The sequence below is a fragment of the Nycticebus coucang genome, chromosome 16 (genome assembly GCF_027406575.1).
Source record: "Nycticebus coucang isolate mNycCou1 chromosome 16, mNycCou1.pri, whole genome shotgun sequence".
Classification (NCBI taxonomy): domain Eukaryota; kingdom Metazoa; phylum Chordata; class Mammalia; order Primates; family Lorisidae; genus Nycticebus; species Nycticebus coucang.
The window spans coordinates 12,860,273-13,148,630 of record NC_069795.1 but is presented as its reverse complement, the minus strand read 5'-3'; the positions used below and the strand labels follow the sequence as shown (position 1 = coordinate 13,148,630).

At 44.8% G+C, this 288,358-nt stretch overlaps 5 protein-coding genes, 1 non-coding gene and 2 pseudogenes across 14 annotated transcripts; 3 read left to right on the top strand and 5 right to left on the bottom strand.

The window, feature by feature from the left end:
• Positions 1-36,137: 36,137 nt before the first annotated feature.
• On the bottom strand, positions 36,138-36,864 carry LOC128568014 (60S ribosomal protein L7-like; annotated as a pseudogene).
• A 2,859-nt stretch (positions 36,865-39,723) lies between these two features.
• MIS18A (MIS18 kinetochore protein A) lies at positions 39,724-52,960 on the bottom strand. The gene is made up of 5 exons (XM_053565679.1): positions 52,593-52,960; positions 48,891-48,957; positions 45,328-45,450; positions 41,424-41,520; positions 39,724-40,548 (listed from the first exon to the last, which is right to left on the bottom strand). The coding sequence occupies exons 1-5, from the start codon at positions 52,921-52,923 to the stop codon at positions 40,468-40,470; spliced, it is 699 nt and encodes a 232-aa protein (XP_053421654.1). The 5' UTR covers positions 52,924-52,960; the 3' UTR covers positions 39,724-40,467.
• Positions 52,961-72,875: 19,915 nt separating this feature from the next.
• On the top strand, positions 72,876-91,751 carry MRAP (melanocortin 2 receptor accessory protein). 2 transcript variants are annotated; one of them, XM_053564759.1, is made up of 4 exons: positions 72,876-73,160; positions 73,248-73,417; positions 88,399-88,498; positions 91,147-91,751. In XM_053564759.1, exons 2-4 carry the CDS (start codon positions 73,312-73,314, stop codon positions 91,493-91,495), a joined length of 555 nt encoding a protein of 184 aa, XP_053420734.1. In that variant the 5' UTR covers positions 72,876-73,160; positions 73,248-73,311; the 3' UTR covers positions 91,496-91,751. The 2 variants fall into 2 exon arrangements, with proteins under 2 accessions (XP_053420734.1, XP_053420736.1); XM_053564761.1 differs by having other exon boundaries at positions 72,876-73,417.
• Positions 91,752-93,794: 2,043 nt separating this feature from the next.
• Positions 93,795-188,387, bottom strand: URB1 (URB1 ribosome biogenesis homolog). Its single transcript, XM_053564749.1, has 40 exons — positions 188,290-188,387; positions 173,806-174,675; positions 168,729-168,868; positions 167,521-167,672; positions 165,943-166,075; positions 160,163-160,259; positions 157,284-157,369; positions 155,479-155,604; positions 154,449-154,573; positions 149,154-149,349; positions 147,469-147,606; positions 145,073-145,246; positions 144,208-144,337; positions 143,451-143,567; positions 142,199-142,311; positions 139,868-139,987; positions 138,359-138,475; positions 137,782-137,920; positions 136,883-137,053; positions 135,748-135,941; positions 133,904-134,122; positions 133,106-133,285; positions 131,524-132,379; positions 130,521-130,722; positions 129,757-129,943; positions 121,193-121,251; positions 118,406-118,599; positions 117,276-117,386; positions 117,067-117,130; positions 114,287-114,458; positions 113,571-113,673; positions 105,017-105,177; positions 104,315-104,426; positions 102,567-102,673; positions 101,879-102,022; positions 100,372-100,481; positions 98,914-99,111; positions 97,112-97,353; positions 95,551-96,150; positions 93,795-94,569 (listed from the first exon to the last, which is right to left on the bottom strand). The coding sequence occupies exons 2-40, from the start codon at positions 173,936-173,938 to the stop codon at positions 94,388-94,390; spliced, it is 6,804 nt and encodes a 2,267-aa protein (XP_053420724.1). The 5' UTR covers positions 173,939-174,675; positions 188,290-188,387; the 3' UTR covers positions 93,795-94,387.
• LOC128568278 (small nucleolar RNA SNORA42/SNORA80 family) lies at positions 158,961-159,091 on the bottom strand. The gene has a single exon (XR_008375092.1). It is a non-coding gene; the product is annotated as a small nucleolar RNA SNORA42/SNORA80 family (small nucleolar RNA).
• A 594-nt stretch (positions 188,388-188,981) lies between the features above and the next one.
• Positions 188,982-281,944, top strand: EVA1C (eva-1 homolog C). Of its 8 annotated transcripts, XM_053564754.1 has the most exons (9): positions 189,074-189,173; positions 203,259-203,425; positions 233,894-234,090; positions 237,373-237,496; positions 245,739-245,891; positions 267,265-267,408; positions 275,565-275,645; positions 276,688-276,777; positions 281,373-281,944. In XM_053564754.1, the coding sequence occupies exons 3-9, from the start codon at positions 234,019-234,021 to the stop codon at positions 281,747-281,749; spliced, it is 1,041 nt and encodes a 346-aa protein (XP_053420729.1). In that variant the 5' UTR covers positions 189,074-189,173; positions 203,259-203,425; positions 233,894-234,018; the 3' UTR covers positions 281,750-281,944. The 8 variants fall into 8 exon arrangements, with proteins under 8 accessions (XP_053420726.1, XP_053420725.1, XP_053420727.1 ...); XM_053564751.1 differs by lacking the exon at positions 203,259-203,425 and having other exon boundaries at positions 188,982-189,173; positions 237,376-237,496; XM_053564750.1 differs by lacking the exon at positions 203,259-203,425 and having other exon boundaries at positions 188,982-189,173.
• Positions 203,387-205,346, top strand: LOC128567553 (40S ribosomal protein S29-like; annotated as a pseudogene).
• Positions 220,452-221,582, bottom strand: LOC128567551 (heterogeneous nuclear ribonucleoprotein A1-like). The gene has a single exon (XM_053564758.1). The coding sequence runs from the start codon at positions 221,526-221,528 to the stop codon at positions 220,566-220,568; it is 963 nt and encodes a 320-aa protein (XP_053420733.1). The 5' UTR covers positions 221,529-221,582; the 3' UTR covers positions 220,452-220,565.
• Positions 281,945-288,358: the final 6,414 nt, after the last annotated feature.

Sequence of the window (288,358 nt, the reverse complement as noted above, 5' to 3'; positions counted from 1 at the left end):
GCAAGAGCAGGGCGTGAGGGGGATGGCTCAGTCCATATGTTGATGTCTGCCAAAGAACAGTTTAGGACTTAAGGGACGAAGAGGCAGGGAAGGACAGGACACATCACCCTAGCTGAAATCAAGTGACAAGCTTGTGTCTGTCTTGAAGGGAACTCTAGAAGGCTATAAGAGGCAGGCTAAACCTAGGCATCTTCCTTGTGTCAGGTTGTAGAGTGAGCTGCTGCCTTCCCTCTTTGCCCTCCGATTAGCCATTAGTCACATGCTTCTTCCATCATGGGGTGATTAGGTTCCATGATTGGAGTGTCCTAGAGTATCTGAAACCAAAATTGCATGACGCAGTTTAATATAAATTGGTTTGGTGGATGTTTCTCCACTATTTTGGACCCTATGTAAATAAAACATTTTCAGGGTAGAATACAAAAATCTAGACCATAACAAAAAGGTCTGAGATTCTAAGATGAACTTTCAAGATTTTGTGGTGCCATCACCATAAAAAGACTTTGTGGAGAACGTCAGCAAAAGTGATAGGGTAAGGACCTCTGAAATGCCTCCCTCCATAAAATCAACAAAACCACAAAAAAAGTCAAGGTCAAATTTTTCAGAAATTCAGAAATTAGCCAAAGGTTTGCAGCAGTCTGAAGGGTACTTATTCAAGAGAAATGGCTGAATCTCTATGAGAATATTGAGCTCTGTGGCATTTTAACATGCCTATTCCCATCCCCCAACCCAAAGATTTTCAGTACTCTTGAAAACCAGAAGACTGACAGCCACTGGGCAGAACAGTATTGGAGCAACTTCAAAGCCCTACTTCCAGAGAACTATCATTATTTGACTTGTCTGCTGGCTCTTTAGAAGACCCCATTAACAGGGCTATCATATTTGATGTGACTCAGAGTTCTTTCAGTACAAACAGACTTTTCTTCAGAGGACATTTGTTGAAAACAATCAGAGGCAATTGTTTAACATCATGGCTGCCTAAAGCAGTATATAATAGTTAGGAAAAACAATAAGCCATCCAAAAAAGCTTAAAAGGAAAATCTGGAGAATCAGTTGTTTAGAAAGAGTTTTTTTAAATCTTCTGATATATTCCCAGTAATCTAAAAAGCTATACACATGCATATGACTGTGGACATGACTAGACCTGTGTCATGCTCAGAAAAAGACCTGTCCTGTCCCCTGTCTTTTAGTCCCTTAAGTCCTAAACTGTTCCCTGGGAGACATCAACACATGGACTGAGCCATCCCCCTCATACCCTGCTCTTGCCACTTAGCCTACCAGGGCCTGTTGTCTGGGAAATCAGCCTCGCTGGGAAGCTACTATCTTTCCTGTTTCACAGCAGCTAGTAGGGATGTTTTTAATAGCCAGTCTTCACTTCTTACTTCAGCAGGAAGTAAAGGCAGAGGCAGATTTGGTAACTGCTTGGCATGGTGTTGAAGGTGTTACACACACAGAACCCCTACCACACACACAGAACCCCTCAGTGAAAATCAGAAGACTTATTGGTCCCAGGTACTTAATAAATCTCTGTAGAAAAGAGCAGAAAGAATATGTGAAGAAGGGTGGCGCCTGTGGCTCAGTGAGTAGGGCACCAACCTCATATACCGAGGGTGGCAGGTTCAAACCCGGCCCCGGCCAAACTGCAACAAAAAATAGCTGGGCTTTGTGGTGGGCACCTATAGTCCCAGCTACTTGGGAGGCTGAGGCAAGAGAATCACCTAAGCCCAGGAGTTGGAGGTTGCTGTGAGCTAGTGACGCCACAGCACTCTACCAAGGGTGAAAAAGTGAGACTGTCTCTAAAAAAATAAATAAATAAATATTGAAGATATAAAAGCTGAAAATGTCTCAACCTGATAAAAAGAATCTATTTTAAAAAGTTAACATTGGCCAGATATGGTGGCTCATGCCTGTAATCCTAGCACTGTGGGAGGCCAAAGTGGGAGGATCACTTGAGGTCAGGAGTTTGAGACCAGCCTGAGCAAAGTGAGACACTGTCTCTACTAAAAATAGAATTTTATCAGGGCATTGTGGTGGGTGCCTATAGTCCCAGTAATGTGGGAGGCTAAGGCAGGAGGATGGCTTGAGCCTAGGAGTTTGAGGTTGCAGTGAGCTATGATGATGCCATGGCACTGTAGACCAGGGCAACAGAGTAAGACTCTGTCTCAAAAAAATTAAAAAAAACATTAACATCATCTTCAGTGGCGAAAGACAAAGCTTTCCCCTATGATCAGGAATAAAAGAAGGAAGTCTACTCTCCCAAATTCTATACAGTGTTTTATTGAAGGCAGGGTCATGTCTAGCTACACCAATTTTGCAAGCAAAAGAAATAACACACATCTAGATTGACAAGGAAGAACTAGAACTACCTCTATTATCCAATGACATGATTTTGTATATAGAAAATTCTATGGAATTTACATACATAACAAACCTATTAGAGCTAATAAACAAGTTCAGCAAGGTTGTGGAATACAAGATAAATATACAAAAATTAATTATATTTTATACACTATACTGAATAATCTGAGAATAAAATTAAAAAGCAATTCTATTTATGATGACATCAAGAAGAACAAAATACGTAGGAGTAAATTTATAAAAGAAGTGCAAGACTTATATAGTGAAAATTGCAAAACATTGTTGAAAGAAATTTTAAAGGTGAATAAGTGAAAAGACAATATGTGTTCATGGATTGGAAGACTTAATATTGGGTTTTGGGATTTTTTTTGTTTTTTTTTTTTTGAGATAGAGTCTCACTTTGTCAGCCTTGATAGAGTGCCATGCCACCATCATAGCTCACAGCAACTGCAAACTCTTGGGCTCAAGTGATCCTCTTGCCTCAGCCTCCTGAGTAGCTGGGACTACAAGTGCTCACCACAATGCCTGGCTATTTTTAGAGACAGAATCTTGCTCTTGCTCAGGCTTTTCTTGAACTTCTGAACTCAGACTATCCACCCACCTCTGCCTCCCAAAGTGCCAGGATTACAGGCATGAGCCACCACGCCCAGCCTGGAAGACTCAATAATGTTAAGTTGGCAATATTCCTCTATGCCAATATTATGAAAAACATATCACCTCCATATGTTGCTATCGTAGTCATTGTCTTCATTTTCAGTACTTAAATCTTTTATTTTATGGAGTTTATTTCAGCATAAACAATCTAGTTGTATTTTTTTCCAAATGCCTGCCAGTAATTCTAATGCCATGTATTAAATGACACCTCTTTCCCCACTGATTTGAAATACCACATTCTAAGTCCCCACAGTATTTCTTAATTACTATGTTTCTCAGTCCCTCAGGATTCTTAGTCCCTTAGGCCCTGTGTTAATTGGCCATATGTGGAAAAACAAATGCGATAAAGAACAGAATGAAAATATTCACCTAAGTGTAAGTTAGTAGGAAAGAGTCTTCTAGGTCCTAGGTCCTAAAATTCAATTAGATGATCTGCATCTCCAGCAGGTGCCAGGCAAATAAGTGAGAGGACAAAGATCTGGGGCAGTCTGGAATTTTGTGACCCTCTTAATATAAAATCCTTCCCATTGGAGTTCTCAGGTTTTATGAGAACACAGTAATTTTTAAATGAGGGCATAACTGAAGACAGACTTTGTACTTCAAAGCCTGTTGCTATTAGACCCGCTGCATTAGTAAAGTAAAGGGATCAGACACAATGAGAACATTTTTTCACACGGCAGTCCTCTGCAGCAAGACAGCCTTTCTGAAGGTGATTGCAGACAGACGTGCACCTGAGCCTTTGAAGTATACTCAATGTAGAATCAATTCAGGAACTTGCAGACATTATTACCTTGGGTTTATTTACATCACAGAGAAGTGTTTAATTAATGCACTACATATCAGTCAATTCTTTTCTTTTAAACTTTACCTCTCACCTGTCAGCAGATCAATATGCATTTTACTCTTTTGGTGTAGAAAGTGTTTTAAGACTCATAGCAAAGAGGCACAGATTTCACAATCATCAGTTGCTATTATCAGTCCCTTTCATTTCCCAAATATCAGCCATTTCTTAAAATTCTGCACTAAGAATTTTACTAAGTTATTTCTTCTCGTTCATCACTTGGTCCTATTGTGTCTTTCAACCAAGTGCAGAGCTTACAGTATTGGGAAGAAAAATAATTCCCTAAAATTCTACACTTACTAACTAGTCTATCTGACTCCATCAATAGCTACACACAAGACTGTTGCCTGACCACGTCTTGATGGATTCTATCAAATGCTTCCAGAGTTCTGGGTGGATCTGCCAATTGACAGAAGACACATATTCCTTTTTTCTGTGTTCTAAATAAGTATTGAATTATCATATTTGGTACTTTGGTCAATTATTCTACATATCATATTATAACTTATGTCTTCCTACATTTTCAGTATTTTCTAAAATATCAAAAATTGGAGAGTCAGGAAAATCTTCCATTCTTACACTGTCTAATTCAGGCAAGTCACTTAATCTCTCTGAGACATAATATCCTCATCTGTATAATGCAATAATGATACGGCACTTTTGGAAATTATGAGATAATCTGAATAATGTGTTTTCAGCTATCAGGACAAATAAGAAACTCAAAGCCCAAGTCAGGGATTGTCCTTGTTACCACTGTTGGTATCACTACCATCTTATAGACTAAATAAAAAGCAGAATAGAATGGAAAGGAGTAATCTGACTAAATGGTCAGTTGTGTTCATACCTGCACTCACATTTACCCTGAACCAATTTTCAACAAGAGAACCAAAACAATTGGAAAGAATATTCTTCTCAAAAAATTACGCTGACATAACTGGATATCCACATGCAAAAGAATTAAGTTGGACCCTTGTTTCACACCATATACAAAAATGAACTCAAAAATGGATCAAAGATCTAGATATAAGAACTAAAACTAACTCTTGCAGGAAAACATAGGAGTAAGTCTCTGGGACTTTGAATTGGCAATAGTTTCTTAAGCATGACATCAAAAGCATAAGCAACAGAAGTAAAGGAATATAAATATGACTATATCAAAAGTAAGGTATTTTGTGTTTCAAGCTGGGTGTGGAGGCACACTTCTGCCATCCCAGCTTCTCTAGGACTGAGAGCTGAGGCTGAGGCAGCAGGGATCACTTGAGCCCAGGAGTTCAAGTTTGCAGGGAGCTATGGCGATACCACTGTCCTCCAGCCATGATGACAGAATGAGACCTTATCTCTAAAAATACATAATAATAATAATAAATAAGGGCAGTGCCTGTGGATCAAAGAAGTAGGGTATGGGCCCCATATGCCAGAGGTGGTGGGTTCAGACCCAGCCCTGGCCAAAAAAAATTGCAAATAATAATAATAATAAATAAAAATAAAGTATTTTATGCTTCAAAGGACACCATCAAGAAAATGAAAAGACAAAATGAGGGAAGACATTTGCAAATCATATCTCTAATAAGGTACTTGTATCTAGAACATATAAAGAATTCTTACCACTCAATAATAAAAAAAGACAATCCAATTACAAAACTGGGCAAAGAGTCTGAACAAATATGAGACAAAAAGATATACAAATGATTGATAGGCACATGAAAAGATACCCAACATCACTGGTCATCAGGGAAATGCAAATCAAAATCACAATGAGAGGCCACGTCACATCTATTATGATGGCTAGAATCAAAGACAGATAACAAGTGCTGGTGAGGATGTAGAGAAATTAGAAGTCTCCTACAGTGCTGGTGGTGATGTAAACTGGTGCAGCTGCCTTGCAAAACAGTCTGGCTGTTCCTCAAAATGTTAAACACAGAGTTATGAAATGACCTAGCAATCCCTCTTCTGGGTAATATAAAATGAAAATCAGCCCCTTGCAGAGATGTCTGCACTTCCAAGTTCATTGCAGCATTATTCACAATAGCCAAGATATGGAAGCAACCGGCATATCTGGTGACAGACGAATGGATATACACAGTGGAATATTACTCAGCCTTAAAAAAGAACTCCTTCCTTCAGCCACTTGCAGCATAAAGGGTGAACCTGGAGGACATTATGCTATGTGAAATAAGCTAGACACATGTTTATGATATCACTTATTGGAATCTAAAAAAGAAAAAAAAATCTAATGCATAGAAACGGGGAAAAGTGGCAGTCGCAGGAGTAGAGAGGAGAGGAAGGAAACAAGGAGATATAAGTCTAAGGGTACAAATGTGCAGATACGAAGGGTGAGCAAGTCTAGATAGCTAACACACAAACGAGGTGAGTGTAACTACAACATTCTCTATGCTCCACAAATTCACTAATAGAGTGGAATTTAGTGCTCTTGCCACAAACAAAAAAAAAGGTAATCATGCAAGATAAAGGTTATGTTAATTTGTTTGACCATAGTAACCATTTCATTATGTGCAGGAAAACATCACAGAGTGCACTTTAAACACACACAATTCTAAAAATCACATTCAGAGAAAAGAGCATATGTTTACACAAAAATATGTACACAGAAATTCCTGGCAGCATTATTCATAAGGTCCAAAAGTGAAAAAAAAGTCCTTCATCTGGTAACTAGGTGTGTGGCACGTACATACTGTGAAATAACATTTGTCAATAAAAAGGAATGAAATATTGCTACATGCTACAATGTGAGTGAACCTTGAAAACATGCTAACTAAAAGAAGCCAGTCATAAAAGGTCAGATATTGTATATTTCTATTTATGGAAAACGTATAGAATAGGCAAATCCACAGAGACAGAAAATAGACTGAGGGTTGCCTAGGACTATGGGGTGCAGGGAAATTGTTAGTCACTGCTAAAAGGTACAGGATTATTTTTTGGACAAGTAACAAGAATGTCTAAAATTGATTGTGGTGATGGTTATACAAATCTGTGAACGAAGTCAAAACCATTGAATTGTATACTTTTTTTTTTTTTTTGGAGAGGCAGAGTCTCACTTTGTCACCCTCAGTAGAGTGCCGTGGCATCACACAGCTCATAGCAAACTCCAACTCCTGGGCTTAAGCGATTCTCTTGGCTCAGCCTCCCACATAGCTGGGACTACAGGCGCCTGCCACAACGCCCAGCTATTTTTTGCTTGTAGTTGTCATTGTTGTTTGGCAGGCCCGGGCTGGATTCGAACCCGCCAGCTCCGGTGTATGTGGCTGGTGCCCTAGCTGCTGAGCTACAGGCACCGAGCCTGGCTTGTTTGAAGTTTAAGCACAGAGAATAAAAGTAAGTAGCTGCCACATCTTTGATACCACTCAGAATTACTCATGTTCCTTCTCTATGGGTGCTTAACCTTGGTCATGGGTTCTGAGTTGCTTCTTACTCTACCATTTGGGATATATGTAATCACTCTCTTGGGAGTTGTAACTTGGGCCACCTAATTTTTCACAAAGGGGCCCTGCTTTGATCACCAGAGTCATAGGAATAAAATGGGGTGGCCGTGGTCCACAGTGACCCCCATGGTTTTGTTCTGCCTGCCCCCAGCCCCCAGCTGTCGCCAAATGGTTCAAGGAGGAAGACACCAGACTCAAACTGGACAAAATACCTTACCAGGATGCCTCATGCCATCAAGATCATCAGAAACAAGGAAAGAGAGTCAGTGCAGAGACACCTAAGAAGACACAACTGCTCAGGGTAACACAGGACCCAGTGTGGAGGTAGGAATCCTGCTGGGGGAGGGGGGTGGTAGAAGGGGGGAGGGACATTAAATCAAAACTAAGGAAATCTGAATATGTTGTGGCATTTGTTATCCGTTCTTTAGTTGTAACAAATGCACCACAGCAGTGTTAACAATAAAGAAAACTTTCTAATTTTCTTGCAACTTTTTAGTAAATCTGAAACTATTCTAAGATTTAAAAGTTGATTAAAAAGAGAGAGAGATTGAATGATAGAGACCAGCGAGTGGGCTGGAGCTGAGAGTGATGGAAACAAACACCCAGGAAGTGGCCCATGTGATTCGTTGGTGAGGGTCCTGGAAGGGCCCCCATTCCTGTCCAGAATCTTTGGTTCTGTGAGGTCCCCCATTTCCCTTCCAAAGTCCTAATCTGCTGAAGCTGCCCAGGGATGAATTCTGTTGCTTGCAACCAAAGGATCTTACCATCAAGTTCTGCTTCTGAATTCTTAGGAAAGAGGTAGTACCAGCTCTCGATAGATATGGTTGAACTGTAACATAAGTCTTGTTCTACAGGTTTTATACTTTTCCTAAGTGAACGTCTTACTTGAGCTATTTTTTTATTTTTGAGACAGAGTCTCACTTGGTCACCGTCAGTAGAGTACTGTGGCCTAATAGCTCACAGAAACCTCAAACTCTTGGGTTCAAACAATCCTCTTGCCTCAGCCTCCCAACTAGCTGGGACTATGAGACTATAGGCACCTACCACAATGTCTGGCTATTTTTAGAGATGGGATCTCCCTCTTGGCTCAGGCTGGTCTCGAACTCCTGAGCTCAGGAAGTCCACCCTCCTTGGCCTCCCAGAGTGCTAGGATTACAGGTGTGAGCCACCATGCCCAGCCTTTACCAGAGCTATTGACACGGAACAGCACTTGTCTCTACAGAGATGGCACCAACGCCCAAGGCAGACATTGCTAATTGATCCCAGCACTTGTTCCCTGAGCATGAATGCAGAGGAGTGGGTGCTGCTGGGATCCCACTCAGATCCTCTCTATCGGCTCCCAACATGTAAGAGCTGACACATGAAACGAAGCTTATGTGACATCCCTAATGGAAATAATACTAACAAATGGGAGAAATGATACAGCATGAAAGGAAACATTAACAAAGAAGCCAGAAGCATAAATGACCTGCTGGTTTAACCAGGGACCCCTGCAGAGGCCCAGGAAGATGTACAGCCTGGAGAGGGAACAGCCTTGTGACTTTGTTAAGACACACGGCTCAGGCATGGTTTGGAGACCTGACTACCTGTCGCCCATCATTGCACTGCGCATCCTCAGTCACCTTGGAGAATAAGCTTTTCTATAGGAAGGATGTCTGTAGGACAAAATGGGAAAGAATTAAGTCAAAGAGGTACAATCCTTACTTCCAGAAGCTGTCAAGTGGAAGGAATTTCTCACTCCTGTTAGCTGGGTGCAATAGTGCAGGAGCAAAAACACTGTCTTAAAAGCACCCCTCAAGTGGCTTCAAAGACTATCCCACAGTTGGGCATCTAAATATAACCTGGCTTTTTCCTCTGCTTTTGTTTAATGCCAGCTGAGGATATTTTTTAAGAGTATATTTGAGCAGGAAATATGTAAGACTGATGAAATAGAAACCAAAAATAACATTGGCCAAAAAAAAAAAGAATCAAAATCTATTTATCTTTCACAAAAAAAGTCAAGGCTGGGCTGGGCCCAGTGCCTCATGCCTGTAGTTCTAGCACTCTGGGAGGCTGAGGCAGGTGGATCACTGGAACTCAGGAGTTCAAGACCAGACTGAGCAAGAGCAAGACCCCATCTCTACTAAAAATAGAAAAACTAGCTGAGTGTTGTGGTGGGCACCTGTAGTCCCAGCTGCTTGAGAGACTGAGAGCAAGAGGATTGACCCCAGAGTATGAAGTTGCTGTCAGCTATCACAGCATTGCACTCTAGCCTGGATGACAGAATGAGACTCTTTCTCAAAAAAGAAAAAAAGTCAAAGCTGGTATGGTGGCTCAATGGTAAAGACTTCCGCCACCTGTTGCTATCATCCCTAGGGTTTCACTCTAGTCTAGTGAGTCCAGCATAGTTCACCATCGTGTCTAGATTTCAGCTAACAGCAAGTAGGATTGGGTAGAGGAGGGGATACGCCCCTTTCTTCTAGGAGCATGACCCAGATCATGCATCACCTTGGACCCCTTTTCTTTGAACAAAAAGGTAAATACACAGCCATACCTAGCTAGCAGCAAGGGAGGTTGGGGTGGGGGAGGCAGGAAGTTTTATTAGGAAGCCAGGAGTCGAGTGCAAAATTGAGTGTACTACTACTACAATGAGAACCAAGGAAATGGATATAGAGGGACAGCTAGCGGGGAGATGAGATACCAGAAGTGGAGGTAATGCCCGACAGGAGTGGCACCTTCTTAGGGAAACAGGGCTGCCGTGAGGTCTCTGGTGGACTGTGTCACTATTCACTGAATTCTACTTTCCTCTTGTGGGGTCCCTGCCCTAGCAATCAACTTGCTTTGGGCAATGAGGCATGGGCAGAAGTGACCTGTGTTATTTTCAGGCAAGCAGAAGCTGTAAGGCTAGCACATGGTTCATAGCCATTTCACGGTTCGTGGTCTCTGTTCCTTCTGCCACAAGCCCTTCGGTATCCCAGACAGGCTAGTCTATCAGTCTTGGGACTACGGACAATGTGAGTAGAGCCAAGCTGGCCCAAGATAGGCATGGAGCATGAGTGAGAAATAAGCTTTGATGATGTCGCCAAGTTACTGGTGAGTTACTGCCACACAGCCCAGCCTAGAGTGACAGGTCTAGCACCATATCTTCCTCCCAATCAATCTTCACTGGAATCTGTGCTTAAAAAGACCAGCCCATTGCCACGGCATAAAAGTACTATTATCTGCCTTTGACCACTTAATAATTTTATTAACATTACAGAAATCATTTAAACTTCCCTTGGAGTTGATCATTGATTTGCAGCTGGCTCCTAATGCTTTCACTTCATTTATCACTTAACTGCACACAGGTTACCTCTATTTGGAACAACTCCATCTAATCATTAGTGGTTCTCAGCCTGTGGGTCGCGACCCGTTTTTAAAAATGAAAATACATTGCAGCATTAGGAAGGTTGAGAACCCCTGAATGAGTCCTTTTCTAAAGCAAGAATCTTTGGGGAATAAGTTCTGCCCATAAATGTTTTCTAAAAAGTTCAGCTTTTCATAAATGGCAAACTGTAAAATTATATTTCCAATAATTAATAAAAATTATCATTTCAATTATTTTCTTGTTAACACGCTACCTACCGTTGGATAAACCGCTGTGAGTAGAGCTCACAGAACAGAGGCCAACCAGAAGTAGCTAAAATGATAAGCATGATGTAACAGGCTCAATCAGAAGGACAGAGGCAGGAAAGCTCCAGATTTGGCTCAGTGGCTCCATGGTGACATGAAGGGACCAGAGGCTGTCCGTCTTTCTGCCGTGCAGTCCTTTTAATGTTGGTGATATCTCCCTTTATGGTCATAAGGACAAAGAGGCTGCCACAGCCAGAAGTGCCATTTCCACATCGCAAGACAGCACCTAGTAAAAGAAGAGGGGAGAGGAAACACATGTCCTTGGCTTCTGGCCAGGGCTCTGTTGCCCAGCCCGTTGGAATGAATGCCCAACAGGCTGCCACCCTTCATGAGAAATAAAGCTGTCCCTAAAAAGAAAAAGAAAGTGGAAGAGGAAGAGAAGAAAAAGAGGAAGGAAGCACAGCACCTGTTACTCATCTCTTTTCCCGAGGTAAGAAAGACATTTTCTGAAGTCCCACAATAGTTCCTCCACTGTATCACATTGAAATTTTGCCCAGGCTTAGCCACAAATAAATTTCTGGCACTTGTGGAAATCCACATGGCTAAATTAGTCAGTATAGGATAGGTTGTACCTCAGTAATAAACACCCCCAAAGGTCAATTGTTCTACATGCTCATAATACACACAAGTCCACAAAGTGTCTCGGGGATCCAGGCTATACCATTTTGAACATGAAGCATCCCCAGTTCCTGAAGCAGGGGATGAGGCAGCTCTTTTTTACTTTAGTCTGGACATAATATGTGTCCCTTCTAGCCGTTTTAATTAGAACTTGTCCCATGATCCTGCCTTATTGCAACCCTATCTCTACCCCACCAGCTTTCCCCATAATCACCACTGTCTGTTGCACCTTTGCCCCCTTATTCAATCAACCCCCAATACCATCACCTCTTTGTTCGGCTGGCCTCTGTTGCCTCTGCCTTCCTCAGATATCTTTGGGTCCCAAGGCAGTTGAACTCAGAGACTACACCTCTTCTAGTGACTGTAAGTCAAAAGAATTCTTTCCTCTGCGTTTCACTGCTGTCAAGAAAAAAGAGGGATGAGTTTTGGAAACATTGGTAGAGGAAGAAGCACAGGAGGAGTCCCTGTTTCAAGACATACTTTGATTTTTCCCAAAGTGTCTGAATCATTCCAACCTTATGCTGTGAGGATTCATTTCTTGAGGAAAAAAAGAAAAATGCACAACCTTTCTCAGCTCTACCTGCAGATTCATCCTGTAAAATAACATCGACCTTGTAATTTCAGTTGTGTGAAAAAGAGAAATCATACATGCACACACCATACTAGCATTTATACCTGTGCAATGGATAATGAGTACTTCTTATTTTCTTCTTAACATACTAATGTAATCCTCCAATAATAGAGCGGGGAAGAGACTATTTTAAAGAAGTCAAGCTTTTTTAACCTCAAGCTATTACTTCTCTATTCACACCTGCTTTCAGGCCGACATTGAGAAGTTAATTCCCAGCACAAATATCAAGTATTATTATTACTAGGGATTAGTTTTCTGATGGGAGGCAGGAGCCAGGGACAAAGGGAAGGATATTTTACCTGAACTTAAAGTTGAAATCATTTATGCAATTTTCAATTCCCGAAACAATCTTCCAGCTGGCTTAAACATTCTTCAGAGACTAGTCAAGGCTGATAAGATTTGACAGAAAATAAAATCCTAATAATTTTTCCCCAGAAATGCTGAGAAAGAAGCTAAAGTGGGAAAAGAAATCTCCATCACCGAAGCCTTTCTTGTGTTGCTCTTTGTTATTTATAAGACTCTACCATGAAAGTTTCGCTAGGAAGGGGCCAGGGCAGGCAGGTGTGTGCATGCTGCCTGGAAGAAGATGAATTCTTCGGCTGACTGTGAGCCATGGGAGGCTTTTATTATACTCTGGCCACAGAAGAGCCATGAGAAAGGAAACAGAAAAGAAAACAGAATGGGAGAAGGGCTCAGCTTGAGTTTTGCCCTTACGTTTGGGATTTTGCTGTTGCTGCTTTTAAACAAAGGAAGCCCAAACTCAATTTAGCCCTTGGTGGAGAGAAAGGGCTGCAGGATTGGCACATTAATTACATGCCGAGGGCATGTTCCTAAGGAGAAAATTTTCGGTGGATTCTAAGAAAAATATCGTGCATTTGACTGCAAGAGGCTGCTAAGTTATTACTGATGGTGTTTCCTGAACCACAGACTTCTGTTTCTTCTTGGTACTATGGAAACAAAAGAAGTTATAACTAAAGACACGGGCATCTTTAATATCAGAATCGTATTTGAACTGTCAGGAATCACATAGGAATAAGAGCCCGTGTCTGTGGGAGCACACCCTGTAATATCAACGTTGCTAAGCAGGAAAGCTCTGAAGACAAACATGGACCAGTTATGTGACAGTAACAGACTGGATGTTTGTGTGCCCACAAAATTCATGTTTTTATAAAACCTAATTCCCAATGTGATGGTACCAGCAGGTAGGACCTTCGGGAGGTGATTAGGTCATGAGAGTGTAGCCCTCATGGATGGGATTAGTGCCCTTATCATGGCTGAAGAAACTGGAGTTTGTCCCTTCTGCGATGCGAGACCCCAGAGAAAAGGCCCCCTCTAAGAACTGGAAGGTGGGCTGCTTAGCCTTGGTGTTGGACTTCCAGCCTCCAGAATTGTGAAAAATTCATTTCTGTTGTTTATAAGCCGCCTAGTTTATGGCATTTTGTTGTAGCAGCCCACACAGACTAAGACAGTGACCCTGGGCAAAATCAGGGTATACAGCCAGCCTCGGCTTTCTCATCTATAAGTTGGTGATGACAGTAGCCCATGACGTTGTTGTTAAATAAGACTTAAGTATAAAATAAACATCTCTTTGCTACACTTATTCACATCTTGCAAAGACCTCCCTTGTCTTTGCACGCATGAAACATACACAAACATCTGAGTTTGCAATGAACTACCCCAAACATCAATGACAAAAAGATTTGTTTTTTGTTTTTTTTTTTTTTTAAGAATGAAGTTTTACTTTGAAGTAATGCTTTCAGATCTATAACTTTTTGCCTTTAAAGCACACACATCCTGCTCAATTGGCTCCAAAGCCTTTTTTTTTTTTTTTATTGTTGGTCATTCATTGAGGGTACAATAAGCCAGGTTACACTGATTGCAATTGTTAGGTAAAGTCCCTCTTGCAATCATGTCTTGCCCCCATAAAGTGTGACACACACCAAGGCCCCACCCCCCTCCCTTTGTCCCTCTTTCTGCTTCCCCCCCATAACCTTAATTGTCATTAATTGTCCTCATATCAAAATTGAGTACATAGGATTCATGCTTCTCCATTCTTGTGATGCTTTAATTACTTAAGAAAATCTGTCCAGTGGTCACTTCTCGGTGAGCTCTTACTGCAGAGTATATTTGCACCCCTCTGCCCTGGATTAATTTATTTGTAGTTTGTTTCTCTAGCAGCTGCTACAATCCCCATAATACAGGAAGTCTAATTCATGGCCTCACTTCTGGGAGACTTGACAGGTGCTGCTTAAATATTTAGAAATTTCTACTTAAAGAAAAGAGCTGAAACTGAGACCTGTCAAGCCACTAAAATGTGGTTCTATCCCTCAAAGTTGCATTTAAATGTTAAGGCTATACTTGGGTTTTAGTGTTTACAGAGAGGCCACAGTGATTTGATATTTATATTTTTTCAAAGTCAATATAGGTGACACTTAAACTTTTCATAACTTTCATACACAACTTCATGACTCCAGAAATTAAATATATAGCTTCACTTTCAATTTAAGTAAATCATTCGGTATGGTTATTATGAAAGTAAAACTTCGAATACTTCACCATCTAAAGAAAATGCCATTAAATTTTAAGCACCACTCCCGTGGAGGACCACTTTAATTGAAGAAGCAAATGCCCAGCTGACAGTCAAATATACTGGAGCAGGTGAGAGCGCCAGCTGTCACAGATGTGACACCAAAATGGCAACTTAAACACAATCATTCCCTTACAATTCTGTGTCTGTGAAGATAATGCAGAAGGAGGCTGCATCTTGAGTATTTCCCTTTCTTTAGAAGAAAGGAAGACAGGGTCCCTGAGAATTAGACTCAGAGCCGACTTCTCTGTTCTTATCACCCATCTACTAGACTGGACTGTCTGAAGCTGAGATGGGAGAAACTGAACATCAGAGAAGGACCTGGGGCTTCTTGGGCCAGGGCTCTGATACTTTCTTCCCCTGATAGGTGTAGTAAGAGGTACACGTGTCAACCTTCAACAGCCCAGGGGCAGAGCAGGTAAACTGCACTGTAAAGAACAGCATAATGAAAACCTGCCTCATCAAGCTATTGCCATGTCCCAGAGATGGCTCAGAGAAATTCTGCGGTGTTGATGTCTTGATAATTAGTTCCTTACCAGAAAGATTCTCCACAGCAGTAAGAAGCTGCCTTCGGCTGACCTAGTGTCCCCATACGAGCCTGAACCCACTTCAAGGTGAAGGATAATGGGCTCCCACGGCTTGTCATGTCCCAGAGATGGCCAGATGTGGACATTTCAGAAAGTGAAAATCAGTGCCAGCTCCTTCATTTACACTCTTTTATTGAATAAATAAGCATCATTTTTCCCACAGGACTTTATACAATTATTTCATTTTGATCAAGGGAAAAAAATCATAGCCCCTAAGCATACTTTCTTCCCCTGAATTAAACTATACTACAAAATTCTTAAAAAAAAAAACTAAATAAACATTTTTGACCACTGCTGTAGCACAGTGAAATGTCTGCTCATCATTTGTGAAATAGCCATTCTGTGAGCAAACAGCCTCCTTCAAATGTGACTCCTTGTCTGTCTTCTTGAATAGACAGTATTCGGCTGGTAAACTCTTAGTCATTTTTTTTTTTCAATGAATATCATTGAACACCCACACCCGCTATGTGACAGGTCCTGTGCTGGGAAAGAAAGAAAGAAAGAGAGAGAGAGAGAGAGAGAGAGAGAAAGAAAGAAGACTGTTTCTATTCCTACGCTCAAAAAGCTCACAGTGCCACGAGGCCAGGACAGATGTACAGGGACCACAGAGACCCAAAGGTGAGGAGACCAGTTCAACCTGGTAATGTTTTAAAATAGTTCTTCTGATAAAAAAGTGAACTGCACCCTAACAAATGACTGAACTATTTGTCTCCCCAAGACTGGCAGAACAAAGGAGAGAACATGGAAATATACCCACACAAATATGAGGAGCTTATTTGTGACAAAGATGTAAAGCAATTCAATGGAACAAAGATGGTCTTCTTAACAAATAGTGCTGGAGCAATTGGCCAATCATAGGCTAAATAACTAAATAAATGAACTGCAACATCAGTCCTACATCTTTATACAAAAAACTCTTCAAAATAGATCATAATCCATAAACGTTAAATTTATTAGAAGAAATCACAGGAGAAAAATATTTGTTATCTGGGGTTAGGTAAAGAGGTCTTACATAAAAATATAAAAATATAAAATTGTTAAACTGGACTTCATCAAAATAATAAATTTTTGTTCAGTGAAAAGTCAAGAGAATGAAAGGACAAGTTACACACTGAGAGAAAAATATTTGAAAATCACAATATCTGGCAAAGGAGTTGTATCTAGAATACATAAAGAATTCCCAAAGCTCAATAGTAAGAAAACAATTCATTTTTTAAAAATAGCCAATACTTTTGAACAGACATTTTACCAAAGGGTGTATAAAGGTAACACATGAAAGATGTTTATCACTAGTCATTAGGCAAATGCAAATTAAAATGTCTGTGAGTCACTATTGCCCCCAATTAAAAATCTGACAGTAACAAGTGCTGGTGAGGATACGGAGAATCCTAAACATTTCTTATACAATTAAACTTATTGCCATACCTCCCAGCAATTCTTCTCTTGGGTGTATACCTCAGAGAAATGTAAGCCTATGTCAACTCAAAAATTCATGTGCAAAAGTTCACTAGAAATTTGAGTCATAACAGTTAAAAACTGGAAACGGCAGAAACATCCCTCATCAGGTGAATGAGTAAACAAATTGGAGTAGCTTGATATGTTGCACCACCAGCAACAAAAAGGTACAAACTAGTGATTCCTGCAATGATGTAGATGATCTGAAAAGCATTCTGCTAAGTGAAGAAAATTCAGTCAGACACAAAAGATGATGTGCGGTATGCTCCCCTTCACATGAAAACCCACAGGGACAGAGGAAAGAATAGTAGTGGCCCAGGGTCAGGGATGGGGAGGGGATTGATGGGAAAGGGGCATAAAGGAATTTAGGGGGCGTGGGGGTTGATAGAAATGTGCTATATATTATAATTATAAGGTTACATGACTGCATACATGTGTCAAAATCAAATTGTACACCAACTTCATTTTTCTAATTTAATTGTATGCAAAATACATATGCCTCAAGAAAGCTGATTTTTAAAGACTCAATGGGAAGTAAGAATCCATACATCAAGCCAAGAATTTTTGGAAAAGGTACAATGATGGAAGGATTTGCTTTAGGAGATACCAAATTAAATTACCATAATTTTCTTTTTCTTTCTTTCTTTTTTTTTTTTTTTTTTTTTTGAGATAAAGTCTCATTATGTCGCCCTTGGTAGAGTGCTATGGCATCACAGCTCATAGCAACCTCAATCTCTCAGACTTAATCAATTCTCTTGTCTCAGCCTCCCAAGTAGCTGGGACTACAGGAGCCCATCACAACACCTGGCTATTTTTCTGCTGTTGTTGTCATTGTTGTTTAGTAGGCCCAGGTCGGGTTCGAACCCACCAGCCCCAGTGCATGTGGCTGGCGTTCTAACCATTGAGCTATGGGTGCTGAGCCCATAATTTTCGAAGTATGCCATTGGTACAGCAATAGACAGATAGATTACTAACATAAAGTCTAAAAGCATAGCAATGTGTATATTTAGTAGTTTGGGCAGAAATTTAAATTAGTGAGTAAAGAATGGACTATGGGATAAGTGGAGTTGAAATCTGCATTCCATCTGGGAAAAGAATTATGTTAGCTTGATAATCCACACCATTCCTCCACCAAAAAAAAAAAAATCTTAATTGATTAATTCATCATTGACCTAGCTGTGAAACTCACTACATGGATTTCATGACCCTATTAAGTATTCAGGAGACCACTTGCCACAGTATGGTAGGGTCTTAACTGTAAATGAAAAGAATGCTATTGAACACCCAGACTGCCTGTAGTCGCTCTGCCTTCTCAGGGGAGGTGGCATCAGTGGGAGAATAAATATCTAATTTGTTCCCTTCCACATGCACAGATGAGAGGAAAGAGAATGGGAATCCTCAAATGTCAAGGTCTCTGCTAGCTCTTCTAAGATGCTAAAAGATGAAATCCAAAGTAGGTAGATGATCGTGCATGAAGCTGAGCCCTTTAATGTTCCTTAGATGTCCAAGAGAAGGGGTGAAGAGCCAAAATTCTGTCTGCATCATTGGAGAAATTATGCAGAAGGAGCATCTTCAAGCTGGAGAGGAAGAGGAAGCCATAGCCTGAGAAGGAGGAGGGCAAACACCAGTCCTGGGGCCGGCCAGGCCGGCCAGAGAAGGACTTCCCAGGAGCAGAAGGCTAACGGCTGATAGTCAGTGCTGAGCCACTGGTGTTGTACAGTATGAGCCAACCCTCTGCAATCCCAGACCTCCAGTAAAGACTTCCCACACTGAGCTATCTAGGGTGGGGTGTTTTAAGGAAAATGGTAGTGTTATGGGGAAGCGTTTCAACCTTATTCCAGATCTTTCCTCCCAGGAGGCAGGACATCCACTGGCACTCAGTCTGCCTTGCCCCAGGGCCACCTGCTCTCAAGTGCTGGAAAGAGCAGCTGGGCCAACATAGCTCGGCCCCTGCTCCCTGGTTGTCTTTCAGAACCAGCCAGAGGCAGACCTGGTGTCAGGAAGCCAGCCTCAACACGCAGTGAGTTTACTTCCTTGTGCCCTGGTGGTGCAGGAGACTGAGGAAAATTATTAATAAGAGTTATAGAAAATTAATATAGAAATAACAGACAGAGACAAAGAGAGTTTTAAGAGCAGCAGGGCTCAGGAGGTGACACACCCTTCTTCGTGAGGCTTCCAGTATGCCACCCCGAGTATGAGGCTAGCTCTGTATTTATTTCATACATCAGTGTTTCAATTATAAATCTTATGAAAGCAAGGCAAACAATCCCGTCATGATTCTTGCTGTGCTTGCATTTCTATAACTAGACTGACTCTACAATTGATTACCTTAATTGCATGGATTTCCTTACTACTTTTTCTGTTTTAGGGTATATGGTCTTAATGTAAACAAAGTCTTGACAAAGAAGCCAATTAGGGGCTGACACGAGGACCAAATCCTAGCTGACCCACAGTCACACACCACGGATGCGATGTTTTAATACTCTGACAGCCTTGTGTCCAAACAGATAGACTCCTCCCACCCCATCAAGGTGACAGAAGAAAAGAGATCTTTCTTCTCCTTATCTGGTCTGGAACAAGTCTGCCTGTATTGGACAAAGTTTAAAGAATTCACATTCTTAACTCCCAAAAAGCACTCTCCTGGAGCGCACAGCTCGGTCCTGGCAGGAAGGGGCCTCCAGGTCTCCAGCCAGCAGCAGCACGGCAGTGTGAAGGGAGGGGGGATATTCAACAGCCAGACTTCAGAATCTTACAGTGACGGGTCTTGCACTTGGCGCTCAAAGCCAGGAAAATGAATCTGAATTAATCCTCCATTACTGTCTTCCTTTTTTCAGACTCTGTTCCCTATTCCTAATATTTCTAATCTACTAATAATTAATAATTGAATATTGGTTTCAAACTTATAAAATCATTATTACTAGTAATGCAAGCATATCAAGATATGACTCTTCCCGGCTCGGTGCCTGAAGCTCAGTGGCTAGGGCTACCAGAGCTGGCTGGTTCCATCACAGCCCGGGCCTGCCAAACAACAATGATAACTACCCCCAAAAAATAGCCGGGTGTTGTGGTGGGCACCTGTAGTTCCAACTACTTGGGAAGCTGAGGCAGGAGAATCGCTTGAGCCCAAGAGTTTAAGGTTGTTGTAAGCTATGATGCCATGGCACTCTACTGAGGGTGACATAATGAGACTCTGTCTAAAAAATATATATATATATGACTCTTCCCTTAAGGATTCCCACACTTGGGACCACGGCCCTGGTTTTGTCAGTGCTCTCCTCTCCATTTATTTTGTGGGCGTCTGTCTAACCCTCCTGTGCCTCTGGGGTATTTACTCCTCCCCTTCTGTCTCATCGGTTGGTTTAGGAGTCTAGAGGGGCAGAGAAGCTGTGGTTTATCAACAAGGGGTTCTGAGTGGAAAGTAAAAGTCCCAACACTCATGCAGGTAGACCAAGGGCAGTGTCCTTGTGGGAGCTTGTGAGAAATTTTATTTTATGTTATTTTGGGGACAGAGTCTCGCTCTGTTACCCTGGCTAGAGTACTGTGGTGTCGACATAGCTCACTCACAGCAACCTCGAACTCCTGGGCTCAAATGATCCTCCTGCCTCAGGCTCCTGAGTAGCTGGGACTATAAGCACCCACCACCATGCCCAGTTAGTTTTTTCTATTTTTAGTAGAGACAGAGTCTGGCTCTTGCTCAGGCTGGTCTCGAACTCCTGAGCTCGAGCCATACACCTGCCTCGGCCTCCCAGAGGGTTTGGATTACAGGAGTAAGCCGCTCAGCCCGGCCCCCTGAGAAATGTTTACTCCTGAACTCAGAACTGAGGAAAGTGTCTTTCTCTTTGATTACCTTTGTCTGACTCTCACGACTGTCATTCTAACTCTACCACTTTGTCCCTGAAGTCCCCACGGACCTGCTCTGTCAGTACAGCCCTTGGAGCGTCACGGCTGGTGGTCAGCACTATGCAAAGAATCCCCAGCAGCATCTGCCAGAGCTGGAGCCGGGGCAGCTGCCGTGACAACTGAGTGCCTTTCTGAGACTTCCCCCCAGATATGCACTGCTTTGGCTCCGAAGGGCAGGATTTTATCTTATCTCATTTTTTTTAATTTTTATTTTTTTTCCAAAAGAAAAAGAGATAAGTTGCTTTTAACCCAAAAAAGTCAGTCATCCATCATGGCAATGGCTGTGGAAAAGACTCCACTCTGAGGAAACACAAAACCTCCCACAGTAACTCCAGCCAGCACCTATTACTTTGATGCTCTGCCCTTAAACAAGGTGAGGCTTAGAAGCATTGGGCCATCAGACACACTCACCTCTGCCCACCCTGTCCTGTACATCCAATGGTGACCTCTCTTATGATGCCCAATGGTCACATCATGGTATGCAGTGGCATGACTCAGACCAGAACCCCGGACTCCTAAATCCCAAGTGTGCACCCTTCCCATGGCTACGGGTTTGTTCCATGGCTCCAGCCATCACCTCCCTTTGGGGAGAACAAGGCCCTGATGACAAAGAGCTAGTGCTGTACAGAGAGAATAAGAAAAAAGGACCAACATTTGCAAAGAGCCTGCTATGTTCCTGGCACTTGGCTGCAACATTACTAGAGTGGACACCTTGGGAATGTCTTCTCACAGCCTCCGGTTGGAGGGCATTGTAATGCTCTGAACCATGGGCCACAAAAAACGTTGAAGTCCTAAACCCCCAGTGCCTCTAAATGTAATCACTCTTGGAGATTACAGGGTCTTTAAAGAGCTAATTAAGTGCAAATGAGAGGGCCCTAATCCATTATGACTGGTGTCCTTATTTTTTTGTTGTCACAGTTTGGCCGGGGCTGGGTTTGAAGACGCCACCCTTGGTATATGGGGCCGGGGCCCTACTCACTGAGCCACAGGCGCCGCCCGACTGGTGTCCTTATTAAAAGAGAATTGGACATAGACCTACATGCAGAGGAAAAACCATGTAAGAACATGGAGGAGGGGCATCTACAAGCCAAGGAGAGAAGCCTCAGAAGAAACCAAACTGCTAGCACCTTGATCTTGGACTTCAACCTATAGGACTGTGAGAAAACAAATCTCTGCTGTTTAAGCCACCCAATTTGTGGTATTTTGTTAGGGCAGCCCTGGCAAACTCATACAGACATCCCCTCCTTGTCCCGCCCATGCTCCTAGCTGGGAGTATGCCGCTCCGGCCAGAGCTAATGGAGCCGAAAAGACTCTTTACATCAGGAGCCAGTGCTAAGAGCATCTTGTGAACGCAGACTTGGGGGTGAAGGCTATACTGAGATGCCCAGAACAGCCCTGGTCTCTGCCCTCACTGGGGTCCCCAGGCTAAACTGCCCAGTGAATTCTGGGAGAGATCCGCACCTTTCTAAGAAATTCCATTCTTGGTTAAACTAGTTTGACGTGGGTTTCGTTACTTACAACCTAAGTGACTTCTTCAACCCAAGTGTGTTCTCTCACATAGTTTAACTTCTCCCCAAGGTATTAGTGCCCCATCTTACCGGTTGGAGAACTGAGATTCAAGGACATTAAGGAGGCAGCCCAAGATCTTAGGAGGTAGAACTGGGCATTTGCACACTCTCTCCAGTCCCTACACTGCCCTTGATGCTACACTTCTCTGGTGTCCCCAGCAATACTCAGGTGGGCCCGGGCATACGGTAGGTGCTCAGTGAAGGCTTGCTAAACTGAATTGAGTACATGGCCGTAAGTCCCACTTACAGACCAACACATAGATGAAGATGCTGCCTGCTCATACAGTTGGACCTAAAAAATAACCGAAATAAAACCAGTATCAGAAATGCATTCATCATGTTGGAGAACATTTAGACCTGACGAGGCCAGAGATCTTAACTCAGGCTTTCCAGGGAGCTTGAGTTCACTTGGTCACACCAAGACAGTCTGGCTGCACTGGACTCACAATTCCCCTCCAATCCCCCCACCTGTGTGATGTTTATTCAACCTACAGACCAGGGCAGCTGCTTCCCCTGTAGACTTCATAGTCTCCAGAAAGAAAGATCTGAGCCCTGAATTTTTCTTATTTCCTCTCCCTCCTTTTGTCTTGTAGCAAAAGGAGATAAACCACCCTTTGTTAAGAACAGTAAACTTGCCTTATTGAAGGCCTGTTACAGGAAGCCAGAAGCTGGGGGGGAAATGAAGGAAAGGCTCAGCTGGCAAGGGGTTCCAGGGTAGTTTTTTCTTCTTTATAAAAATAAAATTATTTTTCCCATGTTGCCTTGGAAAGGCCCCAAAATAAACACAAGAGCACTTGCATAGCTGTCATTAAACTTCCCAGGCCGACCAAGACCCCGAGGTTGTCTGACAGAGAGAATGACGGTTGCTATGGCCCTGCCATCTTGTATTTCAATGCGGTTGCCTCAAGTATTGCATGGAGGGTGGCGTGCTGGCCCCTTAATGCAGCCTCCCAGAACTGTGACCAAGCAGGCCATCATTCCCTGACACTTTACAGACAAGAGGAGCGAGGCTGAGTGTGGGGGGTCCTTGTCCCCACCGTGTAATGCTCCACAGAGATGGGGCCCAGGCTCCTGGTCTCCCGTCCTCTCACTCAGCCTTGAGAAAACAGTGTTCCAGGAGGATTTCTGTGGCTCCCATATGTACCAGTCCAACTCCCAATCTCTCTCTCCCTCTCTTTTTCTCTCTCTTCCCTTCTCTCTCTCTCTCTCTGTCCCCCTTTTTTCTCTTTCCTCTGTCTTTCTCCCTCCCTCTCTCACTTCTCTCTCGCTTTCTCTCCCATTTCCCCAGCTCCCTCTCTTCAGGTTGACTGACCCCAGATTGTCACTAACCACTTTCCCTTAAGAACTAGTCTGTGCCCCTCCCCCACTACCCACAACACCTTATGACCTCTCTCTGCTGCTGGATGGAGCATGACCTTTAACCCTCTCAGCCCCCAAATGGATCTTGTACATAGCTGTGCTCAAGCTTGTCTTTCAAGAGAATAAACCCGAATAAAATCTGTCCCTCACTTTCTGATTTGTGAGCAATTGAAGTAATGAAATTGTCAAACAAAACTAGAAACTTCACATTTGAAGGCAACACAGAAAAGTTAGTGATGTACCCCAAACTAATGGCTTTTTCTAGACTTTTTACTTAAGGTAGACAACTATGGCTAAGTGCACAGGGAGAGAATGTCTCTGGGGCAGGCGGGTTTTTCTGTTCACAATCCATAATGTAAGACTTCCCTCATATTTATCAGATACCATAGCTCTTTATTTGGACTTTAATAGCAACTAAAATAAGTCAGTTTTACTAGCAGGACTCCACTTCTCCCACATTTTTATCAGCAGAGTTTTTTAAAAATGGAGAAATGTACTGGTACATTTACTTAGCATTGCATTTCATGCTGAAGCTATCCAAAGAATTTAAAATAATTGCAAAGGAGATATCCACAGCGGAGCAAGGAAAGGTCTTCTTAAAAGCCTAGCATTTGTTCATCTCTGCTTCAGTGGAATGAATACACTCCTGTCCCCTGGGGCCCAGCACACCCTCTGCCAGAAATACCCTTTCCTATCTCCCTGGCTTAACTAAACGGAAGTCCTGCCACACTGAGTTCAAGTTTCCATGCCTAGCTACAAAAGAAAAACATGTCAGCTTTACAATAAACCTTTCAGAAAACTCAAAAGTAGTGTCATTATAAATTTAGGTTTATCGATTAATATTTCCTCCTAACCCAAGATGTCTTCCTCCTATGTGAATGGGAATATGAATTATTTTGGTTAGGGGCCCAGAAGCATCACTGTGAAATGCCTGCATCGTTGTAGGCTGGTCATGCTGAGATCTCACGCTATCCACCCACCCCAACCCCCACTCCCCTCCCAGGTCCAGCGCTGCCCACTCATCCATTTGGCGAGCACACACTGAAATGTCACACACATGGAATGAGCACACACTGAAATGTCTTCTCCATGCCTGGGGCTCCCAAGGGCTTTGGAGAATAAAGAAGGGCAGCATGCTCAGGACCCCTCTGGCTGGGAGAGGACAGGCCTGGGGTGTGCCCCAACCACAACCAGGGCCAGAGTGTGCGCTGACAGTCTGCGGACGAGTGTCACTCTAGTTCTAGTTGTGTTTGGTCAAAGACATTTCTGTCTATGCTTTTGCAGCCTATTGTCCAGTGACAGGTCCATGGCAGGTGTGCAGTTTTTGGCTGTAGGTCTGCCTCTTTGGGGTCTACAGTCTGCAAGATTTTCATTCATGTTCCCTACTCGCCCCCTTTGGGGCCTCTCTCCCACGGGTGGCTGGAATTCTCAGGATTCTTTAGTAAAATATTTTCCCCACACTCTCCTTCCAACAGCCGTTTTTATCTCTGACAGCAGGCTGGCCTGTCTCTGCGGCTGGACAGCACTGGGCTCAAATCACACTCTCCCAGCAGCCTGTAGCAGACTTCAGACTGATGAAAGCCTAGGGGGTAGGGGTGGGGACAGGACGGGAGGGAGCTGCCCACCCCCACAGCATCACACAGTGCACCGTTTGCTCCCTCTGCCTTTGGTTTATGATCATTCAGAAGGCAGACAGGCTGTCTGATTAGCCCAAAATTCTCCCCAGAAGAGCCCATGCAGGCTTTAAATTACCCAACATTTGGTTTGTTCACAAAACTCAGTTTTTCTAGAGAATGTAAAAAAAAATAGAAATAGTTTTAGCTGATTTAATAGAATTTTGTAAAGTAGTCCGTCACCCTGAGTAGAATGCTGTGGGAAAATATTTGTCTTTTTTGTTGTTGACATATATTCTGGGTATAAATTCTTTATAGGATACATAATTGTTGAGCATTTCTTTCTACTATGGCTTGCCCATTCATTTTCTTTCTTTCTTTTTTTTTTCTTGAGGTAGAGTCTCCCTTTGTCATCCTTGGTAGAGTGCCCTGGCATCACAGCTCACAGCAACCTCAAACTCTTGAGCTCAAGCAACCCTCTTGCCTCAGCCTCCCAAGTACCTGGGACTACAGGCGCCCACCACAATGCCTGGCTAGGTTTTCTATTTTTAGTAGAGACGAGGTCTGTTTCTTGCTCAGTCTGGTCTTGAACTCCTGAGCTCAGGCAATCCATCCACCTTGGCCTCCCAGAGTGTAATTAAAGTAGCATTTTGAAAATGAAAATAATAAATCCTTGTACCAGTAAACTGCTTTATAACTTCAGATGATTTTTCACATCCTTACCACATCTGATCCTGTCAGTAATCCAGGTCAGGTTTTCATGAATTATGTCTGATTTTTGTCATGTTGTTACAAATAAGAAACCTAAAACAGAGAGAGGTTAAGTGACATGCTCAGGGGGACGTGTCTGGGTTGGAACTAGAATCTATCTCTCCTGTTTCATTTTTGTGTGCTCATCCCACAATTCAAACATAAACACGACCCCAATTTAACAAATCTCAGCTGTCCCACTGAACTCACACAATCCGGATGCATTCATTACACGTGCACAAAGATTTCACTAGAAGCTGTTCAATACGACATTGTTATAATACAAAAAAGCCTGGAAAGAATCTCATACTTAATGCCAGGAGGTTGGTTAAATTAACTATTAAATACTTCAAAATATTACAGTCATAAAAACAAAATTCTGAGGCCTGGTATGGTGGCTCATGCCTATAATCCGAAAGCTTTGGAAGGCCAAGACAGGAAGATCACTTGAGGCCAGGCGTTTGAGACCAGCCTGGGCAACATAGCAAAACCCTGTTTCTAAAAACATAAAACAAAATTAGCAGGCAGTGCCTGTGGCTCAGTGGGTAGGGCGCTGGCCTCATCTACGAAGGGCGGCAGGTTCAAACCCGGCCTGGCCAAACTGCAACAACAACAAAAAAAAATTAACAGGGTGTAGTGACTCAAGCCATGCTACTCAGGAGGCTGAGGCAGGATGATCAGGTGAGCTCAGGGGTTTGAGGCTGCAGTGAGCTGTGATGACACCACTGCACTCCACCCTGGGCAACAGAGTGAGACCCTGTTTTTAAAAACAAAACAAAAAAATAGTTGTGAAAGTATATACAGCAAACTGTTCATAATGTGATAACACAGAACATGCACAGCAAGCTATCATTTTTATAATTATGTGTATAAAATGCATAGAAAATAATGTGGACGAATACACCCTAAAATGTTAATTGTGGTTACTTACGGCTGCTTAGATGGCAGGTGATTTCAGATTACTTCATCAGGAAGGCTCATCTGGTTAAAGAACAAACATGGGTATTTACACCTGAGGTAAGTATATTTGATAACATGAAAGGATAGCTTTTTCAGTTTCTTTTATCCTTTTTTTTTTTTTTTTTTGAGATAGAGTCTTACTCTGTCCCCCAGGTTAGAGTGGCTGTGGCCTCAGCCTAGCTCACAGCAACTTCAAACTCTGGGCTCAAGAGATCCTCCTTCCTTACTCTCCCTCCTAGCTGGGACTACAGGTGTGTACCACCACACCCAGCTAATGTTTCTATTTTTGCTAGAGATGGGGTCTCGCTCTTGCTCTGGTCTCGAACTCCTAAGCTGAAGCCATCCTCCTGCCTCAGGATCCCAGAGTGCTAGGATCTAGATCCAGGCTGGAGGGTGGCGCCTGTGGTTCAATGGAGTAGGGCGCTGGCCCCATATGCCAGAGGTGGCGGGTTCAAACCCAGCCCCGGCCAAAAACTGCAAAAAAAAGATCCATGCTGGAGCCACTGTGCCCATCTAGTTTATTTTATCTTATCACTAAAAGGCTATGGATGGTAAACCCAGTCTACCTCTTTAAGGGTAAAAATAAATATGTTTCATAAGCTTATTGATGTCTACTTTTAGTGAATTTCTCTAGGAAACAGAATTAACCATAAAAAAACATTTTTCTCATGTCTGTTGTGTTGGAATTTTTCTCCCCAGAAATCTTATGTATTACTGCTTATACCTAAATAGAGGCACAGCGCTCTTTACCAGAAAAAGTCATAAGACCACTGACCCAGCCACCCAAATTGTGCTATCCCCTAGATGACCATTGCCTCACAGTCCTTTTTTGCTCATTTCTGTTTGATTTCCTGTCCAGTTCCCCTGAGCTGCTGTTTGAATGGACCCAGATCTCTTCATTCCTCTATTGCATCCCCACCTGACTGAATCTCATCAGACCACTAGGAATCTGCCTTTACCACCTGCGCCTGTGGCTCTCACACTCCCGCTCTTTTGAAGCCTTTGTTCAAAAGACCCCTTCCTGGGAGGTGGAAGAGGAGGCAGACACTGCTGGTTTTCCTGGGACAGTTTATGTCTGTCATCCTGGCTTAATTATTAGCAGTCCCCCCCCCCCCCATTTCCTCTGTCTAGTGTGCCCTACTAATGATGAGAAAAACACCAAAGATCACAGCTGTTCTGGTGGGGACTGTCCACCCACCCTTTTTTCTGCCTCGGCATCTTTCATGCTAATCTTTCCAATATTTAGTGACAAAAATTATTTCTTTTTCTGCGAGGATTCTGACTCTATTACTGCATAGTCTAAAGGATCAGTGCATCTCAGACTGGTGATCTGTGTGTATTTTGAATAGGCTTTTAATTGCCCATCACAAACAGTTCAATTAAAATCCTCATTTCAGAGCTGGAGAAAAATGCATGTGAATAAGCCTCATTCTTACGGAGGAGAAAAAAACAGAAGCAGGGTAGAATCAAGGTCTCCTCATTCACAGATTGTTTCCCACACGTTTCTCTTAAGAGCCACATCAGGACTGGATTCTCTGAGGTTCTCCTTTAGAGTGGGGAGAAAGCAGCAGCGGTTGCCTTGGAAACTCTGCCCAGTGGGCCCGGCATCCCAGGATCTGGCTCGGCCTGCTCTGTGGCTGACATCCAGCGCTGACTAATTTAAGCTTTGGTTGGTTAGGGATTTGCTAAGGGAATCCGGTGAGTTGGGGGAAACTGAGCAAACAAAATGAGTGTAGCAAGACATCTAGCTTGTTCACCAGGAGCAACTCAAACGACGACAAAAGAAATCATCGATGCATTTTCATAATTAAGATTCTCGATGAAATGTTGACAGTCAGAGATGCTGTTAAATAAAGAGTTCACGTGCCCATGTTTTCATTCTATTCAGAATTCCAGGAGCTGATTCAAGAATATATTCAAGACATGCACCTGTCAGCCACCTACAACTGTTCATTACGGCAGCAACAGTGAGTGTGGGCGGCTCTTCTGCTAGAAGCTATTTTTGTGGTCTTGGTACTGGAAAAAGTATCGGATATTGCTAATGTCCATCAATCCCCGATGCTTTATATGACCCTCTGTCTGCTGTCAATCAAGGTTTCCATTTCTGATCAATAATTAAAACAGAAAAACACTTCTGAATGCTCTGTACATCAAAGGAAATACACAGAGCATTCTAATCCAACCTCCTCATTATACAGATGAGGAAACTGAGGCTGAGAGATGTAGCCAAGGATGCGAATTACTCCACTTACAGCAGGACCCAGGACCCACGGCTCCAGGCTTCTGGCGGGACCTCACAGAATGACCACTTGGTCTCTCCTGTATTCTGTATTAAAAATCTGTTTCAGCAAATGGAACTCTGACATAAGATGTAATTGTCTGAATTTACTTTCAAGTTTTAGAAAATGTCTAATCTGAATAAACATGACTTCAGATAACTTGTTCCATAGCAAAATGACACTGTTCCTTAATCTTCCCAAAGGACCCCATGTATGAATAACAGGCTAGGGAGGATTCCCGGGAAGTCTCCTGTGAGGCAGACACTGTTAGAAGGTGATCAGAACTGTTCTTATTCTGGAAGTCTGACACCTCTGAGTTGGCAATTCCACACTGAGCCAGCAAACACAGCACTAAGGACTCAGAAAGCATTGGGAGAAGGAATTTGGTAATGAACCTGAGTCATAAGAACGTAGAAAATGTAATTAACTTCCCAGTGTAAAATGTGAGCGTCTTGGGGAAACTACGTGGAAGGGTAGGTGTAAACAATTCTAAAGATGACGACTGAATAACGGAGGTTGTTGGCAGTCTGGTGGGGCTGGGCTGGGGGAAGCCGTGACTGTTATTTTTCATTAAGGTGCTTGGTCACGACAGGGAGGAATAAACTCCAGGTTGGGATGAGGCAGCTCACCCAGCAGACAGGGGCTCAGGCAGACAGTTTGCTACCGCGGTTGTGAGCAGGCTGGACACCTTGACTATTTACGTGGTGAAATGCGCCCCCTTGTGGTCTGAGTCAGGAACAATCCAACGGCCTGAGCGTCACACTAACCTACTTTACAGGGTGTCAAATGATGGTGCTGAGAACCTGACTGTGGTGCTGCCCAAACGGATGGGCATCTGAAAGGACCGTTTCATTTGAGAAAGCTGGCAGGAGCGGTCCGCTGACCCAGCTGCCTCACACTTGAACGTGCGTGGGGCCACCGGGGTCTCGTTTCAGCAAGCCAGGTGAGGCCTGGGGGTCTGCATTGCTGAGGAGCCCTCCCTGAGGGTCGCCAGGGGCTTGAGAGAAGGCCCAGGCTGCTCCATGGGGACCTTCACCCTGGGGAGCACAGGCCCCTGGAGGGCATCCCAGCCTCGCTCATGCCCCCTGGGGGCTGCAATTCCTTCCCACACCCAAACACTGAGGAGCCTGGAAAACTTTTCTTTTGTGTCTCAAGCATGAGGGTGTCACTACCTTAGCTCTGAGGTCATTCTGTTCCCCCAAGAAACGGTGTCCTCTCAAGGAGAAAAAGCCCTCCTCCCTGACAGCATCCTAGACTACCTGGGACCTGCCTGTCAGAGGAAGCAGCCACTCGAGGTTGGCGTCCAGCTGCGCCGATGGATTCCAGCTAAGAAAAGCCCCAGGCTTTTTCATCCCTTTTGGGATCACCAAGATCATGGAGAGCAAGGGACGTTTCCAGTGCCACTTCCTTACATATCTCCTGGTCACCTGCACGCTGGAGTGGGGTTTCCCATGTCTATCTGGTGGCACCTCACGCACACCCAGTCAGCACCCGCTGATTCCAGCATCCAAATGCAGAGTCGCATTTGCGCCCCCACACCCCCAATTCCAACACTCATTGTATTTGGTTAGGGGAAAAAAGTGTTAATACAAAGTATTTTTAAGCTGGTGTGGGAGGAGAAAGATGGAATAAATATGACAGAATGATCTCGCACGGGTAATTACACATGCAAATGAGTTCAGTTTGGTAATTTTCTCTTGAATTCCTATTTACACGGTTAACAATTTATTCTAACGCTACCCCGCCACTGCATTTTCAGGTAGTTTTTACTCTTGTACGTCAATGCTGAAATGTTAAAAGCAATTTAGAACACTTTGCCATAACCACTCTTCTTTCAGAACTTTCCATTTATCATAACTGGTCTACAAAGTAAATAGTGGAAAAAAATTTCTCTCTTCACTTAACAAGTATTATGAATCGCCTCCAGGACGCAAGGTCCCCCAAGTTGGGTCTCTGGGAAAAGAAGAAACAATCCTAGTCTTATTACAGGAACAGTTCCCACAAAACTAGACTACAAAACGTAAATAATAAGGTCAGAACACCCTGAAGTGATTTAGGAATAGAGATAGGAGCAATCGATAGCCAGGAGTCTCTTCTGGCTGAGAAATCAGCAGGGGCTTCCTGGAGGGAGTGGCATTTAAGAAGGACCTTGACTATTTAGGGAAGGGACAAATGTGACTTCGTGGAGAACATTGGGAGCTGTCTGCTGGGAATTCAGAACCAGGAGGAGACAGCCTAGGGTGGTGGGAATCACAGACACAGGAATAATCACTGAACTTCGGGGGGAACCTGAGGATCCAAGAGAGTCATGGAGAGTGAGACGGGCTGAGGAGAGCCCAGGGAAGCGGGAGGGAGGTGCCAGCAGAACAGCAGCAAGGGAGGCAGGAGCCAGGGACACGCCGGACACCAGCCATGCCCAAGGGGGAGGGCACACTTACTTTGAAAAGTTTTAAACAGACACAAAAGTAGAGATAGAATGAACCATGCTCATTCGTTAAGAGTCAACAAAGATAAAGAGGTGGCCACACTATCCCTTTTGCCTGTAGTTACTTTACTGACATACTTAAAGCAAAGCCCAGGCCCCACAGCGCTTGGTCCCTGTCCTTAAGAAACACGAACAATTGAGAAGAAAATTTCAAAGGACAGGACGATTTTAAATTGTTGGAAATTTTAGGGATTTCAGCCAGACAGTCACACTTTGTAGGAACTCCATGGTGGCCTTCAAGAGAGGAGTCTCAGTAAAATGCCCAGAGATGACCAAAAGGCACAGCGGAAGTCATCAGTGGGTAGAGTTGGGGCAGTTATAAATAGGGGGGCAATTCACTGAGGTAGGGCCAAGGATCCTTCCTCAAGGAAGTCGAGAAGAAGAACTAGAGAGCAGACAGAGACTGAAGATGCAAGAAAATAGATATGAGAGGCAGTGACATTCATTCGTCCTGTGGAATATAAATAAGCAGGCATTCGGTGGATGCACGCCTTTGGGCACATGAGATGGATAAAAAATAAAAATCCCTGAGATGGATAAAATCCCCTGGATGCTCCAATGGGAGACAGATAATAAGCAAATGTGAAATATAATGCTTGATAGTAATAAGTTCAATAAAGCAAAGTATGACTCAAAGGGAGGTAGTGCAAGGGACGGCCAAGAGCCAAGGTGTATGAAGAGGGGAGGGCTTCAAACAGAGGCCAGCCAGCTCTGCTGGGGACAGGCTGGAGGATGTGGTGGCCAGACGATGGACAACACAGTGGCAGGAACTCATGCTGAATTAGTTTTGCTTTATAGCAAAAAAGGGAGAAGCTCATAATTTCTAAACCCTTCTAGACATGGAGACTTCTAACACTACATGCAGTGATACAAATTCCCTTTACATATTTTACCACTAAAACCCAACTGTTTTATCACAACTGCAGCTCAGAGTAGAGGCAGCAATGATAGAAGGAAAGCACTGGGTCCATTTATCAGCCAAGGGCACTTCAAGCCATTTATTCAACTTCTCAGACTCTGTTTCTGCACCTGTAAAATAGGAATAATTATTTCTATGTAAGAGAGTTTGTGAGAAAGTGATGAGATTATACACGCAGAGCTCCAAGCACAGTGCTAGGTACACACTAAATAATCATTGCATTCTATTTTAGAAGAGCAAAGCCATCCCAGGAAGCAGGGTTTTTGTTTGTTTGTTTGTTTGTTTGTTTGTTTGTTTGCTTGCAGTTTTGGCTGGGGCTGGGTTTGAACCCACCCCCTCTGGCATATGGGGCCCGTACCCTGCTCTGTTGAGCCACAGGTGCTGCCCCCAGGAAGCAGTTTCGACAGTGTGCAGCTGTCTGTATCAGAGAAAACCCTTAGAAGACTTCATAAGATTTATCCTTAAGCCTCGGCACCGTGGCTCACCCCTATAATCCTAGCACCTGAGAGGAACCGGGGGAGGATCTCTTGACAAGCTCAGGAGTTCAAGACCAGCCAGAGCAAGAGCCAGACACTTTTCTGTTTACTACAAACAGAAAAATTAGCCGGGTGCTGTGGTAGGTGCCTGTAGTCCCAGCCACTCAGGAGGCTGAGGCAGGAGGATTGCTTGAACCCAGAAGTTTGAAGTTGCTGTGAGCTAGGCTGAGGCCACAGCACTGAAGCCTGAAAGACAGAGAGACCTGGCCTCAAAAAACAAGAAAAAAGGATTTCTCTTCAAAATAGTTCCCTTTTTGTCATGGAAAGTTTTATGCAATTAAACACACGTCCTACTTTCTCAAAATTTCTATTTCCTCAAACCTTCGAAATTACAAGCCTACAGCTACTACTAACAGTAGACCATGGTTAAGGGAGACAGATGTGAAGGTGACAGAGTTGTGAGGAGAACCAAATTATCCCATAGCCTCACATCTGCGAAGTCAGCTCATGAATTCTCGTTTCCCTCCCTTAACTACCTCTCACTTCCTTTCAATGTGAATTACACGAATAAGGTTGAAGAGCCCTCAGGGTTCACCTTGGCCAACTCGGCCTTAAAATTATATAGAGGATATACATCTAAAAACCCTGGTCGGGATTGTTTAGGGAAAAAGTTAGAGTTCATTTAATTTTGTCTAGCTAACTAGCAGAGGTCAGTAGGCACCAATTGAATAAAATGAGTTCAGTTTGGTTCGGAGCCTGTAGCTCAAGTGGCTAGGGAGCCAGCCACATACACGGAAGCTGGCGGGTTCAAATCCAGCCCAGGCCTGCCAAACAACAATGACAACTGCAACCAAAGAAATGGCTGGGCGTGGCGGGCCCTGTGGGCACCTGTGGTCTCCGCTACTTGGGAGGCTGAGGCAGGAGAATTGCTTAAGCCCAGGAGCATGAGGTTGCTGTGAGCTGTGACACCACAGCGCTTTACCCAGGGCGACAGCTTGAGACTCTGTCTCAAAAAAAAAAAAATAAAAAAATAAAACGAGTCCAGCTCTAGTTGAAATCACATTTGGACGAATAAAACCTTGGGCCCCAGCACACCACTTCCTCAGATCACCCTGCCTTCAAGTTTAACACCAGGAGTAGACAAAAGTGAACATCCCAGAGAAACCACTGCAGTCACACCCTCATGATCAGCTGCCTAAATTATGAATTTGCCTACAGATAGAACTCAGCTCTCGCTAAAAAAAGTAATGATTAGCTCCCCAAACGTGTCCGGGTTAGATCAAAGAATGCGTTATGCTCCCTGAGTTCAAAAGTGATTAAAGCCAATAGTCCCTGCTTGTTCACAGGCAAGCAGCTGCCTAGTTATCATGTACAGGAAGAACAAAATAGATGCATATAACACCATTTTCATAATGTTTTGAACCTGCCACCTCCGGCATATGGGACCGGTGCCCTACTCCTTGAGCCACAGGCGCCGCCCGATTGTTTTAAGTCTTTTTTTTTTTTTTTTTTTTTGTGGTTTTTGGCCGGGGCTGGGTTTGAACCCGCCACCTCTGGCATATGGGACTGGCGCCCTACTCCTTGAGCCACAGGCGCCGCCCCGTTTTAAGTCTTTTATTGGGGGGTATTTTGCTTTTTCTAAGCCCTATGGTCTTAAGACACAGCGTTTCACTTTAGACTTATTAAATGAAAAGATGTTAGGACATGGTCTTGGGAGTGTTGGAAACCATTTTCTCTTTTCTTTTAAATTTTAACTCAAACATTATAGAAAGAGATTCAGAATACATAGGAGTGTGCTAGGAAGCCAGCTGGCACATGGGGCAGCCCTGACCTTGTTAGCCCTTGCTGATTTCTCTGGTATAAACACCCTCACCCTGCCCAATTGCAAGCTACCAATGGTTTAATGAACAGCTCGTAAAATTCTTGCTCTCCGAAGCTGGCTTCTGCGTACCATCAGAGTTAGACAAAGAGGTGACTGGTATGAGATTTATTTCATGCCCTTTTACCTAGTGAGTAAACTCAATTGTTAAACCACTAAAAAAAATGTAAATTTTAGGCTATGATCACATTTAAACAAGTTTTTAAATAATAGTGTCTCATCCAAGGTAGTCAACTCAGGTTGTACAAGAATATTTAATGATGCAGAAATACATTTAGGAAATACTCTAAGTGCAAACAGTGTACTTAGTATGATCCCCAATTTTCATGTAAAAGTGACTAGAAGAATATACACCAAAATGTGGATAGTAATCATCGATTACTATGAGATTGTGTGTAGGTTTTCTTTGTCCCTTTTTCTATTTTTCAAATTTCCCACAATATTTGTTATGCTGGTAACTAGAAAAAATCCAACAAACATTATATATTTTTAAAAGAAAAAAATACAGCATTTCATATTCTTTTATGTCCAAAGAATTTTATAGGTAGACTGGCTAGATTGAATCAGATCAACTCTATTTAAATAAGATAAAATCTTTCTTTTTTTGTTTTTGTTTGTTCTGTATGAGGCAAGGTCTCACTGTCACTATAGCTAGAGGGAAGTGCCATGATCACTGCAACCTCACACTCCTGGGCTCAGCAATCCTCCTGCCTCAGCCTCCCAACGCAGCTAGGACTATAGGCGTGAGCCACCACACCCAGCTAATTTTTCTATTTTTAGTAGCTATGGTGTCTGGCTCTTGCTTGGGCTGGTCTCCTACTCCTGTGCTCAAGCAATCCTCCCACCTTGGCCTCCCAGAGTGCTAGGATTACAGGCATGAGCCACTGCACCCGGCCTATTATTTAAATGCATGATGTTTTTACTGTTTTTTCTGAGCACTGCCCCTGACACCTTCCTTGAAAAACAGAGGAAAGCTTCACTCATGGCTCATGAAGTTCCTACTGAACAACTAGACCCAATTCTACAAAGGGTCACTCTCTTGGTCTTGCCCATTTTTTATTTATTTATTTTCTTGAAAGCAGTCACTGTTTATTAACTGACCAGATTACAAAACAATCAGGACAGATACCTTAGTTCATTCTAATAAGCCTATTGATTTGATCTTCCCTGTTACCAGCATCTCCCCCTTCTACAAAGTGGGTTGTCTTTTTCTTCATTCCACTCCACGGAGATGATAATTTGAAGGACCACAAGAAGTTATTTGCTTCTTTGAAGCATTTTCCAACAGTATAGGTCTCATGAATCAGATCCTCCATGCAGATGATGCCATATTTACCAAGAGATCACGCAATCAAACTGTTATCAGTCAATGCAATTCGTTTCTTATTGATGTTGCCATAACCACGCTTCAGCTCATTTACTAACTTCAGATTTGGGTACCCCTGTGCAATACATGGTTCTACAATCCTCAGCATGTTGATGGAAGCCTCTTTGAGCTTAACAAAAGTTCCACTGAAGATCTGGCGAAGGAGAAGAAGCTGCAACACCTTTTGGACCTTTGACTCACACCATTGATACCTCTGATGCTGATGACAAATGCCAATTTGGTTCTGCAGGTACATAGAAGTTGCCAGCTTTTCTTGCCATCCTAGCCATCCGAATCTCAGTTCTGTACATCTGCCTGTATTCTTTATGATGATGCTTAGCTTTTTCATAGATAAGCTTCCTCCTTGCCTTTCGAAGCATCTTTTGAGCACATTTCTTTCTCAGACGCTTGATCTTCAACTCTGCGAAATTCTTTCACTTTTTCTTAAGGGTTTCTGGCACACCAGGAACCTTCTTTTTCTTCTCTTCAACACCCTGGGCACTGTGGCAGGCGCCTGTAGTCCCAGCTACTTGGGAGGCTGAGACAAGAGGATTGCTTGAGCCCAAGAATTTGAGGTTGCTGTGAGCTATGATGCCACAGCACTCTATCCAGGGTCATAAAAAGCGAGACTGAAGAATAGATGAGATTCTCTCCTGAAGTTCTAAACCTTAGGAAGGAAAAGGCTTGCTTAAAAATGATATTGTTGCTCAGGCACAGCACCTGTGAACTGTTTCGGTGTTTTTGGACTTGGCACTCAGTTGAACTGCCGTGGGGAGAGCTTGAGCAGGAGTGCAGAGAACTTTGGGCATTGTCTAGGGCCCCAGACTGAGCTGCTGAGACAGACAGAGCTAATAGCATTCAGCTGTGGGCCGCAGGGAGCCATTGCGAGAGAACTCCCCTGGCAAGCTCTGCCCTCAGGGTCGCAGAGCCAGTCTTGCCCATTTTTAATGCTCCAAGCTCGACTAGAATCATGCAGGCAGGGCACACTCTGTCCAGGCATCAACGCCACACAAAGTGATGCTTGTGGAGAGAACTCTTCAGTTTGGTAATGAGGAACCAGACTGGAGAATTTGCTGAGAACAGAACCCATATTGTGGGATGAAAACTATGTACAATGTTCTGCACACACCTATTGAAAGGCCACATAACAGCTTCTGATATCAGTTTCCATAGCCTCTCCCTAAGGAACTAGGAAGTTCCTTTATGGGAATGGTTGAAGGAAAAATTTTCTGGGCAGATTCTGTCTGAAGCCTTTGTGGGTCTTGTGTGATCTGGTTTCCATCCCTGCTCCTGGACCGTCCTTCCTGCTCACAGACAGTGCATTCCCAGAGCTCATTCATCAGGAAGGACAGCACATCACGTTTTTCACTTTCAAGGGACAAAATAAGAACTTGTTGCCTCAAGTAGTAGGTACATAGGACAAGACGAAAAGCAAAAACAAACCAACCCCAGCATATGACAAGACCTCATGCAAAGCAAGAAAAGCCACCAGGTGTCAGGGAAACAGGCGGCCCCACATGGGACGGCCCCTCTCCTGTATCATCAGACAGCACAAAGAACAATGCAATCTCACCTAGACTCCTCTCAGTGGGTGGGCAGTTTCAAAGCCTTGGGGATCCCTCACTCACAGTGGTGACAAGGCCACCCCTCGGGGACAGCACAGGCAAAGGCTGAGGATGAGGACTTTCTTAGGAGATTCGGTGTTTCCCAGGGCCGTCAGGGGCTTCAGTGGAAGCCGTGTGATATGAACATTGCTGGTTTCTGTCTACAACCCAGGGGTGGTTACTTTTTTTTTTTTTTCCAGACAGATCTCACTATGTCACCCTCGGTAGAGTGTCATGGTGTCACAGCTTACAGCAACCTCAAACTCTTGGGCTTGAGTGATTCTCTTGCCTGAGCCTCCCAAGGCGCCCACCACAACGCCTATTTTTTTGTTATTGTTGTCATTGTTGTTTAGCAGCCCCAGTGCATGTGGCTGGCACCCTAACCACTGAGCTATGGGCACCGAGCTAGTTGATGTCTTCTGAAGTCCCCTAACCAGGAATACAAGTGCAGGGATGGAAAGGTAAGGTAATCAAGGGCCACTCTAAAGGTAGCCACCACAGCATCTGAGCTACACTTACCTACTGAATTCACAACTTAGTTAATAAGCATCGGAACTTACTTTTCATTGGTGAAATCGGTTTTAAAGATATGTTGATTGTACAAATATTGTGCTAATATGTAGTAGCATAGTAGGGCTCTCCTGCCCTACTATGAACAGTATAAGGAATCAGGGACCAAAGTGCCTATGGCTTTGGAATGGTACCAGAAGATGAGTGCTGGTGTACGCTTTAACCTGGGTAAGCAGTTAGCTAAATCTTATGGCTGAAAAGCTCTCCAATTTGTTCTGAATGAATTTTCCCATGAGATACCAGTAAGCAGCTGAGAGGATAGACACCTGAGATTTCCTCACACTTACCAAGGCAGGATGATGGTCTTGCTGCCAGTGGGTGCTGACCCTAGCTTTCACGGTAACATAGTCTACTTCTGTTCCAGCCCAGAAAGGAGTTGAAACACAGCGGACTGAGAATTCCCCCAAAGGGTGCTTTCACGACCACCTGGGGTCCGGAGGCAGAGAGGAAAATGGCACTCAGAATTCAACACTGCAGAGTTTTTGTGAAAAAGTTTGCTGAGACCCCGAGAGACGGACACCTTATCAGCCCATAACGAGGCAGATAGGTGCTGCCCTGATTAGAATTCTTAGGAGGGTTTTAAGATTTCAGGGTGGGCGGCGCCTGTGGCTCAGTCCGTAAGGCGCCAGCCCCATATACCGAGGGTGGCGGGTTCAAACCCGGCCCCGGCCAAACTGCAACCAAAAAATAGCCGGGCGTTGTGGCGGGCGCCTGTAGTCCCAGCTGCTCGGGAGGCTGAGGCAAGAGAATCGCTTAAGCCCAGGAGTTGGAGGTTGCTGTGAGCTGTGTGAGGCCACGGCACTCTACCGAGGGCCATAAAGTAAGACTCCGTCTCTACAAAAAAAAAAAAAAAAAAAGATTTCAGGGTGTGTGTTGACAGAATGAAGTGAAGAGTTAATAGTCTCAGGACTCAATCATGTGCGTGGTCTTTTGATTATGGAAAAAGGTCATCAGGTAACACGTGGATTTCATGGTACCAGGACTTTTTATTTATTTATTTATTTATTTATTTTTATTTTTGGCCGGAGCTGGGTCTGAACCCACCACCTCCAGTACATGGGGCCAGTGCCCTACTCCTTTGAGCCACAGGCACTGCCCGGTACCAGGATTTTAGAAATCAGTAAAATGCCACAATTTCAGTTGCAAAAATCAATCTTAAAAGCACTTTATCTTTATTCCATTCCTGATTATAAAAACAAACACACACATTATAAAAGTCTTGCATTATAGAAAACTGAAAGCCAAAAATTCCCTCAGAATCTCACCCTCAGAGATGACCTCTACACTATCTGGTAAGTATTCTCTCAGATTTTAAAAACATATAGTAGTAAATAAACAGGATAATGTGAAATCCTACTATAAATAAGTGCTATTCTGCATTTGTACAAGTTCTCAAAAAGTTCTGACGAATCATTTATCTGTTCAGTTTCTCCAAAGAGCTTTAGTTGTATTTAGTTGTCAGAGAAAATTCAGCCACACTGTGAGTAGAAAACCGTGTAAGATTTTATTGTTCATGTTAAATATTGTCCCAATTATTTTTTTTTTTTTTTTGGCCGGGGCTGGGCTTGAACCCGCCACCTCCGGCATATGGGACCGGCGCCCTACCCGTTGAGCCACAGGCGCCACCCATATATTGTCCCAATTATTAAAGGTGAATTAAAGTTTTAAAAGAATAGGAAATGAAGAATAATAAATTCAATACAAAGGAGAAAACAATTCAGAAAATTACCCCACTTTCTTATCAAAATAAAAACCCCTAAATTCTGATCCTATCAAGTACTATAATACGACTTTAAAATTGGAATTTGGGAAACAATCACCTCTTTATCATAAAATACAGCTGTAACAGTAATTCTACAATTGTCATTTAACATATAAGGGGAAGAAGGGCAGGGCAGGACGAGGGACACAGAGTGGAGTTTAGCTTTTAGAACTGATAAAGGACAATTTTGATTCAACCTCCCACAGCTTCACGTGTAATGCTTTCAAGACATCTTCCATCTGTTGAATTAAAAGAAATATATGAATATGATTAAAACTTACACATGGTTAGACCTGAGAATATACACTGTTAATGCGATTTTGAATGTCAGGCATCGCACATATTCAGTGTTTGTGTCACATAACTATTTCGAAGCCTGAACCAATTTTATTAAACAAAACCTAATTCAGTAGTTCTTAACCTATAACCAACCTATGGCTCCTTTACACACTCATCACCACCTTGCCTAGGCCCAGTTTGCCGTGAGAAGATGCTAACATTCAACAGTAAGTCTGTTTATGCACAGAACTGAATCAAATAAAATACCAAAGATGTATTTCTAGTTTAACAGTTTCAGAACATAGATGGTTTTGATTTTGGCATGCAATGTTTTCCTCATTATTTTCTTGATAAAGCTTTAGCTAAATTTATAGTTTAGGTCCCCTCAAAATCAACTTTATTGACAACTGAAATAAAATAAGCACTCTCTTACTGTGAAAACGCTAAGATCAAAACAGATGACATTATAACAATTATTATGGCTAGGCGCCCGTAGCACAGTGGTTACAGCGCCAGCCACATGCACCAAGGGTGGCAGGTTTGAACCCAGCCCGGTCCAACTAAACAACAACGACAACTGCAACAAAAAAACAGCCAGGCATTGTGGCAGGTGCCTGTAGTCTCAGCTACTTGGGAGGCGGAGGCAAAAGAATCGCTTAAGCCCAAGAGTTTGAGGTTGCTGTGACCTGAGATGCCATGTTACTCTACCAAGGGCAACATACTGAGACTATCTTAAAAAAAAAAAAAAAAAAAGAATTATTGTTTGTGGAGGACCCCTGGTTCACTGGCAAGAAGTCGTTCATACAAAGACATAAAAGGTACAGAATAAAATTACCTGTTTTAAAGACTTTTCTATTTCAACTCTGCTTTCAAGATTAAAAAGCTCCTTATCTTCTGACACAATTTGCTTTTCAGAGGACCCTAAAGTGTAACTAAAATACAGTACAAAGTTAAAATATGAACCGAACGTGGTATCTCAGCCACTCAGGAGGCAATGGCAGGAAGACTGCTAGAACCCAGGGGGTTAAGGCCAGCCAAGGCAACGTAGTGACATACCCATCTCCAACAAATATAAAGTATGAAAAGAAAATATTAAATTTATGTCAATTAATAATATTAAAACTCTAAGTATGTTACATTATAGGTTAGTAAGAAGTAAACAAATAAAACCCCTATTCTTGTTAACAGCAACCTGCTTAGGAAACAGTACAAATACTATAAAAATCATGTCTTCCTCCCTAACAGCTCTGTCTAAATATTTCTACATATTACATAATCTTTAAGTATTTCATTATTGGAATAAACTTGTTCCTTAGTAAGCTAGGTGTCAAAACATTTTCATTCACAGTTCAAAATTCTAAGGTCAAGTTTAAAGATCTTACAGAAGCCATGACCCTGAAGAAGTCATTGCTATCTTGCTCTATATAACCTTCTGGAAATCTGTGTTCAAATTTGACTTTTTTTTCCCTTAAGACAGAGTCTCACTCTGTCCCCCAGGCTAGAATGCCATGGCATCTCCACACACCTCAAACTCCTGGGTTTAAGCAATCCTCCTGCCTCAGCCTCCCAAGTCGCTGGGACTACAGGTGCATAAAACCCGACCCCCATACACAATGCCCATCTAGTTTTTCTATTGTTTAGTGGAGATAGGGTCTCAGTCTTGCTCAAGTTGGTCTCAAACTCCTGAGCTGAAGGGATCCTCCAGCCTCAGCCTCCAAGAGTGCTAGGATTACACACATGAACCACTGCACCCAGACCGTATGTCACTTCTTTTGTTGAATAAGAACAATCTTCCTTTGGAAACTCTACTGATTGTATTCCTAAAAAATAGCATGCTAGGCAAACTTGCAGAAGGCAATAGATATCCTATTTAGAAAAAAAGAGAGAAAGAGAGATGAGGGGGAAAAATTAAATGGCATTGAGTAATTCATAAAACTGTAAATGAAGATTACAGAAGGCATACACTTTTAAAACAAAACCAGATTTCCTGGCATTAAAATCCTGCTCCAAGAGGTAGCTTCTACCCTAAATTCAACTTTTCAGAGAAAAATAGCTTCAATACTATGACCCTTGGGCAAAAACCTTTCGTAAGTTTTCTTTTATATGAATAATATCACTTTTAAAAGTTTTATCTTAACCAACTCTACTGGTTAAGATTTCATGTTGTTTATAGTTATCTTCTCTCATTTAATTTCCACAAACTTTGGTAAAACCCTCACAGAGACTAACAGAGGTTTGAACCTGGGTCTTCTATGCATATATTAAGACCAAAATAGAACATCTCTCCAGACAGACCTACACGCTTTATAACAAGGAGTGGTACTTGTTATATTATCCTTTCATGTAAAGATTATAAAAAGTTTATAAAGTTTTGATCTAGGCCAGATGCAGTGGCTCACACCCGTAATTCTAGCACTTTGAGAGGCCAAGGCAGGATCACTGCTTTAATCAGGAATTTGAGACCAGCCCGAGCAAGAGTGAGACCCCATCTCTACAAAACACAGGAACAATTAGCTGATTGTGATGTCACATGTCTACAGTATCAGCTACTTGGGAGGCTGAGGCAGGAGGATCACTTGAACCCAAGAGTGTGAGGTTGCTGTGAACTATGATCACACCACGGCACTCTACCTACCTGGACTGGCAGAGCAAAACTCTGTCTCAAAAAAAAATTTTTTTCTTTTTAATCTAAATTTGTCTAGTTTCCAAAAAGGGGGCAGAACTACAGTTATCAAGGAACAATTAGATCAACAAATAATTAGAATAATAAAAAGTAGAACAGTGTTCTAAATTTTTTAAAGAGAAAAATCAAAGCTATTCAACAGGAGTGACAAAACAGTTTACATAATGAAGTCTGGGCATTTTCTTTCCCTCTTAAATTGTCCTTCTTTCCTGATACATAAGGTTTTTTAGGCATGCCTGAAGTGCTGAGGGTTGTATCTTTTCCAGGATGAGTGAAAATTCACTTAGGTCATTTTTTGTTTTCTTTAAAAACACAATGAACTGGAAAATCATTAAGCTATCTAGGGCTGGGTGCAAAGGCTCATGTGTGTAATCACAGAACTTTAGGAGGCCAAGGCAGGAGGATGGATTAGGGCCTGGAGTTCAGAGACCAGCCTTGGCAATGTAGAGAGACCCTATCCCTACAAAAATGTTTTTAATTGGCCAGGTGTGGTGGTGCACGCTTATGATCCTACCTACTTAGAAAGCTGAGGCAAGAGGATTGCTTGCACTTAGGAGTTTGAGGCTGCAGTGAGCTGCAATCATGCCAGGCCATGGTACTCCAGCCCAGGCAACAGAGCAAGAGTCTGTCTCAAAAATAAAAGATGTCTGAAATGTTTTAACTGATGTCTATCATCAGCCCATAATTCAGTTTCCTAATACTTTTTAGAAATCTTAGAGAATAAAGAGTTTTTCCTTGCATTTTTCAAAAAAAGCAGACAGTTCTTTACTACAGGAAATAGTTGTATTTCTACTTTTCCAGAACACCAAAAGGACTTTGTTCCTAACCATTTTGAAATTTCCATTCCTTTTTTTTTTTTTTAACAGCAGAGATTTATTAAGAGCATCTGTAAGTAGATGGGCTGCCACTGAAAATGGAAAATGAAGACAGCCTGAAATTTCTATTTCTTCATGATATTGTAAGAGGCTAAAAGCTGGGAGAAGAAAAATAGACAATATATATTGATCTATCCCATTGCTTTAAAATAATTGTTTTAAACCACATTTAATTTAAAAAAATAATTGAACATATTTTTACTCCAAAAAATTTTGTGTTTTCTCCTACAATTTAGAATGTCTGACTTTTCTAATACCACATAAATCAGGTTAAGGCAAAAAAAAAAAAGAAAAATCACTAGTTTTACTGTTAGGATGTCCTAAAGTTTGCCTTATATACATGCATACATACACAGGAAAAGTGGGAAATTATAGCTAAATGTACCTTTGTTTACAAAATATTCATTACAGGCCAAGCGCAGTGGCTCACACCTATAATCCTAGTACTCTGGGAGGCAGAGGCAGGTAGACTGGCAGAGCTCAGGAGTTGGAGATCAGCCTGAGCAAAAGCAAAACCCATCTCTAAAAAAACAGCCAAACCAGGCAGCGCCTGTGGCTCAGCAAGTAGGGAACTGGCCTCATAGACAGAGGGTGGAGGGTTCAAATCCAGCCCAGGCCAAACAGCAACAAAAAAATAGCCGGGCTATTGTGGTGGGCGCCTGTAGTCCCAGCTACTCGGGAGGCTGAGGCAAGAGAATCGCCTAAGCCGGGGAGTTGGAGGTTGCTTTGAGCTGTGTGACACCACGGCACTCTACCAAGGGCGATAAAGTGATACTCTGTCTCTACCAAAAAAAAAAAAAAAAAAAAATAGCCAAACCTTGTGGGGGCACCTATACTCATAGCTAGCAGGGAGGCTGAGGCAAGAGAATTGCTTTGACCCCCAGAGTTTGAGGTCACTGTGAGCTATGACTCTATGGCACTCTACAGAGGGCAACAAAATAACACTCTGTCTCAAAAAACAAAAACAAAATATTCATTACAAAAGTCTACAAAATATTACTCTATGTTGATAAATAAAAAGCACATTTAAAATACAAAACTGGCAACCTTTGGGATATCCTGTATTTTTAACCAGTGTTGATTTAGTTCTGATGCTCTCGTATCAATTCATGCCAATTTCTATGCAAACTTCAAGTTCAGAGACATCAGTTGTTGGGTAATCATTTATATCTCAAACTCACCTTTCAATGGCTTCAACACTGAGGCAAAACAAGTCCCTCTTACAGTCAAGATCCCTGGGAGTGCATCTATATACGTAGCCAAGATTTAGTGAGCACCCTGTACAGTACAAAGTCTCAAGAATGCTGCAATAAAGAAATGAGGAAAGAAAGCAGCAACTCGTTAAAGCAAAAATGCCACTGTTAAAATCCACAAACACTTAAGTTTCTAAAGCATGTTATTCTGACCATACTGAGTTGTGTATATAAGATAGGAAAAAAGGAGGGTAAGATATTTACAAGACAAATGTAAGGACAGTCATCTCCAGGTCACAAGGCATTAAGCCTAAATGACAAGAGACATCTAAGAGAGTGACAACAAGAAAGGATATTAAGGTAGTGTTGGTCTTGACCATAAGCACCCCAATTTGACCTTAAGGAAAATTATCTAAAATTCAGAAATAAGACAAAAAGATTCTATTATATATGTCCTTTAAATGTCATGTGGTTCAAAGAGCCCACCAAAGGTCATTAACATTCTACAGCAGAGAGGCAATTTTTTTTTGCAATTAAAGGTAACAAACCAGAAAATAGATATTTTAGGTTTGCAGACCCCACGCCTATTCATGTCTTCTTTAAATCTGGTTTAGAATCCACTGTCTCCCCCAAGCCTTGTTGAATGGACCCATTCAAATTTATCATTCTATTAATATACTAAAATTATCGTTTCAACACATAGCAAATTGATAACAACTGGAGACTTAAATCTAGTAGTGATCACAGTACTGAAACACACACAAAAGGTTACTGCAAAAGTACCATATTTTGCCATATATGATGGGCTCTCAAGTTTTTGACCCAAACTTTAGGGAAAAAAATCTTCACTTTAACTTTTTAATTCTGATTTTTATGTTTACATTTAGGTATTTGTATTTTGTATTGTAGAGGAATTTTGTAAAAATATCCCCTAGACTGCTAGCTGCTACCTAAATAAAGTGTATGAAGAGAAATACAAAGCTTTTAGTTTTACATTCAACAAAACCCATATCCATATTCCAGTGTATTATTTTACATATGAATTATATTATTATTGCTTTCGAGAGTTATCCTTTCAACTCATAAACATAAATAAAAGAATTAAAAACATTTTTATAGATACAGAATTTGTCTTACTCGTGTATAATGTATGTGCATTCCTAATTTTTCCCTCAAAAATTTGGCCAAAAGTGTGTATTATACATGGCAAAATATAGTAATATATCGCTGATTATATGTATACTAAGTTTCTGTGTGTTTTTATAAACTTCCATAAACTTGTTTTTGTTTTTTTGCAAATGATTTTTATTTTATTTTATTTTATATTGTTGGGGATTCATTGAGGGTACAAAGAACCAGGTTACATTGATTCATTCATTAGGTAAAGTCCCTCTTATAATTGTGTCCCACCCCCCAAAAAGTTCCATAAACTTTTACGTAAGAAATATAAAAGCCATCTTGGTTACAAAAATCCATCTATACTACACAAACCTCAATCATTATTAGGCTACATCACACAATTACCAAGATTGTGAACTAAAGTCTAATATAAATGTTATCACCCAAGAAAAGATACTTAAGAGAAACCTGAGGCTTGAATTCCCCAAATACAGTCATCAATGGATAAGATGGTTTTATCCTGAATTACCAAAATCATTCGGCAGATGCCAAGAGCCTTAGAAGCTCCTGTGTCAGGGACTTGGGATTAAGACCAAATATAACAAAAGACACTCTTATCAACTGTTATTCAAAAAATTAAAAGGGGCTGGGCATGGTGGCTCCTACCTGTAATCCCAGCACTCTGGGAGGCCAAGGTAGAAGGATCCCTTGAGGTCAGGAGTTAGAGACCTAAGCAAAGTGAGACCCCACAGCTACTAAAAATAGAAAAACTAGCCAGGCCTGGTAGCATTCGCCTATAGTCCCAGCTATTCCAGAGGCTGAGCAAGAGTATACATTGAGCCCAGGAGTCTGAGGTTGCTGTGAGCTAGGGTGAGGCTATGGTACTCTGTCACTCTGGGTGACAGAGAAAGAGACTCTGTTTCATAAGGAAAAGAAATTTTAAAAGATTTTAGAGGCTGGGTGCAATGGCTCACGCCTATAATCCTAGCACTCTGGTGGGCCAAGACTGGTGGATTGCTTTAGTTCAGGAGTTCAAGACCAACCTGAGCAAGCATGAGACCCTGTCTCTAAAAAAAATAGCCAGGCATTGTGTCAGGTATCTATAGTCCCAGCTACTTGGGAGGCTGAGGCAAGAGGATCACTGGAGCCCAAGAGTTTGAGGTTGCTGTGAGCTATGATGCCACAGCACTCTGTCTCAAAAAAAAAAAAAAAAAAAGGATTTTAGGAGTTACTATGTATTAAATGTTTGTATCCCCTCCCCTAAATTCACATGTTGAATCCTAGCCCCCAAATGTGATGATATTAGTAGGTGGGGGTCTTCGGGAAATGATTTAGTCATGAGGGCATAGAGTAACTTTGAAACTGAAATGCACTTTATTTGAATAAAACACTCTTACACTCCTAAAAATGAAAACCAGTATTTTTTTTTTTACAAGAACAGCATCTTATAAAAAAAAAAAAAAAAAAACCCAAAACAGTATTTTGAATATGCATTAAAGTATATTTGTAATTATAATTCTGGCTTGTTTGAATAACCCAGTTATTTCATATACGTCAGTTAAGATACATTTCCTGTTTGGGCTACAATTATATAAAGCAGAGTCCCTGAGATACCACCTGCAGCACGTGGTGACAGAAATGGCCAGACGCCCCCAACCCCTGAAGTGGCCACACAAGGCCTAGGATGCTGGAGCTCCTGTGTCTTTTGCTTTTGACCACAAGAGCCTTGTCTGTGTGTATTATGTTACATCAGCATTTTATGTGTGCCATGACATGAAAAAAGTGGGTAGCACTGGTTTTAAGGCTGAGGTCCACAACTCCTGGGCCAAAGATCATTACTAGTTGTGGCCTGCTAGGAATAAGCAGAACTTCATCTGCATTTGCAGCCACTTCCCATTGCTGTCATTACAGCCTGAGCCCCACCTGCTGTCGGATCAGGGGTGATTAGATTCTCATAGGAGGGTAAACTACTGTAAACTATGCATACACATGTCAGGGATCTAGGTTGTGGTCTCCTTATGAAAATCGAATGTGTTCCCCCACCCTATGGAAAAATCATCTTCCCTGAAACCAGTTCCTGGTGCCAAAAAGATTGGGGACCACCAATCTTAGGTATCATTTGACTTTGAGATTTTATGACACCGATATTTTCTTTTTCTACTCCTATTTTCTATTTTCTTCAGCACCAAGCCCCAAGACCCAAAAAGGGAATATCAGAATATGCTTTTAGAAACCTAGAAACACTAATATTTCAGTACCTAAAAGCAACCACAATCACTCAAGAATTGATATATGTGAATGACAGACTTTATACTGATTACCACGAAAACAGTTTTATCCCAAGTAATCTTACTGGTAATGATCTTTTAAGGATTTTACTTGAAAAATAAAGATTCTCCCTAATGTATATATTCACATAAAGCCTTACTCACCAACCATTTTCCTTTTCACGTTTAGATAGCTTCTGTTCCTTATCCACAGAAACATTACGGGAAACAGCTAGAAAAAGAGAAAGTAAAAATAATTTATTAATGTAGTTTGCTAATATGCGTGCAGACATTTAAAGAATTTCTAATCCACCTTTTATTTTAAAATTCAGAGGAGCAGAAAAAACAAGAGCACAAAGCTACACACACATACACACAAAGGTGGTTCAAAACTAAAGGTTGTGGGGTCTTCTGGAAAAAGATGGCAGAATAAGAGTTATTCCTTTCCCTGAAAAACCACTGATATTAACAAAATGAATAAAATCAGAGGAGAAAAATTAAATCAATAGTGAAACTTGGGGCTCGGCACCCGTAGCACAGTGGTTATGGTGCTGGCCTCATGCACCAAGGCTGGCGGTTGATCAAACCCAACCCAGGCCTGCTAAACAAAAAAGACAACTGCAACAAAATATAGCCCAGAGTTGTGATGGGTGTCTATAGTCCCAGCTACTTGGGAGGCTGAAGCAAGAGAATCACTTAAGCCCAAGAGTTTGAGGTTGCTGTGAGCTATGAAGCCACAGCACTCTAGTGAGGGTGACATAGTGAGACTCTGTCTCAAAAAGAAAAAAAAAATAGTGAAACTTGGAACCTATCAGAACCTCATTCATAAGCTGCAAAGATTATCTGCCAGATAGTGAAATTGGGAACAAAACCATGGAAGATGTCAAAAGCCAATGAATACGTTATCTCCAGATCTTAAGAGCCCATTTCTCTAAAAGTAATTCAGAGGGTCCTCAGAATCCCACCCAAGCATCTTTTACTTGGACCATGACTTGGACAGAAGCAGCAGAACTGGGATGCTATCAATTCTTCATCTGTTCATCTTGCTCCCCGATATCCACGCCACGGACTTGTCCTGTCAATTCTATGTCACAAACCTCATTCCAGCCCCCAAACCACAGCACCACGTCCTACCTAGACTACGGTACTAGCTCCTCACTCACCTCCCCACTTCCACAATTGTTCCTCCTTCAATGTTTTCTCCCAAGACTATCACTCCCCTGCTTATACTAGAAGAGATCACTATTCTTTAGAATAGGCTACAAAGGCCCGGAATTTCCAGCCCCTTTCCTTTCCTCCCAAGTCTTATCTTTATTCTATCCTTTAACCACACTAGCCTCAAGGCATTTGCACCAGCTGCTCTGTGCCTGGAAAAAGCAAAGAGCATGGCCCAAGAATTACATGTGCAGCCAAGCTGGTGTACATGTTCAAAAACAACAAGAAAACATTTTTAAGCACTCAAACTTGTTTTCTTGGGGATAGAGGGAAGGAACCATTCAGGATCGGGAAAGCTATTTAAGAGGCTTTCTTATATTAATAAGAGTACTGAAATCAGGAAATGAATTCACAGAAACATTATATTAAAGGCCATGTTATGGCTACAAAACAGAATGTAAATGTTATAAACCTTGACAAAGTAAAAATAATTAAACTAACTCAAATTGGGTAAGGAGGGAATGAAAAAAAATCCAAGAGGTCTTTTTCTTTGCAGCGAGTGTGGGGAGTGGGGTGTTAAATCGTTAAGTCAGATTATCTAAAGCAAACAAATCAAGATATTTATAGTTTTTAATATTTAAAAACTGATATAAAACATAACAGAATAGTATTTCCATATGTAAAGCAAAACAAAGAAAAGAGCCCACAGGGCAAAACATAGAAAAGCTATAAAAACAGACTACAAATAAAATGAAAGACATAATACCAAAAATGCCATGTCTTAAAAAGCTATAAACAAAGTAAACTCATTCACTTAAAGAAAGAACTTCTAATGCATCAACAATCTCACCCAAACATATGCTGTTCTCATGGTGGCAACGTGGGAAAGAACCCAGGCCTCTATCAACAGGCACAGACTGGGCAGATCAACAGCTCCCCCATTAGAGAAATCACGTAAGTGGCACTTGCTAAATCACACGACACACTAATTCATTTAATTCTCACAAATATTCCAAGTGAATGTTATCCCCATTTAACAGAGGAAAAAACTGAGGCACACAGAGCTTACCAAAGGATTCACAGCTAGTTAAGTGGCAATCTCACCAAGGATTTACCAAGAAAGCTGCCACAAAAGTAAAGTATACCTACATACACTAAATCTGGCAAACATTCCATACGTGTAGAATAAAAAAAGCTTCCTTAACAGTATGCACAATATAATCTCAAGTGTGTTTTTTAATATTTACATGTTTAAATACGTCCATATGTGCATGGAACACGTCTGTAACTAGGTAATAAGGCATGCACAATTCTGGGACTATGGCAGTGTGTGGGTCAAGGGATAAGTCCTTTCTACTTCTATGCTCCTCCTCTGGGTTTGATTTTAATAGGTGCAAAGGGTTAATGCCGATGCATCACTACGGGAAATGTATGTTTCTGTTTAACTACTGTAACAGGATTTAGCAATAACAGTTCATGAACTGATATATGCTCGTGGAAAACAGTGGGTCCCAGAAAGTTCCCACTTCACTGGTGGACACTTTGTGTGCCACTTCATTCCCAATATTACAGTAAGGAAAACATTCCACAAATATCAGTAAGCTGGTGAATTTCTGCATCAAAATATTTACAGAATTCAAACAAAGCAAAAACTTCTTTAAAAACCACAATCCAAAAGCAGCCATTATTACACCAATTCAGAAGAATATATGAGAAACACTTTACTCCTAAATATAACAGCAAGAACAACAAAAGGAGCGAACGGTGAGAAAACATGGAGGTAACTTGTAGAACTAGGATTAAAAGCCAGAACTCCGGTCTTCTTAACTCTTTCACTGCCTCTCCAGTTTTGATGGGGCTGTTGGTGCTTTTATTGCAAATTACTGTCAATTCTATGGTTGTTAACACTTCAGACTGTTAAAAGTATCTGCTGTTACCACCAGCAAGACTTGAAAAATCAATCTTGACATCCCTCTGCAGGAAGCAGGCAGATGGAAAGCTTAATTTCTTAAATAAACCACTAATGACGTAACTCGAATATTTAACAGCCTGCTAATTTCTGTAGAAATTAATAGTACTGGCTACAACCCAAATGCTTACAATCTAGTTGGCCGTTTGTTCCTTTTGTGTGATTCTTTTACGGCCTTAAAAAAAAATATATTGTCGGCTCCGTGCCAGTAGCACAGGGGTTACGGCGCCAGCCACACACACCGAGGCTGGCAGGTTCGAATCCGGCCCGGGCCAGCTAAACAATGACAACTGCAACAAAAAATAGATAGCCGGGCGTTGTGGTGGATGCCTGTAGTCCCAGCTACTGGGGAGGCTGAGGTAAGAGAATCGTTTAAGCCCAAGAGCTGGAGGCTGCTGTGAGCTGTGACGCCGCGGCACTCTACGAAGAGTGACATAGTGAGACTCCCCCCCAAAAAAATTATTGTCATTTGTTTCTTAGTAATGCTCACAAATGATGATGCGAATTCAACTGTTGCTCTTCTGGGATAGGGACTCCAGCAAAGGACGCGTCACCCCAAGTACAGGGGTGACCCTCTTCTTCCTTGTTTACTGAGACAATTCACACTTTCAGATTTTTCTGCTTTTAAAGTCTCTGGGCAGCCCCAAGGAGCCCTCCCTTTCTAGGGCCGCCTTGTTGCACACACCAAGAAAGAAAGTGGCCCCAACCTGCGGCCTCCCACCCCTTTCCCGGCCCGAACTGACAGCGCAGCAAGATGCAGTTGGTGTCCTCCTGGTTGGTCACCCAGCTCAACGAGTCGCCCAGCGGCCGCCGGCAGCCGGCGCACAGGAACACCAGCGGCCTCTCCTCCGCCACCGTTGCCTCCTCCAGCCGCGCCTTCTCCGTGTCGCCCACCGACGCGTCCCCGCTTGTCGAGCTCCACATGCTCTCCCACTTCTGCAGCAGCTGTTGGCGACTCGAGTCTTCGGAGAGCCGCTTGCCCAACAGCAACGAGTCGCTCCGCTTGCCCTTGTTGCAGCACATACAACTGGTAGATGAACCTCTGCAACAGTTAGACGATCGAGCAACCGCCATTGCTTACAAATCGCCCGCGCCCCAGAGCGCCAAAGGACGAAACGCCTCTGCGCATGCGCGGGGCGGGGCGCAGAGGCGGAGAAGGAGGCAAGACCAGGGCGAGGCGAGCCTGCGGAGGCCCCTAATGCGCATGCTCGCAATCGGACCCCCCCCCCCCCGCCCGCCGCGCCTGGTGATCACTGCGCCTGCGTCAGATTCTCCTCCCTATGGAAATTGAAGGTGCTGAGCACGCTCACTGGGTGGGTTTAAGGAGGTTGTTCGGCTCCTTTCGTAAGAAGAAGCGGGTTGTTAAGAAGGTTAACCGGCCCTAAATTATTACCAGTTCCTCTGCAAGACCTTTACCATGGTTAGTAACGGCGAATACGCTGCCACATACCGCCCAGAAAGAGGAGTTGGGGGCACATGCCTCCTGTCTGTGGCCCGTCCGTCCGTGAGATGCTGCAGCCCCCTCAGACTTTAGCTTTTTTAAGAATCACCGAGGGCGGGCGGCACCTGTGGCTCAAAGGGGTAGAGTGCCGGTCCCATATGCCGAAGGTGGCGGGTTCAAACCCAGCCACGGCCAAAAAAAAAAAAGCATCACCGAGGGACTGGTTCAGCAAAGATTGCTGGGCACCACCTTCAGATTCTGGTTCAGTAGGTAGGGGGTTAGCCCAAGAATTTGCATTTCTAACAAAATCCTAGGCATCAGACGTTGTTAGTATTTGCAGCTCCACGTTTTTAAAAAACAGAATGGGAATTTGGGGGGGGGTGAATTGACAAATTATAGTTGTATGTAGACAGTCCACTTTTGCTCTAGTTTGTCTGCTTCTGGGGACCCACTTTCCTTGAGATGGAGGAAGTAGGAGTTGTTGGGAAGCCCCATCATCATCGCATGTCCCTTTGCCCATTGTTATTCCTATAATGAGACCCACTGCTAATGGGGGGGAAACTCTGTAAAATAAAGAGGTTTATTCTGAGCCAAATCTGCGCGACTGTGACCTGGGGAGTGTACTCAACAAGCCTTGAATTGGTGGTGCCAAGGTGGTGGGGTTACAGTTTAGTTTTATACATTTTACAGAGACACAAACTGTGGGTGAAATCTTAAGTACTTGGAGGTGTATATTGGTTTAACTCCAAAAGGTAGGACTGAAATGGAGAGAGAGAGATAAAACACCTCCTCCCCCTCTTGATCTTGTTCATGTAACATGGCACAAGGAAGTGAGAAAACTAGGAAGATAGGACTAGGTATGCTGACTCCATGTCTGTTAAAAATATTTGTGTATGACCAAGTAACCGTAACAGGAAAGCCTTAGGGAGATCTAGATGTCTTAAGGAGATCTAGACACGGCAGCTTACTTGCATCAGCCTACCCCTTAAAAATTCCAACTCCTTGGTAGTCCGGGATGCTCTCCTCACTTAAGGGGCAGCTGGCCAACTGGTCTAATAAAGACTCCTTACTTGGCATTTTAAAACTTATATTTTTCCGGGGGTCACTTGGCTTGCTCTGTAACAGGACATCTTAAAGGGGAGGAGAGGGGCTTGCCCATTATAGATGGAGTCTAAGATTCTTTGATTTGTAATTGGTTAAAGATTCGTCTAAAGGTTTGGAATGTTTTGAGTTAAAGTAGTCTGCTAATCAGAGAGCAAGCCACAATACATGTACAGACTGGAGTTAAGGAAATTGATGGCCTATAGGTATGACCTAAGGACCTTAGGTCCTGTTAATAGAGTGTCACAAAGAGTCTGTTTTGTCAGTCTAATGATTTTATGATCTCTGTCTTGTTTTGACATCATGCTGGTCAATGGATGCATCTAAACTCCAAAATGGAGGGGCCATAATGAGGCATGTTGGAACTCCTTTCTCTTCATGGCCAGAACTCAGTTTTAAGGTTTTTCTGGGGTCCCCTTGGCCAAGAGGGGGTCCATTAGCAGGGACTGGGGGTAGGATTTTATTTTGTTTACACCTGGAAAGGGCCCCCAGATCACTCCCTAGAACTGCGAAGGGAAATGAAGAAGTTGGTATGGGCAGCTGGAGCATGGAAGTACCTCTGTGGCTCTGACTGAGGAGCCACTTGCCCTTGCAGTGTCCCTTCAGGGTGGTGAGGACAGACTTCCTCAGCATTCATAAAAAGCCATACTTGGACTTTAAAACACCACAGTTCAGGAAAGAAGGCTAGTGGACAACAGACGGACAGACCACTGACAACTGGTGGAGTATGTGGGAAGAAAGCTACCCCCAATGTCCTACATCTGTTTCCCAAGTCACTGCCCAGTTTGCTGGTTAGATAAACCATTGACAAAATTTACTTCCAATTTTAGTGCATCTGGCCACTAGAAAAAATTTAGAGTCAGAAGTCCTGAGTTGACCTACACCTCCCTCTTTATTGGCAGTAGTAAGCAGGTAGGAAACTTTCTTCATGAAGTAAATGGGTCAGACAGCACCAGGTTGTTGATGAAGATCAAGTGATAGTCACAGAATACGAATGAAAATTGTTCCTTAATCCCAGCACACCATGCTTGATAAATTAGCTTCCAACTGGAAGAAAATGCTTCAAATATTTTAGGCTTTTTTTATCCATAGAATTCCCTTCCCTCCTTCTGCTTCTTTCATGGAGCTAAGCTTGACCTTCCTGGAATGTTGTTTTCAAGCACAATGTCTCTGGCACAATATTGATACAACCCCTGTGAGTACTTTAAGTAGGTACTTTGGAATTGTAGGAGCAAGGGGAAACTTGCCCTTTGCCCTGAAATTTCACTAAAAGATCAACTCACAATTAAGGCAGATTAATAAGAGAAATGCTTATTTCCAAATACCATGTGCATGAGTAGTGATTACCAGTTACCCAATGCAGTTAAGATATTCTTTTTTTTTTTTTTCAAGAGACAGAGTCTCACTTTGTCGCCCTCAGTAGAATGCCATAGCATCACAACTCACAGCAACCTCCAGCTCTTGGGCTTAGGCAATTCTCTTGCATCAGCCTCCCAAGTAGCTGGGACTACAGGAACCCACCACAATGCTCGGCTATTTTTTTGTTGCAGTTTGGCTGGGGTCAGATTTGAACCCACCACCCTCCGTATGTGGGGCTGTTGCCCTACTCAGTGAGCCACAGGTGCTGTCCACAGTTCAGATATTCTTTTTTTGGCCGGGGCTGGGTTTGAACCCTGGCATATGGGGCCCATGCCCTGATCCTTTGAGCCACAGGTGCCGCCCAGTTCAGATAATCTTATACAGGCCTTTTAGAAGGGAGTGGGAAGTGAGGAGCATAGGTGCAAAAAATGGTTGTGAGAGATAAGTATTATGCTTTAAATGATTTTGGGCCAGGTCTGGTTGCATTCTTGATCTTCTTTCCTGCAATATGTTGAGATAACAGGGAGAGGAAGGGAAGTAAATTGTCCTCTTTGATCAGGACCGTCCTTTATGCAGATAGGGGGAAAGCCCCTTTCAATAGCCAGTTAATCTCTAAGGGCCTTAATTCAAAATATTCTTTATACCAGGTAGTTATGGGGGGTAAAATTTCTTGAACTCCTTCAGAATTCAAGGTGTGAACTAAAATAAAACTTTAAGTTTTTTTTTTTTTAAACTTTAAGTTTTTTTAAAACTTAAAACTTACAGCTGACTAAGTGGATCCCCTTTTGGCCAGGGTACCCTAAAACTGAGTTACTGGCCACGAGAAGGGAGGTCATACATACCTCCTCATGCCCCTCCCCTTCTGGTAGATATCCTTTGTAGCTCATTAATGGGCCCACGGCTATTCAACACAAACCTGGAGATTGTCAGTTTATGTAATAAATATGTGGTCTTAGCCTGCCTTGATTAACAGACTTCTTTTATCTTGACTTGAAATATTCCAAGCCTTTAGACCAGTGGTCCTCAAACTTCTGAATGTCGTGGCTCTTTAATACAGTTCCTGTAGGTCGTGACCCACAGGTTGAGAACAGCTGCTATAGACAAACCTTCATTCTTTAACCAATTGCAATTCTTTAAACCCACCTATAAGCTGTAAGATCTCTGCTTTGAGATGTTGCACATTTTCCTGCCAAAACAATGTATGCCTTCCATGTACTGATTCCACTTTACATTTAATTCCTGTCTCCCTGAAATGTATAAAACCAAGCTGCAACCCAGCCACTGCCAGTTCACTTGCTCAGGGCTTCTTGGGCATAGCTCCAGGTCATGGTCCTCAAATTTGGCTCAGACTAAACCTCCTTAAATTATTGCACGGAGTTTGGCTTATTTTCTGTTGACCAAGACGTGATCTCCTTGCTTCAGACTTTGGATTTCTGTTGTCAATACTTAGATTTCGTGCTGGGCTGTCCCAGTAAAGGAGGAATGCAAGGCCCAGCCCCGTGCTGACTTTCAGGGTCCATAGGCATTTTTGCCTTGATGGGCCCTTTCCTTCATAAAAAGATTAACAAAGAATTAGCCAGGCGCAATGGCTCATCCTTATAATCCCAGCACCATGAGAGGCTGAGGAGGGAGAATTGCTTGAGCTCAGGAGTTTGAGACTTGCCTGAGGAAGAGTGAGACCCCAACTCCTAAAAAAAATGGAAAAACCAGCTGGGTGCCATGGAGAGTGCCTGTAATCCCAGCAGCTTCCAGAGGCTGAGGCAGTGGGATGCCCACAGCCCGAGTCTGAGGTTGCAGTGAGCTATAACACCATTGCACTCTGCTCAGGGGCATAGGGTGGCACTCTGTCTAAAAAAAAAAGAAAAGGAAAGAAAGAAAAGCAAAGAAATAAAAATAAAAATAAGGAAGTAAGAAGTATGATAATGGAGGGGGGTGGAGCCTTGGTGTGTGCCACACCTTTTGGGGGCGAGACACAATTGCACAAGGGACTTTGCCTAACAAATGCAATCAGTGTAACCTGGTTTCTTATACCATCAATGAATCCCCAACAATAAATTAAAAAAAAGAAGTATAATAATATAAAATTTTTTAAAAGATTAACAAAAATTAGAATTTATGCTATGTTGCTATGAAGATGAATGAATTATATAGTAAGTCTTTTTTTGACCTAAAAGTTCATTTTTTTCTTCTGATTTTAAAAGAAATTGAACAATTTACATGGGCACCAGGCACTACAGCCCCTCCTTGCTGGAGTAGAGGGTTGGGCCTCCTTATCTTGGCTGGAGAAGACTTTGATGAGGCATTTACAGAGCCTTTGGGTTCCCAGGCACTGGAACACAGTGACCTGCAGGAGAGTCAGACTGTTACTGTGTTCTGTTGGCAGAACAAAGGTGAACAAGATAGGTTGTCAACAAGATCTGAACTTTGCTGATGAGAAGGTCACCTGGAGTCCTTAAAAATTATGGCTTTTTAAAAGTGCTCTGGCAATTGGAGAAAATCAGAGATTAATGGCTACTGAAAATAATCCCAGGCTGGATTTTCATTGCGTGCACTTCCTTACGCATAAGAATGACAGTAAGATGTGATGGCAGGTCACTACAGCCCGTCAGCCGGCCTCTTCCATGTATAGAGAGCCAGCTGCAGCTGCATTTGAGGACCGTTGGATCAAACTCATATTGGTAGAACTATATCTGGGAGCCACATCACACCCAATGCTGCCTTCCCTGACCAGCTGGCATCAAGAGAATGCCATGCTGAGCACTCAGCCCCCAGGGACCTTCTGACACAGTCAAAGCCCTCCTTAGAGGGTAAAGTGCACTGTGGGAAAAGTGTGGATGGATATTTATATATCTCTGTTCCAAGAGTGAAACAAGAACTACAAGAATATACTTTACCTTCTTAAAAATCCTCAGAGGCAGGATGTTCTTTAAATAGATCTGTTTCCTTCTCCTATTTAGCGTGTGGAATCACGATTTTCCGGTCTTTAACAAAGATAATTTGGTTCTCATGCAAGTTGAAGAATAAGGCAAAGAATGTGATTTTCAGCAAAATCATAGTATATTTGAGCTGAGAAAGAATCCATACATCTTCATCCATGTGTCTTACTCTACAGGATGGAAAAGCTGAGGTCTGGGATGGCCCAAGAGTCACAGATCTAGTTAGCATCAGAGATTCATGGACATCTGGGCTAAGATACTTCCGGGGCCCTTCTCTTCCTGGGAAAACTGCTCCTCCTCCCCTACCACAACAGTATGGCTATGGTGGGTCCATCCTGAAGGCTTTACCCCTCTTTTTTTTTTTTTTTTTTTTAGAGACAGAGTCTCGCTTTGTCACCCTCAGTAGAGTGCTGTGGTGTCACAGCTCACAGCAACCTCCAGCTCTTGGGCTTAGGGGATTCTCTTGCCTCAGCCTCCTGAGTAGCTGGGACTACAGGTGCCCACCACAATGCCCGGCTATTTTTTTTGTTGTTGCAGGTTGGCCGGGGCCGGGTTTGAACCCACCAACCTCAGTATATGTGGTCGGTGTCCTACTCACTGAGTCACAGGCACCGCCCGAGCTTTACTGTCTTTTGTTCTATCCCAGAGGTGGGCTGTGCCCTAGACCTAGAGACCAGTCTTACTTACCAGCTACCTTCCAGGCCACAACAACTAGTCCACAGTGACCAAACTAGAGCCAATCTGTGTCCATCCCTGAGAGTTTTCATGCCAAAGCCTGAGGGATAGTCTTCTGCTCTCCCTTTCCTCTTGAATCGTAAACTCTTAGCTGTCAAAAGCTGTGTCCCTAACCATAAGAACAGCATGGCATGACACCCTAATAGAGAATCAAGATACAAGGTGAGGGCGGCACCTGTGCCTCAAAGGAGTAGGGTGCCAGCCCCATATGGCAGAGGTGGCAGGTTCAAACCCAGCCCTGGCCAAAAACTGTAAAAAAAAAAAAAAAAGATAGAAGGTGAAACCTGAGAGTCCTAGCAGCAGCCAACTTCCCACTGCTCTCCCTCCAACTCTATGGCCACCCTCACAGCATGTTCCCATTAAACCCCACTGATGTTTACACGCTATTAGCTTTTGGTCGCTTCCAAAAGAATCCTGACTAAATACAGGTTCAGCTCTAGAACCGAGGTCTCTGAAGCCCAATTACAGTGGCCACACTACAAGACAAAACTGTGGAAATTCAACACCATTCATTTGATGGTGCTTAAAGTTTCCAAAACACAATCTTTTAAGGGGGCGAAAGGAAGAATTGCACTATTGTACCATAGAAGAATATTCTTCAGACAACCCCTCACTTTCTTTTCAAGCACTCCTTTGTTTCCCTCTACTTCTGTTTATTCTTCTGAGTATAGCCAGAGGAAGGTCTCAATTAGAGAATGATAGTTTTCAACACCTACCCTGTTTCCCTGAAAATAAGACTGTCTTATTTTAAAGTGTGCTCCCAAAGATGCACTAGGTCTTATTTTCAGGGGACATCTTATCTTTCCTGTAAGTAGGTCTTATTTTCGGAGGATGTCTTATTTTCAGGGAAACAGGGTATGCCAAACATCTATAAATCTACCTTTTAACTAATAAAAGAGTCTCTAAACTCAATACAAACTAATCAAAAAGTAACTAAATCTGGAATCATACCAGGATGCTTAGGACTATAAATTATGTATTCTTGGAGAGCTTCAAGGAAATGTTGCATCCATAATAGAAGGATGGAAAGATAAAGAAATTCCCTGGAAACAGAAAAAAATAAGCAATGTAAAATGTGAGAGAAAAGAGGCATAAGCAATTAATCCAGGAGGGCCAACATCTGACTAGTAGGTCGTTTGAATATACAGGAAAGACAAAATAAAGAGAAGAAATAATACAATGTCCCAAAGAATCTTCAGATTGAAAAGGATGGACTATTCAGTGAGAACACCCCACCCCACCCCCATCATTAACCCTCCCCCAACTTGAACTGAAATGATTTTTCTCACCTGTATGGGCATGCAGATGGACACAGGGGCGAGGGGGGAGTTGTGGATTGGCACACCTTTTATGTATGGGACATAACCACAAGAGGGACTCTACCTAACAAAATCAAATATTTTAACCAGATTATTTGTACCCTCACATTAACCTGAAATCAATTTACTATTAAAAAAAGAAAGAAAGAAAGGATGGACTAATTGTCCAGTACAAGGAAGGAAATAATCTCATACTAAAGCTTAGCATTGTAAAATACCAGAACTCCAACCTTAAGAGAAGGTTCCAAATGTTTCAAAGAAGAAAAGAAAAGATGCGAGGATCAGATAGCATGAGACTTCTCATCAGCAACTTGATTTCAGAACCTAGAAAATTCAAAGTTCAGTGGGCATATGATTTTCAGACTAGAGTTACATATTCATTCAAATCATGATCCATGTACAGTTGACATTTTCAGATATAACTGAACTTTGAAGAATTATCTTTTACACATCTTTTCTTATTTGAAAATGTGCTACAACAAGAATTGTAGGAAGATAGGTCACAATAAAAGAAAAGCAAATATTTGATATGTGAAAAGATACTCTACCATGTTTATTTTTTAAATTACACTGAAAACCAGTAGCTTACCCATCAGTTTGATGAAATCTAGAAATCTGACAACATAATCTTTTGTCCAAGAAAACAGGCACTTTCATACAATGCTGATAGGAATGCAAAATATAACCTCTATGGAAAGGAATTAGGCAATATCTAATACAATTACATATATATGTATCCTTAGACATGTGATATATATGATATCATATATATCACTCCCAGGAATTGATTGCAATAACACACTGGCAAAAATATGGTAAACATGAACACAGGGCATTATAGCGTTATTTGCTGTAACAAAGATGGAAAACAACCCAAACATTCACCAGCTGGAAACTGAATGAATAAGCTGCAGTCCAACCACATTATGAGAGTGTTATTAATTTGTAAAAATGAAAGCAGAAAATCTCTACACGCCATGTAGGGATCCCAAGAATAAACTTTTAAATGAAAAAAAAGCCATGTTTTTTAAAAATGTAATTTGCTAATGCACAGCTAAAAAAGAGTAGAAATTAAGACATGAATATACATACATATTGTATTTTTTTAAATTGAAGGATATAACAAAAATGTTTTTAAAAAGTGCTTACTTGGACAGCACCTGTAGCTCAGTGGTAGGGTGCCGGCCCCATATACCGAGGGTGGAGGGTTCAAACCCAGCCCCGGCCAAACAGCAACAAAAAAATAACCAGGCGTTGTGGCGGGCACCTGTAGTCCCAGCTACTCAGGAGGCTGAGGCAAGACAATCGCTTAAGCCCAGGAGTTGGAGGTTGCTGTGAGCTGTGATGCCACAGCACTCTGCCCTCTACTGAGGGCAATAAGGTGAGACTCTGTCTGTAAAAAAAAAAAGTGCTTACTTAGGTAAAAGTAACAGGAAGACAGGAAAGGACAAGGAGCTACAGATCTACAAATGCACCATGTTTGTATATTTGACTTTGGAACACCTAATGAAAACTCTGGTGTCTGAGTGTTATGATGCGTCAGTGTAGCAGGTGGACCACTCTGGAGCGTGTGGGGGTGATAATATGCATGGGTGTGGGTTGCAAGTGTATAGGAAATCTCTGCACTTTTCTCTCCATTTTGCTGAGAGCCCAAAACTTCTGTAAAAAATAAAGTCTATTAAAAGGAGAGAGAGCACACAGGAAGGAGGGAGAGGAAACATATATAATTTAACAAGGCTTCAGAGTCCTATCAGCCATCTGGAACATATGGGCTTTATTGGTTTTGGATTTGAACCAATTAACTGTAAAATAAATTATGAGACAAGTAAGGGAAATTTGAACATTGACTAGATATTTCATGCAATTCAATAATTATTGTTAATTTTTAGGTGGGAGAATGGTATTTTGATTTTGTTAAAAGAGTAAGAGTCCCCCTTGGTTGGGCGGTGCCTGTGGCTCAAGGAGTAGGGCACTGGTCCCATGTGCCGGAGGTGGCGGGTTCAAACCTAGCCCCAGCCAAAAACCAAAAAAAAAAAAAGAAAAAAGAGTCCCCCTTGGGAATACCTGCTGGGATATTTACAGATGAAATGATGTTTTTCAAATTCGTTTCACAGTGATCCAGAGTGGAGGGAGTGGATAAGGGTAAAACTAAATCCGGGTGGCGCCTGTGGCTCAAGGAGTAGGGCGCCGGTCCCATATGCCGGAAGTGGTGGGTTCAAACCTAGCCCTGGCCAAAAACCACAAAAAAAAAAAAAAAAAAACCTAAATCAGTCATGATAATTTGATCATTTCTGAAGTTGAGTGATGTCATTATTCTTTCTGCTATTGCAAATGTTTGAAATTATCTATGATGCAAATTTGCCTTATTAAAACGTCATGCAAATGTAGCATTTACTCTATGTACCTATGTTTGTTTCAATATTAAAATGCAATTTTATATCAGAATTTCTTGGTTAAAAACAGATGCTCCAGAAAGACGTGCTGTGTTGATTTTGAGGATTTCTCTGCCCACAACATGACATTCTTTGCTGCGTGTAGTAGGTCCAATTAATGGCCTCGAAAATATCTGTATCCTAACCCCAAAACGTGAATTTTATTTTATATGACAAAATGTACTTTGCAGGTGTGGTTAAGGATTTTGAGATGGGGACATTATCCTTGATTATCTGGGTGAGCCTAACATAGTCACAAGTGTCCTTAAAGAAGAGAAGGTATGGGGCAGCACCCATAGCAAGTGGTTACAGCACTGGCCACATACACCGAGGCTGGCGGGTTCAAACCCAGCCCGGGCCAGGAAAGCAACAATGACAACTGCAACAAAAAATAGCTGGGCATCATGGCGGGCGCCTGTAGCTACTTGGGAGGCTGAGGCGAGAGAATCGCTTAAGTCCAAGAGTTTGAGCCTGCTGTGAGCTGTAATGTCACGGCACTCTACCAAGGGTGACATATTGAACTCTATCTCAAAAAAAAAAAGAAGGGAAGATGTGGAAGAAGAGAGATTTGAGTGCACGAGAAGAAGGTAATGTGATGTTGGAAGCAGGAAAAAAAGGTGATGTGATGTGGGACCACGAGCCAAGGAATGAGGGCATCTTCCAGCAGCTTTAAAGGGCAAGAAAATATCCTAGAATCTCTCCCAGAGCCCCCTGAGCCTCCTGGGAATACCTTGCTTTTAGCCTCAGAGGACTTACTTTGGACTTCAGCCTCCAGAACTATTAGATAATAAGTCTATGTTGTTTTAAACCACAAAGTTTGTAGTGATTTGCTGCAGCAGTTATAGGTCACTAAAGCATCCCAGTTTGCAAGTCCCAGAGGTACTGGACAGAACATGGCCTGGTTGCTGCCCTATCTGGCTGTATCCAGCTCTTTGACCAGAAAATGAGGTTCCCAACACCTGAGGCATAGTATTGTGAGCATCGTGGAAGGCACCTTGTTTAGGTTCAATAAAAGTTTGCACCCTTCCCTGTCTGGGTATCTGCCTTCTGCCTTCTCCTCATACTCAATCTGTACTTGCAGTGACCACTAATGAGTGTGCCCATGTCCTGTAATAGAAACACCCTAGGAAAAAACAACTTCACCTTCAACCTTTGGGTTATAAATTAAAGGGGGAAGAAAAACAGTTCTAACGGTTCAGGTCTTTGAGGTATTTATTAATAAGATTATGCCATTATTATCTGAGAGCTGACCTTGATGGGAGTATTAGTTCTTACTAAGGTTCAAGGGGATAAAGTTGTTTTGTTTTTCTACTAGGGCATTTTCATGAATATTTTAAAATCAAGATTATTATCAGACCTATAAACAATATTTTGTCAGAAAGAAGTGAAAATGACAAACTAATAGAATTAAATTATGCTCAATTGGAAAGTGTAGCAAGAAGAGAAGGAAGGAAAGAAAGGTAAATTTATCTATGATTTCTCAATTTCAAGAAAGTAACATAAAAATGTAAAAGTCCTCCCTTAAACCCTGCCTATCTTCCTAATTTCAATGCATGGACTTGATGACCTTCAGGAAAGCCTACAACTTCTGAAAATGTGCACGGGAACCATGCCCTGCCCAGCCCTGCCCCAGGCATTCCCAAGAGGTAAGTCCAATGTTTGTCCTATTGCCCAGCCTCCCTCCTCCAGAGGTGGGCCGCAGAAGCGGTTCCCACTCAACTGCACAGGTGGTACCAGTGATGTCCCTAGTGCTCTGTCAGCCAGAGCTCTGTCACACCTTAAAGATGAATTGTACTCATGAAGAATAATCCTTAAATCTGGTGTGTACATCCCAATAATCAATAAATGTAATTCCTTTAGAAAAAGGCAAGTGACCCAAGATTCTTTCTTTTGAGACAGAGCCTCACTTTGTTGCCCTCTGTAGAGTGTTGTAAGTCACAGCTCACAGCAACCTCAAACTCGGGCTAAATGAATTCTCTTGTCTCAGCCTCCTGCGTAGCTGGGACTACAAGTGCCCGCCACAATGCTTGGCTATTTTTTTGAGACAGAGTCTCAAGCTGTCCCCTTGGGTAGAGTGCCATGGCATCATAGCTCACATCAACCTCCAACTCAGGTGCAAGCAATCCTCTTGGCTCAGTTTTTCTATTTTTAGTAGAGATAGGGGTCTTGCTGTCTCAAAATGCTCAGGCTGGTCTCGAACTTATGAGCTCCAGCTCTCCAACCACCTCAGACTCCCAGAGTGCTAAAATTACAGGCATGAGCCACCATCCCTGGCCTGCTTCTTTTTTTTTTTTTTTTTTTGAGACAGAGTCTCACTTTGTCACCCCTGGTAGAGTGCCCTGGTGTCACAGTTCATAGCAACCTCAAATTCTTGGGGTCAAATGATCCTCTTGGCTCAGCCTCCCGAGTAACTGGGACTACAGGTGCTTGCCTCAACGCCTGGCTATTTTTTAGATGGGGGTATTGCTCTTACTCAGGCAGGTCTTGAACTCCTGAGCTCAGGAGATCCACCTGCCTCAGCCTCCCAGAGTGCTAGGATTATAGGCATGAGCCGCCATACCCAGCTCCCAAGATTCTTTATATTTTGGGTTTTGAGGCCAAGGTACAGTGGCTCACACCTGTAATACTAGCACTCTGGGAGGCCAAGACTGGCCGATCACCTGAGCTCATGAGTTTGACACCAGCCTGAGCTAGAGTTAGACCCCGTCCCTAAAAGCAGCCGGAAATTGTGGTAGGTACATGTGATCCTAGCTACTCAGAAGGCTGAGGCAAGAAGATCGCTTGACCCCAAAAGTTTGAGGTTGCTATGAGCTATGATGCCATGGCACTCAACCCCACAGCGACTGAGACTCTATCTCAAAAAAAAAAAGAAAAGAAAAGTAGTCATGCATCACTTGTCGACGGGGATTCATTCTGAGAAACGTGTCCTTAGCGATTCGGTCCTTTTGGAAGCATCGTGGAGTGCACTGAAGCAAACCTGGACAGTGCCACCTACTGTACACTGAGGCTGCAGAGCGCAGCCTGTTTATTGCTCCCGGGCTACAAACCCATGTGCCATGGTATTGTGCGGAATACCATAAGCAATTGTAACATGATGGTCAGTATTTGTGCACCTAAACATATCTAAACACAGAAAAAGTGCAGGAAGCAAACAATACTTTAATCTTAGGTAACCACTACCGCACGTGTGGTCCACTGTTAACCAAGGTGTCATTATGAGGCACCTGCCTGTCTGTAGCATTTTCACCACCTCCAGAAAGCTCCTTTTTGCTCATTCTAGGTCTCTCTCCAATTGCCATGCCTACAAGCAACCGCTTTTTAAAAGGTTTTTTTCACATAGTTTTACCTGTTTTAGCATTTCACATATATGGATTCATATTGTATGAGGCCATATGTGTCTGGCTTCTGTGTTTCAAAATGGTTGTAGTGTTTTGCATTCCTACGAACAATCTTTGAGATTTCCAGTTGTTCTTTATACTCATCAGTATTTAGGCGATGCCTGTCTTTTTAGTTTTACCCGTTCTGTGAGTTCTGTTGGCTAATTTGCTGACTAATGGGGTTGAGCACTTTTTCATGTTCATACTGGCTATTCTCATACCTGTTCTTTTTGTTTGTTGGTTTGTTTGTCTTCTGAGACAGAGTCTCACTCTGTTGCCCTGGGGTGAGAGTACCACAGCTCACAGCAACCTCAAACTCTTGGGCTCAAGTGATCCTCTTGCCTCAGCCTCTAGAGTACCTGGGACTTCAGGCGCCTGCCACTATTCTGGCTATTTTTTAGAGACAGGGTATCACTCTTGCTCAGGCTGGTCTTTGAACTCCTGAGCTCAAGGTATCCCCCTGCCTCAGCCTCCCAGAGTGCTGGGATTACAGGTGTGAGCCACCATGTCTGGCCATGTTCTCACATCTTTTTGTGAAGAATCTGTTCAAAACTATTGCCAATTTTTTAATTGGATTATTTGTCTTTTTTAATTGTTGACATATATTCTGGGTATAAATTCTTTATTGGATATATAATTTTCATTTATTTTTTTTTGTTGTTGTTGCAGTTTGGCCAGGGCCGGATTTAAACCTGCCATCCTCGGTATATGAGGCCAGTGCCCTACTCACTGAGCCACAGGTGCCACCCTGGATATATAATTTTTAAGCATTTCTTTCTAGTATGTGACTTGCCTACTATTTTTTTCTTTCTTTCTCTTTTTTTTTTTTTAGACAGTCTCACTTTGTCACCCTTGGTAGAGTGCCATGGTGTCTTAGCTCACAGCAAACTCAAACTCTTGGGCTCAAGCAATTCTCTTGCCTCAGGCTCCCAAGTATCTGGGACTACAGGCACCTGCCACAACACCCAGCTATTTTTTAGAGATGGGGTCTTGCTCTTGCTCAGCTGGTCTCAAACTCATGAGCTCAAGCAATCCACCTACCCTGGCCTCCCAGAGCGCTGGGATTACAGGCCAGGTATAAGCACCTCACCAGGCCTATTCATTTTCTTGATGATCTCTTTTGATAAACAAATGTTTCAAATTCCAGCAAAATATAATTCATCAATATGTCAACTTCTGGTTTCTAAAATGCTACTAGGATTATATTGGGATTACGTTGAATCTATAGATCCAGGTGAAGTTATTTGGCATCTTAGTAATGTTGCATTTTTCAATTTTGTGTTTTAGGTCTTATTTCATTTCCCTTAGTAATATTTTGCAGTTTTTAGCCTTGCACATCCTTTGTTAATTTTTCATTTGGATGTATTTTTTTTATTTATTTATTTTTTGTAGAGATAGAGTCTCACTTTATTGCCCTCGGTAGAGTGCTGTGGCATCACACAGCTCACAGCAACCTCCATCTCCTGGGCTTGGGCAATTCTCTTGCCTCAGCCTCCTGAGTAGCTGGGACTACAGGCGCCTGCCACAACGCCCGGCTATTTTTTTTGTTGCAGTTTGGCCGGGGCCGGGTTTGAACCTGCCACCCTCGGTATATGGGGCCAGTGCCCTATCCACTGAGCCACAGGCGCCGCCCTGTATTTTATATTTTTTTGACTCTAGGAGAAAACATTTACAGTGGTATCAAAAATTAATACTAAACCATAGTAAATTACCACTTGAAAAGCATGTATATTCTGCAGCTATTGGGTACAGTGATGTACACAAGCAATTAGACCTGGATGATTAATAGCTGTATTGTAGCCCAAAGTAGCACAGAATGGGTATCCTAAACGACAGAAATTTATTTTCTCATAATTCTAGAGGCCAGAAGTCTGAAATAAGTGTGAGTAGGGCTGTTTTCAATCTCACAGTCTTCCTTCTGTGCCTCTCTGTGTCCAATTCCTCTTACAAGGACACCAGTGACCTTGCACTGGGGGCCCAGGCCTGTGCCCTCTATACTTTAGTTACTTCTGAAAAAATCCTGTCTCAAAGACAGTCATATGATGAGGTACTGGGGATTACGGGCTTCAACATACAAATTTGGGGGGCCATAATTCAGCCCATAAAAACAGCATTGTTTGGTGGCGCCTGTGGCTCAAAGGAGTAGGGCGCTGGCCCCATATGCCAGAGGTGGTGGGTTCAAACCCAGCCCCGGCCAAAAACTGCAAAATAAATAATAGCATTGTTTATATAATGTTGTATACATCAGGAATGTAGGTGTGTATACAGCAACATCTGGAAGTATACAGTGTGTGTGCAGGGTGTATAGGGGGTGTCTCTTTGATATAATAAGAAATACATATTTTTACTGAGCACATTGGATACTTTTCCATTCTTGTGATACTTTACTGAGAAGAATGTGTTTCAACTCCATCTAGGTTAATATAATGTTGCAGGAAGACAAGGCCCAAGGGAGAGAAAGAGCATCTAAACACCACGTTTATAAGAGGAAGGGCTTTATTCACCAGCCCAGAGCTTATAGCATAGAAGAATTCCAAATGGCCACGCTCCCCAACTGGCTTGGTCTTTCCCATTTTTTTTTTTTTTGACAGAGGCTCAAGCTGTCGCCCTGGGTAGAGTGCTATGGATCACAGCTCACAGCAACCCGCAACTCCTAGGCTTAAGCAATTCTCTTGCCTCAGCCTCCCAAGTAGCTGGGACTACTGGTGCCTGCCACAATGCCCAGCTATTTTTTGGTTGTAGTTGTCATTGTTGTTTGGCAGGCCCAGGCTGGATTCGAACCCGCCAGCTCTCGTGTATGTGGCGGGTGCCTTAGCCGCTTGAGCTACAGGCGCCAAGCCTGGTCTTTCCCTTTTTATCGACCGTCAAAAAGTTCCACCCCACAGGTACCCTTCTTATTGGCCAGTTGGAATCAAGCAGGAGATGCTATTCCAGCCCTACAGAACTACAGGATTTCACAGAACTTGGAAATTGCCAAGTTCCAGGAAGTGAAGTTTACAAATTCCCAAGAGCTGAGTCACCACGGAGAGGAGGTGTATCCTTGTGGTCTCCTTGAGAAGACCTGTTCTCCTAGACCTCACCCTTCTTGGGTATCCTCTCTCAAAAAAAGATGTGATACACCAATACACCATCTTTTTAATGGCTGAATAGTATTCCATGATATACATATACCACAGTTTGTTAATCCAGTCCTGAGCTGATGGACATTTAGGCTGTTTCCATGTCTTGGCAATTGTAAATTGAACCATAATAAACAAACTAGTGCCCATGTCCTTATGATAGAATGTTATTTTTTTCTTCTGGGTAGATGCCTAGTAGTAGGATTGCAGGATCAAATAGGAGATTAAATTTGAGTTCTTTGAGGATTCTCCATACTTCTTTCCAAAGAGGCTGTATTTGCAGTCAATAGTAATATTAAGCCAGTAGACGATCTAATTCACACCCACATAGGAGAAAAGATAACTTATTTCAAATCAAGTTGGGGGGAGAAAGAGAGGTGGGTTATATAGTCACGCATCATTTAACAGTGATAACATTTGAGAAGCACGTTGCTAGGTGATTTCATTGTTGCGTGAGTATCACGGAGGGCACATACATACACCTAGATGGAATAGCCTACTATGCACTATGCTATACGGTAGAGCCCACTGATCCTGGGCTACAAACCCATATATATAGCATCTCACTGTACTGAATACTCCAGGTAATTGTAGTACAGTAGTGTTTATGTGTCCAAACACAGGGGAAAGATACAGTAGAAATACAGTTATATAAAAGATAGCAAGTGGTACACCCATAGGGCACTTACCATGAATGGAGCTTGCAGGACTGGAAGTTGGTCTGGGTGAGTCAGTGAGTGTTGAGTAAAGCTGAAGGTCGAGGACATCACTGCACACCTCTGTAGACGTTGTCAACACTGTGCACTTACCCTACACTGAATTTATTTTAAAAATAAAGTAATTGTGCTATGACATTATGACAACTCTGACATCACTAGGCAATAGGAATTTTTCAGCTCCATTGTAATCTTATATGACCACTGTCATATACACAGCCCATCATTGGTTGGAAATGTCATTATTGTATCCATGTACAACTGTAGTTGGTCTTTGTCCCTGGTTCCTGGCACACACCTCCTAAAACCCTTGGAGTGATGGTGTCTTTTGTTATTCATAATAAGCCACTTTCAACAATATCTGAGTTTATGCTATTGAGGTGATGCCTAGAGGATGGAGGCAGGTTGTCAGAGGAACTAACCAGGTGATTAGAGGGTTGGAACTCTGACCCCGTGCTGGACCTCCAGGGAAGGGAGAAGGGCTGGGGATGAAGTTCAGTCACTAATGACCAGTGATTTAGTCAATCATGCCTGAGTAATGGAACCTCTATAAAACCCCCAAACAATGGGGCTCAGAGAACTTACAGGTTGCTTTACACATTGAGGTCCTGGGACTATGGTGCGTGTGGAGGGTCAGGGCACAATCTGTGCCCCTTCTCGATGCTTTCCCCATGTGTCTCTGGCATCAGGCTGTTCTGATGGAAGTTATATCCTTTCTGACAAACCAATAATCTAGTAAGTAAACTATTTTCCTGAGTTCTGTGAGCCATTCTAGCAAATGACCTGAAGATAGGGTCATGGGAACCCTTGATATAGGTAGGGCTCTCACCTATAATGCTAGCACTTTGGGAGGCCAAGGTGGGAGGATCACTTGAGGCCAGGAGTTTGAGACCAGCCTGGGAAACAGAGCAAGACCCTGTCTTTGGAAAAAATAAGTTTTTTTTCAATTACTTGGGTGTAGTGGTGCACAGTCCCAGCTATTTAGGAGACTGAGGTAGGAGGATCCCTTGAACCCAGGAGCTCAGGGTTACAGTGAGCTATGAACAGGTCCTGCACTCCAGCCTGGGTGGCAAAGTGAGACCCTATCTCACAAACAAAGAAGTTGTGTGATGACAACCTGGGACTTGTGCCCCAAGTGGGGGGCAATCTTGTGGAACTGTGCCCTTAACTATAGGTCTATGACAGCTCTGGATAGTTAGTGTCAGAACTGAGTTACATTCACCAGAAGCCCAGACTTTACCACTATACATTATTTGCATGTAACAAAATTCACCTTTACCTTCTAAATCTATTAAAATTAAAATGTTGCCAAGAACAGGAAATTGCTGGATGTGGAAGACCCCACTTGTCTGGTATGGGAAGTATGGAGGGCAGAGGAGGCACGGTTTCCTTTCACTTCTCAAGGGCACGCTCTGCCTCTGCACTTTGGTAACCCAAGAGCTCATTCCTCCTTTTCTGACCAACTGAACCACCTCAAGGTGCTTCCCAGAAATACCTGAGGCATGACAGGCCCAACCCAGAACAGCAGACAGGCTCAGGTTATCTGGGTTGACTTGTCTACTCTAGCAGGGAACAGCTTTACTCTGCCAGTGTCAACCTGAATCAAGAACACAAGAAAGTCAGGGGCAGTGCCTGTGGCTCAAGGAGTAGGACACTGGCCCCATATACTGGAGGTGGCAGGTTCAAACCCGGCCCTGGCCAAAAAGAAAAAAATAAATAAAATGAAAAAAATTAAAAAGAATGGTTATATATGGAAAAAAAAAAAAGAAAGAAAGTTGGGAGAGTGGAGGGTAAAGCCCTTGTAAGCCTGTGTTCAGAATGTTCCTTTATTGTTTAAGATCTTAAAAGAGGGGCGGTGCCTGTGGCTCAGTTGGTAAGGCGCCGGCCCCATATACCAAGGGTGGCGGGTTCGGCCCTGGCCCCGGCCAAACTGCAACCAAAAAATAGCCGGGCGTTGTGGCGGGCACCTGTAGGCCCAGCTACTCGGGAGGCTGAGGCAAGAGAATCGCTTAAGCCCAGGTGTTGGAGGTTGCTGTGAGCTGTATGAGGCCACGGCACTCTACCGAGGGCCATAAAGTGAGACTCTGTCTCTACAAAAAAAAAAAAGATCTTAAAAGAGCAAGAGTCAGCCCAACAGAAACCCAAAAGAATCCTCAGCACATGTGTCAGCCAAGTGCTGGGTGGACTTTGTCTCCCATGAGCTCAAGCCATGTGGGCTCCTGGCTAGATAAACAGTCTCTTCAGTCTGAACAAATGCAGCCAACTATCAGGTTCTTTGGAGCTTAAATAAAAGGAAGAGGTGAACACAATTGGGGTGGGGGGCTCTCTTGATTTTAATTAATTGTCCCTGAGAACATGAGTGAGGTTACAAGTTCAGGGCTGATAAAACTCAATTTCTACCCTGAGATATTGAATCTAAGCCAGTAAGTGGTTTGCTGGTTGCTTAATAGTACCAAGAATTGCCCAAATCAAAGTCAAGGACATTGTCATGCTTTCATTTTGATTTTATTAACTTTTCAAGTATTTAAGGCAAACAAAGATTGTCCTTTGTAGCCCCAGTGGGCATCTTCTGAGAGGCCCCAGGTGTCCGTGTTCTGCCCATCTCTCTATCCTTATGCAAAGGGCATTCAAGATCTGTCCTGGAAACCCGTTCTCCTGCCTCTCAGCTCTGTTTGCTTTGGAGTTTTATCAGGAAAGGGCAGAATGGGAGGCCCTGCTTGTAAGCTGAAGATGTCAGGCACACCACCCTGACCTTTTTCCCAGCAAAACAGCTCTGGTAAGTGGGCAAGCCTTGAGCCTGGGGACCCACAGACACATTGGATGACTCATTTGTGCAGAAATCAGTTGAGCAATCTCCTCCTAGGGCGCAGCACCCGGCCTGGGAGCAGAGCCTGCTGCTCCACTGCCCTCTTCCCGGTGCTGCAGACATGGCCAATGGGACCAACATCTCTGCCCCATACGACAGCTACGAATACTACATGGACTACCTGGACCTCATTCCTGTGGACGAGAAGAAGCTCAAAGCCCACAAACGTAAGTCTGAACTGGGAAGCCAGTCCGGGAGGGGGGTGGCCCGCATGACAGGGCAGTCCTGGATTTTTCTGCCTCACATAACTCCAGTAGATGCCACATTCCGGACAGTACGGCCAGTCCACACACAGACATAAATGAAGAAAGCTTGGGGCAAAACTGTATGTTATCTGCCACACTGACTTGGGAATTACACTGCTAAGAAACTAGGATTCTTTGGAAGCAGAGTATTTCTTTTAAGGTAGATTTCTTGATAAAGTTAAATCTCTTTGGGGCTCCAATTAACTGAGCGAGATTGGTAGATTTTACCTTTTCCATTGCTGTGTTTAGATTTGAGAGTTATTCCCTTCACCCCTAAGATGCAGGACTTGAGAATTTCTATTAAAATGCCATCAAATTCACGATTTCTGGAAGGATAAACCAGCACCAGTGACTCCGCATCCTTCTTTCACTCAGCTACCCTCTCATTCCTTATCTCTGGGGTAACGTGGCACTTTGTGGACGATCTTCTCTGATTAGTCCAGATACTAGATCAAAATAACAAGTTAGCTAAAGAAATGAGCAAGAAAAACAAAGGAAAACCAAAAACCTAGAATACTGGATCTCAGCACTAGAAACCTGTCTGCCACGTATCACATGAGAAATCTTGGGTTCCTTGGGCATTTCACCGCCTGTGTCTGCAAAGGAATGAGATGCTTTTTCTATGGAAGAAAGATAAATGAATAACAGATCTGCTCAAAACTGGATGCGATTATTTAATAAAGTGAGAGAAAGACCAGGTAGAACCCTTGGGAACAAACACTTAGAAGATCTAGTTAGGCAGACTTCCTGTTTCCACTTTGATTTACAATTTCCAGAAGGCCAGTGCAGCTCCCCCCCGACATTGCTGAGGACTTACTATGTCCCCAGCTCTGGGTTAAAGCTTTTTTTTTTTGATGGAAGTAGGGTGGGGTGATAGGTTTGGTGTGTGTTTTCTGATGTGAGGCAGCTAGTCTTGGAATGCAGATTTTTGCACACACCGTACAACTCACAGTAAGGAAGACCCATAGAGGAAAAAATGGCAAGATTGAAATAAAAGCCCATTCACAAATACTGCCCCAAGTTTAGAACTTCAGGATACAAATTGATCTGGACGAAATGTAGGCTTGTGTTCAGAAAATATTTTTTAATTACCACAAATTAGATAAAATTATGGATGAGATCCAGCTCCTCCTATCTTTTTGTGAGCCAGACATCCCACTAAGTCCCCACCTGGATTCCAAAGCTTCTCCCTGAGGATTTGGGGGTGGGAGGAGGTCTGTTTACCATCTTAGAACCCAGACTCAGCATTCTCCCTCTTACCCATAAACAACTTCTATTTCTGGGAAGAGTGTTGATGTTCTCTAAGTTGAGAATGAGGTTTAAAAGATGTTCTGTCTTGCACACACAAACTAGAGTTGGAAGTTTACAGCCCACTGAGCATAGAAATGCAACAAAATAAGAATGTCCTGGGGCGGCGTCTGTGGCTCAGCGGGTAGGGCGCAGGCCCCATATGCCAAGGGTGGCGGGTTCAAACCCAGCCCCGGCCAAACTGCAACAGAAAAATAGCCGGGCGTTGTGGTGGGCGCCTGTAGTCCCAGCTATTTGGGAGGCTGAGTCAAGAGAATCGCCCTAAGCCCAAGGATTTGGAGGTTGCTGTGAGCTGTGATGCCATAGCACTCTACCGAGGGCGATAAGGTAAGACTCTGTCTCTACAAAAAAAAAAAAGAATGTCCTACCCAAGCTCCCAAACCCAATGACGACTGCCTGACTGAGGACAATGTTGCCAGGGAAGGGCCAGTCGCTGGGTCCGACACCCTCCATGTTAGGGGCTTCAGACCTAACCTATAGAAAGAGACCAGTTGCTCGGTCCCCCCTACAAAGATTAAACGGCTATTGGTATTTTTATAGGAGTTATTCAGGTTACACCTCCTAGGAGGCAGACAATAACTCTCCTCCAAATCTGCATGCAGACAATGGAAAATGTGAAATCTATAATTTGAAGAAAGTCACCCAGTTTCTTGGAGACCCAACAAACTAAACCGTATCAGGAAATTGATCATAAAAAATATTTTGTTTCAAAAGTGTCTTAGTTTCTTAGGAGGTGAATCACACATTTACTACAGAGGATAACTGATACTATTTTACCCCCAAGTCCCTGGATGTAGGAGTCTTGACACCCATAGAAAGAGATGCTCCCTCAGGCCTCTTTTATTCCTGTTTGTATCCTAGGAATTCCAGTTTTATGTCTTATCTGAATTTAATTTCTATTTTCTTTAGAGGACAAGTTTGGGCCTAGACAAAAATTCCCTCCTCCCCCACTACACAAGAATGTTTAACCCCCAAATAGGTAGTTGCTGAGTTTTTTTCTGGGGGATAGGCCAGCAGGCAGGAGCTGTGAGAGGCTGAGCACATGGGCTTCTGAGCCGGCTGGATTCCTATCTCAGCTCTGCCACATATAGGCTCTGCGACCTTGGTCAGATCAGTTACTAAGACAAATCCATAAGAGGAGAGAGTTAGAACCCACTTCTCCATGGAAGAAGTGCTAAAAATGGGAACCAGTTTTTAAGGCACAATAAAGAAGAAACTAAGGCAGATGATAATATTAGTATGTGCATTGCCACAGAGTAAAACCAGAGGGGTGGCCAGGAGAGCTGGGGTAACCTTGAGCAGGGTGGCAGGTGAGGGCCCACCCAAGGTGATGTGAGCCATGGAGTCTGGAGTCTTCCAGGCAGCAGAACAGCTGAGCAGGCGTTCTGAGACAGGCAAGTACTTGGCAGTTTTCGAGGAATAACAAAGTAACTATTTTCTCATATTTTTGGAAACTCTTTTGGAAATATATTTTTTTCTCTTAAAATGAAACCCACTTTATCCATCTGTTTACTTATTGATAGAGTCTCACTCCGTTACCTAGGCTAGGGTGACATGGCATCAGCCTAGCTCACAGCAACCTCAAACTCCTAGGCTCAGGCCATCCTCCTGCCTCAGCCTCCTGAATAGCTGGGACTACAGCCACAGCTGCCTGCCACACACCTGGCTTTTTTTTTTTTTTTTTTTCTATTTTTAGTAGAGATGGGATCTTGCTCTTGCTTGGCTGGTCTTCAACTCCTAAGCTCAAGCAATCTTCCCACTTCGGCCTCCCCCAGTGAGCTACTGTGCCTGCGCTATATCCCATTATGCATGTATGTATGTATGTATGTATGTATTTATTTAGAGACAGATTCTTATCATGTCACCCTCGGTAGAGTGCTGTGGCATCACAGCTAACAGCAACCTCTAACTCTTGGGCTTAAGAGATTCTCTTGCTTCAGCCTCCCAAGTAGCTGGGACTACAGGCACCCGCCACAATGCCCTGCTGTTTTTGTTTTTTGTAGTTGTCATTGTTGTTTTAGCAGGCCTGGGCCGGGTTCAAAGCCGCCTGGCTCAGTGTACGTGGCTGGTGCCCTAACCACTGAGCTATGGGTGCTGAGCCTCCCATCATTTAATATAACCTATCAATCAACAAGCAGAAGAACAATAGATGTGTGGGCAAAGGACATACAAAGAAAGTAATGGAAGAGGACCTTCAAATGACCCATGAATCTTTGAAATTATGGAGAAAATGCATTGGGAAGGCACAATGCAGTGCCACTGTCACAACCACTGGATGAGCAAGAATTAAAAGATCGATATCAAAGTGTTGGGATAGGAAGTAGAGAAATTAGAACTGTCACATGCTGCCGATGGGATGAAAATTGAGTCCAATATTTCAGAGAGCAACTTGGCAAGGACTAGAAAAGTTGAAGGTCCCCATGGGACACACAATTCCACATTCCCCCCATAGCCATGCTATGAACCTGTGGTTGTCCACTGTTTGTGGAGTCAGAAGCTGGAAATGAGCTCTTCACCAATAGGAGATGGGATAACACGTTGTAATTGTGCCAGTATACTCAACAACACACAGTAGTTACAGTGCAGGAGCTGGATCCACGTGTGTCAGTAAGAATAAGTCACTAAAATGTAATGAAGGAAAAAGCAAGAGGCAAAATGATACATCCAATAGAATTAAATGGCATTAATTATTCATAATCATATCATCTTAAATCATAAATTAACTTACTATAATTAATTGTATACTTAGCTTATATAATTTTTAAACATAAAATCCCATGTGTTACATTGCTTGTGGGGAAGCAAGAGCAAAGCCCAACCGCGCGTATCAATTCTGAGTTCTGATTTCCCCTGCAGGGGGGCACAGGGTTTCCCCTGCCATGAGGAAACCCAACCGGGAAGCAAGCCCTTACCAGATCTGCTGACACCTTGATCTTGGACTTCTACCTTTGAGAAATGTGAGACATGAATGTCTGTTATTTAAGCGGCCATCCATGGTTATTTTTGTTACAGCAGCACGAACTAAGATAATACCTCATATAAGGGGAACCATACAGTATTCGTTTTTCACAGCTGCCTTCTTTCATTTGGCATAATGTCTTCAAGATAATAAGGACCCTCTTCAGGCAGGCAATTTTGCCAATTTATAGAGCTAAGTGTCAAAACGAATATTCTTATCCTTTTTAAAATCAACTCCCCAACTCTGTGAAGAAAAAAAAACATATTTTAAAAAGTAAACCTTTTACAGGCAGCCAGTCCTGAGAATGTCACCTTTGAAAACAAACACACGGGTGGCGCCTGTGGCTCAGTGGGTAGGGCACCGGCCCCATATGCCAAGGGTGGCGGGTTCAAACCCGGCCCCGGCCAAACTGCAACAAAAAAAAAATAGCTGGGCGTTGTGGCGGGCGCCTGTAATCCCAGCTGCTCGGGAGGCTGAGGCAAGAGAATTGCGTAAGCCCAAGAGTTAGAGGTTGCTGTGAGCCGTGTGACGCCACGGCACTCTACCGGAGGGCGGTACAGTGAGACTCTGTCTCTACAAAAAGAAAAAAAAAAAAGAAAACAAACACACGGTGTGGTGATGAGACCCAAACAAGCTGATCACCAGCTGAAGATTATTTGGAGTGGCAGAGGGGACATGGAAGCCCCTTGAATCACAGAAACTGTAGCGGAGCATCCACAGACCTGGTCCCAAGAAGGCTGAGTGTGGGCACAGCTGACCTGGTACAGGAAATAGTGTGGGGTGTCCATGCCATTGTCCTATCAGAACGCTGTCTGTTGGTGTGAATGCCAATGCTGCAGAGAGACAGCCTTGCAGTTTTCAGGGATAAGCTCACTCCTATAATGTTAAGAAATGAGGGCAAGAAACGGACTACACAGCATGGGATGGCGTGTAGCAAAGTTCTTTATTCGGGGCTCTGATTTTATACACTTCTAGTCACGTACACACTTAATCTATCATCTGCTAGTTTCACCATTACCTCATTTTACCTATCTGAAATTAACTTGTAAGGAAATATCTTGTTGTCACATCAACACAATCACTTCTGCAGTAAACATTCTTTTCTAGACACTGACTAATCTTTTGGACAGGTATCTAAATAAAGATCACAAAGAAGAAAGCAGCCATAGGGGAACAGAGTTAATGGAAGAGTACCTTCAAGCGTTCACTCAGTTTACCCAGCATGAAGTAACGACTGTGTTTCTCCACAGGGCAGAACACCTATAGACCTCTGACAATATGTTTTTAACATACGTCAAACCTCTGGCCCGTATCTCTGAGGAGGGGCGGCATGCCCTTTGGCCTCAGGCTTAACGGGGTGCACAACTTCAGAGAATTGGCTTGTGGAATTTTGACTCCAGACAAGTCAGCTCTGTGCATGCCTCGGGGGGGCCCAGGTCCCTTAAGCCTCTGTAAGAATAGCAAGCCGTTTTAAACTCACACTGAGTTCACTTTGTGTGCTTGATGTAGGATATGTTTATTTCTAAATATTATCCTACACTGTCCTGCCCCCATATCTCACATGCTCAGTCTGAGGGTGGCACTGGCTTCCTCACCCAGGTCTCAAACATGCACGGCACATGTCCTTGCTGCCTGTTGGCCCATCAGCTAGTGTCTCTTCTATCTCTGGGAGCCACATTTCTCAAACAAGTGGATATTGCCCCCCTCTGGATCCCTACAATTAGGCTTCTGTACCCACCACCCTTCAGAAAACTTCACCCTGCCTCCCTCCTGTCCTACCTCCCCTGTCCTCTGTGACTCTCCCTCTTCATTTCCATCCCTTTCAATTTCTTTGTTTTTGAGATAGAGTTGTATTATGTCACCCTCAGTAGAGTGCTGTGGCATCACAGCTCACAACAACCCAATCTCTTGAGCTTAAATGATTCTCTTGCATCAGCCTCCCAAGTACCTGGAACTACAGGTGCCCATCACAATGCCCGGCTATTTTTTTGTTGCAGTTGTCATGTTTAGCAGGCCTGGGCTGGGTCTGAACCCTCCTGCCTTGTTGTATGTGGCTAGAGCCCTAACACTGAGCTATGGGCATCGAGCCTCAATCTCTTTCTTCTTTCCCTCATTTCATTCTCCTTAGGATGACTTTATCTTCCGATGTCTGTGCCCCTCCCCAAAATTCATGTGTTGAAACTTAAAACTCCCAGTATGACAGGACCAGGAGATGGGATGAGGACTCTCTCCTTGTGAATGGGGTTAGTGCCCCCTTATAAGGGAGTGAGAAGACCAGAGCTCTCCTCTCTGTACTCAGCAAAAAGGTACCTTTATGAAAGCAGCCCCTTACAGACACGGAGTCTGCTCTCCCTAAACTCAGACTTCCCAGTCTCCAGAACTGTGAGAAGAAAATCTCTGCTATGTGTAAGCCACCCAGTTTATGTAACTCCATCACAACAACCCAAATGGACCACGACAATAGACCCACCTTCTAAGTTTTCCCAGGACAGTCCCCGTTCTAGCATGGAAAGTTCTACGTTTTGGGAAACACAGATACCTCAGGATGGTCACCTTAATTCTCCTTTCCCTCAAGTCCCACAAACATAAGAACACAACTACCACTAACTCATACCTTACAGAAAATTACAAAAAAAGTCTTTTCCTCTGGGCACACGGCTAATCTCAGTCCATTCTGCCTGGGTCTCTTGAGCAGTGCACGACCTGTGGAACTCTTCACAGTCACTGTGTAGGAAGGACCCCAGGCTTCCACCTCATGCCCTCTACTCACTCTCCGTCCCTGCCCTACCCAGTGCCTAAGCCCCTGTCTTCCTTTCAGTGACCATCTCAAATTTGATTCTGCGAACTTAGTTTTTCATCCTTCCTCACCTTACCATCTTGCCTTTGCTTGTGTTTAACCCAACAATCGAAATTCCGTACCTGTACTTGAGGGGCTAGGCATTGCACTGGGAGCTCGAGGCACAAAAGCAAAAGGACTACAGCCGTGCCCTGGACTTTTCCCCCAAGAACTATTTTATTCCTGTTATTATCCATTTTATGATGATGCATTGCCAAGTAGATTACAGACATCATGACACTCCTTCAACAAATGCTCCACTAGGAAACTATTAACAAAGAACATTAACACTGTTACACCCCAAACATTAGGATGATTATTCCTCAGCAGCATTTAATCCTCAGTCTATGTTCAGCTTTCCCCGGTCTGTGCCCATGAACTGCTCTGTGTCATCTATGTTAATGTGCTGTGTCTGGTTGCCATGTCCCAAAGCTTCTTTTACTCTAGAACAGGGGTCCTCAAACTGCGGCCCGCGGGCCACATGAGGCAGTGTGATTGTATTTGTTCCCGTTTTTTTTTTTTTTTTACTTCAAATAAGATAGGTGCAGTGTGCATAGGAATTTGTTCATAGTTTCTTTTTTTCTTAAACTATAGCCCGGCCCTCCAACAGTCTGAGGGGCAGTGAATTGGCCCCCTGTTTAAAAAGTTTGAGGATGCCTGCTAGAGAAAGCCCTCTTTGTAGAGATCCAACAGGCTACTCAATATTTATCCTCCTCTGGCCAGTCAGGTGGGAGGGAGTGGTCAGTACTAAGCTATTATTCCATTAATGGTGTCATGTTGGGTGTTTACAAATGCTGCTAGCCCAGCGCAGAGCAGGATAGCTTTAGGGAGAAGTTAAAAGGTTCAGGGGGTAAAGGGTGGCTTCCCAGGTTAGAAACAGTGAAGCAGAAGGGTCAAAAGGAATTTGCCAGACAAAGGGCTTGCCTAGGCAGAGAACAGTTCTACTCTCTTGTATAAAGGAGGCACCTCTGGGAGGATGCTGTGGAAGGTGCTTCCAGCAAGAGGGACAGAGTTAAGAGCTACAGACCACTTGGGGGGTGGATACTTGCAGGCCAGCCTCAGAGGACTCTCTGCAAGATGCAGGAGTCAGCCAACACTGTGAACAGAAAAGACACAAGAACCTATTTGCTTGCTAAAACTGTCCCTCTAGTTGAAACAGAATTTTGAGGGTGGTGACACCTGAGGAGAGGGAGGTGTGATGTATGTGATGTACTAAGGCTGGAAATATAAAGCTGAGAAAATTCTTGCCCTTAGGAGTTGACAGTCTGGGAAACAGAGGCCAATGAAGCAAGCAAACTATGGTGAGATGTAGAAACAGAAGGATGTGGGGGCACTGGGCCCAGAGAAGTCAAGTGACCTCCTCAAGGGTGTCTAGCTAGACAGTCACAGAATCGGAGCATAAGTCCAGGTTCTGATGCCTCCAGGTCTCTTCCTGAGACATTTGTAGAGATCAGTGGGCAGATTCTTACTAGAACATAGGATCCAGGGGACAGGAGCCTGCACCCAACCACTGAATCAGGCCTGACAAATAATAAATCTTTGTTGAGTGAATGAGTAGATAAACCAATGTGAAATAGACAGCTCTTGCACACATTAACTTTCATGATGAATGTCTGTGTCAGTTATTAATTTATTGCTTCTCAGCTCTGAATGCACCTTTCAAAATATGCTCTGAGATGAACAATGGGCTTCCTTTCAGCACTTCTCCTTTAAAGTGAGCAGTGCTGAGCTTTTATTTTGAGACAGAATGTCACCCTATCATCCTGAGTAGAGTGCATGGCATCATCATAGCTCACAGCAACCCCAGTCTCTTGGGGTCAGGTGATCCTCCTGCCTCAGCCTCCCCAAGTAGCTGGGACTATAGGCACCTGCCACCACAATCGGCTATTCTATTTTTAGTAGAGATGAGGTCTGGTCTTGCTCTTACTCTTGTTCAGATCTTGAACTCCTGAGCTTGAGAGATCCTCCTGCCTCAGCCTCCCAGAGTGCTGGGATTACAGGTGTGAGCCACTACGAGGGTATTGAGCTTTTACAGGCATGGGCTCTGAAGAGGGATCAGAAGATGCCAAGGTTGGGTGTGAGGATATCTGATAGAACCAGCCCCAGTCACTGATGGGAGAGTGGCCCCACTGCCATCTTGCAGCCTCAGCGGGTCAATAACCTCCACAGCCATCTCAACACGATGCATCACACATCACCTGTGGCTGGGGACACGCTCTGCCTCCCAACTGGACCCCACACCTGCTCCCCACTGGCACTCTGGAAAGTGGTGTATTTTTTCTTTAAGGCTAGTCAATGGAAGGTTGTTTATTGTTGATACATCAGCTCTAGATCATCCCAGGTCTGGCTAACCCAGCCACTACTTCTGCTATTTGGTGGCCAAATGACACCTTCTCCAAAGGTCTAAATGAACCCTGTCCAAGACCATCTTTCCTCAGTGTTAGGGGCAAAATCCATGTTGAAGCCCTTACTTCCAACCCCTCAGAATGTAACTGTATTTGAAAATAGGGCCTTTAAATAGGTGATGGGTGGCTAGACACAGTGGCTCACATCTATAATCCTAGCACTCTGGGAAGCCAAGGCGGGAGTTATCACTTGATCTCAGGAGTTCAAGACCAGTCTGAGCAAGAGCAATATCCCCTCCAGTGATTCTGCATCTAGCCATAACCTATTTAAAAGCCATACCTTCAAATACAGTCTCTACTAGACACTGCGTCTAGCCATTACCTATTTAAAGGCCCTACCTTCAAATATAGTCTCTACTAAAAGTAGAAAAATTAGCCAGACACTGTGGCAGGTGCCTGTAGTCCTAGCTACTTGGTAGGCCTAACGCCAGAGGATCACAATCATCTTTGCCAAGGAGAGAAGCCTCAGAGGAAACCAAATCTGCTGACACCTGATCTCTGACTGACCGCCTTCAAGACCATATGATGAATTTCTGAAGTGTAAGCCCTGGGTTTGTGGTGCTTTGTTATAGCAGTCCTGGCAGACTAATGCACTCGGGCGCTCCTCCCTCAGCCCTGGGGTCTCACAGAGTTTCCTTATTCTTTTTTTTTTTTTGGCCGGGGCTGGGTTTGAACCCACCACCTCCGGCATATGGGACCGGCGCCCTACTCCTTGAGCCACAGGCACCGCCCTCCTTATTCTTTATATTAATAGTTACTCTTGTTCTTAGTAAACTTCCCTATTTAACCTGCTGTGTGGTTTCTATCTCCTGATTAAGTCCAGACAGCTACAATGTTCTTCCATGCCTTTCTTCTTACTCCTCTGTATAAACACACAGAACCAGCAGCACCCAGAAAGAGCAGGACTCATGCAGTGTACTCGGAGAGCCGTTCTGATTTCTCTCCTAACAGCCCCGCAAACCTACTTCGTCGGGCCAGTTTGTTCCCTACCTCTCACTGAAATTTGAGCAGGCCTCACAGTGTCACACTCACTCTTAACTTTTGGAAAATGTATGCCACCATAGTTAGCAAAGCAAATGCCCAGGCCTGTGAAATAAATGCCACTACACTCTATCCTGGGAAACAGAGTGAGATCCTGTCTCTCAATTTTTTTTTTTTTTAAAGAAAAAACAGAAACCATCATCCACACGGACATCATTATCATTGTGTCACTTTTGTTTTCCGTAATAATCAACAAAAGGCAGGGCCAAGCAGCCTCAGGGATGCTCTGTTCCATGGCCTTAGAGGCACGGTCAGGCAAGCATGCATTTAGGCAAGGGCGGACAGCCATCGCATGAGAGAGCAGGTCACCCTTGCTGGCTTCCTTGCTGTTGAATTCGACTTTCTTGGGCTTGGCCAGTTCCTTGGAGTTGGGTCCCCTCCTCAGTCAAATAAATTGGAAAACATCATAGCCCAGTTCTGCAAACCTTCTCTGCAGCAGGGCGTGTCAAAGACAGAAGAATGGCTCTGAGAGTCCAGGGGCGCATCAAGATGGGAATCAAGAGGTAAAGCTCTGACTCAGATGTTCTCACTAGAAGGTCACCTGGGGCAGCTGGTTGAGATGCGGCAGGCCAGGCTGGGTTTGAACCTTGTGCTGCACAAAGAAGTCAAAATAGAAAGAAAATACCCAGGACTCCCATGTTAACAAGCAGGAAGGGTTTAAGATTTCTGTGTTCCTGTCCATATGCTGGAATATATTCCATCATGCCTGGACAAATATTGTATGTGTGTGTGTATTTTATATATAAAGCATAAAAAGTGCCGAGTTGAAGGCTGTGGGCTGCTCTTTCCCAGGGACAGCTCAAAATCTGGTGAAATTTTGTTACAGGCACTTCACAAGAAAGTAAAAATCACTTCACCCTTGTGATTTTTGGAGTTGACTTCTGACCGTTTCAAGGAGAGGTTAAAAATTCTCCAACACTGTTAACAAAGTAGTAGAAAATTGCAAATCTGTTTCTGAGGCACTGCCTGAATTGACCAATGATATGTCTTCATCCTTCTATCCGTGCCCCCTTCAGAGGCTAAGCTTAGAAGAAAACCAATCCCACATTCCAGTCTTCCAGTGGTGACACAGGTTACTCTAACAGGATGACTCTCCAGGCACTGGTCTAATGTTTCCTCTCAGAGAAGCAGCAGGATGCACTGATTTCCCCTGAGAAATGTCTGGCTTTAGTGCTCTATTATTTACCTTTTAGGTCAACATATCTCCTTCCCTTGAATTATGAGTTAGGAAGGATTTGTCAGAGTCCATATTGACTTCCGTGGATGCGCTGCCTCTGGCAGCTTCAGTAAGACGGTCTGTTCATCTGCTTCTCCGAGGGCTACAAGCAGGAGAACAAAAACACCACTAGCCAATCTCTTCTCAACGCTATTACAGAGAATTCAAGGTACAGGTTGAACCTCCATATGACCCTTTTTCTCAGTCAGAGCAGTCAATTTCAGGCCACAACCTTAACCAAGACTTCAAATTCTTTAGGAAATGGTTGCTCCCGTGGCTGTGACATAAGTAGTAAAAGCAATTTTTAAACAACTGTACCAGAATGTTTACCTCCAAATACATTTCCATCAAGGTGGCCCCAGGGAGGTGCTATGCTTGAAGGATTGATGGATTCCGTTATCACTTAAGAACTTTTTGAAACTTTTGGTGGCCATAGCTTATTCTATGGAACACACGTGGTGATACACTCTTTGTGTGTATACACACACACACACATATATATATATGTAGTATGTATGTATTTTCCATCCCTCCCTCTCTTTCTTCTTTCCTTTTTGTTTGGAGACAAGGCAGCATGTGCCTAGCTAATTTTTCTATTTTTTGTCTATGTTGCTCAGGCTGGTCTTGAACTCCTGACCCCAAGCAATCCTCCTACCTTGCTTCCCAAAGTGTTAGGATTATAGGCATGAGCCACCATGCCTGTCCCCTAGAATCATTTCTTGCCACCTCATTAATGATGCCTAATTCCCCTCATTCTGCCAGCGTGGACTGGAAAGGAAAGCGTGAGAGAGGGAGGAGGGGAGCAAAGGAAGAAGGGAAGGGAAGAAACGGAGGAAAGATGGGAGGGGAAGGAAGTTTCTAGGGCTGAACCAGTTTCATTGTCAACCCAGCCTGGGGCTCCCTGTTGCAAAAACAAGCTCAGGATGTTTAGACATTTCCATCACTGGGAACAACAGTTCTTGCCCTTGGAATAAAATGTTCTCTCCAAGCAGTTGGGTGAACCTTTAGTAGTAGGAGGAAAAATAACTGTATTTTTTCTTGGCTACCTTTTTCAACAGAATGTGATGAATGGGATTTTAGTACCGAAAATGGCTAGTAGCTGCCAACTGCCCTTTCTGGTCTATGAGAATTTAAATTCTACTTACCCGATGACACTGTGTTCCATGAAAGGTGCTGTCTCATTTCTTGCTCAGTACCTGGGGGCATTCACAAGGGCTAAAACAGATGAGTATGAACCTGGGAGAGGGTAAATTTTTGAAGCTGTTTTCTTAAGAGTCCCTGGCAGAACTTACCTACGTGCTAAAGACCTCAACTCTTGCATTATTTTTGAAAAAGAAAGAGAGCATTAGAGTCTGCAGAAATCTAAAGTATCCTTCCAGAATAAAATCCCAAACCAAATTTTCAGCAGGGACATGTACTATCACGCCCTTCAGAGTTGTAAAATAAACTGTGGCTCTTGGCAAGTTAGAATAGTGTCCAGTGAGCAGGTCGAAGCCACGGGAAGTTAGTGGCTCCTTTAAAAGTTCTTAAGCTTAGAGCAGATGGTCCAACCTCATTTCCCATTCCCCAGAAGCCCAGAAGTCCCCCTAATTGGTTTCCCGTTCCAGGGAGCCACCATCAGTTTCTCAGCTCGGGGACAGAAAAAAGCCTGGAGAGCTAGCTGGCGGGTATTTACTGACTTTGCCTCTCTGGAGCATTAACACCCAGGGGCTGATGCCTTTACTAAGTAATGGTCACTCATAATTCTTTTTTTGCAAGTTATGTACCTTTTTATCATACCCTGTTTTAAAATTAGCTGTTAACATTGAACAGTCCAAGATCTATTCACACAGGGCCTCAGTTTCTCCTTCTACCTGTGGGGTTGTCCTGGAAATGCTATACTGAAGTCCCATCGCTCACCCTGAACTTCCCCCTCCACCTCTGCACAGGCAATTCACATCTCCAGCACCCCGTTCATCCCTCCCGTGGCTTGTGCACTCCCTCATTCATTTATTCACTCCTTCATGATCACTCTTCTGTTTGAACACAACACAAGGCTGAGCGGGCCTGGTGCCGGGCATCCTGCTGTTCAGAAGAGGCTGGGGTGACAGGCGTCTGTAGCCATTTCTTTGAGAGTCTCGCTTTGTCATAATTGGTAAAGTGCTGTGGTGTCATAGATGTACAGCAACCTCAAACTCTTGGGCTCAAGAGATCCTCTTGCCTTAACAAGAGGCTGGGACTACAGGCATAGGCCACTGAGCCAGCCCGTCAGCAATTTCTGATGTGCAGGTTTGGCCCCTCTGAGTCCTTACCTGCCCCTTGCGGAGCCTGGCTCACAGCAAACACTTGTTGGATTACAGTGCCTCTTCTAGTCACGCACGTAGGTGTCCAGAATGTCCCACTATCTTGTTCTGGGGTCATGCAGCCTGCAGGCACTAACTACTGCTGGCCTGTGCCCGTAGCCACAGAAACCACAAGAAAAACTACTGCAGCGGAGCTGTTCTCTGGCAACTTGCCAAATGTTCCCAACTGGAGCCCTGAGAAAGGTCCCTGCTGACCTGCTGGGTTCTACCCAGGGCCCCAAAGAGGCTAAGTATGTTTCCTGACTTTTCTTTGCTCCTTTAGCCTTGGGCCACAATACCCCGTAATGGTGGCTGCAAAAGCGCTTTTTCTTTGCTGACACTGTCCCTGAGATGAGGAAACAACCCGCTCTTTCCATCTCACTGACCCCAGCCTCGCCTAACCCCCCTGGAGTCCTCCTTCATGTCTTGAACTCTGGTGGTCTCTGAAGCTGCTCCACCAAAGGCCCCTGGTAGGTGCTGCACCCTCCCTATGAGCAGGAGTCCATCCTGGCACAGGGAGCTGCCCACAGCCCTTTCTTCACCCTCCCAGGAGTAGCAGGGCCACCCCATCCTCCAGGACTGAGCAGCACTAGAGCCAAGAAAGCCAATCCATGTGGTGTCACAGTCTTCTTCACTGTCTTCCCTGAGAAAAAGCCACCTCCTGGCTTCCCTCTTTTTATGGTTAGTGGAGTCTTCCTAGGTCAAAGCTAAGAGGCTGGATGAAGAGCTGACACCTGCCCTCGGGCCCTAATTCCCCAGCAGCTGGGGCTTCCTGTTTGTCCTCCCTGACATTAAGACCCATCTCTTCCTCCTGCAGATTCCATTGTCATTGTCTTCTGGGTTAGCGTGGCTGCCTTCGTGGTGCTCCTCTTCCTCATCTTGCTCTACATGTCCTGGTCCGGCTCCCCACAGATGAGGTAAGAAAGGGTGCAGGTACGTGGGGACTCAGATGTTAACCAGTGAGTATTAGCACAAGCTGGGAATCCCTTACTCAAGTTTCAGATTTCAGAATACTGGCATTATCCTTTATGGGCATCCCCAATCCTAAATCTGAAATGCTCTAATGAGCATTTCCCTTGAGCATCGTGTCAGTGCTCAGGAAGTTTCAGATTTTGGAGCCTTTCAGATTTTGGGATTTGGTATGCTTGACCTGGACATCCCTGCAATGGAATAGTACTCAGCAGTCAAACAGAATGAAGAGGATTCATACTTTAACACGGACGAACCTCCAACACATCGTACTAAGGAGCCAGACACAACAGGCCACATATCACATAATTCCATTTACACGAAACTTCCAGAATAGGCCGATCCATGCAGACAGAAAGTAGATGAGTAGGCTGGGGGGAGGACAGGGGAAGGGGAAGTGACTGCTAGGGATTTCTTTTGGGATGACAAATATGTTCTAAAATTAGATTTACAGTGATGGTCACACAACTCTGTGAATGTGCTAAAGATCACGGAATTGTATCCTTTAAATGAGTGAAATTTGTGGTATGTAAATCTCAATAAAGGTGTTAAAGAAAATAAAGCCAATGGCCCTCCCTTGGTTCAGCTAAGTCTTGCCAGCTAGTTCGCCAGGGAAATAGAGCCACCATCTGTTGCTGAGCACCTGCTGCGCACCTTAGCAGTTAAGTTGGTTAAATTGCAGGTGGAATCCAGGGGCTCCAAATAGTAGTTAGAACCCAGCTAGTTATACGTTAATTCCCCCATGCTGGACAGTTAGCTGTCACATCTCTATAGCGCCTGCTGTCCTAATGACTGTTCTTACAAGGGACCCTACATCCTGCTATCACTGGTCAGAACAATGGTGGGCAAATGACTCAAAGAGGGCCCACCCAGAGACTAGCCAATGCCATGTGTCCTGGCAGAAGAGCTGGGGCCGGTCAGATTCCTGTCTTTGGGATTTGGAATTAGGAACCTGACAGATGGACCAGGTAGCGACAGGGCTGTGCTGAGAGGCCCAGGAGGAGCCACTGCTCCTGTTCAGGTAGTACTATGGACATTGGACAGAAGTCTTGGGGCGTAGAAACCATGAGTAACACAGGAATCTAGTCAGAGAAGTGAGCAGAGCTTTCCTAAGAGGAAGAGGTGAAGGGCTTTGGAGCCCCAGAGAGAACCAGAAGGCAGGCTCTATACCTGCTGGGTCTCACTCCAGCTCCCATGAGAAATATGGGCAATTTCAGGATGCCTCAGCCCATTTCGTGTTGCTGTAACAGAATACCCAAGGCTGTGTAATTTATAAAGAAAAGAGGTTTATTTGGGTCATGGTCCTGGAGACTGAGAAGTGCAAAAAGCATGGTGCTAGGTGACTACGGGAAGAATTTATTTAATCCCCTCCAAGGCCCCACCACCTAATACCACTACACTGGGAACCAAGCTTGCATATGAGTTTTGGTGGAGACAAACCCATTCAAACCAGCACAGAGCTAACCCGGAGGGGTCTCCGGCTCTTCCCTTCCCTCAACCCACCCCAGCCTGGGAGTCTCACCTGGAGGGTTTGTACTCACCAAGCTCACTTCTTACCTTTGGCCACACACAGGAGGCAGCTTTGGAGTAATTAACCAATCTGTTCTGTTCTTTCAGTTTTTAGAACTCACATTGAATTTAAGCAGGTTTTTCACCCCCTTCCCCTCAGAGATACCTGAGGGATAAATGAAGTCACCTTTTTCCCTCTACTTTTCTGAGGTGACTTGTGGCAAGTCATTTGTCCAGAACAGTTTGCAAGGATCATTAGTCATTCTCCCGGCAGAAACTTCCCTGTCTGCCAAGCCCAGCTGCGGTGCATAGCACAGGCCTCCAGGGCTGTCACTGTACAATCCTGACTGTCCACAGGGTTCACTAAAGAAAATACTCTCAAGTATTTTCTCTGTAACAGATGAGGAATGCTTTGGGCAGCAAAACAGAACCTTAGCAAGATTTAGGAAAGAGAGTGCCTCCCTGAAGAGTCCATTTTCTTCAGAGGAGGCTGCCAGGGAGAGATGGAAGGCGGGCAGGGAAGGAGGGCGTCTGCCCCACAGGGCCCCTCCTGGGGCTTGTCATTCACATAAGCATCATAATCATGTGCAAGTTTTTTTCTAGCTTGGACAGCCATCAATACATCACCTTGTTTCATCCTGATGACACCTATAAGGCAATTATTGTCCCATTTTATGGATGAAACTAAAAGTAGGTGGGAAATGGTGGCTGGGGCTCGAGCCAGGAACCTCTGTCCACTGCCCCAGCCCTCCCAGTGGGGAGAATCCATCCAGGGAAGACACATTTCTAGACGATACCCAAGTTGGTTTGGGGGCCAGATATGAAATGAGCTATATTCAAATACAGGACTACCTAAATATAGGAAGTGACCTTGAAAAGACGCTAGGCCTTGTTCCAGACAAAGTACTTCCTCTTTTCTGAGATCTCTCTACAACAGCCACCTCTGGAGGGCCTCTCTGAAGGGTGCCTCCCATGGCCTTCCCTGTGGGCTTCAGGCAGGTCGGAGGGAGTAGCAAGAAACTGCCCCAGGAAGGACCCTTTCCCGCCAGCTCCTCTGACGCCTGCCTCCATTCTGGTCTGTCCACAGGAGCGGCCCTCAGCACCACCGAGCATGCTCCTGGAGTCGAAGCCTCAGCCTTCCCCTCTGCCTCCGGAGGCACCTGCCATGCCATAAGCTCCCCCAGGGGACCTCACAGACCCCACCAAGCTCAGTGAAGGACCCAGAAAGTGGAGCTGGCTCTGACCAGTGGCTATGGCAGGACAGTCCCTCAGCCTCCCTCCCAGGCCCTCTCAGGCCAAATCCACTTTCCTGTGGGAGCTGGCACTCAAAAGGGGTCTCTAAGGCATCAGCTGATGTCAGGAACAAGCCCAGTGAGCCTTCCCCAGAGACAAAAACTCTCAATTACAGAACAGACACCAGTAAACCACAGCCATAGCTGAGTGAAATCCAAGTAACCAGGACACATGCTATCTTTCTAGAAGCTGTCTGCACATGGCAGAAAGTGCAGCTACAGGAGTTGCATCACATGCCTTTGACAAAGGCTTACGATGGCCCTTCTGGCACAGAAAAGTCATCCCAGGGACTTTAGTACACTTGAGCTGCTTCCTTGCGGCTTACGTTTGCGTGGGGAAGATGGGAAAATAAATATAAATGAAATTAAGAGAGAAAAACACTTGCTTACTACTCTTTACTATGCTACTTTCTATTCCTTCTGTAATGTTTTCTCAGCCCCAAGTTCACCTGGCCCATCTGTAGCTTTGTTGGGGGTGTGGGGAAGCCTGCAGGGTTCCACTGACATTCTTCCTGCTCATCCAGATGTGGTGGTGCCTGCCCTCCCAGCTTAGGGGCCCCAGGTGACACCCCTAACCTCCCTGTAGCCTTTCAAAGATAGAGCCCAGGGAAGCATCTCCCCTGGAGGAAGGGCAGCCAGGACTTGTACCCAGATGCTGTTCCAGAACATGAGGAGCTTTTGAGGCCAGCAGGAAGTGTCCCATTCTGGATGTGACTTTATGTGACTGTAGATGTGAGATACTCCAAGGATCTAGTCCACTAGTACCTGGCAGCCCTGTCCCCGGGGAGGGAGACAGCATCACACTACATGCCCCAGAAAACCCATATGCACCACCCACAGCTTTCAGACAGGGAAGGGGCTGGTAGATTTTTTAAATAACTGTGCCTCGGCCACAGGCACGGTGGCTCACACCTGTAATCCTAACACTCTGGGAGGCTGAGAGGGGGTGGATCCCTTGAGCTCAGAAGTTTAAGACCAACCTGAGCAAGAGAAAAGAATTAGCTAAAAAGAGAAAAAGGAATTAGCCAGGCGTTATGGCAGGCACCTATAGACCCTTGCCACATCACTCTAGCCTGGGTGGCAGAGGGAGACTCTGTCCCAAAACAACAACAAAACCTGTGCTTCCCTCTTTTTTTACCACAGTACTTAAAATATTTGTAATTTAGTGTTTTGGATTTGAAGTCTGAGTGAAGACCATGTACAAACCATTGTGCATAGGGTGAAATTCTTCCCCTACCCTGGAAAACAATTCTACAAGGTGAGGGCAGGCCTGGGCTTCCCAGCCTCCAGGTCAGTGGATTCAGAAGCCAGGAGGGAAGGTAGGACCAGCAAGCCCCAGAGATGCTGAAAACGTGTCCTCACTTTACTAGCTGAAACCCAGCTCTGGAGCACCTGCCTCCCTTACCAGAGCACATCTCTGACTTTTTTTTTTTTTTGTCTGATTTAACCGCTAGAATATGCACGTTCCAGGTGGGGGCTCACCACAGAAAGAGAAAGGAGGGAACAGAGTTGCTCCACTGTTGGTACCTGGGCACCCAGGGAAGGCAGGCAGGAGCAGGGTGTGCCAGGGGCTACTCCCTCTGCCCCAGGGCTCATGACAGGGGAGGGAAAGTCACCAGGTCAGCTGGCATGAGCCTGCCTCAGCCATGCAGGGGAATCAAATCCTGACTAGTCGTTGGGACCTAGGAGGCAGCTGAGGCCTGGCGTCTGGGAACCTGCTCCACTCACCAACCAACCCTCCCTGCGAGCCCAAAGGCCTGGAGTGGGTGTTCCCCAGACCAGCCCCCTTCCAGCCAATGCCCCTCCCCATGAGGGAGCAGAGCTGCCTGCAGCCAGAGGACTGCATACGTGTGCCACAGAAAGGAAGATAATGTAATCAGTTAGAGAAGAGAAAGAGAAAGGCAGCCTTTACAGGAACAGTGCTTGTGCGAGTCCACCTGAAACCTAAATGCAGGATCCCAACTTCAGAATATTCTCAAGGAATATCGTGGGGTTTCTGGGAGGACAGGCAAGGGGACAGAGAAAGTAAGTAATCCTTGCTTTTCAGACAATGAGCTCTACTTGTGCTGAAGGGATTGCATGCAAACAAGCATTACTCTTGCCTTGATTTAAACCGTAAGTCACCTAAAGCAAACAGAAGAGATTCCAAAGAACACTGGTGGTATATAAAAGGGTAACGGTTTAAGGTGAAACACACAATTCCCAGCACCACGTATATCAAATGGCAACGAAACAGCCACCTCGTAGCTGACAGAGCAGACCCCAGTGTATGCAGGAGGGTTTCAAATGAACAGAATTTTATCTGTGAAAACTGTGAAATTTCATATTGACTTTTCATATTGATACTAATATATGAAACTGAAAAGTCAAACTCTGACTGTAAAATGTAGGCCTCCGTGGAATAAAAATAGCCTGTTAATCTCAACTAGACCAAAACACAAAAACCTTACAGAAATAAACATTTATTAATAATTTATAAAATTCAAAATCCCTTCCTAGAAACATAACTTTAAAAAAATACAAGTTGTCTTTGCAAAGCAGAGGTCTAATCATTTTTCTACTTTAAGGATTTAGTGTAAAATCCTTTTATTTAATAAAATAAACACTAGCAGGAACTAATTTATTCAAAAAGTCACACTAAACTTTGTTATGACTTCTTGTAGGAAAAAAATTTTATATTTCTCTATGCTCACCAAAAACATATCAGACAATTGTTAGACACCTTAGCTCTAATAGTCATGGACACCTTCAGTACTCAGAAGAGCTACCTCAACTTGAGGGGCTTCTCTGAAGGCAGGAGGACAGGACTTGCCTAAGGCGCCTGAAGCACCCCACACTTGGGACAGAGCCCCTTGAGCTTATTATTTACTGGTTGGTTAAATAAAGTCCTCTCAACTCTTCTAGTCAGAAACCTGAGTCAGAGTGCTGCACCTGCCATTTCACACACCTTCCCTGGAAGCCCTTGATTGAGTAAGACCTCCAAAAGTCAGTGCCGTGGACACCAGTCACCGGACCGAGTCTGCAGCCAGTGGGGAGTCACACATCTGAGGCCGCGGCAGCCAGGTCCTTGCAGAACACTACGATGGCCTCCTCCCCGCCTCCGGGCACGTCCTCTGCAGCATCACAGACCAGTTGGATGTGGGCTAGGAGAGTGTCTGGCCGCTGGGCCCCCAGCCAGATGTCCTTGATATACAGAGATACCAGGAAGGCTGCAGAGGCTGAAAGAGAGGCGAAAACGGGCCGTTAGAATGCACTCCTGCGCAGAGGGAAAACAAGCCATCCCACCCACAACCCGCAGCTTAGCTGCACACCCGGGTGAGCTGTGCCACACGCCTGTGTGACCTGAGGTGCGCAGATGGGTACAAATAATTTTGCCCTTGCTTAGCTTTTGCATTAATTTTTTTTGTTCACTTTATAATTTATCTTTCTTCTCATGAATATGTGTGGATCCCCTAAAAAAAGTTATAAAACAAGTCTCTTCTTGGTTCTCACCACGTAGGCCAAGAACCAGAACTGAACTTTGAGAAGAATTTCCTGGAATCATTTCCTCAGTGGTATGGGTGAGGAGGGGAAGAAGAGAAAGTTTCACAGGCAAAAACTCCCAGACTTCAGGAAGATGAGAGACAGGGGTCACCCTGCTACCAGGCCAGTTCTGGTGGTCCCTTCCCTGCTCCCCTACCTCCCTCCATGAAAGGAACAGCCCCCTTGGGTAAAGAAACCCACATTTCTCGAATTCTCTTATGCCATCTAAAGCTGGTGGTCTTCACCTATTCACTCATGCATTCAAACTTTCAGACTCCTACTAAATTCTAAGTGCATCAAGTGTACAGGTGCACACGAGCACACACACACGCACCTGACCGTGATGTGAAACAGATTTCTTCATTTGGGTAATGGTCAGAAAACCCACTGCTCTGCAGGCAGAGAAGCCCCTGGGGGGACACCGAGGTTCTGAGGAGGGGGGTGCCTTTCTGCACAGATTGGTACTAACGGGTTCCCCTGAAAGCCAAGACAAAGACTTCCTTCCCTTTACCTGCAGTGCCTAAGAGCAAACTCTGCAACTCCCAGAACTGTGATTAGAGGCCACCTAGGTACTTAAAGTCCCAAGCTGAGGAACTTTCTGGCAGAAACCTAACAGGCTCTGAAGAGCAGAAGTTACTCAACCCCAAGCTCACTCTGGCTTTTCTTCAGCCTCTTACCTCGTGTGGCTTCATCCTTCTTGCTCAGAGAGGACATGGAGAGACCCTCCACTGCCACGTGCAAAGGGCTCCCTGCCCTGCCCTGAGAGGCCACGAGCTGCAGCATGACCGTGTTGAACAGGCAGGCCACACTCTGTGAGGGCCCCACCAGCCCCTCGGCACCACAGAGCTGGCTGTGCAGCTTGAATATGCTGCTTCGCACGGCGCTGTCCCTGAGGAGGTCAGCCACGACCACTGGGTGTGGCAAAATGTTGCTCTGAAGCCAGCCCAGGAGTCTTGCAGCCTCTGCCCTGCTGAGTGGGTGCTCAACCACGGACCGCAACACCCAGCTGACCGCCAGGGAAGCAGCAGCATCCATAGGAAGTGGCGCCTTATTCTCAGGGCTGGCCCAGTCTGCAGGCTCTGGAGCGGGGTCAGGGCTGGGGATCAGCGGCCCCCAGTGAGTCAGTATGGACCTCAGGAAGCCCTTGCACGTCTCCAAGCTGGATGCTTTCAGCTCAGGGTCAACCGTCTCCTCTGCCTGCCCTGGCCTCTGCTTTCGGCCCCGTGGGCCCTTGGTTCGGGATGTCATGGCAGGCTTGTTCTTATCCTTGAGCATTTCTGTCAAACGCACAAAGAAAAGCAGTGACACCGGTGTCCTTCTTGCTCACACAGATCCAGAGTGGAGACAGGGATTGTGTATGTGGATGGGGGACAAACAAGAGGAAGGGGGAGGGGCAGCTTAAGTGTCCTGAGCACTTGGTGCTGCTCCCACATGGGGCACAGTAAGGGCTCAGTGTTTCACTGTGACTGTCATCAGTATTGTCACAATGGCAGGTGCCATCATTATCTGCCTACATATGAGGAACTGGGCAGTGCCATAGCTGAAATCTAGGAGGCCTGGCACCAGTCTGTTCTTTTGAGACAGAGTCTCACTCTATTGCCCAGGCTAGAGTGCTGTGCTTTCACAGCTCACAGCAGCCTCAGACTCCAGAGCTCATGTGATGCCTTTGCCTTAGCCTCTCAAGTAGCTGGGACTACATGTGCTTACTACAATGCCCATCTAATTTTCCTATTTTTAGTAAAGAAGGGGTCTCACTCTTGTTCAGACTGGTCTTGAACTCCTGGACTCAAGGGATCCTTCTGCCTCAGCCTGAGCACCAGGATTATAGGTGTGAGTCACCGCGCCTAGTCTGGTTTGTTCTTTTTATCTTATACTATAGGATGAGGTAAAAATACATAGTTCTTAGCCACCTACTTCCCCCTGTATAGGAAAGCGCCCTGATACTCAGGTAGGGTAAGTGATTTATCCAAAGAAATAACCTAAATGGCTGCTAAAGAGCTGGAATTCAAGGCCAGGTCTCCCCAGCTCCCTCCCTAGACCTCAAACATAGAGGTGTGACGGTGCTCAGAAAGGAAGACACACACACGCACACACACACACACATGCGCACACGCGCATGCACACACACGCATACGCACACGCACGCGCACACACACGCATACATGCACACACGCACATTCTCACTGCTCTCGGTGGACTGGGAGCACAGTCGGGAGAGTCATGCGCTCTGACACTTACTCATCAGCTCCTTGACTTGACATTTCTCAATAGCTGCTCGTAGGTCTTCTTGAAGCTTGATGTCTCTTTCAATGAGGCTCCATTTGTGCAAGAGAACGACGACGTCCTTGGTGGAGAGCACTGTCTCATTCACAGTGAATCGGTTCATGTCCTTGAAGGCCCGTATGACGGTAACCCTGTACCTCAGCACAGAGTCAAGTGTCCCAAAGAAGGCGATCAGCTGGACAGAGGCCAAGGTGGGCCTGTTCGGGAACCAACGTTAGAGACTGAGCAACAGCTGTCCCCTATCCTGGCACCCAGGACGGGGGTGGCCTGTCAATATCACATGCCCAGAGGTGCAAACAGTTCATCCAGGAACCAGCTTTCTTTTATGACAGGCACCCAGAATGGGCTGCCAGGACATGGGACAGGAAAAAGTGAGCCACCTCAGGGAGGCAGAAAGGGGAATCCAGAATCTGACCCCTACTCTGAAGGCACAGAATTTCTGGGGAAACCTTGGCTAACCTGGCAGCCAAGCAGAAAAAGCTTGAGGATCAGGGTGCCAAGAGCCTAGCAGGACTATCGGCCTCATGTGAAAAAGTCCCAAGAAGGCACTGGGACAGCATCACAACCTATGGCTGTGAACTTAACTAACGGTCACCAACAGGAGGCAGAACTCTCAGAACTCTAGGAAATTTAAAAACCTATAAGTCTGTGCCACACAATTTTAAAAGTAAAATCATTGTTTCAAATAGAAATCAGTTCACAGACACCAATGTGTTTTCTGACACCTCCAAACTAAAAAAACATAACTATCCAGCATTGACTTAATTTAATTTAAAACAATACAAAATAAAATGCTCTGTTCTTTATGAAAAAATTTTTCATTTTGAGATCCCATTTGCTATCAATCTTCTGATTCTAGTTAGCATACCTCAGGTCTCCAATCAGAAATACAAGTGCATACAGTGTATTTTCTATAACACAATGAAATGTGAGAAAAATTTAGCTCTCCTGAGGAAACCAAAATTGTAATTAAAAAATATCAGATGATAGCTGAGCGCAGTGGCTCATGCCTATAATCCTAGGACTCTGGGAGGCCGAGGCAGATCAATCACTTGAGCTTAGGAGTTCAAGACCAGCTTGAGCAAGAGTGAGAGCCCATCTCTACTAAAAATAGAAAACTTAGCCAGGCACAGTGGTGGTTGCCCGTAGTCCCAGCTCCTCAAGAGGCTGAGACATGAGTATCACTTGAACCCAGGAGTTGAGGTTCCAGATGAGGAGTTGAGATGGGCTGACAGTATGGTATTCAAGCCTGGTTGTCAGAGTAAGACTCTGTCTCAAAAAAAAAAAAAAAGTTATCAGATGGAAATACAGAAATATTCAAGAAAATTCATGGACAAGTGAGTCTTTGAGGGCTATTGAAGGCAAAAAAGCAAGTTTGGGAATACTATGTCTTAGGAAAATATGTTCTTTCTATAAAATGCCATTTAATTCAAGTGTTAGAATCAAAACATCCAGTACATGGCTTGTCTGATAAAAAGCATGACACATTTAGGTTTCTAAAAGTATTTTAAATACTCAGGGCCTTGACAACAATCCTTATAAAGATGAAGGGCAAAGAAGGAAAAGCTAAAATAGATGTTCTGATGCCACCTACACTTGACACCAGCACTCTGCCCCGATCCACACCAGGCCACTGTCCTGAGCACACGTAGCACACCTGTGCAGTCATGATGAGACGTGGTGTCCAGAGGTGACATACCAGCACAGTACCCAACAGGCACACTAAGGGGTCACCCCTGGTGAGTGGGAGGGCTCACCTCAGGTGCTTCACAAGCACAAGGAGAACATAAAGGAACTCGTTGACCAGGTGCAGGGCGAGCATCTTCGGGGGCTCCCGGGGACCAGGCTGGCCAGGAGGCTGGCTCTCCCACTCCACTTCTTTGTCCCCCAGGTTAGTCACCCATAGTGTGTGAAGCAAAGAGATCACGTTGGACAGCAGCGGCGTCTCCAGAAACCTGAAACCAAGCATGGCAGCTTTCAATCTTGGCTACATCCATGCCTTTAAACAAGATCAGATTGTCAGAAGTAAAGTGGGTGGCAACCTCAAAACCCCCAAATAAGCACAGATCCCAAATTAAAGCAGGGTGCTTGCTATACAAATGCAGCTTCAGTACAGGGGTTTGTTCTAGCCAGGAAACTGCCCGAAGCCCTCTAGGAATTCTGTAGCACCTGTGTCCCCCAAAATAAGACATCCTCCTTAAATAAGACCTACTTATAGGAAAGATAAGACGTCCCCTGAAAATAAGACCTAGCGCATCTTTGGGAGCACACCTTAAAATAAGACACTGTCTTATTTTCGGGGAAACAGGGTAGTAAGAGCTGCCATGTAAGTGACAACTCCCTTTTTAAAACAAAGTTACCAGCCAGAAACAGAAAGTTAGCCAATTACGCAATTTATAAACCTTAAAATCAGTCTTGAGGTTGATGTCCAAAGATACAACTTAATTCTAGATTTAGGATATTACTTTTTGTTGTTTGCACCTGTGTTGGGATGTATTACTTTTAGAGAAATTTTAGAAAATATTTTTAAACATGCACAAAAGGCATACTCCCCAGCTTACTACAGCACTTAGTTCATTGAAAGACAGAGCCCTCCTACCAAGTGCTGTCTGCTGTAATATGGTCTTCATCTTCCCAGATAGCCTTAAACCCAGGAGGAGATTATTAGGAATCACAGTAAATCATCGCTCTTCGCCCCTCATCTCTGTTCCAGCACCAGCTCCTCACTGAGCACCTAGGTCCGGTATGCACGGCAGAGCCCTGTAGCTCACAGTCACACTGGGGACTCCAAAAACCTTCAAACTAGAGGCTTCTTGTTTCTGCCTTAAGCAGGAGCTGCAGCTCTTAAAGCCTTAGAGAGGGGACATTACTTCAGTGCATGTAACATTGGCTGCTACACCAGGGGAGTTTGAACTGCATGTAACAGAGCCAGAAGGACTGGTGGAGCCTCAGACAGCACCTGGGGTCTGTCCTACCATGATAGACAAGAGATACTTGGGAAAAAAAAAAAAAAGGATTTAAATGGAGGAAAAACCATTTTGGCATTACCAGGAGCTATTTTTGCCAGGTATATGATGGCATTAGAGGACACTGTGCTTCTAAAATCCAGAGTGCATGGATTTTACTGGACATTTCCAACCGACAGTAAAGATGATTACTGTCTCCATTCCACTCTCTTCCCATCTGACACACACCTCTCACGCAAAGATACTCACTTGCTCTCAAGGATTTGTAAAATCCACGTTAAAAGGCTGTAGTCCCGTAAGATTTCATAGGCAGATTTGGCAACCTGGGCAGCATTCTGTAGAATTTCCAGAATCCAATTCTAAAAACCCAAAACAAAACGCTACTCTTCAGTGAGAAAACCTAAAACTTCATTGAACACAGAAACAATTTTTTAAAACATAACAGTATAAATAAATAACATAAGGGTGTGCTGTGATTACAGGTGGCTGTTGCAAACGAAGTTTAGCAACACGCCCTTCCCCACCAGGGACAGCCAGAGGACACAGACTTCTACAGCAACTACGGCCTCGGAGGGAAAGGCCACTTCTGCAGTAAATCCATCACATGGAACCCTAAAAGCAGGTACACTGGGGAGACCACCCAGCCCAGACACGCAGCAGCCTGAGCTGGCAGAGAACGTGGGCAGTCCACTCCATCCCTTGGGTTTTACCTCCTGGAAAGGAGGACTTAACTGAACTGTTACTGGGTGCTTCCAAATTCTCATATGCTATAAAAAAGCTACCATATTCATTTGGGTTTACTGAACTGTTTCTTAATCCTGACTCACTCTTATTTACCTACATTTTATATAATATCAAAATTAAAAGCTAGGCTCGGTGCCTGTAGCTCAAGGGGCTAAGGCACCAGCCACATACAGCAGAGCTGGCAGGTTCTAATCTAGCCCGGGCCCACCAAACAACAATGACAACCACAACCAAAAAATAGCCGGCGTTGTAGTGGGTGCCTGTAGTCCCAGCTACTTGGGAGGCTGAGGCCAAGAGAATCACTTAAGCCCAGGAGTTGGAGGTTGCTGTGAGCTGTGATGTCACAGCACTCTACTGAGGGCGACAGCTTGAGGCTCTGTCTCAAAAAAAAAAGCTGACCGGGCTAGAAATTAATCAAAATAGCTGAAACTTTCCCTATTTACTTCTTCCAACTATCTTTAGTATTTAGAAAATACACACATCCACTCACAGTTCTGGGGGACGAGCTGAGGGAGATAGCTTGTTTCACCCCGACTGCTGCTTTTCCTGAGTTTGGTGACCCACAGCTTCTGGGTAATAAGTGAAATCTTGGCTCAAGATCCCCTCAAAGTCCCTTTATCACTCATGGGGAGAAACTTTTTCTAGACTTCGTGGCCTGCTCCCAAGGCTCACGATTACTCATTAGTCCCTCTCTCTTGACCGCAAAATAAAGAGGCCTTTGTATCAGCCAAGGGCACAGAGGGAGGGCCACAATGAAAAGCATTTCATCAGAGGACAAATGATGCCGGGAGTTACAACGCTGCGGCCTCCCGGGAATCAGCCTGCACCACAGGCAGGCGAAAGCACACTGCGCTGGTGGCATCTCGTGTGCCCTAATGGAAAACTAGGTTTAGGCTGGTTGTGTCCAGGCTGGGAACAGAATTCACAAGGACTTGGCTTCTAAATAAAACCTTGAAGAAGGGCACAGACCTTCTTTCAGTGGCAAGTAAACTTGCAGAACCCACATACATACCTGTGCCCCTTCGTCACACAAGGGGCTGTGGAAGAAGGACAGGATGATGTGGAAGACGCCGCGCCGTGCGTACAGCTCATAGCAGTGCTTGTCACGGATGCCCTCCCGAAGGATGCTGAAAACCCACTCCTGCTCAGTTTTTTGCTATAACCCAGGGAAATAAGAAACTATTGTTAAATACATGAAAGCCGTTTTATCTGACAGTCCTTCAAACGCCTCTACTTTCAAGTGGTGGCAAAGGTTGCAACACAGCAGCTCTGACCCCCATTTCTGATTGCATTATTAAAAATCCTTAATTTCATCTTAGATTCCACTTCTTCAGGAATGAAGGAACAAGTCAAGTTTAAGCACTCAACTTAAGTCAGGTAGGTGTGTTCCACAAAAGAATTTTTACTATTTAACCCAGTGATAGGCCAAGAAAATATAACAGGAATGCCATAAAATTCAAGACTCCAGAGTTTTTAAGGTTTGGAAAGCTATGTTAAGAATTAACTCATGGAACCAAAGACATTCCCAGTGAAATGCAGCCTGCACTCTTGGCTTCTGTGACCTTCCTACTCTTGGCCTGCTCGTGTAATCTTGGCTGTGTAGCAAACAGTATTGATGGGGAAAATGTCAGAATGACAACAGTGGCTGAGTAACTCGACCCGAGAGTCGCGGGGGATCCTGAGGATTCTGGAAGCATTACCTCGAAGTTGGAGCTGTAGAAGAACTGGTAGAAGCCGGGCACTTTGTCCATGTTCAAGTACTCGTGGGACAGCAGGAACTTGCTGATCTTCAAGTACATGTGCTCCTCTGAGGACACAGACAGTCACTCACAACTGGCCCGCAGGACACCCCGTGGGCTGGCAGAATTGGGGGTAGGCATTTTGGGTATCAGATATAAGGTTCTGTCCCTGTGGAGCTTTTGTCCCCTTACTCAGATTACTCGTACCTGAGAATGAGTAGAACCTCAGTTCTAATCTAACACGGGCCTCCTCTCCTGGCTCAGAAACCACTGCTGGCTGTGCAGTCCTTCACAGACCTCGCCTCCCACCCCACCCTTCCTGCCATATAATCTCAAATCAGCGAGGGTGGGCAGAGTGGGACTGGGCCACGCATAGGACAGATCAGGGCTGACATCACACCCACCAGCCCCACCTGCCTCTAGCCTCTCCCTGAAAGGAAATGTCACAGCAGGGGGAGGTTCAGACACCTGCCAAGTCCCTAGGCTCTAGAATGCCATAGGCAGAGGTGGACAGACACCCCTCTTGCCACTTCCTACCCTTGGCTCACGGACCCCAGTCTGACCAGACCAGCAACACCCTCCAAGTCCACCTGCGACTATTGCTGCCCTCCCTACACACGCCCCACCCTGACAGGAGCAGGGCCAGAGCTGCGTCTGTCATCAAAAACATAGGAGTCTCTGCTAATTCTTTTCTTTCCTCCCCAATTTCCAAGGCAAGAAAAAAAAATAAAATGGAAACAGATCAAAATCAGATCTGAATTCTAAGAGCAACTTAACTATGAATTAATTATGGGGCCTTGGCTTAGAGGCCTCAGCTGGTGTGTGTGTGTGTGTGAGAGTCAGTTCAGGAGTCTATTTCTGCATCTGAAATAAGTCCACGTCACCCTAAAAGAATCCTGTGGGCCCTGATGGTACAACATTCTGTGATTTTTCTCTTGATAACCCAATAAAGGTCTTATGATGAGCTAACTTCTAGTCGTATCACTTTAGCAGTGGTACCTCTGTTCTCATTAGTGACCAAAAAGAGTTGTGTGCTATTACTTGGGGTTACATACACCCAGTACTCATGGGCCAAACGCTCTTCTAGGTAAGGACCTGGGAGGCTAAACAGGAGTCGAGGATTAGCAATTACAGTGATGGTGGCAGCAGCTAACACTGACGGGTTTTCACTGTACTGACCAGAGCATGATGCATGTCACCCTCGCAGCAATCCTGGAGGCAAGGGGTACTATCATCATCCCCGTTTGACAGAGAAGAAACGGAGGTGGGTTAAAGTCTACAGCACTCTGGCTTGAACCTGCATTTTAACTCTGGGGTCATAGTTCCTACAGTGTAATCGGCCCAGGTTTTTATTTCTGCTTTATGTGCTTTTACCAGTTTTACACAACTACAAGCAGGAATGATTATGCGTTCTTTGTCTCCCCCAAACACACTGTTCTGTACCTTGCTTATTCATTTAATTTTTCTGAAATTCATCCCACAGGAGGCCATGAAGAACTTCTGCACGCCTAGCATTTATTAACTGTCCACTGCTGATGGGCATTAGGTAGCTCCAAACCATCACCTCCATGAATACTGAGTGACCCTGTACCGGTCATTTCTCACAGAGATGTGATCGATTATACCTGTGGGACTGATTCCTAGAAGTGGACTTGCTCAGCCTCAGTTTTCCCATTTCTTCTCAAGTTAATTCTAACAGCAGTACCTACCTGGTTTCAAAATCTGCAAGGCTGCTTTGGCAATGAAGAGAGCCAAGGTAAAAGTGAGTCTCATGTTCTGAGTTCGAATCCCATTCCGGACTACATCCAATAGGTAAAGGAGCTTAAAAACAGAAAAGAAAGAAAACACGAGCATTGTCAGAACTGTGGCAGGTCTTGTCCCATGTAGCTGAGCCACAGCTGTACAGGAGGTGCCTGCTCCTAACACCAGAGGTGGAGCTCACGGCAGTGGACACTCGGCCGCCATCTCAGGAACGCTTTTTGCTTGGCTCTAAGGAGTCAGGCTCTCAACAGCAGAGCAGCCTGGCACCACGCCCTGAAATTCAATCTGCTCTTGTTCTTCCACCAACTCTGTATTTCTGAGGTGCAGTGTGCCATGGAGAACAGCTACCCAACAAATGAGTTCAGACAAAGATATATTTGACAGAAGCCAAACCATCTTGTCCACCCCTAACACAGGCAGAGAGTCTGTCAGGAGAGACCTTTCTCAACCTCCCCAGGGGGCTGAGAATCAAAAGCAACCTCCCGTCTTCACCTCCCCTGAACAGACTGCAGCTCTCTGTTTCTGAGGTTTCCCAGCAACATGCTACCTCTGTGCTCCTTGGTAAATTCTTCCACCAAACTGGGTAGTTAGCCAGTTTTCTGAGTCCAGGCCTACCTCAGCCCCGGAGGGTGTTCCCTCTTCCTACTTACCTGGGACTGCTCTCGGAACCGTGCCCCCTCTAGGTGGGAGTAGTAGGCTGCCAGGACGTAGTAGGCCGCAGCACGCATCTGGGGGTCATAGCTGCTGAGGGCTGTGACAGTCAGTCCCAGAGCATTGGAATCCAAAAATTTCCGACAATCCACCACAAATTCTACATGAAATAAAAATAAAATATAGCATTAAATACACATGATGTGATTTCATGATTTTTGTGCAACCCGGAAAGTTAAACTTCCTTTTGCATCTTACCAACATCAGGTACGTGTGCTAGGCATAAGGAATGAACGTTTCTTTTAGCTCCCCCTAATTTCTGCTGAAGCTAAAGGCTCTCTTCCTTTCTGTGGCAAAAATTACCAGGCCTTCAGTTTCTAGAACTGGCTTATAGATCCCAACCAGGATAATTTCATTACTTCTCATAAACACCCAAAAAGCCAGAGCAAGAGGTGATACCAAGACCCACTGCTGAGATCCCAGATGTCAGAGGAAACCCAACTGAGGAATCAGCAGGGAAAATCAGCCCTCAGTTTTCACCTTGCTCAGCCCATTGCCTCGGGGCTCCTGCCCACAAGCACCACTGAGGAAAACAGGTAAAGCAGTGAAAACTGGGGAACTCAGCCTAGCCTGACTGAGGATTCACTGATCTGTGTGTATGCTCTGCAACCCTAGCTCCTTCTTCAAACAAATGATAAAAATCTCAGAGAAAAGTGGCTCAGCAAGCTTAAGCAAAAGCCACAGTCAAAAGAGCCTGCTGGCCAATATCCCTCTGCCATCTGTAAGACCTCGAGAAAGTCACTCCAGGGAAGGATAAGGTCAGGAGAGAGGTGGTTGGGGCCCTCTGACGACAACCTTCAGGACACTGCAACACTGAAATACCAATCCAAGCCTTTCTACAAGGTAAATCCTGTCAAGAACCTCAAAACACAGAGGTCACCTTGTTCAAAACTAATTCAACCAGTCATGACAATTATCCATGATGATGTTCCTTAGAATGAATTACCAGTGACCTAATTAAGTCAGGAACCAAACAGAAGTCAGCTGAAATGACTATCCCAAATGAGTAATCTTGGAATACATTATCAATAAAATATATCCCCTATCTATAACATTTTTTAAAAGTTAGATGAAAGACTGACCATGTTAAGACACAAGGATGATATAAAAACCCAAACCAAGCTTCTGGAAATGAAAACTAAAATGTTTGAGATGAAAACCGCACTACATGGGATTATCAGAGTAGATACTGCAGAAGAAAAGAGTTTAGTGAACTTGACAACAATCAAAATCGTCCACAATGCAACACAGGGAGAAAAAAAGAATTAAGAAAAATGATCAAAACGTCAGTGGGCTATAGGACAATTTCAAACAGCCTAATATACGTGTAATTAAGGTCCCCGAAAAATTTTGAAATAATAACCAAAATTTTTCTAAATCTGACCCCAAAATGATAAACTGACAGAGCCAAGAAACTCAATGAACCCCAAGCACATGCAGAACACACACACACACACACACACACACACACACACTGCTAAAGACCAGTGATTAAAAAAAAAATCCTAGACGTAGCCACATGAAAAAAAAATAGTAGCCATATCATTCAGAAAAGTGAAGATAGGAATAATGGCAAATTTCTTGTTATGAACAATCTAATCTGGGAATCAGAGAAGCCCCATCTTTAAAGTACTGTAGGAAAAAAACCTTATTTACCTTGAATTTTACACCCCATCAAAATCTTTCAAAAATTAAGACTTTTTTCAGATATACAAAAACTAAAATAATTGGGTCACCAGCAGACTTGAACTATAAGAATCCTTAAATAAAGTATTTCAGGAAGAAGAAAAGTGATAGAAATCTGGACCTACACAAAGGAATGGAGAAAGCCAGAAATAATACAGCAAATATCAAATATTTAAATCTCTTTTAAAAATGACAATTTGAAGCAAAAATAACAACTTTGTGGAGTTTTTAGCAAACTGAAGTGTGATGCATGAGATCTGACAATTAAGTTTGCAAACTTATCCTAGAAAAAGGGCTCCATACCTCACTGCTGAGTATCACTACAGTTGCCTTCAAAGTCCTCCCCTTGGGAAGCCAGGCCCTGATGCTAGCACCCAGTTCAAAAGTTTTTGAACTTTTTCTGGAATGGCCATAAGAGCTATTATCAAATCATCCATGATGTTCTGAGTATCATCAAAATGTCTTCTTTTCAGTATTTCTTTTTTATTTTTTCAGTATTTTGTTTATCTTTGGGTAAAGAAAAAGTCATTGGGGGCCAGACCAGGTGAGTAGGGAGGATATTCCAATACAGTTATTAGCTTACTGGTTAAAAACTCCCTCATAGACAGTGTCTTGCGTTGTTGTGATGTGAGAGCCAGGAATTGGCAAAAAATACAGGTTGTTTTCTTCTTTTTCACGTAGGCTTTTCACCACTTCCACACAGTAAACTTAGTTAACTGCCCAGTTAGTACAAATTCATAATGAATTATCAAAAAGAGTTAGGAACATCATTCTGACTCTTGATTTGGACTGATGGAACTTTTTTGGTTGTGGAGAACTGGCTGTCTTCCGTTGCGCCACTTTGACGCTTGGTTTCAGAGTTATATTGGTACACCCACATTTCATCACCAGTGATAACATCATCTTTCCTCTCCAAAAGGTCTTGGCAAACTTCAACTTTCCTTTGCCTTTGTTCATACGAGAGCACTTCCAGGACCATTTTTGCACATACCTTTCTCATCCCAAGATTTTCAGTTAAGATTTTCTTGTTTCTCTATTGATGTTTGCTTGGTCTGCTATGCTTTTACAGTCAGCCGATGGCTTTGATGCACAATTTGATGAAGTTTTGCAATGTTTTAGTCAGTTTTACTTGTTACCAGCCACCCTGACCTCTCCTCATCAGTGACACTTTTTCCCCTCAGATAAACATTTAATCCATTTGTACACTACTATTTTCTTCATGGCATTATCCCCATAAACTTGGACTAACATGTCCCTGATTTCATTCCACTCTTGCCAAGTTTAATAAAAAACTTACTGTTTGTTTGTTGTTCTAATTTAAGCTCCAACATTCTTGCAACAGCACACAAAAACATGCACCAATGATGAATGCAAGTAAGACACTGTTACACATCAACATAAACACAGCTGTGAGACACTGATATGTGGTGTACCTTATGATACTTCCATTTCATGATACACATGAAACATTACCAAGCTGTTTGTATATTGCTGTCAATGTAAGCACAGGGTGGAAAGTTCACAAACATAATTGTCACGCCTTATGGCGTCAGATCACAATCACATTAAATATAAATGGTATACACACACCAAGTAAAAGGCAGAGATGGTTAAATTAGATAAAAAGCAGAACCTAAGTACATGCTGCCTACATAAAACCCACTTTCAATATTAAGATACAGATTAAAAGCAAAAACAGCTTTTACTGTTTTTTCACTGAAAACAGCTAGTATTTAGCTGACTGGGATATTTTTAGTAATCACTGACATTATAAGACAAATAGATTTTCCAAGTGTCCATGAGGGAAAGTCAATTTCATGCTTCATGGTCATCTCTGCTATGTTATGGAAGTTTTAGCTTTGTAACACTTATGGAAAAAGAGCTGCCCTGGGGATGTGGAAAATACAATAGGTTATTTAAAAATAGTTATAAATACCATTCTCTTTGTTTCAAGAACCTCATGAATAGCAGTTTGCACTTCTAATAACAGACTTTTACATGAAAATGGCTTACCTTGGATAATTATGAAGGATTAAAACAAAAAGTGCTCTAGTTTTAGTGAACTTTAGAAGCAGTGTGACCATGCTGTTGGAGCATCAGAAATTTTTAGGCTTCCTCTTCCATAACACCTGCCAGAGGCGTAGTGAGAAGAGTGTCTATGGGTCCTTCAGTCTGGTTGTCTGGTGATGAGGTTCAAGGAATCGAAATTGAGCCTTCCTGTTCAGGCTGCTTTTGTGGTATGTGTGAATTATGAGCTGCAGATTTCAGCCCAGTTCTGTTAAGGACAAGAGTTTGCTGTGGAAAAAGCATTTGTCACTGCCATTGCTAACAGCCTTGGTTGACCGTGTTTCTTGGCCAAGGACTCAAAGAAGGGAAGCAGTAAGGTTAAGAAAATAGGTTCCTGCTTTCAGCAGGGCTGAAAACAGAGTAGTGAGACTGTAGGCCATACATGAAAACTAATCACATGCCCAATTTAGGATTGCAAGAAGTTTGGCAACACCCCTGCAGGAAGTAAAAACACACCGTTAAGACCCTTTACTACACTCTGCATAGCTAAATCTCTCAGATAAAATGTGGGATAAATGGAACTCAACAGAAAAAACACATCAAGTACAACATCATTTAAAGTTCAAACAGAATGCTGGCCCCTTCTGGGGACGAAGTGGCTTGGGGAGCTGCCAATTATGGTATGTTCTATTCTGTATCTGGGCTAGCAGATTCATCAAAACTCAAACCATGTGCATAAAAATTGTGTACTTTTCTGTTTGTCACACTTCAACTAACTTTAGTGAAAAGAATTTTCCTTTGACAATGAATTAAGGTCCTTCCTTTGGGTAGTCAATAAAATTTGTTTAAAATTCAGACCTTAGGCCAGGCACAGTGGCTCAAACCTGTAATCCTAGCACTCTGGGAGCCTAAGGCAGGGGGATTGCTTGAGCTTAGGAGTTCAAGACCAGTCTGAGCTAGAGCGAGACCCCTTCTCTAAAAATAGCCTGGTATTGTACCAGGTACCTGTAAGTCCCAGTTACTTGGGAGGCTGAGGCAAGAGGATCAATTGAGCCCAACAGTTTGAGGTTGCTGTGAGCTATAACCCCACAGCACTCTACTAAGGGCGACAAAGTGAGTCTCAAAAAAAAAAAAGAAAATCAGGCCTCCATTTTTTTTTTTTTTTTTTTTTTGAGACAGAGCCTCAAGCCATCACCCTGGGTAGAGTGTTATGGCATCACAGCTCATAGCAACCTCCAACTCTTGGACTCAAGCAATTCTTTTGCCTCTGCCTCCCAAGTAGCTGGGACTACAGGTGCCCGCCACAACGCCCGGTTATTTTTTGGTTGTAGCCGTCATTGTAGTTTGGTGGGCCCGGGGCTGGTTTCGAGCCTGCCACCTCAGATGTATGTGGGTGGCACCGTAGCCACTTGAGCCATAGGCACTGAGCCAGGCCTCCATTTTTTACTAAGATGACAAATGGACCAGAACAACAAACAAGCCTATTTTTGGAGGGTGTTTTGGCTGTTTGAATATATATTTCCCTGTTCCCTCTATGCTTTTTGAAATGGTCTACTTCCAGGTAAATTTTTAGCGTAGTATTTTAAGCTATTGCAAATCCTTTTCTAGATTACGACAGACATCCTCTGTAAACTTTTCTACTGATTATACCAATAAAACTTAAAATAGGATGTATTCAGAGATTTAAAGGTAAGAAAACTAGAGTCCTACACAATTCTCTAATTTTTTTTTTCCCCCTCTGTGAGACAGAGGAATAGACTGAATGATTTGTTATCATTCACAAAAGTTAAAATGTCCAGCAACCTCACGATTTTAGGTTGAGGAGAGTTTCTATTCACATTTGATGAGAAGCAGACTCATCTAGTACCACCAAGGCACAGGGGAAATCAGAAGAGCTTCCTGGCTACAGACTAACAGATCTGTCTCAGCCTGCTACCTAATCATCACTAGGGCAATGAGGATATCCACTGGTGATTAGCATAATCTGACACTTGTATAAAATCCTCCCTCCTGTTTCTTGCAAATAAAACCCAGCTTCAGCAACAGTGTTCAGCAAGGGGACCTAGAGCCAACAAAAATGGCCATTGTGGAAAAACTGCTATGAAAAGCCAGCCCTCTTTGATCTTTTAAAAAGGGATATACAAGGCAGTGATGGAGGATCAGCAAATCTGTACCTAAGTAGGAGCATTTGTATATGTAAGAAAAAATTTCAAGTTTAAAAGGAGGGAAAAACGGACAAATAGTAGAACATGGTTTCTCCAGTGCACCTAAGTCTACCTGGTAGGAAGCAGCCTGGGGAGCCCCTTCTGGGATCATGCTGGCTCTGCCAAGGGGCACAAGCAAGACACAACTTCCCATCCCCAACGCCACAACCACCCAGGCTCTCACAGGCCTCTAAAGCAAGCTGGACCCAGGAGAGTATGCAAGGAGCTGGTAACAGGGGATCCCTGTGTCTAGAATGAGGAAACTATGGCCAGAGGTGGAGAGAGAAGGAATTTTCACTGTACACCTGTAAGTACCTGTTGAACTTGGAACTGGGAATGTATTATCTAATACTAAATCATTTAATTAGATTTCTAATTCTGTGAAAAATTCTAATACCTTACCCAATTCTTCCTATACAGAGTAACTGAAAATTCTGAACTTTACATATGATAGACATAAGATGACTCCAAAGGGTAGAAAAAAAAGTAGACTAGTTACTGGTTGTCTTTTTGCCTCTACACTTAGAATTGAAGAAGCTGTCAACTTGGAAATAAAAAAGCCCCAACAAAAGCCTGGTTCATCTCTCCAACAAAAATAATGGAAAAGGAGCTGTCAGCTCAGCACCTGTAGCTCAATCGGCTAAGGCGCCAGCCAGATACACCAGAGCTGGTGAGTTCGAATCCAGCCCAGGCCTACCAAACAACAATGACAACTACAACCAAAAAATAGCTGGGCATTGTGGCAGGCACCTGGAGTCCCAGCTACTTGGGAGGCTGAGGCAAGAGAATCGCTTAAGCCCAGGAGTTGGAGGTTGCTGTGAGTTGTGACATCACGGCATTCTACCCAGGGGGACAGCTTGAGGCTCTGTCTAAAAAAAAAAAAAAGAAAAGAAAAGAAAAGGAGCTACCCAGAAGAACAGAAAACTTTAAGGACAATAATGGCTCTACTCCAGCCAAATGTCACTGTGCCCCACACCTAGCCATGACAGCAAAGGCGGAGAGGGGAGCCCAGACTTTCCCCCTGCCAGGTGGGACAGAAGAGCCCCACATCCCCTGCTGGGTGGCATCAAAGAAGGCCAACTACAAAGGCAGGACTCTCTTCCTCACTTGGCAATGATGATACACCCCTCCCGCTCCCCACTGGGGTGTTACAGGAAGCCCAGCAGAGAGCAGGGACTTTTGCCATTGTGCTGAGTGACAAGGCTCCCCTTACTCCTACCCCACCCCCTAGGAAAGATCCACGCAGGCCCTGTGGGCAGCTGGGACTCCCACCCAGGCCCCACGCTCACAAGGATGGGGGCTGAAACAACGGCACATGGATAGGCAACAAGATATGGACCAGGACCTAAACCTCACATACTGACTCAAAGCACATCATGGGCTTAAACACAGAGCATAAAATCATAAACTTTTAGAAATAAATACAAGAAAAATTCCTCAAGATCTAGGGATAGGCAAAGAGTTTTTAGACACCAAAAGCATAATACATAACAAGAAAAACTGATAAACTGGACTTGACCAAAACTAAAAACTTTTTGCTCTGTGGAAGATCCAATAAAAAGGATAAAAAGTTAGATTGTTAGAATATGTGTGAATCACAAACCCTTCAAAGAATGAGTATCTGGAATATATAAAGGATCCTCAAAACTCAGTACCAAAAAACCCAAAAAAACCTATCCCCATAAGAAAACGGGCAAAAGACATGAACAGACATCTCTCCCAAGACAACATGCAGATGGCGAATAAGCCACAAGATGCTTACGTCATCAGCCACGAGAAACATGCAGACTCAAACCCCATGAGTTATCACTACAGACCAACAGTTCTGACCGATTTGGGAAGATCAGTCTCAGTCTTTATTAATGTATGTATGTGCATATTTTCATTCCTTCTTTCTCCCCATCCACTGATGCACAAAGACTCCATCCCTGAGGCCACCAGGCATGAAACACAATTTATAAAATATATTTAAACCAAGAAAAAGCCGATCTCAGCAGGCCCTGACTTATTCTCATTTCTGTTAGTATTTGACCACTATGTCATAAAAATTCAGAAAATCCTTGTCATCAGAAATTAGGAAAACATCAGGACAAAGGGATACTCACAGATTAAATTAAGAGTGTTTAAAAAAAATAATGTATGTTCAAAACACTAGCATGACTTTGCTGCAATGAAAAGGTGAGAAGATGACTTTCGTTTTTTTTTTTGTTGTTGAGACAGGGTCCCACCCTATGCCCCTGAGCAGAGTGCAGTGGGCATGGTAGCTCACTGCAACCTCAGACTCGCTGCGGCCTCCCTGGGATTAAAGGCGCTCGCTGTGGCGCCCGCTGGGTTTTTCCATTTTTTTCATGAGTTGGGGTCTCACTGTGGCTCAGGCGAGTCTTGAACTCCTGAGCTCAAGCGATTCTCCCTCCTCAGCCTCCCACAGTGCTGGGATTACAGGCGTGAGCCACCGCGCCCGGCGACTTTAGATCTTTTAAGAATTACTTCCAAGCTCCAACTTCTTATAGTAATGAAAACAATAACTGCATAACCAATCTGCCCTTGAAGGAGCCCCGCGCAGCAGGGCCCGCCCCAGGAGGAAAGCTGCAGGTACCTGGCCTGGTCAGTTCACTGAACAGCTGAAGGAGAAAGCAGGGGTCGTATAGGCCATCGAGATCCACCGAGCTCCTGTCTTTGAATATCAGCTCCTCTGTGTCCTGATAAAGCCGAAACCAACAAAAATGTGTGATTCAACCTCACAAATGTAATAAAGGCTGAATGTCCCTTATCCAAAATGCTTTGGACCAGAAGACTTTGGGACAGCTGCATGTATATAAAGAGGTATCTTGGGGATGGGACCTATGTGACATTCATTTATGTTTCATATACACCTTATGCACACAGCCTGAAGGTAATTTTATACAGTGCTTTAAATAATTTTGTGCATGAAGCAATGTGTATATTGAACAAAGCAAAAGTGTCACTGCCTCATGTCAATGCTCCAAAAGTTTTGAATTTGGGGCATTTTGAATTTTGAATTTTCAAGTTAGGGACATTTAACCTGTACCATGTAAATGTTTACCCACACTGCCAGAGCTCAAATTATTTTGAATACTTAAGGACATAAAACAAAAGTGCTTATACATGAAATGATATAATCTTCAGGATTTGCTTTAAACACATATGGCCAGCACTTATAACTGCTGAAGGTGGGTGGTGAAATATGGGGGTCCAGACTCTGTACCTCAGTATATAGTAAAAGTTTAAAAAAAAATTAAACACTAAGAAAAACAAAGCTGAAGGGAAGGGGCAGAACAGCAGCAGCCGCACCTTGGGGGGCAGCAGCCTGCGGCTCTGGGGGAAGTGCAGGATGGTCTGCAACATCCGGTCCCGATCCAGCAGGCGGAGGATGTCCCCGACACTTGGCTGCTGCCACAGCGACTTGCCCAGGCTCCGGCACGTCTTGTGATGCTCCACAGCCGCAGGGCCCCACAGCAGCACCCTAGAACAAGAAAGGGGAAACAAGATTGGACACAGCCCCCTGCCTTCCCCAGAGAATGAATAATGATGGTGATGACAATAATGACCACAGCAACTAGTTCATGCTGGTGCTGTTCTGGGCATGATGTGTGTTATCATTTAACCCCCATCACAGCTTGTGGAGTAGGCAGTGATGATGGTGACACTGAGGCCTGGTGACAGCATCAGTGATGACAACGGAAGCCAGCTCCTACACAGATCTTACAATGTGCTAGGCCTATTCTAAACCCTTTACATACATAAGGGAGGTAGTGTTATTATCTGGCTGTGCTAACAGGGAGAGAGGGTATAGAGAAGATTAAGAAAGTTGCTCGGTGGGCAGCGCCTGTGGCTCAAAGGGCTAGGGCTCTGGTCCCATATGCCAGAGGTGGTGGGTTCAAACCCAGCCCTGGCCAAAAAAAAACCACAAAAAAAAAAAAAAAAAAAAAGAAAGTTGCTCGGCTTGTCACTTGCCCAGTAGTCAGTGGCAGGGCCGGGATACACACTCAAGGGGTCTGGCTCTACAGTCCATGGTGGACTACAGCAGCAGAACCCAGACTTCTCTCTGCTTACACATAGCCACGAAAGAACTGGGTCTGCCTGCACAAGCCTTTCAGCTGCATCTGCCATGAGCACACTACGCACGGCCTTCACACCTTAGCCACTGGTACAGCTGCCAGAGGCACATCTTGCTTCCTCCTGAACACGACCAGGCTTCCTTTTTCCTTCCCATCCCCACCCACTGCCCTCAAAGCCCAGCTCTGATGAGGGCCACTTCTCCTCTGCACCCTGGACAGAAACAGAAATGCTTCAGTCTGGTACTTGCACCCCACACAGCCAAACCCTCTGGCCTCCTGCTTCTCTGCACAAATCCTATGATCCAAACGAACTGACCTGCTCGCCATCCATCATGTCCTGACTTTTCCACCTCCCAGCTGTCATGGGTGCTGTCTTCTCCCTCTGCCACACTTGGCTCCTCCTGTGACCTCACAGCAGTCGAATCCCTTTCTAACCGTCAAACACCAGCCCTGGCCTGAAGCATCCCCTGAACACCCCAAGGCAGCACAGCCTTGCTCTTGGCGCTCCTAGAACAGCTGCCTACACCACCACCGGAGTAACCGCCACTTCAAAAGAATCAGATTTCTGACAGTCTCACACTCTCAGGAGATGTGAAGACTGTCTCCTTCTTAGTTTTCAAGTACTGCAAAAACATCTACTGAATTAAATTCCTCTAAATACAGGCTCGTTTCCACACAAGTAAACAAAGTTACTAAATGTTAAAAAAGAAACAAATCCTTTTGGAGGGTGCTGGCTGCCCACCTGGTCTCTGGAAGGCAGGCAGCCCGGGCACTGAGCTCTCCCTGTCAGACCAGCCATCACTGAAAGCCCAGGATCTCAGCACAGATCCCTGAGTGCAGGCCTGTTCCTTCAGCTAAGCAAGGGACATTTATTTAGAGTCTAAGAAACGCTTCTGTGTTCCTTGGAGACACAGAGTCTCTGAGTTCCACCTTCTTAATATGCTGTTTTTCTCCTGCAAGCTGAAAGTAGACTCCTTTCGTAACTAACTCCTACCTGTTCACTGGGCAACCTCACTGTCTTCCTAAGTTAGAGGGTGTTCTAAAGCAGAAACGGAGGCAGTCAGGAGGACTCCTCACTGGGACAGAAACTGCCTCCAATTTGCTCTGCTCTCCCTCGCACAAGCAGGGATGGTTCTACTCCAGAAAGGCCATAACTGATGTAGCACCAGGTCCACAGCAGTGAGAATGAGGCCAGCATATAGAAGGGGGCCTTCTGAACTACACGCAGCTTTTATCTTTAAACCAAGTACTCCGAAATGGAAACAGTTTTCTCCTCCCCATAGCACTCTCCGGAACTACTGTCCATGGCCCAGTCAGCTCACTTACTGTCTAAACACATAAAACCCTCTACAGGTGCCTGCTAAGCAGATATTCTAGGGCAGCAAAGAGGATCCAACAATGTCTCCTGCCAACAGCACATCTGATCACATTCCTGCTTAGCCCACCAACTGCAGAGATGGGACAGGGCCCACAGGGAATGGAATCACGGCCAGACCCTCAGGACCGGTGTATAGCAGGCGAGTAGCACGAGGGGGGCTGGGACACAGACACACATGTGTACGCACACAGAGACAGGGTAGAATAGATTCTGTGTCCAGTGAGCCCTTCTCATACTTCCTCAGAAATATCCAAGGCATTAAGTCATCCCACCCAAGTAAGGTATAAAGAGAAAGGTTTACAGAGAAAAATTCTATCAAATGGGATGCAACGCCCCAATGGGGTGTGAGCTCGGGGGCAGATGCACCTCAGACAGGCACCCATTAGTCGTCAGGGGTGGCCCAACCCTGGAGGTCCCCTGCCAAGAGACACAATCCTCACGGTACAAGGCCACGCTTTTCCAGCGCAGCCTAAACTAGGGCCAGTGTAAAATAGGAGAGTTCCACCCACCTCACCCTTTCTCTTAGAAGCAAAACAGAACAAGAGAAAGCCCCAAGTCGGTAGCTTGCTGGATGAAGAAGGGCTACAGTCGTGCAGCCCAAGGCCTGCAGATCCACGCCCAGCCCCCACACTCACCTAAAGCTGATGAGGCTGAGCTTGTTCTGCTCATACGCCCTGAGCAGAAGTAAAATTTTCTGGTCTAGAAGTCAAATGAGGGTCAGTTAAGAAAGCTGAACATGATGCACATGCCCCAGGATGTCCCCCTTGGTCCTCACCACTCCACCCTATCCTGCTTGCCAGGCCCTCGTGGCTCCCCCATATACCACCTGGTTGTATCGCCTCACCCAGGACACTGAGAGTGGCACCGTAGGCCCCAAGAAGCACCGCGAAGTGGCTGCTCTCACAGACAGAGGGGCACAGCCTCACCACCACTGACATCAAGTCCACCAGTGCTTCTGGAAGAAAACAACACTGAAACGCACGGCATCGTGGGGGATGTGCATACACTAAATCAGAGTGGAGGGGGAAGCATTACGGGAAATGTTTAAATACCTGACACACCCTCTTTTGAATACTGGTGTTTGAACTGTCATCTAATCCTCCAGTTATAAAATAAATAAACATGGTCTTCACAACCACCTGTTCCTCAGGCTTTAACAAGGCTGAATATCAGTACCTCCTTACTCCCCTCCCCAATTTTTAAGCCACTTAAGATTCAAAAATCCAAGCATTTCCCCTGCATGAGCTGCCACCAAAACCTCTGCTATGTCCACGCTTGCCTGAACAGAAGGGCAAAGCCCTTTTTACTTTTCCTACCACCCACACAGGTCATTTAGCTAATGGCTGTCAGTAATTACCAGGTTATTATAGACCAACTCTGTGGTGACTCTCACAGTTTTGGGGTATTAATTTTATTTCTCTAAATAGAGTGTGGGTTTGAGAGGGAAGGAACCTTCAGACCATCTTTTCTGCCATTGCCCCATAACCCTGCTGGTGCGCCCCAAATCAGGGATGGAGCTTAGACCTCGGCTTTGAGGAGATCTTTAGCAGTAACTCACCAACAGCCAAGTTCTAAGCTTTTTTCTTTGATAAAAGTTTTGCTCCTCCTGTGAAGAAGTTTCATGGAACTTATCCGTTTTTCTCAGGTCAGATACCCAGACTCCCTCTAACCACACACACACATACACACCTCCTTATTTCCCCTCACTCCCAGATTTTAACCTTGGCTCATGATACAGCAGTAAGATCTCAGTTAGTCTTCTGTAGGACAAATAAGGCCTTGAAAGCAGGTGTGTGTGTGCTGTCTGACTGGGAGCTTGAGGAAACATTTCTTAGATTTGACAGAAACAAAATGCTCTAATACTGTTTTGATAACGTCTGAGAGCCGTGGGAGAGAGGCTTTCTGCATAGCTAGTTTGATGAAATCAGGAGGTAAAATCTGGGTCTGAAATGGGAGGGTGAGGACAAGGGTCACCTTTGACTTGAGTGTCTGGGCTATCTCCTTCTTCAGACTTGAGCAGAGTTGGCAGGAACAGAGAATGCTGGGTAAGCATCATGTGGACCACCGGGAGTGGGACGAGCTTCGCGCTGGGGGAGCTTCCCGGGCGGTACAGGAGCTGCACAGCGGCATGGAGGGTTTTTAAAAATGTGTGATCCTGATACCGGAACCTGGGAGACAAGAGTCAAAGGGAAAAGAGCTTCACTAAAGTGGAATTTTATTTCACAGGAAACAAATAATATTCATCTCCAGCATTTTTTTTTTTTGGAGACAAAGTCTCACAATGTTGCCCTCAGTAGAGTGCCACGGGGCCACAGCCCACAGGAACCTCCAACTCTTGGGCTTAAGTGATTCCCTTGCCTCAGCCTCCCAAGTAACTGGGACTACAGGTGCCCACCACACACCTGGCTATTTTTTGGTTGGAGTTGTCATTGTTGTTTGGCAGGCCCAGGCTGGGTTCAAACCTGCCAGCTCTGGTGTATGTGGCTGGTGCCCTGGCCGCTGAGCTACAGGCGCTGAGCCAATCCCCAGCATTTTATTAAGAAAATTTTCAAGCACTGCACAAAGTTGAGAATTTATAGTGAATGTCCCTTTATCCATCACCTAGATTCCACCACTGACACGGCCCGACCCTCTCTCCACCACGTCCAACTGGCCATCACTCACAGGGCGCCCTTCTGGGAACGAGGAAGGGATGCAGTGCATTTATTAGAACTCAAACACCCAAAAAACTTCCTGCTCAGCATTGGAACAGCCACGTGAGAGAACCCACCTCCTCCAGCCCGTCTCACCATGTCAGCCTCTTTACTTCCCCATTTCCAGCTGCTCAGAACTTCCATCAAACAGTTCAGAGCCTTCTGGGTCTTAAATCTTTTTAAAACCCTCCAAAGGAGAGGAAAGCACCATGTTCTAGAAAAACCAAGTATTTCAGCCTTACACAAACAACTGCAAGAATCATTTAGCATGGGGGGTGGAGGTAGGGCATTCTAGAAACATGCATTAACCTAATACAGAAAGAAATGTCACCATGCCATCACGGTCCTCTATACCTGCTGTTAATCTGGGACCTGCCTTCACTTCTTTCCCTCCCTGCCATGTAGAATATTTTTCTTTCAAGTTGATGAATGATCAAGGAAATGAAAAATATAGGCACAATGAAATATCATTTCCTGACTATCTGATGGCCAAAAACTAAAGAGTCTGACTCTACCGAGTGTCAGTGAGGCCATGAGGGGAAATTTGCTGGGATTGCAAATTTGCTCAGCAACTGTGGGGAGTAGTTTGATATCTAAAACTCAAGGTGCACTCACACTAGCAGCCTGTAAGAGCCCCACCCACACCACGAAACTGCCACCTATGAGCCAGGACATATGTGACAGTCACCATAGGCCTGTAATGAGAGAAGAGGGAGGGGGTAGAGGGAGGGACGATGCCCGTGAGGAGGCTAAATAAGCTGGAATGTCGTCAGAAGACCCAATATTCCTCAGTAGTAAAAATGAACAACTTAGATCCATTTGTATCAACATGGACAAATCAGAAACATTCAAGTGAAAAAAAGACATATAAAGAATGACAAACCTAACTAATACAACATTTTTGGAAGGAAGTATGGAGAACCCTCAAAGAACTCAGGCTAAACTTCCCATTTGATTGTGCAATCCCATTACTGGGCATCTACCCAGAAGGAAGAAAATCCTTTATCATAAGGACACTTGCACTAGACTGTTTATTGCAACTCAATTTATAATCGCCAAAATGTGGAAACAGCCTAATTGCCCACCAACCCAGGAATGGATTAACAAGCTGTGGTATATGTATACCATGGAATACTATTCAGCCATTAAAAACAATGGAGACTTTACAGCCTTTGTATTAACCTGGATGGAAGTGGAAAGCATCCCAAGAATGGAGAAGCATGAATCCTATGGACTCAATTTTGATATGAGGACAATTAATGACAATTAATGACACAATGGGGGTGGGGGAAGGGGAAAGCAGAGAGAGAAAGAAGGAGGGAAGGGTGGGGAAAGGAAGAGCAGAGAGAGGGAAGGAGGGAGGGAGTGGGGTCTTGGTGTGTGCAACACCTTTTGGGGGCAAGACACGATTGTAAGAGGGACTTTACCTAACAGAGGCAATCAGTGTAACCTGGTTTCTTGTGCCCTCAATGAATCCCCAACAATAAATTAAAATAAAAAAAGAGGGGTGGGGAGCTGGGGGCAAGGAAGAGAAAGTAAGGAAGGGATGGAATATACTTCGGTTGGTAGGGGTGGTGGTTACTCCCATGGTGGGGAAGTCAAGATCACTTGGCCTGTGTTGTAGTGAAGTGATACTGCAGGCCAGAAATGTTCGTGTGGGTTCATTAAAAAAAAAAAAAAAAAGAATGACAAACCTGTATAAAATGATAGTTTAAAAACATACTGCCACTTAGAGTATGAAAAGACAAAATACACACGCGTGAGACAAAGCACACCCTCAGAAGAGTGAGGACCTTCAGTGCGGAAGAGATGAGCACAAAACAACAAATGCAGAAAACGGTCAGCGGTCATGACATTTGGAGGCTCCTCCCATTGCACATTCCCTGCATGTCAACAGGCAGATCACGTCAATTTAACAACCGCCATCTTCTATCTCCAAAAAAACGAGGAGACATGGCTCTCCCGCAGGTATTATGCTAATGACAAGCTGTGATATAAAAGAGGCTTTGCACAATCAACAACATTCACACCTTTACTGAGCAGTGCCAAGAAAATAAAATCAACTTACTTGAGTCCTGTCTTCACAAATTTCTGCCAATCACCAGGATCAACTTCACCAAGTACATGCTAGGAATAAAGTAAACAAGAAATAAACACAAAACATCCCAATTAACCTAAAACATACTGGAAAGGCCCCCAGCTGTGGAACCTTAGGAAGGCATCCACCTCCCTGAGTCTGGTGTCTTGTCTATAAAACATAGGATCGAAACGTTGGAAATGAGGAGCTCCAGTGTCTCCTCCTCTCCAATGCTGAGGGTTCCACCCAGTAGTTCCTCTGTTCTGGCCTTGTTGTGCCATCCCCTGCCCCTTTAAAAAAAAATATAGGAGAACAGGCCTACAAATGTCTGAGGTCTACCTGTATGCCTCACACATGCTACTCATACAGGTGACAGGCCTACCTGTATGAGGAAAACCATGGAGTGATAACCCCTCCTTGGGTAATTCTTGACAAGTACATGAGAGCTCAAGCTTACAGGGGCAGAGGGCAGAACCAAGATTAATCTTCTTTTTTTTTTTTTTTGAGAGTCTCAAGCTGTTGCCGTGGGTAGGGTGCCGTGGTGTCACAGCTCACAGCAACCTCAAACTGTTGGGCTTAAGTGATTCTCTTGCCTCAGTCTCCCAAGTAGCTGGGACCACAGGTACCCGCCACAACGCCCGGCTATTTCCAAGATTAATCTTAAAACAAAAACTAAAATGCAGAATATGGAATTAAAGTCAGAGCCATTCAATAAATATGAAACAAAGTATTCTAAACAATTCTTAAGAGCATAGGACTTTTAAAAAAAAAAATTGGTTATTCCTGGCAATAACTGTGACATTTTATTAGCACACCTATGATCACCAAATGGGCAAAAGGAAATTTTCTGAGTTGCCCTGTTACTTTTTCCTTTGCCTACATTCCCAACAGCACTAATGGATTTTCACTTAGCCTTTTTCAAAAGCAGATTTCAACAGCAAATGAAAACCACTAGTGTGACATCTTCACCCAGCCCTAACGTCACGGGGCTCTGGCAACACAATATGAAGAGGTCTGTGAAACTGGAGAAATCGATGTTGGTGCCAGAGAGACCCACTAAAGTCAACGTGTGCTCAGCTGCTGGCTCCACCAGCCTGGCCATGTGGCAGACATGAGAGGAAATCCAGGTAGTGGCTGGACCCCTCAGCTGAGACATACCTCACATTCATCAGGGTTTTAAATATGAGTTCTCTCTGTCCCAGCAGTTCCTCTTTCAGGAATTCATCAGGAAATAGTTGATCAAGCATGTAAAGATAGACATGTGAAATGTTCATCACAGCATTCTTTGTAATAGCAAAAAACGAGAAAGCTACTCCCAGGTCTAGCAGTATACAACTACCTAAATATGTTATGATAAACATACACAGGAAAAGACAAACACTCCCCCACTAACAAGGTCAAAGCAGGTCCATATTCATTGTCATAGGAGGGTATTATGCAATTTTATATCATGCATTGAGGAAATGAAACAGAAGACCAGGTTACACACAGCATGCATAAAGGGTCCTATTGACATAAAATTACACATCAGTTTATCACATACACATGCAGCGATACACAGCAAGCTCTCTGGGAGGATATCCAACAAATTTACAAAGGGATGGCCTCAATGACATGGAATATTTTTAATTTTATTTTTTATATTTTTTGTAATGCTTACATTTGAAATGAGTTTGATTTCTAGTTTTATAATCACAAAAGCCAGTACTTCCAAATTTTGTGAGAGTGGCTGGGGAGGGCGAACACCTTACAATGGAATGAATACTACTCATTGAACATTACCTAATATTCAATGTAATGAATATTATAAAAGTAATAAACTACTCATTCCCGTGTCATGCATGAATTGGGGAAACTTCCGTGAGCTGAAATAAGCCAGACACACACAAGTGTACATACTGTGTGATTACAAGTCTTCAAAGGTTTAAAATAGGCAAAATAATCTAATGGTGATAGAAATGCTTGTTGCTTTGGAGGAAAGGGACAAGAACTTTCGGGGATAATGTATAGGAATGTGGGCTACACAAGTATGTGAACTGTATCTATTAACTATATCTATATCTATTTCTCCTTATGTAAATTATAACTCAATTTAAAAAAAGGGGGGGGGGTAAGAACAGAAGCAAACCCCTAACAGCCCAGGCTGTCATCCATCCCAAGCCTGTAGGTAGAGGGGCTGACTGAAGCTGGACAGGTACATTCTTGTGGGTCAACAGCGGAAGCCCCCAGACTCCTTCCTCTGTAGCTCAGCTCTCCCTAGGTCTCCAGCACCTTCTTCCCCTCTCTTAGTTCTGTTATGTTTGGGTTCATAAACTCGCAGTGCACAAACTAAGTATGAAAGTATAGATTGTCAAGTCTGAAACAACTAAGCAAGCAAACGCCTGGGTCTACAAATGTGTTTACCATACACTTGCTCATCTTTACCCACAGTCACCTTCCTCAGGATTACTTTTAAGTCTTAGATTCAGAGTTTAAACAAAAGTCAGACTCTGTAACTATTAATGTAATTTTATACCATGCGTGGAGAAATAACTCACTTGTGTTAACCCTTAGGATGTAAATTATTTCTGTGCAAAAATAGAATATTTACAAAAAAGGACACTTTAATAGAAGGAAGTAATGGCTAAATACTTCTAAATTTTATGAAAACTATAAACTCATAGACCAAGCAGCTCACTGAACTCCAAGCACAACAAACTTGAAGAAAACTATACTAAGGTACGTCATCAATGAATTGCTTTAAATGTTTAAAAAAAATCCTAAAATTAGCCAGAGGATAAAAAGACATAACCTATAGAATAACAAAGATAAGAATGACAGATTTCTGATTGGAAACAAACCCAGAAGACAATGAAACAAATTCTTTAAAATACTTAAAAGGAGGGGAGGAACCTGTCAATTGAAAATTTTATACCAGTGAAACTCTTCCAGGCTCATTCTATGACCAAAGATGTTATGGGGAAAAAAGATTAGATACTAACATCCCCCATGTACACAGACATTTATTCTTAACAAAATAATCATAAATCAAATCCAACAATATATAATGATGCTACATCATAATCCAATAGGTTTATCCTAGGAATGCAAAGTTGGTTTAACATTCAAAAATCGATTGATTCACTCTATTAACAGACTAATCAAAAAACAAAACCTCATATAATACCCCAGAAGCAAAACTCAAACATCCATTCCTGATAAAAAATGGCTCATTAATTCTAAGGCTACTATCACCTGACATTTTGCCCCTAGACATGACCCTCTCCATTTTCTATAGGACCATGTTTATGCCACCTACTTTGAAATGTATCTGTCATGATTGACTGGTTTGTCTAGCACACTCTTTCCCTTAAAAAAATTAGTTGTTTTTTTTTCAAGACAGGATCTTGTTCTATTGCCCAGGCTAGAATATATAGCCCACTAAATCATGTATCATGATAGCCCACTGCAACTTCAAAATTTTGAACCCAAACAATCCTCCTACCTTGGATTATATGCGTGAGCCACCACACCAAGCCTCCCTTAAAAATTTGACCAAGGGGGGCAGCACCTGTGGCTCAAAGGGGTGGGGCGCCGGCCCCATATGCTGGAGGTGGGGGGTTCAAACCCAGACCTGGCCAAAAACTGCAAAATAAATAAATAATCATTAAAAAAAAAAAAAAAAAATTTGACCAAGGGAGTGAGAACAAGATGGCGGCCGAGTAACAGCTTCCCTGCAACTGGGCACCGTGAGTGCAGGGAGACAAGACTCCAGGCATCTCTAGCTGGTGGGATTTGCCTATAATCATCCCTTTGAGAATACAGGGAGTCAGCGAGACTTCTGGACCCCAAGAGGAGGACAAAACAGTGGAAACTGGCAAGAGGTTGCATGTGGTCGATCGGTCTAATCCCGCCAGCAGCTGTTAAGTACAGCAGCAGTGAGACTGCAAACTGCAAAGGCCTTACCTCTGAATTGTTTTGGTGTTTTTGGACTTGGCACTCAGTTGAACTGCCCTGGAGAGAGCTTGAGCAGGAGTGCGGAGAACTTTGGGTGTTGTCTAGGGACCCAAACTGAGCCACTGAGCCAGATGGAGCTAATAGTGTTAGGCCTTGGGCCGCAGGGAGCCACTGTGAGAGAACTGTCCCGGGAAGCTCCGCCCTCAGAGCCGCAGAGCAAGGATCGGGCGGGAGCTAGTAACCTAGTGACTGAGCCGCCTTACAGCCTTAACCCTCAGGGGCAGAAGGAGACCAGTTTTGGCACACTGGGTAAGTGGATAGCCACTTCAGCAGTGATCCCAGCAACAAGCACTTTCCTGGGAAAGCTTCTGCTTAGCCAGGTTTAGAAGTTTAAAGTGCCTTTTAAGAGGGCTGAAGAGAGATTTAGGGTCTCCACCCTGTGGGGTTTGAGAAATCAGCGGAGGCCTCCAGTCGTATCAGCATTGTGATTAACATCTCATACCCCAGAAGATGACTTGTTGCCCAAACAATACTCAACAAGATAAATATACTGCTTTGTTTTTGGTTGTTTTTTTGTTGTTGTTAGTTTGTTTGTTTTTTGTTTATTTTGTCATTGTTGTTTTGTTTTTTAATTTCAACTTTTTCCGTACAGATTTTTTCTTTCTTTTTTCTTTCCTTTCTTTATCAATTTTTCTAGTTTAAATACAATTTCCCATTGCTGCCTTTTTCAATAATTAGAACTTCATTTTTGCTAATGTTTCTACCCCTATTATTTGGTTTTTCACCCAATTTTACCCCGTAAGGTTTCTGTTTGCCTGTTTTGGTTTGATTTATAACATTTTTGTCTTTCCTCTCTACTTGGTGGAGGTGGGATACTGGGTCTGATCAGGTTAGCAAAGAGCTGCTGACCTCAAGGGAACCACCCAACTGGGCACCCCCAGAGGTTGGAGTTTTTTTAAGGTTGAGTCAAAGTACCCTACTGTACACCTATATTGCTCTGTCTCCCTCTTTCTGTGCCTCTCTTCTTTTTGTCAATATTCCCTTTTCCTTCCCTCCCTCCCTCTCTCTCTTTCTTTCTTTCTTTCTTTTATCCCTTCTTGCTCTTCAACCTTCTCATCCTTCTGGTCCTGTACCAAAAGGACTCATCGAAACCTTAGTCCACAGGCACAGGAACTTAAGAGCAAGAGGAAGTGAAAGGAAAATTACGGCAAGGAAACAGATAAAAGAAATCACTCATGAGGAAGAATCAGCAGAAAATTCCTGGCAACATGAAGAACCAGTCAAGGGCAACCCCTCCAAAGGACCATGAGGTAGCTACTGCAGAGGATTCCACCTATAAAGAAATGTTAGGAATGACAGAAAGAGAATTTAGAATACACATGATGAAAACAATAAAGGAAATGATCAAAACAACGAAGGAAACTGCTGATAAAGTAAAAAATAACCAAAAGGAAATAAAAAAACAGAATCAAATAAGAGATGAACGATATGAAGAATATAGAAAGGATAGAGCGGAGCTGAAGGAACTGAAGCAATTAGGGAACTTAAAGACAATGGAAAGTATCAGCAACAGGTTAGACCATGCAGAAGGAAGAATTTCAGAGGTAGAGGACAAAGTTCTTGACATAACTCAGATAGTTAAAGAGGGAGAAAAGAAGAGAGAGAAAGCAGAACGTTCACTATCAGAATTATGGGACTTTATGAAGCGTTCCAACATACGAGTTATAGGAATCCCAGAAGGGAAAGAAGAATGCCCCCAGAGGAATGGAAGCCATACTAGAGAATATTATAAAGGAAAATTTCCCAAATATCACCAAAGATTCTGACACACTGCTTTCAGAGGGCTATCGGACCCGAGGTTGCCTCAACTCTAAGGGAGCTTCTCCAAGACACATTGTGATGAACCTGTCCATAGTCAAGACCAAAGAAAAGATTCTACAAGCTGCCAGGAGTAAACGCCAGTTGACTGACAGGGGCAAATCCATCAGAGTGACTGCAGACTTCTCTAATGAAACTTTCCAAGCAAGAAGACAATGGTCATCTACCTTTAATCTACTTAAACAGAACAATTTCCAGTCCAGAATTCTATACCCTGCTAAGCTAAGCTTTAAAATTGACAGAGAAATCAAATCACTTACGGATATACAAACACTGAGGAAATCTACCACAAGACGAGCTCTACAGGAAATACTTCAACCTGTTCTACACACTGACCATCACAATGGATCAGCAGCAAAGTAAGAACTCAGAAATTAAAGGACAGAACCTAACTTCCACACTAATACAAAAGATAAAACTAAGCAATGGACTCTCACAAAATAAGCTGAATAGATACTACCACACTTATCAATTATCTCAATAAATGTTAATGGCCTGAATTCCCCACTGAAGAGACAGAGATTGGCTGACTGGATTAAAAAACAGAAGCCATCCATTTGCTGTCTGCAAGAAACACACCTGGCTTCAAAAGACAAATTAAAACTCCAAGTCAAGGGTTGGAAGACAATTTTTCAGGCAAATGGAATTCAGAAGAAAAGAGGAGTTGCAATCTTATTTTCAGATACATGTGCATTTAAAGCAACTAAAGTCAAAAAAGACAAAGATGGTCACTTTATGTTGGTCAAGGGAAAAATACAACAAGAAGACGTTTCAATTCTAAATATTTATGCACCCAATTTAAATGCTCCCAGATTCTTGAAACAGACCCTATTCAGTCTGAGCAATATGATATCCGATAATACCCATAATAACAGGGAACTTTAACACTCCTCTTACAGAGCTGGACAGATCCTCTAAACAGAAATTAAACAAAGATATGAGATTTAAATGAGACCCTAGAACAACTGCGCTTGATAGACGCATATAGAACACTCCATTCCAAAGATAAAGAATATACATTCTTCTCATCACCCCATGGAACATTCTCCAAAATTGATCATATCCTGGGACACAAAACAAATATCAACAGAATCAAAAGAATTGAAATTTTACCTTGTATCTTCTCAGACCATAAGGCACTAAAGGTGGAACTCAACTCCAAGAAAAACGCTCGACCCCACACAAAGGCATGGAAATTAAACAACCTTCTGTTGAATAACAGATGGGTACAGGAAGAAATAAAACAGGAAATTATTAACTTCCTGAAACTGGACCCACACCTTTCGCCACTCACAAAAATTGATTCAAGATGGATAAAGGACTTAAATTTAAGGCATGAAACAATAAAAATTCTCAGAAAGCATAGGAAAAACACTAGAAGATATTGGCCTGGGGAAACACTTCATGAAGAAGACTGCCATGGCAATTGCAACAACAACAAAAATAAACAAATGGGACTTCATTAAACTGAAAAGCTTCTGTACAGCTAAGGAGACAACAACCAAAGCAAAGAGACAACCTACACAATGGGAAAGGATATTTGCATATTTTGAATCAGACAAAGCTTGATAACTAGGATCTATAGAGAACTCAAATTACATGAATAGAACGTGAATAGAACCTTCTCTAAAGAAGACAGACGAATGGTTAACAAACATATGAAAAAATGTTCATCATCCCTATCTATTAGAGAAATGCAAATCAAAACCACCCTGAGATACCATCTAACCCCAGCAAGAATGGCCCACATCACAAAATCTCAAAACTGCAGATGCTGGCGTGGATGTGGAGAGAAGGGAACACTTTTACACTGCTGGTGGGAATGCAAACTAGTACAACCCTTTTGGAAGGAAGTATGGAGAAACCTCAAAGCACTCAAGCTAGACCTCCCATTTGATCCTGCAATCCCATTACCGGGCATCTACCCAGAAGGAAAAAAATCCTTTTATCATAAGGACACTTGTACTAGACTGTTTATTGCAGCTCAATTTACAATCGCCAAAATGCCCACCAACCCAGGAATGGATTAACAAGCTGTGGTATATGTACACCACGGAATACTATTCAGCCATTAAAAAAAATGGAGACTTTACATCCTTCGTATTAACCTGGATGGAAGTGGAAGACATTATTCTTAGTAAAGCATCACAAGAATGGAGAAGCATAGGGAAGGGGGAGGGGGCAGAGGGAGGGTGACTGGTGGGTTTACACCTGCAGTGCATCTTACAAGGGTATATGTGAAACTTAGTAAATGTAGAATGTAAATGTCTTAACACAATAACTTAGAAAATGCCAGGAAGGCTATGTTAACCAGTGTGATGAAAATGTGTCAGACGGTCTATAAAACCAGTGTATGGTGCCCCATGATCGCATAAATATATACAGCTATGATTTAATAAAAAAAAAAAAAAAAAAAGAATGGAGACGTATGAATCCTATGTACTCAATTTTGATATGAGGACAATTAATGACAATTAAGGTCACGGTGGGGGTAGGGGAAGGGGAGAGCAGAGAGAGAAAGAAGGAGGAAGGGGGGGAAAGGAAGAGCAGAGAGAGGGAAGGAGGGAGGGGGGTGGGTCCTTGGTGTGTGCCACACCTTTTGGAGGCAAGACACGATTGGAAGAGGGACTTTACCTAACAAATGCAATCAGTATAACCTGGCTTATTGTACCCTCAATGAACCCCCAACAATAGAAAAAAAAAAAAATATTTGACCAAGACCTCTAAGAAATGACACCTACCAACAGCTTGTCTAGTCTGAACAGCATTTGCTTCTCCTGGTCCTGAGTACCGTCATCATCCTGCTGTCCACCACTGAAAGACACTGTCAGCCACTTTATACAGGATTTCAAAAGGGTCCTTCTCCAGACACACAGGTCTTCTGGTGACCTTTCCAGGGCTGCTGAGACAGAGTCTGCCACAATCCACCTGCAGCAGGAGACAGGAGTCACAGAGTTAGATGGAGAGCTTAAATCCTCTGGCTTCACGTATAATCCAACATCACAAGGGCCATATAGGGACAGACACCCCAAGTCTTGTTTCCCACACTACCCATTCATAGGAACCACGTGTTTCTTTAGACACTTACTCAAATGCCAAAGACATACAGAATTTCCACAACCAAGAAAACAATATAGCATACCAGAAAAAGAATACACATGTCCATACTTTGTCTACATCAGGGTTTCTGAACTTCAGTACTACTGACATTTTAGGCCAAATAATTCGACCTTTAGAAGCCAAAAGCAACACCTCCTAACCTCAGTTGTAACAATAAAAGGTATTGGAAATTGCCAAGCGTCCCCTCAAGGAAAAGCACCCCTCCTGGGGGCTGAGATGACCTGCGGAGATGTGTGTGTTCTGGCAGGATGGCTGGAAGGAAGATTCTCACAGGAACTGCCTGCTTGCTGATGTGCACAACACAGCTGACACTGACCAATGCTGCAGATACTAAAGAGAAAAGTAAAGCCGACAGAATAGCATCCAACAATCTGAGCCTTCTTACCTCTTGTCACTGCCTGGAGTCTGCAGCAAGCTGGGCAGGCGGTCCATGAGGACGCTGAGATCCTTGGCTCTTGCAAATGGGAGAAGCTGGGCCAGGATCTCCTGATGTAGTCCAGACTCTGGGGCATCATCTGTGCTGAGAAGCCTGTTCTGTAGCCGTCTCCAGAGAGCCTTCCTCAAGACAGGAATGACAGCAGAGCATACTAGGGCAGAGACGCAAGGGAAGGATCAGATTATTGCATGCAAGGGTGGCACCCTGTGACCCTGGGGATGTCGCACTGGTGGCCTGCAATTGACATCGGCAGTTCAAATACCATGGAAATCAGCAAACGCTAGAAACCATCTCCTCCCAGGTTCCTCCTCAACCTTGCTACGTATGCCAAAGTTCTGGCTTCCCATGGGATTCATTCTTCTGGGGTCAGGGAGGGTACCCAAGGAAAGGCCCATCAAGAACCCCTGCGTGCAGGGGGGTGTCTTTCTTTTTAGGACATCCATCACACTGATATGAACTTACACAAATAGAGGTAAAATAGTGAGTAAAAATAAATTCACGTACCAATAAGAAGGAATTAAATTCAATCTGAGTTTATCAAATAGTGCCTCAGATCTAAAATCTAGAAATAGTGAAAGAGAACTGGACTCACACTGCCTGGACTCAACATCAACCTACCAACATTTCCTTGGAAGGCGGGAAAAGTTGGACAGAATGAGGGACCATCAGCCCTGGAGCTTCATGAGACACAGCCCCAGATACTCCCAACTACTGCCCACCCCTCCCCTAACTTCCTGCAGGGAAGCCTGGGGGCGGCCCCCCACACCATGAGGTCAGGATGGCGAGAGGACTGCCGAGAAGATCCTCTCACCTTTCCCATCTCCACGTGGGTCAGACGTTGGAGAAGACATGGAACTGATCCACACACCCCCCAGAATATGGACATAAAGGTCACCTCCTCAGTCTTTCTGATGTAAAACCCCCAATTGCCCCAAACCAGCTTTTCCCTTACCTCCTGCTGGGCGTGCAAAGTGGCCCTGAGTCCTGCACTGGAGGTACACGTGGATGAGGGGGAGGAAGTCCTCCAGGTCCTCCTGCAGGATGAGACCAGAGCCAGCCTGCAGGCACCACCACTCAAACCGTAGCAGGTGGGTCCAGCTCTGCTGAAGGAGCAGGGTGGCGATCCCAAGGGCCACCTGTGTCCGCCGGGCCAGGCAGTAGTCAAGCAAGTCGAACCTGATGGCAGGGGCCAGCATGGGTTCTCCCAACAGTGTGTGGAGGAGGACAGTGTCTAGCTCGCCCAGGGCCAGTGCAGGGAGCAGAGCCGCCAGGCCTCGCAGATACTCGTAAGACCACAGGAGCTCTCCACCCTGCAGCTGATCCTGGGGGCCACTGGTGAACAGCTGTACCAGGCTCCTCCCGAGAGTGCTCAGCTGTCTCTTCTTCCCAGGTGACTTGGTAGGTTGCTGGGTCACCAGGTAGGCCTCGGGCAGGCTCAGCAGGGCCAGGGTGACCTTACGGAGCTGGCTGCCCTCCATGTACGGGTGTAGTTTCTGCAGGGCCTCCAGCTGTGGCAGTGACTTTGGCAGTGACGCAGCTGGGCCTGCCCTCCTGCTTCTCAGCTCTTTCAACACACTTTGGGTGATGGCTTCTGTGTACTTGGCCAGAAGGCCCAGCTGACCAATGTTCTGGAGGATTGGGGCACTCACTGTCAGCAGCTCGAGGACCCCTGTGCTGAAGTGAGTGGCCATGAGCTTCACAAGGATGGGGCTGAGGGTGTGTGCAGGAAGGGCCTGCTGCTCCAGGGCCAGGAACCAGCTCTCCAGTGTCGGGTGTCTGAGGATGGCAACCAGTACCTCCTCCAACGTCTGAAATGCAGGAACAAGACAAAGACATCACTCAAGGCACAGAGCAGGAGGGACAGTGGTTACCATGTGAGAATTCATGGTTGCCCGTGGATAGAAAACATCTTTCCTGCCCCATTCTATCCTCGAGCCTGAGTTCCAGTGTCTGTCTCGGTATCCCAGCCACGCCCAGGCAAAGCTGTTACCTTACTGTGACTGCCCAACTATGCGTGACCTCCCCTCTATACCTGTTAGCACCCTGAGGGCTGGGCTATTTCAGTGTCCTGCCCAGAGTCACAAGCGTGTGCCTGATGAATCCAGCCTGGATGCACTGCTGGCAAAACTGCTCCCCACCATCACTCAACAGAGGGGACAGGCCATGCAGAAATGCCAAAGAGTGGTCAAAATCAATTAGCAAGATCAAAGGTTTCTTTTTAACAGCCTTGTCCTCCTAAACAAATCTGCTTGGCAGACGTGGCGCTTCCTCACACCCATGGTGGGCTGATCACAGTTTATATAAGACCATGACTCCAGGGACAATGGATTGCAATTAAACCACTGTGAATGTCCAAGTGACACCATGCTTATGTAGGTAGGGGTTATAAATGGCTTTCAGTGTCTCTGCTATAGTTTTCTGCATTTCCCTAGTTTTCTTCAAAGAACACACACTTGCTTTTAATCAGAGGTGAAGAGAAAGCTACCAGTCATGACTCTGTGGGAAAAGCTAACTGTGGAAGAGGGCAGTGGTACCTGGTCATTGGCCAACTCCAGTGAGGCCACAGACTTCATGTCCAAAAAAAGGTCAGAGTCAGCCTGGCCAGCCTCTAATTTCTGCTGGTTCTGGGCATCCAGCTGCTCACAGTGGACAACCAGGTGCCTGAGGAGATCCAAGAAGAGGTGCAGGAGGGGGGGTCCGGTGATTCTACCTAGCTGTGGAGGTGAGAGCACACGGTCCTGAGCAGGAAAGGGATGTTGGCCACCAAACAGCAACTGCTGAGGTCCTGCGACATCAGGCAAAGGGGGACTTAGGAGGCAGGCTGAGGTACAGCCCCTCTACACACAGCCTTTGTACTGCACAGAATACTCATCACCTCAAAGTCATTTCTCAAGTAAGAGGCTTTTTGTCCTAAATCTGGACATATGAAGATATGCTTTGACCCAAATGACAAGGATATGCTCATTTCAAAACCTAAACTACAAACCTGTGAACCACATCAGGAATAGAAGCTCAGCAATGAACCACTGAATTAGTAAACGTAGGACACAGGGATGCCTGGACTGCTGCTGACCCAGCCCACTGAGGAAAGGGCCTGTCCTAACCAGGGGCTGCCTGACAACCGAGTCCCTGCACCTGGCTCCCCATTTGCAGCTGCTGAGGAACACGCAGGGTTTGCAACCAAGGCCCGGAGAGAACGGCTTCCATGCTGCTACACACTGGCCTCAGGGGCCCGTGAGGAACTGTCCCTCGGTTTGGGCCTGACTCAGAGCAGGCCCACTCTCAGGCAAAGGGGCCCTGGTAGCATGTGGGGCTGGAGGAACACCACCCACCTGGCTGAAGTTCTCCACGGTGCTCCTGAGGTACAGCAGCACCTGTTTCACTGCACGCAGGGCTTGGTGCGTGGGGAGGTGCTGGACGGCGGCCTGCAGCTGCTCCTGGACGCGCTCATCCAGGAGCGTCTGGCTCTCATAGGCCACCTGCAGCAGGGCAGTGAAGGAGGAGGCCGAGAGAGGAACAGGGGGTGTGGAGCTGCTCGGCGCCTGGAGAGGCTGAGAGGGACGGCAAAAGGCCAAGAAGAGAAAGACAGATCACCACAGATGAAAGGGCTGGCGACACAGGCACAGATGACATTTCAAAAGAAGCACACACTACCATGGCACCACCTGACATTTTATGTAAATTCTGAACTATCAGTCACACACATTTTCCTAGAGTGTGCTACTGCTGACAGAAGTGAAGCCACCCAATTGAGAGACATCTACACACCTTGGAAAACGGAGCCTGCCCACAGGAGCTGCATGTGACAGGGACAGGAGTCATAATCTGCCCGTAAAGGAGCTTGCTCTATGAGCAACTTGCCTTCTGGAGGCCTTCCCCCAAGAACTCATAGGCTGTCTGGTTAGCACAGGAAGACAAATAGAATAAAGGGAAACTTCTGGCAGCCTTTTGATTCAAATTGTTCTTCATTCCTTCTTATGTCCTGCCTTCTTTATACCCAACCTGGCTTATCATTACTCCAAATACTCAACTTCCTAAAGCTAACACACGTGCCCTGGCACTCAGTGGTTCTCGAAGTGGGGTCCCTGCCCAGCAGCAGCAGCAATAGGGATTGTGTGAGAAATGCAAATTCTCAGCCCCGTCCCCAGATATACCAGGTAGAACTCTCACGTCCGGGGAATTCTGACACACCCACAGGGGTAAGAAGCACTGCTCTGGGGTATTCAATGTACAGCGAACACTCACATTTCATGCACCCCTAGGGGCAGCATGGAACTTCTAAACAGTTCCACATAAAGTGAGCAAGCCACTGTTTGACTATAACCCTGGCCTCTATGTAGAGGGAGGTGGCAGCACCTGTTAGGGGGATTGAGACTGCCCAGGCCCAATCCTGGTTCCACCACTGATGAGTAATGGACCCACTCTGGACTTTGGTTTCCCTGTGTGTATAAAGGACAATGGAAGTTTTGACCTACTTTTCAAGAGTTATGCTGAAGACTGAAGGCCTTAAAATACACATGGCAGACTTAATATGGGGCCTGGCATGCCCCAGTAAACAAGCAGAAAACATGCCATCAGTGTTGTTGCCCCACCAACGTCACAAGACAAAGCAATCCTAAGCTGTCTGCTTTCACAAATGCAGCTAAAACTGAATACACAAAAATGCATATTGTAAAGTTAATTTCTTGTCCCACACAGCACTTGGTTGCAGCCAACCCCATTAGAATGGGGTTCCCACCAAAAGAAATCTTTTTTTCTTCCTTTTCCATTCCCAGTTTTAGCAGAATGGCGCCTGCAGGGGCCCTTGAAGGGCCAGGTTTGGCAGCTGAGCATGATAAGCCCAGGGGCATGCTAAGGTACGAGGAAGGCAGCTATGACGCAAGTGTGCACAGATCCCTCAGTGAAGAACAAAAGAACAGGGCAACTCCTGCCCTAAGCTGAAACAGGGACTAGCTAGTCATCATTGTTACAGAGCCAGTGGAAATTTAATGTGGCTCCATCGATGATCCAGTCCTTTGTGTTTCAATCACAGTAGCCGAGTAGCAGTAACACTATCGAGCTGCCTCTCTTATGCAGGGGGTACTAGAAGGTTAAGAAGTATCACCCTGCAGGCTGTCCAGCTACCCCACTGCACAGCTGCCACCCCCAGGAAGAACTCTGCCGCAACTGCACTCACCCGGGCCTCTAGGGCTTGCTCCGGGATCCAGAGGCTGTAGTAGCTGTTAAACCTCGAGAGCTGAGGACAGCCACGTGGGCAAGGAGGCTCAAACTTGTCATAAGCCTGGAGCAGAAGACATAGAGCCAAGGGGTCCCTCTGAGTGTGGAGGAGGTCCGTCAGTACCGCTGTCAGATACACCATGACGCTTTCCACTGTGAAGGATCGAGATTTGAGTGGGAAGAGGATTGCTGGGATTGTCTTTTGTGATTCAAAAACACCATCTCCTCCCAAATGCAGACAAGACCCAGAAAAGATCATGCCACTTCCACGAAGAGTCGCCTAACCACACGGGAAGGTAGGCGCTACTGCTGCAGACTGTCCTAGGCTCTGTTTTATTAAAACAGATAGCACATGGAAAGACTGCAGGTCTCAGGCCCCAGGTGGATACCCAGGCATATAAGCCGCAAGGCAAAGGCCAAAGGCCACCTAGAACCAGAACTTGCCGGGTGCTCACCAATCCATTTCTGCCTTGGCACACAAGCCTCTCTTGCAGGTAGCTTGGGATCACGGGCCTGGTTTAGTCAATTCCAGGCCACAGCACCCCCTACTTGACTGTCCACTCTCCCCGTGGCTTCCACAGAGATCTTGGAAGCCACATGCTGAGAAGCATAGCTACAAAATGGGAGCAACCTGGATCCCTGAGCTGCATCTGTGGGAGAGCCACCCGGAAGAACCAACAGGCCTGTACTAGACCATAACGAGGTCAAGACCTGTACTCATTAAACCATATACTGGGGCTTATCTGTATGCCTACTTATTTGTGTAAGTATAAAGGATTCATCCTTAGCATCAGGATATTTAGAATAAATGCTGATGAGAAATCATCAGCATTATAGCTGGTGTCTGCAGCTGTACAAACACATTATTTCAGATTCATCCCTCAAATGGCCAATTTCCCAATAACCTAGCCAGCCTTAAGATTCATACCCCTGCATTTCTAGACCAGCTGGTCGAGCAGCTGTCACTTTGGTGGGTTTGAACTTCTATTGCCTTGGGTTCTCAGTAACTGACTCCAGAACGCTTTGAATTCCACCCTACCCTGCCGACCCAGCTGGCCTGATGCAGCCAAAATACCCTGACTATACCCAGGTACCTGCTCCATTTTCTGTCCCAAGGAGCAATTTATTCCTGGCTTCTAGGGCTGCGGGGACCACAGCGCTGAATGGGAACGTGAGTAGGATCATGTCCTCGTTTAACAAGAATCCAATCTCCTCATCCAAGCCCTCGCTTCCCTCCACCAGAACATCCACCATGTCGAGAACATCTGAGACAGAAAGAGAGGAGTCAGCTGGGACGGGGATTCCACTGCGGAGAGCCCACTGGGAAGGAGAGGCAAGAGCACGTTTGCAAAAGGAAGGGCAAAAAACACGACACAAACACTTAAAACGGTTTGATTCTAAACAGATGAAGACATTGCCTATAAAATCTTTAAGATCTTTGACAAAATGCAGGGTATTCAGCTGAGGAGGCAATAGGTTGAAGTTTCCTCAAGTGACATGAGAAGCCCAGGAACTAAGCCATAATCTAGGAGGTAAGAAATATGAAGGTTAAAGCACAAACCAGAGCCAGAATGTCTGCGTTCAAAACCTGACGTTGCTACATAGCAGCTGTGTTAGCTTAAGCAAGTTATTAAATCTCTCTGTCCTTCAGCTGCCTTATCTATTTAAGAAACAAGGACAGTCTTAACACTCCTCCCTTAGGTCTGTTTATAAGGTTTACATAAATTATGATTTGTAAAGTGCTTAGAACAGTGCCTGGGGCACAGTAAATACTGCACGATTAAAAACAATCCAGCAAGCAAGTTCTATACACAAAACGCCATTACATGAAAGAGTAAGGGATTTCATTTCCAGAATGGCTGATCTTTGATGCAAAGAAGTGAGACATCTGTACTTTTCCTGAGGCATAACCAAAATCTTTCTTCTGTCTCTAACATGCCACCGTGGCTCTGTCTTCAGAGCTCCACACAGCACAGAGGAGAGCGGAACATACCATCGATGTGGGAGATGGGAATGCTGACGTCATCGGCGTCCTGCTTCATCGCAGTAGCCTGCAGGGTACTTGCTTCTTGGACAAAGTCAGATGCTTTGTCTGTGTATGAATAAGGATTTGCCACCAGTGTCAACAAAACCTGGGCATCAAAGACCAAATGGAAATCGGTCACAAGTAAAATGAGAAAAAAGTCAAAAATGTCACTGGTCAAAATAAAAAAAAAGTGCTCAAATGTTCAAGTCCTTAATTAGAACAATTTTAAAAATGTTTTTTATTTTTCAAGTTATTGTTGTGGGACTTTAAAAAAATCTCCTTTTAATATAACAGTGCTTTTAATGCTCCTTTTAATACACTCTTATTTCCTTATGCAAAAACAAATTCCTGAAAGGAAATTAAACAACAGGCAGTAATATTACATATTCCTACTTCACACAATCTGAAGTCTCAGTGAGAATTAGAAAGTAAGCCAGGACGAGAAGATTTTTAGGGCTAGTGCATCAAAAATGCCTCAATTACATCAAGAACTGAGTACAATTATCTCTGAACATGCTCCTTTACGGGGAAAATACGTGCTTACACGTTCCAAAAACTGAATCACAGTCTCTTTGTCCTCCTCCATGGTGGAATCCAAGTGCTCCAGCCAAAGCTCCAGCTCCTTCCAGGTGTGCTCAAACACCCCCGTGTCCCGAAGAATCTGCCAAGAAGCAGGTATTGGGAGGAAAAGTCACAACTGACCCTGCTTTCTGTGAGGAGCCAAAGCATTTCATGATGCTCCAGCACCACACAGAGACCCAGGGAAGAACAGGGGAGTGAAAGTATCATCTCACATTTGTCTCACTACCGTGTGTCTACTTTCCTGAATAATAAGAAGGGAGAAGATTTGGGTACTACTTAGGAAGCTGGTTTTCTTTCTGGATTTTGTCAAAGGCCCAGGTAAACAAGATGACTTGACCCCTCATAGCTACTGAGTAAGCACTAATTCTCCAAGGTCAGGGGCCAGCACCATCACATCACTGCAGTGTGGGACCTCAAGACTCACACCTGGGCAAGAAGCACCCGCTATTTCCAGAACAGAATGTAGTATGAGGCAGAACTTGAATCTACAGAGAAGATTAAATGACACCCCCAAGACTCAGGTTCTGAGGGACCTCATGGCATGGGAATGCTGTACACCTGAGGAAATCCTGTCAGTGCCAATCCCACCCAGCTACAGTGACAGACCGAGAAGTCTGGCTGGGGTCAGGTTCAGGTTCAGACCTACACCACCTTTAAGAAAATGGCACCCTGTGAAGGTCAAGCTTTGGACAGTGTCATTCTTCAAGCAGCTCAAGTGAGAAGGTTAAAGTGCAGCGAGATTATGAGAACTTCAAATAAAGATGAAAGGTCAACTCTTGTACTCTAAAAACAGCAAATGTGGGATTTGGAGTACCCTGCCACCCCAAGATGTTTGCTGCACAGCAGAAACAAGGAATTAGATTTCCTACAGTGGCAGCAAGTCTCAATGTAGCCCTAGAAAAATGAGAAAGAAGAGAAGTAAACCAACTCTTCATTCCCTCCTGCCAATGCTGACACTGACAGCCCTTGTGCTGAGGGTGATGGATGAAGACAAAAAGGTGGAAAGCCAGAGCCCAGGAATGAGGAAAGAGACATTCCCTGGTAAACAATTCCCCAAGAGACAAAGATCTAATATTTATTGAGCCTACAATGTGTAGGAATGACCTACTACTCTATCACATTTAATTTTCTCTGCAACCCTAAGGTTTTATTATCCCGGTTCACCACAGGAAAACTAAGTCCAGAGAGGTTAAGTAATTTGCCCAAGGCATCTAGGAAATAGCAGATCCAGGATTCAAATCTAGGAATCAAAATTCAAAGCTCATATATTTTCTAATTCACAACATTGCCTCTTAGGAATGCAGCTAAATTTAAGACACAGTAAATTAAAATGGTCATAAAACCTCCTATTTTTAAGTTTTTAACAGTCTTGATACCTCTAGACTTCAACAACTCTTTCACTAAGCACCTCCTATAAAGGTGGCCTATGCAAAATGCTTTTTGGAATTAGAGACCAGTAGAAAATGCTCACCTTCACGATCAGAAGTTTAGTTGACAACTTCAATTGTATATGACTACTGGTCACAAACATTTTCATCAGTAAGTAAAACACTGATCGCTCTCCTCCAATAATCTCTGCATCTGGGCCTTCCTGGAGTTTGAACAATATTATATATTTTTAATACACATGATTATTTAACATATTACACAAATAACAAGGCCCATCTCTTGCTGAACAAATAAGTGACTACACGCCTAGTATGCTGCCAGGTCCTTTACTTTATCTCATATTAACTACAGCTTGGCAGGATCCACTGTGATCTCACATGTAAAGAACCTCAGAATTAGGGTGGTGCCTGTGGCTCAAAGGGGTAGGGTGCCGGCCCCATATGCCAGAGGTGGCAGGTTCAAACCCAGCCCCGGCCAAAAAAAAGAAAAAAAGAACCTCAGAATTAAGCAAAACTCATTCAAAACCCCCAAAGTACACAGGTAGCCCCCTTCCCATGCAGATCTGACATAAATTGACTCAATGTTTCCAATGACCCTTGAGGTGGGAACTGTCTTTACGTCATTTTACATATGTGGAAACTGAGGCACTGAGAAGGTAACCGAATGTTTACTGGGTACCAATCCCTGACACAGATGCTGCGCTGCCTGGTGGATGGTGGGGACGGAGGGATCCTGGGGATGACTCTGTCCAAGGATGTCCCTGCTGCATTTCATCAGAATGTTGGTGCCATTATAATTGATTGCTTATACATAATTCATCCTTCTACAAAGGCCTTTAGTCTGAGAACACGTCTTAGAGAAGCACACAGAGCTCCAGATCCCTCACCCAAACTCCATCAAGTCTGTGTTTCACTGCAGCCTTTTGGCAAGGATGACCCTAAACTTAGTGAAGTGCCAGAGTTAAATTAGGACAAGCCAGCAGATTGATCTTAAAAGAATAAGGTGGACAGGAAAGAACATAAATTAGTATTCTAGTGCCAGTTGTTTCAAATTAAGAGGCCTCTGCTCAGGCGGCGCCTGTGGCTCAGTGAGTAGGGCGCCAGCCCCATATACCGAGGGTGGCAGGTTCAAACCCAGCCCCAGCCAAACTGCAACATAAAAATAGCTGGGCATTGTGGCAGGCGCCTGTTGTCCCAGCTACTCGGGAGGCTGAAGCAAGAGACTCGCCTAAGCCCAAGAGCTGGAGATTGCTGTGAGCTGTGATGCCATGGTACTCTACCGAGGGTGACTAAGTGAGACTCTGTCCCTAAAAAAAAAAGAAAAAAAGAGGCCTCTGCTCACTTTCCAATTAAATCATTAAGGATCCCATTGGTCCAGTTCAGCTGGAGAAGAAACCAATCCACAGGAAGACTAGCCTGTCACCTCTCTAGGGTCGGTGGCAGTGACCGCACCCTTGGTGTGAAGAGTGCAAGCTGCCCAGATCCCACCCTGGACCCACCACTCCCAGCTGGAAACTTGTAGAAGGTTACCACACGCCATGCTCAGGTGCCTTGTCTTTGAGCGAGGTGAACCTAGAGGCCATGTAAAGCACTGGTGTCTTTGGTGGACACTCAGTTCTCAGTAAGAATCACCCTTGACTACAGTGCAGTGGAGCTCAGACAGAAGGCCAAGGGGAAAACAGATCCCAGAGCCACAGCATTCTCAAACTTTTCTGGAAACATCGCATGTAAAAGTGCCAACAATAGCTGTAGTCCCAGCTACTCGGGAGGCTGAGGCAAGAGAATCGCCTAAGCCTAAGAGCTGGAGGTTGCTATAAGCTGTGACGCCACAGCACTCTACCAAGGGCGACAAAGTGAGACTCTGTCTCTTAAAAAAGAAAAAAAGTACCAACAATACATCTCCATACCATCGGCTCCTATAAGATCTAAGTCATTAAAAAAAAAAAAAAACAACCAGCTTAGATTAACACTTAGACGATGCTCAGTTATACAGCATCCTGGGTTTAAATACACAGGTGAGTTATCTGTTGCATCCTGAGCTTCCCTTTATAATTCGACATTATGATCTCTGAAAAGTCCTAACAGACATTGTTAAAGACACAGGAAGACACTCGAGCAGTGTTTTCTGAATCTTCCACCAGCCTCCACCGTCTCCTGACTTGGTTATCTATTCCCACATCTCTCGTAGACTATTCCAGGATGAGGACAAAGGGGAAGGAATATCTGTTCTCTTTGTTCTAAAAAGGTTTTCAAATGATGAGAAAAATGTAGAACAGTCAAGATAAAAACCTGGGAACTATTAACCTCTCCCATTGTGTGCCCAACTCTGTCCAGTTCTGATCCAGTTAGAAATTCAAGGAAACAGGCCTAGTGCATCTGCTAAGGGCAGAAACCTGGATATTTCTGCTTCCTACCTGTGCCTTTAACCACAAAAATTTGCTGGCCGGCAGTTCCAGGGCCACCTTCAGCATATGGTGCTGCAGAATGGGCGGCACCTCCTCTCGAAGCCCCTGCTCAGAGATAACACCTACAGGTAGAAAGAGGAGAACTAAGAAACAGCCACACAGACCCAAGTGCCCAGCAGCGGGGGCCCTGGCCAGAAGGGCCAGATAAGGAACTCCACAGCTCCACACTGAAAAGAAAAAGGGAGGATGGGGGGTTCTACTCCCTGTGTCTTGTGCTCACCCTCACGTGGGCTCAGCTCAGGCACACCTCTCCTGACCTGTACCCCTGCCCTGTCTATCCAAATCCTTCAACAAAAAGCCTGAATTCCACTTGCCCAAAGAAGCCCTTCCCTGCTACTCAACCCACGCTGACCCACACACCTGAATCACTGCGCCCACTATGCTCCCCTCCACTGCAAGCTCATGTCAATGCTACCCCTCATGCAAGACACAGGCCGTGCTCCCCAGCAGTGAGCATTCTGTGGACAGAGACTGCAGCCAGCCCAGCCTGGCTGGGTCCTCATCCTCTAGCCTGGTTTCTGGGTTTCTCTATTGCTTGGGAAATACACAGCTACTACATGTTATATGGCCACATTCTAGTCAATTTCACATTTCCATGGCAAAGAGGGAACTTCTCACCTTCAAATGGTTCAAGCACTAATCACAGCTTTTGAAAAGGATTTCAACAGCTCATATAGATTCTAAAAATATTTTTGCAAGTCTTTCTATTTCCATAGGCTCAACATAAGGTTGATTTTATTAGAAAAATTTTACCACTAAGGAAACATGACCAGGCAAGTATAATGTTACTTCATAGGTTTGAACATACCTCACTGGGGTCAAAAGTCTCTCTGCATGAGAAGGATGTCCCTTCTGCAGGGCTCTCTTTCTGCTACACACACTGTACCCCTGCTCCCTTTAGAGTTAACGTCACACAACCTGATGCAGGTCACCTGGCACTCAGGCTGGCTGCTTCTGCATTCTCACTGCTACTCGGTGTTCAGCTGATGCTTATGAAAGCATCAGGGCCACCTTTTTATGGAAGACCGGCTGTGTAAAAGAATACTGGTCCACAGAAAATGGATCAGGCTGGTGGATCGCACACACCAGCAAAATGCCCACCAGCCTTCCTGAGCCTCAGCTCCAGGGAATCTGCTCTGATTTACCGGAACTTCCTCCATGGCAGAAACAGTGGCAGTTCTTTGCAATCCCTTGAACCCACCTTTTAGGAGCTTGCTGAAGTCAAAGTTGTACTGCATGACCAAGTGGGGGACCACCTTCTGGTAGAGACATATGACCTGGAGCAGAATGGCTTTCAAAAGAATGGTTTCCGTATCATCTATACCAAAACAAACAAACAACAAAACAACTTGAATCAGGAAATTCAAGAACCTATCACTGTCCTCAATTAGCAATAGGTGAGCAGCGCGACAGGTGTGAAACTGCATCACATCACAGCCAACTGCGCACTGGAATCCAAGGCTGCAGGGAGACCGCCCAGTAGCTGGACTTAAGGAGTCAATGCTATAAAGAAAATGCCATGACTCCTCACAGGTCCTGAGTTTAAACCCCATTTCACTGCTGTGACCGTGAATAGGTGTCCACAGTAGGGCCCACAGATATAAATACAAAGCCCACCGGTCAACAAGGCCCAAGTCAAGACATTTTATTGTAAGTGGGACCACGTAGCTCACTTCTACCTGTAGAGCAAGTGAGCCCTGCCCACTGAAAGGCTAGCACATACTGTGCCCAACGTGCAAGCCTTTAGAGAGACACAATGCTTAGACAGCAAGGACCAGTAGACATTGAGATTCAATCTACAATCCCATTCTAATTCTTCTCCCTAAGCAAAAAAGAACGCAGATGCATTCATAGCCAGAGAACTGCCCCTGGACCCCCCAGATAGGAGCTGTCCTAGGCTGCCAGTGTCAGCTCTGTCTCAGACTAACAGCAGAGCCACCAGCCTCCCAAGCCCTTACCGCACTGGGGAACCACATGGGTAGCTTGGGGCTTGCCACCCTTTTTCTTCCCTTTCTCATCATCCTGCTTGGTTTCTTGCTTTTTCAGGGACTGCCAGACCCACACAATAGTGTTCAGGTCTGGCAAAATCTAAAAGAAAAAGAAGCAAAAAGTCAGTCATATTCACGAAGAAGGAAAACAAATGAACTGCAGATATTAACACGCAGCAGAGGGGTGCAAGTCTCCGTGAGCGTGCTCGAGAGTGAGTGTGACTGTGCGTGAGGGAGCAGCACACAGGAGGGCGGGGTGAGGACGGACGTCCCTCTGCTCTGTAGTATAATTTCTAGAACTGGACACCATAAGGATGCGGTGGATGAACAAGTGCTAATAATTAAAACAAACCCCTTCAGACTCCTTCATCTGAGCAAGACACTGTGAACAAAGAAATGGCTTCTCCAGAGAGGCTCGGGGAACTTGCCCAGTGAGACTGGGGCTCTCAGAGGAGACTGGTCTTCCTTATTTCAGAGTCTGCCACCGAACCCTCCTACAGTGGCTGCAGTACAGTCAGTGGGCACAGCCATGGACCCTGCTGAGATGAGACCCAAGGTCCCTGCTGGACTCAGAACCCCATGCCCTGTTCTTGGGGCAAAACACATACATCATCTAAACTCTTAGGCTGCACGAGGACCCTCGGCCTGTGCTTTCGGTGTGGCACCACTCCTGCAATCAGGAGTAGGGAGCTTTCTCAGCCAGCCCTACAACGCTGCCTGCTCGCCTGGCCCACCCTGCAGCGCTCACCCTCCGTGCTCCCCAGACGGCCTTTCCTAGCTGGGGTCCTTACCAGCAGGGTCCATAAGGAAAGCTCAAACCTGGGCTGGGGCCTACCTTGCTCAAGGCCTCCCTGAAAAGCTGCACAAATTCTTCCATCATCACAGCTGTGTACACGCCCGATTCTTGCCATGCCTCTTTATTCAGGCAGTGCTCAATTGTTTTTAATGCTCTCTTCAAAATGACAGAAATAAGGGATAAAGCCGTGTGCTTCACTGATTTGCTGTCCAACTGCAGAAAAAAAAATTAAATCCACAAATGTGTCTAGAATACACGGATGGACACAGACTTCCCGAGACCTGGGTTTAGCTGCCTCTTGTCTTTTCTTGGGTCACTCCTTGGGAAAGCCACATGAGACAGATGGTTTCTACACCAGGAAGAGGTAAGCTGAGGACCCTCTGGGTCTGACCACAGCAGTTGCTGGGAATCTGGCCTCTAAAGGTAGACTCCAAGAAAGGTTTTGTTCTTATTGTCTGCTTTTCAGTAAGCCTCATTTGTAAACCACTGAGCTAACACGATGTTCTCCATTAACAGTGGCAAGATCGCACCACAACCCACCTCCTACTCTTCAAAAGCATTAATGACAGGAGGAGGAACAAGTATGAAAAACCACCTCCAGACTCAGGAAGCAAGCAACACACACCACATGCCTCTGACATCTCTACTTTTGTTCAGAATGACAGCCAGGAAGGTCACTCACTGCAGGGTCTCATCAGGTTTGACATGCTGACTGCCACACTAGAAAAAAAATATTTCCCCCGGGGCCACGGTGTTTTATTACACGCTCCCAAGGTAGAGACGTGTGAGTTATATGTGCTTCACGAGGCCCTGGGCTCAAAACTAGCAGGAGCTAAATACAACTTACATGGCAGTTAATGTGTTAAGAACCTGTGCTATCACCAAGAAGAGGAGAGCTCAGGCCCTGTGTAGTCACAGTGTTACTGGCCCAGCAGCATATTTTGTTTCTAACATAAGCTAAAGCTTTTCTTTCTGATTCTAAAATCCAACCATTTGAATGTTTTAAGGATAATACCATTGAGGAATAAAAGAAAAAAGCCTCATAAGCCCAGTCCCTAGATGCCCTCGCATCACTAGGTCTCACTTGGCTCCTGGAAAGGCACTCGTGGAGGGACCGCCAGGCTGTGGCTGGGTGGCTCTGCCACGCACAGGGCGGCAGCAGCCAGCAGGAGGAGAGGAAGGCGTGTCCTATCTCACTGTTGCCACTCCATCAGGGGATGAAACACCCCTTTGGGACACAACCCCTCCACCCTGGACAACCCTGGGAAAGGCAAGGGGACAGCCTTTCTCTCTCCGACTGCCAGGAGCACTAGGAGGAGAACGCCAACATAGCCCAGGAAAAGGTACCTCTGACATATTCCTTTCAACTGGATTCTCCTGAAAGCCCCCTGGGAAACCATGTCTCCCACCTTAATTAAAATAGTTGAGCAAGCCAACTGGGTCTTAATTTTTCCTGTGGTGATTTGGCAAACAGAACTCAAGACTTTTTGCCTAGTCCCATATAGGCTTCCTTCTCTCTACTCCTCACCTTGCTGCCCACGCTCAGCATAGACCCCAGATGGGGATCAAAAAATGGTCTATCCTACCACACGATCAGCTCAGGAGTCTGCATCATGTTATAGGGACTGCGCCCATCACCACTGGGGCAACTCATGCCTGGGCGACACACTGTGGCTGACCTTGTTCCCACGGAGGTCACACAACAACCCAGCCTGCCTGGGAGAATGGAGATGCGCCTCCAAACCCCTGGCCTCACACCCACCTGGGCTTGAGGAAGGGCTGGTAGGGCCTAGGACCCAGCAACTCTAAGCCCATGATGCTGTATGAAAGAAACATGAGCCTCTCACAATGTGGCTTCTGAAGGGACCTCGGGACCTTTGTAATAAACAATGATGTGAAATTTAAGTATCTATTTTTTCCATGAATACATCCTCCAAATATGACTAAAAACAGCTGGTCCTCAAAGTAAATGTTGCCCAGACAGCTTAACACCATTCATTTAAACTACAAAGGAAAGGATTCACTAGGAAAATTTTAGCCTTACTTGTTTAGAAATTTTAACATAACGAGATTTCTTTTTAATTACTTAGCCCAAACTGTCCAAGAACTTTCTTTCCTCTACTTCTGACACCCTTCTACCCTCAGGCGGGACTAGAGAAGCCAGGAGAGACCCAGGGGTCCCCACTGTGTGGTGGAACAGGGCTGAGGATGTGAAGTCTGTCACACCCCCAGAAGGCATGCTCCAAGGGCCGTGGCCCAGTGGAGTGGACCTACCACTCACAGGCTATTTCAAACTAAAGCCTCCGTCCTGGAAGCCTCCAAGGCTAACTCACAAACACCAAACACATCCAGGCCAGCACTGGCAGAACAATAGCAGCACACCCAGAGGGGTGAGCAGGAGAAAGTTCTGGAAGTGGGCAACAACACAGTCTTACATTTAATGCTTGGGTGAACATGATCTTATTGCACACCAGGGGCACAGTGGTCACCATCACCATTGCCAGGAGCCGAGGCAAGGGGATAAACTCTCTGGTCTGAAAGGCCCGGGAAATCTCTGGCTGGGCCTCATAGATCTAGGAAAAGGAGAAAGGAGATTCAATTGGTATTGGAAGTTAAGTTTCAAACCTGAGGCTAATTGGTGGGCACCCACCAGCAAAGCTATTCCAATCAAATAATCATAGTGGTAAAGGCCCAAGGCTTACCACAACGGACAGGGTCCAGAAGATCAACCCCCAAATCCACTTGTTAAAGTCAGATCACAAGACCATTAGCAAAAAGTGACCTTTAAAGCAGAGACTGGCCTAGAGTCTGAAGAGTCTCTGGAAACCTCTGATGGTAAATACATCACCAGCAGAACTGGCAATGGCATTACTTATCGGCTACTGCCACAGTGGTGGGAACCTACATAGCCACCTTGTTAAAGCTTCTTGACAACTCTCTGGGATAGAAACATGTTATATTAAAAATAAGAGGGCTGGGCACAGTGGCTCATGCCTGTAATCCTAGCACTCTGGGAGGCCGAGGTGGGTGGATTGCCTGAGCTCACACGTTCAAGACCAACCTGAGCAAGAGCCAGGCATTGTGGTGGGCGCCTAGAGTCCCAGCTACTTGGGAGGCTGAGACAAGAGAATCACTTGAGCCCAAGAGTTTGAGGTTGCTATGAGCTATGACGCCACAGCACTCTACTGAGGGCAACTAAGTGAGACCGTCTCCAAAAAAAAAAAAGATTTGTTTATAGATGACAAATCTGGACCCCAACGATGTAGGTAATTTCCCTAGGGCCACAGAGCTCATAAGCACCCAATCTAGTGTTCAAACTCAGGCCCACAAAGGACCCATGCTCACCCCTCCCCTGTACCAGGGAGAAGCACCAGAGCAGCTGCAAATGTGGGTGTTCATAGGGCTGTCTGCACCAAATGAGGGCCAGAATGCAGACCTTCTCATCCCAAGAAACACATGGGGACTGCACTTATAGGCACTCAAGTAGAAGTTAGAGAACACAAGAATAAAAGCTTGTTCACAGATAGCAAGTAAACACAGCCGCCACCTGGGCAATGGGTAAATTTCCTCCATGGCCAGGCCCAGGGTGAAGCACAAGAAAATAGTCCCAGGCATTTAACCATTAGGCAGGCCATAAATCACAGAGAGAGAAAGCTTAACCAACCACACATTCCTGCCAAAGTACTGACAGCAGGTGCCTCTGCGAGTAGCAGGGGGGCATGCTGACATCCTCCATCGAAGGAAGTTAATGCTTCCCAGCTTATTTCCAATTGTTCTAAGTACTTGAAATAAGCTTTAAAAACTGTAATTCACACATTTCACTAACTCTAGCCTAACTATGCTGAGATGTAATATGATTCTGATCTAAGCAAAAATCTCAATGAATAAGATAAAATGGCTCAACAGATTCAAAGGAATGAACCTCACAATTCAGCTCAGTGAAACGCAATGTTAGCGAGGATAAGGGCAGCAAGTTTACACTGTCTAAAAATATCCCCTTTTTATCCCTGAAAAGTCTTCAGTGGAATAGTTTATCAGATGAGAATGGCTGCCAGCCCCCCAACTCTTTAAGCTCTGCCCTCTACATAGCAAATAAAGTTATAAATATCATGACTTTTACCTTATTTAGAAGTTTGATATTATTTAACCAGGTAGACTTTTCCCGTGGGAGAAAAGAAAATGTTACTTCCTTAAAATACTTGTTCAGTAAGTCCGGGCACACTTTAAGGATGTTCACCACAAGCTCGGCCACCAGCTCATCATCTGCTGCAGTTTTCAAGCCCAACAAGAAGTGTAAGAGCGTCAGGTTTCCTCCCCTGTTAGAGAAAGACACAAGAGGGCAGGTCAGAGGGAACATTCACCGCTGTGATTCCACAGTGGGTTCATCTCCCCCCTGGCGTAAAGTGGGACGTTTTCCTGTCCTGTGAGACTACAGCTCTCCACCCCAGGGCTTTCCTTTCAGGCCTCTACCAAGTGCCTGAAAAAGTCTCCTTTCCTTCTTCCCTCCCTCAAGTGCAACGGACTTCTAAAGAGGAGGGAAAAAACCATTCTCGGCGAAGGCTGCACATACACCTGAGCTGGCGGGTTCGAATCCAGCCCGGGCCTGCCAAACAACCATGATGGCTGCAACCAAAAAACAGCCAGGCGTTGTGATGGGCGCCTGTAGTCCCAGCTGCTTGGGAGGCGGAGGCAGGAGAATCGCTTGAGCCCAGGAGTTAGAGGTTGCTGTGAGCTGTGATGTCACTGCACTCTACCCAGAGTGACAGCTTAAGGCTCTGTCTCAAAAAAAAAAAAAAAAAATTCTCTCTGCCACCCCAGACATCTACCAGTCTGCCTCGAGGCTAGTGCAAAGAAAAATTCCATTTTACTGATCTCTTTCCTCCAAACACACAAAAAAGAATTATGTAAATATGTAGGTGTCTGTGAGTATAAAAAATACAGAATAGGCATTCTTCTCTTAAAAAAATGAAGTGTTTTTTTTTTTTCTAATGTAAGTGCTCTTGAATTGCCATGTGGTCCAGAATGCCACCAAATTATTTCCAAAATTTGACAAAATGGTACAAGGGCTTTGCTCAGGTCTTCTGCCATCTTTTTCTAGCTTGTTTCCCATGCCTTCACTTAGCAGCTGAAAAGAAGCTATTAGGATGGGTAAAAAAATCTATTGTAGGAAAATATTTAAAACTTGTCCCCAAAGTGGGCACACAGTCTTAAGAAGTATGAGATGGTGATAAAAGTAGGAAGCAGGACAACCCCCAGACAGTAAACTTTCCATAAGGGAGCCACAACTTAGGGCGCTAGGCTGTACCTGCCCTGAAGCCTTTCTCAGTCTGCAGGACCTGGAAGTCATAATATCCTGAAAAACCTCAGAATCTGCCTAATGTATATGCCATGTTGATGGTTTCTAGGGTCATCATTTTATACTTCTCCTCATAAAATGAGTGAAACTGTGAGGCTGTATGACAGCTTTAAGTATAATAAAATTTTTTTAAAAAAACTAAATTTTTGGCTCAGCACCCATAGCTCACTGGTTAGCACACCGGCCACATACCCTGGGGCTGGCGGGTTCGAACTCAGCCCTGGTCTGCTAAACAACAATGACAACTACAACAAAAAAATGGCCAGGTGTTGTGGCGGATGCCTGTAGACTCAACTACTTCAGAGGCTGAGAGAAGAGGATGGCTTAAGCCCGAGAGTGTGAGGTTGGCTGTGAGCTGTGATGCCACGGAGCACTCTACCAAGGGTGACATGAGACTCTGTTTCAAAAAAAAAACAGAACTAAATTTCTGAGTATAATTTTGATTAGAAAAATATCCCTTACTAACATGAATTTCATGAAAATATAGTTTGTATTGTCAAACGAACAAAAAATTGAATCTATAATAAATGCTAAAAATACTATACACACATACATTATTTTAATTAGCAACAATGTAATGAAATGGATAGCACTGAAATTTATGTAGTGTGTGATTCACACCAAACACTACTAGGGCAGTTATCACACGTCCCCTCTCTAAGGCAGGCACTTAATTTTATTTCCATTTTACAAACACAGTAACAGAGGCAGAGGATACGTAACCTGCTCAAGGTCTCAGAGCTAAGCTAGCATTGAAGCCCAGCTGTCTGGCTCCAGAATCCACTCTCTTAACCTCTAACCCAGGGGTCAGCTAACTAGGGCCTATTACCTATCTTTGTAAATGAAGTTTTACTGGAACACAGTGGCACCCATTTGTTTATGTCTGTGGCTACTTCCATGCTAGAATGGCACAACTGAGTAGTCACAATAAAGACTACAAATCCCACCTAGCCTAAAATATTATCTGGTCCTTTAAAGAAAAAGTTTGCCGATCCTTGCCCTACACTGGACTACCTTGCTTTCAACGAATACCTACTCTGTGCCATGCAGTCCTAGGGATGGCGTCCAAAACAGGCCAGTCTGTTCTGACCACTTCTCACCAATCAGGTAATAAACAAGCAAATAAGCAAGTCAGCAAATAGAGACAGAAGCCTAAGCAAAAGGACAGTGGCAGTGGAGGGGCTATTTCAGAAAGGGCTGGGAAGGCCTCCCTGAAGGTGACATTCCAGGGACCTGAATGAAATTATCGAAGGAGCCACATGACCGTCAGGGAATCAGCACTTCAATTTTCTTAAACCTTCCATTGCTGCTCACCAACAAAGCTCTTTCCTCTCCCCTAAGCACAAACATATGTCTTTTGTCCATGGCTTCAAGATTCACATAAACCACAGCTTAGGGTGGCACCCATAGTTCAGCTGGCAGGGCGCCAGCCACATACACTGAGGGTGGTGGGTTCAAACCCAGGCCCAGCCAGCTAAAACAACGACAACTGCAACAAAAAAAATAGCTGGGTGCTGTGGTGGACACCTGTAGGCTCAGCTACTTGGGAGGCTGAAGCAAAAGAATTGCTTAAGCCCAAGAGTTTGAGGTTGCTGTGAGCTGTGATGCCACAGCACTCTACCCAGGGTGACAGCTTGAGACTCTGTCTCAAAAAAAAAAAAAAAACCCACAGCTTACTCCAAATAGACCCCCACCCACAAGTTGATTCGATATTGTCATTAAATGACCATCTATTTCATGGGTCCAGTTATGGAAGAGAAAAAATGCTTTAAAAAAGAAAGAAAACGCATGTGTTTTAAGCATGATATTGTAGTATATTGTATTAGACTATAAAAGTCTGCTGTTACATTTCAGCAGGAAAACAAGCTAGTTGTTACTGATCAGAGAAAAAAGGAAATAAAAGAAATGTGGCAAGTTAAATCATAACCCCCACATCAAATAAGTCCAAAGTAATAACTGACCAGGAAAATTCCCACCATGTTGTCCCATCTGAAAGAGTCAGTCATTTCCCAACTGTTTAAAACTAGAAGCAAATCAAATTGCCTAAATCCTTATCATAAAATGCTATGCATTCAAGGGGTGAAAAATAAATAATTCACAATGACCCAAAAAACAGGTTGATGAACATTAGCCCATTTGGTTATTTATTTTATTATTATTTTTTTTACAATTTTTTTTTTTTGAGTGAAGGGATTCCTATCTGTCACCCTGACACAGGTGTCACTGCACGTCTGGGCCTCTACCATTTTCGTTAGTTATGTGAATCTGTTCTATGGTTTGGATGTTTGGACTCTCTAAATCTCATGTTGAAATTTGATCCCCAAACTGAAAAACAAATATTGAATGTGCTCGTGTATAAGTGGGAGCTGACCAAGGGGTAAATGTAGCCACAAAGAGGAGAACAATGGACTTTGGAGACTCAGAAGGGGCGAGGGTGGGAGAAGGGTGAAGGATCAAAAAATTACTTACCAGGTACAGTGTATATTATTGGTGTGATGGGTACCCTAAAAGCCCTGAATTTACCACTATATAATTCATCCATGTATGAAAAACATTTATACCCCCGTAAGCTATCGAAAATAAAAAATAAAAAAGAACCTATACAGTAGAACCTCTGTAAGTTGGCCACCCAACTGTAATGAATTGGTCAACATAAGGAACTAGATTACTGTTCTGTGCATTTACATGAAAATCAGGTCAACTTAAGGAGGTGGTCAGCGTAGGGAGGCAGTAAACCATCCAGCTTCTACTGTATTTGTAAAAAAAAAAAAATCTGACCCACGGTTAGAGGTGAGGCCTAGTGGGAGGTGTGTGGGTCCATGGCAGCAGAGCCCTCATGAATGGCCTGGTGCCCTCCCCTCAGTAATGATGGAGCTCTGGCTCTACAGTTCCTGGGACAGCTGGTTTAGAGAGCCTGGCACCTTCCCACCTCTCCTGCCATGTGACATCTCTGGTAACCTTTACCTCTCCCCCTGACAGGAAGCTCCCTGAACCCCTCACCAGAAGCAGATGCTCGAGCCATGTTCCTAGTACAGCCTGGAGAACCATAAGCCAAAAACACCTCTTTTCTTTATGTATCACCCAGTCTTGGGTGTTCTTTGGAATAATTAAAGTGGACAAACACGATCTGTATCATACACATATTATAGTCACATGGCAACAAAGAGAAAGTTGCAAAGAATATGAACAGTGCTGTTAGATGTGGACTTTGTCTCCTTTCTGATGAAATGTTATCATAACTGTACATTATGAAACAAAATGTAAAAACACAATTCTGAACCTTAACTCAGCAGCAGCCTGTCAGTGAGGAGGACTGTTTAGTTATCAGTACTGGTTTTGGAACTGGATTCTCTGGGTTCAAACACAAGCTACGCCTCTCACCTCAGAAGAGTCTTGACCTCCCAGTGAGCACTTTCCTCCCTGGCAAAATTAGGATAACAGTGGTTGCTACCTCAGGACTGCCAAAACGACCGTGTCAGAAGAAGGCTGATGCAGTGAATAATGAACACTTTCTTAGATCCAGATGATATCACTATCTTTAGGAAAACACTTACAGTACCTCTGAGGATGAAATATCCCATTATCTATGTCTAAATAAATGGCTAGGCCGGGTGCAGTAGCTCACGCTTGTAATCCTAACATTCTGCGAGGCCGAGGCAGGTGGATTGCTTGAGTTCATGAGTTCCAGACCAGCTAAAAACAGAAAAACTGAGGCAAGACGATTGCTTGAGACCTAGCGTTGGAGGTTGCTGTGAGCTATGCCACCGTGGCACTCTCCCGAGAGTGACAGCTTAAGACTCTATCCCCCCCAAATAAAAAATAAATAAATAAATAAATAAATAAATGTTTACTCTGAGACCTCTGCACTGAGGGCATGCATGATTAAAAGCTCTCTGGGTCTCCAACTGTTCATCCCTAAAATGAGTGAGATAATACCCACAGTTCTAGTTCTAACCTGCCACAATGTCATTATTTAACCAACTTCGACTAGACAATCAATGCATGCAATGACTTCTGAAGAACACACACCCTGGGGTTCAAAAGAGTGTTACTCTTTACCTGCCAAAGGTACCAAAAGATGCATCATAAAAATTAATTCCATGTTTGAGCGAACAGCAAAGATCCATCAGGAAGTTGTGAACGAGCTCCCTCACCATGGTTTTCCCTGCATCTTCAGTAGAACCCTATGGGGATTTTTTAAAAAGTCAGTGAAAATTCCAAGCTCATAAACTTTCGTAACAGCTACAGAGTGAAAACCGGACAGTGTCACCTGCCTAACAACAACTTAGAAAACATTTTAAATTAAGTACTTGGTATCATTCCATAAAATAAACAAAATACCACCCCCCAAACAGATACGTTGATCAAGATGAAAGAATACGCGTAAGGGGAGCAAGTTTAAACCTGTATTTTTAAAAGCTTAAAAATGACTTAATTTCTCATGCTCTTTTGAATAAAATTCCACATTTGGGAGTGTTTTTATGAAGCCCCTGAGGCTTCCCAATAATAGCGCATACAAAAACATGTTTAAGACAAGAGGACGTGGGCAAATCTCCAAGATAAAAGGAAGTAAAACAGTAGGCTCTCGAGAGGTACATTATTATAAAGTTAACAGGAAGTCTGAGCCTTCACTACTTTGGCCAAGTCCATGTTCAGAAACACCCTGAGGAAAATTAAAATGCACTTTGGCACTGGATCAATGTGAGAGCAACTGTTTTAATTTAGCACTTGAGTTAACTGCTACAAAATGAGTCACACATGCCAGGAGGTGACGATTCTAGACCACTGGTTCTCAACCTTCAAAATGCGCGGCCCTTTAATACAGTTCCTGTCTCGTTGAGAACTGCTGTTCTAGACACAGGGGTGTGAAGTAAAAGGAATAAACCTTAAAACTCCAGAAGCTGGATAGGAAAGAAGGGAAGGAAAACGAGAAGAAAGGTAAGAGGAGAAAGAGAGAGCCTGGACGAGCCCCAGAGACCGGCCAGCCCTGCGGGGAACACGAAGATGATGTTCAACCAAAGCAACAACGGGTTTCTCTGAGGAGTGTGTCCCCATGATGAGGTCACCCGAGACCCCAAAGTGAGCGCACCTTGCCGTTTTCTGGGTTTACATCAGCAATCCCATTCCAGCTGTAGAGAGACGCTATGTGGTTCAATAACTGTCCAGTAAAGAAACGCACCTTCTGGGTTTTTGTGATAGTTTTATTGTGAACCACCTGAAAAATAATACAACAAATGAAGCTCAAAGAATTCAAATATTTTCAAATAATGTTGGTTTTTCATTATATTTCTTTTCAGCACTATCCTCCAACCCTCCCCCCCTACACACACAACATACAATATTCATGTATTCAACGTATTGGTTGACTTTTTTTGCCTGGGATTATACTTATATGTGATTTGGGGCCTGCTTCTATTTATGAAGCATGCACTTTCCCCCTCATCAATAAAATTTGCTTTAGAACATCATTTTGGACGACTAAATACTACTCTATCCTATGAGTGGACCACAATTTATTTAACCACTCCCATGGTATTTACAATTACGTTGTTTCCAAACTCTAGCTCTTCTCCATACACTCATGATTGGCATCCTGTACAAAGTCTTCACTGCATCTGACTATGAACCTGGCATGCATTCTTATAAATGGAATTGTGGCACAAATACTCAGTTCCACCTAAAACTACCCCCAGTTCAGAATAACCCTGCCTCAGGGTCCACGAACATATTTAAGACCTGTGATGTATACTACCAGAAACACTATCTTCCAAGGGGGCTGTTAACAGTTCTTCGAGGAAAGCATCTGATTCAAAGCATCTTTGCTAGCACTGAATATCATTGTTTTAAAATTCAATGCTGTTTTTCTACGTGAAAAAACCTGTACATCATTACTTGCATTACTTTAAAGTTTCTCAACCTCGGCTGTGTTGGCAAACGTGGTGGGACCGTCCCGTGTGTGGCAGAATGTTTAGCAGCGTCTCTGGTCTCTACCCACTAGAACCTGGTTGTGACAACCAGTCAAAAATGTCTTCAGACTTTGCTGAATGTCCCAGGGAAAGTATAATCACTCCCAGGTGAGAATCAGTGTTTTTAATACTAAGAAAGAAAAGTGTTTTTGTGTTTATCAGCCATGTGTATCTGAGCTTTTCACAACTTTTCAGGTTGAGAGGGTCAGTTTTTCTAATTGATCATTTAAGGGGCTTCTGTAGTAAGTGATCCTTTTAGCAAGTGTTTAAATTTCTGTAACATTTTTCTAAGAGGCAGAATATGGAACATGACACAAAATAATATTCTACTAGATGTGTAAGTTAAGTGTTATTCGTAACTACAGCTCACACTTACTACACCGAGTTACTGTGAAATATTGACCAGTAGCTTTCCTGCAACGGTAATAGAGGCCTGAACACCAGGGGCTGCTCTCTTTACTCTTTATTTAGCCTTCTAGTCCAGGATTTGCTCATCACCAAGAACAAATTTCAGCTTAAGCAACACTTAAGCTGGGTGCAATGGCTCATGCCTGTAATCCTAGCACTCTGGGAGGTCAAGGTAGGTGGATTGCTTGAGCTCAGGAGTTCGAGACCAGCCTGAGCAAAATCGAGACCACCCATCTCTACTAAAAAAAAAAAAAAAAGAAAAGAAAAGAAAAAAACTGAGGCAAGAGGATCGCTTGAGCCCAGGTTGGAGGTTTCTGTGAGCTATGACATGGCACTCTACCCAGGGTGACCGCTTGAGACTCTGTCTAAAAAAAGAAAGAAAGAAAGAAACAGTTCTCCACTCAACCTCTATAACAACCTACATAACACTCGGCAGCTCTAACATCCCACAAAGCACTAGATTATTTCTTCATTCACAAGCAAAAAGCAGATGACAGAAAGACAATCACCAAGCACGTACCTTTGTTTCCAGTGTGGATAACAAAATATTGACAGTAGAAATCCTGTCCTCCTTTATGCCTGAGCTAAAGATGCAAGGAATAAATTCTGAAAGTAAAAGTTTTAAAGCATTAAATACAAAAGTTTTTTGAAAATGAGAACAGACGAGAGAACATTACTATGTAAATGGTACAGCAAACAACTCCATTTGCCTTTTTTAAAACTTCTTTTTCTTTTTTAACTATACCAATTTGCAGTAGGACACAAGAAATCAAGAGTATTTGAAGGTAACCAGGCATAGTGGCTCAAGCCTGTAATCCTAGCACTCTGGGAGACCAAGGCAGAAGGATCACTTGAGCTCAGGAGTTCAAAACCAGCCTGAACAAGTGTGAGACCCTGTCTCTACTTAAAATAGAAAAATTAGCTGGGCATTGTGGCCGGTGCCTGTAGTCCTAGCTAGTTGGGAGGCTGAGCAGGAGAGTCACTTGAGCTCAGGAGTTTGAGGTTGCTGTGAGTGAGGCTAATGACTTAGCACTGTAGCCTGGGCAACAGAGTGAGACTCTGTCTCAGGGGCAAAAAAGGGTACCTAAAGGTGCCCAATGACAGAACTTTTAAAGATGTTTGGTACTTTTTAGTTCTGTTTTACTTTCTCTGTTTTTCACAATAAGTAAATACTGTTGCAAGGGAATGCGTACTATGATAATAAACTAATAGAATTTCTTGCTTACACTTGCTCACAGGTATGGTCATATTATTGGCTGGTGGTAGACTTTTGTGTGACTTTGTTTGCTTGCTTTTTCTTCACATTTTTGGATCCCCAGGGGAATAGCCACCAAAGCTTGACACTGGATCATAACTAATACGCTGGTACAGAGAGTAGCATCAAGGCAATTATAATTCTACTGCTGCGTTCGTGCTTATAGCACACATAACTTCTACACAAGCAAATTCCTTACAAAGAAAAATCAGAAAATACCAGATAAACCAAAAGAATAAAACTAAAAATCATTAATAACTCCACTCCGTAGAGGTTAACTCCACTCAGTTAACTGTCGGGCCTTCTTACATATTCCTACTGTCCTACTGAACTGTCAGTAAAACGGGATCAAATTTTACAGTTTTATAACTGATTTTTCACCCATTCATGTATCGTTAAAAACCTGTGATGTCGTACATCATCTTTAACAGCTGCATGCCATCCTATGCCGCGTTTGCTCAATCTCTTCCTAGTAGACAGTTAAGAGGAGTCCAATTTTCAGCTATCATGAAAAACAAAATTCCCAAAAACGTTCACTCACATCCTTAGTTATTTCCTTAAGAAAAATGATTAGACATGGAATTGATAAATCAAGCATCTTAAAAGTTTTTTATTCTTTCTCCTTTATTTCTTTCTCTCTCTTATTTTTTTTTTATTTTATCTTTTCTTATTTATTTTTTTAGCTCCCAGCAACCTCAAACTGCTGGGCTCAAGTGATCCTCCTGCCTCAGCCTCCTAAGTAGCTGGGACTATAGGAACTCGCCACTATGCCCAGCTAGTTTTTCTTTTTTTCTATTTTTTTGTAGAATGTGGTCTGGCTCTTGCTCAGGCTAGTCTTGAACTCCTAACCTTAATTGATCCTCCCACCTTGGCCTCCCAGAGTGCTAGAATTACAGGCCTGAGCCACAATGCCCAAATTTTATTTTTTTCCTCATCTTTTTCCACTGTACGACCCACTTCAGTGCCAGCAGCCTATGGGTAGAGGCCTGGCAATGGTTTGGGGCCAGTTTGCTCTGGCATGGGACACTATGACAGGCCCAGAGGTACAGGCCTGTCAGAAATCAAACCCATGCGTAGGCATCTTAAACCTTTGATGTACACGGCCAAACTGCCCAGCAGAAACATCATGCTGCAGTACACTCTGCGTCCTTCAACAGTGTAAATGGCTAGTACCCACTGTCCTTGAATAAAAGGCCAGATGGCTGAGATGACCCAGGGGAATTTTAAAGAAACCATTAGCCCTGGTAGCAAGACATCCTGAGTCTAGTTCCTGCTGACAAGCAGGAAAAAAACAACAAAACCTGCCTACCGCATCAGGCAGAGACAATGCACCCCTGTTCCCACATTGCTCTACCACAGCAGCGAAGACCCCCCTCACCCACAGATCAAGCCGACACCAACCTTAAATGGCCCCAGCAGTCATGTTCTGGAGGGAGTGCAGGTCTCCCACTCTGGGGAAGGGGTAAGAAAGGTGGAGACCTGACCATGCTAGACCACAGCACCCGACATTCCTCCTCTAACAACTCTCCGAGTTCCCGCCAGGATGCAGGACCGCTCCTCATCTCCAGATGGCATTACCTGGGGAATCTCAGTAACTGTCTCATGCTAAGCCAGGTACCGTCATTTATTGTCTCACTGACTCTTGATAAAACCCAAGTGGCCCTAACAGATTAAAGGATGCCCAGCCTCACTCTGGGGGAACAGCTTGGCTAGAATTCTCTGAAGGCCTGCAACTGATACTCTGGCAACACAGGGCTGAACTACCAAAGTAATTAAACTTTATTTAAAATGCAATCCCTTTGCCTGGTAGCCATGGTTATGAATCTGTGCACGTTCTGGAGCCACGCAGCCTCCTCTGCTTACTTGAGTTTGCCTCTCTGAGGTATGCGATGGTCCTGTTGCAGCATCGCTCAGCACTGAAGGTGGCGTAACAGGAACACGGCTGTCCTCCCACCAGCAATATCAAAACACCACTGACATCCCGCCACACACACACACACACACACACACACACACCCTTCATCCCAGTGTACACAGCAGCTGTAAAGGCTGCAGACTTCTGCTAACCTGGAAGAAATGGTTTGCAGTGGGTTTTTAAAAACAATCACAAGTGAATTTTCCTAAGGACAAAAAGGCACACCTACCTTTCAGTTCCAGCACCTGCACTATAGTGCTGTCATCACCAGCAATTAAAAAGGAAAGGGCAAACTGAATGTAGGCCAGCCGAACATCATGCACTCCCTGGAGGACAGAGGAGACCCACATGTCACCTGTGTAATCCACGTAGAGCACTTACATATTAATGCCACCAGCCCCCTGTCTTGTCCCCAGTCATCAGGGGATGCAAGTCTGAAATCCGTGCTCACTCTTTATGGAAAGCAAAAGGTCTATCTTTGCTCTTCCCCCTCAGTCTTCTCCACTTGACCTTCTCTTTCAATCCCTATTTGCAATACAAAAGTATGGGTAAAAAAATAGTCGTGTCCCCTCCCCCAACTGTAATACAACACTTCTTTAGATTACAGGCCACTTGGCATAGAGCAAGATTCTCAGCCATTCAACATCCATGTCCTTCTGCTTGCTGAAGAAAATAAATCTGTTTTTGAAAACCCAGAGATAATGCAAGGACTGGTGCTGCTTTTGATTAGACACCGACGTGGTCATGTCTGGTTTTCATTAGACATTATAAGGAAGTTACTAGCTCATACCAGAAACCAAAGCACAAACCTACGAGGCCTTCCCAGGGTTGGAGCCCTCACTGTCCCACATGCATCAGACAAGGCTTAGGGCAGCAGGTGCCCTGAGGGAGGGCCCAAGGCCATGACAGCAGCTAGTACCTCCAAGGAAATAACAGGGCCACCATCAATTTCCTACCCAGTGTGGATGAGACAAGGATGTGTCTCATCAACTCCTGTTTTACATCTAAAGAACCAAGGCTGTGGTCATGCAGGTCTCTCTCATCAGCTGTTCTAGAACTAGCACATGTGCTTAAATTCTCCACTGCTTAAACCAGAAACCTTCCCTATTTCAGTTACTCCAAAGGTACCTTAATGAGCAGCCAAGAAATATCTTAATGTCACACAAATTATTAACCTGACTGCCTGGAAAGATTAAGGAATATTCTATGTCTTCTAGAGAGTTCTGTCCACTTAGTAGTGGCAGCAGAGGTGGTACCAGTAGTGACAGTGATGATGACAATGGCAGTGGTATTTATTAAGCACTTAGTATGTGTCAGGAACCACGTGAAATACTGCACATCTGTTAGTTCTAACTCCTCACAACAACCCGAAATAGAGATGTTTACCCTGCACTCATTTTACAGGTGAGAAAACTGAGTCTTTAAAAACTTACTTGAGGTCACACAGGTACTAAGAAAGGAAGTACTAGGGTGGAGATAATAAGTAACTGGACAACATACTGCTTTATATTTCACCACAGAAAAGTTCTTTTTCTCATGGCTCCCATGACACTTCATTTCACTTTTTCTCAGGGTGCAAGGACCACGGCACCAGGTAGATCTCTGTGCAAGTATTTACTTAATTCCATTTTGAATTTTGTTGGGTGTATGCTTCTCCTGGACAAAAGGAAGGATATCCAACCCATGGCCTCTAACACCTGGACCACAGCCTCACACACCTGTTTTTATTGAGTCTCTGTCCATGTTACATATCATCTCAGCAAGACCTTATTAGACCAATGTGGGTTTATTCCGAATATGCTGAGAACTTTAAACTATTCTCTCTACTCTGGGGACTTATCTGTGTGCTTCTTCACACAGGAGTTTGGGCACAATGATAACCAGTGTTGAGAATGAGCCACACTTCCCTCGAGTGCCAGCAACATGCCAGTGCCTTCAGTGACTAAGTCAATGTTTATAAAGCATCCACTGTACTCAAGACACCATCATCTCAGGCTAAGAGAGGACCCTGGAAAGACAACTAAGATACGGTCCCTGTCCTTGGGAAGTTTAAACTAACTACTGCTCCAAGGACATCTAGATACCTCATGGTTCAAATAAACATGTCACCTAACCCAAGCAGATAATTTTTTTTTTTTTTTGTAGAGACAGAGTCTCACTTTACCGCCCTTAGTAGAGTGCCGTGGCGTCATACGGCTCACAGCAACCTCCAGCTCTTGGGCTTATGTGATTCTCTTGCCTCAGCCTCCCGAGCAGCTGGGACTACAGGCGCCCGCCACAACGCCCGGCTCAAGCAGATAATTTTTTATCTCAGTTTATATATGCCTTGTGTTTCAAATGAATCCTGGTAAAATACCTAAACTTGCCTAGCAAAATTAATTCCCTGCTAGTAGGAAGGTTCTACTTTTGGGGGAGAAGGGACACTGGGACTGCTGAAGTTAGCAGTATTGGGAGTCAGGGCCTTGCAACGCTGATTCCAGTGATCTGCCATTCTAGATCTTTCTATCCTGCCTCTACACAGCAGAATGGACCAGATCTTCTCATGGGTCACTTTATCAATGAACTGCTAAATGAAAAGAGTTTGAGTTATCACCTTCTAACTCCCATCTTATATACCCAGATAACCCCTAATTTCAGTTTTTTAACATGTGGAGGAACTAGGTGAGACTCCCCAGGACAGAGCACCTGCCCATCCTAGGCTTGCCGCTGTCATGGCTCCTGCTCAGCCACCTGGGCCTGTACCCTCCATCTCCAGCACACGCCATCAAGACAGCCTACTTCTCCTGAAAAGGGCCACAAGCCTGCTCTTCATTCCTAGGCTCTGACCACACAGGTCTATTATCCTAGGAAGAAAACGTCCTGCACTCTTCAGGACTTATTCTGCAAAACACTGTCTAAAGTAGACCAAAACATATTTGGTAAAACTGCTCTTTTAGGATTTTAAAAATGCTTTCTTTAGCTGGAGAAATATATCCTTTCTTCATGAGGCTTTAATAATTTCCTCCAAAAAGCTAAAATACACCCATTAAAAAAAATTCACTGCCTATTATCTTCAACAACTAAAGGGCATTAAAAAGGGGCAAGGGGATAGTATGGGGCAGAAAACTCAAAGATTCAAAGAGATTTAAGAAACATTATCAACCAAATGCAAATGTGGACTTTGTCTGGTCCGAACCATGAAGTACAAAAAACATTTCTGAGACAGTCAGGAAAAACCTGAGACCAAACTGGGTAATAGATGATATTGAGAAATTATTAATGGTGTTAACTGCAATCATGAACTGTGATTTTGTTCTTCAAAAGGTCTTTTTCTGCTAGAGGACCTGCTGAAGCATTTATGCTGAATCATGATTCACATTTGAGACTTGCCATAACAGAGGTCCCCTCCAAACAAACTGAGAGACTGGGGGATAGTGGCTGATGCCGGATGGCAGGTACATGGGGAACCTTGTGCTCAGCTCTTTATTTTTGAATGTCCCTGATATTTCCTACATTAACCTGTGGCTCAAAGGAGTAAGGTGCTGGTCCAATATGCCGGAGGTGGCGGGTTCAAACCCAGCCCCGGCCAAAAACAAAAAAAAAACCTTAATTTCAAGACTCCATTTCCTACAATATATATTTAACAGTCACAAACAAATGGGGGACGGGGTCTAGGGACATATGAAAACAAACCACCCCACAAACTACCCCCATTTGTATGATTTTAAGACACTTAATACAGAAGATGACACAAAAGAAAGTAAAAACACTTTCAACTTGACAATAACTCCCATTTTGCAGATCCTGGAGATGTCAAACAACTTGCCCTGAAAACTGAGACTAAGCAGCTGGTACACAAGCCCTACAGTTGGGGTTCAGGAAGTGACGGCTTAGGTGGGCTTTCCTATAGTGTCTGGCCTAGGTACCTAAGTCTATCTTAGAAGGCCGGGAGGGCTGAGATCAAGAGAGACCGAGATAAGAAGTGGGAGGGCATCTGATGCAGTTTCTGCCAGGCTTACTGCCAGGTAAGACCAAAGAGCCAGGGTATTGCCTTAGTGTAAAAATAGCACTGTCAGGGCCCAGGATTGGCCAGGTCTCGGGCCTGGCTTAACTAGATTCCGGACGCAGACCGCTAAGCTACAGCAGTCCGCGTCCAGAATTGCTCAGGAACAATTTTTCTTAGGTGCCTGAGGGCTATCTACTTTAGCAGGAGAGAGAGAGTCTTAGAGAGAGTAAAGCAGTCTTAGAATAGATGGATCTTAGTCTTTAGTAGAGCTTGGTAATCTTCAGCAGAGAGATGCCATGCTGGCGTTCTCCAGGCAAGAGAGGAGATAGACTCAGAGAAAGTGTGTACGTGACAGAATGCGCATGCTCCCGACTGCCTTCTCCTCCAGCCTAATATAAGGCTGATCTCGTGCCTCTCAACACCACAGGTGTAGAGACTGCCAATTCACCACTGCTCTCATCTCACGAGCTCTCATGCTTGTTAGGAGAGCTAAATCCCTCTCCATGCCCTTTTCACCAAGGTGTTCCATTATTGAGCTATACGGGTATTTCTTATAACTCTCACTCCTCCTAGCCATAGGCTATATGGGCTGCTACAAAGCACACACATTTTTTTTTTTTTTTTTTTTGAGACAGAGCCTCAAGCTGTCACCCTGGGTAGAGTGCCATGGCATCACAGCTCACAGCAACCTCTAACTCCTGGACTCAAGCGATTCTCCTGCCTCTGCCTCCCAAGTAGCTGGGACTACAGGAGCCTGCCACAACGCCCGGCTATTTTTTGGTTGCAGCTGTGTTTGGCGGGCCCGGGCTGGATTCGAACTCGCCAGCTCAGGTGTATGTGGCTGGCGCCTTAGCCACTTGAACCACAGGCGCAGGGCCTTTTTTTGACTTTTGCAGTTATCATTGTTACTTTAGCTAGCCTGGGCCAGGTTTGAACCCGCCGGCTTTGGTGTATGTGGCTGGCACCCTACCCACTGAGCTACAGATGCTGAAAACACACAGTCTTTTCATGAGAAATGCACTTAAATATCAGCAGCCATTACTCATTGAACGGAATCTGTTGACATCTTATATCTAGGAGACACTAAGACCTGGAATTTTTTCCTCAGAGTTTATCTTATTCATAATTCCAGTAAAACTCTCAACACCAGGCCAATCTCATAGAGCCGTAACAGTTCCCTGGTGTTCTTATTAACTCTTCAATCTATTTCCTGGCAATGTAGAAATTCCTAATTCTCTGGAATACTGAGAGAACAAGGTGGCATGCAGTCACAGAGAAGTGAATTATTCTAATGGGAGCTGCTAACTGTCCAGCTGTTGTCCATGCTCAGGAAGATGGGGTGAGACCCTGGCCAGCACTGTTCCCAGCACCAAGCGCCAAGAGCGAGGCTGATCTGACAAGCTATAGCTGACATGTGCGATGGGAGCCCTCTCTCCAGCTGTAGCAAACTGTGCTTTCTCCCCAAGAACCTTTCCAAACCCAAGTGAAACTTCCAGAACCACCACAGAATTTTTCTTTCACATCATTCCTGAAAACCAACCATTCTCTGTGGCACAATCCAGCCCCCACCCATTATAAGATTATAACTGGGAGGCACAAGTCACTTATTAAATAATGAGCCATAAAAGCCCTCTCTGAGGATGTCACTGGCTTAGAGCTCCGAGGGTTTTCTCCAAAGTGGACAGAAGCAGAACAGAGGGCTGGGACTCACTATGAGCTTCACAGCCAGGAGGCACAAGAAGGACACTTCGCTTACTCTGCAGAGAAGAGGCTTACGAGCTAAGTGACCCTCACAGCCAGAAAGGCGCTGTGCCCCTGACCCTGAGCCCACTCCCACCAGGAACTTCCTCAGATGTCCCCATTGTTCAAGCTCCGCTGGGTGGGGGCCCCATCACCAGCCAGGAGTGAGGCCTGCCCTCGTCACAGACACGCCGTGTCCTCTCCACAGATACCTCTCTCTTTGTGTATGTGGGGACCAAAGGCAGAGAGACACGGGGAGGTAGAAGACACTCAGGCTTCCTCACCTTTGAATCTCTCTTGGTCGCCAGGGCATACAAGGTCTTTTTATTCAAATCAAAATGGCTGCAGACATCCCTAGCAGCTTCAGGACCCTGAGTCACCATGGCAGCCATCAGATTCAGGCAGGCTCGAGCCAACCTGCATAGGGATGAGGAAATCAGACAGTCAAGGATAGAAGAACAAAGCCACAAAGTCGCAAAGCCAACTGCACATGTGGTTGTATAATTTGCTATCTCCAAACCAGAAAAAAGAAGACGTGGTTTATTAAAAAATAAAAAACCCAAAAACTTCAAAAAAAATAAATAAATAAAAATTCTTTGAATTTTTAGCTAAACAACAATAACAACTGCAACCAGAAAAAAATAGCCGGGTATTGTGGTGGGTGCCACTACAAGTCCCAGCCACCTGGGACGCTGAGACAAGAGAATCGCTTAAACCCAAGAGTTTGAGGTTGCTGTGAGCTGTGACGCCACAGCACTCTACCAAGGGTGACAAAGTGAGACTCTGTCTCAAAAAAAAAAACCTAAAAATTAAGACTAAATAGGATCAAGAATACAAAATAAAAGATCCAAAGGCGACGGAAATTTCTGTTGAGTAAGAAATTATGTGGCTTAGACTATACCTCAGTCCCTGTGTTTGTGAGAAACAGAGGAAGGCTTCTTCACAGAGACATCTCCAAAAGAGAGCTCTCAGCTGCCTTTCCATTCTGCAGGTACCCAAAACCTGTGGCTGGCTGAGCACCTGCTGCACAGGAGGCCCTGCTCTAGGCACTGGGAAGTGGCATTTGATAGCACAGGCAAGGCCCCTGCCTGCATGCATCTTGCAGTCTAGTGCAGGGAGACAGTCAACAGATGGATGTATTAAAGAACATGATATCAACAGTACAGTTGCAGGGCGGCGCCTGTGGCTCAGTTGGTAAGGCGCCGGCCCCATATACCGAGGGTGGCGGGTTCAAACCCGGCCCCGGCCGAACTGCAACCAAAAAATAGCTGGGCGTTGTGGCAGGCGCCTGTAGTCCCAGCTGCTTGGGAGGCTGAGGCAAGAGAATCGCTTAAGCCCAGGAGTTGGAGGTTGCTGTGAGCTGTGTGATGCCATGGCACTCTACCGAGGGCCATAAAGTGAGACTCTGTCTCTACAAAAAAAAAATAAAATAAAAAAAAAAACAGTACAGTTGCACAAATAGTTATTTGTCTCTATGGAGAAAAATAAAGCAGGCTTAAGGAACAAAAAAGGATAGTGAGAATGCTATTAGACACAGGATGGCCAAAGGAGGCCCCACTGGGTGACACTTCTGCAAAGGCCTGAGGACAGAAAGATAGCCATGACTATCCGGCTGTCTCTCAGCCATCAAGGTAGAACAAACCAGCACTGGAAAGGTGTGTTCCTGGGGCAGAGCAAGAGGAACAATGGGTAGGAGGGGAGTCAGTCCACAGAGGAAGGAGGGGCAGAGACACCGTCATGACCACTTCAGAAACAGCTCAGTTCTCCTCTGCAAGCAAAGGTAAAGATCATGTGTGCTGAAGGAGAGCCAAGCAGACCAAACCCAAGGCTCATCCTCTGCCACACAAAGGCAGGCGACTCACCTATACCCCGAGGCATACAGGGCCTCACAGATAAGCTTCATGTGGTTGTTCATCAGCTTTTTCACAATGTTGGTTCCCACAACATGAAAATGGGAAAGATCACTTGCTGTCCTCAACAATATGGCTTCGAAAACTTGAAATATCAATAGCATCTGCAAAGATGGAATTGAAATGCTCAGGCCACACTTCATTTCTCTCCCTCCTATTCACACATGCTGCTCTTGACTTAGCCACAGTGACTCTCAGGATTAAAACCTTCAACGGGCAGTATTAACCCTTGGCAGATCCTGACCCAAAGGGGACAGAGGCAGGAAGGTGACAGCTTGGCAGGCTGACCAGCCAGGACCCAGGCCCTGGACTGGCCTTGCTTCCACAGTCTAGTGAGATAGAAAACAGCTTGTTTACAATTATACAAAATGAAATGAAAGGAGAAAATTCTCTTAATAACCACCCCTTACTGTGTTGGGGATACTCAGATCTACAGCCTATACCAAGAACCCTGAGATTTCAAAAGGTTCAAAAACATCCCAAATTTTTAAACTCTTTGGAACCAAAAGACAACAATCAATTCAATGTGTTCTGAGTCTGTGTCACAAAGTTTTTAACTGTGAAACCAAGTACATTGATTAAGAATCTATGATCCTTCCTTCTGATAGTACTCACCAAAATGTTAATAGGAAGCTAGCAGTTTCCACCAATATACTTTCAAAGGTCACAGAGGCAAAAATGAATATAGCCCTATCACATGAGGACAAAGTATAATTTTCTTTTTTTTGTTTTTTCATACTATAAAAGAAGAATGTAATTTTATTTATTTATTTATTTATTTTTTGTCACCTTTGGTGGAGTGCCATGGCATCATAGCTTACAGTAACCTCAGACTCTTGGGCTCAAGCGATTCTCTTCCCTCGGCCTCTGGAGTAGCTGGGACTACAGGCGCCCGCCACAGTGCCAAGCTATTTTTAGATACGGGGTCTCACTTTTGCTTAGGCTGGTCTCGAACTTGTGAGCTCAGGTGATCCTCCCGCCTGGGCCTCCCAGAGTGCTGGGATTACACGTATGAGCTACCGCACCCAACCCTAAAGTATAATTTTCCGTAGAAAGATGGTTAAGTTTTGGAAATGTCTATCACATTTCTCTTCATCAAGCTCAACACACAGTAGCACTAACTTTTCTTCTCTACATCAAGCCAGTAAGGAACAACGTACTTCACTTTCAGGTCGCTTCTCTCCACTTAGAAGCTGGAAAATTTCAGCACACTCCACAGAAATCTTTATATAACCTTCCACAATATCATACATGTCTTCTCGTGGTAGCTTCTTGGCAGCAGAGACAAATGCTTCCAAGGCTGAAACAGAAGTTGTGTTCAAACGTTAACAAGGTCAGTCTTCTCAGAAATGATCACAGCCACTACCATGACCTGCTTTCCCTGACCCTCCCTAGTCTAAATACACAGCACAGAAATGACTATGAATGCCGTGGTTTTAACTGCTTCCCTCCAAAATTCATACAGTCATAAGAGTGAGGCCCTGATCCAAGAGGCCTGGTGTCTCTATAAGAAGAGGAAGGGACACGAGCGCGCTCTCGCTCTGCATGTGGACTGAGGAGGACACAGTGAGAAAGAAGTCTGCGTGCAAGCCAGGCAGAGTGCCTCACTAGGATCCAACTATGCTGGCACCTTGATTCTGGCTTCCAGAAGTATGAGAAAGTAAGTTTCTGCTGTGTAAGCCACCAGCGATAGCAGCCCTAGGACACTCGTAAGCAATGAAGGCAGTGCAGGATAAAACAAACTGAACCCCCCCTAGCTTTTACTCTCTCATCCACAGAATGGATGTAACAATAAAAACAACATGGTAATGAAATAGGATGAATTTTTTTCTATTGCAATTATAATCAGCTACATATTTGTAGTTTTATGTGAGTTACACATGGAAATAAACTGATGTTACATCAGTTAGTTCTCACTGCAACCCTCTAGCCCAGGTACTAGTATTTCCCCTCATTTCATGGATGAGAAAAGCAAGGTCCTTGTTCAAGGTGCACAGCTAGTAAGTGGTAACACCAGGACTCAAACCCAGGCAGTACGGCTCCAGAGCCCATGTTCTCCCTTCTAAAACTGGACAACTGCTGCATACATCACACAAGTGACACCTGCTGCTGTAGGTGAGAGGCGGGGTATAGCATGCCCACACAGCGCATGGCCCACAGTCAGCATACCCAGAACTCCAGGGGACACTGGCACTCTGCAAAAGCCCAGATAGGTGGTGTTATAGGCTCACCTCTCCACGGACCACCCCAGAAATTCCCTCCTCCAAAATGTCTCTGCCAACAGCTTGAGGATTCCTCCCCTTAATACAACTGATATCTGGACCCCTAGAGCCCCTTACCTATGTGCCTGCTGCCCATGGAATTCTCTCCCTTTAGAATATGAGCTCTAGGAAACTGCCTCTCCCTGACCCTCTTTGGGCCACACTTCTCAAAACACAGGCTAAAAGTGGCACATCTTATTAGGGCTTTCATATTTTCCAGGGGATGGGGAAGACCTAATCCTATATTAGAAAAAAAGGGAAGGGGACTGAATATTTCTATTCAGACACTCCTAGTCATTTTTAATTAGTAAAGTATAAAATACCAACAACCTTTAGGAAGTTTCATGTGCAGTCTTCACATAAACACCAAGGTAGGGTCATGCACCCCAGTATCTTCAGGAGACTCTTCTTCTGCCTCCTCTGGGGTCACCTGCAATGGGTTCCTTCTTGCCCACACTAGCTACCATCTCAGAGTTGGCACCTCTGAAAACCAAATGCTTCTTTCAACCTCTCTTCAGAGGTTACAGTCTGAGATCCCTTTGTGTTCAGATCAATCTCTATGTCCCCTTAGAGCCCGAGGCCCAGAAAAGGACTTGGTACTACAGGTCAGGTCACCAGCTGAGCAGAACAGACCAATAAATCTTTCTTTCCAGATAGCAACTCCATATACCTCTGATTTACACCCTGACGCACATACAGTGCTACTAAGCAATAGCCACCCAGGCCTCGGGGGCTGCAGCTTAGACTAAGAACATACCAGGCAAGAAAATAAACTGGAGCCAGACGCCTGGGCATGCATCCCTGCCTGGCCATTTACTAGCAGTGTGGTACTACTGAGTAAGCCACTAAACTCTCAATTTGGGATATTTTACCTGTAAAGTGAAAATGGGAACAGGACCTACACAACAGGGTTTGTGTGAAGCATAAAGGCTAATTTACACACAAAGCATCTAGTATCACACTTTGGGCCAGGCAAATCCTCAAAAAATACAAAGCTCTCAGTGGTCCTCAGCAGCACCAGATTCATATTCAGCTTCTGCCAGCCTCACAAGGTGTTTTTTGATCCCATTTTATGCTGCGACATTTTCTGCAGTGACTACCCTCATTCCTTTGACAGCTACCAAGCATCTATGCTGAGCAGGTGCTGCTCTGAGCACAGGAACAGATCCATCACTGCACGTGTGCAGTGCAGGATAATGATCAGTTTAAGCAAGGGCCACAGGTGTCCTGGCAGAGGTAGCTGTGGGTCACAGGAGCTCAAACCTCACAGGCATCCCAGAGCCACGCACAATACCTACTCTCCCTCCAGGAAATACAGAATGCAAGTGATAGCAAGGGCTGTTAATGCACAGAGGGCATTGCTGATCCTTACTCTTTTTTAAAGAAATCATTTGCTAAGCCCTAGCATGTAACTTGTAGCATTCCAGGGTGTTGGGAGGATGGGAACTGTGGTTCTACTATATTTGCCACCTGTTTGTGCGTCCCTCTTTCCATTCACTGAGCACCAACCATGTGCACCAGGCACCAGGAGGTGTCTGGGACGTGCTGGTCAACAAGCTGAAAATAGCCTCTTACCCACATAGTGCTTACACTCTGGTGGTCAAGACTGATCCTCATTTCATGAACATTTATTAAGCACCTACCAGATCACTTAAATAGACATATATTAAAACTGTAGAAACAGCCTTACAGGAAAAGTCATGGGTATAGTGAAAAGCTAAAACTAGAAACACGTTTTAGCTGGGAGGACTGGGAACAGTTTCTCTGAGGAAATAATGCCGAACAAGAGAATAGTGAGAATGGTCAGAATGGTGGAGGCAGGCAGGGTAAGACCATGTTCCAGGCCAATGATGGGGAAAGTCCCATAGCCGAGGAGTACAGAGTGTGGCTGGAGCTGGGTGTGTGGGTGAGGGAGCAAATGGGGAGGGCTGCCCGAGAGGAAGAGAAGTAGGTGGGATGAAGTGATGGCAATGAGTTTGGATTTTATCCAAAGGGCAAAAGGACATCACTGAAGGATGTCATGATAGGAGTGATATGATCAGATTTGATGTTTTAAAAGACCATTTGATTGCTCCATGTAGCATGGGCTAAAGAGAAGCAAAGTACAAAAGAGACCAACCCTGGGCAGCTCCTGCTGGGACTGATGCCTATACTAGGGTGATGATGAAGAAGAGAGGGAAGCAAACGGGCTCCAGAAATACTCAGAAGAGAACCACCACCAAGGCCGGGGGATGGATTGAGGCAGGAACACCCAGGTGACTGAGTTACCACACACTTCAATAGGAAACCCAGAAGCAACGTGCAGATAGGGAGATGAGGTTTAACCTTTGGCATAGTAATATTTGCAATTACTCTGGCCTTTTCCTATCACCAGAGAAGTCATGTACAAAAGCTTTCAAAGGCGCTAGCTTAGAGCAGACCCCTTCCTGATCTGTGATCCTCCCTGAAGCTGACACTGATCCACGCCTGAGTAGCCTTTGGGTCTCTGCCAGTCTAACCCTGCTGTTCTCATTCCTCCACTATAGGAAGGCACTCTCATCAGAAATGCTTCCTCTAACATCCACTAATTCCACTTCCCTGATCTTCCAGTGATTCTATCACAAGAAGATACAAGAGCTTATTAAAAGGGAGGAGGACAATCCAAGATAAAGTCCACGTTCAGGCACAAATCCAACACAGCCTCACACAAGGGATTCACATTTTCACCCACTGACTTCATCCTTGCCCCCTCTTTTGACTACTTCACCTATATCCATCTCTGGTCAACCCAGGCTTCCTTCTGACACCTGTCAAATGATACATGTACAGCACCTCAATGTCACAGAGCTCTCTGTGCAAGATTATGAAACATGGATACTACATCTTTTCAATAAATTAACATGCTCTCTTTTCAGTCAGGCAGGTTCCCATCCCCATCCCATACTACCACCTTTCTGAAAAGCCACTTCCTCAAAGGAGCCCTCTTTGATTTCCCACCTTAGATCCAAGGTGTACCCTCGTGTACCACATACCTCTCCTTTGGAGAAGTTGTGCTTTAAACTGTATGCATGTAATTTTATTGATTGCTATGTGCCTTCCCCACTTAACTCTCTGTAAACTCCACAATGGCAAAATCAGTGGCAGACTTTCATTCACTATTTTTATCTCTACCCTAGTAACTACTGAATGAATAGAGAAATGTAGAATTCTGTGCTAAAATTGGTGTCATCTTCCTAACAATGAAGGTGCAGGTATCAAATTTTAAAAATAAAATCTAGAGGAGAAAAATCGGAAATTGAAGAGACTCTGACCATTAATTTAATAATTCCTATAACCTGACAGCACAACATTTCCACATGGCAGCAAGTTCAACTATGTTTTTTTCAATGGTGTTACTTTCCAAAGAATTACAAGTGTTTGTGAAGGGTGGTCATACTTTACAAAAGGTGAAATTCAATTACAGAATTTGCTCCATCTCAGTCACTGGCCCAATCTTGGTCAAGTAACAAATTGTTGTTGTGGCTTCTGGTAGCTTCTTATATGTTATCAAAAATGGTGCAAGGAGTAGCATACTGTCTCACTGAGCTGCCCTTTGCTCACTCGATAAGAACTTTATACACATTTGCTGTGTTAATGAGTAGGACACTTGCCTGACAGCTGCCATAAAGAAGTTTTAGAGCTTGCTAAGGGATGCCTCCCGTACAAGGGAAATACAGAGTCGCATGAAACTGTCAGAGCCAAGCAAGTCGGGGCCCTCTTGTTGCTGACAGGCCAGGGCAAGGAAGTGCAGCACGCAGTCCTGGAGCTGCTCCAGAAGGCGTGGGACCCTGCACGCCTGGTCACTAGGTCCCCAGTTTTCTGCAAAACTGGAGGCTTGGCACTGACCCTAGGTGACCCAAAGCTGCAGAAAGGAGAGGCTCGGGTGGCACAGAGAGGTCTCACTCAGACACCTCGAAAGCACGCGCTCCCTACCTTGGGCGTGTGGCCCAGCACTCACCTGGCCCGATGCCCTGCGGGTCCTTCAGCTGAGCCTTGAACAGCACGCCCGTGAGCTCCTCTGTGCGTGCTCGCTTGGCTGCGCCCGCGGAGGAAGCCTGTCTGCTCAGTGCCTTCCTCTTGGGGACCCCCATGACTGATAGGGCGGAGGCGCGACGAAAATCACACACCCTCGAGGACCAGGCAAGAAGACCAGCACAGACAGCGGACACGAGCCCCAGACTCACATGCCGGAAGGAAGCAGCCGGAACTCGAGGAAGAGGCGGGGCCTCGGGAGCGGAGGCCGGCGGAAGGGGCGGGCCCTGTGGAGCTCGGGACCGGCGGAAGGGGCGGGACTAGAGGAAGGGGCGTGCTGGCCGGAAGCGGGAATCCCAGACTTCTTGGGGTGTGTGCGGTTCCTATTGGTTCCTTCGCGGTTAGGCGTAGTGGCCTCTCCGCTGCACCACAGTCCAGCTGCCGCGGCTTGGGGACCGCCGGGGAGCGCTTCCTGCACCTGCTGGCTCCCTCGCGGGCGCTTGGCAGAAAAAAGTCCCAGACCCGTCGAACTAGCACAAAGAGTCATTCTTGACCTGAGGTCGCCCTAACGGTGTCGCTTGAAGAACTTCCTTTACATCCAACAGGATTCAGTATCTTGCCAGTTTGAGGTCCAATGGGTGGTGCGCAAGGGTGGATTCCCTCTGACTAAATGTCAGACAGGCTTGTTACTGGGAGGTCCTGCAAGCACCAGGGCCAAGGGCCGTGTGGTTAGGCCCCAACCCTGACCCTCAGCTTATGTCACAACCAGAACCAGATCGGCTTGTATCATAGAATGTCGTCCCAGATGGTCCGCCCAGGTTTCCTCTAAGTGGTGAGAATACTGGCATTCTGTGTCCTGCAAAGGTGGGAGGAGAGGGTCAAACGAAGTAACGTCTGCAAATCCTTCCTAGACAGCATGGGGCCTCCAAATCTAAGTTCCTGTCATTAAAATGGAGACAGCAAAGCTAGCCCTACCCAATTCCTTGGGGCGGTTATGAACAGCAAATGATGCCATGTGTGAAAAACTGCCTTGACGGGGGAAAAAGTACAGTGTGGTTTTGTAAGATATTATTAATGGATTTGTGGACCACATTAAATGATTCGAAACAAAATGGAGCTAAAAATAAGTAAAAACAGGCTTGTTCTTTTTTTTTATACAACTTCAATCAATACTTGGGTATGTATGTGTTCAAATAAATCATAAACCGCTCGTTAGATGAGTAATTTGGTGATTCCCAGAATTCTCCTTCAGATTATCATCAGTCTAAGGAAATATTGTTAGGTTTTCTATAAGCAGGTGTGTTTTGAGGATCTGAGGACATGGTCTTTTCTTCCCTTTGGGGAGTTTCAAAGTTTCTACTAGAAAAAGCACTTTATGTTGATCCTGAGACTCTGGCTTGGCAAGAGGATTGTTTCTGGCTTGTTCAGAGGCATTGTGGAAATGCCTTTGATGTAGGCAGTTCATGCAGGAGTTGCCACAGCCTACTTGAGCTGATACAGCAATATTAAGAGAAGGGAATATGCTCAAAATTCAAGCTGTAAAGGGCATTGCTCTTATTAGTAAAGATAGACAATTTCTGACTAATTATTCACGCTGGTCCTCTTTGATTAACTGCCAACCTCCAACTTTGTTTTCTGCCTGGGGGACACCACAGAAGAGGCAGCAGAGAGACTTAGTAAACAGTCAAAAGCTCTGAGTTCAGTTTCTGTTTGTGTAATCTTGGGCAAATTACCATCTCTGGTTTGCTGGTTTGCTTTACAAAGAATTGGAGAGGATGAGAAACTAGCCAAGATTGCTTAGCTAATATTGGTAGAGCCAGGATACATCTAGTGTATTCTAAAGTTAAAACAACAGAAGTTGGCCCATCCCAGCCTTAGCCAGAAGCATACCTGTGGCAAGTGTGGCTCAAAGTGCAAATATATGCTACCGACTAACTTAACACAATGCCATGAATCAGTGATGCCAGGTCACCCATGAATATGTTTATACTTTAAAAGAGGACACTTGAAGATCACAAATCCCAAAATGAATTTCTGATAGTTGTGTTCTAGTCCCTGTGTCACTGAATGCAAGGATGAGTAGGTAATTGGTCAAGGGAGAAAAGAAACTTCTGAACTTTGTGCATAAATCTGCCTGTGGATTCCAGCCATAATTCCATATATTACATTTAATAATTTTGGGACATGACTCAATTTTAAAAAATAGATACTTTCAAATCTATTCTGGGAACCACCCACTGGTCCTATTAGGACATTACCTACAGGGGCCATAACCTCACTGAATATGTGTTGTGTTGATGGCCAGGGTCTCAGAGTGGATGACTCAAAAGTACTACGTTGCTGAGTTTATGACCCTACTCTTTAAACAGAAAAGTATACCAAAATTCATACCTAGTTTACAGACTAAAATATCAAATGATGTGTTTCAAAGCTATTGTAAAGACTGATTTAGACTAGTCTTAATCATTAGACCGAAATATAAGAAAAAGGAACTTTTGAATAAAAACGTATTCTAATTAATAGATTGTAGGATAATTTTATACCCACAAATAGAGAATACAAGTTATTTTTAAGTCAATATGGAGCAGTCATAAAAATTGACCATATTCTATGCTATAAAAGAGGCTCTAATAAATTCCGAAAAATCAACATCATACAATGTTCTCTGACTATAAAGCAATAAAGTTAGAGATTGATCTTAAGAAGACAGGCTTTTTTTTTTAAATCCCATAGATCTAGGGGGTAGGATTTTCTACTAAATAATCCTTGGAAAGTGTAAGAGAAATTATTAAAGACTTGGAATGCAACAAAATGAGCACTTTGTGTAGCAAAATCTGTGGGTCACAGTTCTTTGAGGAAAATGTATTACTTTGAATACATTTAGCAGAAGCAAGAAATACTGAAAACAAATGAACTAATAATAAATGTTCCAAATCAAGAATTGGAAAAAGTACAACATGGAAACAACCCAAAGAAATCATAAAGAAACAATGGTAAAAACAGAAATCAATTACAAGGAGAATGAAAAAATCACTACAGAATATTCACAAACCAAAAGCTGGTTGTTTCTGTTTTTTGGGTTTTTTTCCAGATTGAAAATTATGGCCAGGGACAATAGAAAAGACAGAAGTGCCAACCATGCTACTATCTAGTACGAGAAGTTTTAGTTAGTGAGGTCAGACAAAAAAAAAAAGACTGTCATTTACTTAGAAAATTCTGCAGAAATACAAATAAAAATTTAGCAAGGATGTCAGATAGATCGAGTTACCAAAATCAGTAGGATTACCTCTACATTAGCAATAGCTATTTAAAATTGTAATCAAAAATAAAACATTTTTGAAGGAAAAAACCCTGCAAATCATCTCAGAATTAGACTAAAAAATACACAACACTGCTAAAGAGGAAATTGTAAATGAAGATCTGACTAAATAAAAAGGTATGCTATGTTCATCAAAGAATGAATGCCTTCATGTCGCAAAATTGTAAATTCTTCCTAAAGCAAACTGTAACATCATTGCCACTCCAATAAAAATTAAGAAATTAAAAAGAAAAAAAACATATCTAAATAGAAAAATAACAGCCCACAAATAGCTAAGTCAACCTGACATGATTAAAGGGGGTCTTATTATTTCATGCATGTAGACACACTTCAAAGTTATAATAATCAAATTAAAATGGCAGGGGTCAAAGAATAAACAAAGAGTTCAGTGGGATGGAACTCAGACCCTCAAATAGACCTATGTCATGGAGGGATGGGCTAACAAATATGAAACTGCTTTTCATGTATCCTGAGATTGAAAAGTAAATAAATGCATGGGACGGTGATAGCCAAGTTTCTCACTGTTGGAGAGGGAAGTTAATGTAAACAGGAGGGTAAGGCTAGAATGAACCCTATGCTGCTGGATTAGAGTTAGAAATAGCAGTACAATCTCATGTTTAGCTTAATATAGAAATGGACAGATATGGAAATAAGTATAGATATGTATAATACCTGGGTTTGTACATGTGCATATACATCCTACCTCTGTTCACAGACAGGGCCTAGAAGCAGTGACACCTCAGTAGCAGCGAGCACACCCAGTGTCCAGATCTTGGTTTCTAATACTACTATTAAGAGTCAGGGCTCCTTGGAAAAGATGACTGGCTCTAGAGCTGGACATAAGGAACACATAAGCTTGGACCACCTTATAGTACCAGAAAGTAAGAAAAGCTTCTAAAACAAAAGAATGAAGGCATGTCAAAGGGATACAGAAAATCAGCAGGGGAGGTCACTCAAGTCTGTGATGCCAGCACTTTGAGAGGCTGAGTTAGGAGGATTGCTTGTTGCCTGGGCAACACAGTGAGATCCCATCTCCAAAAAAACATCTAAAAAATTAGCTGGGTGTGGTGGCACACACCTGTAATTCCAGCTACCTGAGAGGCTAAGGCAGGAGGATCTCTTGAACCCAAGAAAATGAGGATGCAGTGAGCTATGATCAAGCCACTGCACTCTAGTACCCCAATCAAAGCAATAGAGTGAGACGCCATCTCTTAAAAAAATAAAAAAAAGAAAGAAAGAAATCCTGCCATTTTTAACAACATGGATGAACCTAGAGAACATTATAGGAACTTGGTTTATGATAAAGATAGCACCAAAAATCAATGTGAAACAGATGGTGATAGATTGCAAAATAGGGACACAAATTCCTCCCATGCTGATGTGAGTGCCTCTTTGCAATTTGACTTTGACTTTGCCGTTCTTCCCAGGAGGAGGTGCAGTTGTCTCTTCCCCTGTGGGGAAACAATTTGGATTCTTGGGTCTCCAGGAGTAACAGAGTGCCAGTGTCACTACATTGCCATCGTCTCATTTCACATCTCCCTTCAGAGTATCCTGGCTTGCTAGATTAATTTGCAACAATTTCATGAATTGCATTATTTTGTTTACTTCTTTTTTAGTCTTTACTGCTCAGTTTGTTTCCTTTTTGTGCATTAACATTTAAATTACATCAACTCTGTGCTTTTGCTTTATTACTATTAAAGTCATGCTGGACTACTAATTTCAAATGTAATTGTGTTTTCAGAGAGGATTTTTTGGGGACATATCACCCACTAAGGTGCAGGAAGACTGATAGAATGGCAGGCAGGTCACCACTCTGCAGATGAGTAAAGGGGGGAGGGGCACCCTGTCAGGGGCTACCAGGCACCCCAGTCAGTTAGGGAGGAAACCATGGCAACCTGGGGAAAGAGCGTTCCAAGTATAAGCCACAGCAGACGCAAAGGCACTGAGGTGGGAACATGAGCAGAGTGGGCAAGGGACAGCAAGAAGGCCAGCGTGTCTGGAGGGTAAAGAGTGCAGGAACCATAATTCATGCGGCCCCTGAAGGTAAGTTTTTGGTAACATTTGAATTGCCTAGGATTGAAGTTCCCAAAGTGGGCACCAGAGCGACCAGAGCATTGTGAGAAATTCAAAATTTGCCTTGGAATATTCTTATAAGTTGAAGGAAATACAACTATTCTTTTTTTTTTTGAGATAGAACATCATTGTCACCCTCGGTAGAGTGCCGTGGCGTCACAGCTCATAGCAAACTCAAACTCTTGGGATTAAGCCATTCTCTTGTATCAGCCTCCCAAGTAGCTGGGACTACAGGTGTCCACCACAACGTCCGGCTATTTTTTGTTGCAGTTGTCATTGTTGTTTAGCTGGCCCAAGCTGGGCTCGAACCCACCAGCCTTGGTGTATATGGCCAGTGCTGTAACCACTGTGCGACAGCATGGAGCCAGCTATTCTTGACATCTGTTGTTTATTGGGCAAACTATCAAAGTAGTTCACATTTTCACCAAGCCTTTAGGTGATGTCACAGCCTTGCAAATCGGGTTTCCAGTGGTCACTGTTTTAAACAGCAAGTACTAAGTAAAGATCAACTGAGGAGGGGAAATAAGGGTGATGGTGTCCAACCTGATGGAAAGGTTGAAGAAATTATAATATGCCCAACAGGCATACATGACCCATTAGTAAATACTTATGCTTTTTTTTTTTTTTTTTTTTTTTTGAGACAGAGCTTCAAGCTATCGCCCTGGGTAGAGTGCTGGGCATCACAGCTCACAGCAACCTCCAACTCCTGGGCTCTAGCGATTCTCCTGACTCCGCCTCCCAAGTAGCTGGGACTACAGGCGCCCGCCACAAAGCCCAGCTATTTTTTGGTTGCAGCCATCATTGTTGTTTGGCAGGCCTGGGCTGGATAGGAACCCGCCAGCTCAGGTGTATGTGGCTGGTGCCTTAGCAGCTTGAGCCACAGGTGCCGAGTCACTTATGCTTTTTAAAAAATACAATCAATCCCACTCCAGCACCTGGAACTACACAAAGAAACAACATTTTAAAATAATAATAATAAAAATAAAATCAAGGCCAGGTGAGGTGGCTCATGCCTATAATCCTAGCACTTTGGGAGGACCAGGCTGAAGGATCATTTGAGGCCAAGAGTTGGAGGCCAACCTAGGCAACATAGTGAGACCAATCTTTTACAAAAAAAATCTAAAAACTTAACCAGGTGTGGTGGCTGGTTTTTGTCATCCTAACTACTTGGGAAGTTGAGGCAGAAGGATCACTTGAGCCAGGAGTTCAAGGCTACATGAGCTATGATCATGCTACTGTACCCCCAGCCTGAGTGACAGAGCAAAACCCTGTCTCAAAAATCTTTTTTAAGTAAATTAAACAAAATATTTCTTCTTTTATGTGTACTTTTCAAATTGCTCCTTAATTAATAGAACGTAAATACTAAGTTTTTGGATCTAGCTATTTAATAAACAAATAGTTCAGATTTTTCATTTTCATTTTGTCCTGGGGTACTGTGAAAAATTATGGCGACACTAAGGATGCCATGAACTGGGGAAGTTTGAGAACTTCAGGTCTAGACCTTTAATCAGAGCTCACTTTAATCCTAATTTCTCTTTTATGGAGTTTGATTCATTTTCTTTTCAGTAGCTTTAAGCTTTCCCTTGAGAATGATCACTTAAAATTTTAAATTTTTACATTCATATTCATAACAGCACTATTCACAATAGCCAAAAAGGGGAAGCAGCCCAAGTGTCCATCGATGGATGAATGGATAAACAAAATGTGGTAGATACATACAACGGACTATTTTCCGGCCTTAGAATGGAAAGAAATTCTGACACATGCTACAACCTTAAGGACATTATCCTAAGTAAAATAAGCTAAAAGGACAAATCAAGTATGATTTTACTTATAAGAGTGACCTAGAGTAACCACATTCATAGAGACAAAAAATAGAGTGGTGGTTGCCAGAGCCTGGGAGAAGGGAGGATGAGAGGTTAGTATTTAGCAGATACAATGTTTCAATTTGGGAAGATGGAGTGTGCTGGGGTTGGATGGTGGTGATTATTGACCAAATATGCGAATGCACTTAATGTCACTGAGCTATACAGGTCCAGGCCGGGCATAGTATACCTATAACCTCAGCACTTTGGGAGTCCAAGGAAGGATGATTACTTGAGGCCAGGATTTCTAGACCAGCCTAGGAAACACAGTGAGACCTTCATATCTCCAAAAAATGTTCAATATGGTAAATTTTATGTTATATAGATTGTACCACACAAAAAAATTATTTTATGTTCTTGGGCTATTATCACTTTTCCTAAGACATAAATTAGGACTCCCACCTACAGAGGGCACCATTGACAGCTCCTAGGGGCATTCAGGGGTTGGTCATCTCCCTGTGCAACAGCCCTCAGCCTCCCAACGTCTCTCTCACCCTTCTGTGACTTTTGCTGAGGGGTTTTTAAGGGTGTTTTCCCCCGGGAAAGCCGACTAGGGATTATTTGTGACTACTTCTCTTCTTTCTTCCTTTCAGGAAGAGCCCCAGAAGGGCTAACGCAGTATCATTTACCTGCAGAAAGGAAGGAAATTCTGACAGATGCCACAACAGGGAAGTACCTTGAGACATTATGCTAAGTGAAAGCAGCCAATCTAAATCGGGTACAATTCCACTTACACCCAGAGTAGTCAAATACATACAGATAGAATTAGAATGGAGGGGGGGGAGGTGGAGGGAGGAATGAGGAATTGTTTAGCGGGGACAGAGTTTCAGCTTTGCAAGACAAAAAGAGTTCTGTGGATGCATGGAGGTGCTGGTTGCATAAGAATGGGATTGTACTTAATACATCTGAACTGTGCACTTAAAAATGGTAAAATTTATGTTATTGTTTATATTTTATTGCCATAAAAATAATTTTAAAAAAGAAAAATAAGGGTGGCACCTGTGGCTCAAACGGGTAGGGCACTGGCCCCATAGTGGGTTCAAACCTGGCCCCGGCCAAAAATTGTAAAAAAAAAAAAAGAAAAAGAAAAATAATTTTGAATTCTCAGCTTAAAGAGCTAATCAAATGTACAACTTCCCATACAGATAGCTATGATGTTAAATGCACTCATTTTAAGGACTTTGCATATTAATTTTCTTTTCTTTTTCTTTTTTATTGAGACAGAGTCTCAATAATAGTCTCAATATAATTTTTATGAAGAGTGTGTGTGTGTGTGTGTGTGTTTTATCAGGTCTTTGAGGACTTGAAGAACTCAAGGCAGATTTGGCTGGCATTTCAGAGGAAAGCCACATCCCCAAACCTTGGGTACATCACAAAGGGCTGGGGACAGCTGGGCAGAGGAAGCTGATGAGGAGGTGAGGCAGGCCTGTGGAGGCCAACAGAGTGGACCAGTGGTAGGGAGGGAGGTGGGTATTCAGAAAGCAGGTTCAGAGGGAGTGTCTCAGACAGTTCATAGAAAAAAACAAAATTCTGGTGGAAAATCCCATTCTAGTGTCCCACCAGAGGATCAGGGCCACTGTCATTCAGAGAAATAAGTTGGAAGCTGTTCTCATCATTGCCCAAGAGGGCAAAGTGTATTTGATCACAAAGTTATTCCTCAGGGGTTCAAATTGAAACCAAACATCATCTTATGCAAAATGAATAATAATATGCAGGCTCGGCGCCTATAGTTCAGCAGCTAGGACACCAGCCACATTCACCAGAGCTGGCAGGTTTGAATCCAGTCTAGGCCTGCCAAACAACAATGACAACTACAACCAATAAATAGCTGGGCATTGTGGCAGGTGCCTGTAGTCGCAGCTACTTGGGAGGCTGAGGCAAGAGAATGGCTTAAGCCCAGGAGTTTGAGGTTGCTGTGAGCTGTGACACTACAGCACTCTACCAAGGGCGACATAGTGAGACTCTGTCTCAATAAAAAAAAAAAAAAGAAATATGCAAAGTCCTTAAAATGAGTGCATTTACCATCATAGCTATCTGTGTGGGAAGTTCTACATTTGATTAGCTCTTTAAGCTCAGAATTCCACCACCATCCACCATATAAGCACCAGACTGGGCAGAACTGGGATTTGGACCTTGAGCGCTGACCACAGAGCCTATACTGTTAACCAGTGACTGCCCTATGCTATGTCCACTTTTCAGAGTGAACTTGGTTTTCTAGAACCAGAGCTGCTTCTTTCCAACATACTAGGAACTTCCTTCCATCATCACTTTCCTTTCATATGGCACAATGCCTTGTACCAAAGTAGAAGGAAGGTTTAAAGAGAGTAGGAATTTCTGAAGACAAACTGCTCCTTGCTCACTGGTAGGGCCCAGGATGCCCTGTCCCCTGAAGGCAGCAGGTCACCAGCAGCAGCCTCAGGACTTCTGTTGGAATCAACACCTTCCAGCCTTGGTGGGCAAGATGCTGTTGCTCCCTCCAGGATGCAGACCATGCAATCCTCCAGGAACTGAGCGTACCACTTTGAATACTTGGGAATTCCCACACTGAAAAATTCCCCATGAATCAGAATTCAATCATCCACCATGCTCCAAGACCCTCCAAAGGTTTGCTTGTGCTGAACTCTCCTTTTACAAGGAGAAAACTATGATTAACATAGAAACAAATTGATGGCATATGCAAAAAGAAGTGAAAATGAAAAAATATTTTTAAGAAGACATTAAAGAATGTCAAGAAATTGGTAGAGACTTAGCCCAACTTCCTGAATTCCTCCATCCATTTCTAAAAGGTTATGAGATTTTAGAGCCAAAATGGACTTTTAGAATTTAGACTTTTCATTTTGCACATGTGAAAAAAGTGACTGACAGAGAGGTCAAGTGCATCTGTGAGTGATTCTCTCTCAGGGGGAGAGCTGGAACTTGACCTGAGGTCTCTTGCGTGACTATTGAATATGAGCAGACACTACTGAACTTGATGCCTTTGATGATACAGACATCAGTTGTACCTTGGATGGTACAGACATCAGTTGACTGCTGTGTAGATAGAGAGTCTTAAGGGGCTTCTTCATAGATGTTGAGGATGAGTCTTCTCTTACAACCTTCCTACTGAGTCCCCAGCTCTTGTGGTCCTCACAGAACAGGCTCCTTGCTATTGATGTGGCTCTGTGGTGGCAACTCTATAAACAAACCACCATTTGCTGCTTCCTAAAAATGAGCCTTTTTTAGCTGTGGGCAACATGCATCCACACTCTTCCCGAGCTGAAAGGCTGGTTTCTTTGAGGTTGACAAATGATGGTTCATATCGTCCCAGAATGGCTACAGCCTATCTGTAGCCCTTGATGGCCAGGTGAGAGGGCATGCCCAGGGCTGGAGTTTAAGCACACAAACCTATTTCAAAACAGGCCTGCATATGTGAGGAGGGCAGTAGCCAGGATTTCAAGGAAGAGGGAAAACAGGGATGTTACTTGGAGCTGGAAAGAAGGAGCAGGGATTGCTTTAAAAGAAAACAAGGGAGGCAGGAAATAAGCTGTGTAACTTACAGCATCCTGTAAGTATGCCTCTTATATATACGTGAATGCTGTGAACACAAAAGCATTTTGCAAACTCATGCAAGAAAGGACAAGATTGTCCAGTGGTGCCATCACATAAAAGGGAACATTTTTATTTTACCTCCACTACAGCATCTATCCCATAATTGCTGTGCCCCTGCAGTATAAGACAGGGGCAGCAATCCTGGCTGGATGGTCTATGTAAGTTTGTGTCCTCAGTTTCCCCATATGAGAAATGGAGATACTGGTAGTCTATCTTTGTATGACCTGCGCAATTGCTGTGGGCCCAGTCCTCAAAGCACCTATGCTTGGTTTAATGCTCTGCTTTTAACAACTTGGAATTCTTCATGACTTTTGAACAAAGGGGCCTGAACTTTCATTTTGCATTGGGCCAGTAAATGATGTAGTTGCTCTTGGGCAGTATCTATCCAAATGGTTGTTGAGTATTAGTATTGTGAGAACTCTTTATTATCTGGCTCACCCTTTATCAGTCTGAATTCAATTTAATTCCAGCTCTTACAATTGTGCTGAATAACCAAGTAATTATTTTTTTGTTTTTGAAATTCCATCACAGAAGAAATAATTCAGGGGAAAACTGCCTTGGAAAAGATCATCCCTTTTCAGTTCCTAGATTGATTTTATAAGAGTTCCCCCTCTTTGAAGCATGTACTTCTTTTCCTGTTTTCTTGGCCTCTAGGTGCCTCAGAGTTTAGGTGTTTGATTCTATAATATTTAGAGAGAAGAAAATAGGCCAGGGGTATTGGTTTTCATTTGGTTGGGAGCACGAAAGCACTTGGAAGTATGGGGAAGGCAGAGGAAGATAATGGAGTAATGTGGTTTTCTTGCAAAATTCCCAAATTCTTAAAGAGATCAGATTAGGATTCATTTTTTTTTTTATTTAACAGCAAGGGGCTGAGGGGCAGAGCAGAGGGAAGCCAGGGAATTATCTTTGACACTTCTCTTTCTTATGCCACAACCACTGGGCCACATTGGGCTTTCTATCTATCTGCTAAATATCCTTCCAGTGTGGCCACTTCTTCCCTTCTCACCAAACAGGGCTGCCCACCAACACATAGCACAGCCAGAAGCTCCTGACTTCACGCCCCCATCTCCCCACATCCACTCTTTTGTTGATTAATTTTTGTAGCCGCTTTATTGAGATATAATTTACATACCATACAACTTACCTACTAAAAGTATACAATTTAATGGCTTGGGGTACATTGTATTATTAATTCTTTTAAGCAGTAGTAAACATAGATAACATAAAATGTGCAATTTAACCATGTTTAAGTGTGCAATCTACTAATGATAACTACTTTAAAAATGTTGTGCAATCATCTCCATAATTTCCAGAACTTTTTCACCACTCCAGACAGAAACTTGGTGCCCATCTGGGGATGTCCAACCTTTTTCTTTTTGCTGATATACGTTGGAAGAAGAGTTGCCTTGGGCCACACATTAAATACTCAAACCCTAATGTGAGCTGATGAGCAAAAGAAAAGATCCATGCATATTTTTCGAGATTTCTGACACTTGTTATTGATGTGGCTCTGTGGTGCCAACTCAGATAAGCAAAACAGGTGTTAAACAGTCTGCATGAGGCACTCTGGCCTCAAGTTATAGACACTCCTGCAGACAAAAACTCTCCATCCCCCTCTTCCAACTCCTGGTAACTTCTATTCTGCTTTCTGTCTCTACAAATATGCCTATTCTAGGTCTTTCAGTGGAATCATACAATATCTGTCCTTTTGTGTCTGGTTTATTTCACTTGGCATAATATTTTCAGTATTTATCCATGTTTTAGCATGTATCAGAACATTGTTTCTTTTTAGGGCTAAATCATGTTCCTTATTTTGTTTATCCACTCATCTGCTTATGGATGCTTGGGTTGCTTCTACCTTTCGGTGATTGTGTCTATTGCTGCGATGAATATGAGCATACAAGTATCTGAGTCCCAATCCTTTGGGGTATGAACTTCCAGGACCCACTGTTGACACTCCCGTCTGTTTGCACTCTACAGCCAGAGTAACTTTTCACCAGCACACATCCAATAGCTTCTGTTCTCCACTTACAATTTTTGCCAACTTAAGGTAAAGATGGAAATGCCCACCACAGTCTCTAGGGCTGAGAGGTTGACTTGCCAAAGGATCTAAGTCCCCTCACACTTCCATTTGTCTGCTCTGGCCCTTAGACTTCTCTCCATCCTTCTATGGAGACAGATTCCTTTTACATTTCAACATGCTGGTCCTTTTTCCTGAAATGTCTACCCTCCGCAAACAACCAACTTTTGGGAGCTCTTGCTTGGCCAATTCTTCCTATCATTTACGTCCACCTTGCCTTAAAGTTTTCCCCCAAGGGCTCCCTCCCTCAGGTTCAACTTCTCCATTACCCTCCTTTGCTCCAATGGCCCCTTGGCTTCAGCGATGCTCTGTTCGCTTGGCACTATTGTTCAATGTCCTCCCTGCTGTAATAATGACTCCTATTGACTAAGGAACTTACTTTGTGATCCCATGCACATCACCTGTGTCAATTTACCAACTCCTCGGGAATCTGAGGACTTCAGCAGAATTATTCCTCATCAGCTTTACAGAGAAAGAAACCCAGGGGTGCTGCCGCAGTTAGTAACAGTGCAGACCCACAGGGTAGTGCTGCCAGCCCCCTCTCCCAGCCCTATGGGGCATGGTTGCCCTCCTGCGCCAGCATCCCCAGACGCCCCACAGAACTGGCACACACTAGTACCCAATTCATATCTAAGCCGGCTGAATGAACAGAATGAAAGTACAGGCAAGACCTGAATGGGGAGCAAACATTTCCTATGGAGTGTCTCCTAAGTGCTGAGCACCCTTACCCACCCTCAGTTTCCCAACCTGGAGCATGCTAATAAGAGGCTTATTGAGAAGCTTGGGTTTTTATTTTAATGTAGATATTAAAAATTGTGACTGGCCATCTGGGTCCCCCTTGACAAACACTGACTTTTGGCATCTGCCACTCCATCTCTAGACCGGAAAGAAGGGGCTGGGAATACCAATTCGGGGAACCAGTCCCCGCGTGGGCACCGGTGGGGCGCAATGCCCCTCCCGGATCTCAGCGGCACATCTCTGAGAAGGTCCCACCGGAGAGGCCAGCGCGTTCACGTTTTCTTTCTCCAGTCCTCGCTGCTACACTCTGGGGAGTTAGCAGCCCGGGCGCCCCGCCCTTGGGCCCCATTATCTACGTTTCCGCGTCACGCCCGCCGCGGACTTGGCAGGCCCTCCCCGCGGTGTTCGGGAACACTTTGTGCCTAGCGCCCGCCTGCCCGGCCTTCCTCCCTCCCGCCCGCCGGGCCTGGCCGGGTCGCCGCAAGGCCCCTAGGATTTTGGGTCGGTCGCGGAGCCGCAGGAACCTGCACCTGGAGCGCAGCCACCGGGACCCCCACGCACTCGACCCGATACCCCCAAGTCGGGGCCACACAGGCCGCACCTCACCCACGGGCTGGGCATGCAAATGTGGGTCACGCCGCGCCTAATCTAGAAGTTCAGAAAGATGCTGTGCCCCAATTTTAAACAAAGCCCAATTATTAGCGATGGGCGGCTATTTATGCCGGTCCAGTGTCAGATCTCTAGCGCCGCAGACAACCAAAGGAAGCTAGTCCGAGAGAAAAGAAACGGGCTCTGAAGCCACCTGACCCGTTTAGAGACCTCCAGGTCGTTGCCATCCTGGCTGCGCGAGCTTGGGCTAAGCGTCAGGGCTCAGTCTCCTCTTCTGTGAAATGGCGAGAACTGTGCGTGCTTGGTGACTCTGCACGTGGCGCGAGGCGGGTGGCAGGAACGGCAGTACTGTGATCCGCGCCTCCAGGACCCCATCTTCCTCCGGCTCCCGCTCGGCCCCGCCCCGGGACGCCCCTGCCGCAGGCTGCGCTTGGCCTCAAAGTGCGTCACGGGCACCGGGCGCGCTCCTTCCGCGGCCCGGGCGAAGCTGGCACCGCGCCAGCGCGGGCAGGGCTGGGGTGCCGGGCCCTCTTTGGGGCTGTGATCTGGGCGTGGAAGACGCTCAAGTTGCGGCCCCGGGAGCGCTGTTGAGGGCGCCCTCCACGGCGGGCAGCGCGCCAGGGACCGGCCTCGGCAGCCGCCTGGCGCGCGAAGGCTCCGCTTTCCCTACTAACCCCCTCTCTTCCTCCAGTGCGGCAACAGCGGAGATTTCCTCTCGGGGAAACTACGCGGATCCTTCCCGGGGCTCCTCGCCCCGCCCCAGGTCCCCGCCTTTGCCGGGGAGTCTGGGCTGGCCCGCGGCAGGGAGGAGGCTCTGGCTGCCTGGGCCGGGAGGCGGCAGGGGGCCATGTGACGCCGCCCTCTGCCCTGCGACCCCCAGCGCTCCCAGGACATGCGCCCGCGCCCTGCCGCGCGGCGCACCATGTTCCTGCCGAGACACGCGCGCCCGCCGCCCGCGCCCCAGCCCGCGCAGCATCCTGGCCTCCGCCGGCAGGTAGAGCCGCCGGGGCAGCTCCTGCGCCTCTTCTACTGCACTGTCCTGGTCTGCTCCAAAGAGATCTCAGCGCTCTCAGACTTCTCCGGTAAGAGCGCCCCCCCTGGCCGTGCGCCCCCACTCCGCGGTTCGCCCAGGTGAGGCTGGGGACAGCAGCCTCTGCGGGCAAGGCCGGGTTGGATTAAAAGTAGGTTGTTCGTGTCTGGTGTGAGCTCCTGACATACAGGTGGCTTCGTGCCGGGCGGCGGCAAGGGAGCCCTCACCCCCAGAAGGAAGGGTAAGGTAGTTTCTCGGCCGGATATTGACCTCGTCAGTTTTCCAGTATAAGGAACCCAACTTGATCCGCGCGCGCTCGCCAGGGGAGCCTTAAGTTGAGTCCTGTGCCGCACCCAGTGCTGTAAAATACACGTGTTGTGATCGGAGTTGCATTTAGGTTGCCATCCGCATCTTTCGGGTGCCTAAGTAGGGAAACTAGCGGAGAGGACACCTGCCGTGAATTCAATCTGCTCAGGAAGGCAGAGAAGGAAGCCCGCGGGGACGGGAGGTCTGGTGAAAAAGCGAGGAGAGACGAGGAGAAGCCACGGAACAGAGAAGACTCGGGGGCCTGGCTTTATTGCCAAAAGATGCCAGCGTCACCCCTCTTCAATCTTAGTTTCATTATTTAAAAAAAAAAATCTTTTTTCTCTCGAGTAAACGAAGATGTTCTTCTTGAGAATCTCAGATAGTTCTGAGGTTGCAGGTTTGGTGCCGCAAGGTGAGAAAAGTTTGCTGGTTGACGGCGAGTACAGGAGGGCATGCTTACACCAGTGGTGCAGTGGCTTATGGTCACAAACATCCCTGCAGCGGTAATAGCCTTGAGTCTCCCTCTGGCAAGGCTGGAGGCCTCATCCTTCCCCAGCCCAGCCCAGGAAGCAGCTCTGGGTCCCCACTTCTCCTATGAGGATCTTCTGCCAAGCCCAAGCTTTGCAAAGTCCCCATAGGGCCCTCCAGTTCAGAGTCATCTGTGGTAAACTGAGTCACTTCTCAGACCTGTTTGTTCAGTAGACTTGTACATGAAAAGAACAGGGGCAAGCCAGAAGTTGAGTTTCTAGTTTACCGAAAGAGAATGTCATTGTTAGCTGAGAACTCTTAGGTTGGAGGGTTTTTTGCTTTGAATATTTAATATCCAGGCAGTATTCCTGCCTAGCAAAGGAAACCAAGATATGCCCATTTGGCAGGGAAACCATGGCCCTTAAAATCAAGCATCAGAGGATCAGAACTTTGTGATAAATGTTCCAGGGAAATGCATCAAGCTTTTCAAGTACTATTGACTTTTTTTAAAATAGAACTTTCTTGGCTGCTAGAAAAGCTCTGTCTTTGCTGTTTTAAGCTAGAGAGAGCTGTTTTGAGTTCAACCACAGTCTAGCTCTGAATTCTAAAGAAAGAACTGAACCTGACAAGCCCTTTTTTTGTGACATCATCGCAATTGAACAAATATTGCTTTAGGCAATGGCGCTGTGAACATTAGATTGTTTTCACAGATTATAGACACTCAAGAGTTTTTGTTTCTTTAGGGAAGCAGTTCAATACTTGTAACATTCTATGGGTGACCACCCAAATTTGGAATTATCCGTTTGTAGCAACTGTTACTATATAGTGAACTTGAGCTGTCAAACAGGCAGGCTATATCCTTAGTAAAATAAATGACCGATACAGGTTCTTCTAAATAATGTAAGTGATAAATCCATTTCTCTTTGCTTCCCATGCAAACTTGAATTCCAGGATTTAAAAACTCTCTGAGGCCGGGTGTGGTGGCTCACACCTGTAATCCCAGCTCTTGGGAGACCAAGGCAGGTGGATTGCCTGAGCTCAGGAGTTCAAGACCAGCCTGAGTAAGAGCCAGACACGGTCTCCAAAAAATAGCCAGGTAGAGTGGCGCCTGTGTCTCAAGGAGTAGGGCGCCGACCCTGTATACCGGAGGTGGCAGGTTCAAACCTGGCCCCTGCCAAACACTGCAAAAAAAAAAAAAAAAAAATAAGCCAGGTACTGTGGCAGACGCCTGTAATCCCAGCCACTTGGGAGGCTGAGGCAAGAGGATCGCTTAAACCCAAGAGTTTGAGTTTGCTGTGAGCTAAGATGCCATGGAACTCTACAGAGGGTGACCAAGTGAGACTTTGTCTCAAAAAATAAATAAAAATTAAAAACTCTCTGAGCCAGTGGCAGGTGGTGATGTTGCCACTCATAGCCAGTCCCCGTACTCCCTCTGATCAGTGATGCTGCCCAGAGACTTGAAGACAAGGGAGTTAGTGTCAGGATCCTTTTGAGGAGAAGAAAAGGAATATAATGTTCTCCCAAACCACAGACACTTACAAGTTTAAACTTTAATTCTGTATAGGGGGAGATCAGGAAAACATTAGGCGAAAGAAAAGTGAAGTCTTCCATAAGTTAGATAATTTGACTTGAAGCTTAATGAACCTTTGGAGACCCCCTAACTGCATGTTATGCAGCAGGGAGGAAAATTCCCAAAGCTCCAAAGATGACAGTCCGAGTGTTCAGGTGAATGTTTTGGTTGGAGCAGTGGATCTTGATCACATAACTGCAAACCCCCTGTGGCCTTGAAGCTTGCTGTCTGCTTTCCTGGGTACAGCCGGTCCTGTTCCTTTTTTTGAACTTGGAGGAGTGTGTAGAAACCAAAACAGAGGTCTATAAAGAGACAGTGAATCCTCCCCCACAGCGCCGTACAATAGCCAGGGCCAGACTGCAGCATTTGACAACACAGATACTTGTTTTTCTAAATAAGGGAAGCATCGAAAACTAGTGGAGGATGAAGGGAACATGGGACTTCGTTGCCCTGGGAAGGAGAAGGGGGGATGGTGTGTCCATGTGAAAGAAAGTACCAGAATATCAGGGTTCGCAGTACTGTCTGTGTAGTGTGGGGCTCCGCGGAGATTAGCAGAGCAGAGTTTTGGAAAGTTACTAAAGCCTTCTCTTCTTCGCATCTCTTCCTTGAGCCTTTTGCCGAGGCTGTCAGCTGGTATAGTTTTCCTGGGTCATTGATTTTTTTTGCCCTGGGGATTCCAGCCTCAATCTTACTCTTAATAACCCTGAGGCTGCGTTCTGGCCTCGTGCTCCTGGCCCTCCGCACTTCTGACTTGTTCTAATCACCTCCAACCTGCTGGTAAAAGGGTTCCCCAGTCACCCCTTTCTATTTCATCCCTGAAGGTGTTGAGACGCTGCCAGGAGCCATTGGAAGGCTATCATCACTGCATTAAAAATGTATCCCAGCAAAGGAAAGAGCATTTCATGCAAAATTAGTGCCTCTGATCCTTAATCTTGTACTCAAATGTACTTGGCTTTCATCCATTTTCCTCTTTGGGATGGAGTTCTGTTCTTTTGAACGCAGTCTCAAATTGAGGGTTGGGGCTGAGATTTCCAAATTGATCATTGATTTTTTTAAAAACCCCAACAAACCTCAGAAGTATAATATCCCACCCAGGGTCTTTGTTCAGAAGACAAGGCAGTGATCCGGGACTTAGGGGTGGAAGCTGAAAGGAGGGAGGGTACCCTCCTAAATTCCAGTCAGAAAAAGCAAACGATCCTTTCCATTTTGCCTTGCCATGAAGAATGAAGTTTCAGGGGGCCTCTCAGACTTAGTTTGCTGTGGTCCCTCGTACTTGCCGATATTTTTTTTTTTTTTTTGTAGAGACAGAGTCTCACTGTACCGCCCTCGGGTAGAGTGCCGTGGCGTCACACGGCTCACAGCAACCTCCAGCTCTTGGGCTTACGCGATTCTCTTGCCTCAGCCTCCCGAGCAGCTGGGACTACAGGCGCCCGCCACAACGCCCGGCTATTTTTTGTTGCAGTTTGGCCGGGGCTGGGCTTGAACCCGCCACCCTCGGCATATGGGGCCGGCGCCCTGCTCACTGAGCCACAGGCGCCGCCCTTGCCGATATTTTTTGTGCTTTAACCGTGTGTGGTTTCTCTGCCGAGGACAAACTGGGTCTTCTTTTCCCCTCCTACTTCTTCCTCTCCTTTTTTCTTCTGTTCCTTTTTTTCTCCGAGAAAGTCAAAGAGATTGATGGGTAGGGGTGGGAGGGAAGAAGGGAAGGAAAGGGTGGAAAATGGTTCTAGTTCCTGCTGAAATTCCTGGAGAACTCTTGCCTTTGGACAAAGTTGTCAGGCTTGTCTGTTTACACATTTGGGTTTGCCCTAAGGCACATAGTGGTGAATGTGGGAAGCCTGGTAGGGTAGCTTTTAAAGTCTTCCTTGTACCCAAGTGTATGCAGACCTCAGAGAAAGGTCACTATGTGACCGAAGGTGGTTTTGTTTTGTTTTAAAGAGATGAAATTTCGATGTTTCCCAGCCTAGAGTGCAGTAGTTATTCACAGCCACAGTTCATAGCTCTCTGTAGCTTCAAATTCCTGGCCTCAAGAGATTCTCCTGCCTCAGCCTCCGGAATAGCTGGGACTATAGGTGCTCACCACCGCAGATTCTTGGCTTGTTTTTCTAACTAGGACCTGGGCCAGAGTTCTAATCCCTGCATTTGTAGCCCAAATAAGCAATAAGTAGTACGTGGTACTAGACTGTATTAGTTTGTTAGGGCTACCTTAATAAAGTACCACAGACTGGGTGGCCTTAACAGAAATTTGTTTTATTGTAGTTCTAGGGGCCAGAAGTCCAAGATCAAGGTGCTGGCAGTGCTGGCCGGGGGATAACTATCTCTGCCGGGTGTCTTCACATCATCTTCCTTGTCTGTGTCCTAACCTCTTATAAGCACAAATATTAAATAAGACTCATTAACCTCTTATAAGACATCTTCCCTGTCTGTGTCCTAACCTCTTATAAGCACAAATATTAAATAAGACTCAATAAAATGGCCTCATTTTAACTTAATCGCCCATTTAAAGACCCTAGCCAAATACACTCACATTCTAAAGTGTTGGGGCTTCAAGTTGTGAATTTTAGTGGGACATAATTCAGCCTATATAACTTAGATCATTTGCAGCCCAATGAATAAAACTGACCCTTAGCTATTTATTACATTGGCTAGGAATTTCAGGTTTAGAAATATGGTAATTCAATTGATCTATGGTAATTCAGTTGATCTTTGAGGGGAGTGGGAACTCCATCCTGATAGACACAGTTGCCCATCTTGGAGATGTTGAACCTTGTGATTCTGCTCTCAGATAAGTAGTGGGTCTCAGCCCTGGCACCATAATAGAATCACTTGCGGTGAGTGACAAACGTGTGGACGCTCAATCTATAACCCAGGACTTCTGATATAATTGGCCCTGGGAAAGCCAGGCATTGAGTACGCTTTAAAAGCTCTCCAGGTGATTCTAATGTGCAGCCAGAGCTGGGAACCACCGCTCTGGTGTCCAGAGGGGAGGGCAACCTCCTGCCCATCTGTCAGTTCATCCAGGGGCACATATATGGGGCTGGGTGTCCCCTTCACCCCCTACCCCAGGGTTTATTACTAGGGAGATGAGGACTGTATTTTCCTCTGTCAGTACCACGCGCTAACCAGTTGTGCCACTGGAGCACTCAGGACTGTATTTTCCTAGCTTGTCACTTTCTCCTAACACATTCATACATGCATGTGCACACACGTACACACGCGTCACTTCCCTCAGCATTTTATTATGCTTCAGTCACATCATCGGTTTATGCTGGAGTTATCTTCACTATAAAAAAATTTTATGGAGTAAAAGCCAGCTTGTATCCAAAGGAAAACAACCAGATGTCTGAAAGAGTTGTCCAGCTGCCACAGGAAAAGAGAGATGAAGGGCAAGTGCCTGAACCTGCTGGTCTGTTTCCATGGAAAGTCACTATATCTGAGAAATGTTCCACCAGCTCTTTCTGTAGCAGACAGGAGTCTGGGCTGGCGAGTGGTCCCATTATTGATGGTTTTGGTCTCCCAGGTGCTCTATGGGAAAGGGTAGCCTGGCAGCAGTTTCAGGGAAGGAAGAGAAAGGAAGGAGTAAAAACTAATTGGGCTGGGTGTTGTCTGGTTTCATCCTCATAGCAACCCTGTGAGGCGAGCATTAGTCTCCCTCGCAGACAAGCTCTCAGCCTCAGAGAGGGTAACTAACTTGCCCGAGGCCACCCCACGAGGGACCAGAGGCAGAGGTGGAGCCGGCCCTGGGGACTCAGCCTGTGAGGGTATTGAGTGCGGAGCAGGCCACATAGTTCATGGAGCGACCACTGCTCTTTCAGGTCCCCTTTCATCAGCATCTTTTCATCACAGTTGTTCCAAAGTGGGTGCACTCCCAGAGTGACTCAGGAGAAAAGTGTTAAAATGTTAGCGCTACTGTTCTTGTCTATTTGCTTTTTCATCTTGAATAAAGTAGTTAAATTTTGATTATAATTAGCATATAAATTGACAGCAGAACAGTATGTCTATTAGTTTTTTTTTTTTTTTTAAGAGATAAGAGTCTTGCTCTGTCACCCAAGTGGAGTGTGGTGCTGCAGTCATAGCTCACAGCAACCTCAAACTTATGGGTTCAAATGATCCTCCTGCCTCAGCCTCCCAAATCACTGGGATTATAGGTCTGAGCCACCACACCTGGCCTGGAACAGCATATAATTTATAAATAAATGTACATCTATTGGAGATATGTTCCCAAAATGTTTTTTGCTGATGGGGAGGTCATGGTCTTCATAGCCATCTTGTTGGCTTAGTACTTTTAAAATTCCTGAAAAGGTCCCTGCTTAGGGGTGATGTACACTGAAAGAACAACCACTTCCCTGTAACCCACCCTGCCACCTGCATTGCCCACTCTTTTCTCCAGCTCCATGACTGAGAGTGAGATTTAGAGGCAGGATTTGAACTCAGTACCTTTCCAGTTTCGAAAATCCATATTCTTTGCATTCAATATAAATAGTGAATAAAGAAAGTAGGGGTGTGGGTACACTAAAGTTTTGTGTCACCATTTTAATGAAGCTGGTATGTTTATATCTTTCTGGAAGGAACTGCCTTCTCATCATAACAGAAATCCTGGAAACACCAAGATTTTAGCATTGGCAGGACTGTCTCAGATCGGAAAGACGGCTGACCAAGTGAGTTGGGTCTCGTCCTGTTTGAGTTTTCCCTTGCCCATTAGGGGTACCTTGTTCTGTCACCCTTTAGTTGGCCACTGCATGAGCACTATCTCTAGTTAAAACTCTGCTCAGCATAGGCAGTAACTACTTGGTTTCCCTAAGCATAAGAGAAGTTGGCGAGTTAAAAATACTGTTAGTTTTTCAAGGCCATAAAGCTGTCTGTGCCAGACACTGTTCTAAGAACTTCACATTAAGTCATTTAACCCTTACAACCATAGCTATGAAGGAGGTTTTTTTTGCAGTTTTTGGCCGGGGCTGGGTTTGAACCTGCCACCTCCAGCATATGGGACCGGTGCCCCACTCCTTTGAGCCACAGGCGCTGCCCTGAAGGAGATACTCTTATAACAAGGTGAAGAGGAAGGCTGTCTTATCAGCTGCTTTGTGGTGAAGCTGAATATCTCTTTCCCACCCACTGGCTGCTAGAAACTCAATAAAGTGGATGGTGAACACAAACTATGTGCTTTTTATGAATGTGAATGTTCACAGAAGTTGCTGCTGATGCTCTGAGTAAAGAATAAAGGATTGCTGATAGTTCCCTATCAATGATGGGAACAAAAAGCAAGGTTTCCCTGTGAAGCAAGGTGTCTTGACCCCTGGACATGTCTACCTGCTGCTGGGTAAGGGACATTCCTGCTATAGACAAAAGCTAACTAGAGAGAAAAATGTCCAATCTGTTCAGAGTTGCGCTAGGGGTGCCAATGTGAGCGTACTCAACTTGGTAATTGTAAAAAAAAGGAGAGAAGGGGCCAGGCATGGTAGCTCCCACCTATAATCCTACCGTTCTGGGAAGCCAAGGCCAGAGGATCCCTTGAACTTAGGAGTTTGAGGCCAGCCTAGTAACAGTGAGATGCCATCTCTATTAACATTAGGAAAATTAGCCAAATGCTGCGGTAGGTGCCTGTAGTCCTAGCTACTTGGGAGACTGAGACAGGAGGATCACTTGAACCCAGGTGTTTGAGGTTGTGGGGTAGGCTGAGGCCACAGCACTCTAGCCTGGGCAACAGAGTGAGACTCTGTCTCAAAAGAAAAAAAGAGAAAAACAAAAGGAGAGAAGGGTATTCATGGAATGAGTGTCACTACAGTGCCTAATTGCCTGGGGCCCCAAAGAGCTAGTGTACTCACAAACTTACCAAACTCAGAAGATGGTGCTTGCCTATATGTTGTACAAAAGCCCTAAAACAAAGAAGGTGAGGGAACTGGACCCATGCACCAGCATGTAGCCTCTTGTTACCCCACCTACCTGCAACACAAATGCTGCTATATTCCTCTAAAGAAACAGCATACTAAGAAAAGTAAGGAGGAGGCTGCAGAATATACTAAACGTTTGGCTAAGAGAATGAAGGAAGCCAAAGGAAAATACCGGGAACAGATTACCAGGAGACGGAGGTTGTCCTTTCTGAGAGCATCTATTTATCAGGCCAGTCAGATGAGGTGACTAAAATCAGACCCTTCCTCAAAAAAACTTGAAGAAACTAAGGCAAAGAGAAGGTAACTTTTGGGGCCTTGACTCCAGGCAGCTTTTCTAATACTAAGATTAAAAAATAGTATAAATAAATTACAAGTAGTTTAGAGCAATCTCACTTTTTTTTTTTTAGGGTCTCACTCTGTTGCTCTAGCTAGAGAGCAATGTTGTCCTCATAGCTCACTGCAATCTCAGACTCTGGGGCTAAAGCAATCCTCCTGCCTCAGCCTCTCTAGTAGCCAGCACTACTGATGCCTGTCATCATGCCCCACTAATTTTTTTATTCTTTGTGGATACAGGGTCTTGCTCTTGCTCAAGCTGTTTGGTTTTTAAAATATCTGTCATGTTTTTAAAAATATCTCTTAATATAGCAGAGACAGATCTTTCCAAGAACTTACAGATATTATCCATTCCATGTCCAGTCTAAAGATAGTACCATCCAACTCCAAAGAACTGATTATAAACTTGGATCTGTAATCTGTTTCCGCAAATATGGTGAAACTGGTGTTCTGAAATCATTTCCCCTGACAAAACACCTAGTAATGTTGAATAAAATATAAGAGACATCCTTTAAATGCATAGGCAAGTGATTAAATAGAAGAAATATCCAGGGAAGAAATGAAGAGAGAGCAGAGAACCAAAGAAGTTAGCTGGTAATGACCTTATGGCCACACCTGGTGTGCATGATGGTCTTGACAACCAGGATTTAACAGGTGCATGAGGGCAGGAGATAAGGCATTAGACCAGTGTAAAGTGAAGAGTTGGAATAAACAGCTCTCTATAAAGGCAGAACCTTGAAGAGCTAAACCTTCTTAAGGATGAAACAAATCAGCGTTTGCATAAGGAAAGATGACAAGGAAATTTGTCTCAGTCTGGGCTCAGGATTGGGAAAAAAAAATTTCCCTTGAGAATGTGTAACCAGAAGCCTGCCTTTTTGAGGGTCTGGGTTTTGAATTCACATTACCTTTTACTGGAAATCTCAAGCTCAGAAACTAATAAAGTTGTCCCACAGTATCTGGCAAAAATAAATCCATAGATATGGTGGGTGTCTGTAGTCTCAGCTACCCGAGAGGCCGAAACAAGAGAATCACTTCAGCCCAAGAGTTTGAGGTTGCTGTGAGCTATGACAGCCATGGTATTCTACCTAGGGCAACAAAGTGAGTCTGTCTCAAAACTAAGTAAATAAACGAATAAAACAAAATAAAATAAAAGAGGGAATCTAAAACGTGAGAAGGGAACAAAAAGCTATTAAGGAAGAAAAGGCATATTTTTAAAAGGACCAAATATATCTACTAGCATGAAAAATGTATTCATTGAAATTAAAAGCTTGATGGCTAGGTTAAAGAACAGGTTAAACATGGTTGAAGAGAGAAACAGTGATCTGGAAAATAAAGGTGGAGAAATTCTCCAGAATGAAGAAAAAGAGGTAAAGACAGGGGGTACCTGTCGCTCAAAGGAGTAGAGCGCCGGCGCCATATACCAGAGGCGGCAGGTTCAAACTTGGCCCCAGCCAAAAACTGCAAAAGAAAAAGAGGCAAAGACACGGGAAATATGGAAGAAAATTTGTAAGACATGAGGATGGAATGAAGATAGAACATACATCTGATCGGTATTCTAAAAAGAGAGAATAAGGAAAATGAGGGACAGGCAACATTCAAGTGATATATCCTGAAATTAATTTTTCAGAATTGATGAAAGACTCAGGTACAGTCATCCCAAAGAAGGTAAATAAAATAAATTTATACCTAAATGTATCATATTTAAACTGTAAAATGCTGGGGTGGTGCCTGTGGCTCAAAGGAGTAGGGTGCCGGCCCCATCTGCCGGAGGTAGCAGGTTCAAGCCCAGCCCCGGCCAAAAACTGCAAAAAAAAAAAACAAAACAAAAACAAACAAACAAAAAAAGAACTGTAAAATGCTAAAGACAAAATGACAGTCTTAAAAAGAATCAGAGAAAAACATGTAATCTGAGAGTGGCAGTGGCAGCCAGAAGACAGTGAAGTAATATTTTCTAGAATCTGAGAAATAAATAACAGATAAACAAACAAAAACCAACTGTCAGCTTGGCACCTGTGGCTCAAGCGGCTAAGGCGCCAGCTACATACACCAGAGCTGGCGGGTTCCTATCCAGCCCAGGCCTGGCAAAAAACAATGACGGCTGCAACCAAAAAATAGCTGGGCGTTGTGGCGGGAGCCTGTTGTCCCAGATACTTGGGAGGAGGAGGCAAGAGAATTACTTAAGCCCAAGAGTTTGAGTTTGCTGTGAACTGTGATGCCAGAGCACTCTACTGAGGGTGACACAGTGAGACTGTCTCAAAAAAAAAAAAAAAAAGCTGTTGTCATATTACCCTTGATATCCTGAATGTCATCAAAATGTCTTCTTTTCAATGTTTTCTTTATCTTTGGGTACAGAAAAAAGTCATTTCTTTACTTTGGGCCAGATCAGGTGAGTGGGAAGGGTGTTTCAATACACTTATTTGTTTACAGGCTAAAAACTCCCTCATAGACAGTGCTGTGTGAGCTAATGCATTGTCATGATTCAAGAGCTATAAGTTTTTGGCCAAGATTTTCAGCTCAGATTTTCCTAACTGTTTTTCTATCAATGTTTACTTGGACTTCTTTGCTTCTCGCATTTACCCGACCATTTCGGTGCGTGTTTCATTAGTTCTACTCATTACTGGCTGCCTCGACTTGTCTTCATGAGTGATTCTCTCTCGCCCCTCAGAAAAACTTTAATTCACTTGTACCCTGCTATTTTCTTCATGGCATTATCCCCATAAACTTAGACTGACATGTCCCTGATTTCACTTCCACTTTTTTGCCATGTTTAACAAGAAATATTTGAATTTTTTTGTTGGTCTAATTCAAGCTTGACATTCTCGCAAAGGCACCCCAAAACACAAAACAACAGCAATAATGAACACCACTCAGCTAGACCACTGCAATCGACCTGAACACAATTGTAAGACATTGAGATACCAAGGTTATGAAACCTTACCAAGTTGTTTGTAAAGTGCTGGTGGCAAGTTCACGAACTTAATTGTCAGACCGTGTATACCCCGCTAAACCATTTTCAAGAGTGAGTGTGAAATAAAGTCAAATTTACCACTAATAAATCTTTACTGAAAAAACTACTAAAGGATGTACTTCATGAAGAAGAACACCTAGTCTAGAATAAAGGCATGGCTAGATAGAAAAAAAATGGTGGGCAAAGAAATTGTACAACTTCTAATGCACTTTACTCACATTCCTTGCTTTATCTTCCTACTTAGGGAGTGTCATCTCCTTACATTGAAAGGGATATTCACTAACATATTTTGCTCTTTTGATGATTTAACGTCATAAGATGCTTTTGGACCCACTTGAGCTCTTACACTGACTTGAGACTTCCAATTTGGGATACTCAGGCCCTCCCCAAGTAGCCCTCAGTTCTATGGTTACTATACCTGGTAGTTTTGTGGAGAAGAATGGAAAACATTCTTGAGTCTCTCTCAGGTGCCAAATGCTGTGGTAGGTGTGATACAGGGCTCCTCCAAAGAGTCACTCTTCTCCTGAGGAAGCTTGTTCCTTAGTGGGTTCGCAGATACACAATTAGGAAAGGAGTTGGAGGAGTAAACAATAGATTCAGCAGGTTACATTTTCTACATTCTCCAAAACTAGTAACCAAACCACAGAATAACAAAACCACAGAGCTAGGACCTGTGGGCTTATCTGTATGTCTGCAGGCCTTCTGGACAATTCTGCCAATGTGTAGGTTTTACATTTCCATATGTGAATTTCTAACCCTCATGTTCTTTCTGAACAGGTCATGACACCTGTATCACTTGCTCACTCAAGCCCCTGAAATTGAATTTCTCCAGTGTTAACAAGTTAGAGAATGAAATGATGCTTGGAGTTGGTTTTGACCCGAGAGCCAAGTTTTCCACACACAGAAAACTGGGGAACATTAAAATTCAAAACTCAGGCCACTAAGACTGAAACGCATGTTTGCGAACAGTCTGATTTCATGTCTGCCTCAGATGTCCTGTGAATACAAATCAGCTCATTTGGGATTGGAGGAACAGAGAGGAAGAAACCTAAGAATGATCTCCAAAACAAATCTTTAATTCGGATGAGTATAATAGAGTGTAATCTCATTTCAAGTCTGTCAGCATTCCTTTGATGATTACAAATGAGTCCCTTTTCCCCTGCAACGTGGGGGAATAATCTGAGTAAAATAACCCTTTTTGTCTGCAAGGGCCTGGGATGCATACTCGTGACAGCTTTCAGCGTAGTGTTTCAGTCTGTGAAGAGCACACTGTGCTACCAAGTCATCTCCTTTTTTTCTCTTGACTTGGAAGATTTTTTTCACTTGATTTATGTTCACAGGCTTCCAAAATTCTCGGGCTTAGAAATCATAAATCATCATACTGTACTGGGGATCAGGAGATACCAGGTCGCCAGTCCTTTTCCCTCCCTGCCTGTTTGACAGGAGACAGGTAAAAATGAGAATGTATGATCTTATCTTGAAGGCTAATTTGTACAGCTTTTGAGGGATATACTTTAAGGAATGCATGTAATTTTATAGTCCTTTTTTAAATTAAAAAATGCACACTGAACCCAAATTCAGGCTGACATGCTTTTTATGGTCATTGTACAGATAAGATTTTTTTCTCTTTGATTGTTTTTAAGACTGTCACTTTGGCTTTAGAGTTTACATTTTCAATATGCTACATACATCTAGGTAGGAAATTAGGGGACATGATTTTTATAGACCTCCCTCTATTCTCTGAGGCCTGCATGACTAAATAGTCCTTCTAAAACTAACAATGGAAAAGGCTTTGTGGCCAGGTCAGACTGTACACAAAACTCAGCTCCACCACGGCCCGGAACACAGAAAGGTTTTGAAGCCCCTGGTGCTGTATGTCCTATGTGAGAATTGTCATGGCAGGAAACCCATACCAAGCATATCTGTGGTGCTACCTGTTCAGCTTTTTTAAACCCTGGAGTTCAAGGGCAAAAGTCCCTCTTATCTGATTTCCTTTGTGTTTTTTTTTTTTCTCCTTTAAGTTAAGTGCCCCAGGATTATTTTAAAATAGTATTTTGGCTTCTGGAAGCTGTAAATCAGCACTTGGAGGCAAACCTTGAACCTCTTTGTCTCTCTCTCTAGCTCTTCAAGGTAGGTTATTTGGTTTTGTCAACATTGACCAAAATGCCATTTGGTCTTTCCAGTTGATGGCTGTCTTTATCCAGTGAAAATTTAGCTTTCCAAATGTTCTGTTGAAACCAATTATTCTCAGTCTAGGGCAATCTTGTCCCTTGGGAATATTTACCAATGTCTGGAGGTTGTTTTATTTGTCATAACTGTGGATGCTACTGGCATCTAGGGGGTAAAGGCCCCAGTGCTGCTAAATATCCCGTAATGCACAGAGTGGCTCCTCCTGCAGCAAACAATTAGTCACTCCTCATGCTAACGCTGAGGATCCCTGGGCTGGATCAGCAGACTAGTCTTCATTTTATTTTTGACACTTTTTGGAACCTGAAGGAAGTGAAATAGTTTTTTCAAACACAGAGTTGAATCTTGAGTCCCTGGACAGCTCCAAGGGTCTGGTCCTCAAATTCACCTTGTCTTTTTTTTTTTTTTTTTTTTCAGTTTTTGGCCAGGGCCAGGTTTGAACCCGCCACCCCCAGTATATGGGGCCAATGCCCTACTCCTTGAGCCACAGGCGCCGCCCTTTCACCTTGTTTTCTACAGCCCAAAGGAGTCTTCAGTTCCAGAAAGCTGGGGAAATGGAATCCTTCTCCACACTTCGTAGCCCAGTAGGCATTTATTCAAGCTGTTCTTGTCTTTTCCTGTCCTCTCAGGAACATACCTATGTCTTTGACCCTCTTGTTCTCCTCATCACCTGCTAGACTATTTGCCATCATTAATGTCAAACTAAATTATCACCCTGGAGAGGTGTTCAGACTTGAAGTCGATTGCTCACTTGCAGTGCAAGGATGCATTTGCAACACATCTCAATTATTTCGAAATCCTAGTTAAACAATTGCCAATTGCATGGGGGGGGAGCTAGTAATTGGATTTGAACTTTAAAAAGGGTGGGAGTGAAAGTCATGAAGATTGTAAGGATCTGCTTTCCCTTAGGGCATCCCAGTCCCTCTCCTCCCACTTGTGACCCTGTCTCCCATCCTCACGACCCCACCTGCCCCTAGCACCTACGGGCGGACTCCTCATGTTGCCTCTATGCGGCAATGCTCTTGGCTCTCCATGCGGCGGTGATGCACACGTGGGACACCTGTGGACATGGAGCTGAGCCCTGCTGTGGGCCCTTCACTGAGGACAAGAGGAACCCAGCCACCGAGCAGCAAGGTCCTCCGAAATGGCCACGAGACTTCAGGACTGCGGGGTGGCCCCCACTTTTAGAGTGCTTCCCCCCAGTCACCCCTCCTTCAGACAAGTCGCAGCTCTACTTAAAATATTTCTCTCCTTCTGCCAAACAGAGAGAAAATGTGGTATTGTTTGCAAGAGCGCGAGCAGGGGCACCAGCGGGAATGGGTGTGCAGTATTTGTACAGTTTCGTGACTCAGTCCATCTGAATTTCTAAGCATTTTAAGAACTTCGTACAAAAAAAAAAAAAGGTCTATTGTGTGGCTCTTGGCACTGAAAGAAATAGCAGGCCTGTCAGAACTCTGCTTCAGATTTAATTTTCGAGTGGGTGATGTAAGAATGCCGCCCAACGGGAGGGCTTTGCTCGTTTTCTGGTTCCCGCTCACTTTGGTGCTACAGAACTTTGGTTTCCAGAATCAGCTCACGTTAAGACACTGAAGCATCTCATCCCTTGACACCCTTTTAATTAAAAGACATCATGTTCTTAAGCAGAGATTAGACTTTTAATTGAATATGGCTTCCAGCAATACAAGTAAAAACATTTTTGACTACATATATATATATATATATATATATACATTTTTTTTTAGAGACAGTCTCACTTTATTGGCCATGGTAGAGTGCCATGGTGTCACAGCTCACAGCAACCTCCAACTCCTGGGCTTAGGCAATTCTCTTGCCTCAGCCTCCCGAGTAGCTGGGACTACAGGTGCCCGCCACAATGCCCAGCTAGTTTTTTGTTGCAGTTTGGCTGGGGCTGGGTTTGAATCCGCCACCCTCGGTATATGGGCCAGTGCCCTACTCACTGAGCCACAGGTGCTGCCCATTGACTACCTATATATTTTATTATAATATACAGGATGTCCCAAAGCCACCCCTGATATTGGTAAACATAGGGAAAATTGGAAATTGTAGCTGAACATACCTTTATTTAAAAAATACTTACACCTTTTCCTCGTTGCACTCTGAAAGCAAGATGGGACACTGGCAGCTCTACTGGAGCCACCCTCGAAAATTCAGCCAGGGTCTCACTCTTGCTGCGTCTGCTCAAATTGGCACGGTCCGATCCAGAAGTACGGCTTCAATATGTGCCACCAGTGCTTTCTTCAGCACGTGAAGGACATCAGGTTCATTAAGTTGAACTAAGTAATCTTCCTTGAATGGATTATCTAAGGGGACGCAATGAAAGAAACCATGCTAACTCAGTACACATATGGCCAATACGTGTACATAAAGTTAAAAAAATAAATAATACTACAAAAATTTACAAAGAGGTGGCCAGCATGTAGACAATATTTTGTAAAATTTTGTGATGAATAAATGTACATTTAGCTACAATTTCCCATTTTTCTTTTTTTTTTTTTTTATTGTTGGGGATTCATTGAGAGTACAATAAGCCAGTTACACTGATTGCAATTGCTAGGTAAAGTCCCTCTTGCAATCATGTCCTGCCCCCATAAAGTGTGACACACACTAAGGCCCCACCCCACTCCCTCCCTCTCTCTTTCTGCTTCCCCCCCCCATAACCTTAATTGTCATTAATTGTCCTCATATCAAGATTGAGTACATAGGATTCATGCTTCTCCATTCTTGTGATGCTTTACTAAGAATAATGTCTTCCACTTCCATCCAGGTCAATACGAAGGATGTAAAGTCTCCATTTTTTTTAATGGCTGAATAGTATTCCATGGTATACATATACCACAGCTTGTTAATCCATTCCTGGGTTGGTGGGCATTTAGGCTGTTTCCACATTTTGGCGATTGTAAATTGAGCTGCAATAAACAGTCTAGTACAAGTGTCCTTATGATAAAAGGATTTTTTTCCTTCTGGGTAGATGCCCAGTAATGGGATTGCAGGATCGAATGGGAGGTCTAGGTTGAGTGCTTTGAGGTTTCTCCATACTTCCTTCCAGAAAGGTTGTACTAGTTTGCAGTCCCACCAGCAGTGTAAAAGTGTTCCCTTCTCTCCACATCCACGCCAGCATCTGCAGTTTTGAGATTTTGTGATGTGGGCCATTCTCTCTGGGGTTAGATGATATCTCAGGGATGTTTTGATTTGCATTTCTCTAATATATAGAGATGATGAACATTTTTTCATGTGTTTGTTAGCCATTCGTCTGTCGTCTTTAGAGAAAGTTCTATTCATGTCTCTTGCCCATTGATATAAGGGATTGTTGGCTTTTTTCATGTGGATTAATTTGAGTTCTCTATAGATCCTGGTTATCAAGCTTTTGTCTGATTGAAAATATGCAAATATCCTTTCCCATTGTGTAGGTTGTCTCTTTGCTTTGGTTATCGTCACCTTAGCTGTACAGAAGCTTTTCAGTTTAATGAAGTCCCATTTGTTTATTTTTGTTGTTGTTGCAATTGCCATGGCAGTCTTCTTCATGAAGTCTTCCCCCAGGCCAATATCTTCCAGTGTTTTTCCTATGCTTTCTTTGAGGATTTTTATTGTTTCGTGCCTTAAATTTAAGTCCTTTATCCATCTTGAATCAATTTTTGTGAGTGGGGAAAGGTGTGGGTCCAGTTTCAGTCTTTTACACGCAGACATCCAATTCTCCCAACACCATTTATTAAATAGGGAGTCTTTCCCCCAAGGTAAGTTCTTGTTTGGTTTATCGAAGATTAGGTGGTTGTAAGATGTTAGTTTCATTTCTTGGTGTTCAATTCGATTCCAAGTGTCTATGTCTCTGTTTTTGTGCCAGTACCAAGCTGTCTTGAGCACTATGGCTTTGTAGTACAGACTAAAATCTGGTATGCTGATGCCCCCAGCTTTATTTTTGTTACTAAGAACTGCCTTAGCTATACGGGGTTTTTTCCGGTTCCATACAAAACGCAGAATCATTTTTTCCAAATCTTGAAAGTACGATGTAGGTACTTTGATAGGAATGGCATTGAATAGGTAGATTGCTTTGGGAAGTATAGACATTTTAACAATGTTGATTCTTCCCATCCATGAGCATGGTATGTTCTTCCATTTGTTAATATCCTCTGCTATTTCCTTTCTGAGGAGTTCATAGTTTTCTTTATAGAGGTCCTTCACCTCCTTCGTTAGGTATATTCCTAGGTATTTCATTTTCTTTGAAACTATGGTGAAGGGAGTTGTGTCCTTAATTAGCTTCTCCTCTTGACTGTTATTGGTGTATACAAAGGCTACTGACTTGTGGACATTGATTTTATATCCTGAAACATTACTGTATTTTTTGATGACTTCTAGGAGTCTTGTGGTTGAGTCTTTGGGGTTCTCTAAGTATAAGATCATGTCGTCAGCAAAGAGGGAGAGTTTGACCTCCTCTGCTCCCATTTGGATTCCCTTTATTTCCTTGTCTTGCCTAATTGTATTGGCTAGAACTTCCAGCACTATGTTGAATAGTAAAGGTGACAGAGGACAACCTTGTCTGGTTCCAGTTCTAAGAGGAAAAGCTTTCAGTTTTACTCCATTCAGTAAAATATTGGCTGTGGGTTTGTCATAGATAGCTTCAATCAGTTTTAGAAATGTGCCACCTATGCCTATACTCTTCAGTGTTCTAATTAGAAAAGGATGCTGGATTTTATCAAATGCTTTTTCTGCATCTATTGAGAGGATCATGTGATCTTTATTTTTGCCTCTGTTAATATGGTGGATAACGTTTATGGACTTGCGTATGTTGAACCAGCCTTGCATCCCTGGGATGAAGCCTGCTTGATCATGATGAATGACTTTTTTGATGATAAGCTGTAATCTATTGGCTAGGATTTTGTTGAGAATTTTTCCATCTATATTCATGAGTGAGATTGGTCTGAAATTCTCCTTTTTGTTTGGGTCTTTTCCTGGTTTTGGTATCAGGGTGATGTTTGCTTCATAGAATGTGCTGGGGAAGATTCCTTCTTCCTCAATTTTTTGGAATAATTTCTGCAGTACAGGAATAAGCTCTTCCTTGAAGGTTTGATAGAATTCTGGAGTGAAGCCATCTGGACCAGGGCATTTTTTAGTTGGAAGCTTTTTTATTGTTTCTTTGATCTCAGTGCTTGAAATTGGTCTGTTCAGGAGGTCTATTTCTTCCTGGCCAAGTCTAGGGAGAGGGTGTGATTCCAAATATTGATCCATTTCCTTCACATTGTCAAATTTCTGGGCATACAGTTTCTGGTAGTATTCAGAGATGATCTCTTGTATCTCTGTGGGATCAGTTGTTATTTCCCCTTTATCATTTCTGATTGAGGTTACTAGAGATTTTACTTTTCTATTTCTAGTTAGTCTGGCCAATGGTTTATCTATTTTATTTATTTTTTCAAAAAACCAACTCCTTGTTTCATTAATTTTCTGAATGATTCTTTTGTTTTCAATTTCATTGATCTCTGATTTGATTTTGGAGATTTCTTTTCTTCTACTGAGTTTAGGCTTAGATTGTTCTTCTTTTTCCAATTCCATAAGGTCTCTTGTGAGATTGTTGATGTGCTCTCTGTTTTTCGAATGTAGGCATCTAAAGCGATGAATTTTCCTCTCAAAACTGCTTTTGCAGTATCCCACAGGTTTTGGTAGCTTGTGTCTTCATTGTTGTTATGCTTAAGGAAGTTAGTGATTTCCTGTTTGATTTCTTCCTTCACCCATCTGTTATTCAACAGAAGATTGTTTAATTTCCATGCCTTTGGATGGGGTCGAGCATTTTTGTTAGAGTTGAGTTCCACCTTTAGTGCCTTATGGTCTGAAAAGATACAAGGTAAAATTTCAATTCTTTTGATTCTGTTGATATTTGTTTTGTGTCCCAGGATATGATCAATTTTGGAGAATGTTCCATGGGGTGATGAGAAGAATGTATATTCTTTATCTTTGGGGTGGAGTGTTCTATATGCGTCTATCAAGCATAATTGTTCTAGGGTCTCATTTAAATCTCTTATATCTTTGTTTAATTTCTGATTAGAGGATCTGTCCAGCTCTGTAAGAGGTGTGTTAAAGTCCCCTGTTATGATGGTATTATCAGATATCATATTGCTCAGACTGAGTAAGGTCTGTTTCAAGAATCTGGGAGCATTTAAATTTGGTGCATAGATATTTAGAATTGAAATGTCTTCTTGTTGTAGTTTTCCCTTGACCAATATAAAGTGACCATCTTTGTCTTTTTTGACTTTAGTTGCTTTAAATCCACATGTATCTGAAAATAAGATTGCAACTCCTCTTTTCTTCTGAATTCCATTTGCCTGAAAAATTGTCTTCCAACCCTTGACTCGGAGCTTTAATTTGTCTTTTGAAGCCAGGTGTGTTTCTTGCAGACAGCAAATGGATGGCTTGTGTTTTTTAATCCAGTCAGCCAATCTATGTCTCTTCAGTGGGGAATTCAAGCCATTAACATTTATGGAGATAATTGATAAGTGTGGTAGTATTCTATTCATCTTATTTGGTGAGAGTCCATTGCTTAGTTTTATCTTTTGCATCAGTGTGGAGGTTAGGTTCTGTCCTTTGATTTCTGAGTTCTTACTTTGCTGCTGATCCATTGTGGTGGTCAGTGTGCAGAACAGGTTGAAGTATTCCCTGTAGAGCTGGTCTTGTTGTGGTGAATTTCCTCAATGTTTGTATATCCGTAAATGATTTGATTTCTCCATCAATTTTGAAGCTTAGCTTAGCAGGGTACAGAATTCTGGGCTGAAAATTGTTCTGTTTAAGTAGATTAAAGGTAGATGACCATTGTCTTCTTGCTTGGAAAGTTTCATTAGAGAAGTCTGAGGTCACTCTGATGGATTTGCCCCTGTAGGTCAACTGGCGCTTACTCCTGGCAGCTTGCAGAATCTTTTCTTTGGTCTTGACTTTGGACAGGTTCATCACAATGTGTCTTGGAGAAGCTCGGTTAGAGTTGAGGCGACCTGGGGTCCGATAGCCCTCTGAAAGCAGTGTGTCAGAATCTTTGGTGATGTTTGGGAAATTTTCTTTTATAATATTCTCTAGTATGGCTTCCATTCCTCTGGGGCATTCTTCTTCCCCTTCTGGAATTCCTATAACTCGTATGTTGGAACGCTTCATAAAGTCCCATAATTCTGACAGTGAACGTTCTGCTTTCTCTCTCTTCTTTTCTGCCTCTTTTACTATCTGAGTTATCTCAAAAACTTTGTCTTCTACCTCTGAAATTCTTTCTTCTGCATGGTCTAACCTGTTGCTGATACTTTCCATTGCATCTTTAAGTTCCCTGATTGACTGTTTCATTTCCTTCAGCTCTGCTATATCCTTTTTATATTCTTCATATCGTTCATCTCTGATTTGATTCTGTTTTTGGATTTCCTTTTGGTTATTTTCCACTTTATTAGCAGTTTCCTTCATTGTTTCCATCATTTCTTTCATTGTTTTCAACATGTGTATTCTAAATTCCCTTTCTGTCATTCCTAACATTTCTGTATAGGTGGAATCCTCTGCAGTAGCTACCTCATGGTCCCTTGGCGGGGTTGTTCTGGACTGGTTCTTCATGTTGCCTGGAGTTTTCTGCTGATTCTTCCTCATGAGTGATTTCTTTTATCTGTTTCCTTGCCCTAATTTTCCTTTCACTTCCTCTTGCTCTTTAAGTTCTTGTGCCTGTGGACTAAGGGTTACAGGACCAGAAAGGTGAGAAGGTTGAAGAGCAAAAAAGGGATGAAAGAAAGGATGACCGAGTGATAAGAAAAAAAAGAAAGATAGAGAAAGGAGAGGGGGTAGGGATAAGGAATATTGACAAAAAGAAGAGAGGCACAGAAAGAGGGAGACAGGGCAATATAGGTGTACAGTAGGGTACTTTGACACAACCTTAAAAAACCCCACCTTCTGGGGGTTGGGTGCCCAGTTGGGTGGTTCCCTTGAGGTCAGCAGCTCTTTGCTAACCTGGTCAGACACAGTACCCCACCTCCACCAAGTAGAGAGGAAAGACAAAAATGCTATAAATCAAACCAAAACAAGCAAACAGAAAACTTTATGGCGATAAAATTGGGTGAAAAACCAAGTGATAGCGGTAGAAACACTAGCAAAAATGAAGTTGTAGTTATTAAAAAAGGCAGCAATGGGAAATTATAATTAAACTAGAAAAATTGAGAAAGAAAAAGGGATCTGTATGGAAAAGATTGAAATTAAGAAACAAAAGAACATCAACAACGTCAAAATAAACAAACCAAAAAACCCAACCAAACAAAAAAAAAAAAAGAAAAAAAAATACACAACCAAAAACAAAGCAGTTTGTATATGTTGTTGAATATTGTCTGGGCAACACGTGGTCTTTTGGGGTATGAGATGTTAGTCACAGTTCTGATACGACTGGAGGCTGCTGATTTCTCAAACCCCAGCAGGTAGACACCCTAAATCTCTCTTCAGCCCACTTAAAAGGCACTTTGAACTTGTAAACTTGCTGAGCAGAAGCTTTCCCAGCTTTCTCGCTGGAATCACTGCTGAAGTGGCTATCCACTTACTCAGTGTGCCAAAAACGGTCTCACTCTGCCCCTGAGGGTTAGGGCTGCAAGGCGGCTCAGACCCCACCCTTAGGCTACTTGGTTGCTGGGTTACCAGCTCCCACCCGTTTCTAGCTCTGCTACCCTGAGGGCGGAGCTTGCCGGGGCAGATCACTGACAATGGATCCGTGTGACCCACCGCCAAACACTATTAGCTCCGTCCGGCTCAGCGGCTCAGACTGGGGCCCTAGACAACGGCCAAAGTTCTCCGCACTCCCACTCAGGCCTTCCCCAAGGCAGTTCAACTCAGTGCCAAGTCCAAGGACATCAAAAGAGTTCACAGGTAAGGCCTTTCTGGTTTGCAGTCTCGCTGCTACTGAACTTACAGTTGTGGGCGGGTTTAGACGGGTTGAACACACGCGACCACTTGCCGGTTTTCCACTGTTTTAGTCCTCCTCTTGGGGTCCAGAAGTCTCTCGCTGACTCCCTGTATCCTCATAGGAGTGATGATAGGCAGTTCCCACCAGCCAGAGATGCCTGGAGTCCTATCTCCCCAGACTCACGGTGCCCAGATGCAAGGAAGCTGTTACTCGGCTGCCATCTTGCTCCGCCCCCCGTACAATTTCCCATTTTTCCTATGTTTGGCAACTTCAGGGGCAACTTTGGGGACACTATAATGTAATATACTATAAACGTATTTTTTCAGAGCATCTTCTTGCAAGACCTTACTACCTTTCTTTTCCAATACAGTTTTCAAAATGTGGGCCTAGAGGCATTATTGATCTTCCCAAATGCCTCCCACATTCAGTATTTACTGCTGGATTTAGGGGTATAAAAAACAAATAGGAAAAACTTGTTTGTGAAGATGTACCTTCCTAGTTGTTTTCTTTCCTGTGCATTGAAACAGTGAGCAGTGATTTTTCTCATCGTTTGTATATTTATGTAGAGTACACATTTTGTCCTCTGTGTCTTTATCTTCTCTTCTTAATAAAAATTACTGTATGTTTTTTAAAAAAACTGAAAAGCCTAGGTGAGGTGGTCCATGCCCATAATCCTAGCACTTGGAGAGGCCAAGGTGGGAGGATCTTTGAGCTCAGGAGTTCAAAACCAGCCTGAGCAAGAGCGAGAACCCTGTCCCTACTAAAAATGGAAAAATTAGCTAGGCGTTGTGGCAGCCACCTGTAGTCCCAGATACTCAGGAGGCTGAGGCAGGAGGATCACTTGAACCCAGAAGCTTGAAGTTGTTGTGAGCTAGCCTGATGCCATGGCCTTCTAGCCTGGGGCAACAGAATGAAACTCTGTCTCAAAAACAAAAAACAACCCCCCCCAAAACAAACAAAAAAACCTTAAACATCATATTCAACCCCTGGGCCCCTCTGAACCATGAATAGATGATAAGCTTCTAGGCTAGGAAGATTTTTCCACAGTGTGGCCAAGCATTAGTCCACGTTGTGGGAGCGACGTCAGACTCAAACCACTCATTTGGGTCCTGTGGCCAATGTCATCCATCTTCAGCAAAACAACTTCTATTTTCTTCTTGGTTTCCAGAAAGTTCCCTGAAAACCCTCAAAAGAGTCACTGCATGTGAAGGGGCTTTTCTTTTTTCTTTTTGAGACAGAGTCTTACTTTGTTGCCTTCAGTAGAGTGCTATGGCGTCATAGCTCGCAGCAACCTCAACCTCTGGGGCTCAAGCAATCCCCTTGCCTCAGCCTCCCAAGTAGCTGGGACTACAGGCGCCCACCACAATGCTTGTCTATTTTTAGAGACAGGGTCTCACTCGTGGTTCAGGCTGGTCGGGAACTCCTGGGCTCAGGCAGTCTACCCACCTTGGCCTCCTAGAGGGCTGGGATTACAGGTGTGAGCCACTGCACCGGGTGTGAAGGGGCTTTTTTTCATAACAGGAAACATGGAGACCCCATAGACAACATGGATTGAGGTAGGCGTGGTCCAAAGTGAAACCAGACTGTGGGCAAGAGAACACAGATGAAACCCACCCGGCTCTCCACCGCCCGGTCTGCTACTATAAGGGAGATCTGACCAAAAGGAATGAATGCTGGTTTATTGTTTCTGTGTGTGTAACTAAACACAAGACAGGGGCCTTTATCTTTAGAAGGCGAGGACTGGCAAACCAGCCCTAAACTACAGCTTTCTGTAGGACCTTCAAGAACCTTCTAGAATGTGACTCATTTCTGCTGAAGGGTCTTGGATGAAAATTTACCCTGCCATTTATTTTCATTACTTACATATTCTCTTTCCATGGGAATATAAATTATTAGGCAGTTTATTCAGTCTGATAAATTAATTGGGAGCTTTACTTTGAAGAATGTCAAGTGATTCATTCTCACAGACTGGGTCAAAATTGCAGTGTTACAATGTCAGGTTGTAAATGAGTTATCATTATAATCATTATTATTATTCAAGCAAGCTGTGAGAAATGAACGCTATCTGACAAAATCTGCATTTCACTGCATTTCACTGGACGGAAGAGGGAATTTGCTGGAATTACAGAAGCCTGAGAACCACAGAGGAATTCTCACTGCAGGGTATTGGGGGCCCAGAGCTGATTCTATTGCATGCTAAATCCTTCCTCAATTTAATTTTAATAAAATTATTACCAGGGAAATGGGTCACAAAAGGGCAATATGCAGACTTTAGAACACAGATGTTCAATAAAAATATAATGTAATCTACATATATAATATGAAACATATCTAGCCTCATTAGAAAAAGTAAAAGAAAGGTGAAAAGAATTCTTTAAAAAATTTTTTTTATTGAGACAGTCTCACTATGACACCCTCAATAGAGTGCAGTGGCGTTACAGCTCATAGCAACCTCAAATTCTTGGGCTTAAGCAATTGTCTTGCCTCAACCTCCCAAGTAGCTGGGACTACAGGTGCCCACCACAACGCCCAGCTATTTTTTGTTCTTGTTCTTGTTGTTGTAGTTGTCGTTGTTTAGCAGGCCCAGGCCGGGTTCGAACCCACCAGCCTTGGTGTATGTCTCAAGTGCTTAGTAGCCTATGGCCCCTGTTCTGGGCAGTACAGCTTTAAGTGAGTCTACAGAGGGGCGGAGGTTGGTGTCTGGGACTAGGGTGGAGCTCTGAGCCTTATTTAGCACCTGGTGAGGACACGTTCTTCCCACAGAACCCAGGTCATGAAGAAGACAGTGATTGTGCCTCAGTTACCCTTGGGAGCTTGGTCCCCTTTTACTTGGAAGAAGATTGGTATGTTACTGCCTCCTCCCGCCTCTTTGCCCCAAATCCTCTCAGACTTCAGTCCTTGTTAAAGGATAGGGGTACATGGAGTCACTCCCTGAGACATGCCAATAATAGTAGAAATTGGTCACCCCTACTCATCTAAGTCCCTTTGTGCCAGCCAGATGTCACAAGGATTTCAGGATGTCATCCTGGGTAAACCTCTGCATTGGGGTCCAGTTACTGAGCCCCCATCCTCCTCCTAGGATGTTCATTAGCCCTGGAGGCAGTTCTTGGTCAGCCTCATTCTGCAGCTGAGAAAACCCAGGGTTGGCACAGGCGAGGGACTTGTCCCATTGTCTCCCAGCTTATTAGTGGCAAGGCAAAGACTGGACCCACAACCATGTGCCTATTTTGAGTGACCCCACTGCCTCTAGGATCAGAGTTCCAGACAAGCAGACGTGGGGATGCTCAGACAGTCCCATCCAGAACTCTCCTCTCAACTGACAGTGCTAAGGCTGAAGTGGCTGTTTGTTATTCTTCTGGGTTCACACTTAGAATCCCCTTTGGGTGGATTTCCAAGACCAGTATATCTGGAGTAATTAAATCTGAGTCTTTGGGTTACAGCTTGGGCACTAATATTTTTTAAAAGCTCCTGAAGTGATCCTAAAATACAGCCGATGTTGATATGTGCTGGAAAACATTGCACATTTTCCATCTATTTGTTCAATATGTATTTATTTATTTATTTTTATTTTATTTATTATTATTATTATTTTTTGAGACAGAGCCTCAAGCTGTCTCCCTGGGTAGAGTGCTGTGGCATCACAGCTCACAGCAACCTTCAGCTCCTGAGCTTAAGCAATTCTCTTGCCTCAGCTTCCCAAGTAGCTGGGACTACAGGTGCCCACAATGCCTAGCTGGTTATAGTTGTCATTGTGGTTGTCAGGCCCAGGCTGGATTCAAACCCACCAGCTCTGGTGTATGTGGATGCCGCCCTAGCTGCTTGAGCTACAGGCACCAAGCCTATTTATTCAATATTTAATATTTATTATTATTTTTCCAGACACCAAAAAGTGGAAGAAATAGTACAAAGACATCCTTTATAACTTTTGCCCAGATTCCCCACTGTTACCAATTTTTTCCACAGGTGCTTTATTCTTTTCTAAGTGGCAGACAAGATATCCTTTACTCCTAAATATTCTTGTGTGTTCCTTAAGACTACGTATGTTCTCTCACATGACCAAGACAATGATCAAAATCAGGAAACTAACCCTGCTACAATACTGTTTTCTAATCTATGTACTGCATTCAGATTTCACTAGCTGTCGCAGTAATTTACATTAGAACAAAAGAAAAATCCCAGCTAGGGATGGTGGCTCATGCCTATGATCCCAGTACTTTGGGAGGCTGAGATGGGAGGATTGCTTGAGGCCAGGAGTTTGAGGCCAGCCTAGGTAACATAGTTAGACTCCTGTCTCTACAAAATACATTTTTAAAAAAATTAGCCAGTGATGGTGACTCATGCCAGCTACTTGGGAGACTGAGGAATGAGAGTCACTTGAGCCCAGGAGTCCAAGGCTACAGTGAGCTGTGATTGCAACTACTATACTCCAGCCTGGGCAACAGAGCAAGACTTTTTTTCTTAAAGAAGGAGAAAGAGAGGACGGCGCCTATGGCTCAAAGGAATAGGGCGCTGGCCCCGTATACTGGAGGTGATGGGTTCAAACCCGGCCCTGGCCAAAAACTGCAAAAAAAAAAAAGAAAGAAAAGAAAAGGAGGAGAAAAGAAAATCCCAGGTCGTGCATTATTTTTCAGTTGTCATGTCTTTTTAGGCTCATTTTAACCTGGAACAGTTCTTCAGTCTTTCATGATATTGTCATTCTTGAAGAATATATATACAAGACAGTTAATTTAGATTTGTCTGGTGTTTTTTCATGGTCATAATCTTATGCATTTTGGGACAGGACTGTCACACCTGTGATGTTGTGTTTTCCTTGGTGCATCAAATCACGAGGAACATGATACTGATTCCCTCCGTTGTCCTCTGCAGGCCCCTTTGGCACTGCAGAAGCCATCATCAGCCATGCTTGCTCAGATAAATTGATCATCTTGCTTAGTAATATTCCAGCAAGGCTATAAGGGTCTTGAACTCAGGATAAGCACATCTTAAAGCAGAATAAGAGACAGAAGGGAAGGTTCTGGAACCTGGAGTTTCAGCAAACAGGGATGGGGTAGGGAGGTAGGGGTGGTGGTGGCCCAGGGAAGGCACCACCAACATTGGCTCCTGGTCTTGAGAGGAAAGGATGGAAGAGCGTTCAGCCTGGAGGGGGTTTCTGCTGAGGGAGGGAGGGACAGAAGAGAGCAGACTTACTCCCCTGTGGTGTCCCTGAGGGCCACGTTGCTGCCTGCAGGTCTGTCATTGCTGCACTTGACAAAATTTCTTTTTCTTTCCTTCATCTGAAACTGAGCAACTCCCTTTTTCTAAGCTTCGGTTCACCTTGTGTCTCTGTCTGTCTTTTGGTGGGGATTGACGTCTTCCAAATTAGCCTCAGGAATAACTTATTTCGCACGCATAGTGATGCTTCTTGAGGGAAAATAGAGACACGCCTTATACATGGGTAATACTATTTGTTAGCAGTACAGAAAATTTCATGGAACTTGCGTTTGTTGTTCTGTTTTATAATTATTTGTTACATAACATTTCTTATACATGTTAAAAAGTGATAAAATTCCTTTACAACACAAAAAACAAGTACTTAAATTTAAATAAATAAAATTTTGAGTTAAAAAATTCAAACAGTACCCAATGTACTCAGCCCTACTATGAAACTAATTAGGGTTTTTACATGAAAGCTATAACCCAGTTAACCTAAGAATAGGGGGAAGGGGGAAAGGGAGGGGAGGGAGGGGGGAGGGGGGTAGAGGGATGGGGATTGGTGGGATTACACCAGCGGTGCATCTTACAAGGGTATATGTGAAACTTGGTAAACGGTCTGTGAAGCTAGTGAATGATGCCCCATGATCATATCAATGTACACAGCTATGATTTAATAAAAAATAAAAATAAATAAAAAATTCAAACAAAAGATTGTTTTTCCCCGAAAATTCGGGCCCAAAATGTGGGTATGCTTTATACATGGCAAAATATGGGGTAGTTTCTGTTCTGGCGATGCCCACCTTGACACTCTGGTAACTGCATCTGTTCATTACCTGTTACTCCTGTCCAGATCAGATGTGATGCTTGTTATTCCACAGAGCACTAGAACTTGTCAGCTTGAGAGCATCCCCCATGCTTCAGACAAAGAAGCGCTTTTTACCCCACAGCTAAAATCTATTATTTGTTTTAATAAATGATCAAAACTTGGTCTGCCTTCCACGCGTGTGTGGGGAACATGCGGTGTGTTGGCAGAGGCTGAGGAGGGTGGCATTTGTTTCTGTCTACCTGGGATCTCGGGAGTCCTGCCGGCCTCTGAGCAGAAGTGGGGAGCACGGAGCTGTGAGCCATTTCCCCTCTCTGCCTCAGTGTTCATATTTCTGCCTGTGGCTGTCGTTGGCTCGTTATCAGAGCGTGGCATTCCCTTTTCTTTGTTCCCTCTCCTGACTTCCTGTATTTACCTTCATCTGGGCTACTGGAGGAACCTCACACTGTTGTGGAGATTGTAGCCACAACAAATTGAGGTTCCTCAAGCTTAGGTTGTCCCTTGCTGTCCTCTTCCTCATTCCTTTGAAGGAAACAACTAGTGGAACTAATAATAACAGAGAAGGACATCTGTGCAGAGCTGACGCTGGGCTGAGCAGTTGGTACCAGTTGAAATGTGTCCCCTCCAAAAAGATAGGCTGGAGTCCCAACTCCAGTACCTGAGAATGTGACCTCATTTGGAGACAGCTCTTTGCAAAGGTAACCAAGTTAAAAAGAGGTCATTAGAGGGTGGCGCCTGTGGCTCAAAGGAGTAGGGCGCCGGCCCCATATGCCAGAGGTGGTGGGTTCAAACCCAGCCCCAGCCAAAAACTGCAAAAAAAAAAAAAAAAAAGGTCGTTAGAGGGGGCCTTATCCAGTGTGACTCGTATCCTTATGAAAGGATAGACACAGATGCACACAGTGACAAGGCCCCATGAGGGCTACGCCGAGGGACTGTCAGAAGCTGGGCAAGACGCCTGGAACAGGACCTTCCCAGTGACTTCAGGGGGAACGGGGCCCTGCAATACCTTCGTCTCAGACTCGTGCCTTCTAGGAGGCCATACATTTCCGCTGTGCTGAGACACCCAGTTTGTCTTGGGTATAACAGCCTTGGAAACGTAACACAGCAGAGTTCTGAGCACTTCTCACAGGATCGCTCATTTAGTCTTCACCACAACCCCAGAGATAGGCCTGCTGTTACTGTCTTCATCTCATAGGTGATCACATGTGGCCCAGAGAGGCGGAACAGTTTGCCCAAGGTGACTTGAGCTAATAAAAGTCTACTCTAGGAAAACCGTCTAATAACTCCCTCTGGCTTTGACCTTAGTTCTCCTCTTGGCTCCCATCTCCTTCCTCTCAGTCTCCACTCTGGGGCCTTCTTTTTTGTCCTCTCTCTTAAATGTCTGCCATCCCCAGCATGTCTTAGGCCTCAGCCCGCACCCACGTGCTAATGACTTGCTGCTCTCCCTTCTCCAAGGTGGGATGCTCCAAAGATACCACAGGCTCAGCCCGTCCTGAGCAGAATCACAGTCTGCCCTTCAATGCTGGAACTCCCCTCTAGCCACCAACTTAAAACCCACAGTCACCCCTAAGTCCTCCCTCTCCCTTATGCCTGTGTCCCCACCACCTGCCCCTGCTGTCTTTACAGTCAGGACTAGTGGCAGAATTTGCAAGGCCCGGTGTAACATGAAAATTTAGGCCCCTTGTTTAAAAGTCAGAGGGAAAGTGCTGTTAAACATGCTAAAATAAAGGCCGGGTGTGGTGGCTCATACCTGTAATTCTAGAACTCTGGGGGAGACCAGCCTGAGCAAGAGCGACACCTCATCTCTGCTAAAAATAGAAAATAATAATCTAGCCAGGTGTTGTGGTAGGTGCCTGTAGTTCCAATTACTCAGGAAGCTGAGGTAGGAGGATCCCTTGAAGCCAGGGGTTTGAGGTTGCTGTGAGCTATGATTCCAAGGTACCCTACCCAGGGTAACAGAGTGAGATCCTGTCTCAAAAAAAGAGATATTAAAATATAAAGCATTTTCCTTTCTTCTGTGGTCTCTCTGTCCTTCAACTTGTCATATGTTGGTTATTTAATGTCCTTGTAAGTAAAGAAAAATTAACATTTTAAATTATTGGCATGGACTTCACTGTTCCTCTTTATACCGTGTAATGCCAGTTTTAATAAAAGAACTTTTTACTTTTTGAGATGGAGTCTCACTGTGTCACCCTCAGTAGAGTGCTGTGGTGTCACAGCTCACAGCAACCTTAAACTTTCAGGCTTAAGTGATTCTCTAGCCTCAGCCTCCCACGTAGCTGGGACTACAGGTGCCCGCCACAATGCCCAGCTATTTTTTTGTTGCAGTTGTCATCGTTGTTTCAGCTGGTGCAGGCTGAGTTTGAACCCACCAGCCTCGGTGCATGTGGCCGGCACCAAAACCGCTGTGCTGCAGGTGCGGGGCCCTAGTATAAGAACTTTTTTTAAAAAAAAAAAAAAAAAAAAAGACATTTATTCAGCGTCATGATCAGACTGTTACATTTAGCAATCAACAGCATGGGTGCAAAAAAAAAAAAAATCTACATTAAAACCCTTTGTTGGAATGCTTTACACTTTCCACAGAACAGAAACTAAAATAACCTGTTATACAATTAGTCACAAATACAGTCCTCGAGTTTTTTGCCCATACACATGAGTATGGGCAAAACATGTCTTCTTTGTAGCAGCTAGGCCCCGCCACCACTGTGCTTGGCTGAGTTCACAAATCTGTTGTAACCTATAGCTTCCCTGTTACTTTTCTGGCTCTCCTCTCCTGCTAAGCTTTGTTTCCGGGGAATAATTAAAACCTTCTGCCACTGCCATAGCTACTGCTGCTACTGGAACCACCATAGCCACCTTGGTTTCGTGGTTTGGCAAAGTATTGCCCGCCACCACCATAAGGGCCAGAGCTTCTGCCTCCAAAATTTCCTCCCTTCATAGGTCCAAAATTTGATGACTGATTGTTGTAATTGCCAAAATCATTGTAACTTCCACCACCTCCAATATTGCTTCCATCATTACCAAATCCATTGTAGCCATCCCCACTGCCACCATATCGACCACCACCACGGCTGCCACCAAAGCCACCGCGACCACTGAAGTTTCCTCCACGGCCAAAGTTGTCATTTCCACCAAAACCACCTCCACGACTCCCACCAAAGTTTCCAGAACCACTTCGACCTTTTTGGCTGGACGAAGCACTAGCCATCTCTTGCTTTGACAGGGCTTTCCTTACTTCACAGTTGTGGTCATTCACAGTATGGTTTTTCTGAACGACAATCTTATCCACAGAATCATGGTCATCAAACGTAACAAAAGCAAAGCCCCTCTTCTTGCCACTGCCTCGGTCAGTCATGATTTCAATCACTTCAATTTTCCCATACTGTTCAAAATAGTCTCTTAAGTGATGTTCTTCAGTATCTTCTTTAATGCCACCAACAAAGATCTTTTTCACAGTTAAGTGGGCACCAGGTCTTTGAGAATCCTCTCTGGAAACAGCTCTCTTTGGTTCCACGACTCTTCCATCCACTTTGTGTGGCCTTGCATTCATTGCTGCATCCACCTCCTCCACGGTGGTGTATGTGACAAACCCGAAGCCCCTGGAGCGCTTGGTGTTTAGATCGCTCATTATCACGCAGTCTGTGAGCGTTCCCCATTGCTCAAAATGGCTCCTCAGACTCTCATCAGTCGTTTCAAAGCTCAACCCTCCAATGAAGAGCTTCCGCAGCTGTTCGGGCTCTTTAGGAGACTCTGACTTAGACATGACGGCAGTGGGAAGAGAGACTTTAACGATGCTTCCTCGGCAGCGTCCACAGGCAGAAAGCTAGTATAAGAACTTTTAACGTGCATGTGGAGTTATGTGATGCACTTTGTATTTTGCATGTGTGTTTTTTCCTTCATGAGAATAATGTGAATTCGACAGGAAGCTACTTCAACTGTTTTTATTTCACTTTTTCATGTCTGCACCTTCTACTACAGCTCCCTATCTTTGGCTTACTGACTTGGAAGAAAGGATTGAAAGGAAACAGAACTATTGGTTCCTCCATCATTCCCTCTCCTATGTCACCATTTCCAGGAGAAGTGGTCGGCTATTTACAGGGAGGTCACACAAGAAAGGAAGGCAACCATAAGGTTTCATGGCTGTTGATTGTTTGTTTGTTTGAGACAGGGTCTTGCTCTGTCTTCCAGTTGAGAGTGCCATGGCATCATTATAGCTCACTGCAGCCTCCAATTCCTGGGCTCAAGCCATCCTCTACCTTAGCCTCCCAAGTGGCTGAGATTACAGGCACGCACCACCATGCCTATTTTTCTATTTTTCACAGAGACAGGGTCTTGCTCTTGCTCAGGCTGGTCTCTGAACTCCTGAGCTCAAGAGATCTTCCCACCTCTGTCTCCCAGAGTGTTGTGTTACAGGTGTGAGCCACCATGCCTGGCCGGTTATTCCTGTTTCTTAGGATACCATTGCCTTCGCTTTAAATTGAAAGCAGATTCTGATTCTAACAGAAAGTATGGGCTCTTGGTGCTGTCAGCATCTCCCTCGTACTCAGCTGTAGACATAGCATGCTCACCTGCTTTCTGGGAGTCCTGCCGGGCTCCCATGCACTGTGGTCCACTGGGATTCCGTGCTCAAGGCATCGAGAACACTCCTTGGGAGTGCGGTAGCAAGGAACAGGGTAGGGGGAGGGCTTGCATTGTGGGTGTCTCATCAGCCAGCATGTTCCAGTGCTCGTAGGATTTTGCTTTTATATATGTGTGTTGCAAAACATAGGTGCAAATATAAAAGGATGAAGAATTTTGAGAGAGTGACAGCAGAGCACTAAGCCAAGCTTGGGGTCCTTCTTGGTGTGACTGCCAGGCTGCACACCAATGGATTCACTCTGATTTCTATCCCTCTCACCCCTCCCACCCCATTCCCCACTGCTGCCATCTCAGCTGGATCCTTCCTCATGTCACACCACCCCAGCACTGCATCTGCCTTGCTTTCTTCCCGGGTCTCCCTGGTCCTCCCACACAGGTCACCCCAGGGTTTCTCTGCATTGCCAGTGTGGCCAGCATCCCAGCCTGCCTTCAGGTTAAAGTCTGGACTCCCTAGCAAGGCGCTGCTGCTCCAGCCTCAGCACCAACCGCACACCCAAGCCCCTCGGAGTCTTTGCAGACCTGTCCCTGCTGCCTGAGGGTCACGTCCACCTGGTTACCTCCTGGCTTCACCTCCCAGCAGCACTCATCCCCTGAAGTACAGGGAGCAAATTGGCTGTCTCATCCTCAAGGCCAGGTCCACACCTGGTCGTCTTAGTGCAGAACGAGGACAGTGAGTGCTTTGGGCCTCCAGTGACATTTGCGGATTACAAGTCTAGAGCCCTCAGGACTCCAAGAGCCAAGCTAATCAAGGGCTAAAAATAACACTGTGTGGCACCCAGGCTTTCCTGTTTCCTCTTCACTTCTACGGAGAGGGAGCAGCTGAGCTTTGAGGCCCTGGTCCCTTCCCATGGCTTTGCTGTCCCCCCACCCTGCCTGCCTCCAAACTCAGGGGCTCGCCCCCTATAAGTGCAGTTTCTCTTCACCTCGACTTCATTAATTTATGCGGGGTCCTAGCTTCATATTTCTCTTCTCTGTCTCTCTCCCCTCTTTCCTCCACCCCCAGCTTCCATTCATTCTTCTCTTTCTTTTACATTTAAGATAACCCTGAGCATAATATTGTAACAGACTGCAGGGGTGGGGGCGCGCAGTCGCTCCTTTATTTGGAAATCCTGGACTCAGGGTTAGAGAGGAGCCCTTCCACCCAGGGAGAGACTGGGCCAGATGCTCTCGTTCACTAGAACTCACGCCTGAGTTAAGTTAATTAAATGCCTTGCAGATTAAATGCCCTAGGGCTTAATTTCTACCTTGAACATATCATGCCTGCCTTGATCATCCCACACATGCTAAAAGTGGGCAGAGTTGAAAGGCCTCTAAGCAGGGGGGTAGAAGGCAGCTCCTGCCCGCCCCCACAGCTGTGTGTCTGGCTCTGTTGGCCCTTCTGATGGGCCAGCGTCTCTGACACACGTTCTCTCTGGCAGGGCCATCACTGTTTTCTTTTGCTCCGGAATCTTAGCACATCGGAATTACCCCGGAAACTCCCCCACAAAAGTGTGAAAAACAGTAACACTAAATAGTGAAAAGGGCACTATTTTTGGTATGAGAGCTGAAAGAGGAAGGCGGAGCATCTCCTTGTGGGATCTCAGCTGGGGACGGGCGGCTCCACCTCTTCACCACTCTGCATGGGTCCCTCCAGGAGAGCCCCCCCCAGCAAGTATCCATTTGGGGGTTACAAACAAATGTTCGTGAGTGGGCGAGTTTGCAAATACAGAATCTGCAAAGAATGAGGATACCCCGATGGAATGGAGGACAGATTTCAACTTAACCATCCAGAAGATGGCCAGGAACCAAGAACTAGAAAACAAGATTCTTAGGTAGTGGTGAATAAAACAGACGCCCTGGGAGCTCAAAGATGAGGGATGTTGGCACTCGGCTGTCCCCAAGCTGCGGTGTATAAAATGAGGTAGCAGATAAGCATAAGCCGAGGGGGGTCAGAAGGAACAACAAGGGGGGTCAGCAAGGGGAGGACTTAGCGGAGTGAGTGAATGCACAGTCCGGGGAGAACTGAGGAAGTGTGGGCCCCCAGGGGCCAATCTGTGAAGCCGAGCCAGGTCACTGGTGAGCGTGCCAGGGAATCAATTAAGGCTGACTGGAGCCTGAGGCCGGCCCGGCCTAATTGGTGCGCGGCGCCTGTATTTCTTTACATTTGCCGACTAGCAAGCCAGCTTCCCCTGTTTCTGTGAAATACAAGGGAAGAAATGTAGTGACTTCCCCCCTTTCTAAGGCAAAAGCAAAGATGGGGATATTAAATGGCCTATCCAAAATCCTCCGCCAAGCATATGAGTAAGAGATACAGCCGGTCACCCAACCTGTTCTCTGCACATACGCAGAGCACACGCTGTTTACATCTGTTCAAGTTTTAGAAACTTCCAGGCTGTAGCTTTTTCACTGCTTGGGGAAAAAAGCATGTTCAGTCAAGGGGACAAGAAACTTCCCACCCCTTGCTCTAACTCTTTGGACCTCCAGGAGACCTCTGAGGTTTATAGCACTACTCTCCAAACGTTATCATGCCTAAGTGAGAGAAAAGGTTTTATTATTACGAGCAGTGAATATATAATCTTCCAATTAACTGAATAAAGGACAAAATAAATGCCCTTAGGCCTTAATTTCTACCTTGAACATATCATGCCTGCCTTGATCATCCCACACATGCTAAAAGTGGGCAGAGTTGAAAGGCCTCTAAGCAGGGGGGTAGAAGGCAGCTCCTGCCCGCCCCCACAGCTGTGTGTCTGGCTCTTTTGGCCCTTCTGATTGGCCAGCACCCCCAGAATTTCTGAAAGCCTTTTGTTGTACATGCAGAGAAAGCCACTAATTTGGCCAATTCCAAGCAGAAAAGATCAAGTATAGATTTCATATCTGGTTTTTAAGTGGTAGTAAAAAGTTGCATTAAGTTATCAAATGCACTGTGATCCCAGCTTAATCGCCAAGTGGCTCTGTAGTTTGGGAATTACTCTGCATCTCAAAGAAAAGAAAAAGTGTTCTGTTTAGATGCTTAGGGTACATGGGGATTGATCCAGTTACTTTTAAACTAATCTAATCCAGATGGTGTTCGCTGCATAACTTTCTGGGGTTGGTACCTGGTCACTGAACAAGGTGTTCATTTTTATAGGACTTGAAACCTTTGGTTGAAAAGGCACGAAGGAACTCTTACCAGGCCTGTAAGAAATAAAATAGTGTAATCTGAAGACCGTAATGCAAGTCCAACACAGCACAGCACACTTAGAGTCATTTTTTAAATCATTGAATATCCTTTCTATATATAGATATATACCATATATATCTATAAACATCTATCTATATATATATAGAGAGAGCAGATTCTCATTAATCCTCATTAGCCACCAACATCGCCCAGGGCTTATAGATTTCCCTATATAATACGCTATATTATATATGATACATAACTCACCTTTGACTGGTCTTCCTCACTCTCATTCAAAACCTATCCGTTGCCCTGTGATGACATATTACTACATGACAAACTCTTTCTAGGTGCAGCGGATATGACAATACATAACAGTTCCTGCTCACATTCACAAGAGAAACAGGCGCCGTGTCTCTGGCAGGGCAGCAGGTGTCTTGAAGAGCCACCAGGAAAAGGACAGAATGAAGGGAGGGACGGGAGCAGCTACCTAAAGGAAGAATGCTTTGGGCCACGAGAACAGTTAAAGCTAAGGTCCTGAGGCCAAAGTAGGCTCAGCATTTTCGAGAATACAAAGAAGAAGGTCACCTGTAGCTGGAGACAAGGGGGAGAATAAATGAGGTACAAGGACCCTGGGATTTTTGTTTGAGTGAGCTGGGGAGCCATACAGGGCTGTCTGGAAAGTATCCAGCTATGTGTGTCTCTATTTTTAGCAGTATGTGGCTGGATACTTTCCAGACAGTCCTCATACAGTGGATTGACATGTGTGGACAAATGCTCAGGCAGGCCCAGGGATCTGAAATCCATACATGTAAATATACGTGTGGCATCTACACAGATAGAGCCACTTAAAATATAGATGACTATCTAGGGGAAAAAAGGGATGAAGCAGTTGGTGTACAGAGAGGGAAAAAGAGGAGCCCCTGGGAGAAAAAGTCACATGGCAATTAGTTAAATGACTCAGAAACCAATGTTAAGAACAAAAATTCAAAGCCCAGGGGAAATAGAAAAAAAAATCTCCTGCGTGTGTGTAGAAAATGGCAGCTGAGTGCCAGGTGGTACTCCTAGAAGACAAAAATGCTCTTTTCTCAAGGCAGAGGTATCAGAGCGAACCAGAGGCTGATGTCACTCTGCTTCTTGAATGTTAGCAGCCAGTTTCCAGGTTGTTTTCCATTACTGAGAAATTTGGGAGTATCATAATCACATACACCTTGGGATTCCCTTCAGATGCTTTTGAAATAATGGCAGGTATCGAAGGCTTAGCAGTATTATTTTGTTTTATGTCTTTGGAAATGGTATTATTTGGCTTTAAGAAAATCAAAGTTTTATTGTCAAAGAATAGCTGAGTTTTTTGAGAAAGAATGCTTGGAAACAGGATTTCAGGAATGTGTGGCCTCAAAAGAGGTGTATCAGCAGCCACGCTCTCCAGATGCACACTTAGCTGCTGCTTTGCAGGCATCCCTGTGCTTGTTTCTGTGAAAAACACCTCCACGGCATCCTCAAACCTGGGGGCAAATGATTAATGGTACAAGCCCCTGTGAAGATGAGCCCTTCCTTGGGGGCCACATCATAGGCTATGAAAGCAGACACCATCTACTCTTTTTCCAGATGTCTCCATCCCAAGGCAAGACCAAGGCTAAGCTGGAAGGCAGTGGATTTGGGGCTCTCCTCTTGGCCTCGTTTTTCCACAGCGACTGGATGCCAGATCTCTTCCCCTTCTAGTGCTCTCATGGTCTCCCCAAGGAATGAAATTCATGTGCCCAGCCTCTGTGGAAGGTGCTTGTGCTACTTATCACCTGCACATTAACTCTATAAAGTAGGCACACGTCTGCCATTTTGCAGAGGAGGAAACTGAGAGCTAAAGAGGTCACATACAGCATGCCCCAGTAAGCAGGTGGCCTGAGGAGTCCAGAGCCTGAGTTACCACGGCAGCCTCCACCAGCCTGCTGGGCACTTCTCCTTCCCCTCTCCCATGCACAGCGACATCTCCTAACTTGCCTGTCCAGGGAGTTTTGTACTTTTGCTCATGTGATTTTTAACTTTGTAGAGTAGTGACTAGTAGGCTAATGAATCAGCCCTCCTATCCCTTTTATCTCCTTAGTGATTTAATTCACTTTAATTGTAGCTTTTTGGAAGCAAGGTCTTAAAGAAATGATTCTCCCAATGAGGATTGGAGGCCTTGTGAAATGGTGTCAATACACCCATCACAAACCAGTGAGATGTTTGGGGTGAAAGTCTAGGATGCTTTCCAATGCCCTGCCATTTTTCTAAGTTACATACTATGTACAAGCACCAGTTGACAGAATGCTGGAGTATTAGGGTGAGCTTGATGCTGAAACAAAAAAGACTCAAATCTGCATGGTAGGTATAACAAAATAAAGTATCGTTTCTTGCTCAGGTCAGTGTGATTAGAAAAGCAGGGAAGCTCTGTTCCATGCAGTCATTTGGGTGCCTGGGTTCCTTCCATTGTGTGCCTCCCCCATCTTCTGGGGCCTCAGAGTCTGTCCTTGTCTCCTCCATCATTCACACGTGACAGCAGACAGGGGTGAAAGGCATGGAGGGTCACACAGGGGTCTCAAGGGCCAGATCGGCAGGTGGCATACATCACACTATTGTGCTCTTTCCATTGCTTAGAGCTGCAAGGGGCACAAGGGGACCTAGATGATCTACCTCCTCATGAGTTTGGGAAGACAATGTGTCAGCACTGCCCTGGACTCTCAGTTCCCCTTCCCTTCCTTCCTATCCTCAAGACCAGGATCTGAGCATATCACTTAACATATGCTTAAGAGCAGTCATAGCTATCCTTGGTCATCCCTACAACTTGGGATTCCACCTCAAACATCCAAGAAACAGGCTGATGCCTCTAGTTTTCTTCATAATTAGCCTTGGGTTGACCTTCCTAGTGCCACACCTGGGACTAAAGGAAGGACTTCAACTCAGGCCTAACTTTCTAACTTGTGATCTTGATGCTCTTGGGTGTATGCTGCCCAGTCCTGGGCCCTTCATCTGTCATGGAGCCTTTCCTGCCCCTCAGGAAACCTGACTCATGGCAGCTCCCACCCCCACCCTACCAGGCTGTTGCCAGTTCTTTAAACACACTCACAAACACAAAAGAAAGGAACATGCTTTTTTGGAAAAGGACTTCAAACATGTAGAAACACCTTTGAGTATTTGTGAATTAAAGGATGTGGTCTCCTATCTAAAACATTAACCTAGTGGAATGTGCCGATTTATTTAAAAAATGAGGGGGAGAGACAAGGACGTAACGGTGGAATTCTGTTCCCTTCCCAGAAGTAAAGTTGTGAAATTGGCCACCAGTGATTAGGGGACCTAGCACAGAGTAAGTGTAGGGCAGGTGACTGATGTTTTTTTTATCCTGTGCTCAGAGACACTGGGCCACATCAGCCCTCGGGAAACTTGGAATCCATGGGAGGACTTTGGCTTCAGAAAAGGAGGGGGGACAAATTTACAGCTCCTTTGGTCTCTTATAAATATTAGGATGTTGTTAGACCTTAATTATTAGGAAGGAAAGAAGGAAGGAGGGAGGAAGGGAATGAATGAATGAATGAATAAATGAATTTTTCTTTCTCTAAGCTCTGCAGTGACATTCTGGGCTGTGAGGAGAGCCACAGGGCTGTGTGCCTATCTCTGGCTTGTCCACCTTATATCATGCTGTTCAGAGCTGAGAGGCTGACAGGGAGTGAAATTTGATTAGAGGTGTTGTTTAGCATTCCAGCAGTGGGAGCTCTGTGTTAACTGGTGTTCTTCCAGATTTACAGTACAGTAGTAATACCTTAGGGTTGTGCAGGGGTTCGGGGTAGACAGAAGATGCTTATCCCCTGTATATCATTTAATCCCCCATAAGGACACTAACCCTGAGAGGTGACTGTCACAGTCATACCCTTGATCCCAAGTTGAACCTTAGTCTTAGGACCCTTAATCCTCTGTTCTCATTCCTCCTGTGTCTCCCTCTCCGTCCTGCTTGTGATGAGGAGCCATATGGGATTCTGAAATGCTTTCTAGAATGATCCAAGCTATTAGATGTTCCTAATAGATGTAGATCTTGGCACTGATCGCATGTTTTATGAAGCTCGAATGACTCTTCCCTTGAGAATGATGTGCTTAGGACCAACTCTCAGAGGCATCTTTTAGAAAAATAGGAGGGCTGGTCAAATGTATGGAGGTGACTCTGCCTGCTCCATCCACTGCTAGAGTCCCAGTGTACCTTGGCATAGCTGAGGCTCTGAGCCACCTGATGACCTTGTTAACTGGTGATGTCCCAAGCTTATTTTGCCACAGAACTTCTTTCCCCTGACCCCTGCATAACACCTGTTACTCCCTGCCCTTGTTTTTGAATCCAGATTCCTTACCTCAAAAGGATGTACAACTCAAAAGATACCACCACATTGCTAGGATCTCATCTAATCAATGATCAGTCCAGTCCGTCATCCTGTATGTATAAATGTCTCTCAGGGTGAGACCACTCAGTGTGGGTTTCCATCACTCTTGTCTGATCTTACCCTTTCGGGCATCTGGGATAATTGAGCTAAGGGACAATGTCTGTGTCTCTTTTGCTGGCAGACATCTCTTGCTCTGAACCTCTTTCAGTGTGTTTGTGTAATTATTGGATTTCCCTGAATTCCTAACCCATTTATTATTCCTTTATCCCCAGCTATTCTTCTTCCTTCTCTTTATTAATAACCTTTGGAAGGGACACTAGAATTGCCCCTGTCCAGATTGCAGGCAGCAATGCTTGTCTAGCAAGTACCGCTAGACTTAGGGCACTCCCATTCAGACAGGGTAAGGTTACTTAGGTGCCAAAGTCATGAGCCATTTTTCCTGCTGGGCCTTAGAGCTGCTTTCACTGTTAACCACAATTTTGAGGTACAGGAAGACACCTGAGGAGGCCCACAGAGCATGCTGTGGCTGTGCTGGGGCCTCATGAGCACCTCCTGCTGTAGCTCCGGAGCCTGTCCTGGTTCGGCTGTGGTTGGCCGCAGAAGAAAGTGTTCCACACTCCGCTTGCTCTATAAATTGCCCAAGGCTCCACAGCGTCTAGACTTTCTTTCTTTATTTGTTTGAAAGTATTGGTCAGATAACTGCAGATGAAGTTCTTTTAGGCAAACATTTTTGCTTACAAATCCCAAGCAGGTAGCCAGGTGAACTCTCACAAAGCAAAGCACGTGCCACCATTCAGGTGAAGGACAGGGTATTACCTGTTCATCTCTTTGTCCCCTCCCTGTTGCTGACCCCTCTCTTCCAAAAAGTAATGCTATCGTGGTGGGGGGGAGGAAGAGATTTTGTATTTTTTCCCTTTTAAATAGACTTTAGAGAAGTTTTAGGTTGATAGCAAAATTGAGCAGTATGGAAACATTCCATGTACTTCTCACTGCTTCCCTCCCCTCATGCACAGCCACCCCCACTATCAGCATCCTCACCAGGATGGTCCAGATTTTTACAGTCAATGAACGTACCTTGATACATCATTATCACCCAGAGTCCATAGTTTAAAGTGGGGTTCATCTTGGTCTTGTATCCTCTGTGAGTTTGGACAAATGTATAATGACATATGTTACCGTTCCAGTGTCATACAGAATTAGTTTCACTGCCCTAAAAATCCTCTATGTTCCTCCATTGATTCCTCCTTCTGCCAACCCTTGGTAGCCACTGATCTTTTCATTGTCGCCACAGTTTTTCCAGAATGTCATTAGTATTTCTATGTGGAGATATGAGCATGGGTTTCTGAAGAAGAGTCTGGAGCAGGTTTTAGTGGCAAAGTATCTTCTTTGCACCTGCATAGTGTTAGAACTGATACACTGGCAGGGGGAGTCCTAACCCCCTTCAAAGTGCAAAGAGCTCAAAGGATCTAGAATTAGTCAATTCTGTGCATTAGGTTTCTGCCTCCAGAATACGCTGTCAGAATAAAAATATGGTATAGTGGGGCCATGGCTTGGCACACAATGCTTGTGGTAAATGGTCCCATGGTGATCAGGTTCTGTTTAATGAGAACAGACTGTGTGACAAATGGAGTGAAGAAAGGTCATGGCCCAAACACAGCAGAAGTTTCTTTCCCACCGGTGTAACAGTGTGTGGAGCCAGGAGCTCTTCTCTCCATGAACCTGGGACCCAGGCCCCTTCCATCTTGTGGCTCTGCTGCCTCCAAGCCTTGTCATTTCCTTCATCTAGCTAGAGTGACTCACCGCCTTTTCGACAAACCAAGAACATGAAGCCAAAGTCACACTCTGAGAATTGGTTTGATGCGTGATCAGCTGTCACCTAGCACAGTCCTGGGAATATCAAGTGATACACAAGGAAGTTGGGGTCTTCTTGTTGTTATTGTCATCAGTTTTTTGGAGATAGTGTGTCATTCTTTTGCCCAGGGTGGAGTGCAGTGGCATCATCATTGCTCACTACAGCCTCAAACTCCTGGGCTCAAGTGATCCCCCTGCCTCAGCCTCCCGAGTAAGTGGGACTACAGGTGTGTGTTGTGACAGCTGGCCTCAGGAAAGTTTTAATGAGGAATTGAGGAGATCTAAGTATGGGGGTATCAGTCTGGGGCACTTCAGTGTTGGAGTTGGCCTGGGGGTAGCATAAGTGTGACCCTGAGTTCCCTGGCAGGGTGTGGCTGATAACGGGGTACTGAGATCCCACAGAGGAAGCTGGAATTTCCAGTGTTCATTGTCCTATCAGGGCCTGCCTGTGTGCCCTGCAGGAAGACACTGACCCACAGCCCTGGGCCGTGGAGGGGTCTCAGGCTGGCCTCTCTCGGAGCCTGGTGGGGCATCCTGGGACTATGATGGTGTTCCAGCAAGCAGGGCTCTGACCTGCACTCCTGGTGCCTGAGGTCCATTTTGCTGCTCACATCAGATTTTGCTTCTGTAAGTGAACTTTCTCGGGGTAGCTGATTTCTTGGCCAAGATAGTTTTCAAAGATGAAAAAAAAAAAGAGGGGAATTTCAGCAAGAGAGCTAAAGTCTGGATTAGGTGTGCTGGGAGTGTTTGCGGCCTGTCTCGGTCCCCAAGCACGGAGCTGGATTGGGCACCTCTTGCCGTGAATCATGTGTCTGAGAGGATTTTGAAACCCAGGCAGGACAAAGTCAAGTGCAGAGCAGAGTGTGGGAACCGGGGGGCCCTGAAGCTGCCCTCCTCCACACCACCTCCTCCCTCTCAGAGGCCGAGGCTGCCAAGCCTGTCTCCCACACACCTCAGCAGAAAGTCCCTGGCTGTCCTCCCAGCCGCCTTCCTGTGACCTCGTGAGGTGTGAGGAGGAGGAAGGGAATCTACATTTTGGGTGAGCCGTCCTTCCTCCTTTCTGAGAAATAATGCAGGTCTTAGAGTTCCCCAAGGGCCGTGGCCCAGTGAGACCCCACCGACCTGCCTAAGACGTAGCCAGGAAGCCTAGGACTGGGGCATCCCACTTATTTCCTGTGGCTGCTCCACAAATTTCCAAATCTTGGATGTCTGAAACAATAGAAATTCCTCCTCTCAGAGTTCTAGAGGCCCGAAAGCTGACATCCAGGCATCAGCAGGGCTGCCAGGGAGGGAACCCTTCCATGGTGGCTGGGCTGGCCGTCCTCGGCGGTCCTGGGCTCGTGGCCGCATCACTTCATCTGCACGTGGCTGTCTCCCTCTGTGTCTCCTCTGTTCTTTTAAGGACACCAGTCATCTGGTATTAAGTATCTGCTTTACTTCAGTGTGACTTCATCCTAATTAATTATATCTAAAACCACCCTATTTCCAAATGAGATCACATTCTGAGGTTCCTGGTGAATGTAAATTAGCAGGGACACTATTGAACCCCCAGTGCCCTGCCATCACCACCCACACACATACATAACTCTTCAGAACACAGCCCTACTCAGGGCAGGGACCCCACTTGGATTTCCCATCCAGGTGAGGCAGGAAACCCCAGGGGAGGTTTCCGGAATAAAACTGCATCCACTCACTCCAGGAAGGTATGGCCTCGCTAGGGGGAGGTCAGCAATGCCAATCTCCATCAGGACAGACGTGCACACACCCAGGGGCCCCCATTCCGAATTTTTTCTTCTTTAGAGAGGCACTTCAGGACTTTTTGGGTCCTGGCCAATGCCTTGTTGCACCCTCGAGGGGAGCAAGCCCTCTGAGGCTCCCACTGGGCCACCCCAAACCCAAGGCTCTGGTCCAGACTCGAAAGCTGGCATTGACTCCTGCAGGCCCCTCCTCCCCCGCCAAGGGCCTAGTTTGGTGACCTTTCCACCAGAGCTGCCAAGAAGGCCCCACCCCCGTCTTCCTGACTGAGCAGCCCCCTGCCCTCCAACCCATGCACGAGTGGTGGGTTCCTGGCTTCTTGTAACCCAGCTGAATATTTTCCAGGTTACCTAACCAAACTCCTGCAAAACCACACCGCCTATGCCTGTGACGGGGACCATTTGAGCCTCCAGTGCCCTCGGCATTCTACGATAAGTGTTCAATCGGCATTTTATGGGCAAGATTACCAAATGTGTAATTCCCAGCAGCCTGCCTCCCAGAGGGAAGACAGCTTAACCTGTGTGGCACCCACCACCTTCCAGGTATTGCCTTTCGTAGATGTGTTAATATGATAAAATGGTTTCAACACACTCCCTCGCTGTCTATCTCTCTGTGTGTATATGTACATACATTTGTGATTATGTAGTTCACGCCAAGAAAAACTGACCCATGAAAATTACAGTTTATACAACTATCAGTTTTGCTGGTGAGCTGTTATTTGCTTCTCAAAAGGGTTCTTTGCCAGGCAAGTTTAAATAGAGTTGGTTCCTACTGGAGATCTCCCTTAGTACACTTGCAATATGAACTCCTTCCTGCATCAAGCAAAGAATAGCCATGTTGGGCTTTGACCTCTGGGCCCACATCTCCCATAGAGGCCCCAGTAGGAAAGGAAGGCTGTGGAATCTTTAATGGAAACCACAATTATCTCTGTGAGGCAGACTTCTGAGGTCGTGACCAACTTCTTAGAAAATGTACTCAGGCAAGGGAAATATCAATAATGGTCTTTTGCCTTTTTATGGTTTGCGTTTCCAATTGCAGATAATCACATTCTTCTTGTTTGGAGCTATTTTGGAGCTCTGTTGAATTCATCTTTTTACTGCATAGTACCAGGAATAGGGGTGGAGGGGAGGGCTTAAGTCATTCTTTTTTTTATGGCTGGCATATTTAGGGAAAGATTTGGTATAGTTAAAGGTCAAACAAGTATTTCAGTGACGTTTTTAGACTGTTCATGGCTTTCAGTCATCTGATTATCTAAACAACTTCGACTCTACCTTCCCTGGCACCTCAACATTTATAACTAGTTGGTCAAGATGAATTGCTGAGTCACTTGGCCTTGGATTTTTTTCCTTTAATGTCTTCCTAATTCCTTACAAATGTGTATGAAGCAAGGAGTTTAGAGCAAGTTAGAAGTCAGTTCGATTTTGTCAGCCATAGCAAATGTGGATAAAGATATTACAGAGAAAAATGATTGAATTTAAAAAAAGATGAATTTACTAGGAAGGCTAAGGAGAAATAGAATTAGCTTTAGTGTTATGTAGCCCTCCCTGAGGCCCCAAAAGGAAAAGCAAAAATAGTATGACGATGTAAGGATTTTTCTATTTGTCACACCATGTATTGCTTCCATTCCAAGCATTGTCGTGTTTGGATAGCCACGTGATTGGTAAACACCAACTGAGTAGCCAAAAAGAATGTGTTTGAATGAGTTCCCTTGATGGAGTTTCCACCCCTGGGAAGAGTCAACATGTTTCCTTGGGAGCCAAGAAGCTGCTTTTCTTATGTGCCCCACTGTCTTTGTATGTTTTGTTGCTCTAACAGAATACCTGAGACTGGGTAATTTATATAGAGCAGAAGTTTATTTCTCACAATTCTGGAGAATGGGAAGTTCAAGATCAAGGTGTTGTTTGGTGTCTGGTGAGGGCCCCAACTCAGCTTCCAAGATGGCACCTTAAACACTGCATTCTTCTAAGGGAGGGAGGGTGATGCCCTCAGTTGGCAGAAGAATGAAAGGGGCAGGAGAGGTGGCCATTATTGAGCCTAGTCCCTCTATAACAGCCTACCCTGAGATAACAGCATTAATCCACTCAAGAGGGTGGAGTCCTCATGGCCTAACCATCTCTTAAAAGTCTCCACATCCTGATACTGTTACAATGGCAATTAAATTTCAACAGGAGTTTTGGAGAAGGCAAACATTCCAACAACAGCATCCCTGCCACCCCCATCCAGTTCTTCCTATGGATGCCATGTCTCTCTTGGCCCACCCCTCCCTGGCTCCCAGGCCATCTGTCCTCCTAGGTGCATGAAAAGAACTTCAGTCAGTGCCAAAAGGGCAAAAGTGCCTATTTTGTGCAAGTATGAACTCCTGGCATGCTGGCATCCCAAAACATGGACACCACCCTCACCCTTATACAGGTACCTCCCAGGTACCCCTGTGGGAAGAGGACGTTCCCTAACCAAGGTGACAAGTTAGCATTTGTGAACCCACTTCTGATGTTGTTCAGATGGTTTGCTTGCCATGCACAGTACTTTGAGCCAGATATCAAGAGATCCTTAACTTTTAAGCTGCCCCAAGGGCTGAGGCAAAGTGCTTCCATGGAAGGAGGTTGCTTAAGGTAGGGAGAGAACATGTTCACATGGGAGACCACAGCCACCCAGGAAGTCCCCTTCTCTGCATCTTTCAGCTCTTAACACAGTTTGGAACTAGACCTGCCCTGGGACCTCCAGAGACGTCTAAGGGCTGACTCATTTCACCATGACCTTGGCCACATCAGTATGCTCAATCCTCTGAAAGCTATACCTCCCAGAGGTTCAGAGTTTTCCCTGGACATTTTTCCTGATGGATGCATATCTCCTGGGCCCCAGAGGTGACAGGTGATCCTGGTAGGGCTGCATTCTGCAGGGAAATATTCCACGAGAACAAGGCCACTCAGAGAGGCTCATGAATCTGCACTAAATTCAGGTTAAAGTATTAAATAGATTCTTGGGAACATAGTTTTTTCATTGTACTTGGTGTCCTTGTAACCAGGACCAGGTTCAGGACCTCAGCCGTTTCATCACTAGCACTGTTCGTTCCATGTGGGAACTGAGGCTTGAACGCACAGCAACAAAATGTGGGCCTTCCCCAGGCCTGGAGTAGGGTGTTCTGTGAGCTTCCCCTGGGCAGATTCATTAACAAATGAGAGAGTTACCCAGAAAAAAATCAGGAGAGATTGAGATTTGAAGGGAAGCAGAAAGTCTTGAGTATTCCACCAAGGAAACTGCTTGCCAAGGGAGAAGTGGGCCACAAACTCAAGAGGGTAGGAATCAGCTTTTTAATTTTCATTTGTTGGCCTGGGTAATGAGTCATCAGCTGGGGGAGGATTCAGGTCCCCAAGGCCTCCCCCAATGCCCATCTCTCCTGTGGCCTGTGGAGGGCCGTTTCTAAGGATGAGGGGCCAGGACTTCTCACGGCTGAAGCTCTCTCGGCTTAAAGTGAGGGGACCCCTCCTCAAAGGGGACCTCGAAGTCCCCCTGCAGCCCGACATGTGCAGATACTCTGGAGCCTCGGCAAGTTGCCTTTGCTGGAAGCGTCTGCAGCAGCACCAGTCCCAGTGGATGAGAGGCTGGTTTTCTGATGGGGCCTGGTGCTGATGACTCAGTTTTTTCCTTTGGAAAAAAGCAGAGGACCAGGAAGCCCACTGCTTGTCCACCTGCGTGAGATTTAGACTAAAACACAGCACAAGCCAGCAGGGTAGGCCCTCGAAAAGCCCAGAGCAGCCTGGGTTCAGGGTCTGGAGGACACTGTGTGCAGTTTTCAAGCCTATCCCTTCTCTACTCCCTCATTCTAGAAGGTGCTGGACGAATGCCAGAACCAGCGGGCCTGCCACCTCCTGGTCAATAGCCGTGTATTTGGACCTGACCTTTGTCCAGGAAGCAGTAAATACCTCCTGGTCTCCTTTAAATGCCAGCCTAGTAAGTAACTTCTGAGCGGGGGCAGTGTGTTTGGGGTGTGGTTCCCAGTTTCATTCATACTCCGGGTGAACACTCTCTGCCGGTCTGCATTCGTCCAACGTTGAAGCTCTTGTTAATAGGAACATGGGGCCCCGTCCTACCTCGTTTTTAGAGAAAGAGAGAGTGTGTGTGTATGTATGTGTGCACATGCATGTATGTGAATTCTTATAAATGCTAAAATTAAAAAAAATTTATTCCCAATATATGATGTAAAACTCAGTTGTATTGATGCTAAAAATGTCAGGAATGGCGAGAGATTGCGATTTCAGTTCCTTAAAATTCTGCCATCTTGTGTGGAGGCTCATCCCGGCCAAAGGGCTGCCTGTGTTTCCTTGAGGACCAGTGGCCCAGTTCCCACCTGAGCCCACCGCCTCAGATCTTTATGAACTCGCTTCTCCCCTCTCACCATGGTGGGCGCAACTTCAGTGGGGTGTCCCCAGGAGAATGAGAGAGGACCCAGCTGGAGACGTCTTCTTTATTCTGATTCTTGTTCATACCTCCATTGATTTTTGCCATGTCTAATGCACATCGATTTGTGATCTACCCATTGCTGGCCACAAATAATCACTCTTCAGCAAGTGGGTCATGCTTCCAGATGCAGAGGGTCTACCCAGAAGAAGCTGAAGGACACCATAGCGTTAGAGGCTCTCAAGCAACTTGTCACAGAGAATGATAGCAACACGTTTAACCCAAACAGTAAGGAATAAGGATTTTAGAAATTCCCCCTGCCACCCTGCACAACTGCTTTTACTGTTTGCATTTCGTTCCCTGTTGATTCCTGCCCCGAAGCCCAGCATTCTCCAAGACACTGGGGTCCTTTGGGCCGGAGATGGGAAGCTCTTGGGCCACATTTTGGGTGCACATTTGGGGAGAACCCCCTGGATCCATTCAGCAGATACAGTGGCTTCTTCAAAACCTTCTCCTGCTAGAGCCACAACACCAGATCTGCCTCTGTGGTTGCAATGCTGTGCCTGCAAACGCACACACACATTCACACACGTCCATGTGCATGCACACACACACGCAGAGAGACACTCACACATTGTCACACACACTGTTGCGCCTTTATGCCCGCTTATACACACTGACACACATAAAAACTGTCACACTCGCATACTATCACACACTCACACACACACATACCCTGCCTCCATCAGCAGACTTGGGAAAATCACTTCAGGAGCTGTGTCCTCCCACCACCGAATCTCAGAAAATGACTGTGCTCTTGACAATGCCCTTGAGTGCTGTCAGTTCTGCTTTCTTTTTTTCCTTCCACATCTTGGTTCTCTCCTTCCACAGCAAAAAAGAAAACCTGTCCAGAAGCAGCTCTTGTTCAGGACGTTAGCGATGCGGAGAATTGAGGCGGTGGGAACAGGATTGGTTGTTGTGATGTTCTTTCGTATTTTCTACAAGTTTGAGCTTTTTCATAATGAAAAGTTGAGCAAAACAGCCTTAAGGGAAAAAAACTGGCCTTTGTAAAATTGGCCGAACTTTGGCTAAGTCAGTGCAGGGCTGCAGCATCAACGCTACAGGGTACAGTTAGAGACAGTCTCATCTGTCACCCAGGTTAGAGTGTCATGGTGTCGGCCTAACTCACTGCAACCTCAAACTCCTGGGTTCAAGCAAAACTCTTTTCTCAGCCTCCCAAGTAGCTGCGACTACAGGCTACCACCATGACACCCAGCTAGTTTTTCTATTTTTAGTAGATATGGGGTCTCGCTCTTGTTCAGTCTGGTCTTAAACTCCTGAACTCAAGGGATCGTCCTACCTCGGCCTCCCAGAGTGCTAGGATTATAGGCATGAGCCACCATGCCCAGCCTAGACTGTTTATTAATTTCATTTCAGTAAGCACTTACTCAGCACCTGCTGTACACAGCGTTGGGCTGGGTGTTCAGTATAAAGAGAACATCCTGGAGAGGCTTCTGGAATGGCGGCTCCCTCTGGGGAGGTTGCCACACCCCTTCCAGGGCACTTTCCAACTTTCCTTCATCCGGCAAGCCTTTGCAGGCATCTTCCCATGGGCAGTTCCTTCTCATCTAGGTTCCAGCCCAGATAGCACCTTTCCAGAGAGACTCCAAAGAAATCGAAGGCGGCCTCCTGTCCTCACACCACCATGGCTCTCTAGCACACCATCCTATTTGGTTTTCTTCCCAGAAGAATCATGGTTTGGATTTACCTCATTTGTGACTTATGTGTTGTTTACACACGTACCATCAGAATGTGAGCATCGTGAGGGCACGGTCTCTGAGTCATTCACCACTGTATCCCCAGGTCAGTGGATGCTTAATATGTATTCATGGCACAGATATTCACCCAAGCCAGATGTGGTGGCCACACCTGTAATCCCAGCACTTTGGGAGCCTGAGGCAGGAAGATGTCTTGAGACCAGGAGTTCAAGACCAACCTGGGCAGTAGTGACACCCTTCTCTACAAAAAAATAAAAATAAAAATATTAGGCAGGTGTGGTGGTGCATACCTATAGACCCAGCTAATCAGGAAGCTAAAGCAGGGGAGTCACTTGAGCCCAGGAGTTCAAGACTGCAGTGAACTGTGATCCAGTCACTTCACTGCAACCTGGGCAACAGAGCAAGGCCCTGTCTCTGTTTACAAAACAAAACAAAAGTTCACCCTGCAGGGGCTAGGTACTGTGCTTAGCGCTGGGGAAACACAGGCAAGAACATCCTACGTTACTAGATGGTACAGTCTAGTGGGCCCCTGACACTCATGTGGGATCACGCAGATATACACGAGATGCCAAGCAGGGCCTGGGTGCTATGGAGAGCCCTTGGTATTTGCAGGCAGCTCATAGGAGCCGTTGCCCTCAGTGAGGTTCAGGGGAGGCTTTTCTGGGCATGTGATACTGGAGCTGAGAGGTGCAGGGTAGGGGTACAGAAAGGGGGCCCCATACAGCAGCCTGTGGCTGGGGTGCAAGTGCCTTGGTGCAGCCAGGGAGGGGCAGAGTGGCCTGAAGGAAGCACCTGCCCAGAGCTGGAGGAGGGTCCAGGGCCCCAGGGGCCAGGGGAGGAGCTGTGCTTTACCTGTAGGGCAGGGTCTGAGCAGGGAGGATGCTCGAGGAAGCCCCTTGTGTCTGTCGCCTGGACTCAGGCAACCTGAGGCACTGCCCTGTGGGAAGTGGCGCATCCTTGCTGCCTCTGCCTACAGCTCTCAGGCCTCTTGAGGTTCTCCATCCAGTTTCAGCCCCTGCCTGACTCTCTGATCTTTCAGAGATGCCACTGCTGCCCTGGGGGGTGTGGGAACCAGTCACTTGCCTCTGTCCCCAGCACTGTCTGTATTCTGTGAAATCTGCAGGGAAATTAAGAAATGCCACCATTCGGGGTGTGTTATTTTGATTTTCCTCTCAGCTACCAGCGAATTTCACTAGAACGTTCCTTTCCCTAGTGTGTACCGTTCTTCCCCCAGCGTTCATCCCTTTGGGGATTGAGGTTTCAGCGAGGCTTTGGATTTAGGCATTTCTGGATTCATACTCCTTTCTGCTGTGTAGCTGCTGTGTGACCTTGGGCAGCGTAGGGACACCTTCTGAGGCTCCAGAACTCCGAGACCTGACCGTAATGTCCCTCTGCATAGGGCTGTCATAAAGGCTGTGGGAACACAGCATGTGTGTAAGGCTTAGCACAGGGCCTGTCATGGAGTGGGCTCAGATATGGGCAGCTCTGTTCCAAGAAGCAGATTAAAGTAATTATGGGTAAAGATGTGAATGACTGAAGTACAGTGATAGAGCAAGGGTTGGGGGCAATCATCTGCCCTGGGAGGAGGAAATAGCAGGGTACATTGTCTGTAGAGAACTTCAGAACACAATAAACACCACTAAATGTCTGTCTGTGTTTAAATATCACCATGCACCGGCAATTGTAGGCAAAATCAGTAATAAAATACTCCCATCATGGCGGATCCTCCCGTGCCCACCTTTGAAAGGCCACCGCTGGGGAATGACCTATGTCCCCCTCTACTTGGTAGAAGGAGGAGGGAGAATGTTGTTGTCCTTGACCTTTAAGCAGAGTCCTGGTTCTACCTCCCAGGCTCCAGTCCCTCTCTCCATCTGAGCCCCAGGGGTGCTGGCAACTCTCTTCTGGAAGGCTGCCCACAGAGCAACTGGGAGCTCTAACCCAGCGCTGAAACAAATTCTAGTCCTCCAAGAAAAGTAGCAATAATGTTAGCAGTCCCATTCTTTTTTAGAATGCAGAAATGTCCCTTTTAGGTGACGGTGAATTAGCACATTCCCAAGGAACCAAGTATTTCAACATAAGACAACAGTCACCCCACAGATATAATGTGACACGCACAGGCCCCCTCCATTCCAGGAGATGATTTGCCCATAATCTGGGGACGAAATCACTGGGCTGTACTTGGAGGTGTTGGGTTACTCTGGCAGGGTTTTACTGGCATCCAGGCTCCCTTTAATGAATAGGCTTTAAAAAATCAAAGCGATGTGGCTAACAAATGCATTTCATGACATGCCTTAAAAACGCTTCTAATTTTTAAAAATTCTGCTTAAAAAAGAAAGAAAAAATGAATCCTGTTAAAGAAGTTTCCAGTTTGGTGAGATAAAGCTTGGTTTTGTCCTGCCCTCTCCTACCCTCCTGGGCCAGCTCTGCAGCAGGAAGGCATTCTTAACATTTTTTGGTGCTCTCCTACTTGGAAGGGGTTGTGGCTCTTCTGGTGTTTCTATCCCTACCATCGTTCCACTGTGCACTTTTGAAGTCAGGCAAAATTTTGGTGTTGGTGGGATTTAGCATCTACTCATAAATAGCACTGAAGAACTCATGCCAGTAAGGATATGACTCACCAAAAAGAATCAAACCCTCCAATGTTGGGGTCAGACATAATGTTCTTTTTATTTAGATGAAGAAAACAAAACTTTTCTCAGCTCTAAGTTTAAGCTGTTATATTAAGACTCCAATTGGTGGGTGAAGGGCCTTCAAAACATTTGCTTAGTCACCAATTTAATATTCTGTCCCCGTGGTGGTTCTTTGTGTATGTAAAACTACTAGAGAGGAAGGGGGTTTTGTGAGAGTCTATAGCCTGGTTTCTGCTCTGAGCCTTTCATTAACCTTGAATGTTCCCATCATCATGGATGAAAGGACCAAAGTTTACCATCACCAAAGCTGGGGGCAGTCTTGGGAACTTAAAAAGTTTTCCTTCCTGTGTTTCAAAAGTTTGGTCTCACTCCTGCTCCTCTGTTTTTGGTAGAAAGTTGTGGGAATTTGTAAGTTACATAACAGTGGGGTTTAAAAGTATTTGAGAATTCTTTCCTTTCATGATTTAAGTTTGGGGTGTAGCACCATTGAATCTGGGAGGTGAAGATCGAGCCCCCCCCTGTAACCAGAGGAGCCCCCTGTATAGTTCATGCCTTGCTGTGAGGCTTAAGGTGGGAGCTTTGGAATTGTGATTTCAACCCATAGTATGAAAGATATTTTACGTTTTAGCCCAACACAACACATACTCACAACACACATACAACTGAAAAAAATATTTTAAATTGCAAAACAGTTTATCCTTTTTTCACATGATACTCTTTAATGTTTTCTAAGGTACTTTATTTTATTTATTTATTTATTTATTTATTTTTGAGACAGAGTCTCACTTTGGGCTTACAAGGCTAGAGTGCAGAGGTATGATCATAGCTCACTGTAACCTTCAATCTTAGGCTCAAGTGACCCTCCTACCTCAGCCTCCCAAGTAGCTGAACTGTAGGCACATGCCATCTTGTCCGGCTAATTTAAATTTTTTCTGGTGGAGACTGGATCTCACTATGTTGCCACTATAAATTTTTAATAATTTTTTTTTGAGGCAGTCTCACTTTGATACCCTTGGTAGAGTACTGTGGTGTCATAGCTCACTGCAACCTCAAGCTCTTGGACTCAAGTGATCCTCTTGCCTCAGGGACTATAGGCGCCTGCCACAAAGCCTGGCTATTTTTAGAGACGGGGTCTCGGTCTTACTCAGGCTGGTCTTGAACTCCTGAGCTCAAGCAATCCAGCCACCTCAGCCTCCCAGATTGCTAGAATTACAGGCATGAGCCACCACGCCCACCTAACTTTTTAAATTACTAGTGGGCCTCAAATCACAATTTGGAAAACTTTGGTTTGAGGTTTATCATGAACCTAAAATCAGTCTGTACTTATAATCCAAGAAATAAATGTGTTAGGAAAACTTGAATGAATGAGAAGAATGAGATGGAGGCAGATGGGGGGGCTAGTTTTCTTTGCCTGTGGAGCCTCTTCTCCCCCCACCCCACAGGCCTGCCTGTGACAACCCGAGTGTCTCCCACTCTTCCGCTCTTACTTATGGTTAATTCCAATGCTTGTTTGGCCTCTGTGTGCTTGCCTTTCAAAGTAGAAAACCCCAGAACAGAGGATGATGGGTGGAGCTAGCAATTTTTCCTAATTTTTCCTTACAAAATGTTGGGGGAAGGAAAACATACAAATACATGACCATAGTCTCCTTTATGTTTTCCTTTGCTTTTATTTTGCAAAATTGATGCTAAGTGACTAGAAGATTTTTCTAACACAAAAGAGATAAAGTTAGTATCCTGGCTCGGCACCTGTAGCACAGTGGTTACGGCGCCAGCCACATAACACTGAGGCTGGCAGGTTCAAGCCTGGCCCGGGCCAGCTAAACAACAATGACAACTGTAACAAGAAAATAGCTGGGTGTTGTGGCAGGCATCTGCAGTCCCAGCTACTTGGGAGGCTGAAGCAAGAGAATCGCTTAAGCGATTGAGGTTGCTGTGAGCTATAACACTACGGCACTCTACCAAGGGCAACATAGTGAGACTCTGTCTCAAAAAAAAAAAAAAAAAAGTTAGTATCCAGAATGCGTGAATCACTCCATCATGATTTCTAAAACGCCAACACACAATATGCAAAAAATTTGAAGAGGTTGTTCACAGAAGGGCTATTTTGAGTGTTATATTCATTAGAACATTTAAAGCTGTTAGAACAGGGCCTCCTTGAGAGGAAATACTACTCAATGAGTAATAACTACTATGATTTTAAAACTGTCTTTATTGGAGCAAAATTTACATAGCAAAACATTCACCCCCTATTAAGTATACAGTTCCATGGGTTTTTTAAGTAAATTAACTGAATTGCGCAACCATGACCACACTCAGCATTAGAACAATCCTACCGTCCCATAGTTTCCTGGTGTCCATGTGCTCTCGTCCTTCCACCTCCAACCTCAGGGGACCACTGATCTATCTTCTGCTCTGACAGGTTTGCCTCATCTGAATATTTCACATAAATGGAATCACATCATATGCGGTCTTTGGTGCCTGTACTGTTAGCTGTTACTGCTTTTAAAAATCAAATCATTATTAGACTTTTGAACCAGTTGAATGGTTTGGGGATACGTCACTTTTAAAAAAGCCAACAAATCATGTTTTCTTCAGCAGTGCATTTAAAACACTACCACTGTGTGACATTGCAAAGCAAGATTTTACTATGGTAAGCAGATTAAACAAACAAAAACTTTTCCCTAAATTCTTTGGGCACAAAGTACGACGTGGTTCAGATCATCCTAACCTAGAATGCACCATCAGCGTGAGGGTCAAGTGTTCCTGCTTACCAGATTTGGGACAGACGTCTCATGCTTCTGTAAAGAAGGATTCCGAATAGACACAGTGCCTTGTTTTTGCTCCTTTCCCTAGCAAAGGAAATAATCTGATTTTATATCATCTTTCTTGCTTTTTAAATGCATAAATGGGAAAGCTAGTTATGGAGACGGTGGTGAGATTTAACTGGGCTATCTCCAGGGGTTTAATGCTTCTATCAAGGAATTCTTAGTCTTGTGTGGGTCCCAAGCCAACACTGGAGAAAAGGCTCCCTTCATTTAAAGAATGTGTGACCTCAGGTGGGGAGAGAGAGAAGCTTCCTTTATGTCCAGTCCCTTCCTGGAATCCCAAACCAAGCAGTGCCCCTGCCTTCCCTCGACCCCTGTCCTCACTTTGCCCCTTCATAGAATTCCTGGGGCTTTGCGCTTGTCGGCAGGCTGCTTCCTACTCCATTCCTGCAGCAAGCTTTGTTTTCTAGGGTTAGAGACCCCATGGGCTAGCAGGGCCGTCTCAATTGCCCCCTTTTCAGAGTACAGACCTGGGAGCCCGGGGTGAGCAGTGGGACTTGGACAGTGCTCACCGAGTCCTTCTGGGGGAAGCTGATGGTGCCAATTTTTATTTCTGCTTCAGATGAATTAAAAAACAAAACTGTGTGTGAGAACCAGGAACTGAAACTGCACTGCCAAGAATCCAAGTTTCTCAACATCTACTCTGCAGCCTATGGCAGGAGGACCCAGGACAGGGACGTCTGCTCTTTGGGCACAGAGCGGCTCCCCCACTTCGGTACGTGATTTTATATGGTTGCAATTAGGGTGCTGTCCGTGTCGTCAGGGACCTGGCTCCCCACGGAAGGAAGCCACTGCAGCAGCTAGTGGCTGGGCTAGAGGGCACACCAGAGACAGGGGGGAGCCACCACACTGTGGGTTCACCTCTTTGTCCTCCAAGTTCCTGATCTACTGTGGTTCAGTCATTCAACACCAAGGAGTTATTGATCACCTGTTGTAGGCATGGGGGAGTCCTCATGACCAACATAGAGTCTACACCTTTGTGGAAATGACCTTCCAACAGTGGATGGGGAGGCCTTGAGAACACAGATAATACATGAGCAAATATGGTGCATGTCAGGTGCGGGACAGAGAAGTGCTCAGGGGAAAAGCACATTGGAAAGGCAGGTGGGGCAGGCAGGGGTGTGCTGGTTATATGGAGTGATAGTACGCTGAGCAGAAACATGGAGGGGCCACGGGAATGAGCTTGCAGCTGCTCGGGATGAGTGTCCAAAAAGAGAGAGGATCTAGCTCAAAAACATGAGGCCAGATATAGCCAGATGTTTGTGGCAAGAAGAGCCCCATGCACCATTCTTCTTGGAGGTGATGGCACGGCAGGCCTGAGAGCTTCACCCATCAGACCCAGCCTATGTCCAGAGAAACAGAACCAATAGGATACGTATATGCATATTTTTCTGGACAGAGACAAGTTTTAAGGAATTTGTTCACACGGTTGTGGAGGCTGGCAAGTCTGAAGTCTGCAGAGCAACAGGTTGGAAACTCAGCCAGAATTTCTATATTGCAGGCTTGAGAAGAAATCCTTGTTGGGAAAACCTAAGGCTTTTCTGCTATAGCCCTCAACTGATTAGACAAGGCCCGCCCACATTATAGATGCTAATCTGCTTTATTCAAAGTCTATAGATCTAAATGTTAGTCCTAAAAATACCATCACAGCATCAACGGTAGTGTTCGACCAAACCACTCGTCACTACAGCCTAGTCAAAGTGACACATAAAAATACCCATTGCACTCCTGTCTGTGGTAGTGAAAAGACTTGATCACTCTGTGCCTCATATCAGGGATTACAGACCCACCTATAAAACAGCCCAAGGAGTTGCACTTACTGATCAAAATCTAAAATGAGCTCCTTCATGCATTAAATTGCTACAGTTTGGCAAGGTCTGGTGGCTCACTCCTATAATCCAGCACTATGAGAGGCCAAGGAGGGAGGATCACTTGAGGCCAGGAGTTTGGACAACATAGCAAGATCCTGACTCTACAAAAAAAATTAAGAAAAATTAGCTGGGTGTGGTGGCACATCACTGTAGTCACAGCTACTCAGGAGGCTGAGAAAGGAGGATCAGTTGAGCCTAGGAGTTTGAGGATCTAGTGAGTTACAGTGATGCCGCTACCCTCCAACCTCGGCAACAGAGCTGGACCCAGTCTCAAAATTAAATTGCTACAATTTACTTATGGATCACATGTGAATCTCAACATAAATTTAAGAAGGACATGCATGCTTATGTAATATGTTGGACTTGAAAAAAAGAAAAATGAGCATTGATGAGGCACACATGTTTGTAGTCCCAGCTACTTGGGTGGCTGAGTAAGGAGACTTGCTTAAGCCTAGGAGTTCAAAGCCAGCCTGGGAAACAGAGATTCCATCTCTAAAAATAATAATAATACCCAACAATAAATAATAATAATAATAAAATAGTAATAATAATGAACATAAAGGGAGCTAGCTGCACAGGCAAACTTTTAGGCAAGACTTACAGAGAACAAAAGAGCAATTTTCTGGAGACATTGCTTCCAGAGGCCCGGGGCCCCATGTTCTGGGAAGGCCTTTCTATGGAGAATGGTGGGGGGTCTGCAGGAGCAGCCCAGGGAGACCACAGGCTGATATGGGCTGGTTGCTGCCCTTACCTAGATCTGGGGGCGAGGGCTCCTCTCCTAACAAGTTTAACTGCCAAATGGGGCAGAGAGACATGAGTGAGGGTAGGTCGCCATTGTTAATTAATGTCCCCATGCTCCGTGCGCTCCCCAGTGAGTGACCTGAGAGCTCCAAAATTTCTACTCTCTATCTGATAATGCCTGCATGTGTCCCGTCCTGTGGGAGCTGTGGGCTTCTCTGTCTGAAATGTCTCCTTCTCCTCCCTCCTCTCTGCTACTGCCCTGGGTATAGGACCCACTGCCTCTGCCACTGTAGGAGTCACCCTCCACCCAGGCTTGCCTTTCTCTTCAGGGTGGCTAAAGGCATCCTTCTAAAAAGCAATTCTGTGCCTGTGCATGGCGGCTCACGCCTGTAATCCCAGCACTCTGGGAGGCCAAGGTGGAAGGCTACCTTGAGTTCAGGAGTTCCAGGACATCCTGAGCCAGTGAGCTCCTCTCTACTAAAAATAGAAAAACTAAGCTGTGTGTGGAGGCTTCTGCCTATAGTCCCAGCTACTCCAGAGGCTGAGGCAAGAGGATTTCTTAAGCCCAAGAGTTTGAGTTTGCTGTGAGCTATGATGGCTATAGCACTCTACCCAGGGCGACAGAGTGAGACTGTCTCAAAAAAAGAAAAAAAAAGGCAAATCCCTCTCTATTCTTCGTAATGCCCTACAGGGCCTCCCTTTGTGCTAATAGGTCCCTTAGCTGGAGAAGGGACTTTTGGTGATCTAACCTCTTACTGCAAAAAGGGACTTCACTTTTTAAAATTTTTAACCATTTTATTTCTCAGGAAGCACTTTCTAGAACTTTCACAGGGATTGTGCAGAGCTTGTAGGCTCTACCTTCTTTTTTATGGGCTCTGCTTCCCCACTCCACTTCTCATATTAAGAGAGGGTGGCCCATTTCTCAGGCTTACTAAATCTAGCTCTGCTGCTTGTGTCTGGGGAGGCAGCAGTGAGTGATGTCTATGTCAGCTGCTCTTTTGAGCAGAATTCCTTCAGCCCGGCAGGTAGATCCGTAGGCTGAGTGGTTCGCATGTCGTAGGTCGCTGTCCCACGTTCTAAGCAATGTTGGGTGGGAGTTGGATTTAAATGGAAAAGTAAGCAGCCAAAGAAAGAATGAGCAGACTCCTGAGAGAAGGAGCAAGCCTGCCTCAAAGACAGGTTTCCATGGAGAATGGAGGAGTCCTGGGTGAGCCAGCTGTCCTGACGCCATAGGTAACCTCGGTGACGTAGGAGGGTCTGTGGATGGAAGCCTCTGTGCCCCTCGCTGAGCTGTTAGGGTACAAAGCTTGAGCTCACAGAGCAAACCCCCCAGCTCGTCCTCTTTCCTCATCCATCGTCACCGTCCGTTGCACCTGGTAGATGTGTGAGGGTAAGGACCAGGCCCTTTGCTGCATTTGTGAGCCATAGGGGAAGTGCCAGAGCCCCTCTGACCCTGCACTCTGCACCGTGACGAGGCTCCAAGGGCAATCCAAGGACCTGAGGGTGCCCCTTAATTCTGTGCCCAGCCTCCAGAAGCCTCAGTGCTGTCCTCACCTTTTAGGTTAGTGCTAAGGGCAGAACCATGTGTGTAGAAATGCAGGCTTTTGGCTCCCGTGCTGAATGCGAAGGAATCATTCTCTGCTTGGCCCAGGCCTGTGAAAGGCTTAAACTGCACTTGGCGTGTCCTCTCTGCAGAATCTCAGTTTACCCCTCTTAAAAAGCATCAAACATGCTTTTTAATATGCACAGTCTCCCACCAGCCACCCATCCACTCCCTGCTCAGTCCTGTGGGCTCTCCCCTGATAGTGACATATCTCCAATCTGACCACTTTGCTCCCAGCCCACTCTGGGCATTTCTGCCCTGGATAATGAAGTTGCCACTCTCTTTACTTAGCAGCTGGAGGGATTTTTTTATCACCATCATGCCCAAAACCCTTCACTTTGCTCATTGTATTCAGAATGTATCTGTCTCCAGCTGTGGTCATGCCTCTCCCTCCCCTTCCCTCACAACCTCTGGAGGACTTCATGCTCATCCATCCCCCGGGGCCTTTGCACGAGCTCTGTCTTTGACCTGGACCATTCTTATCCTTCATCCTGTGTGGCTAGCTCTGTCTCAGGATTCAGAATCAGCTCAAATGTCATCTCAGAGAGGGATTCCCGGCATCTGGCAGCACAGCTCCTTGTGCCCAAAGTCCCTCTTGCACAGTCCTGATTTTCTTCATCACATTGAAGCTTTGTGTGTCTGGTCCATCTCTCCAGAAACTGAGTGCTACAGTCTCCCACCAGCCACCCATTCTGTCCAATTCCCAGAAACTGGAGTGGCCCTTGCAAGTCCTGAGACTCATGAGTGAATCATTGCCCCTCCTGAGAGAGGCGCCCACACTTGGCTCCTGAGGATAGATGGCTGTCTGGTTGCAGGCTGGGAACATGGGCCTGGTGTTGTCACAACCTCCAACCTCTCACAAGATGCTGGAAATCCGGGTTTTTAAAAAAATGTAAAATGTTCCAACTTTTCAAACATCACATGAGCCAAACAAAACATGCCTGCAGACCACATCCGAGCCACAGGCTGCCGAGGTGTGTGTGATCTCTGCTCTGTGTTCCCAGTTATTACTGCAGCTCAGCCACACTGCTTTGAAGAAGGGGAAAAGGCGATTTATCCTTAACCCTAGAACCTGACTGCATAAGGGCCGAGGAGTCGGTTCCCACAGTGGGCCTCCTCCGTAAGGGTGCTCTGCAGTTCAAATCCTGGCACATCTGGTCTGAGAGATTGATTTGTGTACTTTTTCTCTTGCATTTAAGCTGAAGACTGGTAAAACCCCATTTGCTTCAGATTCCGGATAGTCCATTAGAAGCGCATGTGCGGAAGCCCAGTGGGGTCTCAGGGAAGCTCTCCGTGGTCAGGGGCCACTTTGGTTTTCACACAACTGATTATGATTTTAGCACTCAGATGCTATGGGAGATCACTTCTGGTTCTTCCCAAAATATTATCTTCATCATCATCATTATCGTCCTGCACAAACACTGTAATAACATTCAACAGAAATAAGAAAAAGATTTAGCCACAAATCTTATCACTTGAAAAGATTTTTAATGCTTCTGGATTTCTTCCGAGTCCTGCAGTATGAACCTAGCCCAGTTTTATGCAACAGCAATTCTGAAGCATACGTTTTGTTCTGCCTTTTTTTCCTTGAACTTTATATATCATATGCATTTTTCCAAGTGGCTAACAAGATCCTAATAATGTCAATCGCTTCTTTGTATCTTGTTCAAGAGATATATTAAACAATTTACTTAATATTCCCTGGTGGCTGGATATTTTTCGTTGTTTCCAACTTTCAAATATTGTGAATAACATATCACAAGCTCATGCTTGTAGCTTTTTCTTTCTTCTGTCTTCTCCCAGAGAATTTATCCTTGGGGTAAATTCCCAGAAGCTTTATACCAAAAGAGGCATGTGCATGTTAAAGTTCTTCCTATGTATCATCAGAGGGTTTTTTCCCCAAAACTTATTGAATGAATTTATATGTGTAAACTGTATGATATACAATGGTGGGTTTCCCTGCCACTTTGGCAGTTTTATGTACGATTTTCCTGCATGTTTCTAATTTAAGAGGCACAAAACAGAGTCCTTTAATATTGTTTAATTTGCCTTTCTTTGTTATGAATGACCTTGAACACGTCCCATGTTTTTGTGATTATCATATTTGCGCTTGCGTACCTCTCTCTAGCCTTTGTCTTTTTTTTTTCTGTTGGGATCTTTATTCGTTTATTGCACAAGTTTTCACGAGTTCTTGGCGTAGAGATAGTAACTTTGGCACGCTCTTCCTGCTGATACCACCCCCCAACCCCAAGTCTCCTTTTTTTCTGAACTCCCAGTTTGGTCTGGTTACTTTTTGATTCTGTGTATGTCACGTGTAAAATAAGTTCAGGAGGAAGGGATGAGTGCTGGGAGAGGGGACCACCTGGTGGAAGTCAAGGAGAGGTTGCAACCCCCTAAGTGACTCCTGTGACACCATCGTGCACCCATCTCTGGGCTGCCCAAGACCTGAGTACACCTCCTGACCCCCAGGGGGACACACATGCTTCGTGGGAATTCTTGAGAACATGAGGGTACTCACACCTGCCTCAAAAAAGCCTCTGAGTTCTAGACTCAGAGGAAGGAGAGCAGTGCCCCCAACCAGTGTATACAAAGCCCTAAGTGGTCCCATATGAACTGCTTCAGGGCAGGCCAGACTACAGGGGAGTAGTCAGCTTCAGCTGCAAGCACTGCCCTAGCTTGCACAGCGCCCGGCCTTCTCCCCATCATTCTGCACATAGACAGTTATGTCTGCAGGGGATGAAGGGAGACAGCTGCTCAGGGCCAGCATCCCTCGCCTAGGGGCAGCTGGGGACATCCCAGCAGGTCCGTGTCGCTGTTCAGTTGGGAAGCTCTGCCCTAGAGATGGACGGAGCCAGCGGGCACACAGATCACAGATGCAGGGCTTCTCTTCAAGACTCTTAATTCTTCCTAGTGTCCCCCTTAAGGTCCCCTCAAGTCACACTCAAGTCCCCCTACAATTAGGGGATTTTGTTTTCCCAGCCACCCACTTCCAAATGTGAATACATTTTCTATTGCTATGTAGTGAAATGCCCTCACACTTAATGGTTTAGAATGAAACATTTAGGCCGGGGGCAGTGGCTCACGCCTATAATCCTAGCACTCTGGGAGGCAGAGGCAGGTGGATTACCTGAGCTTACAAATTCAAGACCAGCCTGAGCAAAAGTGAGAGCCCCCATCTCTACTAAAAATAGAAAAAAAAAAAAAAAAAAAACTGGGGCAAGAGGATTGCTTGAGCCTGAGTTGGAGGTTGCTGCTGGTTGCAGCTATGACGTCACTGCACTCCACCCAGGGCGACAGCTTGAGACTGTCTCAAAAAAAAAAAAAAAAAAACAAAAGACATTTACAACTGGGACAGAGTTCAGGGGCAGCTTGTCTGGTAATTCCTGCTTAGGATGAGCATGCAGCCCAGGTGTCAGCCTCACTGACAGGGTGGGCAGCGTGGTGCCACTGGTGGCAGGAGGCTTCATTTCCTCCCCACATGGGTCCCTTAAGTGTCCTCATGACACAGCAAACTGTCTTCTCCCATAGAAAGTGACCCAGAAGGACCAGTGAAAGCTGGATCCTCTCACCTCTGCCATACTCTACCGTCTGATTCACCAGTGGCAGGAGGTCAGGATTGGGGGCCGTCTTCAAGGTTGTAGTGGGCTAACTTGTGTCCCCTCACCCCAGGTTCGTATGTTGAGGTCCTGAACCCCAGGACCTCAAAATGTGACCTTATTTGGGGATAGGGTCTTTAAAGCGATAATGAAGTTAAGTTGAGGCCCTATGGGTGGGCCCTAATCCAATGTGACTGGTGTCCCTAGAAGAAGAGGACATGGGGACATGGAGAGGTACAGAGGAGGCCATGTGAAGACACAGGGAGAAGCTGCCTTCTATACCCCAAGGAGAGGCCTCACAAATGGAAAATCAAACATTTCATGTGCTCAGCACTAAGCTGGAACTTGTAGATTAACAACATGCACACTTGAAAGAAAAACTCAATTAAAGGGCCGTGCCTGTGGCTCAAGGAGTAGGGCACCAGCCCCATAAACCGGAGGTGGCAGGTTCAAACCCAGTCCTGGCAAAAAAACTGCAAAAAAAAAAAAAAAAAAAGAAAGAAAGAAAGAAAAGAAAAACTCAAATTCAAAAAGAGAAGGCAGAACGGGTTCAGTAAGTCCCCACCTAACAGGTACAGTGCACAGGTAAAAGGCACACTTCCTGGGTGAAGGTCACAGCTACAACTTGGACTTTACCTTACAAACACAAACAGTGTAACCTAATCGTATCATGTGTGCCTTCTTATTAATCCCAAATAAATTTTAAAAAGAAAAAAAGAGACGCCTCAGAAGGAACCGACCCTGCTGACACTCTAATCTCAGACTTCCAGCCTCCAGAACTACAAGGAAATCAATTACTGGTGTTACAGCCACCCAGTTAGTGGTACGTGTTTGTGGTACACCCTAGCAAAGGAATACAAAGACCGAGGACCACAGCTATTAAATAAAAAGGAAGAGCAGCAAAACTGCGGAGCACCTGTGACCTTCAAAAAGTGACATCTTACTGTCCTACAGACAAAACTAGATTTGATGTCTTACCCTAAGGGTGGCTGACCCAAAAGGCATTTCTGCAAGGTCTTACAGGAAGTTGGATCCATCAAAACTCATGCCTCATCCAGTGAGAGAAACTGAAAGGAAGCTATGACAGTGATTGATCATCACTGGGCTCCGATGAGAGGGCAGAACAACAATTTCACTCAAGAAGGGAGTGAGGCTTCCCAAAGGCCTGCGCCTGAGGACCTGGGTCTTTGGAAAGCTCCCCTGGCCTGGCACTCACTTCAGTACATCACTTCCTGCTACAGTTCCATTTTCTGGGTGGCTCCAGGGGTTCTGCTATTTCCTTAATAAGAAAATGAGAAAACCACACAATGGGCCGTAAAGGCTAGGCTAAGGCTGTCCCAAGGCCAAATGTGGGCAGGCCTGGACTTTTCAGCCAAAGATCCTGGTGCCAGGGGCTCCCCTGCCAAGACAGCGCCACTTAATAGTGAGGCCAGCCCTATTATCTAAATAAACACACGTTGGAAGGAGTGATTAACTTCAGCTCCAGCATTAAACAATTGCCAAAAAATTAAAATTAAAATGGTTGAATATCTTGTTATCACATGTATTGGGGTGGAGGGCGGTATGCCAGAAACAGGGTGCAAACAAAATCAGCCTGGGAGGGAAATAACCACTTAAAAAAAAAAAAAAAAACTCAACAAAATCCAGCAAATGGTTCAGCAGCTCGGTGTCAACAAAGATATGGTCAGACCTGAATTACCTTGGACCTCTTCCTAAAAACATAGTGTGGGTTCTTTCACTAAGATAAATTCTTTCGCTCCCAGGGTGACTTAAAAGTACAGAAGCATGCCCACTCTAAATACCATTGGTCCCAAAACTTTTAGATCAAACAGGATTGTTTTTATAACTGGGAGTCCTTTATTTTCCTTCTTCTGTTAGCCTTAAAGAATATGGTCAGACATATGTCCTTAAAACTCTCAGAAAACATAAGTTTCCAGGATACTCTGTGACATCTGAGTGCATTGATACTCAGTTTCTGGATAATAGTTTGGCAGTATGTATCAAAAGCTTTAATGATTTGAATACTCTTGGACAAAGCAATCTACTTTCAAGATTCCTTTCTTGAAAGGCTATATCATGCTTGTGTAGCTCTAAGGAGGTACCACGTAGCATTGCTTATAATGTTCAAAAATACAATGATGAATGTCCACCAATAGGGGAGTGTAAATAGAGTTGGTGCATCCATAAAATGAAAAAACTATGCACCTTTTAAAAATAATGCTTATATTAAAATGTTCACTAATATATTAGCAAATAGGAAAGAGTAACAAGCAAAGTAATATGTATATGATCTCATCAAGAGGGAAGGACATTTACATACAGAAAAATAATTAGAAAAGAGTTCTTTAAGGGTTAACAGATTTTTTTTCCTTGATAGTGGGATTTTACAGGGTATTTTTGCCTCCCAGTTTGGGCTTATCTGTGTTTTTAAAACATGACCATGTAATTATTTTACAACTGAAAACAACAATAATAGCTGTTATAAAACATCTAAGATAATTATTTTCATTCAGACTGTTAATTCTTCCCAATGTGGGTACTTACATGGAACTCCTACATTCTATCCTGTGTTTTCCTGAGGTTTAAGATGAGTTTTCCCACTGAGGGAAAGGAGTTTCATGGAGGAGGGGCTAGTTTTAGGGCTAGTTTTAGGCCAACTTATACTTAAGGATTGTGGTTTAGTTTATTTGAGAAGAAACAGAACCTTTTTATTTAAACTGGTTAATGTGCTCAGCTAAGAACCCCAAATAATAATGAGGCTCCTAAATGCAACAAAAACATTCTCAATCCACCCTGTGCACCCACAAAGCAATAAAAAATAAACTGGAAGAAAAATTAAGGGATGTATCTTTACTTTTACATAAACTTTTCATGGCTTCTGAGACAAATTGAGCTATGTAAAGGAATATTTACAACACTTACACAGCATTTTACATTTCTGAAAAAACTGCCTTGAAGATTCTTACTATTTAAAACCTATCTTCTATCTAGGCATAGATTTTATTTTACTTTTTCAGATAAAGCATTTTGTACTCTTTCAAAGATTATTTTGTAACTCAAAAGGCCTGGAAAGTACCTGAAAATCCCTAAGGGAAGACAGACAGACACGCCTTTCCCAAGCAGCCAAAAATATTCTCTGCTGCCATCTTGGCGATTTTCCTTTCAGTCTTTCCCCCCATACTCAGGTTTAGGACCTTAATATTTAGCTCCGATCACATCAAACTATATATGCTTCATAGGACCAAAGATGGCATGTAATTTAGACTCCTTGGAGTCCCAAAGGCCTTTTCCAAAAGTACCATTCTCCCGTCTAACAGAGGTTCCCTGAGGACGATAATGGTGACCTGTGGGCCTTGGGTGCTGGCTGTGGACTCTGCATGCGCCATTTCATTGAACAGTGACACCCAGGTAGGAGTCAGCTCCCAGTATCCTCCTTGCCCAGGTGAGGAAACTAAGGCTTAGCAAGGTCACTGTCTTAGCCAGAGCTTTGTGCCTCTCCTCGCAGCCTCTGCAGGCGGTTGCCCTTCACCACGGCAGATTGTAGAGACAGCTGATGAAAACCGCAGGTATGCGGACTTCACTTTCTGCAGTCGCCTTGTAAAAACCTCACAGAAACGCAGTGAGAAAGCTATTCCTCTTGTTACATGGAAAGGAGACTGAGTCTCAGTGAATTTACAGACACCAAGTGCTGGGCAACAAGAATGAAGCTCAGCCTCTCCTCCCCGTCCAGCGGCTCCAGGAGAGGCCCCGCTCCATTAAGCAGCCTGTCCACGAGCTTGGCCCTCCGTGCGCTGGAAACTGCGCCCCAGGCCCTTTGGCATTGGGGATGGTGACATCTCTCAGCTACTCCTAATCCTTGACTTCAGCGCTGTCCACTGTGGCCACATCCTCCTCCCCCTCCCAGCTTTGTAAACCCTTTGTGTACTAAGCCTTGATTTGAGCCCCGGGCGGCCTGTCAGGACCCTGATGACACACCGCCCCGGGCTCTTCTCACTAAACTAGTAGAGCCAAACTTCTCTTCACACATGCGGCTTCCACGCCCCTGGCACTTGGTACAGACAGGCGCTGACAGCAACCTCAGACAGCTTTACCGACTTCCCCACTGACTCGTCTGTTTGCTCTCCATTCACGAGGACCCTCCACCTCCAACAAGACGCCCCTCAGACCGGAGCACAGCGTTTGAGGCACTCAGAGGAAAGGTGGATTCCACCCAAGCCCAGAGTGAATGGCTGAGAAAAGCTGATTCTGGGCCGGACAGAAGGATGGCAGCAGCTCCGTGGCTCCTAACTCTCCTGGAAGTGGGGATTTGAACTCACATATATATGTACATATATATAATTTTTATTTTTTATTTTTTATTAAATCATAGCTGTGAACATTAATGCGATCATGGGGCACCATACCCTGGTTTCATAGACCGTTTGACACATTTTCATCACACAGGTTAACATAGCCTTCCTGGCATTTTCTTAGTTATTGTGCTAAGACATTTACATTCCACATTTACTAAGTTTCACATATGCCCTTGTAAGATGCACCGCAGGTGTAATCCCACCAATCATCCTCCCTCTGCCCACCTCTCCCCCCCTCCCCTCCCTTTCCCCCTTCCCCCTATTCTTAGGTTATAACTGGGTTATAGCTTTCATGTGAAAGCCATAAATTAGTTTCATAGTAGGGCTGAGTACATTGGATACTTTTTCTCCATTCTTGAGATACTTTACTAAGAAGAAAATGCTCCAGCTCCATCCATATAAACATGAAAGAGATATATATATAAAATTTTTAAATTGCCCTTTCCTCAAGGGTGTTGTCTTTCCAATTCTTTACTGCTTAGAATTGGCCACAGTTCCTGCCTTTCAACTGGACTCTCTGTTCTGCAATTCATGTAAGAGAGAAAAATGGAGTTTCCCTGAGACACTATCAGGTGTGGCTGCTTCCTCTGGGCCCATATGAGACAATTCTGACTCTACGTGCCCACAAATAAATCTAAGCAATTTCCTGGACCGTTTTTACCTGACTCCTGGCCTCCAACATCTCCTTTGTCCATTTAATCCTAAAGATTTCTGGGAGAAAAACCTTCTTGGGAAAAAAAGGCTTCCATGGTCCATTTTTATTTTCAAATGTTTAAATATATTTGATGTAACACTTATGTAAATTGTGAAAGTGGCACAGTGTAGTGCGTTGCACCCCCAAGAACTCAAATCCTACAGATAGCTTGCCCCTACTGTGATTGTCCCAGTCCCAGCCCCTGTCCCTGTTGGTGGTAACGGCTATCCTGAGATTTGCATTTACACAAAGATATTATGTTCACATTTGTTTGTTTTTACTATTTAGCATTATGTAGTGGAGTTCTTTAAGACTTTTTTGGCTTGTAAAAACAGTGTTATAATATTGTAACATAATAAGAAATATGTTATTTTATATTTTACTCTTCATTCAGCTCCTGGCCAGAGCTTCAAAACCGTTGCAGTTTTCTAAATTATAAAAGCAATAGGAGCATCTTCTGTTATCATATTGTGGCTTTGTCCTCTGCTCTTAAAATAGCTGCAGAATGGTGAAGATGAAAGGAGCATCTTTTGCTATTCAGAACAAATCCCTTTCAAACACGCCTGAGTTTATGTTGATGAGGATGGGGGGTGGGGAATGGACCATGCAAGTAGAGGGTTAGAACTTCCACTCTCACCTCTCACCTCTCACCTCCCCAGGTCGGGGAGAGGGGCTGGAGCGTGAGTTCATCACCAATGCCAATGATATAATCAATCGTGCCTATACAATTGGACTTCCATAAAACGCTTCCACAGTGGACTTCAGAGAGCTTCCAAATCCATCAAGGTGCTTGGGAGTTAGAACCCTCCAGAGAGAGCAGGAAGCTCTGTTTCCCTTCCCCACACCTTACCTCCCATGTCTTCAGTATTGGCTGTTCATGAGTTGTTTCCTTTTTTATTTATTTATTTATTATTATTTTTTTTTTTTTTGTAGAGACAGAGTCTCACTGTACTGCCCTGGGGTAGAGTGCCATGGCGTCACACGGCTCACAGCAACCTCTAACTCTTGGGCTTACGCGATTCTCTTGCCTCAGCTTCCCGAGCAGCTGGGACTACAGGCGCCTGCCACAATGCCCGGCTATTTTTTTGTTGCAGTTTGGCCGGGGCTGGGTTTGAACCCGCCACCCTCGGCATATGGGGCCAGCGCCCTACTCACTGAGCCACAGGCGCCACCCTGTTTCCTTTTTTAATAAGCCAGTCATCTTGTAAATAAACCGTTTTCCTAAGCTCTGTGAGCTGTTCTAGCAAATCATCAAACCCACAAAGGGAGCTACAGGAGCCCCCAATTTATATCTGGTCAGTCAAAAGTATGAGAGGTCTGGACTTGCATTTGGCATTGGGATGGGGGGTGGTCTTGTAGGATTGGCCCTTAACCTATGAAATCTGTACTAACTCCAGGCAGTTAGAGTCATAATTGAATTAAGTTGTTATTGAGAACTGGAGAACTATTTCCAGGGATTACTGGATCATATGTTAGTCTATTTTTAACTTTTTTTTTTAAGTTTTTGAAAAATACTGTTTTACTTAAACTATTTCTGTTTTTTATAAAATCATGGCTGTGTACATTAATGTGATCATGGGGCACCATACACTGGTTTTATAGACTATTTGACACATTTTCATCACACTGGTTAACACAGCCTTCCTGGCTTTTTCTTAGTTATTGTGTTAAGACATTTATATTCTACATTTACTGAGTTTCACACGTACCCTTGTAAGATGCACCGCAGGTGTAATCCCACCAATCACCCTCCCTCCACCCATCCTCCCCCTCTCTCCCCTCCCTCTCCCCTTCCCCCTATTCTTAGGTTATAACTGGGTTATAGCTTTCATGTGAAAGCCATAAATTAGTTTCACAGTAGGGCTGAGTACATTGGATACTTTTCCTTCCATTCTTGAGATACTTTACTAAGAAGAATATGTTCTAGCTCCATCCATGCAAACATGAAAGAGGTAAAGTCTCCATCTTTCTTTAAGGCTGCATAATATTCCATGGTGTACATATACCACAATTTATTAATCCATTCATGGATTGATGGACACTTGGGCTTTTTCCATGACTTAGCAATTATGAACTGGGCTGCAATAAGCATTCTGGTACAAATATCTTTGTTATAATGTGATTTTTGGTCTTCTGGGTATATACCTAGTAGAGGAATTATAGGATTGAATGGCAGATCTATTTTTAGATCTCTAAGTGTTCTCCAAACATTTTTCCAAAAGGAATGTATTAATTTGCATTCCCCTTAGGAACCTCCTTACCATTTTCCGTGGTGGATGCACCCATCTCCATTCCCACCACCAATGTACATAGTTTTGTTTTTGTTTTGTTTTGAGACAGAGTCTCAGCACGTCACCCTCGGTAGAGTGCTTAGCGTCACAGCTCACAGCAACCTCAAACTCTTGGGCTTAAGCAATTCTCTTGCCTCAGCCTCCCAAGCATCTGGGACTACAGGCGCCTGCCACAATGTCTGGCTATTTTTTGGTTGCAGTTGTCATTGTTTGGCAGGCCGGGGCTGGGTTTGAACCCACCGGCTCTGGTATATGTGGCTGGCACCCTAGCCGCTGAGCTACAGGCGCCAAGCCAACGTACACAGTTTTTATTTTCTCTGCACCTTTTCAACACTTGTAATTTCTTGTCTCTGTGATAAAAGTCATCCTAGCAGGTGTGAGATGATATCTCTCCCTGTGGTTTTGTGTTCCCCTGACAATTAGTGATGGTGAGCGCTTTTCACTTACCTGTTGGTCATAAATAGATACTCTGGAGAAGTATCTATTTATTCTTTACGCATTTTTTAAACATGTTATTCATTTTTTGGCTATTGAGTTGTGTGAGTTCCTATATATTTTGAATATTAAACCCTTACCAGATGTATGGTTTACGAATATTTTCTCCCAGTCTGCAGTCCACCTTTTTGTTCATTTCCTTTGCTGTGCAGAAGCTTTTCAGTTTGACATAGTCCCACATTTGTTTTTTCATTTGGTGTCCTAAGAAATTATTGCCAAGATCAATGTCAAGCAGTTTTCCCCTGTGGTTTCTCTGAGTTTTGTGGATTAAGATCTTTGGAGTTGATTTTTGTGTGTGGTGGAAGATAAGGGATCAATTTCATTGTTTTGCTCATGAATACTCATTTCTTCTCAACACTATATCTTAAAGAGGCTGTCTTTTCCTCATGGAGTCTTTTTGGTACCCTTTTTAAAGCTTGGTTGATTGTACATGCTTAGTTTTATTTCTGGGCTTCTCTGCTTCCATTTGCCTATGTGTCTTTTTTTATTAAATCATAGCTTTGTACATTAATGCAATCATGGGTACAATGTGCTGGTTTTATATACAATTTGAAATATTTTCATCAAACTGGTTAACATAGCCTTCACGGCATTTTCTTAGTTATTGTGATAAGACATTTATATTCTACATTTAGTAAATTTCACATGTACCCTTGTAAGATGCACCACAATGGGGTTTTGTTTTTTTTTTTTTTGTTTAGTTTTTAGAGAGTCTCACTTTGTCGCCCTCAGCAGTGTGCTGTGGCATCACAGCCACAGCAACCTCCAACTCCTGAGCTTAGGCGATTCTCTTGCCTCAGCCTCCGAGTAGCTGGGACTACAGGCGCCCGCCACAACGCCCGGCTATTTTTATGTGTCTGAAACGCTGGTATCATGCTACCATGGTAGTAGATTTTGAGATCAAGTAGTGTGATGCCGCCAGTTTGTTTTTGCTCAAGATTACTTTGGCAATTCAGGGTCTTCTGTTGTTCCATATGAACTTTAGGATTATTTTTTCTTTTTCTATGGAAAATGTCATTGGAATTTTTTTGTTGTTGTTGTTGCAGTTTTTGGCCGGGGCTGGGTTTGAACCCCCCACCTCTGGCATATGGGGCCCGCACCCTACTCCTTTGAGCCACAGGCACCACCCATGTCATTGGAATTTTGTAGGGATCATATTGAACCAGTACATCCCTTAGGGTGGTATGGACATTTTAACAATATTAATTCTTCCAATCCTTGAGCCTGGGATGCCTGTCCATTTATTTGTGTCTTCTTCAATCTCTTTTATCAATGTTTATATAGTTTTCTGTGTACAGATCTTTCACCTCTTTTGTTAAATTTATTCCTAAGTATTTTTATACTCTTGTAAAGGGGATTGTTCGCTTGATTTCTTTTTCAGATAGTTCGCTATAGTGTAGAAACACTACTGATTTTTGTGGGTTGATTTTGTATCCTACAACTTTGATGAATTTATTAGTTTGAGTTGTTTTCTGGTGGAGTGTTTAAGATTTTTCTGTATCAAATCATGTTTACAAACAGTGACAGTTCACCTTTCTCCTTTCGGAGGTGGACGCCTTTATTTCCTCTGCTTCCCTCACTGCTCTGTCTCAGACTTTTAGTACTGTGTTGAATAGTAGTGGTGAGAAGGGGCTTCCTTGTCTTTTTCTTGATCTTATAGGAAAATCTTTCAACTTTTCACTATTAAGTGTGGTATTAGCTGGGGGGATGGCCATATATGGCCTTTATTATTTTGAGGTACTTTTCTTCTATACCTAATTTATTGAGAGAAAATCAATTTCATCTTCATAATTAAGGCATAGCATTTTAAAAATTGTGGCAAAAAACCTAACATACGACTTACCATTTTAACCATTTCTAAGTGAACAGTTCAGTGTGTCAATTATACTCACATTGTTGTGCAATTTCCAGACATTTTTCATCTTAAAACCTTGAACTCTGTACCCATTAAACAACTCCCCATTTCTCCCTCCCCCAAGCCCGTGGTAACCACAATTCCTTTTTCTGTCTCCATGGATTTAACCACTCTAGGGAGCTGATATCAATGGAATCACACAGTATTGGTCGTTTGGGGACTGGCTTATTTCACTTAGCATAATGTCTTCGAGGTTCATTCATATTTTATGCAGCATGTGTAAGGATTTTCTTTTTTTATGAGAAATAACATTTATTAATGAATATATATGTTGATAGCCAAAAGCCTTCTAGAACATAAAGGACAAAATCAAATCTGCCTCTTTAGTTTTAACTCAAAGTAGCCCATCCCATTGGACCAGAGGTGGGAGTTGTCTCACTGACAGCTGGACACATAACTCTAGACATTCACAGTGGTTCATAACTGACTTTGCGGCAGGCCCTAGTTGTTTAGGTGGACTTTTAGACATTGGAACTTGTACCTTGTTTGTTGAGGTTGCCTGTTATAAGTGAAGCACTTTTTACTTTTCTGTCGTAGCCCGTGTGCAAGGAATGGATGTGTTAGCATCCACGCCAACTTCTTTTAAGACAGCCCTGAGCATAGACAAGACAGGTTGCTGGAGATCATTCTCCATGCTTTCGAGAGCATTCCTTATCACCTGTGTGTCATCTGCATGTATGTGATTCGTGTTCTTCCACTTACGAACATGAAGTCCTGTGAATTTGACTGGACTTTCCTTTAGGAAGGTCTGAGGCTCTTTAGGAAGCCAAAGCTCTGGGACAGTAACTCTCTCCCAAGTCGCTTTTTGCCTGTGTGGACCAGGTGCCTGCGTGTTTCCTCCAATGCCTGGAGGTGGTTGCTGAGGGTGGTTTGCCACGGGTCTGGGTGAGTAATGACCAGCCAATCTTCATCCTCTCTGTCAGGATGTCAACTCCCCTGGCCTTGACCACCTCAGTGTAGTTGTCTTGAATGCTGAGCAGCAATAGGACCAGAAAAGTGTGTTTCTCTTTTCAGACAGTGGCCCCAGGCATGAACTTGTTAACTGGACAAAGTGTGTGGCCCAGAGCATAGGTGGCTGAGATCATCACCTGATACTCTTAGCGCCAGTTGGACTCTCTAGTATCCTGATATTACCAGCCTCCTAAACCTGGTGGAGCTCTGACAGGGAGTCTTTCTGGATGGACTTGGGTATAAAGGGAGAGGAAAAATGGAAGCTACGAACCTTCTGGGCTCTCCAGTCATGATCCTTCCCAATACCTCTGCTGAAGGCTTGGAGTTGCCCTCTCCAAGATGTGCACCCCAGAGATCAAGGATGTTGCTTATAACCCCCTCTGCAGCATTCCCCTCCCCGTTTCTGCACGCAGCATTTGCTGCCAAAGGTGCTTCACTTTGTCCTGTAGTGAGGACCTGTTCCCTTGGATGCAGGGGTTGGCTTGAGCACAGTCCCCTAACATGCCCCATTGCCATGCCTCCTCGAGGCCATAGTGCATGTCCAGTCAGAATTTCTGCCCTTTTTAAAGGTGGATAGTGTCCATCGTATGTATTTACCATGTTTTGTTTATTCATTCATCGAGCAAAGGACACGGGAGTGGCTGCTGTGCATCTGTTGCCGTGAACCTGGTGTGAAGCCACAGTGTTCTTCTTGCTCCTGGGTCCATTTGAGTCTCCTTCTTGCATCACAGCACCAGTTGTCATGCACATATGTACCCTGTTCTCGCTACCCCTTCTCACTGTTGTCTCAAATGCCTGGCAGTGACGGCATCAGCACAGGTCCCCAGAACTGAGGAGGAGGTTCAGAAGGGATAGTGGTTCTGACCTCACCTCTTCTCATTTGCACTGTCATTCCTAGAGCATTTTCTGAGCATTTGGCCCAGGCGAGGTCTGTAAACAGTGCGCAAATAAATAGAGCGGCAGGGTAAGTACTATTCTACCCTGCTGTCCAGAGGAGGGATCCCAAGGATGCACAATTGAGAAGATGGGGTGGCGGGTAGGGGAGGTATTTCCAAGTGGGCAGAGGAGCATGTGAAAGGTATGGAGGCCAGAAGGATGGCAGCCTGGCTTCCGGGGCAGCAGTGAGACCTGCGGACTGTGGCTTGGGGAGGGGCTGAGAGGCAGCTGCAAAGGAAGGTGAGAAGGGCCAGATGGTGAGTCCTGTGGGCCTTGTGGACAGTTCCATGGAGGGGGCCTGGGCAGGGGGCAGAGGGGATCAGATGAGAACCAGCACTGAGGACCAAAGCGGGAGAGCCATTTGGAGGGAAGCTGGGCAGGGAGACCAGCAGGAGGCCTGCTGCAGAGCTGCCAGGCTTGGCACTGAGGCTGTGGGGATAGCGGGGGCAGGTGTGTTCCACACTAGACATGTGATTCCTGCAATGATGGAGGCCACTGGTCTCCAGGCAGAGGTCCAAGTGGCCGGTTTGAAAGTATAGTCCAGTCCTCGGCTTTCAGTGTTTTGGAGGCAGCAGGGATGGACTTGGGACCAGGCAGAGCGTGTAGGACAGAGAAGAGAGCCCAGCCCAAGGCATAGCAACATGCTCCCTCTGACTGGGCAGAGGCACCAGGGACAAATCTTGGTGACAGATGCCAAGGAGCCTGGATCAGTGAGAAACCTTCAACAGGTGTCCTCAGGCCTCAGAACTTCCAGAGATAGCAAAGGCTGAGGACCAGCTCTTATCTCTTGGATAGCACAATGGCAGGTCCCTGTGACTGTCGGGGGAGTCAGTTTTAGGGCATGTGGGACTGAAGCATTGGGAAAGGAATGCAGTTGGCAGAGGGGGGAACATGGCAGGGGCAGGGAAAATAGAGGACCCTTTCTAGAAGCCTAGCTGAGAAGGAAGAGGTGAGGCTGGAGAGAGTCCCAGGAAATGCAGAGAGTAGGGGCATTTTGGCATCTGTAAGACATAAGCAGACTGCCCCTGTTTCCACACACACGCTGTCTCCCTGGGCCACCCCTATGTCACAGCACCAGCCCTGGGCTCCCAAGGCATAAACCTCCCAGGGGCATCTCCAGATCTGAGAATTCTCTTGAGAGCCCCCTCCCATCTCAAGTGCAGGCCAATATTGTTATTATTTTCTTAATGAATTTCTCATCCTTCCTTCCACACTGCCTGCTCCTACTGATTTTCCCTCTCCCTGCTGGCAGCACCACTCTTCCTCCAGCTCAGGATGTGAAATCATCTTTGGTAGCTCACTCACCACTGGAGACCCGGGGAGTAGAGCCCTGTGGGCCTGCTGCCTCTAGCTGTATGAGCTTACAGAACCTTCCCATTCTGCATTTGCAGCCACAGAATTGATGTGTGTGTGCGTGTACACATGTGTGTTTTACAAATAGCCCATCTCTTAAGGCTGCTGGGAACATTACATCAGTTAACATACGAGTGCCGAGAAGGTGCTTGGAACAGTGAACCAAACTTTGCACGGTCTCTGAAATTCTCTCCTCTGTTTCCTGTTCTTCAAGCCCTTAACTCCCCCCATTGTGTATTCTGAGATTGCTTCCAAACTGCTCTCCCTGCCTTGGGGGTCATCCTGTACACTGTCCTCAGAGGACAGTAGTATCAGACCATCTCTTTAAGCTCCCTGCTGCTTTCAGGATAAAGTCCAAATCCTTTTAGCAAAGCCTTCAAAAGCAGTCACTGTCTTGCTGCATTCGTTTGCCAGGCTGCCCTGCCAGCCCACGGCCAGCACCGCACAGCACTCCCACCCACTCTCCTGAGCCGTCATGCATTTCCCTCTTGCCTGCTTCCACCGACTTCCTGCTCTTTCTCTCATGATCCAGCTCCTCTCCTGCCCCCAGGGATCTCTCCCGCCTCTGACGCAGCAGCTCTTGTCTGGGCCACACCCCGCTGACACTCTTTCACTGTTCCCCACTGCTAGACACCTGCTCCCACAGGTGGTTTTTGTCTCTCCGGCTCCACTGCCCGGCCTACAAGTGCAAGGCAGGCTCTTCTTGCTGGTTTTTCTGACAGTACATAGCACAGAGCTTCACCCTCCATAGGTGTCCAGTTAAGATGGCTTTATGCCAGGGTGCTGAGAAACCTGTCCTTGCGTTTATTGGTTTATTTTATTCATTCATTCATCAGTTATTTATTGGGTTCTACAGTGGGCTAGACATGGGAATTTGATGATAAACAAAACATAAATAGTCCATCGTGGAGCTTATGTTCATGTGGGAGAATTGGATTCTCAAATAAATAAGAATAACTCAAAGAGTGGCAAAGATCATAAAGGAACCAAGAACCTTCCTTCAATGTTCTTCATATTTACCTGCCCCACACGTAGGACCTGCTACATAATTTGCAGGGCACAGTGCAGAGTGGCAGAGCATTAAACCAAGTTCAGAGACTTCCAGGACCTGACCAGGAAGCTGGCCTTGCCCATATTGGGTACTTTCGTGAGACAGAAAATAAGCAGAGAAACCCTTCATTTGACTTGAAATCCAGCTCAGTATATTTCTTTTCAGAGGATGCCATAAGCTATGAGGTGGCCGTGTGTGGATCACAGCATGAAGTTCTGTGGCTGTTTCCTGCCTTTCAGATTGCTTGTCTTACTCAGCTCTGCAAGTACTATCCAGAAGGTGCTATGGGAAACAGAGATGCAAAGTCATTGTCAACAATCAGCACTTCGGAAGCCCCTGTCTGCCAGGAGTGAAAAAATACCTCACTGTGACCTACGCCTGCGGTAAGAGCAGACCCAGCTGCCTGAAGACCCTGCCTCTTTGTGGGGCGCTAATGACATGGACGGAAGGAGTTTGCGTGGAACAAGCCACACAACTCTCCTCCTGCTGCTGAATAGCCCAGATATCCAAGAGTCCCCCCTTTTTTCCTATCCTTTTTTCTTGTTTATAACATTCACATCAGATAAGCAATAGAATTTTCTTGGGTCAAAATTTGTTTTAAAAGTGCTTTGAGCAATCTGATCGGCAGTGGGGAGGGTAGGAGAACAAGAAAATAAGGGTACAATTGATACCAGTGATTTTAATCTTGGTTCTTAAGAGGCTGTAGAATTTATTGGGATGTCATGCAAGTTCACGGCGGTACTGTCTGGCTCCAGTGTGACCTTCCCTGTTGCTTTCAGGCCCTGAATGACCAACTCGCTGTGCTGCCAATAGCTACTTTATCGACGTGCCCACAGCATTGAGTCAACAGATCAAATGCTTACCCTAAAACAATTAAAAATGTTACACGACAGCATTACTTTGTTTTCCTAGTGTCTTTAAATAATAAAACGAAATGCTTGCTTTGTTTAGATTCTAATTTCATAAAGCTTCTTAAAAACAAATCAGCAGTTCACTATTTCCTGAGTGTACTGTGGAGTTCCAGTTTGTAATCCTACTATGCTGACTGTTTTTTGCTTTTCTTTTTGAAATCAGCATGAAAGCAAAGGACAAGCAAAAAGAACTATAACCAAGGAACTTGATCCTTATGTTCTTGGAAACTTCTTTTTCTCCTGCCAAACATCCCTGGGCACTTTTTTTTTTTTTTTTTGGTAGCAGCTTGGTTGAAAAACCATTCACAGACCACACAATCCACCTGTGAAAGCATACAAGATGAATGGTTTTTAGTGTAGTCACAGAATTGTGCAACCATCACCACAGTGAGTTCCAGAATATTCTAATCACCTCTGAAAGAAACTATCCTCTACCAATTATGCCCCCCAACCCACCCCATAGGGACACCTGTCCCCAGCCCCAGGCAACCACCAATCTACTTCCCGTCTTTAATGGATTTTTGCCTCTTTTAGGCATTTCCTATAAATGGGAGCACCCGAGGCCCAATCCTTGGTGTCTGCCTTCTTTTCTTAGCACGTTTTCAAGGCTCATGCACGTTTGAGCGTGTATCAGCGCCATGTTCCTTTTTATTCCCTTACATCCTGACCTAAATATTTTGTTCTCTTCATTATCAATGTTGTGATAAGGACCATGAAGCCACTGTGTAAATGTGTTCACGAGCACCCACACTCATGTGACAGGAGCCATGGCCAAGCAGCAGTGGGTGGCTGAGGTTCCCCTAGGAGCCAACATCCGTCTCCTGAGGTTCTAGAACTTCAGCCTCCTTCGCTGAGGGTTGAATGAGGAGCAGGACTTCAGCCTGCTGAGGTCTGACGCGTTCCCAGGGCCATGGCTCCTTCCACCCAGTGTTGAGATGAGCTTTCAGAGCCTAGGGCCCACGTGTCTCAGTTCAAGCTTTTTTCCCTCAGTCATGCACTCATCAGGATGGCGCGGGCACGTTCTCTGTGTCAGGAGCTGTCCCGGGTGCCAGGGATTCCGCAGGAAACAAAGAGGCATGGTCCTGTCCTTCTGGGGTTTACGGTCCGGGGAGAGAGATGGACATTGAACAAATAGACACACCTATTGTTACCCATCGTGATAAAGCTATTTCAGAAAAGGGCAGGATATGACGAGGATAGCAGTGGAGTGGCCCTAGTTTATCCTGGGAGAGGTGGTTCAAAAAGCCTTCCAGAATACTCCTCTGAAGTGAACTTGCAGCCGCATGCTAGGAGGGTGGGTGGCATCGGGACATTGGGTGCTGAGAGGTAGAGGAAGGGAGCTGGCGAGGAGGAGGATGGTGCTGGAGAGGTTGGGACCAGGTCCTGTGGGGTCTGGGGACGAGTGCCAGTCAGGTTCTGGGCACACAGGATACCTCGTTGAACTTGATTCTCCACCTCGTTGAACTTAGAGATGTGGTTGTGACTCCGTGTCATCAGTGTCATCGCTTCTAGGCCAGAGCATAAAGGAGGCCTGTGAGGTCTTCATGGGCACGTTGTCTCTGCAGGGGGGGCCGCAAGGACGTCTTGGCTGCAGGGTGGAGGACGGATGAGGTGGCAGAATAGAAGCGGGAAGACCAGGAGGCTGCAACGGGCGGACGACTTAGCCAGAGTGGCACCAGGAGACATGTAAAAACTGGGTGGCTTGGAGAACCCTTCGGAAAGTGGAAATGAGAGATACTGAAGAGACCAGGGATGCTGGGAGGACTGGGGTCCAGGAGAAGCAGAGAGGGGGAGGTGGATCTTCGATGGGAGGGCGGGGGGCCTTGGAACTCCTATCATGTGGCCTGTGTCTTCTCGAAAACAGTGTGAGATGAGGACCTCAGCAGTGATACAGGGGGAGAAGAGAGGGGTTTGGGGAGTTGAGGGCCCAGGAGAAGCGTACGTGACAGGGCTGACTTGAGAAGTGCAGTGGCAATGTGGCCAAGTGCGGTGGCGACATTGACCTGAGGTTCTCGGGACAGCTGGTCTACCCAGCTGTGTGGCTCCCTCTAGGGCTGGCCGGCAACAACAGAGAGCGGCGAGAGGGCCAGAGTGGAGGGGTTTCCAGGGAGGTGGGAGCAAGAAGGGCTGAGAGATGGAGAGCAAGTGCATGGAGAGGAGGTGGGAGTGTTGAGAGTGTCCTCCTTATCTCCCGTGGCAGTGTCCCTTGATCATCAGTGTGGTCCCCAAGCACTATTCCAAGGGAGGGGGTAACTCTACCATGCAGCAGGCAGGGTCGCCCCACACCCGTGACAGACACTTTCCACTTTCTAAGTAGCTGACATTTTTTTACCTGAGATAATCAATGCTTCATAATAAAATGAGCTTTGTGTTAAATTATTTTTGCCCAACTGTAGGCTAATGTCAGTGTCCTGATCACTTTGTTGGGTAGGCTGTGGCATGCTGTTCAGTAGTTTAGGTGATTAAATGTGCTTCTGACTTACAATATTTTCAACTTCCAGTTGGTTTATAGGGATACAGCCCTATCGTGAATGGAGCAGCATCTGTACTTCTATCGGGGTAGCAGACTAACAGAGCGGTGAAAGACCATCTTCAGGGTGCTGAAAGAAACTGACTGCCAACCCATAATTCTTTCCTTAGAGGCCGACATTTTTAAACACCCCCCACCCCCACCAGATGGCCCTTCAGGGTGAAATCTGAATCGTTAGAACATGATTCGCAGCTCTGCCCATTTTGTAGCTCACCGAAACTACATGAACCCTAATATTTTTTAAGTTCTCTGGACTGATATGGAAGCTGACTTGAGGATTCCAGAGAGTCCCAGCAGTTGGTGTCCAAGTGAACCTGTCTTAGTTAGGGCTCTGGATGCGAGTGAAGGGACTGAGTTGACCTGGTTTGAGCCATAAGGGGCGGGGAGGCACCGTATGGCCAGAAGTTCAGCTCCAGCAGCTGGTCAGGAAAGCAAGGCCTTGCGATGGGGCTGAGCCCGAAACTGCCCTGGAGAGCATCTGTCCCCGTCTCTCTCTGTTCTCACTTCCTTATTCTCTCCTTCTCTCTCTGCTTCCTCATTCTGTCCCCGTCCCTGCCACGGCAGAAGCCTCTCTGAGCCTAGGCCTGATGGAATTTGGCCACTCCAAGGCCCTGGGTAGTATTTAATGTCATGGTTCCACCAGTGTGGAGACTTGCAGCCTTTCCATCTTTATTTTGACAGAAAGATAGTTCCTTGGCTGGTTTGGGCTGGGCTGGTGTCAGGCAACTTTGATCAGCTCTGGCCAGAGACCAGGCAATGTGATTGCAAGCGTAGTTGTTGGAGGGGAACCCAGCCCGTCCTACCACCCGAGTCGGGATATTCTTAAGATCAGGGAAGAGCCATTAGGCATCTCTTCTTCCAGTGCCACGCGTCCAACCTCTGTGTCCACCTAGGCTTTGCTATGTCACCCAGCAAGCTCCTTCTGTTGACCTAGTACCCCACCCCAGGAGGGCAGAGTGTTCTGTCAGGGGTAAGCGCTAAATCATGACATGCCATCCCTGTTTCGGAGAACTTCATCTTTGAAGAAGCACATGGCACCGATCTCCGGAATGGCCCTGCCGGGCAGGAGTGCCTCAGCCACAGCCTGTGCTTACTGCACAGCCAGCCAGGGTGTTCTGGGGGAGAAAAGGAAATGAGCATCTGCCTGTCAGAGGGACACTGGTGTCCATCAGGTAGTGGCCAACTGCTCTGCAGCTGAACCCAGCTGCCCTCTATTTTTAGATCATAAAGGGACAGGGTGAGGGGACATACTCTTGTATTGTGGCCTTAATTCACGTCACACGTGTTAACTGAGCACCAGCTACAGGCAGGCATGGAGGTGGGGGTAGGGAAACTGTGTCAGCAGTATAGCTCCTGCCCTCACGGGCTGCAGGACACAAGGTGGTCAGTTCCATCCTGTGGGGCCATGGGAGGGGGCCTGGGGGACTTGGGGACCAGGAGAGTTTCCCAGAGGAAGGGGCATTTAAAGCAAGAGAAACCTTGGGGGGGGGGGGGAGTGGCAGGTGGAAGTAGGGAGGAGGGAGGGCGGAAGTAATGGCCTTGTAGACCAGGAGGTGAGCTGGGAGCAGAGACAGCAGGGACCTGGGATGGGCAGCTGAGGTTTGGCTTGTGCCCAAGGGTGAGGTGAAGCCATTGAAAGGTTTTCTCCAGAGACATTATCAATTTGCATTTTTAAAAAGATCACTCCTTCCTTTTTCATAGAGCTTCATTTAATTATAGTTCTGCTTTCTCCCACACCACCACTGCTTTTAAGCTGAGTGGAGAACTCAGCTCTTCCCCTTGAAGAGCCTCAGGGGAGTGATTTGGGATGGGGACTTTGCTTTTCTAACTGTAGCCCACAAGCCTGGCTGGTGTCAGGGCACTCAGAACACAGCATTTGGTCATTGATTGGGTTTGGGGATCCATCACTCAAGCCTTCTTCTTTAATGTACTGCTAAAGCTTTGCCATTAGATAAATTTCTTAGAAATGCTGGGTTTTAGGCTTTTCTCCTCCTCTCAGACCTGGAGAACTCAGCCAGGTCTCTCCCGCCTCTCTACAGAGAGGGCTCTTTCCCAGCCCACTGCTCCTTGAGAGTCACCATCCCTGGGATAGCCAGCATCCCCACCCTGACATTTCCCTGGGGCCACTATAGCTTCTCCTAGATGGTGGGGACAGGCAAAATGGTGGCACAGGGTTTGGAGCTGCCCACGCAACCTGGGCACCCCCTGAGGAAGAGAAGCAGCTAAGTAGAGGTCACTTTTGTCTCTGATGTGAAAAATTATTTTGGACCCAAAGTCCAACCTGTGGAGATTCTCTATAGAAGTTTGCACTGACACAGATTTGGCAAAAAATAGATACACAAATCAAGGCGGGGGGCCCCTGCCAAATTTAACAAACCATTCAAGTCCATTAGAATGGTTATGATTTCACCTAAATAGACTCAGCGGGGACTTCCTGAGTGGGAATCACTTTGCCATCTTTACAGTCCTTTAAAATAATCTGTTATCCAATTCCCAAAGGCTGAATGTCCCACAGACAGAATAGCTTCATGGCAAGAGTGCAGTGTAAGCCACCCCAGGAGGTGAAGGTTTGGGTCTTCCTAGGTGAATGGAGCATCTTTGAACCTTGTTTCTTCACATCTGCAGGGATGGGTAATGACACGTCTGCACCAGGCCGCTGGGAGGATTGTGGGAGATGCACTCTTTAAACTTTGCGAGCAGGCTCCCGCACATCCTGGGACTCTGTGGAGAATGGTTAGCTGGTGTTTCCACACATGTATTTAAAGTGGAGAGGGGCGGGTTTGAGGGGTGTTAGTCACACCCCAGTCCCAGTCTCACTCTGAACCAGTTTGAAACAAGGAGATGCAAAAATCGACAGATATGTTGACACCTGTTGATGGTCCCAGCAGCAGAGCCACTTTTGCATAGCAAATGGGCAGGTTTCCTGCCGTGGCCTGTGTCATACATTGGCAATTTATTCTTATGAGTCCATGGTTATTCTGCAAAGCTCATCCTAGAATGTTGTACCTCTCTCAGCTTCTCTGTAAAATTCTGGCTCTTTCTCAAACTGGCATTTGCAGAGAGCCAAGGCCCTCCTCTGGCTGGAGGGTGAGGAAAAGCCAAATGTGAAAAGCAGTGCCGTCTTCTCAGGACCCCGAGTGAGCAAGAGCTTATTTAATCAGAAGGCATTTTCCAGCAGCACAGCTCAGCTCTCCAGGGCTCTGCCACGGACCTGGGATGAGTGGCGTCCCCCTGGAAAGCCAAGGGGCATTCCTCTGAGGCCCTGGACAGCTTCAGCTGTCTCCAGCATCTTCACTGCACCTCCCTGGAAAGTCTCCCTCGCTGCTGATGGGCACAAAGGCGCCAGGGCCTCCTGTACATGAGCAATGAACAATCCAGGAGCATCTCTGCTTGCTCGTCCTGAGACCTCATGGAAGAATTTAGTTAAGCACGTCAAGAAAAGAAATGAGGTTTTTTTGCTGCTGAAGCCAGTTCTTTTTTTAATAAAGTAGTGCAGTTGAACTTGCACCGTTTGTATTGGCTTCCCCTCTATTTCCTGTTGCTACTTTTCCCCGATTTCTGCTGGGCTAAAGAGCAAACAAAAATAAGCAGTTTTCTGCAACAAGAATATGTGGTTTCCTCTCCCTTTTCGCAGGCTGTGGCCATGTGCGTGGCCTGCAGAATTCTTGCTTCACCCTCTGCTTCAGCTGCGCTGTCATCTACTGGCTGCTTTGCCCGGGGATTCTCATATCCCATGGTTTATTCTTAAGGTCAGTTTGACAGGATCTTTTTTTTTTTTCTTTTTGAGACTGAGTCTCAAGCTGTCGCCCTAGAAAGAATGCCATGGGCGGCGCCTGTGGCTCAGTCAGTAAGGCGCCGGCCCCATATACCGAGGGTGGCAGGTTCAAACCCGGCCCCGGCCAAACTGCAACCAAAAAATAGCCAGGTGTTGTGGTGGGCGCCTGTAGTCCCAGCTACTCGGGAGGCTGAGGCAAGAGAATCGCTTAAGCCCAGGAGTTGGAGGTTGCTGTGAGCTGTGTGAGGCCACGGCACTCTACTGAGGGCCGTAAAGTGAGACTCTGTCTCTACAAAAAAAAAAAAAAAAAGAAAGAATGCCATGACATCATAGCTCACAGGAACCTCCAACTCTGGCTCAAGAGATCCTTTTGCCTTAATTTTTCTATATTTAGTAGAGACAGCATCTTGGTTTTGCTCAGGCTGGTCTTGAGCTCATGAGGTCAAGCAATCCACCCACCTCAGCCTCCCAGAGTTCTGGGGTTAACAGGCATGAGCCACTGTGCTCGGCCAGTTTGGCGGGATCTTAAACCACCTTCCAAAGGAGTTGATTACACGACCTTCTACAGTCCTTCCTGATAATATTTAGCAAATCTCTCTTGCATAGTCTTAGAATTCTCCTTAGGTTTATCATGGAAGCAGAGAGACAGAAAGGGGCTGGGGAGAGGTCAGCAGTGGACCTTGAGTTGGTCACAGTCATTTTGCTTTACTGCAAAAGCAGTTCAGAGTTACCAGCTTTATTTTTAAGTAAATATAATTGAGAGATTTTTTTAATACATTTGCAGTTGTGCAACCATCACCACACCCTCGTCTTAAAATATTTTCATGAACCCAAAAAGTTCTCGCATGCCCATTTCCCCCTGCTTCCAGGTAACCACTAATGTAGTTTCTGTCTCTAGAGTTACCTTTTCTGGATATTTTGTATAAATGGAATTATATGCTAGATGGTTTTTTGCGGCTAACTTCTTTCACTAAACATAGTGTTTTTGAGGTTCAAAACACTGTGTTGAGGATTACCAACATTTAATTCCTTTGTATTACTGATTGTATTCTATGGGATGAATATACCACATCTTGTTTATTTATTCATGTTGTCATTTATTTTAACATTGTAAAATGGACTTCAAATTTCACCTTTCTGGGACATTTGTGATCACACAGGTACCAATGTGTGTGTATATATGTGTATCTAACAGGAAGGGTGATTCTTATATTGACTTGAAAGTGATTTTTAAAATCTTATCTGCATTGCACTTTAAAAATATACTAAGCACACACTTTTTTAATATGCCAAGTATTTAAAATATTTCTTTTTGGCTTTTAGTTCCAAAGAACATTCTTGCAGCGATTGATCCAGCCGTTGCTAATCTAAAACCTTCTTCGAAGCAGAAAGACGCTGAATATGGTAATTTTTATGGTATACTACCAGCATTTCTAAGTAAAAGTAATCTGACCTCATGTGCCCACAGGTGGGTGCACTGTGGAAAGGAGGTGTGTTTGAGCCACAGGTCCTGGTGGTGACAGTGCTGCCGCTGATGGCTGCCCCGTTTTGTTTTGGTTTTATTTTTCAAATCAGAAGTAGAATAAGCCGCCCCTTTGTTCTCTTTTCACTTCCTAAAAGAAAAATTACTTCAAAAAGGAGATGTGCTCAGAAATAAATTCAGGGTTCTTGGGTTATATCACGAGCTTATTGCAAAGATGCTCCTATAGGAAGGAACCCTGGTGGGCCAGAGCCAGCACGGACCTACGGGTACACACCACCTTCCTCCTTATTTCACTTGATTTTTGTAGATGGGGAGGAGTGAACATTATGACTTTCTTATCAAGTCTAGAATGGAATCCAGACCCACGGGGCTCCCGATGGAAACTACAGAGACCAAGTTGAGCTTCTAGGATCTTAGGCTTTGGGTGGTGAGAGTTTGTCCTGTGTCCAGGCAGCCCCATCACGGGCTCACTGAGCTCTATCCCAGCTGAGTAACCAGGCATCTGAAAGCAGACTTGCCTCACATTTTACTGTCAGTTGCAAAAGCAACCTAACACAACCTCACTCCAATAATTCCAGGTTGTACTATTTGGGGTCAACAGAGAGATAGCAACTCCATGGTTAAAGTGATACATTATTAAGCCTCCAAGAAGCAATACAGGCCACTGCCCTAAGGATGGGAAACAACACTGGTTCCCTTCTGCAGCAGAGTGGGTGAGCTGCCCCTAAAGTTGGAACCGACACTTTAAAACATTTCTAATCCCTTTTCTAATTTAATATTTTCAGGGACTGCTTCCTGAGCACTCTTTCTGGCTTAGTCTCCTATAAATTAGTCAGAGGCCCATTTGATTTCGATGACTTTTAATTATTCTGGCAGTCCTGGGTTAGGAGCAGTGGGAGTCCCTTGGGACAGGCGTACTGTGAACAGCTGGGATTAATTGGTCTTGCATTTTTTATGAAACAGGTATAAACTTTGACCCAAGCGAATCGAGGGTTCTGAGGAAAGATGGAGTTATTGTTAGCAACTCCCTGGCAGCATTTGCTTACATTAGAGGTAGGTCAATGAGTCGAAGCTTCCTGGAATGCTGATGGATTTACTAAAATTTATTAACAAATGTACTGTTCAATTACAACACTCAGCTGAAGAGAAATGGCTTCAGTTTGACATGCCAGCTGAAGTCTTGTAGCTTCAGAAACACAGAGACATGAATTCAGGTGCAGTTGCAACCAGGCAACCAAAAGGAAAACCACAGCAACAAGATCGTCACATGATTTATGAGTTGGGCTTCACGGAGATTTCCCCATTGGAAAAGTAGGAACCCGGGCACCATGTGAGGATGTTCAGCACACCCCTGGGTGAAGGGCTCCACTACAACTTGAACTTTACCTTAGAAATGAGAATAATATAACCTAAACAAGTGCACCTTCATATTAATCTGAAAGAAAAGAAATATAGCAAAATGTAGGGTAATAGCAGTAATTGATCATTTTTAAAGAGTACTATAAAATATTTTTAATAAGGATAATATTTAAAAAATAAAAACGTAAAAAGAAAAGTAGGAACCCAAGAAATGCATTTTCCAAGTGTACAAGTTGAGAAGGGCCTGGGATTATTGAATTTCCACCACTGGCTGGAAGAAAAACGAGCCAGAAGATCACTTAGTAAACAAAACAGGTCATGCCTCATGAAGACAGAACCATGTTCTTAGTCGTGAGTGTTATTTCTCACAGTTACCAAGGATTCCCTTGTTAATCTTCCCCATGAGGATTGATCAGACTCAGCCCTCCCGAATTAGCAGAGCAAAAAGGTTTGCACAGAGGTCGGCCGTGCTGCGGGCCCCTTGGTGAGGGGAAGCATGTGTACAATCTTGCCTCACTGCCCTCTCCACTTACTGTAAGATCAGCGGTTTTCAACTTGTGTGTGGGTCGCGACCCACAGGAACTGTAGTAAAAGGTTGTGGCATTAGGAAGGTTGAGAACCACTGCTTTAAGATAGAGCATATTTCGGAAAGTCAAGTGCAAGTTTTAACAAGGTCTGGTCTGTTTGACTCTATTCAGAGACGCCCAAACTTTGGAGATCTTCAGTAAAATAAATAGACATTTACGTAACTCATAACAGTATTACTACTCAAGGCCTACAGAGATGGGACTATTTGGGGTAAGCTTGTCTTAGAGGAATATAAAAACTTAAGGGAACTCTTGGCGTGGGAGGCAGAGAGTTAAGTCTTGCAGTCCCCTGACTTTCCATCACCTGTCTTCCTACACCAGTATTCCTCCTGTGTGTAGAGTGTGGGGTGTAGTTAGTTTTCTCTGTGAATCTTCTCTTTTCTAACCACCCTTCCATTTCCACATCTTGCTGTTTCTGATAATTGTCATTGTTTAAAATGTAAAGATTCCATGGGAGGCCCAGGTGGGAGGATGACTTGAGCTCAGGAGTTCTGGAGCAGCCAGAGCACGAGCAAGATCCGAGAAAAACTAGCTGGATGCCATCATGGGCACCTGTGGTCCCAGCTTCTCGGGAGGCTGAGACAAGAGGATCACTTGAGCCCAAGAGTTTAAGGTTGCTAAGAGCTATGACACCAGGGCAGTCTACTGAGGGTGACATAGTAAGACTCTGTCTTAGTCAATCAATAGCCAGGCACACTCGCACAATCAATAGTAGTGCACACTCGTAGACCCAGCAACTCAGGAGGCCGAGGTAGGAGGATGGCTTGAGCTCAGGAGTTCAAGGCTGCAGTGAGCTATGATCAAGCCACTGCACTCCTGCCTGGATGACAGAATGAGACTCTGTCTCCAAAAAAAAAAAAACAAAAGTGAACTATATGGAAAAGCAAGCAGGGGAGTAATGACCGTGGCATTTAGGTGGTAGTCATCTTGATGGCGAGGCCCGGGCATGAGGAAGTACAGTGAGACCAGTACAGGCTCCCAGGCCAGTGCTCATTCGCAGCACAGCTGCCTGTTACAGTATTAAAGGTAATTCACTAAAGAAAGGAACATAGAGGAGGCTATGTATTAATCAATGAAGAGAGTAACTCATGTCCAAAGGATTATGACTAATCTAATTCTGTCTACCCAGAGTCCTTAAAAAAATAAAAAGAGAGTAACAGAGTCTGTCTATGGCAGAGCCAGACCGTGCACCCTCCTCTGTCCTCTGACCTGACCCCTGCTATGTAGACACCAAGGCTGGGGGAGGGCCAGGCCAGGGTGATCATTGTTCCCAGAGGCTTGACCAGGATGGAGTTGTTTCTGTCCAGAACTGGCCCTGGTCTGACTGTAGACGGCTGAGAAAGGTGACAAAGGGATGGGTTCAGTTCCCTCACATACAGGGCTGCTCAAAGGCAGCAGCATCAGCGTCACTGCCGATGGGGCTGGAGGTTTATGTTGAGGAGTGGCTGCCTGGAGAGGCCTAAGAGAGCGCCACAGAAGAGGAGGATGGAGAGGACAGTGTCTGGAAGATTGAGGGCAGAAGGGCTGCAGCGGGAAGGGAGAAGGAGTCAGAGAGAGGAAGGAGAGGGTGAGGTCAGGAGAGTGAGGCTTTGATCTGCAGCGGGGAGAGGGGGAAATGACTTGCCCCCCACGTCAGAGCCTCAGGTCTTGGCATCTTTCTGTGCGTTACTACTAGACTGTTCTGAGTGCCATTCCCCATTCTGCCGCCATACTCAGGAATGAACAAAAGCCCCCACTAGTCTCCCTAAGGTTACTTACGTGTCAGTAGTCAATGAAGTCTGCTAAATACCTTGACCCTTAGGGAAAATATGTGGTTATTAATAGCACTGCAAACACAAATTACTGCCCCTCCCCCAGCCAAAATAAATTTTGGATTAAGACATCTAGGTCTTAAAGAGAGATGAGATCACACTAGCAGGGGTGAAGGCAAGAAAGAACACCACATTTGAGTCCAATGACTCCACCTGCAAGTGAAGGAAGCAGAATGGGGAGGTTTCAGTTTTCAAGAAGATAAACTGTCCCAGTTCCACCTCTCCAGGCAAGTCACAGCGGCCAGATCCTTTAACTGGACATGAAACTCTGCCCTTGAGGTTTGAAGCTCTATTCACAGCTCTGGGGAAGGATGGAGCGAGTGAAGACAACAGTCTTCCTACTTAGAAGGATAGACATGAGCCTGGGGTTGAGATGTACTGAGAAAATGTGGGGATACCAACTGTGCACCCCACCAGGAGCTCACCTGGAACCCGAGTTTCATGGCTGTGTCTGCCCAAAGAGTCCTTCTAACATTGGGTGGTAGCTTCCCCACTGGAGCATCTATATCAGGGGTCAGCACTCTGGCCCATGGGCCAAATCTATAAATAAAGTTTTATTGGCACATAGCATGCTTTTTGGTTAATATACTGCCTGGGTTATTTCTGAAACCTAAAATATTTACTATGTAGCCATTTACTGGAAAATTTTGTCAACTTCCTAATCCATGTTATGAGGGAGTTAAATGGATCATTATTCCCCAGAATAGGGTGATAACAGCCAGAGTGGCACACGAAATATAGTGGGGATAAAGACAGGAAAAAAGCAAGACAGTCCTTCTTACCCAGGTTAATGTAAGGACCCAACATAGGTAATGGGTTAGAACCCAGTCACATGCTACCTATCAGCCTTGTTTTTATTTCTCTTATTATGCTATAGACAACCTGTTTGGATTCAGGGGAAGTTATTAGAACTTTATATTATACTCATGTCTATCTTATTTCTATATTTTATTATACTTTATAAAATTTTTATATTTTTACATTTTATATTTTTATTTATTTTACATTTTATTTTTACATTCAGCCCTGTGTCTATGGGTTCCACATCAACTGCAGATTGAAAACATTTTTTTAAATGGATGGTTTGCACCTGTACTGAACACAGGAAGACTTGTTCATTTTGGTCATTATTCCCTAAACAATACAGCATAACAATTATTTGCATTGTAGTAGGTATTATAAGTAGTTTAAAGATTAACCATACGGGAGGATATGCATGAGTTATATGAAAATACTATGCCACTTTACATACAAGACTTAAGCATCCTGGATTTTGATCTCCTGTGTGGAGAAGGGGATCCTGGTATCAATCCACCATGGATACTGAGAGACAACTAATATTTATACTTATTTTTTAATATAAAGAATGGAATTAAGTTTTGCTAACATTATATTATTACATTCACATATACCTTGTGCATAAATTCTTTATAATCTACTACTGTTACTAATAGCTAACGCTATTGAGCATTTACTATCTGTGTGTATTCTAAGAGCCTTACAAGAATTAACTCATTTAATTATGATAACTTTATAATAGGAAGGTACTATAAGCCCCACTTTATGGATGAGGAAACTATGGCCAAGAAGTTATGTAACTTGTCCACAGTCACAGAGCTAGTGAGTAGCAGACCCCAAGTTTGAACTTGGCAGGGGATCTGGCCCCTCAGCCCCTCTGCTAAGTGTTCTCTCATACACATATATATACTGACTGTATGTGCTCAAAACCTTAAAAATATCAGTGGGGATATATGGTCACTAGGTGTGGGTGGTCTCAAAGGTGCTGGACTGAGGTTTCTCATTAGCCATCTGCTTGGGCAGACGTCTGTGTCCGTGGGACTTTGGACGGGTAAAGACTCACAATTCCTGACCTGTCCTCTTCCTCCCACAGCCCACCCTGAGAGAGCTGCCCTGCTGTTCGTGTCCAGTGTTTGCATTGGCCTGGCCCTCACGCTGTGTGCCTTGGTCATCAAAGTGTCCTGCACCAAGGACTTCCGGGAGCTGCATTTGGGGAGGGAGCATCTGGTGCCAGGAAGTGACCAGGCTGAGGAGGACAGTGAGGATGAAGAGGAGGAGGAGGACTCCTCCGACTCAGATTTTCCAGGAGAACTGTCTGGGTTTTGTAGGACTTCATATCCTGTCTACAGTTCCACAGAGGCTGCAGAGCTTGCAGAAAGGATTGAGCGCAGGGAGCAAATCATTCAGGAAATATGGATGAACAGTGGTTTGGACGCCTCACTCCCGAGAAACATGGGCCAGTTCTACTGAAAACCAGATGCATCTTGATGCAATCGCACTTTCTGAAGAGGGAAGGATCCAAAATGCCCCTCCAGTTCTGATTCACTTGTACCTTCTATGAAGGAGAATTTGTCCTGTCATCCAACACTGGTGAGGCCAGGAAGCAATTAAAGGGATGTTTTAAACTGTTTCCCGCACATGCCAAAATAAATTAGCAGGGAAGAAGTCTTTGTTTTCTGTATTTATTTGAATTCATATCTACACATTAACAAATCTGTTCATAACTTAGAAATCACATTAATTGAGCACTTACAATGTCAGGTTCTATTCTGGCTGCTTTACTAAATCATTTGATCTTCACAGCCTCATGAGATAGTACTGTTACCTTCACTTACAGATAAGTAAATAGAAGATGCTTATGTAGCCATAAAATATCTACACCTGATAGTCAAGTCAGCAGACGTAAGCTCATGAGTGATTTTAACCAGTAACATTTAGAATGAGGGTCAGAATAATTTTTCTTAAAAAGATGACAGATATTTTAGGCATATCCTCTTTGGCATGTCTAGCAACTTTCTGTTGTAGCTGAAAAGCAGCCACAGATAATACATAATGAGCAAATGTGGCTGTGTTCTAATAAAACTTTACGAACATTGAAAGTTAAATTTCATTTAATTTTCACATCACATTTTGTCCATTTCGAAATGTAAAAACCATTCTTAAGGACTGGACACAAAAAGGCAGCAGGATGGATCTGGCCTGCAAACTGGTTTTGTAAATGAAGTATGCTCTGTAATGCCTAAAATTTTACTTTCTTGCTTTTTACAGAAAAAGTTTGCCAAGTTTGGTTTAGAGTTTAAAACTGCAGAACCGCTGGTGATAAAAGCCCTCAGAGTACTTCAACCAGAGTACCCAGCAGCCCTCTGAGCAAAGTTCTCTAGGAGTTAGTTTTCAAGTCATTGCAAAAACTTGGTCCTATCCCAGTAGGGGAGGGGTAGGTGAAGGAGCAGAAGAGAAGTCAACAGACTCCTGATGAGAGGACTGGTGATGGGGTCCCTGAGATGGCACCCCCGGTGAATGGAGGCTTATATCTGTAGAATAGAGTAAGAAAACTTATTTTTTCTTTTTCGTCCTGGTGGAGCTTGGAGTGTAAAAATGACCGAATTACAGTTCATATGCCTACCACCAGTGAACTCTCGTGGCCTTATCTTCCTTGATCATCACATCAGCCCCATGGTAATATGCAGAGCAGGAAGCTGAGTGCTGCCAGGTTAAGTATTGGGGCCATGTCCCTGGGCTGGAGCGACTCAGGAAAGGCAGAGCTGTGCCCTCAGGAACCCCAGCAGTGACAGGAGCGGAGAGCGTGTTGTCCCATAGACTGTCAGGGAGAAGGGGCTGCCAGCAGAATGCAGAGGAGGATGAGTGTGGGGCGTGGACGCTGCCTGGATTGGGGAGAAGATCCGTGACATTTTAAAAAATTGAATTGAAATCCACATAACATAAAATTAACCATATGAAAGTGAAAGTTCAGTGGCATTTAATCCCTTCTCTGTTGTGCAACCACCACATCTAGTTCCAAAACATGATCATCACCCCAAAGGAAGCCCCACGCCCATCAGCGTCACGCCCCATTTCTCCTACCTGCCTTCTGTCTCAGTGAATTTACCTGTTCTGGGTGGTTCGTGTTTATGGGATGACAATGCGAAGTGTGTGTCCATCTTGGCTTACTTACTATCGCGTCCTCAGCGTTCATCCATGCTGCAGCGTATGGCAGTACCTCATTCCTTTTTATAGTTAATAATACGCTATTGTATGGCTAGACCACAGATTTGTTTCTCCCAGTCATCAGCTGGTAGCTGTCGGGGTTGTTTCTTTTGGCTAGCATGAATAGTTCTGTAAACATTCCAGTGCCTACTTTAACACCAAAATGCACCACCAGACAGAGCTGGTGTGAACCCCCCGCATCTGCCAATTTCAAAGCCAGCTTCCTCCCTAGATACCCCCAGGGTGGGAGGGCAGAGATTGACTGAGAGAAGTGCCACACAGGCGGGCGGTGGGCGGTCTGGGGAGAGACTGAATCCCTCAGTTCCCCATACACAGCATGAGGGACGGGGGAAAGTTTAGGGGGTCAGAGGTGATGTGTTTTAAATCTTCTCATTAGAAATCTATTCTAGATCATAGCAGAGAATGTGAATTCCATTGTCCAATTGCTTCATAACAATTCTGTTCTAATCAAAGAGAATCCTTGTCCTTTCATTTCCCTGAGTTCAGCAAGGAGCACTTTGATGTTGTCCCAGGTCCCAGAGCAGCTGTTTCTATTTCCTGAAGTTCCCAAGCACCATCTTCTCTGTCTCTGTAAACACAAATGGTGTCTGTCTGGTAACTGTCTTCTTGGGGAGTGTCACATTGCTTTTCTTGAATTTCACAATGAATCTTCCCTTATCTGAATTCCCTCACAACCCCCAACACACACACACCCCCTCCCAGGATCCCTGTGGAGGCAGCTGGGAGGCAGGCCTGCCAAGGCGAGAGTCACTCTTTGGCCTGTGCAAATACAGCGAGTTATTTATTTGCAATATCTGAGCCCAAAAGAAGAATGCCATGTTCTTCTTAGGGAAGGAGCCTGAAGGATCCTGCTGAGATTATGTTTGGCTGGGCACAAAGCCCAGGAGGAAAGAACCAAACCAGATTTGGATGAGGGGTTACTGCTGGACCGTGATGGCTGGGAGGAAGCTCCCAGGGGGAGTCTACCCAGGGAGTGTGGGGCGCACTCAGGCTGCCACATCTTGGCTTTGTGCTTCTCTGGGGCAGCAGAGCCCCAGCTGGGTCCAAGCTGTAGGGTCCCAGAAGCACTGTGAAAAGAGGCCAGCCCTCACTGGGAGGTTGTATGCCACTACCTCAAATACTTGCTGCTAGCACTGACTTCTAATACCCGAGCTGCCTGCTGCAAAATTCTGTTCTGGATTCACTGGAGCTTGTTAGAGGCTGTGGTGCTCCTCAGTGGCTGAGGCATCTGCTGTGGCTTCAGGAAAAAGCAGTACACACCCAGGGACCACACAGGCTGGGGGGGATCTGAAAGCGGTGCCCCCGTTGACCTCAAAAATGGGACAGTGCCTGATGTTGATGCCCGCTTCCCAGGCCAGGCACCCGGCCCTCAGCTGCTGTGTGGGAGGGCTGAGGACGGCCCACACCTGTCCTCTTCCGCAGAGCACTGCCCCTCACCACTTTCTCCAGAGAGAACTACCTTAATGAGTCCCTCTCGCAAGAATCTCCATCTCAGGAAACTGACTTACAGCATCCCTGCAAGGGTCTGTGCACCGGGGGGTGGGGGGTGGGGATATGTCCGTTCTGGTAGAGCACAGTGTGGGCAGCACTACCCATGATCTCAGTGGGAGCATCAGGGACCTTCCCTACCACCTGACGGTGTGAGGAGAAGTCAGCCATTCATACACCCAGCATCTAGAGAGTCCTGCAAAAGGCCACCTGGAGGAGTCCCCTTCCAATCTCCCCTCACCCTTCTCCTTGAGTTCCCAGAATCCAGTTCCTGCTCCATGTCACCTGGGAACCAAAGCTCCGTGCAGGGCAGGCAGGAGAGCTGAGCAAGCTTCCCATCAGCCGCTGCTCCCTGCAGCCCACAGTGTCTTAGTAGGACCTCCTGAAAAGTGCCACTGTTCTGAAGCTTCCTGCTCACTCCCTGCCCTTCACCCCAGACCACTGGAACACTGATGTCGACCAGACTGGACATGACTCTGCCCACTCCTGGACTTGAGGGTTCCCTGCTCACTGTGCCTTGTCTCCCAGCTTCTGCTCTGACTCGGTCCTTTCCCATGTTGGGCTGACCTAGCTGTGCCTTGGTTTCCTCACCTGTAAAATGAGCATAGTAACAGCATCTACTTTCTAATGGAGAGTGAGTGGGAGGCAGCTCCCTGAGGAGCCCCACACTTTGTGAGGAGAAATAATTTTATCTGTAGAGCTCCGAGGAAAGAGTTAGGGCCTGAACTTCCCTGGCTTCTGCAACCAAGTCCACTGTCAAGTCTCCCACATGTGGACTTAAGAAGCTGTGCTCAGATTTGGCAGTGTAGTTATTACCCGGAACTATGGTTATTTGGTTTTAAAAAGCCCATTGGAAGCCTGACCCCTGATGTGGAGCTGGCAAAACTCCATCCTGAGACTGGATGGTAGCCTGGGAGATTAAATCCTAAATCCTCCAAGCACATGCCCTGACGACTGGACACCACCCTGGTCTGTAGCTAAAGAGACGGCAAGAAAGAGCCACGATGACCATCAGCCACATAAGGGGAGTTCAGGAAGCTAGCTAACAATCTGGGGGCACCATGTCCGTTTTAGGAATTTCAAATCAACAGTCACCTCCTCTGGTTAGGGCACAGAGCCAGGCCCCCTGGAGAGTAAGTGGGAGGCAGCTAATCCAGGTAGCTAATTAGAGATCCTGAGACCCCAGCCTGTCTATCCAGGACAGTCCCACTAGCCATATATAGTTAAATGTAAATTTAAATCAATTAATAAAAATTTAAAAGTCAGCCCCTCACTCGCACTAGCCACATTTCCAGGGCTCAGTAGTCACACAGCTAGTCGGTACCATCTTGGACAATGTAGGTAGTTCTATTGGACTTGGCTGAGCTAGTATATCAAGTCAGACACAGACTCCTCAACTCTGAAAAAATGGAGCAGGTATTTCCCCTGCCTCGCCAACCAAGGGTGTAATCAGATATCAAAATTCCAGACACAGAAATGTGTGACCCCAGCACCACTTACCCCACCTCTGCTACCCTTCCAGGGGGGCCCGTGTCCCTAGGATCTAAGCCCTGAAGCCCCATCCCAGGCTGCAGGCTCACCTCTGTGGACTCAGACCCCCACAGAGACATAACCTCAGGAGTCGTGTCCCCTCCCCTGCCTGGCCACCCTCAGCCCGCTGCTCCTCTTTGCTCTGCAGCACACAGCCTGCTGAGGTGCTGTGGCAGCTACTGCCAACATCACTTCTTTGGGTTCTGCTGCTGCTGCTGACTCCTTTTGTCCCCTGAGAAGAATATGACTACCGACAGGAGTCTATAGGGCCCCCTTATATGACCCTGCAGGCCATCAGCACCCCAGGCACAGTCCAAAGCAACCTCGAGCCAGATTTCTGCCTCCCACACCCCCAGGTGGAGCCACTGAGCACCCCAGACAGGACCACACCTCTTGCCCTCCTTGGTTCCCGCTATCCCGCGGCTGAGCAGATTTGGCAGAGGCACTTTCTTCATCCTTCAGAGATTTAGCGTCACAGGAGGACAAAGTGTCAGAATGACAGAAAATGACCAAACCAAGTGATCCTGGGAGCACAGAGAAAGTAACTTCACCAAATGGGCATGGGAAGGTTCTTGGAGACAGAGGCAGGATTTTCGAAGACGAAGGTGGGAGCAGGAACAGCATGTTTGGGGCCAGGGAATAGCCACAGTGACGGGGTGCCCTGGGAAATCAGACTGAAAGGGCAAAGAGTCCCTGCAGGGGTCTGTGTTCTAGGCTACAGTGCAGCCTGACGTCCTGGCTCTTAGGACAGCTTTGCCACTTTGCACAGCATCCCTCCACCTCGCTGAGGTGCAAGGCCATGTTCTTATCAGGTAAAGAACCCACAGTCACGAGTGGGCAAGGCTTGGCCTCAGACTGTGGCCTTCTGACTCCTGGAACAGTAATTACATCTGAATTTCAGGTTGCTAACCCTGTCCAGTTAATCTCAATATCTTGGAAATTACCAAATTACAGCATAATTCTGTTGGAGAAATTAAAATCGACACTCCCAGAAAGCTATTGTGGGGAATGACTCACGTGGACACTTTAAGATGCAATTAATGTCACCAGAGCACATGGCTGTCAAGGGCCTGACAAATTATTTCTAGCAGAGCCCTTTTTTGAAAGGTTCTCAGTCTTTGCCTGAAGATTGCTCACTGCCTAATTGCATTTCCTTTGGATCGGTCCAACAGAAAATCCAATTGGGAATTTATCTTCAGGTGAAAATGTCCCTTCCTGCTTTTAAGTGAGCTCAGACTGTAGGGTTTCAGCAGAACAAAGAGAGGAAAGCTGGTCACTTCTGATTGGAGCACATACTCACTCACTCCTCATACTTTGTCTGTTCCAAACTCATGACTCCATGGACCCAGTCCTTTCAAGGAAAGAAAAATAGAGTTTGTCATTTCCTATTGTTTCAAAGATGAAATTCAGCCTGGGAAAGATTAAGGGAAGAGGAAGTGGCCTGGGGTTCAGATGACTAAGCACCCACCTGACCAGGAAAAGGCTCCATCAGCTCTGAAGAAGGGAGGGAGCTCCCATCAGAGGCACGTGTAAAATAATGCCATTACCTCACAACAAGAGAAAGAGGAAAAACCTTCCCAATTCACCAACAATGAACTAGCAAGAGAACGTGTTACTAATCTCTGAAGAATTTGCAAACCCAGTGAGCTGCCTCCCAGCTCCGAGCTCTCACACTTCCTTCCTTAGAATTTGACCTCTGATTGTAAAGGCTCCGAAGCCGCAGAGGGGGCGTGGGCTGGTCTGCCAAGCCCCGCTGTAGGCCTGGGATTCTGCGAAATGGGCCTCAGTCACTTAGTCCATGTAGACAGGTACTTCTTCCGGAAGATGTCTCCAGAA

Bases quoted from the DNA above. Each gene is read 5' to 3' on its own strand.
- MIS18A (XM_053565679.1), bottom strand. From the start codon at position 52,923: ATGGCGGTTGCTCGATCGTCTAACTGTTGCAGAGGTTCATCTACCAGT. The intron at 48,958-52,592 runs GTCAGTTCGGGC...CTCTTTTTCTAG, and splicing joins CAACTGCATCTTGCTGCGCT to CTGTTTCCCGTAATGTTTCT. The intron at 45,451-48,890 runs GTGAGTAAGGCT...TCTTTATTGCAG, and splicing joins CGTGAAAAGGAAAATGGTTG to CATTCTTGAGACTTTGTACT.
- MRAP (XM_053564759.1), top strand. From the start codon at position 73,312: ATGGCCAATGGGACCAACATCTCTGCCCCATACGACAGCTACGAATAC. The intron at 73,418-88,398 runs GTAAGTCTGAAC...TTCCTCCTGCAG, and splicing joins GAAGCTCAAAGCCCACAAAC to ATTCCATTGTCATTGTCTTC. The intron at 88,499-91,146 runs GTAAGAAAGGGT...GTCTGTCCACAG, and splicing joins TCCGGCTCCCCACAGATGAG to GAGCGGCCCTCAGCACCACC.
- URB1 (XM_053564749.1), bottom strand. From the start codon at position 173,938: ATGGGGGTCCCCAAGAGGAAGGCACTGAGCAGACAGGCTTCCTCCGCG. The intron at 134,123-135,747 runs GTGAGTGCAGTT...CGTCCCTCTCAG, and splicing joins AGCAAGCCCTAGAGGCCCGG to CCTCTCCAGGCGCCGAGCAG. The intron at 133,286-133,903 runs GTGGGTGGTGTT...TCACCTCCACAG, and splicing joins CCGTGGAGAACTTCAGCCAG to CTAGGTAGAATCACCGGACC.
- EVA1C (XM_053564750.1), top strand. From the start codon at position 188,984: ATGCGCCCGCGCCCTGCCGCGCGGCGCACCATGTTCCTGCCGAGACAC. The intron at 189,174-233,893 runs GTAAGAGCGCCC...AATATTTTCCAG, and splicing joins AGCGCTCTCAGACTTCTCCG to GTTACCTAACCAAACTCCTG. The intron at 267,409-275,564 runs GTAAGAGCAGAC...TTTGGCTTTTAG, and splicing joins CACTGTGACCTACGCCTGCG to TTCCAAAGAACATTCTTGCA.
- LOC128567551 (XM_053564758.1), bottom strand. From the start codon at position 221,528: ATGTCTAAGTCAGAGTCTCCTAAAGAGCCCGAACAGCTGCGGAAGCTC.